Source organism: Suricata suricatta, chromosome 5 (genome assembly GCF_006229205.1).
Source record: "Suricata suricatta isolate VVHF042 chromosome 5, meerkat_22Aug2017_6uvM2_HiC, whole genome shotgun sequence".
NCBI classification, from domain to species: Eukaryota; Metazoa; Chordata; class Mammalia; order Carnivora; family Herpestidae; genus Suricata; species Suricata suricatta.
The window spans coordinates 60,598,859-60,887,216 of NC_043704.1; the positions used below are offsets into that span (position 1 = coordinate 60,598,859).

At 41.1% G+C, this 288,358-nt stretch overlaps 2 protein-coding genes and 1 long non-coding RNA gene across 14 annotated transcripts in view; 1 reads left to right on the forward strand and 2 right to left on the reverse strand.

The window, feature by feature from the left end:
• The first annotated feature begins 44,105 nt into the window (after nucleotides 1-44,105).
• TIGIT (T cell immunoreceptor with Ig and ITIM domains) lies at nucleotides 44,106-91,225 on the forward strand. Of its 9 annotated transcripts, none has more exons than XM_029939344.1 (6): nucleotides 44,106-44,168; nucleotides 54,155-54,308; nucleotides 55,278-55,607; nucleotides 58,787-58,893; nucleotides 67,443-67,674; nucleotides 68,859-70,238. In XM_029939344.1, the coding sequence occupies exons 2-6, from the start codon at nucleotides 54,245-54,247 to the stop codon at nucleotides 68,957-68,959; spliced, it is 834 nt and encodes a 277-aa protein (XP_029795204.1). In that variant the 5' UTR covers nucleotides 44,106-44,168; nucleotides 54,155-54,244; the 3' UTR covers nucleotides 68,960-70,238. The 9 variants fall into 9 exon arrangements, with proteins under 9 accessions (XP_029795204.1, XP_029795207.1, XP_029795206.1 ...); XM_029939347.1 differs by lacking the exon at nucleotides 44,106-44,168 and adding an exon at nucleotides 54,921-55,052 and having other exon boundaries at nucleotides 53,435-54,308; XM_029939346.1 differs by lacking the exons at nucleotides 44,106-44,168; nucleotides 68,859-70,238 and adding an exon at nucleotides 90,713-91,225 and having other exon boundaries at nucleotides 53,435-54,308.
• Nucleotides 91,226-97,255: 6,030 nt separating this feature from the next.
• On the reverse strand, nucleotides 97,256-214,287 carry ZBTB20 (zinc finger and BTB domain containing 20). Of its 4 annotated transcripts, none has more exons than XM_029939339.1 (6): nucleotides 214,186-214,287; nucleotides 148,488-148,588; nucleotides 140,143-140,306; nucleotides 139,586-139,773; nucleotides 109,100-110,704; nucleotides 97,256-98,013 (listed from the first exon to the last, which is right to left on the reverse strand). In XM_029939339.1, exons 3-6 carry the CDS (start codon nucleotides 140,151-140,153, stop codon nucleotides 97,592-97,594), a joined length of 2,226 nt encoding a protein of 741 aa, XP_029795199.1. In that variant the 5' UTR covers nucleotides 140,154-140,306; nucleotides 148,488-148,588; nucleotides 214,186-214,287; the 3' UTR covers nucleotides 97,256-97,591. The 4 variants fall into 4 exon arrangements, with proteins under 4 accessions (XP_029795199.1, XP_029795197.1, XP_029795200.1 ...); XM_029939337.1 differs by lacking the exon at nucleotides 214,186-214,287 and adding an exon at nucleotides 167,694-167,997; XM_029939340.1 differs by lacking the exons at nucleotides 139,586-139,773; nucleotides 140,143-140,306; nucleotides 148,488-148,588; nucleotides 214,186-214,287 and adding an exon at nucleotides 112,100-112,178.
• A 41,190-nt stretch (nucleotides 214,288-255,477) lies between these two features.
• Nucleotides 255,478-288,358, reverse strand: part of LOC115291765 — a 597,304-nt gene continuing 564,423 nt past the window's right edge. The window contains exon 8 of the long non-coding RNA XR_003908662.1: nucleotides 255,478-255,517. This is a non-coding gene — a long non-coding RNA (uncharacterized LOC115291765). The remainder of the gene's footprint in view (nucleotides 255,518-288,358) is intronic.

Below are 288,358 nucleotides of genomic sequence, written 5' to 3' on the forward strand. Positions count from 1 at the left end.
CCCAAAAAGAAACTCCGTACCCCTTGTGCAATAACTACCCTCATTCCTCCCTTTCCCTAGTCTCCAGTAACCTCTAATATACTTTCTGTCTTTATGAATTTGCCTATTCTGTACAAAGGTGCCAGTTTCTTCAAATCCTTACCAACACTCTCCCCCTTTTAAAAAAGTGATAGCCATCTTAGTAGATTTGAAATGGTATCTCATTTTGGTTTTGATTTGCATTTCCCTAGTGACTAATGATGTTGAGCATCTTTTTATGTGCTCATTGGGCATTCGTGTGTCTTCTTTGGAGAAATATTTATTCAAGTGCTTTTGCCCATTTTTAAATGGGCTTGTCATCTTTTTGTTGCCGAGCCGTAGGAGTTACATTCAGCATCTTTACTCTTCAGCACAGCCCTGCAAATTAGGAATTAATTCCCTCACTTCACAGAGGAGAAAACCAAGGGTTAGAGAGGTCGGCTTGTCTTCCTGAGAGGTAAGAGTAAGTGGCAGGACCAGATTTGAACCTAGGTGTGGATGAGTGGTAAGCAGTCACTAGGATGGCTCCCCATAATGCCCTCCTCCTGGTCTTCATGCCTTTATGTAATCCCTTCCCCGTGATTGTGGGCTGATGTTAATGACTCATTTATAATGGGTAGAATATAGCAAAAGAGATGGGATGTCACTTCTGAGATTAGGTTGCAGAAACATGGGACTTCCATCTTGCCTGCTCTCTTTCATTCTCTTGCTTTTTGCTCTGAGGGAAGCTAGTTGCCATGTTGTGAACTATATGATAGAGAGTCTTATGTGGCAAGGAACTGAGGGAGATGTCTGGCCAAGAGCCAGTGAGGAAGTGAGGCCTTCGGTCCAGAATACGGTAATGAACTGAATTCTGCAACAACTGTGTGAAGTGCTTAGAAGTGGATCTTCCCTCAGGCTTTTCAGATGCGACTGCACCTGTAGCCAGCATCTTGATTGTTTCCTTGTGAGAGACCTCGAAGTACAGGCTTCTGGCTAATATGCACCCATTCCTGATCCACAAAAACTGTGAGATAATAAATGTTTGCTGTTTTAAACTGCTAAGTTTTAGAGTAATTAGTTATACAGCAACCCATAACTAATATACCATGTTTACTATTCTTTGAGTAAGGACCTTAAATTGGCTTAAATACTAGGCAAAGATACCTTAAAGAAGATAATGAGGCAAGTCATCTTTGTGGACCTGTTTGGGCACAGCAGCCAGGGCCAGCCTAAAGAAGAGCTAAATTGTGAAGTGGGAATAGTTGAGCTCTCTGTGGTTGTGAATAGTATACAGAAAATATATTTGTGTATTGACTTCTAGATGGTTCAGGTTCAACTGACACTCTAGTTTCCCTAGGAGCACAGACGAACAATCTTCTGAAAGATCTTTACTTGCTTTTCTGCCTTCTCTTTGTTCTCTCATTGGGTGGAAAAGTATTAGGGAGAAGGATAAATGAGTTATGATTTCTTCCTACTTTAGAACTTGTTGGATTGCAACCACAATGTTTATTTCCTAGAGTTGTTATGGCGTTGGGAAGACTTAATTATACGAGAAAGTGAATCCATCATCATCATCATCATCATCATCATCATCAACCAACAATATCAGTAACAACTACTGATGGTACCTAGTATTATGAGCCTGTAGTTCTTGAATGAACTAAAGGGGGTTTAAAGAAGCCCCTGAAATTAAAAGCATGATGGTGTGTGTTTGTGCAAATGTACATTTTTCTGCAGAGAGGGCCTATAATTTTCGTAGATTCTCAAAGGGGCATGGGATCCTGAAACAGTTAAGAACCACTGCTTGAGTTTCTTATTCCCTGCTGTAAGTCTCCTCACTGTTGTTGATTCTCTCTCTCAAAGCAATTTACTCTTAAACATATCTGATAATTCCAAGAAGAGACTCCAGCAAATTTGAATCTTTTGTAGTGTCAGAATGATAAACAGCCTTGCATGTAGATCTTATCTATTATCTTTGCCTTATCTATTACCTTATGGCAGTCTCAAGACTCAAGCTACCTTAAGAATACATGTCATGTTTTTAAGCCTCCTCATCTCATCCAATCTGAGAGCACCTGATTGTCTATAGTTAAGGAGAGTGTTTTTCTTCTCACTTCATGTTTCTTGAAATGAGTTGCATCCACTAAGTTTACTTTTCTACCTGTTTTTACTGTGATTTATAGATGAGGGGCTCTAGATGCTGGAGAAGATGTTACTGATGTTATTTACACATATGTGTATATGTTTATGTTATGTTTATGCACACACAAGTGTGTGTGTGTGTGTGTGTGTGTGTGTGTGTGTGTGTGTGTGTGTGTATACCATTAGCAACAAGTGTTAACATCTAATTTCCCCACTCGGTAAAGAGAAATCAATACTGTAGTAAAGTCTTATTCTACCATCTCCACTGTGGGAGTGGTGGCAGAGAGAGTAAAGAACTTGTATTTTCAGTCCCATAGTACATGACTGATCTGAGGATATCAGATGGCAATATCTATGCTGGGAGTTGATCAGGGCACTACCAAACTGACTGAAAGCAAACTTATTGCCTCTCAGACCAGTGAAAGCTTGGAATAGTTTGTATGATTAAATAAATAAGAAGATACAACATTATTTAACAACTTGGTTCTTTGGAGTACTTCATACCACCATTTGTGGTTATTTAGTTGTATCTTGTTTATGGAGGTTTTCATACCAGATTGTCCAACTGGAGTTTTAACACTACAACAAGAGCTTGTCCATTTCAGGCATGTATCTAAACAGTGGTGATCTTTTTGAGACAGCATACAATCTGTATTCCTGCAGCTCTTCCCAGTTTACAAAACATTAATTTTTGTTTCCTCCAATAATCTTATAGCATAGGCAGAGATCATTACCCTCTATTTTACAGATGAAGAAGTAGAGCCTCAGAGAGATCAAGGGACTTTCCAAAAATCATAGCTTTGGTGTATGGTGGTGGAGGTGGGTGGTGAGGGGGCTTCAGATGCAGGTTTTAGATTCCAAGTCCTGGGTGCCATCTGCCACTGCACACTGTGGGGCATAGTGATCCAGGAATGGAACTTCTGGGCTGCCCTTTCCCAGTTGGTACCAGAAAGGTAGGTTGGAGATAAGGAGTATCAGAATTGCCCTTCTTTTGGCTTCCTGTAAGAGAAACAATAGATTTTTAATAATGAAAGCATAATTTACATACAGTGAAATGCACAGACACTAAGTGTACAATTTGATCAATTTTGACAAATGCAGATACTCATGTAACACACATACAATCAAGATGTAGAACATTTCTGTCACTTTATGTCCTTCTCACTCAATCTCCCCCACCTTCCCCACCAATCCCTTTAATCATATCCTCTTACTAAATAACCTCAGTTCTGATTTCTGTCCCATAGATTTGGGGAACTGGCTTATGTTGCTTCTGTTTTGGTCACCTATGGGAAGAGTTGGATGGGCAGCAGTGACTCTGTCCTCTATTTTGGTTGCTGTGGTCAACCTGGAACCAGAATACGTGTGAGCCATTTGGATAGATCAGCCAGCTTTATCACTGAACAGAGGCACTGTCTCTGTGACAACAACTCCCTTTTGACTCACGAGGCAGTGAGCAACATTTCCATGGCTTTGAGACCTCACCTGAGGCTCTTGTTGGCATGCACATAACATACCACTGGAATCCAGTAATACTGAGACACAATATCGTCCCCATCCTATTCTACCTCTGGGGAGAGTGGGTTATAAGCACATAGATATTTACTCTGGGGTTTCTCCTCAAGCATAGACTCTCCCCTGCATCCAGGGCTGAGAAGATGACTAACTCCCCAATGCCCATTAGCCAACAACCATCATCATCATCTTCTTCAATTGTAACCACCACTACTCCTGTTTATTAGTGGTGACTCTGGTGATTCTGTCTAGGTGATGTGCATGTGGGGGGCACTCACTTCCGTTTTAGTAGAAAAATAGGTTTGAGAAATTGCACAACAGCCAGGAGGTGGCAGTTAAGTGATGGAACCAGGCTCAGGAGGTGCTTCTAAGGAGAGATGCCTGGCTTCCTAGCACAGTGTCCCATACCTCAGGCACATTTCTAGCCAGGGAAGCTCTTTCAAGGGGTAGGGTCAGCCAAGATGTTTTCCCTCCCACCCCAAAACTGTCTTTCCTGCCAGTTCCTTAGAAGGACATTCTTTGCTTCCTTCACACACACAGCTAGAGTGAGGCCATTTTGGGCTTGGAGCAAGATGCAGCTCAGGGTTTTCCCCTCCTAGGCTGAGCTTACTCTCTGCCCTGATTAGGAGAGGTGCTAGGAGTGTGGAGCACACTGTCCAGCCACGCTGGGGGCAGCATCAGGAGAGAGCCTTTTTTTTTTTTTTTTTGGAAAGGGCTCAGTGCAGCCTCTCCTTGGTCATGCCAGCGAAGTGCAGGGGTGGGGACCAGTTCACCTACACATTCCAGGGTATGAAACAGAGAATGGATCCAGACAGTAACTTGTTTTCATTTGTCATTGCCAATGTTTGTCTCCAACTGGCAAGCTAGAATGGAGTTGGCCTCCAGCAGCAGTAGCAGGAGTCATAGCCTTTTCCTAAACGCAGGGAGAAACAAGGCGTCAGCAGGTACAGGGTACAAGTGGCTCAGGTGGAGCACAGGGAATTTATGGTTAAAACAAGCCCCTAGATTCTTCTTTTCCCCTCACCAACTGATAAACAGTTTTCCCAGTTGCTTCCCTCATTGCCCCCATCTTATTCAAAACTACACAAATTCAAATAATCCCACTTCATCTAGACAAAAAACATAAAAGGAAAAGACAGTCAGTCAAGAATCTTCTTGATTAACGTGTCGGGAGAAAGCTAACACCAGTCTTCAGGGATGAAAATAAATGGCTCCGAGCCTGGGCTGTGGTCATAGGCCGACCTTATCACTGCCTGAGCGAGAAGGCAAAAGAGGGAATTAGAGCTCTCATCCCAGTGTGATTACAGGACATGGCGGTGTTTTTTGACATTCAATTATGTTTGCTATGCGTGCGTGCATGCACTCACACACACACACAGAGCTGGAATTGAAATCATCTCAAGTGAGAATTCTTGTGATGCATTTAAGGGCCTGCATTTGACAGGTTGCTACCTAGTTATGGACTAAAATCTCACCAGGCACCCCCATAGCTTATCGCCTGTCATTTCAAAACAAAGACATCCTGCTTCCCCTTTCTGTGTCACATCTCATTGACTCATTCTCAGCAGAATCTTACTTTCATTACAAGCTTGGTGCCACCTCCCTGACTTTCATCAGATGAGAACTTGAAAAAAAAAAAGAATAAAGACAAAAAATCCCATTCCATGTTTTGACTTGGACTCTAGGTGTTATTCTCTCAGTCCAGCTTGAAAGAAAAAAAGCCCACCCCACGAGGGGGCAGGCCTGCTTCCCTGTCTTCTGCCACCAAACAGTCTCTGAAGTGTGTGAAGAAGAGAGGAAGAGACAATTAACACTCAGCACCAATCTGCATTTCCTTTTTAGCTGCCATTTACACGCTGCTCAGGTTTTGAAAACCAGCATTTCATGCTGCTCCCCAGAGAGCCAGCACCAGCTTCAGCAGGACCCATCTGCACAGCAGTCACAGTGCTGAAAGCTTCAGCCAACCCAGAATTCATTTATTTTTTGAAAAATGAAAGAGAGGAGGAGAGCACGCGAGCCAGTGAGCCTGGTGAAAAGAATAGATTGGAATCTGGTAATATTTAATGCACATGCTTGACCAATCCCTGCGCTGGTCTAGACAGGGGTGAGTCAGTGGAGTTTTTCTTTGATCATCTTCTAGATTAGTGTGAACAGTGAGTGAATGAGCAAGAGCCGCGTGACAACAGGGGCTGACAGGCTGTGAGGTTGGAGGCAGGAAGGACACACTCGATAAGTTTCGGCGCCACTCATCAGCCTGTGTGTCAGCATGCTCTTGCTGACGGGGAGCAGCAGGGAGGAAAGCCATACTGGGAAGTCACTGCTGGTGTGGGACGCGTCACAGGATGCTTCTGGAGGAGGGAAATGTATGTCATCAACTCCTCAGGTCTGGCCCACTTGCTGTATTTCCTCCTGCACCCCCCCCCAAAGGGTTGGGAATGGAAGCATAATGGCTTCGATAACCTTTGTTATTTTATCATTATTGTTTTTTAAACTGAATTCAGCACCACGGGAGGTCACAGAGTCAATGGTCACAGCTGGCTTTTAAAAAGGGGTTGAGTCATTTTGTGATTGGTAAACAGAGACTCTGCCTGAGATGAGGGCAATCAAATTTCCTGCTTCAAGGCTTCGGTTGATCACCACAGGGGTCAGAAAGAAGTGTTTTTCTCATGCAAGTCCTGGCATGAATATCTAGGTGAATGCATAAAAAAATAAAAAAAAAAGCTAACTTCTCCCTTTGAAGAAGAAGCGGGCCTGAAAAGCCAATCCTTATTTCAATAGACCAATGAGTGTTCTGATTCCATCTAGCTCTGCTCAAATGGCAGTTGTGATTATAGCGTTACAGATGCATTTCCCGTCTAAGCAGGGCAAGATGTCACTGTCTGCACGGGCGCAGACCTACCCAGAGACGTGCACAGGTGTGCTCAGACGGGGGAAAATACCTCAGGGCAGGTTTGGAGGTGGGGGTGAACATATGGCAGTTGGGATAGAAGCTGGTGAGTTAAAGGGAAAAAAAAGACTCCTAAGAAACCCATGGTGATCTATGGATGCAGTTACATATCAGGTCAAACAAGATATTCTCGGGATACAAGGGTGTTTTGAATCTCTCATAATAACACAGATAGGTAACTTGGGTTTCTCAGCCTACCAGACAAGGGGCAAAAATAAGGTTATCATTAACATCTTTTGTTCTTTTGGCTCTGCCTTTACTAGGTGTAGTCTCCAATCCAAAGTCCTTGGAGGTACTGGTGGCAAGGATGTCCCTCTTCTACTGTTGGGACTCAGTGCCACTGGAGTTAGACTACTTGGGTTCAAATCCCACATTCATGCATTCAAAATACATTTAAAAGGAGTTCCCACTATGAACCAAGCACTATTCTAGATGCTAAGGAAAAGAGGTCCAAGCTCCCTTTGTCATTTAGGTTCTAGTGAGGGGAGACAAATATAAATAAATAAGCAACTAAATATATAATATTCCAGAGAGGGATAAATGCTATGTATAAAAATATGTTGGCATGGGGGGTAGGGAAAACAGGTGGTGAAGATAATGGTGGTTCGATGTTCGATCAATTAGGCAGTAAGGGGCTCACTTCTTTTTTTTTAATTGAAGTATAATTGACATACAATATCCTATTAGTTTCAGGTGTACATCCAGTGATTCAATATTTTTATACATTATGAAATGATCCCCACAATAAGTCTAGTTACCATCTGTCAGCGTACAAAAAGTTATTACAATATTATGGACTATATTCCCTCTGCTGTACATTCTGTCCCTGTGACTTATTTGTAACTGGAAGTGTGTACCCTGTAATCCCCTTCAGTTATTTCGCGGCCCCCAATTCCCTCTCACTCTGGTAACCAACAATTTGTTTCCTGCATCTGTGAATCTGTTTTCTGTTTGGTTAGTTCATTGTTTTTGCTTTTTAGATTCCACATACAAGTGAGGTCATCCGGTATTTGTCTTTTTCCATCTGACTCATTTCACTTAGCATAATACACTCTAGGGTTGTCCATCCACATTGTTGCAAATAAAAAGCTCATTTCTGAGGTGATTCTTTAGTAGACACTGAAAGGGACAAGCTCTTTGTGGGAAGGAATCAAAGAAAAAAGAGCAGTAGGCAGAAAGCCACGGGGACAGGAGTGTGTTTCGTGTGTCCCAGTAACAGCAAGGAGGCCTGTTGACTACTTCAGTCTGGATGTCGAAGGACAGGTCTAGGAGGGACCTGTCACCTGAGGGATGATTACAGCTGAAGGAGGAAAGAGATCAGAAACCCTAGAGATTGCAACCCCTAAATGTTGAGGGAGACCAGGAGGAATAAGCTCAGGGTACCGAAGTGGTCAGCTGGTGAGGGAGGCGTGTCCCAGAGTGGAAGGGGAAAAAAGCATCTTAAGAAGGAAGCTGTGGACACCTGAGTCAAATACTACTTGTGGTTCATGCTAGGATGAGAATTACCACTGCACCCAGCAATGAGAGGTCATTGCTGCCCTTGACAAGCACTGTGTCAGCAGAATGGAGGGAACAGGAGCCTACAGGTTGTGTTCAAGAAAAGGCAGAAGAGAAGGATGGGAGTGAGGGTATAAAGACAACCATTTTAAGGAGTTTGATTATAAAGGGGAACAGAAATGGAGTAGCACTTTGATTTAGATGTAGAGCCAGAGGAAGCTGTTTGTGTATACAGATTCTGCAAGAAGGAAACTGGTACTAAAGCAGTGTCCTTTGGTAGGCATGAGGGGTGGGATCTAGTGCCAAGTGGAGAGATTGGCTTTAGATAGCATATAGTGCACGCAGAGCGATAAGGGGCCAGGGAAAGCGCATGGGCAGAAATGCAGAAAGATGGGCAGGTGTGATTATATAAACTCATTCAAATCCTTTTGATTGCTCCAGTTTTCTTGGTGAAGTAGGAGGTGAAGTTGGGAGGTTTGAGCTCCTGAGGGGGGAAGAGGTGTTGGAGGTTTCGAGAGAGAGGAGGTGAAAGAGTCCAGGAAGGTGAGTGGACCCAGAAGGTAGGCTGCCCGGTACCGTGGGCCCACTTGAGGTTTGTGGTAATAACTAAAGGGAGCCCAGTTGGCATGGTTGTTTTCTTCAGTCTCACTTACCTGCCCTTGTGCAGGCATGGTGTAAGGGGAGAGTTGGCTTGAACAGCTTAGGGTTTTTCCGCCTGAGCACAACGAAGGGAAACCGGTTGAGGCAGTTGAAGGTACACACAGGAAGTAACACCATCATGGCCCATGGAAGTTGGGTAAGGAGAGCAGAGAATAGTGAAGGGGTGAGAAACAAATAAGGGTGCGCATGGCTCATAGGTCCTGTTGTGGTCCAAGAACTGGTGCGGCTGGGACACTGGAAAAAGCTGGAAAGTCCAAGAGAGGTGCTGAAACAGACTACAGCTGCCATTGTGGTTGGTGGTGATGTTGAGGCAGGGGCTTGAATGTGGGGTGCTCGCTGAGGTAGGGTAGAACAAAATCAGCTTTCTATTGTAGTTTACCTGGCGGTGCTCCCTGAAGCCCAAGTCTGTGCTGGAAGCACCAAGAACTGTGATAGAAGTGGTTTCGGAAAGAGTCCAACTAAACTAGAATCTTCAAAGTGGGAGGGACACAAAGGTCAGGAACAAGGAGGGAGAGGGACAGTGAAGAGGAAGTCTAGCTCACCCTCTGGCTTGAGAGAAGCTTGAGAGAAATGGAAGTGAAAACAACTCCATCTCTGTGGTAGACGGTCCTCCATTTGTTACTCATGTGACTCTGGGAGCATTATTTTTGCAGATGTAGAGTGGTGATAATAATTGTACCTCCCTCACAGGATTGTTTTGAGGATCCAATGGGAATGTATCTGATGTGCCTAGCACAGAGCCTGGCCCGGCCTGGATTTGTTTCTTTGTTTTCAATGGAAGCCGTTCTCTCAGCTTCAATCCGGGTCACTAGAGCTACTGTTTTACTGAAGGGGTAGAATGAGTCCTTGGCAGGTGCTGGGGCGCTTCTTGGGGAGGGCGAGGTACAGGGCCGAGACCAGGAGGAGATGCTGGCTGAGCCATGGGAGGGCGGTTCAGAGAGGAGGGTGAGGCAAGAAGTCTTGCAGGCAAGACCGAGCAATTAAATATGTAGAAGGCAGAGAGGCTTGACAGAAGAAATGGAAGTAAAACATGTTTCTAATCAGAGCCACGATGAGGGCTGCCTGGAGGCTCTATTGGTAATTGATGTGCCTCTGACAATAATTAGAAACAATTTCTGGGGACTTACAGGCTAGAGTCACCTAGTGATATTATTTACCATGGAGAGTAGTGTCTGGAGTGAAAATGGATGTTATTGTTTCCTCAGAACACATTAGAAGGTGACTTCGTGGTGAATAGATTTTTCAAGATATTTGACATTCACTGACTTTCTATTTAACTCCTCTTAGTCACAGAGGCCATTACTGTAATGACAATACCTGGATTTATCTCTTTTAATGGCAGAAGACATGTGGGAGATAAATCCTCCCTGTGTTGGGTCCCCGACTCCCTGAACTGCTGAGACACCTGAGGGATTCTGGGAATGCAGCAGCCCAGTACCCAGCTTCAGTCCAAGGGTGACTTGCCCACAGAGGCTGAGGGGCAGGATTAGCACAAACCACATTGCCTCTTTCTAATGGGAGCTTTATTTTATGCTACTTGGGATTAAGTGTGATAATGTATGTAAAGTGCCAGACCTTGGCACATAGCAAGCACTCAGAAAGTGTTGGCTCATTAATTATTATTTTCTTGGGTTCTTCTGATAAGACTTAGAGACCGTGCATATTTGGCATACTCCAAGCCCTGGGGATGGCGGTAGGGCTGAGAGAGAATCAGTGGCATTTTAGGACCGTGGAACTAGTGGGTTATATTCCTCTTGGGACAGCCATGGTTCAGTGGCTGGAGTTTTTCCTCAAGTTGACTTTTTTAAACCTGTAGGCAAGATGCCAAATGGCAGTTCAGCAGAAAGGGTACTACATACGGGTAGGAACTAAAAACTTTATAGATCAGACATTATGCAGTTACCTTCTGCCCCCTCTGTGCTGGCAGATCTGTGAGCACTGACCGGGTGTCCATGAAGCAGGACATTTAAGACTGTAGCCTAGCCTCCAGACAAAAGGGGCGAATGGAAACCTAACAGCTCAGCCCACGCTCCTGCCAGTTCACCAGGATGGGAAACAACAGAAAAGGCTTGTTGAGGTCTAAGCCCTACAGATGGTTCTTAAAAGGAGTATTTTGGCATTTGGGGTTGGAGGGGGGACAATTCTTCACTGGGTGGGACTGTCTCAAGCAATGCACGATGTATGGTACCTGAGGCTCCCGTCTCAGTAATGGCAGTAGAGCCTCTTACCTCACAGGTGCTGCAAGAGCCAAGAGGATTCTTAACCTTCAGGTTGGGAACCACAGTATGAGGGATGACAGGCCTGGGCCATCCTCCCTGCAAATATGCCTGCACACCTGCTAACTGGTGGCCACCTGACCTCAGTGCCATCACTCCCTCATCCTGGTTCTTTTTTTTTAATGTTTATTTTTGAGAGAGAGAGAGAGAGAGAGAGTGAGAATATGAAAGAGGGAGGAGCAGAGAGAGAGGGAGACACAGAATCAGAAGCAGGCTCTAGGTTCTGAGCTGTCAGCACAGAGCCCGATGCAGGGCTTAAACTCACAAACTGTGAGATCATTACCTGAGCCAAAGTAAGATGTTTAACCGACTAAGCCACCCAGATGCTCCCCACCCCCATCCTGGTTCTTAAGTGTGGAAGACTGGCAGAGTGAGTTCTCAGAGTTGAAAAGTATTAAAGATTGTAGATCCTGACTGCCCCTCCTTGGAGATGTGACCACTCCTGAGGGGGCTGTATGAGTCACACTGCCCCAGTCATGCAGAAGTACCATTGGCAGAAGGGGATTGAATCTGAGGCCAAGAGAGCTTCAGATTCACAACCTCTTCCAAGGCTTGTGTATGGAAGAAACTTGGTAAGATTCCCAAATTTGAAACAATCCTAAAATTTTAGATGGCATTACCAGTAACACCTCACTTGAGAAGCTTGGCGGTGGAATGCTATTAAGAGTAGCTGCAGATTGTTATGTCTGTGTGTGCCAGGCACTCTGCACCAGGTGCTTTCAACGGTTCTGTGCATTCCTTTTTTCATTATCCCTATTTTATAATTGATGAGATTCAGGCACAGAGAGGTGCTTAAGATTACACAGCCAACAGGGTTAAGAGTTAGGATTCAAACCCCCAACTTTCTGAATCCAAAGTCCCATTTGTTCTGCATTTGGCTACACTGCCTTTCAGGCAGGGGAATAGCTAATAGCTAATAGCAGGGGGAACAGTACAGTAGCTAATGCCAGGAGGTGTGTGTCTAGTACAGGGGTTGTGCTTATCTGAAGAGTGGGTGTCAGCAGGAGTCCCTGCAGCGGTGGGCTCTGGGCGGGCAGGGTGGTGAGTGGGAGCAGGTTAAGAGGAAAAGGGGTGGGGCTGGAACACTCAGGTGGGAACTTGAAGGGTCTGACCAGGCCCAACTCAAGCTGGAAGTTACTTTTCATGAAACAACAGTGGCATTGCCCTTCTCTCACTGATCAGAGGCCACAGAGCCCCTTGGATTGGCCAGCTCTGGAGCAGACATGTAAGGCTGGGCAGACTGGCAGGAGAGTCAGGAGCGAGCACTTCTCTGTTGGCAGAGATTTGGTGTTTGAAGAACATGTTGGATAAGTATAGGCAGTATAGTACAAGAATGTACAAAGAGTCACACGCACAAGACACATCCCAATATGGACTCACATGGGGCAAGAGCAAGAGCGGGGCAAGAGCAATGCCCAGCAAAGAGGAGAATTCCAGAGGGACTGAAAGAGACACATGGTCTTACCCATAGCAAGTGAGGGAGTCTCTCCAATGGTTTCTTAGTGAGGAAGAGTTTGAAATGTACATGAGAAACCCCTCTTATTTCACACGTTCAGTGTTGTATACAATTATGCTGAACTAAACTATGTGTGATTCTCATATAATACAGCTTCATTATCAACAAGCCCCTCTTTGCTATCATAGAATAAAGAATTAAAGATCCACTGGGTAATCTGACAATTAGCAAAATGGAAAATGAACATACTCTGTGAGCCACTTGTTGGAATGTATCTTATGGAACTACTAGCACAGGCGCATTAAGATACATGGACGAAGATATTTATTACAGGACCAGTTGAATAAATTATGGGTCAGTAGACAGTGGATTACTCTGTAATCATTAGAAAAGGCTTGAATAGATTTATACTAAGTGAAAAAAAAAGCAGTGTGTAAAATAATCTTGTTGTGTAATGTGCCAAGAGTCTTATTATTAGTTAAAAATTGCTGCATGCGTTTATATATATCTATACATATTTGTGTCAGCAATAAAGAAAAAAGACTAGAAGGACCGTGGATACCTTTGAGGGCTGAAGTTAAATTTAAGAAAGAATTTTCAGTATTTAATTACACCATTCCCCAAAAGGTAGAAGTAGTGGATTGTGGGTGGTTTTTATTTCCTTTTTTGCACCTTTGCCATACTTTTCCAAATTTCCCATAATGAACTCTTGCTGCCTTGATGATCGAGTTTCATTTCTGCTTGGGAAGCAGCATGGCATGTGCAGTAGCTCCACTGTATGCAGAAGCTGAAGCAAAACCTACGGTTGTGCAGTCAGCACACCTGAGTTTACATCCCCACTCGAGTGCTGTGCAGTGGGTGATGGCCGTGAAGAGGTGACTTCACCTCTCCGTGTCACAGCTTGTGTCCCATTAGATTGTTGGGAGGGTTCAGTAAGACCCTTTGTGCGGAGGGTGTGTCAGGATTTAGGAATGGTTGAGTGGAAAGACCAAGCTCAAGGGCACAGGTAGACAGGTTGATGTTGAGCCAAGGGCTATGTTTTGCTGTCTCCATCTATGATCAGAAGGACAGGACCCAAATGGAGGCAGAAGCAGGCCAGTGAAGAGATGAGAGTAGTGTCAGGACCCTGCTCGGGGCACTTTTCCTCTCTTAGTAGAGCTGTGGGGAAAAGGTCCAGAATAATTGTTCAATCTGAGTCCTTGTCCACCTTTCTTATGGTCCAGCAAGGTTTTTCCTTCTTCCTACAGACCTCACGTCTACCTGATTTTCTGGGACTGAAGTATGAATGTTTTAGTAGGGGACCTACCCTCACCCTTCTCCACTGGGAGGCAGGGAAAAAGTGAGCCTACCCTTTCTGCCAAGATCTACAACACCCTCAGCCTGGTCAAGCTGCACCTGTTATGAGTCTTTCCTCAACTTTCTTCATTCTGAAGCTTGAACAAGCCATCAGTTACCCATGGAGCTGGGTTCTGCCCATGGTAGAAATTGGTCCAAGAATTTACTGTTGGGCTCTAAAATCATGAACACTGAAAATAAAATGGCCCCATTTGTGGTTGCTTTTCAGATAAATTATAAGACAAATCTAGTGTGAAAGTCACAGTGGCCAATGCAGATCTCAGCATATTTAGGCTATCTGATTTGACTGTTAATGAAACAGGCCTCCAAGTAACTGAAAATGGTCACCTGAAGGCTGTATAAGAACAACCACACACTGAAAAACACTGGAGCATGTGGAAACTCCATGTCTGAAAGCACCCCTCCCTCTTGGTAGGTGAGAGTGCAGCTATGCCAGTTTGCCTCTTGAGATCTCTTGCAGCTCTGAGAATCCAGGGGAGGCACAGATGGCCAAGATGCCTCACCATCTGGCCCCAGTCATTATTGCCAGCCTCACCTCCTACCAATTTCCCTTCCCTGCACTTTGCCCCCTGCCCCCTAAGCCATCTTGAGAGACTTGCTCCTCTCTGACTCCTAGGACATGTTTCTCTCTCCAGGCCAGCTCACACTCTCCCATCCACAGTGGTTTGTGTTGCTTCTCTGATTGGCTAATTCCAATGCATTGTAAGTGACCCCATTCAATTACAATCTGCTCTAAATGTCTTTCTAGAGTCTTCTACATAGAATTGATTGTCTTCACGTTGGTGTTTCCTAAGACTTTGTTCATACTTAGCTGGTCTTACTGTTACTTAGTTTTACTAATATTTTGTTTACTTAGTTACTATTTGCTTTTATTATCTACACTTATTTTTCTTATCATGGTGTGTTATGTACTTAATCAGTAGCTCACAAAGCTCAATGGGCAAAGGAATTTACAAATGGCAGCAGCAACAACAATTTATTGAACACCTATAATGTGCAAACCTGGGATTTGTAAAATAGTGGACTATGTAATAGACTGGGTCCTAGAATATATTTTATGTTATTGTGTTCCCTCTTCCAGATGGGACCTCTGATTCTGGAGCTCTACTGTGGAGCCTGGGAATCTGCAGGTACTAATTACAACCCCGGGTGATTCCAGTATCTGTTGGAGACATACTTTTGGGCAACAGTTTAGTAAACTTACAGTTTATATATATCATTTATAATATTGCTGTAGAATAAATTTGAATCCAAGTACCTTGAGCCTGGTGTGTGAGAACTAGCCACTTAGTTAGTGAGCAAATCTAATTAACCATCTAGGACCTTCATCTCAATGATAGTGTGTGTTTATCTTCCAGTCTTTGAGTAAATGGTGTAACATTTCCTAAACAAGTATACTGGTGAGCCTAATTCTGCAATACATGGGGAAATGTGTTAGGTGCTATCATTGCAGAATAAAGAAAGTGCTATTGGGCAACAGAAGAGGGAGAAATTAATTTTGACTGGGATAATTAATTTATAGCTAGCAGTTGAATGAAATGCCAAAAGCAAACAAACACACACAGGTGTTCAGGATTGTTTTTCTGACACCATTTGCTATTCATTTGTGTGTTACTTGCTATGAGCAGGAACATGGTTATAACTGGAGATCTGTGAATGCCAATCTTCAAGACAAGGAGCTGCCAAGGAGGGCTTTGATATGGCCAAAGAATTTTATTTTGCATTTCAGAAATCTCATTACAATTATGCCTTAATAGACAATAGTGAAATATATTCAATTCCAAGCCCAAGAAAATCATAACATGGAGGAAAGACTCTGTAGAAGTTATATAATAACTTACCTTTATGGAATTTTGACATCTTCCAGAGGAAGCATGAAATTATGCAATTTTTATATGATTGATCAATTTCAGAATAGTCTGTTGTCCAAGTAATGGACTTTTGGCAATTCTCTCTCACCCTGTACTTATGCTTTGTTGATCATCTGAGGATTTCATCGGAGAACTGGGGAGAGACCCTGGAATTTAGCAAGAAACACAACATTAACGTCAGACATTTATGTATTCATTAACAACTTCTAGGGCTGCCTGGATGGCTCAGTCAGTTAAGCATCCAGCTTTGGCTCAGGTCATGATCTCACAGTTCGTGGGTTCGAGCCCTGCGTCGGGCTCTGTGCTTACAGCTCAGAGCCAAGAGCCTGCTTCAGATTCTGTAACTCCCTCTCTCTCTGACCCTCCTCTGCTCTTGCTGTCTCTCTCTGTCTCTCAAAAATAAATAAAAAACATAAAAAACAAAAAAACAACTTCTAGAACTATTTTCGAGCACTTACTACATGCCAAGCATAGTATTAAGCACTAAGAGTCAGCACCCCACAAAACAGGTCCTGACCTCACTTTCATGTAGATATAATCTAGTTGGAGTTACAGAAAGTGAACAGGTAATTACAATACAACTGACACACTTTACCTTAGAGTCATTACAGAATGCTATGGGCACATAAGATGGATATGGATTTACATTTGAAGTGATCGGTTAAAGTAGTTTACGACTTTTTTTTTCATGGCCTATGAAGCAGGGGTAACAAGGAGTTCCTTGGGAGAGTCCATATCTGACTCATGGGACAAATAGGGAGTGCAGAGTCCATAAGCAGGGACAGCGGGGAAAAAAAAAAAGGCAATTAGAGGCAGCAATTTAAGGACTGGCCTCTGGGTGATCATTCCTGGGAATGGTCCTTTAGTCTGATGCCCTTAAAGGCTGGACATAGGTTTGCTGTTTGGAATATTGTCATAAGGGTACTGCTCTGGGACTAATGCTCACAGATGAGAAACCCTCTGGGCCTGGAACAAGATCAAATAGACTGAACAAGCCTATGCCTGGTGCTCCAGAGGCTTACAGTATACTTGTTGACCTTTGTTTTTGTGGACTCTGTTTCATACAACAGACACCACTCTAGTAAACTTAAGCAGAAATATTACCTGGGTCAAATATTACCAGATATTGGCTGGAAGAGCTGGCTCTCGGAGGATCCTCAAAGAATACTTCCAGGCTTCAAAGTCATACAAACCTCAGTTATAATCAAGCAGTTGCATTTCTGCTGCAGGAGGCCACTGAGTTAGGAGGCTGCTGACTGCATATTGCCTCTGCCTCAGTCCATACCAGCAAATGGATAGCTATCCTCTTTTCAAGTTTATTCCATGAAACTGGAGTCTTTCTGGAATCCTAGCTGCAAAGGATCTTGGAAAATGTAGTTTTTGGCTTTCTGGACTCATCAGCATAGGAAGGCACACTAGAAAGAGGTTAGAATAAATTCGGAGCAAACTAATTTCATATCTGCTACAGGTGTGCATCTCTCCCGGGTTTAATCAGGTACAAGTGGGGAGTTCAAAGCCAAAGAACATATCCAACTCCCACCATTTTAATTAATAGGATAAAGGTTTTAGGGATAGAATGGCCCTGCAGGGTCAGGGATTTGGGTAGTTTTTCAAAGATTGTGGGAGCTGGAGAAGGCAACCATGAAACTGATAAGGATTCGATGGGAAGGGCCAATCACAACCAACAGAGAATACTCTCCAGGGCAATAGGAGATGAGAGAGAAGTAATTGAGGCCAGAGAAAGCAGTTGAAAATGGTTCACCTTGTTATTCTGATTAATTATTGGAGAAGTCATGATGTTGACTTGTTACTGAGTTAATTAGGAGGACATACGCATACCACCCAGTGTCTTCCTAACTTTCTGGTCACCCAGTGGTTGATCTAAGCCTCAAAATTTCCTGAGAGATACAGATCACTCAATCTGAATACCTCACTGAGCAGCTTTCCTTCTGAGCTAGGCTTTGTCTTCCTCACTGGGATTGGGTCATGAAATTCACCTGCAGGCTCAGTCTGACTCAGATCCTGAGCTAATTGTGGCAGAGGCAGGAGGTGAGAGAATTTCAGCCTCATCATTCAGGAGGGTTCAAAGTGAAAACTAGATGCCAACAGACACGGTATGTGGACCACCATGGGTTCATCCCTTTATTCATTCACTTCACATTGAGCCCCTGTTATGCAGCAGACACATGCATACTCTGCAAGGTGATCTAATGGCAAGCAAGATAAGTCAGACTCCATTAGGTGGAGAAGTGATGAAAGAGCATGTCACGCAAGAGAGAATAAGATGTGCACAAGCCTTGTGGCTCAAGTGGAAGTAATGAAAGTCAGCGTGCCTGGAGGGATGGGCCGGGTCTGGACAGGAATGGCTTTACTGGCTCCATTAGGAACTTTGCTTTCTCCTAAGAGTATAGGGAAGCCATTGAAAAGGGGGTTAGGTGGGAAGATGGACATTAGATCACACTTTATCATCAGTCCCGTGCTTAGGTACAGGCAGATCAGGTAGGAAGTAGTGAAGGTAGGAAGTGATAATCAGACAGAGGGTGGTGGTGGTAAGGTGGAGATATGTAGAAATTTAGAGGAGAAAGAAGACAATATAAGAAAGGAACAGTTTTGTTCTTTTCTCTCTAGTCACTTCAAACACTATTTTCATTTTTATTTTTTATAAACATTTTTAAATGTTTTATTCATTTTTTTGAGAAAGAGAGTGAGCAAGCACTGGGGAAGGGACAAAGAGGGAGGGAGACACAGCACTTGAAACAGGCTCCAGGGTCTGAGCTGTCAGCACAGAGCCCACCGTGGGGCTCGAACTCACAAACTGTGAGATCATGAACTGAGCCGATGTCAGATGCTTAGCCAACTGAGCCAGACAGGAGCCCCTATTTTCATTTTTAGACTTATTTTTTATTCTCATATTTATCTTTCCAACTTTTATACTAGCATAAGAAAATCAAAAGGAATAGATTTATTTAGGAAAAGTCATATCACAATATGGATATGCTTACATATCCCCATATAACCCATGCCAAAGACTCTGAAGTGGTATGTAGTCTGTATTACCCATAGTACCATGGTTAAAAGCATGGATTTTGCAGAGTATTAGTGATGTGACCCCAGATGAGCTATTTCACCTTTCCAAGCTTCATATTCAGTGTCTACAAAATGAGGATTAATAGCACCAAACTCAGTGACTGCTCTGAGAATTAAATGAGATAATCCATATAAAGCCACTAGTATAGAGCCTGGCATAATGAAAATGCTTGATGAACGTTAACTTGTATTGTTCTTCATAGATATTATCTGATCATCCTCTACACAGTTGGTTGATGGTTCTGTGGGTCTTCAGAGCCACCACAGAGCAATGCACAAACAATTATTGCAAGGACTCAGAAAAAGGTGGTTTAGGATATTCCTTAATTCGGACCTTTTCTCCTAAAGCCCTATTCTGTCTTTGGGACTGTAGAACTTGTTGGAGAAACATTGCATAGCAAGGAGGGTGGAAAGGAGGGAGGAAAAGGATTGGTGAGGGGGAAGACTATGGAGTGGGACACAGGATTTCTGCTCCTGTTAGTTAATTGGTAATAGTTTTATTATGGCTCATTTGTTGTGAAGTTGTGATTTGTTTCCTTGTTTCTCATTCATTGAACATTCACAATGTGCCAAGTACTGATACAGATATTGGGGATACTTTCATGAACAAAGTCTCAGCTTCAGTGGAGCTTAAATTTTGGTGAGGTTATCTTTCTTGTCAGCAAATTTTATCTTCCTGGAAGTCTTAGTTGCCCCTCACTTCTTCCTCCATGATAGGAATGAAAGGATCCAACGGAACACACTGCCTGTTCTAGATCCATATTGTAAAGAGTTTTATTGTGTGGAGTTTGGCATTTACTCTTTCTGGGGAAGTTGTTTGTCTTCTGTAAAAGCAGGGAATAATAGAGAAGTTAATCACTCCATAGAACATTCCTCCTATAAGTCTTCAAAATATCCACGTGAGTATGTATTGTTGTCACAGATGAAGAAAATGAGGCTGAGAGCTTAAGTGATTTTCCCAAGTGGAAGTGGGACTCAAGATTTGGACTTTACACCCATGCTTTCTTTCTGTTTTCCACAAACTAGGAGTTATTTGTTCAACTGTAAACAAATAAATTGAATGATATTAGCCCAGTTGGCAGTTGGCTTGATGTTGGTGGTTGGAGTTTCCATTTAACAGATTTTACAGTGACTAGATTTCCAGATAGAGTAGTCTTCATAGGATGTGACATAGCTTAGTGGTTCCCAAGTACTAAGTCCACAGACCCATGATGATCTATGACAGAGTTGTCACCAATCTCAGCAAAATGCAAAATAAATTTAAGTTAAAGGCTAGCCCTCTCTTAATGTCTTCTCAACTTTTTGTTATGAGATGATGATGAAAGTAAGATGTAGTTAAGCATTTGTTTATTTTCACATTGTTGTTTAAAAAAAGTTAAAAGTTGGCAAGCCTATGTCTGTCAATTCTTTCTTTGTTACAATTTGTTAAATTCAAAAGGTTGGGGAAAACTGATACAGCTAATGAAATGAAACATAGAAGTTCTGTTTCTAAGAATATGGAATCCTAGGTGTTAAAAAAAAAGTTCATTCTAGTGCAAAATACCTAAAAAGAAAGTAAAATTGGAAAAATTATATATTTTTAAAAATGCATAGTTGTATTGGCAAGAAAGGAAAATTCTTAGAGGCCAGAAATGACAAGAAGGCTAAAATCAGAGAAAACTACATCTGGGACAGAGAAGACAAATCTCAATGTGTGAACAATGTGGGAAATAGGATCTCAGACTTTTGCCTAAAGCTGGTGCTCCCAAATGGTCATATTTTTGGTGAAAAGAGGAAGTAAGAAAAAAAGTGCCCCTCAAAGGAAGCCCAGTAAGTATGGCTGCCTGTCTTACCCTTGCAATTCTAGGAAGGATGAATTTCTCCTAAAAAATTCATAGCCATGAGTCATTCTCATAGGATTTAAGGCTAGAATTACCATTACTAATATGAACTGAAAAATCCCAAGCTGAGAATACAAAATAGTCTGAGTTGGGTAGGGTCTCCAGATACCTGATAGGAGCAAATAAATTTTCTCTGAAGGAATACACCTTGATTTCAGGCCTTAAAGAATTCCTACAGATATAATTCCAAGTAACATTAGCTCAAAAATTTAAAACCACAAAACATATGAAGAAATAAGATGTCATAGCTAGCAATCAAGAGAAAAATCAAGAAATGAAATTAGAACTTTAAAACCTTCAGATATTAGAAATGTTGGATACAAAATATAAAAGAGATATTAAAGTATAAGAAATTACCAAGTGTGTGTATATATTTTAATTTTAATGTTTATTCATTTTTGAGAACCAGAGAGACAGAGCACAAGTAGGGGAAGAACAGAGAAAGAGGGAGACACAGAATCCGAAGCAGGTTCCAGACTCTGAGCTGTCAGCACAGAGCCTGATGGGGGGCTCCAACTCATGAACCATGAGATCATGACCTGAACTGAAGTTGGTCGCTTAACCAACTGACCCACCCAGGCGCCCCATCCCCCCAGATATATATTTTTTTAAAAAGAACCAATTAGAACTTGTATAAATGAAAAAATAAAACCACTGGCATTTAGAAGCTTCACTTACAAGGTGGAAAGAGAGTTAATGAACTAGGAGATAGATATGAAATAATTACTTTGAAAGCATGGAAGAATGAGGTTGTAAATATGGGAGATAGGTTAAGAGAATTGAAAGATAAAGTCAGAAAGTACAATATATATCTAAGTAGAATTACAGAAAGAAATAATAGAGATAATGAGGGAGATGCATACCCAAAGTTATAATGAAGGAAAAACTTCCAGAATAGATGAAATAGAAGAAATCTTAAATTCAAAAATCCTTATAAATACCAAGGACAATAAATCAGAAAGCCACAAGTTATAGAATATAAAGAAAAACAGATCTTAGGAAAGGTACAGAGAAAAGAAAAATAAGCTATGAAGGAATGAGAATAAATTGATAGCTGACTTCTCAAGAGCATCTATGGAAATTAAAAGAGAGATAAACACTTACAATCCTTCACTGGAAAATAGGTAACAAGCCACATGTAATATCTAAAGAATTATATCTTCAAAAGGCTTACATTATAGTAGCCTTATGAAAACACCTTTTTACCTATAACTGGAATGGATTGGCCCACAAACTTGAAATACAGAATTTTTTCCCTATATTTTTGTTCAGCCACTTGATCACTTACAAGTCCCACCTGCTTTATTTCTTAAAAGCTCAGTGTCTTCTTTCAAGAGTTCTCATGCCCCTTAAATTAAATAGTCTAAGAATGCTAGATACTTACTCCAAAGTGGAGTAGTCCTCTTCTAAGGCCAGATGTAGAAGGAAATGCATTTGGTCAGTTTATCGTACCCAGTGCTGTTACTTTTTCACTGCTGTATGTCTTGCATTTGAATTTGGCCTAGAAAAATACCATAGATATTTATCCATTGTAAGGACATTTTGATGAGTTCCGATTATTGTTTAATCACATTAATTTATAACTTTCTTAAGTGGTAATCATAACTTCCCAGAGAGCAGTGGGTCACAATGTCTACCACCAGTGCCAGCACCATCCTCAGAGGCAAAATTACTGTCCTTATTTCTCAGGGTGGTCATCTGCCTTCTCAGAGCGGAAGCAGAGTTTTAAAACCATAGGAAATACCAAAGGTCTTGTATTCATCTCTCCCAGAGCAATGACACCTGCTTAGTCTACACTTACATGACCAGGGGGACTACTCAGTGATGCTCACAGGATCTTCTCCAGGTGATCATTTCTCTTCTGCTATAGACTGAACATTTGTGCCCCCTGAGAATTCATGTTGAACTCTAAGCCCCAGTGTGATGGGATTTGGAAGTGAGTACTTTTGGAGGTAGTTACGTCATGAGAGTAGATGCCTCATGAATGGGATTGGTGCCCTTTTCTTAGAGACGCAGGAGAGCTCCCTTGCTCCTTCCACCATGTGGGGACACAGTGAGAAGACAGTTGTCTATGAACCAGGGAGTGGTTCTCCCCAGACACCCAGTCTGCTGGGGCTTTGATCTTGGACTTGCCAGCTTCTAGAACTGTGAGAAATAAAGTTTTGTTCATAAGCCACCCAGTTTAGAGTATTTTGTTATAGCAACCTGGACTAAGACATTCTTCTAAACTACAAGGTCTTTTCACTTCTCATTCACAGCCCACTTTCAGCAACTGATCCCAAATGGGCAGAATCTACTTATCTCATGACACAGCTGCCAACTTCTCTTGCTAAAGGAGAACAAAACTCACAGAATCCATTTCTCGTGGGGGCAACTCTATCAGGCAGACTACTACAGCTGAAATGCCCGAACCGACGTTTACCTGTGGGTAACGGGTATGCTTGTGTGAAAATCTCACCCCTTGCTTATTTCTAGATAGGGAAAGTCTTTCTGATGGTATATGATTGCCAGTGAATGATGTGAACAAATATTCACATATATTGTGAGGGAGGGATGAAGGTATGATATCAAACTTGTTTTCCTTTCCGGAAAATAGGTCTGATTGCTTGGCATGAATATTACGTTGGAAAGAAGCAGCGGCACTTAATCTCTTCATTCAGAACGCTAACATGTATCATGAGGCCTGAAAGTAAATCCGGCATACCTAACCACATTCATTCTGTGGCAAACATCTAGAAATCGGCAGTGGCCAGCACACGTGTATTTACATTTGTGTGTCTATGCGTGTGTGTGATCAACTACAAGGAGATAAAAAATTGACATTGGGGCGCCTGGGTGGCTCAGTTGGTTGAGTGTCCGGCTTCAGCTCAGGTCATGATCTCACGGTTTGTGGGTTCAAGCCCCACATCAGGCTCTGTGCTGACAGCTCAGAGCCTGGAGCCTGCTTCCCATTCTGTGTGTCCCTCTCTCTCTCTGCCCCTCCCCTGCTCATGATCTGTCTCTGTCTCTCAAAATAAATAAATGTTAAAAAATTTTTTAAAAAAATAAATAAAAACTTGACATCTAACACCTAACTGGTTGCAAAAGGGTATGTGTAAAAGTTACTAAGATTTCAAAGGAAATGAATGTTCATTGAAGAGTAGCCTATGCTGAGCTCTCATGTTTACACGTGTCATTCTACATATATGTTGACTCAATGTTTTTAAGCTATGTTATCTTTTATTAAATGGGGTCAAGTAGCTTTGGATCCTTGATGGCAAGGTTTTTTTAAGGCATCATAAAAATCATATAAAATTCAGGCCTTATAAGAAATAATATGAGTTATCTTTATTCCAAGGTGCCATTTTTAATAAAATATTTGAAGCAACTTTTACAAAAAATAATATGTGATGCTCATTTAGGAACGTGCAAACAGTATTTAAGTAAATAAGTAGAAACTGAAAGTCCTCTACACCCCTGATGCATTCCACTTCCCACTGAGAGCATTACATTTCTCCCTCCTGATCTAATTTCATTTCTTGCAACGTGCTCTTTTACTTAACACTATATCTGGGAGATATGTTAACCTCAGTACTAACAGAGATAGCTTATCCTTCCATAGTATTTTACAGAACAAATGTGCCAAAATTGCTTTCTTCACTGCTATACATTTAGGCTGTTTTCAATCCTTCATATATAAAAACAAATTTATACCAATTATTTTTGTACACATATCTCTGTACATTTGTTAGAATATTTCTCTTGAGTAGATTTCTAGAAATTGAACTAAATATTAAAGGATCTATATGTTTTATATTTTAATACATTGTATTCATTAAAATTTAAAAAAGTTTTTTTCTTTAATTTAAGCTAGTTACATTTTCTTTAGTTAGTTTTAGCTACAATTGAATCTCTAGAAAACTGCTGACATGGTTTTGGAGAAGACCCTCCCAGAGGACTAAATATGCTGAGAAAATGTGGGGGAAAGACTTGAGGCTCACCTGCTAAAGTCATGCAGCTCCAGGATCATCCCTGTGTTCTTGACAAAATGAATCAAAGCAGGTAGACCGAAGTTAAGAAGAACTGAGAGTGCTGGGTGCTCAAAACCAAACAAAGAAAGATTTACAGAAGTTAATACCTGAGAGGAGTCTGGGTGGCTAGGGCAGTTAAGAGTCTGACTCTTGATTTAGGCTCAGGTCATGATCTCACGGTTTGTGGGATTGAGCCCCATGTTGGGCTCTGTCCTGGGCATGGAGCCTGCTTGGGTTTCTCTCTCTCTCTCTCTCTCTCTCTCTCTCTCTCTCCCTCTCCCTCTCCCTCTCCCTCTCCCTCTCTCTGCCTCTCCTTTCTCTCTTTCTCTCTCTCTCTCTAAAAAATAAATAAACATTTAAAAATGAAAAATGTTAAGTAGTCTCTCTCTTTTTAAAAAATGTTTTACTGGGGCACCTGGTGGCTCAATCAGTTGGGCGTCTGGCTTCAGCTCAGGTAATGATCTTGCGATTCGTGGGTTCGAGCCCCGCATCAGGCTCTGGGCTGACAGCTAGCTCAGAGCCTGGAGCCTGTCTTCAGGTCTTGTGTTGCCCTCTCTTACTCTGACCCTCCCCTGCTCATGCTGTCTCTCTCAAAAATAAATAAAACATTAAAAAATTTTTTTTAAATGTTTTATTTATTTTTGAAAGAGAGAGAGACAGAGTGTGAGCAGAGGAGGGGCAGAGAGTGGGGGAGACACAGAATCCAAAGCAGGCTCCAGGCTCAGAGCTGTCAGCACAGAAGCACATAGCCCTACACGGGGCTCAAACCCATGACCTATACGATCATGACCTGAGCCAAAGTCAGATGCTTAACCGACTGAGCCACCCAGGTGTCTCTCTTTTTTTTCTTAAGTAAGCTTTATGCCCAGTGTGGGGAGGCCAATGTGGAGCTTGAACTCACTACCCAAAGATCAAGACATGAGCTGAGAGAGTCTGGCAGTTAACCAACTGAGCCACACAGGCACCCCAAAATCATGTAAATAGTCTTAAATGATGCAGGAAGTTTCATATGTAGTTGAATATGTAAATCTTTATCTCCTTAAATATAAAATAATCTTATGTGGCACTGTTTTTAATATTCTAACTTTTTTACAAATTTCAAGTATTTCATGACTTAAGTCTTCATATTTCTGACAAAGACTTAGGCTTATCAAGACTAGACGGTGTTTTAGAATCAAGAGTGCTTTCAACAAATCCGAATAGAGTTCCTCTCAGCTGTCTGCCTCTCCTCTCACTGGATATAAGTGAATATGTATATAAGGACACAGAAATGGCCAGGACCTGTTAGCTTTGAGATAACCCCAAGAAGGAGACGTATGCACGTTTCCATGGGCGTGGCTTTCAGAGAAGTCTGAGAGAAGCCCTGCACTCATTTGTTTTTCTTTTCTCTCCTGCTTCTTCCTCCCTTTCCTTGTTTTTGTTTTTGTTTCAGTTTATTTATTTTGAGAGAGAGAGCATAAGCAGGGGAGGGGGAGAGAGGGAGAGAGAGAGAAAGAGAATGCAGGAGGGGTAGAGGGAGAGGGAGAGAGAGAGAATCCCAAGCAGGCTCCACACTGTCAGCACGGAACCCTACACAGGGCTTGAACTCAGTAACGTGAGATGATGACCTGACCCAAAACTAAGAGTCAGACCCTGAATCAACTGAGCCACCCACACACCTGCTCTCTCCTTGTTCTTTGAGGTAATCTTGAGACGGCCCACGAATACCTATGGAGAGAGGTGTGGCTGACCTTTCTTCTACGTGTGCAATAACCAAGGGGTCTTTCTCCTGCATGAATTCTCAGATGCAAAGTAAGATGTTTCCTGTAACGGAGTGATTTTCTGTAGTAGTTAGATTCAACAGGTCTTTTCCCTGGATAAGTTCTTGGATGTTGACTGAAGTAGGCACGTGCAAAGGCCTTCCCACATATCTCACGCTCAGGGAGTTTCTCTCCAGCATAAATCCCTCTATGCTGAGCAAGTGGTGAGCAGCAGCTTCAGACTTTCCTATATTTACTGCATTCAGAGAGCCTCCCAGCACCGCTCCTTGTGTGTCAAGGGAAGGAGAAGCTGTTACAGAAGGCTTTCCCACATGATTTGCACTCAGGGTTTTCTTTCTCTAGAGTGGAACCTCATGTGCTTCCCTTCATATGTGGACTAAAGGAGGTTGGAAGGCAAAGGCTTTTCCACATTCACTGCACTCATAGGACTTCTCTCCAGTGTGACCCTGGTGTGTCGAGTGAGGGAGACGCTGTAGTAAAAATCTTTCCCACATTCTTTTCACTCATGAGGCTTTTGGGCAGTGTGGGTCATGCTGTGTCCGATAAAAACAGAATGGTAGATGAAGGTCTTTCCACATTTGCTGCATGTGTAGGGCTCTGTCCAGGTGACTCCTCTTGTGTCGATTGAAGGCAGAGTTGTGGTGAAAGGCTTGCCCACATTCTTTGCACCCAGAGGGTGGGTCATGTAATACAGGACAAAAGCAGAGTGATAGTTGAAGGTCTTTCTACATTCACTGTGTTTATAGGGCTTCTTGCCAGTGTGGATCTGCCGGTGCTATGTGAAGTGTGACTTACGGTTAAAGACTTTTCCTGCATTTGATGCACTTTTTGGGCTTCTTCCCATTGTGAATCCTCATTTGTCAAACAAAGTCTACCTTTTCATGAAAGGCATTCCCACACTAGTGGCATTCATAAGGCTTCACTCCAGTGTGAATGGGCTGATGTCGGACAAGGAGGCAATTCTTGTTAAACAGTTTCCTGCATTCTTTGGATTTGTACAGGGTCTTCCCTGTATGAACTGAAGCGCCTTTACTTGGTCCCTGTGAGTCACAGTCATGGAGAGCATCTCCTTCAGTGTCTTGCTTCTGTAAAACCCTTCAGTGCAGACTCTTCATCTGTCCCCAGCCTGCTGTGTTCAGGGCTCATCTTTTCAAGGAGGGTCTCTTTGGGGGAGACTGTAACCGGTCTCAAGGGCCCTTCTGCACTTCCAACAACCAGTCCTGATCTCTGGCTTGCGTCAACCTGCAGGACCTTCTGGTGTCCATGAGTGAATCTTCCCTGAAGCAAGTCCTTCTAAGACAAAGCTGACTAGTCTTGGCTTTAACCGGTCACCTGGACAGGTGCTTCAGCTCTGTCTCTTACCAGTGCTTCAGCTGTTAAGTCACCTCTGGTTTGGGAACCGCATGCTCCAGTGAGACCAGGGCTCCATAGGTCTCCACACGCACTCCCCAGAATGAGGTCTTCTGGGCCTGTCCAGCTGCTCTCACCCCTTCCAAGTGAAGGTCATGGACAAGTCCAGTCACTGCCTCCTGGAATGCCTTGCACAAAAGGTGCATGCACCACTCTTCCACCTGCACAGAACATGCCCGGGACTGTGGATACAAGAGAGCACAACGCCCAGCCCCTACAGTGGGACCACAAGTCCCAGAAGCCTTTAGTTTCAGTTTTTCATATTTGGGAATTGAAGCTTCAGTTACCCTTGAAGGAAGTTCATACATGTGTGTGGTAGGAAGTGTACTCTGGTTATGTCAGGGAACACCTCCAAACATGCACTTAAATATGCATGGGAAAATGCTGCAAGGAATTTGGTCATGCAGAGTGTGAGGTGTGTCATGTCCTACTTGCCACTTTATTCTACCTACTGACCCACATAAAACTGTACACAGGGGCGGGGTATGAAAGTCAGTCCAGTCCAAATACCGAATGTTGGGGAAGGCAAGGAAATTCAAGATGTCTTTTACGTTGTGTATGGTTCTGTCTTTAGTAAAACTAATTGAAAAAGTTTGACTTTGCTTCCTACAAGACCTTCCAAAGAGAAGCTTTTCCATGTGTGCCTCAGGAGACATGTACAAGAATGTTCAGGACAGTAAACATCTGGAGGGAGTCCAGGAAAGAGGGTGGATAAATGGCTTCTCCACAGAATGGAACATTGACTCTGCAGTTTGAGAGTGCTCTAGCCTAGCCTGCAGCAGGGAAGCATCATAATTGACATTGCAGAATCCTGGGAAATTTAGGGCCCAGCAGTGCCAAGTGCCTCAGGGACCGGTGAGGAGTAAAGGCCATCGTGGGGAGAGGGGGAGAGAGTTTGAGCAGGACCCTGAGCCACTGCCCTCCCCTGCCCAAGCTGGAACTGGTTATAACCATGAAGAGAAGCTCTTGGAACTAGAGAAGGAGAGACCAATTTGAAGGTTCTGGTAGGCACTGGAAAGAAAGCTGGTGGTCACTGGCACTCTGGATGTTGGGACCTCCACCCATCATTGCTTTTCATGCTCTTCTATTTGGAATGGCCATCTCTAAGAGTATGACCAGGTCAAGAAGAGAGAGCTAAAGATGCTGCCAGTTCAGGACTCCCAGGGAAATGGCTTGACAAGGCGACTTTCAGTCAATACTTAAACTTTGTTTTATTTTTTTGTCTTCTGTGTTGGCCCAAACCTCCATCTACAATGTTGAGGAGAAGGAGTGATAGCAGGTGCTCTTTCTATTTTCCTGGTGTTAAAAAATCCAATATTTCATAACTGAGATTATGTTTAGTATAAGTTTTTGTTGACATCGTCTGTTTGATCACTTTCATAACATATGTAAATATTAAGGTCAGAGAAATGAAAGACTAGACAAAAATATCACTTGGGAAAATCCAACAGAGTTTTCTCATCCATGGGATTTGCTGAAAGTCAATACAGCGAGGATATAAAGCAGAGAGGTAGCTGTGTTTTCTCAACATCAGGACTCTCTCCAGAATAGGAGGCAATAGTGGATGGCCATGATTATGGCTAACAGCTATACATGAGATGATCTGAGTAGGTGCTGGACTGCCTTGCCCAGGACTGGTGCCTCCATCAGCCTCAGGATGCTATACATATGAGACAAAGTTTTCTCCACTAGTGGTTCTCCAAATGTGCTCCTTGATCTCAGATGTATTCACTTTTAAGAGTTCAAAAAGGCTGGCCCCAAAATACCGACATCATGACCAAGATAGTGTGGGCAATTTCAAAATGAGTTAGCTTTGCTTCTTGAAAAAGTCTATTTTTTTTCTTTAGTGAATTTTAAATGGTTTCAATGATATTGAGCAGTTTCTCTGAAATGGTTACTACTTTCAGTCATATGAGCCATCAGTGACAATGCTTTTAAGTAGCCTGAAAATCTTAGCTGGGAGTTGGTACAAATTAGGTCACATCAGAAGCAATGCTATTCTCAGAGTTTGTTACTAGCCATTCTCAAGGGCTTCTCGCGAGGCTTCTGTGTCAGCCAGGGCTGCTGCAGTTGACAGTTGTTGTGAGTGTAGATTGTCACCTGCAAGCTCTGGTCCTTGGCCACACGTATGGTCCACCACTATTCCTCTGCCTCTTTTTAGCACTTTCATCTGAGCATGAGTATAGACTTTTTCTCTGGTATTAGACCAGATTATGAGTTTAATAAGACTTGCTGCAGGCTGGGGATTTCACGGGCTTCCACACAAAGAATAACTGACAATTGGCCACTAGCTATAGTTGTTCTTACAGCCCTCAGTTCCTAGTCTGTCCTCCTGGGGCCTCCATAGGACTGCATTTCTGTTCAGAGAACATTCTTTCCCCTTAAGGAAGAATCCAGGTTTTCTCTAACACCAAGAAGCACCTTAAACTTGCCTTAATTCCCCAGAGTCTAGACCGAAGTCAAGGTGCAAGGAGAGGAAGAAGTTTCCTTCCTAACTCCATCTTAGGCCTATCTTTTACTATACCCACCAATCAGGAGGACTGATTGGTGTAGTATCTACTTCCTTCAGTGGAGACTCTGCCCCCATTCACACAGTATTACTCTGTGTCTCCATTAGTACATCCCTTTAGGACATAACAGAGCAACATTTATATTTATATAAAATATACATACTTACTGTTATGGATTGATTGCATGTTCTGCAAAAGATGTTGCAATTCTAACTCCAGTAAGTACACATGCATGTGATTGTATTTGGAAAGAAGATCTTTATGAATGAGCAAGTTAAGAATGAGGTCATTAGGATGGGTCCTTGACTAATACAACTTATCCTTCTTTAAATCTTTTAGAAAACAGAGCTGCATTCATTAAAAAAAATGATAATGATGGGAAAGAATAATGTTTCCAACAGATGGTTCTGGGACAACTGGATCCTCATGCAAAGGGAAGAACTTGAATTATTGCCGCACATTATACTCAAAAGATTTCTCAAATATGAGAGCTAAAACAATAAAACTCTTAGAAGAAAACAGGCGTAAATGTCTGTAATCTTGGTTTAGGCAATGGTTTCTTAGACATGACTCCAAAAGCATGAACAACAGAAAAAAAAAATAGACAAGCTTGGTTTCATACAAATTAAAAGCTTCTGTGCTTCAAAGGACACCACTGATCAGGTGCCTGGATGGCTTAGTTGGTTACGCGTCCAACACTTGATTTCACCTCAGGTCATCATCTCACAGTTGTTTAGACTGAGCCCCACATCAGGCTCCATTCTGGGTGTGGAGCCTTCTTGGGTTTCTCTCTCTCCCTCTCCCTCCCAAAACAAACAAAACAAAATAAAACAAAAACAAAAACAAAGGACACCACAGAATAGGCACAAATATTTACAAGTTATGTATTTGACCAGGGATTTGTATTCCTTGTACAAATAACTCTTATAGTTTAACAATCAAAGAACAAAAAGCCAATTAAAATGGGCAGAGAAGTTGAAAAGTTATTTCTTCATAAAGGATATGTAGGTAGGGGCGCCTGGGTGGCTCAGTCGGTTAAGCATCCAACTTCAGCTTAGGTCATGATCTCGCAGTTTGTGGGTTGGGGCCCCACGTCAGGCTCTGTGCTGAGAGCTAGCTCAGAGCCTGGAGCCTGCTTCAGATTCTGTGTCTCCCTCTCTCTCTGACCCTCCTCTGCTCATGCTGTCTCTCTCTGCCTCTCAAAAATAAATAAAACACATTAAAAAATTTAAAAAAAGGAAAGGATATGTAAGTAGTCAATAGCACATGAAAAAATATTCAGTGCCATTAGCCATTAAGAAAATGAAAATCAAAACCACAGTGAACTACCATTTAACACTTAGGGGAATGACTAAAACTGAAAAGATTGTAACAAGTATAGGTGAGGATGTGGAGGAATTGGAACCCTTATATGCTGCTGGTGCGAATGTCAAATGATGCAGCTGTTTTGGAAAACAGTCTGGTAGTTCTCAAAAATTTAAGTGTAGAGTTAGTTACCATTTTAATTTTCACCATTTTACCTTTGCTAAAGGCTAGGTTGTTTCATTTTAAATAACGCCTTTTATAGGACATCCATGGTGTAATCCAGGCTGTGTTTCCACAAGCTCTGTGGGGATCTCTTTCCAGAAGCCCTGAGTGAGGTGAAGATCATCTACTTTGCACCTCTTTGGAAGAATCTAAATCTATTGTTAGAAAGGACACATTCCTGCAGACACCATCTACTGAGTTTGTCTGCCATGCAGATAAAGTTCCACAGAACCGCACGGAAAATATAGCTTCTTAGAACCACAGCAGCTCCATGATCTCTACTTTTCTGTGATCTCCACCTCTTCTAGGAGGTGTTTCTATTTGGTTAAGTTTCCACTGGTGAACGCTGTGTTTCACCTATGCTAAAAAATGTGTGTTTTGTTTTCCAGATCTGTTCTGTTGCCAGTTAGCAGAAATACAATACAGTAAAACCTCAGCTTGCGAGCATAATTCATTCTGGAAACATGCTTGTAATCCAAAGCGCTTGTATATCAAAGCAAATTTCCCCATAAGAAATAATGCAAACTCAGATGATTCATTCTACAACACAAAAATATTCATATAAAATGATTACAATACTGTAATATAATATAAAATAGTAACAAAAATACAAAATATAAAGAAAAGTAAACAAATTAACTTACCTTTGAAAACCTTTGTGGCTGGTATGAGGGAGACAAGAGAGGAGGGTTATTGTGTAGGACGACTTTCACTATCACTAACGGAAGCACTCCTATCTGTTGGCCCAATGGAATCTTTTTCTTTTCAGGCAACTTTAACAGGAAACTTCTCCAATGACACTTACTTTTGACGCCTTTTGAGGATTTGGGAGAAGTGTGACATTGCATTGTTGTTAAACAGATTTATCACTCACATTGCTGATAGCTGTATTCGGGTGGTGATTCTCTAAAAATTTGCACTATTTCCCACATTTTACACATCTCCCTAATCTCATTTGAATTGAGGTATTCCTCTACCCTTTTCTTTTCTTCTTCTCCTCTGTAGATGAAATGCAGACATAAACTTCTTATAAAATCTTGCAATTTTGGCCACTTTGCATACCTCATTTGTATTTCTCTATGATTTCCTTCTTAACTTCCACCGTAATCATCTCCTTTTTGCCTTTCTTTTCAACGTTTTTCTGCATGGGGGCCATTGTATACACTCACATGGATGCTGACTACAGTACAGTATTAATAGACTCCTGTCATATACTGTATTTAATGGAACTGGCAATAAGGCAGCAGAGGAAAGGGTCTATATCTGCAGGCAGCCTGGCCTAGAATAAAGCAAAGCATTGCTAAGCCTACTCTTGTATGGAGAAGCAAAGGACTGTCCATAGGTGCTTTGAAGTGACAAAAAATATACTAGGGCCAATTGTGGGCACCTTCCAACATTCTGAAAAATCACTGATTTTTACTAAACTCCACAGCCTGAGACTGAGCATCTGAGCATGGGAGACCATCACCCACAAACCCAGAGAATGAGTAAGAGAGAGAGAGAGAGAGAGAGAGAGAGAGAGAGAGAGAGAGAGAAAGAGAGAGAGAGAGAACCGTTGGCTCAGTTGTGATCACATGAAATTCGGTGTCACGTACAACTCACATTGCAAGGCATCACTTGTTTATCAAGTTAAAGTTTATTAGAAATTTTTGCTCATCTTGAGGAACACTCACAGAAAAAGTTATTTACAACCCAAGGTTTTACTGTATTTTCATCATTTCATCTTAGAATCTGCTTCCTGAGTCCAGCTGTAGCAGCAAAGGATCTCAGTTCTGTCTCTGAGAAGACCTGGAGTGGGTTATGTCCACCTGGGAAGTCCTTGACCATGGTAGGACACCCTCTGACTTTCTTCCTACTCAGCACAAGGTTCATGGGTTCATCTGTGCTGCTAAGCTTAAGAGTCTTCAGATTTATCCTATTCAATATTCAGGCCAGAACGATTGTCCCTCACCTGATCAGATCCATCTATCATGGCTCTCTGCATAAAACAGAGGAGGAGGAGGAAGAAGAGGAAATTTTAGTGTGAAAACATCTAGGACCTTATTGTGGAGCCAAAGTTCCTGTCCCCTTTTTACTCTGTGCTGGTAAAAAGGAGAGGAGCAAACTGGCCAGGAGTGGGCCTGGGAGATGGAAGAAAACCAGAAGGCTCCCAGCCCTGCTCAGAACCTCCCTCTGGCTGCTGCTAGCCCACTGGCTGGCGGGGCACCCACTCCAGGCATACCCACAGATTTCTAGAATGCAGTGCTGACCTATCCCTCCCATCACAGCAAGCCTGTCCAGCCACCCTTTAAATTCTTCAGTAAGGAGATGGGAAAGAGAAACTCCAAAAGCTGATGGGCCCTGGGCTCTTAACAATAAGATTTCCTGACCTGCAGGCAGGAAAATGAAAATCAAAACAACAACTTTTAAAGAAACTGATGAGATTGATAGATTTCAGTGCTGGCACATGCTCTGCCTCCAGAAGCAAAGTCCAATGGAAAGGAAAGGTCTTGAAATGTTTTTAGAGGTGAGTTAAAACAGCTTTAAGGTCTGGTGATCTTTTGATTGCTCCCCTCCCCCTGCCTAGTCTCCTAGAGGAGGGAAACTCCTACGGGAGCTTAAGACTCTATTTAAAGCAAAAGGAAACAAAGAAACAACTAAATCTCCCTGGGGAACTTCTGGTGGCCAGCCAGATTCTAGAAATTGGTTAACTCAATTTCCTTCTTCCTCCTGTAGAAAGGCCTCTTGAAGAACTCATCCTGTCCACACTCACCTGTGATTTCTTCCTTCACCTCTTTGCCTGTTTCTTGCCCCTGCCTGGCAAGTTTTTATTCCTTCTCTGTGTAAGGCCCACCTAAAATGCCCTTCCTCTAAAAACATGAATTCTCCTTGATATTCTGTATTAGGAATAAACTCTCCTTTGTATCTCTCTAGTTTTTTATCCTTTATGGCAAACCACTTTCACCTTCTGCCTGGTGATAAGGCTAATGTAATGCTCAGCCTGACTCTCCCCACAGACCACAAGCTCACCAGAGCAGAATTCCTGTTATATTCATCTTTATATCTCACACTGTGCCTTGCATGTGGTCCTTGAGTGAATACATGTTTTGTCTAATTTGATTCCTTTTATAACTCAGAAAAAAAAAGTGTTTTATATCCCTTTTTTATTGTGAAGTATAATCGTCATATAGTATCCTATTAGTTTCACGCGTACATCACCGTGATTTGATACTTTTGTACATTACAAAATGATCCCTGCAAAAGTCTAGTTGCCATCTGTCCCCATACAAAGCTATTACAGTATTACCTGACTAGATTCCCGTGGCCCAAATAAGAGGATGAGGTCTTACCCGTGCTTACTGCTTTAAACAAGATGAAGTCTAACAAACAACAAAGAAACACACCACAGTAAGACTCAGGGAAGGGTAGCCATTGCTTATCTGTTTGGGGAGCCAGCTTCCCCTTGTGTGGGAGCAGTCCACTTAATGCAAAAGCAGATTGTTATTCCCACCGCCACTGTGAGGACCAGCTCCTCCTCCTTTCCTGCTGTGGGGAGATGCCTCTGGGCCCTGGGGCTGCTGCCATGAGCTGAACACCTGCCTCTCAGATGCCCAGTGGACTCTGAAGTCCCTTCCCATGGTGGTTGCTGTAGGAAAGGATGAGTTTCTGGGTTTTTTTTTGTTTGTTTGTTTGTTTTTTTCAGAAAATATCCTTTCTGACTAGAGGTTTCCCATGTGTTTCTTGTCTGTTCTACTTGTCTACCATTCGCTGACAGGTTGCCCAACTCCTCAATTATTCATACGCATATATATAAATAAATAAATACTTATTTATTTATTTCTTCGTTGGCATGTTTCCCATTACTAGGCCAATGGCAAATCCTGCACAGGTTGTTATGAGATATCAAAGTCTCCCTCTGTAATATCCCACTAGAAAGATTTAGGACTAGGAAACCAAGAGAAAGCCTTGCTGTTTTTTGGTCTAGGAGAGTTTGACAACTCAAAATGGGGAGGCCAGGGTTTGAGATAGGGTTGACCTGTTGGATAACCTTAGGAAATTCACTTCACCATTCAGTTTCTTTGTTTGGAAAATGAAGGGCTAGCTCTGATTATCAGGATCTGTGGATTTTCCTCTCAGCACTTTTAAACTATCTCAGTCTTTGGGGAGACTATGGGATATGGGGCATATGGATCCAAGGGTGAAAAAAAATTCATAGGGAGGGGCTATTAAAGAGAAAATGTGATCGAGGGCACCTGGGTGGCTTAGTCAATTAAGGGTACAACTTCGACTTAGGTCATGATCTTGTGGTTTGTAAGGTTGAGCCCGGCATTGGGCACTGTGCTGATAGCTCAGAACCTGAAGCCTGCTTCAGATTTTGTGTCTCCATCCCTCTCTGTGCCTTCCCAGCTTGTACTCTGTCTCTTTTTCTCTCTCAAAAATAAACATTAAAAAAAAAACAATGCCATCAGAAGCAGAATTCATGAATTCATAAAATCATAATCACATGTATAACTTCAATTTGGAATTTAAAGGGCAAATATCCCATGGACCACTGTGTTCTATTTTAATTCAATATAAGTCAGGCGTCCCCACCTCAAAACTCTCAAAGTCTGATCCAGTCTTGGCCATCTGTAAGTGTCTGGATGGATGATCATTCTACCTCTTAAGAACTCATTAACTAATTCCTCCCATGCATGTCCTTCCCAGCCTGGCAACCCCAGTTGCAGGATTGGGCTATAATGAGGAAATACTGAATATACTCTTCATTAAAACCTAACTAGGGGATCTCCCAAACCATGTTTTCCTGGTCTTGGATGTTCTAGCCATTGCCCATGGCTGCTTCTTGTTTTCTTATCCTTTCAAAGACTGATTCACACAGTTGCCCAAGTCTGCCAACTTGAATTCAGTGTCTTCTATCAGTAGCTGGATAGTTGTGGCTGTTACTATTTGAGACCTTGAACTGTCCTGAAGATTTCTTGGCCTCCCTTCCACAATGGGAGTGAATGGAGCTTATCTTGGAATGTTCTAGAAACATTTTGACCTTTGGTAGAAGTAGGACTGGTTGCTGTGGTGCTGCTTTCTGGAATTAGCCTGACATAAGACAGCCTGATTTATTCCAGCCCACTGTCTCTCCAGACTCTTCATTAAAACAATGCTCAGTTTTGTGGTTTTTATTGTGCCCACAGTTTGAAATTTTTCCCTCAGTGATGATAGAGGTTAGCTCCTCATGACTTCAACATTCAGAGTACTTTCTATAACTCCCCTTACAACATTCTCCATAATAGAAGAGTATACATCCTTCAAAATACCCAACTGGTTTGGTCCTAAATTTTTCTCAAAGAGCCTCTTGGATTTAAAGCCTAATGGGTGGATTGTGGTTCTAGCCAAGAGAGGATAGCTTCATTTCTCATCAGACCTCCTTCTTACAACTAAAATGTTCCTGATATAATAAACAAAGAGAGTCTCTGAAAGGCAAAAGGAACAGATGTATTGCCTTGAAACTCAAGACTTGAGAAACGATACAATGGCGAGCTCCCTGGGTTTGTTTGTTCCATTTTTGTCTCTATATCCCAGACTTCAGGATGCTGAAGTTTTCAACCTGAAACCCACAACAGGCAACAAAACAAAACAACAAACAAAACAAAACCCGAGAAAATTCTTCTCTCTCTAGTCAAAAGAGCAGCCTAGTAGAACAGAAAATCTTTTTGGTACCACCTGGCTTACACTAGCTAATAATTAGCCAGTATGCTGGAAAAAGAATAATCAAATTGTGGTGGCAGATGTATAATGCAAGAGTGAACAAAGACACATAGACTGAAGATGCAAGCAGGGCCTACACATGTCAGAGAGCTTGAGTACTAGATGAAGTACTCTTTGGACTCTATTTTTTAGATAAATTTAGAGGCACTACAGCTATGATTTAAGGAGATAACAACAGTTTCCTATTTATTTGAGTTTTAGGTGGATTGCATCAAGGGCAACTGAAGTGTTCCACGAGAGAGATGATGAAGGCTTCCATTTTGGCAGGGACATTGGAGATGTGGAGGTGGGGGAAGATTCCAAAAATTTAAGGACTTGGTAATTGGATGTTGCGGTGGTGGTAAAGAAAAATTAGGTGTTGAGAATAACTTTTAGGTTTCTAACTTGCACGGCTGTGTAGATGGATGCCACCAATTGAGATAGAGAGTATAGGAATGAATGTGTTGGGGGTAGAACTGTTGAGTTCAGCATGGGACATGCTGAGTTTTCAGTGCCTATGGGTCACCCAGGTAGAGAATTCCCCCCATATCATCAGTTGTTCAGGTCTGAAGGGGGTCTTAAAGTAGGGAGGAGAATAGATCCTTGTTTTTATTTAAAGTCTCTCTCACCAGGATCTAGGATCCAGGATCCAGTTTATGACAAAGGGTTAGGATCTAGGATGGATCCAATGGACATATTCCACTCAGGAACTGACAGGAGAAGAGATTCTGAGAACTGAAGCTTTGTTCCTAAATCAGACCACCAGTGCGTCTCATCCTGTCTTCTCATACAGAGTCTTGTCTCCTGGGCTCTCTGGTTTTTCAGCAAATTTTCCAGTCTTTCCTGGAACACCTGCCCATCTGAGTCAGACATACCCAAATTCCAATTTTTACAATAAAAAGAAGGTGCTGAAATGGGAGCAGAGCAAGTGACATTCAAGATAGAAAATTTATAGCTCTGAGATACAGGGGTGATAGTTCTGAGCCCAGTAAAATAGCTCAAAAAGGGAAACAGAGGGCATCATAAAGTATCTTCCTGGCATGATGAAGAGGTGGGGTGGGCATGGAGCTATAGAAGTCAGGACTTCTATGATCTGGCATAGCAGCCAAGTTAGTGAACAAGGATTCACTATGCCAAAGTTGGAGTGTTTGGATCATTAGGAAAGATTCTGAAGAATTAATGAGGTCAGATGGCAGGTGGGGCCTGAAAGGGACCATTTGATTCTTATAAACCAAGAGCCACCTTCATCACCCCGTAAGAAATAGAGGGGACTCACAGGACTGAGAATAACTGTAGTGTTAATTGAACTCTTCATTTGAGTCAAGATGATGGAGTGGTAGGAAACTTTGTAGATGATATGGCTGATCTGTAAACAGCTTACAGTAATTTAAAAAATGGCCCAACATTCTTTGAGACTATTTTCCATTGAGAGGTGGGGTCCATGTCCCCTCCTCTCAAATCTGGACAGGTTTGTGACTACTTTGGCCAATAGAGAATGGCAGAGGTGGAGCTCTGTGACTTTTAAGTCTAGGTCACAAGCTCCGTGGAAGTACACTTAGCATCCATGTAAAATATCTGACCACCCCAAGACGGCCAGGATGAAGGTGCCATATGAAGGCTCTCTGGCCAACATGCACAGCTGAACTAAGCCTTCCAGCTGTCCTCACCAAGACACCAGACATGCAACTGAAGCCATTTGGATCCTCCAGACCATCCCATCTGCCAACTGAGTTCCGATGACCAACACCAGTGAATGCACCAGAAGCAAAAAACTTACTGTTATGGCTCAAATTGTATCTCCCACCAAATTCATATATTGAAATTCTGACCACCAATACCTCAGAATGTACCTAAGAATGTGACTGTATTTGGAAATAGGGTCTTTTTTTTTAATTCTGTGAGAGAATTTTATTTTATTTATTTTTTTTCTTTTATAGTTTATTGTCAAGTTGGTTTCCATATATCACCCAGTGCTCATCACCACAAGTGCCCTCCTCCATGCCCATCACCCCCCTACCTCTCTTTCCCATCCCCAGCAGCCCTCAGTTTGTTCTCTGTATTCAAGAGTCTCTCATGCCTCCCTCCCTCTCCTTAACTGTTTTTTCCCCCTGCCTTCCCCCTGTTCTTTTGTTAAGTTTCTCAAGATTTACATATGAATGAAAACATATGGTATCTGTCTTTCTCTGCCTGAATTATTTCACTTAGCATGACACCCTCGAGCTCCATCCACTTTGCTACAAATGGCCATATTTCATTCTTTCTCATTGCCATGTAGTACTCCATGGTATAGATAAACCACATCTTCTTGATCCATTTATCAGTTGATGAACATTTAGGTTCTTTCCATGATTTGGCTATTGTTGAAAGTGCTGCTATGAACATTGGGGTACATCCCTAGCAGTGCTATTGCTGGGTCATAGGGGAGTTCTACAGATAATTTTTTGAGGAACCTCCACACTATTTTCCATAGCAGCTTCACCAATTTACATTCCCACCAACAGTGTAGGAGGGTGCCCACTTCTCCACATCCTCACCAGCATCTATAGTCTCCTGATTTGTTCATTTTAGCCACTCTGACTGGTGTGAGGTGGTTTCTCAGTGTGGTTTTGATTTGTATTTCAGACATAGGGACTTTAAAGTGGAGACTAAGGTAAGATGATGTATCATGAGTGGGCCAGACTCCAATATAACTGGGATCCTTCTAAGAAGAGATTAGGATGTAGACACATAAAGAGGGAAGACTGTGAAGGCATCTGGAGAAAATGGCCGTCTATAAGGCAAGGAGACTATATTTCATGGCGAATGTACTGATTTAGTAGGTGTTTATTCAGTGATTCATGAATCAGGCAGTATTTAATCTGGAAGTTAGAAAGGAGCTCCAAAGCGAGAGGATTTTTGAAGACCAGAGTGTGCAAGAACAAAGATATTATACTGGACATTTGCTGACTGGTTGAAGCGCGGTAATTTCCTTATGGAAAGCAAAAAAAAGTTTTGGAGGCGAGTCAGATGCCCTGTGGTGATTGGTTGATTTAGGCCTTTTTCTGGTAAAGCCTAACATAGAAACTTTGTTAAGTTTTGCTTTGCTGAAATGTGGCTTAGCATGAGTGACTATATCTTGGACCTAATCTGGTTACTTTAATAGGCCTCAGAAAATCAACTCTGACTGACAACACCTTGGTCTTAGAGTTCAGAATTGTGAGAGAATTAATTTCTGTTGTTTAAGCCACCCACTCTGTGGCACTTCGTAATGGCAGCCTGAGCAAACTAAAATACTCATCCAGCTACTAATGTCTCACCTTATAGAAATTGTGACAGATACTTAAATGGCTACTGTTTTGAGTCAGAGTTTTAAGTAGCATGTTTCACAGCAGTGGGAATAGGAACAAGTTTGGACTTCTCAAGTTCCTCTTCCTCTTAGGGATATCTAGTTTCTAACCACATTGTCAGTTTAAGATGGATCACAGCAGGAAACCTTGAAGAATTGAAACTACCATAGAGAGAGGATGCTGTGAAAGGCCAGAGCTCAGACTTAATGGCTTTTGTGACACTGGAGAACCAGAAACTTAGAGGTTTGAAAATATTTCCTCATTAGTCTGAGAAAAATGGAAAGAAACTATGTAGAATGCAGCTTCATATAGTCATTCTATGGCTATGTCATTCGGTCAGGTGGGATTCCTTGGGAGAGAGAATTACAGGACCAGATTGTAGGCCGAGGGCCCTGTCTGACCTAGATTCTGATTTTTTAAAAGAGTGATTATAGCTCTGGAGGCAGGGGTTAGGTCTCATGGCCCCCACCAGGAAGTACTTTTCTTAGCCGTGGGGGATATTACATTACAGCTAATTACAGGCTGTCTGCTAAGATTTTCTAATTACTTCACTTACATTAGTCTTCCTTTCCTAAGGATCCTGTCAGCTTTTGGAAAGCACCTTGAGGACAGGGGCACGCATCTCTGGGTTTTCTACCCCATGTGGCGCCCCCTTAAGTATCAGCCACCCCAAAGACATCGGGCTAACAGAGGTAGACAGTAGAAGGTGATTCATTGTAAACATGGGCTCTGGGTCAGCCTGGGTGGGTTCAAATCCCAGCTGTATTTCTTATTCGCTCTGTGACCTGGGGGAAATTGTCTAACTTCTCCAAACCTGTTTCCTCATCTGCAGAATGGGAATACTTAGAATACCTACCTTCCTTATCACACAGTTGGAAGTGTCCCTGTACAGTTGAAACTGAATGAAGTAAAAGCTTCATTCACATTAGTAAGTTCTTGCATTTATATATATATATGTATATATATATATATTTACTTCCATTGGTTCTAAAAGTTCAAGAACTCCTACCTACTCACTGCTGTCAGGTTTGGGGCTCACATGCAGGGTGGGGAGCAGAGAGGCAGAAGTGGTTGCAGTTAAAGAGCACGGGTTTGGGAGAGATTTAAACCGCAGACTCCCTCTGTATAGGCTGGGTAAATTTGCTTACATCCAGGTCTTTGACATCGGGCCACAGGGCAAGAATTTCCAAGGCATGGCTGTCACTGCTTCTCTCACCTGCTACTGTTACTTCCTAGTGGACAAATCCAAGGTGGCCGTCTGCTCCTGTATCAGACCAGAGACCCCACCAAAGTCAGAAGGACTGAATATCTACCCCTGCCATAGCTGGGGTTTGAGAAATTAAAAGGGAGCATGTTATTTAGAAAATGCTTAATTAGGAAACCAGTTCCCTAGAAGAAAGGGAATTAATTGAAAAATAGACCTTAATCAAAAAGTTTTGGGCACAAAAATCCAGCGTGGGAGCTGGCTTGTACTGGCTTGTGGACACGATTGTGTACTTTTCAGACTTCATGTTGGGAGTTTGAACTCACCATTGTGGGAGGATTTACACCACTGACATTGACAAAGCCTACAAACTTGGGACTTTTTTTTCCTAGGAGAACTGTTGTTCATCATGTACTACCACACAACACCAAAAGTCTAACTTGTATTCTTAATCAGAGGGCTTACTTGTGTCTGAGTCTAGAAACTTGTAGAAATGTAGCCTTCACTATGTCTCAATTCCTTCAAAGCTGATTAACGTAAGTTGCAAAGGTGAGTCTAAGTTGCAAAGGTGAGTCCTTGGGGGTACTTAAAGAAGATCTCACATTTGTTATTTAAATAATTTTACATAGTATCTAATTCTTTTCTCAGGTTCTGTTTCATAATGTATAAAATAGGCTACTACAGCCTTATGTTTACATACTTCATATACATATACATTAGGGATGTCATTACCTAATATTTTTTTTAACTGATGGTATATGAAATTAAAAGGAAAAATGTGGAGACCATCGTTTTAAGGCAAAAGAAAAGAGAATTGGTTCTAAGAAATTCAGACAGGATGATGTTGGAATAGTGTGTGTGTGTTAGGGTGGTAGTAGTGACATTAGATGTTCGAGGTGGGGAGAAAATGTAGAAAAGGCGGCCTCATTGCTATTTTAGGGTAGGGTACATAAACTGACATGCAAAAAGGAAAGTGGACCACAGTAGTGATCAAGGCAGTGAGGCAGGCTGCTTGTGGATCTGGGAGGAGGATTTCACAACCTGGAGGGTTTGTTACAGTGACTGCTCGCCCCACCCCCAGAGTTTAGGATTCATCTGGGGGGGATGGGGCCTGCAAATTTGCATTTCTTCCAAGTTGTAAGCACTGAGCTGCTGCTGGTCGTGGGTCACACTTTGAAAACAAGTGATTAAAGAAGAGTTTTATCTTTTAAAGATAAAAGGGATAATGCTGATGGCAATCCATAGGACCTAGAGAGCAGAATAGGAGAGTTTGGAGTGGGTAGGCAGGCAGGGTGGGAAATGGGGTCAGATTAAAACCTTAAAGAAGGAAGAGTCCAAGTGGCAAGCATTGACCTAGGAGCCTTGGACTTCTGGTGCTGGCTAAGATAAGCAGGAATATAAGCCATGCTGGGCTTAGCCCTGTGTGCAATCTCCAGTGATTGTTTCGGTGAGGCAGGAGGTGGCTGGGCTTAATGGAAGGGTTGGGGAAGGTGTTACTGAGAGCCAGATTCAACTCTGGAGGCCACACCTCAATGTTGACCATTTCTTCCTATCTGGCAGAATGCTACATGCTCTTGGTTATTCATTCCTCAGATCATGTCTCACCTTTCTTTTGACGTCTTCTCAGACACTCTGGAAAGGTAGTTTCAATTCCGTAAGGCCAAGAGAACGTGTGTCTGTTTTGAGCCAGGACTCTGAGTGCCACAGTCTGATACTTACACTCACCCTCCAGCCCCGCAGGAGGCACAGCGTGCCCAAGTACTTTCAGAGGGGCATCAGGCATCTTCCAAGGGGGCAGGCTATGCCCATCAACCCCTGTGAGATCAGGTGGGCACTTAGGAATCAATGGTCCCCACTTTTACTGAGACTTTGGTCATACCTTCTCTCGAGCTATGACACCATCCACATCTATAATGTTTTTTTCTTTCACAGTGTATGTTTGTAAACACTCAGTCGAAGCACGCCCGGGTATCCCATCATATTTCTGAAGTGTTGCCTAGGAGCACACGACTCTTGGTATGTGAATTAACACTGCCATCGCAACTCTGTCCAGGCATTGGCTGCATGCCAACACTTGTTACTGATTCTGCATGTGCCTTCAGATTATTAAGCTATATCTCCTTGCTCTAAGATTAAATATCCTTGCTTCAGCGGCACAAACACGTCTTTCTTTTTTTTACCTAATACAAATGACTATCCTAGAAATCTACCTTTACTTGTCCCTGCTGGTCATTCGCACGTATAGCCTACCTTATATTTTTTGTTATTTTTATTTGGGTCTAAAACTTTCTACTTGGATTGTGAACTACTTGAATAACCTGTTACTTTTTTGTACTAACCATAATGCCTAGCACAGTAGTTTTGCAAAGTAAGTGCTCAGTGTTTGTTGATTGATTGACATGAAGAAATGTGTTAGGGCTGCTAGATTTGTTATGACTGAGAAGCAGCCTTAGCTCAGACTAGGAACTACCTACCCAATATGAGGAATTTGGCTAAATACTGAAAAGCTCTAGTTATTATGACATTTTAAATTAATTGTATATTTCCTATTGTATTTTGCAGTTTTATACTTAATTATTGTTATGCTAAATGGTATTTATACTTAAATGTTTAGTAGTTAATGTAAGTGACTGAAATTAGTAATGTCTCACAGTCAAACCAAATTCATTTTTAATCATTCTCTTTTCAAAGCCTTACTATTGGCAATTCCACGGACACAACGCACCGTTGAATTCTAATCACCCTGTATCATGTTCAGATAGGTTAAAAACAGATTCCCACATTCAGTCCTGAAATAGGCAGGCGCCTCCTGATCAGGGGTCTTCTCTCCCTCCCCAGCACCGGCTCTTTGTCCTTGGGCCTCCCCATCCTGCCTCGTGCCTTCCTCTCCCTGCTGCACCCAGAGGTTTCCTTTCCTTTAATTTTGACTTTCTACGAGGAATTTTGAGTTTATAGACAGAATAATAATACTTAATACCCATATTCCTATCACGTAAATTTAACAATCAACATTGTGCACCTTTTCTTTATTAGTTTTTTGGGGACTTAAAAATCACAGACATCATGACATTTCACATTTAAAAGCTTCAGTAGAAATCTCCCAAAACTTCTCCTATGTAGCCACAGTGTCCTTATCACAAAATATTAGTTTGTGAGGGCTGGCATAAAACTCACAGATACCACAGACTGTGTGGCTTAAACAACAGAACTTTTTTCCTCACAGTTCTAGAGGCTGGAAGGACAAGATCAATGTGTGGGTAGGTTTGGTTTCTTCTGAGGCTTCTCTCCTTGGTTTGTAGGAGAATGTTATGCCCAGATCACAATATCGTCCCCCCAAAACCAGAGACCACCAGGGAGACCGAGTCACGCATGCAAAAGCAAAGGGCATCTTATTATGGCCTAAGCTCACCGGGCTTAAGCTGGGGCTCACAGACTTCACCAGCACAGTGGATCCATGCTGAGAGCCTGAGCTGAAGCCCGGCAAACTTAAGCCCGTAATAATAAATGCCCTTAGCTTTTGCATGCATGACTGGGTCTCCCTGGTGGTCTCTGGTTTTTGGGGACGATACTATGATCTGGGCATAACAAGATGATTTAGAAGAATATATTAGATAAATTGATTCAAGAATTCATTGGGGCGCCTGGATGGCTCAGTTGGTTGAGTGTCCAACTTCAGCTCAGGTAATGATCTCACAGTTCACAAGTTTGAGCCCCGCTACAGGCTCTGTGCTGACAGCTCAGAGCCTGGAGCCTGCTTCGGATTCTGTGTCTCCCTCTCTCTGTGCCTCTCCCCCACTTGTACTCTGTCTCTCTCTCTCTCTCTCTCAAAAATAAATTAAAATTAAAAAAATTTTTAAAAAGCATTCATTCAAAAATATATGCATATATTCTTATATATATATACATAAATCATGATTTAAAATCAATAGTATTTATAGTTTAAATTCAAATTTAACATTACAGGGGGTAATTTAATTATTTGAATGTGTACTTCTATTTCCTCTTATGCTGAAAAGCTTGTTTTCTAACAATGTTAATATAATAACTTATTTGTTATATTGTTTTTTCAAAATAATAAGAAAACTGAATGGGATACATTTCTTTCTTTTTTTTTAATGTTTTTAATTTATTTTTGAGAGAGAGAGAGAGAGAGAGAGAGAGCATGAGCAAGGGAGGGTTAGAGAGAGAGAGAGGGAGACACAGAATCTGAAGACAAGCTCCAGGCTCTGAGCTAGCTGTCAGCACAAAGCCCGATGCGGGGCTTGAACCCACTAACCGCGAGATCATGACCTGAGCCAAAGCCAGACGTACGTTCAACCGGCTGAGCCACCCAGGCGCCCCTGGAATATATTTCTTTATCCTAGAATATGTCCCACTAAGGAAATACGAAGTGCTAAGTTTGAAACTCAGTTAACTATTTTCTCACTGTAGTTATGCTATTCATTTTAGATGCAATTAGACGGATTTGTTTCTTTTTTCCTTTAATTTTAGGGATGGTCTTTCTTTTGCTTTTGTTTTATTTAAGATGTATTTTTAGACATGTAAAACATTGACATCCTAGAAATTAAATGCTATGCCCAAAGCAGTTTCTCTTCCATCCTAATCCCCTCTCTCTCCAGTCCCTCTTCTGCCATCTAACATTGACTAATTTAAAACATGGAGTTATGATTAATTCTTAACAGTGTTCCTTATTACAAACATGAGCAAAATTGTGCTCATATTCTTATTCCCTGTTACTCATGAGGTGTGCATATTATACACACTTCTGGGCACCACTCCTTTTTATGTAAGTCTTCTGGAGATCATTCTGTGTTAATATATCAAGATGACTCCATTCTTTTCATGGTTGCCTAGTTGTGCCTCACAGGAAGGTGTTTGTTCAATAAGGGACTTGGTGTCATAGTTTATTCAACAAGATTGATGGACATTTGAGTCATTTAATTTTTTTTTTTTTTGCTAGTACATGTAACATCTAATGAGTAACATTTTGCGTATTTTATATTACATTTGTTTTTTTTAAAACTATTTTAATGTTATTTATTTTTGAGAGAGAGAGACAGAGATGAGTGGGGAAGGGGCCGAGGGAGAGGGAGACACAGAACCTGAAGCAGGCTCCAGGCTCTGAGCTGTCAGCACAGGGCCTGTAGCAGGGCTCGAACTCATGAACTGTGAGATTATGAGCTGTGTCAAAGTTGGACACTTAACCAACTGAACCACCCAGGAGCCCCTGTCATTTCATATTTGTGAAGTTACATCCTTAGAATAGATTTCCAGAAGTAGGATTCTTGGGTCCTTGATCGATACTAACAAATTCTCCTCCAAAGGAAGGATATCATTTCATATTCCCACAACATTCGATGGCAAGACTTGCTTCCTCACAGCCTCACTAGTAGAGTGTATTGTTACAGTCCTGACGTTAGCCAATCTGGTGGGGGAGACATGATATCACAGTGTTGTTTTAATGCATATCTCTGTCTTTACAACGGGGGTTGAGGAATTTTCCATATGTTTAAGGAACATTTGTATTTCTTTTGCTATAAACTATCAGTTCGTGTATTTTGGCATGTTCAGGGTGGTTGGTCTTTTTCTTTTCTGATTTCCAGGAACTCTTTATGTTAAGGAGATGAATCATTTGGCTGTGAAATAAGTTCCAAATATTTGTTCCTAGTTTGTCATTTGTCTTTTCACCTTTAAGACTCTTTTAGTGCAAAAAAGCTTTTTTTAAAAAATGTATTTTAAATATGTGCTGAGGGGTGCCTAGTTGGCTCAATGGGCTAAGCATTGGAATCTTGATTTTGGGTCAGGTCATGATCTGAGTTCATAACTTCAAGCCCTGCATTGGGCTCTGCACTGACAGTGAGGAGCCTCCTTGGGAGTCTCTCTTTTTCTCTCTCTCTGCCCCTCCCCGCTTGCTCTCTCTCTTTTTCTCTAAAAAAAAAAATAATAATATTGTCAAATTCCTCACCAAATTGTATTTATTGATTCTAGACTTTGACTCACAGTTAAAAAGGTTGTCTCCACTTCCAGGTTTCAAAGGAATTCACAGATTTAAAAAATATATATATATGGTTTTATTTAAAATTTTATTTGAATAGCTGATTCATTCTGGGAAGTTTTCTTTGTATGGCCATTACACATTTCTTAAATTTACTCCTAAATATTTTTTCTTTTCTTTTCTTTGCTGCTATTGTTAATGGGGGTTCTCTTCCAAATATAACTGGTTGATGATTGTATATAGGAAGACTATATGTTTATTTTTATTAATTTTATATCCTGCCAATTTAACAGAGTTCTACTGTTTATGGTCTTTTTCCCATTGATTCTCTGGGTTTTCTACTTATACAAGCATTGATAACTAGAGAATTTTTATATCTTTATTTCTAATTCTTATGCCTCAAACTGCTTCTCTTACTTAATCAAATTGGTTAATACTTCTAATCAGTGGTTAACTAGTTGCAGCAAAAGTGAATACCTGGTCTTATTCCTGACTTTAGTGGGAATAACTCCAGTGTCTTCCCATCAAAAAAGATGTTGGCTTTGGGCTCCCGTGTGGTCCACTTGGTTGAGCCGACTATTTTGGCTCAGGTCATGATTCTGGGGTCATAGGATTGAGTCCCGCATTGGGCTCCACGCTGAGGATGAAGCCTGGTTAGGATTCTCTCTCTGTCTGTCTCTGTCTCTGTGTCATTAAAGAAAAAAAGAAGCTTTCTGTGTGGGTTTTACTGTTGATCAATTCATTCATTAAAAAAGAAGATTTTGATTTTGGGGCTGGTGTGTGTGTGTGAGAGAGAGAGAAAGAAAGAGTAATTATGTTAAGAAAGAATTTATCGATTTTCATTTTGCTGAGTGTTTTTTTAAAAATCAGTCATGGGATTGAATTTTCTTTTCAGCATCAAAGGAAATGACCATTTGCTTTTTCTATGTACATACAGTGTTTAATATTAATGATTTTTTTTTTTTTGGTATTGAATCATCCTGCAGTCATGGTATAGACTCTACCTGGTCATTGTTTATTTTGCTTAATATGCTATTGGCATCTATGTGGCAATTTTTATTTAGAATTTTTCCTTCAGTGTTCCTAAGAGATTAGGATCTGTTTTTCTTCTATGTGTGCAACCTTAATCATTTTTTATATCAGTTTGAAATTCATTTCATAGAACTAATTTGGAAGTTTTCTTTTGTGTTGTATGTCGGTATATTTTCCGTAACATTGAAATGGTCTGCTCTCTAAAGGCTTGTTACAGTCCCCCTGTGAAATCGTAGGCCAGGCATTCTTTTCAGTGGGGGAGAGAGAGCTCTTGATGGCTAGGAGGTTCCTTGAAAGATGTTTCCCTGTACTTCTATTCCTCATCCTAGTTGTGGGAGATGCTAAGCGCTCCAGGTGGCAGGAAGTAGGAAACAAGGCTGCAGGGGTAGAGGATACCTTTCTCAGGCAGATGCGGTGTGTGTGGGAGACTGATAGTATAATCACTTAAGGGTGGAGAAGGGATCAGAGGGGAGTAATGGGGGGGGGTCTGGGTGGGCCAGGAAGAGATGCCAGAGAGGCCCAGCCTGAGGAGACATCAGCTGCTTCTTCCCAAAGATTTTTCTTCTGACTCCGCATTCCAACCTCTCCTGGGGAGTCTCAGTCCTATTTTCACAGCTGGGAAGGCACAGGAAACTTCTCATAGTCCGCAGCCCCAATCGGGGAGGTCCTCAGAGTCACCTTACCTGAGGGAGCTTAGACTAACAACAGTCAGCAATCCTCTCCGCAGATTCTCCCCATTTGCATTTGTCCTGAGCCAGTTTTAGCCTACAAGCCCTGTAGCTCACAGGCTTATTAAAAATCTTGAGGTCATAGACATTCCTTTCTTGTTAAATCTTTGATTTTCTGAGGCCGCTCTCTCAACAAGAGCTTTGAAACAATTGCTCCACTGCTCAGATAGCTCTGCTGTGAGGCGGCTTTCCTTTGGCAAATGGTGGACCTGGGGTAGGCTCTTCTGGGTGCCTGGAGTGCCATGCCAGTTTCGTCCATCCCCCCTCCCGCTTCCTGCTTCCCTCTCGTCTCCCTGCTCCCTCAGCCCTGTGCGCACCTGCAGGAGGCCCGCCTTGGCCACAATACAGCCTGTTGCCAACAGGTGCTGGTCTCTGAGGTAAAGAGTCTGGGAACTTGTCTAAAAAGGCCCCCTCCCTGCAGCTTCAGGATGTTGAGTTTGATTAAAGGTAGGGAAGGGGAGGGAGAGGAAAGTTGTGATATCCCTGAAGCTCCCCACCACTTCTGAGCCCTAGGAAAGACTTTGGAGAGGCTGAAGCTCAAACGCATTGCTGAGAGATTGTCCTGTGCTCCAAATGGTGTTTCCTGTGTACAAGTTGCAGGCCTTGTGGAAAGTGTGACCACTCTTAGCACCCCTCACCCTGTGTTATGACCCCTGCTGGGCCACAGACTTCTAGCCGGAGCTGATGGAATGGGCAGTGGGTTTGCAGGGTGAGGGGAAGGCTGGGGAGTGCTTTACATTCTAGGCCAGCGCTCCTTCCTCTGTTAGATGCAAATGGAGTCCCTTCTCCAGCACCTACACAGCTGTATCAAGGGCCACCAAGCCTGTCTAGCCCACGACTGCAGAAGTCAGAGGAGAAAAAAAACTGGTGGTTTGTTTTAGAACTCTCTTTTTTAAAAAATTTATTTATTTATTTATTTATTTATTTATTTTATAATCGTTCATTGTCAAATTGGTTTCCATATAACACCCAGTGCTCTTCCCCACAAGTGCCCCCCTCCATGACCATCACCCCCTTCCCCCCGGCCCCCTTCCCCTTCAGCCCTCGGTTTGTTTTCAGTATTCAAGAGTTTCTCATGATTTGCGTCCCTCTCTCTCCCCAGCTCTATTCAAATAGTGATGTGAACTAGCATCTGACTGACCACAGAGGTCCACGCTGTGCTACAGGGGCTGTGCTGCAGAGACTGGCAACTGGCGCTGAAGGCTCAGGGTGGCCCTAGGAGCTCTTGGTCCAGACCTGTGTCTCACCTCTGCCCTGCTCAGCTCTGGCTGGGGCCACTGCTGCGTGAGGGGCCATAGCAGCCATGTTTCCAGATGGAGCTCCAGATGGCTCCTGGAGGGACTTCTGGAAGGTTTCTTGGAGCGACTCTTCTGTCATTCACATTCCCAAGACCTTCTCTGCTTCCAGTTGGTACAGTGGCCACATCTCTGCAGGAATATTTTTATCCTCATATTTTAATATCATTTGCATATGAAAGAATGAAGAGGTTAGCTTAGAACTCTAATCCAGAGACCAGGGCTTTATTCCTGCTGAAATGTATGACATAGAAGAGGGATAGTTTCCTTTGATGTTTCTTTCACTTGCTTTTAATTTTTTAATGTTTATTTTTGAGAGAGAGAGTGAGAGAGAGAGAGAGAGTGAGAGAGAGAGTGAGAGAGAGAGCGAGCGAGCATGAGCACAGGAGAGGCAGAGGAAGAGGGAGACACAGAATTAAAGCAGGCTCCAGGCTTTGAGCTGTCAGCACAGAGCCCCATGTGGGGCTTGAACTCACAAACTGTGAGATTATGACCTGAGCCAAAATCAGGCACTTGAACTGCTAATCCACCTAGGTGCCCCTTCACTTGTTTCATTAATACTATTATCAGTAGTATTACTGATGTATTGAACCCTTCCTGTGTTCCAGACACTATGCTAAACAGCTTGCTGAACATAGTTCACTGAATCCTCACAAGGCTATGTGGGAGGGGTACTACTGTTCTTATTTACAGATAAGGAGGGGCAGACTAGGTGACTCAGTCGGTTAGGTGGCCGACTTCGGCTCAGGTCATGATCTTGCAGATGGTGAGTTTGAGCCCTGTGTCAGGCTCTATGCTGACAGCTCAGATCCTGGAGCCTGCTTCAGATTCTGTGTCTCCCTCTCTCTCTACCCCTCCCCTGCTCATGCTCTGTCTCTCAAAAATAAATAAATATTAAAAAAAAAATAAAAAAGAAACAGGCTTCAGGAGGTTGAGCAATTTGGATTGGACCTACCTATTTTTTTCACCATAGTCTGTTAATCATCACCCTCAAATAAATATCATTGGAGAGCACCATTGGTGAAAATAGACTTGACTACATTCCTCTGTAGACTGATTGCTTAGAAACAAACAGAGAAGGGTGCCTGGGTGGTTCAGTCAGTTGAGCGTCTGACTCTTGATTTCTGTTCAGGTGGTGGTTTTGTGCTTGTGAGATCAACTCTGTATTGGAGTTCTGTGCTGAGTGCTGAGCAGTGGAGTCTGCTTGGGATTCTCTCTCTCTCCCTCTCTCCGCCCCTCCCTCAGTGGAGCTCTCTCTCTCACCCTCAAACTAAATAAACTTAAAAAAAAAGTCAGACACTTAAAAATAAGAAACAAATAGAAAAATTCTTTAACCTTTTTAAAAAAACTCAGTCTAAGTTTCTTGGTGTTTCTTTTTATATAAGACAGATCCTACCTCTATGGCTTTCCCCCACCCTACTATGGAAACACAAACTGTAAATGTTTTCTAACCCAAACTCCAGCGTCCCCCTCTCTGTGCCCTATTTCCACTACTTGCTCTCAGCTCTCCCACCCGGGCTCCTCTGCCTGGATAATCAGTTTTGGAAACACTCTGCCCCTTCAACCTCTGTACCTCCCTGGACACACGTTAGGTATTACCAAATTCCCCAGCTTCAGGCACTATGATGGTTGGAAGGAGATGGAGGAGATGTCTCTCAATGTGAGCCTTGAAGGACAGGCTGAATTAGGGCAGAGAGAAGTTGATGAGGCATAGATTGTCTCAGAGATTGGAGGTGGGCTGTGGGGGATGCGTGAGTCATGGTATCCCATTGGGAATGGGTAGAATCCAGGGAAGACAGGAAAGTGATTTGAGATGGAGCATCCTGTAGGGGAGAAGGGGGAAAGGAAGACGGGAGCCTGGACAGTGTGGACAGTGTGGAAGGCTCAGGGCCTTGTCCAGAATGGAGGGGCACAGCACGAGGTCCCTTAGATGTTCCCCCTGGTGGAGCAGCAGATTTTCAGGATATACACCATGAAACATCCCCAAGGTAGCAGAGGTGACGCCTAGAGGCAGGTGAATAGACTCTCCACCTCCCTCCCCCAGAGTGTAGCTTCGCCAGAGAGCAAGCTTTGAGTATCTGAAGGCAGGGACTATTATTATCCTCCCTGTCCGCCCAGAGCCTGGTGCTGAGTCTGGTGCTTTGTAGGCTCTTAGGACTCCCAAGTGAATGCAAGAATAGACGGAGGGAGGGAAGGAAGAAGGATGGGTCAATGGTAAAACTTGATAATGAGCTGGAAACTCTAGACTAGTATTAATCAGCCCCTTCCCAGGGTCAGGTGACGGGCTCACCCCTCTCTGCACTGGTGGTTTTCGTGGGCAGTGGGGAAGGGGCATCAGTCACAGGCAAACTCCTTCTTCTGGCCCCTCTGACTGTACTGAGTTAGAGAAGCTAAGCCAGAGTTCAACAAAGTCTCAGTCCAGATAAATGAGCCAGAAGAACTCAGATTCGGGAAGAGGACCTTATTTGAAGGAAAGTTGCTCTGTTGTCTGAGACTTTTTGTCCTGCCTACATCTTGCCTCTGAGGTGAATGCCCCTGCTCACGGGCTCATTAGATTTCAGTGCAAGTCCTGGTCTGTAAGTGTGCAAACTTAGATTTCTCTTATCGGTGCCTATTCCTCAGAAGGATGAAACCAGCGGAGCCCAATGAACTCCACAGGCTTTTCAAAATCTTGGGCGTTACACAGATACACAGGGCCCTTGAGCTTGTTAGACAAAGGCTGGCACCAAACAAGTGCCTTAAGACAGAATTTGAAAACAGTAGATTGACTAATAGTAACCTAGAGACCAATGTGTCTGTAACCACATTTTTGTTTATTTTTTAGTGTGTTTCCTTCATGGTCTTTCTTGTGGCTCACCCTATGCAGTTTGTGTACTTGTTGAGAGCTTTCTCATCTGTCTCTGACATTGTTTTTGCTGAACTCAGTTTTTCCGAGACCCTCTCTTATCGTAGGCTCAGTTTTGGCCTGCCAGCCACAGTCCGCCGGTTTTGGTGGTAGAAGAGGCCGATGCTGCTTCCTGTAGGCCCCCGCCAGGCAGAAGCATGCAGTGGTATCTCCTCCTGATTTGGGCACAGGGGCTGAGGCAGGCCCCCCTCCCCGTCTCAGGTAAGGCCTGTACATCCAGCCTGCTACTGGAGAAACAGAAGGAGGAAATTAAGCTGGGAGTGGCAGTGAGGAAAGGAAAGTCATGGTTTTCGGAATCTTGTGTCCCCTCGTGTGAGAAAAGGCAGCCTCTGGGAAACAGGTTCTGTTTTGTGTGGCAGATGGAGGCCTTGGGGTTCAGGTGTCTGACTGGTCAACCCAAGGAAGGAAACAGAGGGAGAGAAGGGAAACAAGGAGGAGAAGGATCAGCTTGCCTGTAAAATTTCACTCCTGTTCATCATTCTTTCCTCTGTTCTTGAGGAAACGTCTAGAAAGACATTATACATTTTCTGTGGATCAAAAATGTCTTCCTTACAGGTTCCAGAGTCTGCCTTTATAGGTTGAATTTACATTAGATATGTTCATTTCTATAATAAAAATCATAGACATTAAGTTTCTGAGGGGGTACAGATATTGAGACACTATATTATAATTTAATTTGCATGTTGGTTTTTTTGAACCGTTTGAGGGTGGAGCTGTACCCAAGATGATTGGGGGTGGTCAGTGCTGAGGAGGTGGTTTTGTCTGGGAGAAACAAGTTTCTCTCCAGTCTTCATTTCCTTTGGATTTTTCCAGGCACCCCAAAACAAACAACAAAGTTTTATTTCAAGGAATAATGTGCCCAGCGCAGAACTGGCTGTTGGAAGATGAAGTAAAACAGAAATGGTGACTGACAGGGCTTATGTTCTAGGTCTGGAGACAAAAGAAGTACGTGGAAATAATCAACGAGCTGGTCATGAAGCTAAATCATAGCAGAATATCGTGAGTGGGTGAAGTGTAGCAGTTTTAGTCCTTGTGGGGAGTGACCAGATGGATGGGAGAGATTGTCATTCCAGAAACCAATTCTAACCTCAAAGCGCTTTAGGATTTCTACAGGAAGATTCCAGGACAGCTGTTGACACAGGACTCATGCACACTTTCTCCCTTCTCTAGGAGCCGTGTCCGGCAGGATAGTAACAATGGGGAATGTTTCTGCAGAGGAAGGTGGCTCTGTCATCTTGCAGTGTCACCTCTCCTCTACCACTGCCCAAGTGACACAGGTCAACTGGGAACAGCAGGACCAACTTGTGGCCGTTCATCATGCCCGCCTGGGGTGGCACATCTCTCCAGCCTTCAGGGAGCGAGTGGCTCCCGGCCCTAACCTGGACCTCACCCTGCAGTCGCTGACCAGGAATGATACAGGGGAGTACTTTTGTACCTTTCACACCTACCCCGACGGGATTTACAGAGGGACACTCTTTCTGGAGGTCCTACAAAGCTCAGGTATGCCCTCTGGAGCAGGGTGGCTGATGAACTTTCATCCTGCAGAACAGAAGATGTGTTCCTGCTAAACACTGTCGGAGTAGGGGCTTTCAATCCAGTTCACATTCAAATCACCAGGGAGCTTAAACTTTTTTTTTAATGTTTATTTATTTTTGAGAGAGAGAGAGAGAGAGAGAGAGAGACATTCCATGAACAGGGGAGGGGCAGAGAGAAGTGGGGGCACAGAATCTGAAGCAGGCTCCAGGCTGTCAGCACAGAGCCCGTTGCAGGGCTAGAACCCACGAACCATGAGATTATGGTCAGAGCCGAAGTCAGAAGCTTAACCAACTGACCACCCAGGTGCCCCACCAGGGAGCTTTTAAATGATAACTGATGCTGGAGCCCCCTCCCAGATGAATTTAATCAGAGTCTCTAGGGGCAAAGGTAGGATGTCATTGATTCTAAAAGCATGCCGGGTGATTCAGATGTGCAGCAGAATTGAGAGCCCTTGTTTTAGGTAAGAAGGGCATCTTATACGTGTTGGTTAGGAAGAACACTTGTTAAGATCATTTGGGAAGGGTTCTCGATGATTAGTTTAGCATCAGTCAGGCAAATTAGAATTAACTTCTGGGGCACCTGGGTGGCTCAGTCAGTTAAGTGTCTGACTTCAGCTCAGGTCATGAGCTCACAGCTTGTGGGTCTGAGCCCCACATGGGGCTCTGTGCTGACAGCTTAGAGCCTGGAACCTGCTTCAGATTCTGCGTTCTCCCCCTCTCCCTGCCCCTCCCCAGCTTGTGCTCTGTCTCTCTTTCAAAAATAAACTTTAAATAAAAGAAAAAGAATCAGCTTCTAAGTTTTTATTTTTTTTAGTGTTTATTTTTGAGAGGGGGGAGGGGCAGAGAGAGAGGGAGACAGAGGATCTGCAGCAGGTTCTGCACTGACAGCAGAGAGCCCGATGTAGGGCTCAAACTCTCAAACCTCAAAATCATGACCTGAACTGAAGTCAAATGCTCAATTGACTGAACCACTCAGGTGCCCCTGGCTTCTAAGTTTTATAGAGGATTAAAACAGTGTGTGCTAAGTGTAAATGTATAATAATTTACCTGTGTATTGTACTTCATAGTTTCCAGAATTTCTCACATTCATTATCCACCTGAACACTTAAACCAGTTCTCTGGAAAGTCAGGAAAGATTCTTGTATCTGAGAAACAGTATAGCAGAGTGGTTATGAGCTCAGACTGTCACCAGCCAGCCTGGGTCCAAATCTTGGTGCTGCTGTTGACCTCAGAAAGATTACTCAGCTTCTCTGTGCATTGGTTTTCTCATCTGTGAAATGAAAATAGATGTAACCTTATGAGGTTCTAACATAAGATTGAATTCCTTACTACAAGAAAATGCCGTAAAACAAGGACTGGATGACTCAGTTGGTTAAGCGTTCGACTTGATTTTAGCTCAGGTCATGGTCTCACGGTTTTGTGGGTTTGGGCTCTGCATCAGGCTATGTGCTGATAGTGCTGTGGAGCCTGCTTGAGATTCTCTCTCTCCTTCTCTCTCTCTGCCCCTCCCCCACTCATGCTGTTTCTTTCTCAAAATAAATAAGCTTAAAAAAAAAAAGAAAAGAACAAACAAGGCTTGGAACATGGTAAGTACTAAGTAAGTGTTAGCTATGACTGCCAGCTCCTCCCATGTGGCTATTTGCTGGAGGTGGAGGCTGAGCCTTACCATGGCTCCAAGCAGTACAGCTGGTTTTAACACAGATGATCTGGTTCCACTAAACTACACCCTCAGAGCTTCTTGCTTTTTTTTTTTTTTAATTTGAGAGAGAGAAGGAGAAGGAGAGAGAGAGAGAGAGAGAGACTGAGAGAGCGAGAATCTTAAGCAGGCTCCACACTTAGTGTGCAGCCTGACCTGGGGCTCGATCCCACAACCTCGGAATCATGACCTGAACTGAAATCAAGAGTCAGAGACGCTCAACCAACTGAGTCACCCAGGCGCCCCTACACCCTCAGAGCTTCTATCTGCTGCCATCAATTGTGTTGGAGATTAAGCTTTATGAGCTAGCAGAATATGTGTAGACTGAGAAGATAAAAAGCGACTTTAAAGTTCCTTTTCAAATGCTGCTTCTTGGCTGGCTCTGATACAGGTCAATGCAGCATGTGGGGAAGAGCCTAAATCCTTTCTGGTTCTCTGCACAGCCGCCACAGCGCTTCTGCCCCCTGGAAGCTGTGTTCTCCATGACTACTTTGCTCCCCGTCTGCCCTCTTCCCCTACCTGCAGCCAAAGCGAGAGGCTGAGTCTGCAGTGCAGGAGGAACTTGTTCTGGGGGACGTGGACTCCTTCGCCCTTGCTACCGTGTGGGTCCTGTGGGCTCTGCCTTGACTGCATTCCTTGGCCACCTTTCCCACAGTGTAAGCCCGTGGAGGGAAGAGGATCTGGCCTCTGCTCTATTCTTCTCTCAAAACCTCCTGGACCCCTGCGGTCTGCCCAAGCTCCTAGGAAGGAGGTGGGAATGGGACAAGCCAGCCTGGAAATCCGTCTCTGTACAATGCAGCACACACCTGGGCAATTGTTCTGTTTCTCGCTGTCCTTGGATCAGCTATCATTCTTCAGAACTCCCTTTCTGCTTCTTCTCCTTACAGTTTATATCTTAATAGAAATTCATTTGTTCATGCTTTAATTCCATATCACAAATATTTATTAAGCACCTGCTATGTGCCATGTGCTGAGAAAAAGCAAAGGATAAACCTCTAGAACTTTACTCTCTTTGGGGTCTCACAGCTGAGAAAATGTTGTAGGCTTAATGTGAGAGGTTATATGCTTCCCCTCTCTGTTTTGTGCTATAATTAATTTTATTTTAATTTTTAATTAAGCATTTTATTAGTATTATTATAAATATGAAACTTAATAAAAATATTCACTTTCAGGTTTTTTTTTCTGGATGTTATTTTTTGTTTCATTTCATGATTATCACGGAAAGTGATTTTGTCAAATCGAGGAAGGGAGTGTTAATGGTCTTCTCTGGTTCCAGAGATCAGCCACGGATTTTACAGTGAGCCACACAGGTGCTCTGCTGTCCCGGCAGCTGGGCTTGGAGAAGGACCTGGCCGCACCTCTGTGCCCTGACACAGAGGCTTCCCCGTGTAATGGCTGTCCTTCGCTTCTAGCCCTCACCCCCCATCTGTACTTTGTCGCCCCTCCAGTGGCTGAGCCCAGTGCTGGGTTCCAGATCCCACTGCTTGGAGCCATGGCCACAGTGCTGGCAGTCATCTGCATGGCAGTCATCGTGGTGGTCACACTGACCAGAAAGGTAAAGACTCTGGCTGTCCATCTCAGTCATGGCCACTCTACCCCTGCCACCCTGTTCTTTCATGTCCCCTTCCTGTCCAGAGATAGACCTTGATGTGATCTCCCCCACTGCCCTTCATATCTGTTTTAAGGTCCTTGCTCTGCCTTTCAGTGAAGTTATTTACACTCTTCTTCTGTCCCTTTCCTTTCCTGGGAATTCCTGAAAGCCTGGATCTGTATGCCTCCCGCCCCCCATCTTGCTGTCACCTACAGTTCCTAGTTCTTGCCTGTCCCTGAAGCCACTCCCTAGAGTGTTGGATTTATCTATTGTAAGTTTGCTGCATTTTGGGCATCTACTAGGTACTAGGGATTTTTGTGTGTTATCTAATTTTAACAACCTTCTGTGCTGCTGGGCTACCCAGCACTTCTGCAGGGTGAGGCATAAACATTCCCCAGATTTAGGGGTAAAAGGTACGTGGAAGGATCAGTAGGCTATGCGTCCTCTGTTACTCTAGCTTCTGAGGAAGTCATGTGGCTGACAGCGCTGGGTGGGGAAGTGTATGATGTCGTTTCTGAGCTCAGCAGTGAGTGTGATTACAGGGAAGCTGTGGAATCTCCTGGGTGTCCATTTCCTCCTACAGAACGTGGGGGTGACGGTGATTCTGCTTGCTCTCTGCCAGAGTTGTGAAGAACAGGTAGCACAGTGCCCGTGAAAGCCTCGTAAACAATGAAGAATTAGAACTAGATTAATGTGCTTGTGTTGTAAACTGGTTGCTACTGATTAGGATGAATGAGAGAATTTCTGCTCCCTGTTTGTCTGTCCTTTTGGACTTTTTAAGCCACCCCAGCTCGCCTTCATCCCAGTCACCAAACGTTTGGGGGAAAGCAAGTCTGTAATTGCCAACATTGTTTTCCACCTCATCCTAGACCCTCTACCCTTGTTCCTGATTCACTCTCCCCTCAAATCGGGTTTGGCTCAGTTAACAACCCAGCTCTTTGTCCCTGACATTTCTTTCTCTGGACCATGTACTCAGTGCTGTTATTACTGATATATGGGTTTATAGCTACCACCTTATTTTCTTCATATATGTTTTGCCTGCTTTTCCCCCTACTCTTTCTTGTTGTCTTTTGAATTAAGTACTTACTATTATAAAAAGATCTATTTGGTAATTATGCTATTTTTGCTATTGTTTTAGTGGTTACACTAGACATTACAAATCATACCCCTGACTTATTCAAGTATAGTATAAATTAGTGCATTAATCATTTCTTAGAGTATGCAAGAATCTTAAGACAAACTAACTCTTTTTTACCTACTTTCTCAACTTAATGCTATGATTACCATGTGTTTTAGTTTAATATATATTTTAGACCCTGCAAGAAATTAGTATTGTTTTGAGAGTCACTGTTCACTTAGATTTACCCTTTTAGTTACTCTTTACTTCTTCCTGCATTTTCTGTCTTGTACCTAGTATCATTTTCCTTCTGTCTGAATAATATTGTTTATGAATTATCTTGGTTTTTGTTTGTCTGAAAATGTCTTTAATTTTTCCTTAATGTAAAAATGATATATTTGTTTTGCTGGGTATACAATTCTATGTTGGCAGTTACTTTCTTTCAGCACATGGAAAACATTTTTCCGTGGTCTCTGGCTTCCCATATTTCTGTTGAGAAACTATGTGAATCTTATTTTTGCTCTTTTGAAGATATGGCTTTTTTCTTCGGGTTCTTTTAAAACCTTCTTTCTCTTTGATTTTCAGCAATTATACAGTGATATAATTAGATGTAGCTGGGAACACGTAGTACTCTCAAGGCGGGTGGCTTGAAGACACTTAAAAACAGACAGTTACAAAGGATGAGGCAGCATTAAAGAAACTATTAGGAGAAGTGTAGTAGTGTGTTGTCACCCCTAGTGTTTAAGGGAAAGGGGAGAAGGGGTTTACTAGAACCTGGAAAGGGAGAGATGTGCGGAGGGGACCACCTTGAGAAGCACTATAGTCTTTGATTGAAGGTTACAGCCAGTCCAAGGCAACTCTGCAGAGACAGTGCCAGGGGAATATTTATACCTTCACCTTACTCTCCTTCCCTCCATCCCCTACTGTTGCTGTGCATTGGTTGAGCCCAAACTCAAGCCTGAGGGAAAGGAAGCCTGCTGATGCAGTACACATAGGTCAGTCTTCTTAATAAACAGAATCAGGTGCAGAAGGCTGGAGAGCTGAGTGGAGGGGTGAACGGATGGCATCCACCCAGTGCTGCTCACAGACCTGGACACTGGGGCGGGGAGTGCTGGTTTCAGCCTTCTCTCATGAATTCTTAATCTCTTGAGTACATATATAAGTAACACCCCTCCCTGTTGGCTGCCCATCTATTTTTTTCCTAGGAACACTGTGCTTTATTAGCCTGGTGGGCCAGGCTTCCTTGGGTGCCATTGCAGTAACTACATCCACAAATTTACATTTGTGTCTTAAGTGCTGGCATCTGCCCCTGTATCATTTTGGGGTCTCCTCATTCTTATTGCTACTAGGGATCCAGGTCTATAAAAGCATTCAGCCCTGGCCGACAGAGGAGAGATACCACTGAGGTTCCCAATGATGCTGGTGCTTTTTTCACTAGCACATTCTTTTTCACCTTTGTAAAAGAGTGTCCTCTGGATCTTCCCTAGAAATGTAATCAGCTATTGGATTTTCAAAATTATGTCGTGCAGGGATCAACCAAGTTTCTCTGTAAAGGGCCAGGTAGTAAATCTTTTAGACTTTGTGGGCTATACGGTCTCTGTTGCAACAATTCAACTCTGCCATTGCTGCATGAAAGCACCACAGACAATATGTAAATGGATGAGTATGGCTGTGTTCCAACAAACCTTTATTTATAAACACTGAAATTTGAATTTCATATAATTTTCATGTGTCATGAAATATTATTTTTCTTTTGAATTTGTTTTCAACCACTTAAAAATATAAAAATCATTTTTAGCTCACGGGCAGTACAAAAATCTGTGGTAGGCCAGATTTGAGCCATGGGCCTTAGTTTGCCAATCCCTGATTTAGTAGGTTATATTGGGGAAAAGTGTTTTTTTTCCTCTTCTCTACTCTTAACATTGCACAGAACACTTCTAAACAGCAGATGGGTGGGTTTATTCCCACACTGACCAATTCTTCTACACCATCTGGATGTCCTACAATCAATTCAGTTCTGACACTATCTACTTGGAGTTAACATCAGAACCCACAAATTAAGGGCTCAGTCCTATAGGACTGCCCTCACTTTCAGACACCGACTGCAAGTCCCAGACTGTCACCTGTACTTCTGACTGACTGGCTATAAATTGAAATTCCTACCCCCTCCTTGGATTTGATAATTTGCTGACAGCTCACAGAACCCAGAGGAATGCTGACTTATACTTACTGGTTTATTATATAATAAACAATGTGATAATGATAAAGGATACAGATGAATAGCCGGATGAAAGAGATACACAGGATGAGGTCATGAAGAGTCTCAAGCACAAGAGCATCTGTCCCTGGAGAGCTGGGGTATGTTACCTTCCTGGCATGTGGATATTTTTAGAAAACTGGAAGCTCTTTAAACTTCATACTTGTGGGATTTTTATAGAGACTTCCTCATGTAAGCAAAATTTATTATTAACTCATGTTCCAGCCTCTTGCCTTTTTTAAGAGAATGGAGGTGGGTGGGTGGGGCTGAAAGTTCCAAGCTTCTAATCATGGCTTGGTCTCTCTAGTGACCAGCCTCCAGCCAGGAGCCCACTCAATGTGGTTCACCTCATTGGAACCAAAGACACTCTTATCACCAGGAAATTCCAAGTCATTTAGGAGACCTGTGTAAAGCATTCCTATCACTCAGGAAATTATGAGTTTAAGGAGCATTGTGTCAGGAACTGGGGCTAAAAACCAAACATTAGTAGAAACTGAGGGTAGAAACTTATGATTTTACATATGTCTGCCATTGCATCCCTACTTGTCTGAATGGTTTTTTTCGTCCATAGTTTGCCAAAGTGGTGTTGGCATCTCTCTTGACAGCAGTGTACTAGCCTTGTCTTCCAGGGCTCTTGTGAGGGTGTTACATCCTAAGTCATGAGATGTGTCCCAATATTGGCCAATCTCATAGTTTGCCCAGTGCACCCTTTCGCTCTCAGAATTCACTCCCAGACACGTTCTCCCATTGCTGCCGGTACATGTCGGCCATGTCCTTTAGGTACAACTTCTCTCCTCCTTCAGCATTCCTGGTATTCCTTAGGTAGAGTAAGCTGCAGTCTTGCCCTAAATATGGGGCTGATGCCCTGTAAGGGACACAGGTCCTAACAGGGCCATAACTTCCATCAAGGAGAAGTGGGCCATTTTTGTAGTTCCATGTGATACAAGAGAAGCAGGTGGTTCTCAGGGAATCTACCCAGAAATCCTCTTCCCAAGTCATAGAGATCCCTCATTTGCTAGGCATAGGAGACTTGTACAAGCTTACAATCCAGCCTATTTTGAAGTTCTATCACTTACAGTTAGGTTGTGTGCCTGGTCTTCTGTGCCGGAGGTGTGTGTTTCTTGAAATGCTGCCAAGGAGGAGCTTTGACTCTCACACTTTGCTTCCAAGTGCTGAGCGATCTGGGCCTGTCATGCTCCCGTTCCCTGCACTGGGGGGAATTTGGTAAAAGCTACTCGATCCCAGAGTTTGAATAATCACTCTTTTTCCATACTTCTCAATTGTCAGCGATGTGGCACCAACTCAGAATCCTCTTCCATCCATATCCCAGCCCATACTACCACCAGTGGTGGGGTTCGTATTTGATCCAGTTGGGGAGGGATCCCCCCACAATCTTATCCTGTGTCTGCTTCTAAGGCCGTTTCCAGGAGCAACTGTTTTAGATCAGATCCCCAGAAATAGAGGCTAACATGTGAATTCTAGTGAGAGTGATTTATTGGGATGCACTCTCAGGTGAAGGGTAGTGAAGGAGTAGATGGATAGGACTGAGGAAGGAAAGCTCAGCAGGACTTGGTCTCAGCTGAAGACTTGGTTGCAGCAATAATTGTATGCAGAGTTGGTTGTACCTTGAGGCAAGGAGCCAGATTTTTGAAAACTCACCTCAGTCACCACCAATTCCACATGCTAACCAGAGAGGGCCCGACAGCGATGTCCCAGAGAAGGGGCAGCTGTGACCTACCCACAGCCGTACTCCCAGCATCTGGGGAATGGGAGCCCTGGGCAGGCAGGTAGGACCTGAGCCGGGTAACAACAACATTCCCTACAGACTTGTGGAGCCCGTTGGTTGTATTACTTAGGAGCGTGGACTTTGGAATCAGACAGACCTAGCTTTGGATCCTGGCTCTACCACTTGAGTAGCTATGGTAATATCTTTAAAGTGGGAATAATTATGATGCAGCTCTCATAGGGTTGTGGGAAAACATCAGTCAAGTAATTCATGCAAGGCACTTAGCATTTTCCCCGGCATGTATTAATAAGTATTAGTTATTAAGTTCTTGTAATTATCATAGATTATATTTACCATACCACTTTATAATACTTGGTACTCAAAAATATTGATGCTGCATGGATTTATTGTGACTAAATGAATGGATATCATTTGCTAAGCAGGTATTGAAAAGAGTTCCCGTAGGGGACTGTCTGTGAGGGCAAGGAGGGCTGGCTGTGACCACCCACTGTCCGCCCTCCTCACGTCTCACAGGGGCCAGTGTTTGTCTTCAGGGACCCGGCTGCAATCCCTCCAGCTGCTCCTGTCGGACCATAGCTCTCCCAGGCTTATTTTTTGTACTGACAATGACAGAGTCCCTACACGGGGATTAAATGAAAACTGAGCAGCTGAGAGACCCATCTCAGGAATGTTTACATTTCCCAGAAGACTTTGGAAGTCAAAATAGTCAAGATTCCAGGGCAAGGGTGGCCAGTCTAAGAATGGAAATGAGAACACATCAGCACCAAAGGTCACAATCAGTTCTTTGAGAAAGAATTGGGTATTTATATTTTTTTAATGGAGTGGGTTGCATCAAGGGATGTAGGACTCTTTTAAGCACAGCATCAGCATGACTAGTGATGACCATCCCTCTTCTTCATACTTATGGTCATGGTACAGCCATTGCATTGAAAAGGAATGAATGAAACAATGAGTGAGCAGAGATTGCCTGACTCCTGTGTGTCCTTCTAAGACTATGGCTTCTATCTAGGCCAAGTTCCTCAGGGCCCGCTGTGTGGTGCCACCCCGAATTTTTGATATTTGTTCATGGTGTACATCTATGCAGCCCACCCTTCCTGTTATCCTATGCACCGCTGAGCTTGACACTAGCCAGTGAGGATGCTGTTTCCTATCCTAGGAAGTAGTGGGGTGGGGGGGTGGGAAGAATGAGATTTGGTTTGTGTTTATTGTTATTTTCTAACCCTGTGTGTGGCTTGTTGTAATTCTGTCATCTAGACCCATGGTGGGGGTGAATGACCTGCTTTAGAGTAGTCTCCAATAAGACTGAGAGGGTGTCACCTTGGCAGTCAGTGTCATTAAATGTCTCTTCTGCCATCCTGCTAATGCCTACTGGTCTTTAATTTCCTTGGCTTAGCGCAATCTTCACCTGTGATGCTCTCATATGGGGGGTAATGGCAGACTTCATACCCTTTATTTTCCCAAACAGGTTTCGGTGTCTGTCCTATTTTCCCCTAAGAGCAATTGTAGTTGTCTGACTATGAATCTGTACTTTGATTTGGAAAATCCTGTTCTTTTAGACATGGGGCTGAGGAAGAAGAGGTGTGTGTGTGTGTGTGTGTGTGTGTGTGTGTGTGTGTTTGTGTGTTTGTACATGTGTGAATACACACACTTCTCAGTCCTAAGATGTCTATTGAATGTCTGTTAGGGGCTCTGAGGTTACAAAGAGGAAAACAGCATAGATCCTTCCCTCAGGGAGCTCACAGTTTGGAGCCTCGAGAAGTAAGAAGGGTTAACAGGTAAGTTCTAGATAGCACTGCATGTTACAACAGAGAACATCCAGACAACCGGAAGAGTGTCACTCTCACAGAAGGTCAGGAAAGGCTTCTTGGACAATGTGCTATGGAGCTGAGTCTGAGGAAAGAGTAGAGAACTTTTTGGAGAACATATAAAAAATGGGGGGGGGCGGTAAACAGTGTGCAGCATTCGAGAAACTGTAAGATGAGAGGCAGTCTGGCTGAGGAGAAGGAGCATGGCGTGGACCCAAGTTAGAACTAGGATTGTCCTTGGGTGAGTGACTTCACCTGTCTATGTGTATAAGCCCATTCAAAAGCAGAAACTTGAGTAGGGCTGTTGCTGAGACCACATGAAGAAGCTAGCCAGTGTGTGCTCATAGCAGCTTCTCAATAAATGCTCCCTGTCGGGCACCCAGGCCCTCTATCAGGAGCTGGAGTGTTGGGTGGGGACGCACTACTGGCGATGAAGCTGCAAAGGTGAGTGTGACAAAATCATCAAAGGTGTTTTAGGGGGCATCACATACACTCTCCTACAGGGAATGTAGTGAAATTATGGACCAACCTATGGCGTTTTACAAACCCTTTGCCATTTACCTGCAGCCCCGCTAGGAGATTAAGTACCCTTTGGTAGACAAGGGGAACCATCCGAGCACTTTAGGCAGAAGCATGTGTGATCCAACTTCCAGTTCTAAACTACCACTGTGCTGGTGGCCATGTGAAAGTTGGACCAGAAGAAAGAGGGTGTCCAGAAGTAGGCGGGTGCTGGCACACCAGGGTGAGATAAGATGTGAGGGTAGGAATAGAGAGGAAGGAAGTGATTTCAGAATGACTTAGGAGTAAAATGGGTTGGGAATTTATGGGAAATTGGAATTTAACATTAGGCTTCTAGTCAGGTGATGCTCTGAGCCAGGATAGGGAACACAGGGACAGGAGCAGGCTGCAGGGGAGGGAACACGATGATCTTTACTTGAGACACGGTGAGTCTAAGCTTGCTGTGACTAGCCATCATGCGGCGTGGAGCTTGGGGCAGGAGTCCGGGTTGGTTTGGGTAGAGATCTGGGAGTGTTCAAAGGGCAGATGGTTTTTGTAGAGGTGCGTATACACCAGGTGATTCAGAGAGAGTGTTTGGAGTGAGAAAACAGGGGACAGAGCCCTGGGGAGCCCCTTTATTTGGGGAGCAAATGTGTGAGCAGGAAAAAAGCAGCCTGGCTGAAGGGGAAGGTGGAAGTTCACAGGAGGAGGAGAACCAGGAGAGAGTGATACTGTGGGAGCCAGGGAAAGAGACCAGTTCCAAAAGGAAGAGGTCAGCAGTGTCAGAGGCAGTAAAGAGAACAAGAGAATTGAGACCGAGAGCGGCTTCATGGGGTGCGGCCGCACTGCATGTGGAGCAAGTGTAGTTTCACTGGAGTGGGTGGCGCTGAAATCTAGCTGTGATGAGGCTACGAAATGAAGGTTTAAGGAATTGGTATTGGTAAGAACACAACTTTGCTTGTGTGTGTGTATGTGTGTGTGTGTGTTTGTAAGAAAGGAAGAGAGAGATGATTGTAACTATGTATCATGTTGGGAGTCACTTCTGAATAACATTCCCTCCTCCTCACTTAGTAGTTTGTTTGTTTTTAGAAGAAGTCGCTCAGAGCCCATTCTTCAGAAAGTGGCCTCAGGAGAGCGCCGTCTGAACAGGAGGAGTGGAGCGCCTGCGTTTTCCCATCTGCTGGAAGCTGCATCCCCGCAGAGGCCGTGCCAGTGGTCTTCTGCACAGAGCAGAGGGGAGACGACTATGCGGAGCCACACGAGTACTTCAATGTCCTGAGTTACAGGAGCTTCGGAGGCTTCAGCTTCCCGGCAGAGACCGGTTAGTTTTCAGAGGCATCTCCTGGGAGACACACTCCTGTCTCTGCGATTACAGGTGGATGATGTACAAGGGTCTGCAGTCTCCATCATTGCTGTGCGTGCGGGCGCGTGTATGTTCAGTGGAGTGAATGAATGTCATTCTCTTCTCCACATCTCCTCTGCCCCTCCCTTCCCTTCCCTGGTGGCAGACCCAGAGTGAACAGTTTGTGTCTTGATGATGAATGCAAAGTTAAAAAAAATAACTTGGCCTGGTTTGAGCAGATCTTGTGGCTCTGAGGAATGCATTCCCACTAGGAGCTCTGGGCAGGGCTTTGGGCTCTAGTTTTGTGGCGAATGTTGATGATGATGATGATATGATGATATGACTCATCTCATTTGTCATGGTCATTTTCATCAACATTCACACATTCAAGGCATTTTATGGACAAGGCATGGCATGGGCTTCCCTGGGGCGATTTGGGCATGACTACACCACCCTCTCAGGCCTCAGCCCTTATAGACCCTAGAGTTAAATGGGGTGATGACATTTCCATTAAAGGTAGTAAGAAGACAGGGATACAAGACATGGGCCTTTGGGAGGAGATGTGGTGCAGGCCGAGGTGGTCAGGATAGGCTTTGTTTGGGGTGAAGTATAGAAGGAACAGTGAGGCTTATGTGGTAAGAGCAGGAATTTTGTCTAGGGAGGTCAGAAAAACGAACAGAACTGCTGAAATTCACACATGGAAAATCCTGGCACCAAGGGAGCAAACAGGGCTTCGGATTTTATTACCCAAGCAGCTAAGTCAAGTCTCCTTTTGCTGGGTGTGCTTGGAGCCCAGGGATGGGTGCAGCAGGGGACCCCAGGTCTTCCAGCTGCCCGCCGGGGGAGCACACAAGAGCGGCAGCCCAGCTCCTGGCCAGGATCTGCCTTTTCTCTACCAATCCACGATGGAGCCTGTGAGGAAAGAATCTTTGTCCCACCAAAAGGAAAACCTGGATTTTTAAAATAAGGACTCTTTCCGAGGGTGGGAGGGAAGAGAGAGAGAGAGAGATTGAGGGTTTAGAAGTGAACACCCTCCTAGTAGATGCCCTGAACCCTTAAATTCACCCTCTGACCTCTTCATGCTGGGCTTTGGGTGGCATCTAAGTGCGAGTTTCTGTCTAACTGACAATCAGGCCTTTATCCTGCCATCACCTCTCTTACAGGAGTGAAGAGGGAGGCTGGGCATGGAGGTGACAGATCTTCTGTCATGGGCACAGGAACTGAGAGAGGATGTGAAGCAAGGCTGTCATTTGCCGACGGCTGACGTGAAAGATTGCTCTGCTCTCTAAGAAGGGGGCAGGCTGAGCAAGAAGAAAGTTCAACTCTTCCTCTGCAGATTTTTATTTTTCTCACTTCTTTACAAATAGGTATGTAGTTAGGAGCAAGGAGCCCAAATCTGTCCGGACTGCTGAGTCCCTGGGAAGACAGATGCATGTCACATGCTGTTCTGGGCCAGGGCAGCTTACCACATCCTTCTCGCAGAACCTGTGCAAGCGGCTTGGGAGCTGAACACCATTCAGGAATTGGAAATGAACTAAAATGTACTGACAAAAAGGGAGTGGCGGTTTGATTTGGAGGAGATGTCTATCGGGGTCAAGGCGGGACTGAGAGTTGGGTGTTATTTAACATGATTATAGTAACAGGGAAACATCTACAAATACCATTCGACGGAGATAAAAATACAAAAGGGCTCATAGGTGTTATAAATGTGCCAGGTTGCTAAAATGAGATTGAATTAGACAGAAAAGTGGAATTCACTGAAATAGATTTTCCCTAGAGAACCAGAGAAGACAGTCTCCTGAAAGCCAGATTGTCAGACAGCTGTGCTGCCCAGCGCGGTGGCCAGTCTCCACCGGTAGCTGTCGAGCGGGGGAGACGTGGCTAGTCTGAATTGAGATGTGCTGCACTGTGAGTGTCAAATACACACTAGATTTTGAAGGCTTGTTGTGAATAATAAAAACAGACACTGTCACATTAATAGTTTTAACATGTCGAGTACATGTCAAAATGATAGTATTTTGGATATTTTGGGTTAAAATATGTTATTAAAATTAATTTCACCTGTTTCTTTTTAATTTCTTAATATGACTACTGGAAAATCTAAACTTTCATATGTGGCTCCTGTTATATCCAAGAGAGGACCAAGCAGCACTAGACTCTGGACCCGAGCCGAGCTCATTCCAGGGACGCATGTCCATCACTGACTGGCGATCTCTCTCCTTTGCTCTGATTCAAAAATAGGGTTTGAGGAGACTTTCTTCTCTTATTACATCTTTAGAAAAACACATGGGAGAGGATTACAGGGGAGATGGAGGTAGGAGGTTACCAAGTGCAGACAGGAAGTGGTCCTAAGCTCTCTTGGATCCCCTCTTGGATTTCATGATAGGAGAAGGGGAAATAAATGAATTCATCATTGAGAGTTTGGGGAAGAATAAATGTACCTTTATTATTCCACATTCTAAGCCTGGGCATATAAAATCTGATGTATAATCCAACGAATTATCCTGAACACATATGAGACATTTAGAGTCATAGAGCTTTGAGGTAGGTGATCTTCATGAGTAAACAGAGTTTTCTCGTGCAGTTTTATTTCATGACTCATTCTTCTCACCTGTCAGCCCCTGGAGATGAATCATCACACACTCAGGTTCACACAGATGTCATCAGTGCTGAGCTAGACAGGCAGGGTGGCGGTGTGCTGTGCACAATGGCAGCATTCCGGTGGGCACACCATCCCCACAAAGAGTAGGGAATCAGCAGCATGGATGTGGTTGCCAGCTGGGGTGTGAATTTTGTTCCATCTTCTGGTTCTTCCCAGTCATGCTTCATGGCTGTAACTGGTAAACTTCCACATTCACACCAAAGTACACCTGCCAAGAGGCTCAGAGGAGCCTTATGTGTGCAAGAGCCTGAGCTTTCAGGAAATCAGAATTATGTACTTTAATGTTTGATAGAATTTTTTTTGGCAGCAGGTAGAGTCTTGGACAATACTGTCATGGCTATTGAGCACTTGAAAAGAGGCTAATGTGACTAAGGAAGTGAATTTTAAATTTTATTTCATCTTAATTAACTTAAATTTATTTATTTATTTATGAGAGACAGATGAGAGAGGGTGCGTGTGAGTTGGGAAACGGCAGAGGGAGAGAGAGAATTCCAAGCAGGCTCTATACCCAGTGCAGAGCCTGACGTGGGGCTCAACCTCATAACCCTGGGACTGTGACCTGAACTGAAATCATCGAGTTGGATGCTTAACTGACTGAGCCCTTCAAAGTGCCCTTCAATTAATTTAAATTTAGACATCACAATTCTAGCAATTCTCTTGCATGTGGAGAAAACACAGAAGAGGTATGTGTATAAGCCACTGGATGGGTCTCCAGATGCTCTGCATGTGAAGGGCTCCCACCAGGGATAAGCTCGGAGGGCCTCTTCTAGTCTCGTGTCCTTCCTTTGATCAAAACAAAGCACGATGCGAAAAGCAGGTTGTGCATTTGTTTATTTCAGACTCCTTCCCAAAAGGTATCTGAGGTAGCTAGGGGTGGCGATCAGGTAAGCAGGACTATGGTGATCTAAAGGTTTGCAAGTCATAGGTGTTCTGCAGGAACAGACTTGCATCACAGGATTTGCACTGCAGTCATCCTGACTTCTTGTCAGAATGTTGTAAAGAATGCGTCCTCTGGTGCTAGGAACCCTATAGAATTTACAGAGATCAGAAGAAAAGGACCTAGGGTGTGTTGTGGACAGAGGGGGTACCCTCGAATATGTTGTGGACTTGGTTGGAGGGGGAGTTGGGAAATACCTGGTTAAGTGCTAAGTGCTGCTACTGAGCTGTATGGCATTGGATAAGCCATTTAACCTCCTGATCTCCATTATGAATGTTTCCTCATTTGTAAAATGACAATAATAATGTCTACTTATTAAGGTTCTTGGGAAGATGAGGTAAGAATGTGGTTGAGTCTTTGCAAGCTATAAAATGCAGAATTAATGTTATCATTATTGCGCCTGGCACTGCTTATGATGCCACAGAGGCCCCCGAGGGGCATCTGACCTTGTTGGGAGCAACCAGGGTATCTCAAATTATCAAACTCTTAAAAACTGGGATTGAAGGATTACTATGAATTGCAGCTCTATCTGTGGGATCTGCGAGGCCATAAGTATTTTAAAATTTTGTGTTTTAAGTGAGACAAAGTTGGAAAAAGTCAAACACATCTTGTATAATGATGACTTTTTAAAACGGGCTATTGTTGTTGCCTTCAGTCTCCATGTTTGTGTTTATAAGTAAGTTGATTTCAAGACATGGAAGCTTAACTCATAGATGGTACATTTACTTTAGGAGGGTGGACTAGTGTGAGATTTCACAGTAATTGAAACTGTAGGAAAATGGTGGGAGACCTGATTTACTTTGTACACAATATGGATGCCACCCTCAGAGGGACATGGGCCAAAGCAAGTAGTCCACCTCACTCTGTGAGCAGCAAAGTATCACCCAATATATTAAATTAATATTGTTAATTAAATTAATTAAATTATTAAAACAAATAATTCGTCAAGATGCCACTATGGTTCACAACACTCAAACTAGGCATCATGAAATGTTTTCCTTTTCTTTATTTTCGATTGCCTAGAGTATCTTAGGGATTCAGTGATTGAGTTGTAAGAAATCAATATTTAAATTCACAGAGGTTACATTTCAGCCCAGAGTTCTCCCTAAGACTCTTACCCCATCCCATCCCCCTGCCTAGGTGTCTGTGTCTCTCAGACTGGTGGAGACGTCCATCCGCACTCACCTCCTCCAACTCAAAGTCTGCACGTCCCTGGGAGTCCCCAGACTTGACTGCTTATTTCTTGGACCCTCTGGCATGCCCAGCCTATGTATCTTTCTCGTAGTTTATCAGCTTCTGTGGTACTAACAGTCTGAATGTACAGACTAGCTCTTGGTTTTGTACGAATTTTTACTTCTAGTTGTTCGATTTTAAGGCTTACCAGGACTAAAGTAACTTTCTTCATTTCCTTCATAAACAGCATGATGTTGAGTGGAATGTAGATGGTTCCTGAAGACTTGGTGAGTCTGCTTCTGTTGGATTGATTTCCCTAGGGACAAACGAGACGTACGTTTTCTCCATCACACCAGTAATTTCTGTGAGAACTGTGAGATTAGAGTCCTTATGGGTGAACCTGTACATGAGAAAGGACTATGGAGCAAATAGGAGCCTCTCCGGGGGTTCCAAAGTCATCAGATGAGGGCATATTTTGAGCCACGAGCCTTCCTTGGATACAGGGATAGAAGGGCCAGTGTCATATGGTTATTTCCACAGGAGGCGGACAGATACTGATTTGTACATGGGAAGTGGGGGAAAAGGTGAATCAATTTAGACAGGGGTAAATGAGCCACATGTGTGAGTTTTGGACAGGAGAAGGAAAATGCCCAAATTTGTCTTTTGTACCCTCAAAGTGATTTCAGTACACCAATCTTGGAATTCTTATATCTTGTATCAAGAGGACTGATGTGTTTTGAGAACTTCTCTGGACTTTCAGGAATGATTTTTAATTTGGATAATCTCTAACTAGACCTAGACTCTGGGGTATGAGAGAATTAAAAACACTTGAAATGGAAACCCTGCCACAATACAAAGAAGACGCAATAGGAAACCCAGAGAAGAGTTTTTTTTTTTAATTATTCCTTCATATTCAAACTTCACAAACAGTGTGAACTTGTACAATACCTCGGAAAGTGAAACTTACAAAAAAAGTGCTGGTAACATTTAAAAAAAAACAACAAAAACCCCAAAAAACAAACATCATTCTTAGCAACATCAATTACTCTTCCACACAAAACAGAAACCTTGTAAAATTTATTTTCGTATTTTTAAGGCGTAATACTTCCGTATAAAGTATATGCAAGAGATAAAACTTCACAGTATTCCAAAATGTCACAATAATAATAATAATATAATAGTATAATGAAGCGCTACAGTTAATTTTTCTTTTTTTGAATGTTTTTTTTCCTGTTTAAATAACAAATACAAGTCACAGGTAAATATACGTGAGAAAAATACGAGGCTAATATTAAATGGCAGGTAAGGATACTGTCACTGTAAGAAAAAACTGGCAGGATGTGTGTATTTAGTCTATATTTTAAAGCACTTGATAGAAAAGGCGTATGCAAGGTTTTTCAAAACAAGTTTTTGTTTGTTTGATAACTGACAACAATTTAAGAGTATAATGAGGAAAAAAAAAAGGAACAAACTCCCTCTCAAAACTATTGACCTGCTCATCCCGAACCATGTATATACTGATGGATGGGTGTGTGTGTTGTGTACACATGGGTGTAGAGGGCACACAGACTGATACAAGCAGGGTTCCGTGCCCAGCTGCAAAGATCGGAGGGTACAGTCTCTGCAGTCATTGAGCCCGAGTTCCTGTTGGGAAATTATTCTTTCAATTTAAAGCTCACTCTTTCCTTGTCTTTCCCTCTTTCCAAACTCTTCCCCAGTTCCCAGGTCTTCCGTCTGAAAAGACAATCTGGTTAGAAAAGTTGCCCTCCATTCAAAGTTCACTGGGAAGTAGATACTGCATAAACAGTGACACCCACACAGACATTGAAAATACCACTTGGACAAATGAATGTGTGCATGTGATTGTGTGTATGTGTGTGTGTGTGTGTGTGTACAGTAGCAATTGCAAAAAAGGGACCATATTCCTTTCCATACAAGATACAATGTGATAAGAAACATTTCTGTGCAGGGAATAGGGTTTCTTCGAATCTTATCACAACACTGTGGCGGGAAAATCAGGAAACGGGTTCACCTTTCAGCAGTCACCACAGTAAACTTCATTGAGAACACACATGTCCAGACGTCTGGTCTGTGCACATGTGCATGTTAACAGCTAGCCATTCAGCCAACAGGTAACAGAAAGACAGCAGATAGCAAAACACGTCCATAAGGTGCTCAAAGAAAAAAGTGGCACCCACTCCTTGAATGGATGGCCACATTAAGGTGCTTCAAAAAAGTTTTTTTTCAGTTTTTATTTCAAACATTAAGAGAGTACTGATTTGCACATGGTAGTTCTGAGCCAGGCCAAGGGTTTTGAGATTTCTGACATCTTCCATTGAAAAGGGCTTTCACTGCACTTTTTTATTCAGTTTGTTGTGGGTTATTTGAGTCTAAAAAATTTTTTTAATGGCCAAAAACTGAAAACAAATCAATGTGACTAAAAGAAATAACAGGTGAAATGGTATAGAACATAACTGCATTCCTATTGGATCAAGATGGTCTCGCCCATTTTTCCTCTCTCACTAACACTGTTCCTTTTTTTTTCTTTGTTACAATCCATTCCTTGTGAACATACAGAAATAACCAAAGTCACTGCAAGTGGCTGTTTTTATTTTTTGTGATCTGTTGCAAGAGTCCAACCTTGTTTCCTCTGCTGCTGTTTGGGTAGCGTCTGTAATGAGCATCTGTGTTTATGATGAACATCTGATTTTGTTATGTGCATGTGTGCATATATGCACATATACACACATATACATGTATAACATATACACTATATATATGTAGATATATATAGGAAGTGTGTATACATTTATACATAATATAGTGTATATTGTTTCAACTGGAGATAAACTGAACTGGGTTCAGACACTAGCACATATTTATCTTTCCCCTGCTCCCTCTGTACATTTTCAACAGTCTGGAGCTTTTATTTATTTTTTAAAGTGCATTTCCAATGCAGAATAACTGTGATCCACTGATTCCTTGGAAAACATTTTTGATGAGAAAAATCTGACGGCTCTCAGCCCCAGGCAAGAGAAACCTGGGTTTGATCGTGCCCAGGGCTGACGTGGCAGCGCCAGGCTTGTGCCTGAGTGATTACTGGGCATTCTGGACTCCGGGCACCTTTAGCAGCACAGCAGCAGCAGCACCTTGACGAGAAGGCGGAGATAAAGGAGGAAGAAGGAAGGAAAGCTCAGATGAGGAAGGGTGGGTTTGCGGTGTGTTTGCAGGTCAGAATTGTTCGCTTTGTCTGGGTTTGCGCAGTTCCTGCTCGGCTCCGGCTAAGAGATGCCATCTAGTCCCTTCCCTGCCCACCGACACCAACCTCCCAACGCCTTAACCCGCCACCCTCCCCACGCTCAAGCATTGCCCGTGCGTCCCCACTCCCGAGGCTGACTTCCGTGTCCATTCCCTGTGGGTATGTGAGTGCCAGCATCAAGTAGGAATAAGGCACCAGAGAAATAAAAATGTTACAAAAAGATGCAAAACCCCGTTTCAAAGAGCCTCTCCCATTGCTCCATTAAAATATTGCATGTGATACCATTCATTTGTGTGTACTTAAAGTGTGTCAAATGCAGTCTCTGGAAGGAACTCAAGTCCCTTCAGCACCAGAGAGCTATAGGAATGCACCCTTTATCGAAACACACCCACTCCCCCGCCCCCACGCCCACCCCATGCCACACTCAAAAGCACCAAATCCGGAGAACAAGGCCGTTTGCCATTGCTCCCTCATTTTGGATAAACATGAAAGAAGTCTATGAAATAGAATTTTCAGTAATTGCTCTACAGTCAAATGGGTTCAGGCTGTCCTGTATCTGGTTATGTGATACTCCGAGTGTCCGAAGAGCATCATGAAGGGGTTGAAATGTTTGTGTCAATATGTAGGGGAATGTGTTAAACAAAAATTGCTTCTTAACTGATACCCAAGTCCTCCACTAACACTTCAACCTCCCCTATTTTTTAAGCACTGTGAAAAGGAAGAGGTTCATCTAACTATAAAAGGAAAAAATGAAGGCACATGATTTTATTCGGTCCCACAATCCTTAAGAAAACTGGTATTTTGCAAGTGTGTGTGTATGTATGCATCCGGGTGTGGGTGTGTGTGATTGTGCACACATGAACATGAAATGGGAGTCAGAGGGCCATTGGGGCAGTAGTCCAAGGGAAGGTGGAAAAGAACAAGAGAGGATTTTGAGACAAAGAGAAGAAAGGAGAAAGGAAGAAATGGAGGCCTCTCTTCGGCTTTCTGTCATTGACAGTCTCAAGATTTGGCTGCTTTAGGGTCCAGAACGGAATTTGTTTGTCTTGGTCTAGAAAGTGCCCCCAGTTAAATATCTCCAGTTAATCATGTTACAGCTTTTGGTGTTTCCCTTTTCCCTTCCCTCCAGCCAAATGATTTTCTTTTAAAAAATCACAGTTTTTAAAACTTATTTTTTCAATGTTGAAAAAATATGGAAAGCTATTGAACAGCCTTAGGGTGCTCTGCCTCTCCATCTTCACAGTGAGCAGAAGGATGGACACTCCACAGAATCAAACATGAGGCAGACAAGATCCCTTGTGCTAGATGGTCCCTTGCCCTACCTTCCCCAGGGCTGGGGGTGCCTTTAAAGCACCCAGCCGCGACTTTCCACTGGATCCTTCCTCCCCACGGCCAGTCAGTAAAATGCGGGCTGCTGAGAAAGGCAGAGCCACCGTGGAGAGCAGTGGTAACAGAGGGTCTAAGAAGCTGCGGGTGGAGGCTTGGGAGGCTCTCTCCTTCAGAGGCAGCCAGCAAGCAGCCTCTGGGTGGCCTCGCCTTGGGCTGGGAAAGCACGCCGGCCTGCGGAGAGGCTCAAGTCCCAGCACAGCTGCTTCCGGGGACCTCCAGCCCTCAGGCTCACCACCTGTATGCTTCCCTTTGCATGGGCCCCCAGCCCTCAAGAAGGCCATGATCCAAGACGGAGAGGCAGAGCCCACTGGCTGTGTCATACAAAAAAGGGCTACGGACAGTGGGATTTCAGAAACAAATTGAACTTTGGTTTTCTGACTTTTTCGAACCATAAAAATTAAAGCAGGGCTTCAGTGGCTTCCATCATCTGACAGCTGTTATATTTTTCTCATTTGGCAAGGCTAAGGCGGGGGGGAAGAGAAGAGGGGTTTCCCATTAATTGGTCGAAGACACAGGGTGGTAAAATGCTTCCACACTTAAACTCACAGTCCAGTGTTTTTGACATTTCATAAATAGCTTTTTTTTCTCTAAAAAAAGAATAAAACAAGAACAATCCCTTTACTTACTCATCTGAAACAAAATAAACAGCAGTGGGTACAAACTTCTTCTTGTAACAATTACAAAAAACAACAATATAATCCCAACTGTTAACACGCATCTTGAATCAGTTATTTTTTTTTTTTTAACCTCAAAACTGCAGCATATCCTTAAGGGCAAACTTTTCGATTAGTTTTTTTCTTTTTTTTTTTTTAAATAATGTCTTCACCAAAAAAACAGTCTTGTACCAATAAAATGCATTCAAAAATAGAAAATATTACACAACAAAAATATGTATCCTTCCTTTCCAAAAAAGATTCTTCACAAAAAAATGTAGAAAAAATTCCAACAATTTTTTTTCCTCTCCTAAACATTAACTTTCAGTCTAGGGCACAATTAGTTATTGATTTAAGTGTCTGTTTTTGCATAAAACATGGAAGATGCAAAACAATGACTGTATTAGGATTGTGAAGTTACATCCACTCCCACCCCTACTCCAAAACAAAACCAAACCAGAAAAAACCAGCACATGTTAAACAAATGATACAGCCACATGTCTAGGCAAAATATCTCTCTTTCCTTTCACTGTGGGTTTGTATGGGTTACTGGCTCTGCTGAAGGAGGGGGTCAGTGGGGAGACAAAAGGTTCCTTAGCATCAGCTGATGTTCCGGTGAGTCATTTAGTCTCTCCTGCTGTGGGCCTACCTGCTGCAAATCCTCACGGAGGAAAGAAACACGGGAGGTAATTCACGGGCAGAGGACTGAGTGGCATCCACCCGTGTCCTGTGCGCATCCCCTCTAGGCAAGCCAGTTTTTCAACCAGAACACATCTTTCTTCTTCTTCTTCCTCCTCTCAAAATGGAGCCCAAGCATAAGATAAAAGGTAACAGAGTTCCTGGAGCTCTGGGCTTATCTCCTCCCTGGCTTCCTCTCCCACATTTAACCCCTTTGGGGATTAATTGGAACCGTGGCAAGATCTCAGATATCAAAGGAATGCCCCATTTTCACCATCACCACTGAGCCCAAGTTTCTTTTGTATTTTCAGCATTGTAACTTCTGTGGCTTATCTTTCTTAATTGAGGATATTTCTCTCTCATGTGAGATATATTTTGTATACGTATTTAGTATGAAAAGTTTTTTTTTTTCAAGCCTTTTTTCTTGTTGCTTATTTGGTAGCTGGTTTTTTCTTTATGGTTTTTGTTCTGTTTTGTTTTTGAATTTTTAAACAGTGAAATGTGTCCAATTTTATTTCCAGTGCATTAAACAAATTTTAAATTAAAGAAAGAAATAAAACTTTTCCCCCATCCTTCTAAAGAAAATGACTGAAAAGTACAATATAATAAAATCAGGTATCGCCAAAAATAGCATGATGTGCAACTTCAATTACATCAAAGAAAAACAAACAGACAAACAAAAATTATAGAACAGAAGCATGAAGGAGCCAAGACTATATAATCCCAACTATGGTATGATTGGCAAGCACTGGTTAAAAAATAGGTAAGGCTACTCTTAGATTTCTAACTCACCATAGTTAGCCACTGCTCTTCCATCCTTTCCTTCAACTCTTAATCTTTTACTCACTAGTTCTTTACATCTTTAAAATGAACAAATTTTTTTAATATTTTTGGTCTACAGTAGAATTACATATTAATAATATAATAAAAAGGTATTTCATTAACAGGTTGGTACTGCATCCATGTGGGGAAAATTAAAAAAAGGTACTCAAATAGACATAACAAATGGACTCTATTCTTATAAAAAATAACCACAAATATAATAGAAATTATAGTTGGGGCAACAGATTCAACAGAAAAACAGAAGTAGAAAGATATATTTTGGATAATACAGACTCTTGACAAGCTATGCCCTAGAATCGCAGCCTCCAAAACCTTTCTGTCATTTCCACCTTTCCATAGATCACTCAAAATTCAAATGAAAATGAAAACAAAATGAAAATAAAGTGACAGGTGGTTGAGCCAGCCACAGCTTCCAAGTTATCTTAGTTGACTGGGGTCAAGACCAGGTGGACAGCATTTGAGAAACTGGTAGGCCACAGGGGAGCCGCTGATGGTATCTGTTTTTAATTTTGGAAGAGTTCCCAGTCCACTGATCAAGAGAAAAACCAAGGAACCAAATAATTCTTCTGCTTACATAAAGAAATGAGATGAAATATAATTCTGATAGCACAGGGGGGTGAAGTGGGAAAGAGAAACGAGAGGGGAAATAGATAAACTGGGGGCACCACCTCCCCTGTTCTTCTTAAACACATTGGTTTCCTTCTCTCTCTTAGCATTCATTAGGATTAACTACAGGCCCAATGTCCTCTGGGCAGATATGGATCAGCTCGGCTCTCCATATCAGATCTCAGCTTTTCAGCCTTCCTAAGGGCTTGGTGGCTCTGGAGGAGCCTGCCCCCACTGTCTCAAGTCCTCCATGAAGCAGAAGAGGGGCACAAAGTTGTAATGACAGATGCTCTTTACATTAACCATTCCTATCTGATGGTTAATTCATCTTGAAGGTTCAGTGTGGGAAAACAATTTGAAGGAAAAGAACAAGTATGAAGTTTTCTTTCAGGGAAAAGAAGAAAGAAACGGAGAGGGAGATGGAGGAGGAGGAGGAGGAGAGCAGAGGGAGGAGGAGGAGAGGGAGAAGAAGAGGCATCAGTTGAAAACACTGCTTTTGGTTTCATTTAACATTGAACCATCCTTGGTTTTTCTCTCATTCAGTTGCTCCAGTTTAAAGTAGAGTTTAGAATCTAGTGCAAATATCATCAAATCACATCATTCCAGGAGCAATATCCTGTCCCTTCATCTTAAGTGAATACTATCCCTTCAGACCTTCCTCAGAAGACTGGGGGTAATGGTCCAGAAAAGCCTAACTGAACAAATTACTAATTGAGTACTTGCTACGAGAAAGGCACTGTCACAACAGGTCAGCCTCAGTGTTGTCCTTGCCACGGCATGGACATTTTTACCATCACAGCAACCACAGTGAAACCCAGATTGTGGCTTTTTCAAAACCTGAATTCACCTGCCAGTGATCTGACTCTCCCCTGGGCCTTGCTGTTGGCTCTGGCCATAAAGAACACTGATCTGCTCTGCTGTCTATACCACCCCATGTTTCACCAATGATCTTTTTTGGTTCTGTATGATTTAGCTCACTCTCTTCCATGGAAGTTTCTTTCTCTCCATCAGTCTTCAGGTCATGACTCTATTGAAGACTAGTTTACAGTGTCAAAGTACTTTCATTTTTTCCCCTATTTTTCAAACCTCTGGCCAAACCCTAAGTCATAAAGACAGTTCAGCAGCTCCTCTACTGAGGAGTCTCCTGTATCACTGTGAACAGAATGAAAACCAAAGTGTCCTCCCTTGACACAAAAGCACACCCCTCGAGCCTGTCTTACTACTTTTGTCTGGAAGAGAGGAGATTGGGCTCTGGTGATTAACATCTTTGGTGACAAAACTGGAGCAGGTATGCAAGTCTCACAAAAGAAGGTGTTTCGCCAAAGCCTCAAGAGAGGTATCCTAGGACAGTTACTGTGAATGTATTTTAAAAGGTCAATTACTTCTCTCTATACCTTTGGTTTGCTGCAGTCAAAATCCTCTTAGTGCTAACCTACCCAATACACATCTCTAAGTACCTGGTAAGAGCTCTGAATTGAGAGTATCTTCTTTCAAACTGAGATAATGCCCTGGGTGCTTAAGGGATTGCCTGTGTTAGTTTGAAAGCCCTAAATGGTTTTGACAAGCAAGGCTGACAGTTTCCTTAAAAAAATTTCTTTTTTTACCTTGTAATAGTAGACTTGGATGGATGCTAAGGAGGAGAGAGAGACATCAACATTGTAATCTTAGGAAAGAGACCTCAACTGACTGTTTTCCAAACTGATGTCCCCACATGTGATAGTGTTCAGAGAAATCCAACATTAGCCATATATGTGTGTTGTGGCCCTTTCTTACGGAACTAGTCTTCAAAGCTGTTACCTTGGGTCTGGAAGAGCTCTTTGGCACCTTCATTCTGATGTTATTCTGTCCCACACAATTGACTGCTTTTCCTGTGGGGCAAGATTCCTTTATCAATAGTCACTGAAGAGCTGTCACACTTCCATTACTTCTCAGGTTTAAAAAGGCAATAAAAATAAATCCAGCAAAAAAAAAAAAAGTTGAAAAAAATCAGCAACTTCAAAACTAAACTTTTAGGCACTGTTAAGATCTTCTGCTTGATAAGGGATAGTCTACGACGGAGCAGCTAGTAAGTAGGTTCTGATCAAGTCTCCAACCTCCTTTAATTTCAAAGTTGGCCCAACTAGTTTCAAAATAAACCTTCCCCCTCACTGGTTTTCAGTGTTTATTGCACTGTTCCCTTACTGCCATCTTAAAGGATTTTACCACGTGCATGGCCTTCCTCTTTGGTTAGCCTGCTCTAGGTCTCACCCAGGGATGGAAAAGCATGCTCAGGCTGAAAGGATATCTCCAACCCAGACAAGGCAACGTTTGTTTGAAAGCAGCACACGCCATTGCCCTCTGCCACACGGAATGTGCACCAGCAAGCGGCTTGGGGGCCGAGGCCAAGGTGAAGGCTTCCACGTCACCTCAGTTAGCTTCCTTACGTTTTCAGCTCTTACCGAAAGCTTAGTTGGAGACAACACTGGACAAACTTTTCCTTAAACATCTTCAATTTATAGTACTAGCCTAGCTTCTTTATAATAAGAAAACAGATCCTATCAGCGTGGCAGTTTCTGGGCCCGATCAAGAGTTAGCAGAGTCCACAGATTCTCACCAACCCTGCTAAGACCAAGCACGATGGAAAAAAAGTCTCCATTTTTGTGATGCCTCCTGTTTATAACTGCCTCCTTCTTCCCCATATGTCACACACTTTCTCCCAGCACAAGTAAATACATTTCAGTAGTGCAATGCAGTGCAGTCATATTTAGTGCAAAAAAAAAAAAAAAAAACCGAAAAACAAACAAAACAACCACACCCCCAAAACAAAAAAGCTCTATTATATAGACCCAAGCTCAACCCTAAACAGCTCTTACTAAAGGTTACCAGTGCCACAAAAGTGGAAAATTCAGTCTTTACCTCACACTTCTGTGAGTCATCTCTTGTTGCCCGTATTTGTTTCAGCTCAGAGGAGAGAAACAACTAGCAGGCACGTATGCATCATTCTGTAAAATGTTAAATCAATAGGCAGAGAATAAAGGGAAGCAGATGAGCTGAAACCAGGGGTAGTGTTTAGAAGAGGGAAAATAGCTACTTATTGCCAAGGTCAGTAGTGGTTTTTATTGAACCATTTTTATCATGTCAGATGGCTCTGATACTAAAGAGAATGGGTACAGAAAAAGAGAAAACTTTCCTGTTTCCCCAGACATGTTCTAAATTAACAGTGCTGGGCTTTTCTTTTAGAATAGTGCAATCAACTCTTCCTGGAGGGTTTCTGGCAGTAGCCACCTCACCTAACATAAACAGGGACACAGGGGCACTCGCTTCTTCACACTGACCACCGTCTCCCGCCCTCCTTCCTTGCCTATCCACTTTTTTTTTTTCTGACTACACATAAATACAGATCTACAGACATATACACAGAAATTCTCAAGGCTCCTCTCAGGATGATAGATTGAAAATTGGTACTAATAGCTCAGTGACACACTCACACAAAAAGTACAATTATTAAATACAAAAGTGAATTATAATTACACCCAAATTAAGAATCTGCATTGTACCTCTTCTTGTATTATTCTGTAAGAAAAAACATTCATAGTAGGATATGTCTTATGGAGCTTACTTCTTGCCTAAGATTAATCTGGAACTGGTTTGGGATATGGCAGTACTGAGTGATTCTGGAGAAACGCTTTGAATCTGATAATCCTAAGAGGTGATCATTTTGGTTTGTCTGGGTCTCCGTTCTCCAAATGTAAATTTGCTGGTCTGCTCACACCCACATATGCATGTTGGAAGTCTTGGGAGAATCAATATATAGTTCAGAATAGATTGTAGAACAAAGGCGTTTGGCTTTGTGGGGCCAGCACACCCCAATTACTTTAAATGATAAAGTCACCACAGATTTTTCTCTATTCTATTAGCTTCTTACCTTTGTTTGCCATGATGAGGATTACTAAGAGATTCTGCTTTCATTTTTTTCCCCCCTGAAAGCCACAATTCTTTCTATAATAGAGCCAAAAACAAAACCCCCCGAAAAAACCCTCGATTTTAATTCGGTACATGGAAGTTACTGTTAATTTCTATCTCAATAGGCCCCTCAGGAAAACTGAGGTTCAAATCAATGGGCTAAGGAAGGAGTCTAACAGCTGACAAGGCTTTTGAGAATTTTCTCCTACAAATCTACATACAGATGGTTCCAAATCAAAGTTTGTCCCAAGGAGAGCAGGAGCAGAGAAACTAGCCTTATTTTTCAAAGAATCCTCTGCAGTGAATATACACAAAGCACTTTAGACTCTGTCCAAATCTTGTATCAAATCTGAACCATTAACTTTATTTTCAGACATCTCTCTCCCTGCATATTCCCTTGAGAGACTAGGTATAGGAGCAGTCAAAGGTCTGCAGGATTTCTCTATACGGGTTTAATAGTAATAAGTCTTAAACCATAACGAAGTGAGGTTTTCTTACTAATTTCTTAAGACTATAATAGAAAGGATGAGGGAGAATGGCAAAGGGTGAGTGGGGTTAGCTTTCTCTGGTGACCCTGAGAACTGGCTTTGAGTCCAGAACTGTATCGGGTTTAGTCCCTCACACTGCCCTATCTCTCCTCTTTGTTTCCCTCTGTTCACCTAATTAAAATTGCAATTATTCTAAAGATTGAGCTAAAAATGCAAATTATAGCCCAAAAGACAGGTTATAACAAGGTTGTTAGGCCATCTGAAAATTGAGTTGAATTAAAAACAGTTGCTTTCAAATGAAGCACTACAATTTGCCTTTTTTTCCCCCAAAAAAGTTTATAACTTGGTTTTTCCTTCTTTTGTGGGAGTGGGGGTATGACCGGGTAAAGGGCTGGCAATGTAGTTCCAGTCACCCTCTGTGACTGTCACCTCCAGTGCCAGGTGACGGGAGATGGAAAGCAATGGAGAAGTGGATGTTGCTCTAGTTGAGATCCTGTGGACACATGGTTTTGAAATGAATAGAAAATAAATCTGAATAATTATGGAAATCTATAGATTGACTTTGCATCTTAGTAGCATCTTTTCTTTGTCTTTTCTGGGTGTTCTGCACTAGATACTAATAAGGACCATCCAATGCAGATTTTCATTGAATTTATTCCCAGCCTTGTTCCACAAATTGAAGGAGGCAATAAAGATTTGTAAAGTATAAAATACATGACCTTCATCTACAAGTAATTCCCATTCTTGGGCCCCAGACCTGCTAGTTTAGGTAAATGGGGCTTCTCTCAAGAAGTAGTTTTAACAATTTTACCCTCACAGTGCAGAGAGAATCTCTCTCCTCAAAGCTCTCACATGCTTATTGAAAAAGAAAAGTTTTTATGGAGAAAAGACTCCTTAATGGTGGGAAGGAAGGCTTTTGCTCTAACTTCCATACTCTAGTGTAGGAAGGGTAGGCATGACTTGACTGAGACCTATGGCTGGGGACAGTATCAAATTAAAGAATCAACATCTTTTAATATTTTGAGAAAAAAGAGATAAATGGAAACAAACTTTACTAAAATACACATTCCTCCAGTTTCAGTTTTCTAAAAAGTAATAATTATGCTTAAATCAAGGTTTACAGGTAGCAAAAACTGTTTTAATGTGTAAAAGTATTATCCCTTTGCTTTTCTATGTTAGTTTCACTTTCTTTGAAGGAATTGTATCTGTGCACACTTGTCCTAAAGTCCAGTGCAGAAAATAAACTGGTTTGGTACCAGCTTCAATCTCAGAACATTTCCTAAGCTATATCTGCGAGTCCTAAAACTACAAATCTGTAAAATGAGATGCAGACTTTCCGAAATGCATTGTGGTGGTGGTAGGGTGGGATGCGGAAGCAAGCTTTTTATGGGGAGAAAAGAAGAGAGGAATCTCTTCTTATTCTCCCTACTATGTATTATAATATTTCTGACCATCATTTTGCTGCATTAGTTACCGATAGGGCCCTTGGTGTTCCTGACAGGTGTCAGTTTAGAAAAGCAATAAGAAATTCACACCCTGTAGTCTCTAGAATGTTAGTGGGATTTACACATTAATCTAGACTAATGCAGAGTTGGGGTGGGAATTCCTGGTCTCAGGGTTAGAGCTCTTCTTGGGGAGCCAGAAGGAATGTCAGGAAGGCATCCTGGAGAAATCTTTGTGATTATGACCAAAGGGGGCCTGTCAGAACTGGATCCCCTCTTACTCCACATTATACTTTAAACAGTAGTTGTTAGGATTTAAAAGAGAGTCTTTTACTGTTTCAGAAGCCAAAGCCAGGGAGAAAAGTACTTTAGACGAATACTTTTTAAAAAAGATGGAGGGAGCTAGAAAAGGCAAAGGAAGAAGGACATGAAATTGGGAAAACATGGCCAAGTGAGGATCACCATCTTTAGGCCACATAAATACTGGCTTTCAGAAATGTTGGTTTCCTACTAGATGTATGACTCAGGAAGGTTTTGAACTCTCTCTTATTTTGCTGCTACCTATGGTGTGAGTTGATGTTATAGACTGGTTTAATTGAGGAAGAAGATGGGTCAAGCCTCTAGTCACATTCAGAATACACTTCCAATATTACATTTGACTCTGGTTGTCAATGGGTAAAACAAGAAATGAAAGAGTGTACCTCTGTGCACTTCAAACCAGGTAGTACCTTAAATGCCACAGAATTTGTCAGCATGAGAGCCAAGAGGCAATGTAGGCGCATGGCAAGAGTGGCGGCCTGGAAGTCAGGGAAGAAGCTATTACAGAGCTGTTGTGAAGGTCACATTACAAACATCCTGTAAAGGGATAGATCCATGATGGTATCACTCCTTGGGGCAACGCTCTGGCAACCAGATAGTTATAACTGATTAAAATGAGATCTAGCACGATGACTAACTTATATGTTGAATGCTTAGGCACTGGGGAGTGTATCAGTCATAGCCAAGTATCTAGTATCCAGGCAGCCCTACTATAGATATGGTTTACATTTAAAAAATAGCTGCTAGCAAAATAGATACTTTAGATACATTATGTATCTTTTCATCCCTCAGTAAATTACTGCTTAAATTTCTGTATCAATCAACAATTATTCATCTTTCGGAAAGGTAACAAATGAAAAAAATTCTTCCTGTTTCCTTCTACTTGAGTGGAAGTGGCTTCACTTGTTTTAAAAGAGCTCACTAAGGCTTGAGCAGTTAGCAAACATTATTTTAAAATGTTACCTCTTTTGTTAGGTTTCTGTAAATCTCATATCTGGTAAATTTGTCATTTGACTAAATATTAGCAGGACCTGAAGGGGTGAGCATTGATGAATTTTTTTTCCTCCCTCAGAAATGGTCTACTCATATCAGGATTTGAATGCTGTGATATTTAAAGAAAAAAAATTTTTTTTTTTCTTTACCTTTGGCCACATGTGAAGGTGAAAGGAATTAATGACCTCACTGGTACAGATGACATTTAAAACTGTGACTCAGGTCCTCCTACTCTCAAAAGAATATTGATAACTTTTCAAATTTGAAGGTACCGTGAAGACATGCTTCTTCACTCTGCCTACGAGTCACAAGGAGCTGACTCCTGTCAATGCTCTTGAACTGCACAAAGCTTAGAGAAGGGCATTCAGAATGGGCTGGGGGAGGGAGGGAAGTGAGAACTCAGGAGTCATAATTTTTCAAGTTCCTCAGGGGTTGAGGAGAAGAAAAGATAATTTGAAGTAGTCCTAAAGAGAAACAAGAAATAAAGGGACATGGTTAGGAAAAGGAAAGAGGAAAATAAGGAGATTGATACAATTTGGGTGTTTTGTGAACATTGGAGAAAGCAATTCACAATTCTGTCTGTCCTGGAGAAATATATTTAGTTGAAAGCTTTGGAAAAACAGATTTAGCCTTTTGCTACTAGACTCAGTATGAGCCCCTTCGAAGTAGGCAGGAGTAGGTCTACCAGGCTTCACAAGGGAAGGGCACTGCTAGGGGCCTGAATAAGGGGAGGTGGGATGAGACTTGTTATGGCTGGGAAGGGGGGACACAGCAGAATGAAATGGGATTTGAAACTAAAAATCTATTAGGAAGGATGAGAGGATGGAACTGGTGTTATTTATGCTGAGAGGTCTTAATATTGGTCCAGTGTGGGAAGGGCTTTCACACTGAGTATTATAAACAACTGTTTTCATTTTGTCCTGAATGGAGAACTGAGAGAAGGAATCTGGTTTTAGGTCCCCAGGATGGAAGCAAAGTTTATCCAACTATGGAGTTTTCCAGGCATTGGGCTGAGTAGCTAAGGGAAGCTGAAGAAGCTCTTTATCTGAACTAGTACTTGAAAATGTTTCTGGCTGGGAAGACAGGATGCCTGATTTCTGAAGCTCCCATGATGGCTGGCTAAAGGAGAAAGGCACCAAGTCCCCACGTTAACAGACAAATGGAGACACTGAGGGCCAGAGACCCAGGAGCCAACATTTTATACATTCTACAGGCTAAAAAATGAGATCCCTATTTCTCAGTTCTATTTCTATCAGCTTCTGTCATGAAAAAGTTCCTAAAATTCTGGTTTTATTTAAGAAAAAAAAATCTCCTAGGAAAATGAATGTTATATTGCCAAGCTGCCCCCAGGGAAGCATTGAAGACTGGTTAAAATAATTGTAAAGCACACTGAAAACAGAAATTAGTCAGGAAAGGAGCAGTATTAAAATCAATGTTTGAAAACCCAGTTGGGACAGCCAGGCATTTCACTCCCTTATGCCTCTCAGACCAGCAGCAGCCCTTTCAAACGCAGCCTGTAATTGTTGGTCAGATCATATGAAGGTTAAGGAGCCCCTTGGTCATATTTTCAAAAGCAAATATAGAACAGTGACAGTCCTAAAAGGGAAAATCACAGATACATTCATATGCACTTCTTTTGTTCTTCGGATATTGAGTCAGTTAAACAAGATCACTTTGAATATGAACCTCTTTGTATCGGCCACACCGGAAAAAAAGGTTTTCTTAAAAATAATTTTCACTTTCCTACATTTGCTAAGTCTGAACTTTAAAAAAATTCTAAAATCATGTCAAGACAATACTGAAGCTGATAATATAAAAAGCAAACTAGAGCAGTAATGATTATTATTAAATGCACCAGATTAACTGCAGCAGGTTGGTGATGGGTGATAAATGCAAAGAAATAATATTTCAATCAACTCATGATCATAGGCAGATTCAAAAGTTAAAATGAATATAATGTAATATATATTTCAATATAGAGTTGTTATATATAATGTGTATGTTCTAGCTTTCAGAAATACTGCAATGTAGTGTACTGTACTTAAGCATACCTAAATGTAACTCATATTCTTCCACAAAGTCACTAGTACTGTTAATTAAAAAAAAAGAACTCATTTTTTTTTCCAGTAAAAAGAAATACCTATGGTTATAGTCACAGACTTCTTTTGGATATAGAAAGACAATATACATTTTCAAAGAGAACAACAACAAAAAGCTAAGTGTAAGTAGTTGACTTAATGGGGGAGGGGAAGTCACCAAAATAGAAGAGGAAAGAAAATGTCCTCTGAATTCTGTAAATTAGCAGAAATAATCTACATGTCATAAAAAATAATAAACCATCTAGAAAAAGAAGGGCATGGGAGTGAGAAAACTGAATCCGATGGTTTCCAGGCCACCTTTTAAGGTCAGCTACGAGAGCCAGGCCCATTTGTTCAGAGCAGTGCATGAGAGCAGCGTTCTGCTTTAATGTTTGAGATGGGCCAGAGCCATCAGTTCCTAGAGACTACCAAAAATGATTCCTCCGAGAGTCTATTGGTTTGCTAGACACAGTAAACAACCCACTCCTGGAAAGACTTCGGCAAAGGCCACGTTGGTTTCAGGAGACACAGTTTGGAATTATGTTGATGACCCACAGAGATGCAAGCAGGATGAGGAAACTTTAGTTTCGGAGTAAAACTTACTGGTGGGTGGGTGTTTGAGTGCACACACTGGGTTGCATAGAGGAAGGGCATGGAGACCTTCAAGCCATGGACTGGCTTGGACCAAACTTTGTCCCTGGCCTTGGTGCCCCTCCTCCCCAGGAGACCCGTGGAGGTGCCCCAGACGGATGGTCTCTTGCTCTGCACGCCACTTGAGTACTTGTGTTCTACCTTCTCCTGGAGGAAAACAGCCTGTCCCTGTAGGCTTGCTGTGGGTCCAACAAGCTGCCTTTGTCTCTCCCAACTCTGAAACGTTACAAAAAACAACAGAGTGGGCAGGTGACTGCTTCCCGGGAAGCAAGCCACAAGTCTTGAGCACAATGGTAGGAAGAGGCAGCCGTATCTACGCACCAGGACCTATGCCTGCGTGCGCCTCCTTTGAGAGGCACACACACTCCCAGACTACAAGTATACACGCAAACACACACATATGCACACACGTCAGGAAATCCAGCACAAGTACAGAGTTTGTTACGTGCACTCTACTCCGCACAGCATATTCAAGTTTCTCATGAAACAGGTACATAGAAATGACTGATGGTTGAACTCCGTCAGAATGCCCTAAAACCTCATCACAGATAACAGACGGCGCCGATGCACCCAACTAAGGCAACAGAGCAGAAGCAGATAGAAGATATGTGAGACCTTTGACTAACTAGAAATTTTAGAATCTATCTTGTCACTGGGGAATACGAACGCAGAACAGTTTTGTACTGAGAGCACCTCACATTGCCTGTGTACATGCATAATGTGTACTCATTTATAGACATTTTGGACAGCAGCCGTGACCTACTAGATGGGTTAAGTCCTTTTCATTGCTGGAATCTACATCTAAATGACAATGATTTTTGCCAGGCAATAACAAACTTCTGTTGTAACAGTAGTGGAAACAGATGTCTCCTATGGGATTAATTTTTTTTTCTTTTCTATTTCAGGTATATCAGAATCTCACTGAGGGATTTGGAACCAAGGAAAGAAACCCCTGAAATTGCAAGAGGACTTATAGGGACTTTCTATATCCTAATTAGGTATCTCAAAAACCAGAATTCCCATAACCGTGGCGAGATTTCCTTTATGATTTGCAGATTATGCCCCATCATTGAAGATTTGCAAGTTGTGAGTTTGCATTTAAACAAAGAGCCACCAGATGAACCAGATGCTCACCTACAACGAGGAGAACTGAGTCTAGGAATACGTACTGTACAGAAAAAGAAAGCTGTTTGTAGAGACTATTCTCTCCATTCAGGAAATGATTAAAACTGGCATGCCAGGCACCCGCGATCATGTCTTATGGGATTTACTGTTTGACTAATAAGATGCCCATTTTACACCCAGCCCAGACCTGTCACTGAAGTAGGATAGGAAAAAATAGCAGCCACTTCCCGAGAACTGTCAGTTCCAGAGAAGTTTGATGCCTCCCTGCAAAACCACTCTTTTCATAGTCTTCACTCATGAATAGGGCTCATTTTGATGATAATGCAACTATTAAAAAGCAAGAAATGTCTGTGTCTTCACACCCTTCCAATCTCTCCAACCTCTGTTCTCTTCCCCGGGCTTTCTGATTTAAGGCAATACTTCTTTAGTGTAAGTGGCGTCTGGTGAAAATACCTCAACTGAGGTCACATCAGATTAGATTTCAGTCTGAAGGTATTCAGTTTAGGGAGCAATAGGCTGGGTCTTAGGAACCACTGGAAGGAACGCAGGGTGTTTCTGTCAGTTCTTTCAACCAGGGCATTTTTAACACTTTTCAGTGAAATACATAGTTCTGACAAAGAACCCCGTGCTCATGCAGCCCTCATCCTCTACTTCTCCATCCTAAAAAGAATGAAAAACAAACCCTAGTGTTCCAAACCATTTTCTGGGATCTGTTAAGGTGCACCTCTGAGCACTGTGGATTCAGTGTTCAAGGACAAAATTATTGAGAGACTTAGAAAAATCTCTGGGCAATTTTGGTCAGGCTCATCATCTTAATACCTGGTACTAGGAATGATGCTTTGGGCTAGTAATTTCCATGTCTTGTGTTTACACAAACCCGTTGTCACTGCAGCTTTTTCGTCTTGGGAGGTTTAAGTGGTATGAGAAATGGCAACTCCACACAGAGCCCTTGGGAATATGAAAATATTCTCCCTCGAGAGCAAGAGCTCTTCTGTGCCCCCTTTTCTGTCTCCACATGCTGCCTGAGCACCAGGGTAGAGATAGCTTTTGAAAGTCTGCCCCATGCAACCTATTTCCTGGGCACCTCAGAGAAGGGTCTTTTTCTTCATGACAACACGAAGAGAAAGGGGCTGTCCCCATCCCAATGGGGAGGTGATGTGGAGCCTCAGAAGGCCCCAGGGGTGGGGGGGGGTGGGGGCTGGGCCGGCACAAGCACTTTCTTCAAGCACTGCAGATGGAGAGGCCTTAGGTTGCCTTGCTTTTTCTATGGAACTAGGAAATCTATTGAAATTCTAGTGTGCCCTTCGTTTTGTTTGTTACCAAGTCACATGGCTCTGTCTTTAGTGTCCTATTTTATTTTATTTTTTTAAATTTCTTTTTCTGGGGGATAAAATTGGCTATTTAAAGAAAGTTATTTTCTAGTGAGTAAAGAGGTTTCTCAGAGCCAGAAATCACTCAAAAGAAAGTCTGTCAACCCTACTACCCATGGAAAAGCCCAGAGATTTCTCTACATACTTCTTGCCAAACTTCCTAGGGTTGGGATTGGATGTTTTTTGGTTTCGCATTATTGGGTGCTGAATACGGTGTGCAGTCCTTTTGTTCTCCTCCCCAGGGCTTCCATTACCCTGGACTTCAACTCATGACTAAATTAAAGAATTCTTTCAGGAGATTTCTTTTAAGAGTCAGGTCACAACAGAAAGGGCACCCTCTCTTCCCCGAAATCCCAAGGGCATCTCAGGTTGTGTCTGCTCTTACAGTGCACCTTCGTTCTGTTTCTCTTTTTGCACAGCCGAGGCAGACCTGGTTCGGGTACCTGATACCTTCGCTACAGGATCTCATACCCTCTGCTCCCAGCCTCAGCTGATTAAACGACATCTTCTGTAACAACAGAGGAAGGCTCCTGAACGGGCCTGTCCAGTGTGAATCCGGGCCAGATCTAGCTCACTGCTACCTTTCCCAAAGGCAACAGGTGTTGGGAGCATTGTGGAGGAAGCACATCTAGGAAGGTACATGAACCCTTATGATGTTCTGTCATGGACCTGAGGGATTTTATAAGGGGCACACCTCATTTTCAATTGCTGAGGGAAAACAGATTTGGGATGCAGACTGGGCGCATCCTGTCGGTGTGCTTGTATGGTTTGTATGGTGGATGTACAAGTAGGTCAAGGCATTAGGACTTACTTGAAGCTCACATATTCAGAGGTAACCTTTTTTCTTCTCCTGTCAGAATGTACAAATTCTAACTGTTCATGGGTTCCAAAGGGTTTTCTTGGTCCTTATAGAATATTGGGATGGTAAATAAACCCTACAACTTATCAACAAAGCAAATCCAAGTCTTTCCTCTAAGGCTGGGAGCTGTTGTGGGCTCCAAGATGCCTCGGAAGAAGGAATGGACTAAAGCTGGAACAGAAGAAGGAAATTATCCACCACACTTACTCATGGCACAAACAGTTTTAGAGCATTAGGAATCTGGGCAGGAAAAAGCCTATGAAACTATTATTAGGAGCTAAAGCTTACAACTCAATTAAAATATATAGTAAAAGCCATTTTGATACAGACACTTTCATTTCAAATTATTTTTGCCTTGCTTGTTTCTTAATCTTTTCCCATGTGTAGATCTGTATCAGATCCATCTGTTCCAATTCTTTCCTTTTTGGGGGATATATTTTACACATTTGGGGTTTTTTTGGGAACAAATATTGGCATTTATTATAGCAATAGGGGAAAAGTTGCCCACTATGCTGAGATGCTACCAATGTTTTCAGTGCTGGGAAATTTTATTTTTCACAACTGTATCTAAATGTCATGAGATAAATATTCCCCTTTGACTTTTTTCCTTTCCCTTGTTCAGCTAACCCAGTTTTAAATCATAAATTACTAAAAAAAATGTTCTTTTCCAAACCAGTTCTTGTTCCCTGTATTCATCCTAAGAGGTCTTAAATCTGGAACATTTGCTTCCATTTTATCTATTTTTTCCCCCTGACTACTGAAAAAAAATTTTTTTAGCACTCATAGCATCCTAGCATGAAGTTCTAAGTGTAAGAAGATTGTTGGATTTGAAACTAAAAAATAAAGGATTCATGCTTATCATCTATTCTTGAAGCAAAATATGTTTCCCCGTTTCTTAAAATGTTGGGAATTATTTCATTTAAAAGTAAGGATGCCGATCTAAAAGCATCTCTATTCTTTTGAAATAGGTACAGTCTAGTTTACATCAGCTTGGAAGGTAGCCCTTTCAAGAGATCAGATCATACAGTAATGACCCCACAGAAAGTTCACAGCCCCCCAGTTTAGATCTTCCACTGCAGTCTAGCTTCTTCCTCTCTCCAGGGAACAAATCTGTCAACTATTTTAGACTATGAGTGTTTGGGAGGCATAGACATAAAGTAAGAAAAAGTCAACCGCTCTGCAAACCTGGAGAGCCGGTGGTTATGATGACTGCATCACCTCAACAAGAATTCTCGGGGAGTTCTCTAACATTAAAAAAAAAAAGAGATACTTCATCTGAAGGGAAAGGATGAATATTAGTGTTTCAAACCCAACTGGAAGTTTTTCTCTCTACATGTTCTAGAGCAAAACGTGGATTTTTATTTTAACCCAATTGGTTAGCTTTTCATGTGGCAAATCAGCATTCAGGCAAATGGCTCTCCCTCTGATTTAAGAAGCAGATTGTTAAATGCGGCCCACTATGGCACCCAAGATCAACTTTTCTAGAAGTATCGTAAATTCTGCCTACATTGCGAAGGTTGGAATAAGTACACTATCTTACTTAAATCAGCTACTGTCAAATAACCTAAAAAATTCTAGAGTGGCGTTTGGCTTCTTCATTTGTAGCACGTGCTGAGTAATTTCATGTCATTTTTCCTCCAGATTGAACAACTTTTTTCTTAATGTCAATTTTTTTCTTTTTCATATCATGGGTTGAGTGAGTTGTTTTCAAGATATGAAAACAATTCCATGACATGGTTAATTAACTAATGCTCCCTCTGTTGGTAGTAAGTGGAAGTATTAGAGTCTTAACAACACTGTTCTTTTAAAAAAGCAAAAATGGACTTTATCTTACTTCTGAAGCTGTTTCCCACTAACTTTTAAACCAGGTCAATTTCGGACACATAGTTCTTGCTAGGACTCCTCTTAGAAATCACGATGAGCGACAGACACTCCATAGTCAGTTAACCATCCAAGTCTACATTAAACTTCTAGCAAAATATTTACCAAATTAAGGACCATAGGACCAAATCAAACACACATATACCCCAGTTGCACTAATCTTACTAAACATCACCAAGAACTTATGGAAAAGATCCGAGTTCACCAGTATCTAAAATGTATGAGTAAAACCAATTTTGTCATTACCGAGTTGCTTCCCTTGGAAGATTTCTCCTCATTTGTTGCACAGTTTTTGCAGATAAGTCGCTGACAGGAAAATTAAAATGCAAAGTAATTTTGAAACCAAAATACTGCCTTTGTTTCTTTTTTAAAATTACAGTTTGGTGTTTCTGCTTTGTTTAAAGATGTACTTTCCCTCCTGAAGAGTGTTAAAATATGCCCAGCAACAAAATCACCTTTGGAAAATTTGTTACGTTTAAGAATTCTTCTGTTTGAGATGGAATCCCTTCAGGACACTGTCTATGATGGAAAAATCCCTATTGCAATACTTTTATCAGGACCGAGGAGAGAAATCCCTACTAGGAAGAGAGAGTGGCATCTAGGATGATGCAATGGACTGGTGGCCTTTTGAATGATGGATGTTGACATCTGAGAAATTCTTGTTAATTTCTTTAAAACTTTCCCAAAAGCAAGGATTAATAAATCATCTAAAGGATGATCATCTTATTTAGCCATCTCAACTATGGTGGATATAGTCAGAAGGTGATATTTGAAAGGAAGAAAGTAATTTTGGCGTCAAGGCATCCTGATCTGGCACCAGGCTTCTGACAACGCTGCTCTCTGTAGGAGCCAAGGGTGGGGAGGCCTGAGCCCCTCCTCCGGGCTGACCACAAAAGGAAAACCCATTTGTCACGGCCTCTAGACTACTAGCGTTTCCTTAAAGAAAAGAAGTAAAGTCAATAGAAATTCTAGAATCATAAGATCTCAATGAACTTATAGAGAAGCAAGGAATCTGTGTCTGAAAGATAAAGTCCTCCCATGAAAAAGAAGAGAATTCTAGATGGATCAGTTGAAAAAAAATATTCAGTGGAGCAACTTACGCTTTGCTAAAAGTCAAAGAACTACGTATCAAAATACAAAGCAGCAGGTTCAAATTACAGCAGGGATGGGCTGGCCACAGAGGCCCTCAGCGGCCCAGGCAATACTTAAAATAATAAAAATTAAGAAAAATTAAAAAAAATATGAAGAAAATATCCTTCCTCTCTTTCAAATATAACTTTAATTGCCTTTTATTCTTTCTATCTGGAAGCAGTAGCGCTAACCTTAACAGTCTTGACTTACCAAAAAATATATATACGTGTGTGAAATAAAATAAAAGAGAAGGGATCGGTGGCAGTGTATGCAAAACCAAAACAAAAAAAAATTACTTTTAACAATCTCACTTTTTTTTGTTTTTTTTTTTACACAAATACTGTCGTAAATATATTAAAAAAATCAGCATTCTATCTGGTAAACGTCACTTTTGCCCCTCTATAAAATTTTGAATTAAAAAAGCCTCAAGAACTTTTTATTATTCCCCCCACCCTCCATTTCTCTTTCTTTTTCTCTTCCACAAGAATATATCCTGACCCTTTTTTTGTTTTTTTTTTTTGCAAAGATTGTTGGAAATAATCCTTCTCTTGTACCTAGAAACGTAGGTGCAAACCTCTGATATCTTTGTTTTATCTGCATTCCTGCCTTTCATGAAAGTCCCTCTTGATTGTGCTGAGGCTGTAGCTCAGCGAAGACACTGAATAAATACGATAGCCACTGCTGCTTGATGCTTGTCCCAGTCTTCCTGGCTTCTGCTGAGAGGGGGGCCACGGAGGAGGTGGGCCAGGGTGTGCGGACTCAGCAGAATCTGGGGGAGAAACCTGCCACCCGCCTTGCCCACACCACCCGACCCACTGCCCGTCCCACCCCACCCCCCAGCCCTTTTATGAAATCAGACAACGTGGTAGGTGGAAAACAGCAGGGCCTTTCCTCTGGGTTTTCAACCAGAAGCGATATTCCACAGTTTTAACTGGTTACTGTGAAGTCCGAGCGGCCAGAATTGTGAAAATGTCCACTGAAACACTGCAAGCGGTGTACTTAAAGACAGTAGGCCTTTTAGATTTTGTTATAGATTTTTTGTAGTGCTCTTCACAAGTGAAAAAAAAATTTTTTTTTTTTACTTTTTTTTTTTTTTTAAGATTTTTTTGTAAAGAAGGGTTGTATTTAGAGGCCAGTAGCTAGAGATCCAACCAGTGGACCTCTTGAAGCACTACCAGGCCTTAAGGCCACCATCCGAGGGAGGCCGGGAAAACTATCATTCACCCGAGCCTCCGGAAATGTAATGTACCAGCAGGCAAAAAACAGTTCTTCATGTAGTACAAAATGAAACGAAACAAAAAACAAAAACAGAAAGTAAAAACGAAACCAAAACATTTCTTAAATTCTAGTGCCATAGCTTTTTTTTGTTTGTTTCTTTTTTGTTGTTTTGTTCATAAGAAAGAGAGAAAGATAACTACTTATCCGTCAGACACGTGCATCCTCATGTGGTCGTTGAACTGCTCAATTTGGTCAAACTTTGCTGGACAGACGGAGCAGACGTAAGTGGTCCCCTCGGTGCAGGCCACCACCCCCGGGGGGCCGGCGCGGGCCCCTGGGGGTGTTCCCGCAGGAGGGGTCCCGTTGCTGGCACTGTGCAGGGCCACGTGTCGCTCCAGGAGGGTCTTGTGGGAGAACTTCTTTTTGCAGATGTAGCACTCGTAGGACTTCTCCCCCCGGTGGAGACGCATGTGCACGTTGAGGGAGCTCTTCTGGGTGAAGCGCTTGTTGCAGATACTGCACTGGTATGCCCTCACTCCTGTGTGTGTCACCATGTGCTTGATCAGGTAATCCTTTAAGGAGAAGGAGCGCCAACAGATGCTGCATTGGTGGGGCTTCTCACCTGTCGATGTGGGGAGAGACAGCGAGCAGGACGCAGTGAGAAACAGCAAGGGAGGGAGAATGAGAGATGGAAGAACAGGACAACAGAAAACAAAAACAAAACAATTAAAAAACGAATCTGACTGGTTCACCCTCCACTGGACAGGTCCAGGGCTTCGTGGCCTCCCGTGTTCTGAGAAACCTTGCTTTCAGGCGATGCCAGCACCGTCTAGTTTTCCACGTCCCCATGCCAGAAAATGGCTCTCTCGGAAAGCTACAAGATATTCCTCAGTAAAGGCTTTCAAGGGTCATTCTGTGGTGAAAAGGGAGGGCTACGTTTAGGGGGTTGTTTTCAGTGTCATCAGGAGAGGATTTAACTGCATGTTTCTCATTAATTTTATCAAACACATGCAAGAAATAAGAGAGAGGAAAGATCTTTGAAGACATAGGGTTCTCTAAAAGCCTTAAAAACCAAGGACATTGATTACATAGCTTGGCTCTTTGAGAACGGTCTCTGTTTCCAGTATTCTGTCTAGTGAATGCACCTGTGCCTTGACAGGTCTGGAAAACAACTGGCCAACGTAGGAGCAAGTCACTCTGAAAAGCTACACTTTAAATTTGATTTATTTTACCCAGAAGTCTTCCTGAACTGTAACGTGAGAGTTAACTGGCTATTCCGTCTTGACTGTGCTGCGCTGCAGACTGGCTTTGTCTGGTGTGGAGGTTGAGTAGCTGGTGGACAACGCAATGATCTCAGAGTCAAATGGGCACCACCACTCGGCACAGCCCTTAGACGAATCTCCAAATGCCTCTGAGGTATACAGTCCTACGTACCTCACTGTGCTGGTGTTGACATAAATACATATGAAATCACTTTGCAGACCACCAAGGGTGGTATGGGAATACTTGCACAATATTCTTATTGCAAGACTATCCTCTTCCCCCACCCCCAATTAAATGGTTCCATACGCATTTTTGAACTCTTGGGTCAATTTAAAAAATAGTTTTCTCTCTCTTTGTTCTGAGCCTGTTGGCTGAAACCCTTCTTTCTCCTATTACTACTTTGGTTTGCTCTCAGCTTAGAAAGCCAATGTTCAATTTTGTTAAAAAGATTAAGGTAAGTAAAAATACTGTTACTAAATGTAATACTACTACTACTAAATGTAATAAGTAATGTCCATGGGCCTGTGACATCTCTTTGGATAAACAGACCTCTGTTTTTGTTGGTGCTGTTTGTTCTCAGCTCTGCTCTTGACAGGTGAGATGAAATGCATTAGGGTGTTTCCGCCACCTCGTTACTGGTTGCCTGATGGAGGCACCCACCTCAGAGAAAGAAGTCCTTCTATGTACTCTTCCATAACCCAGCCCCAGGCCCCAAGCCTTTAAAATTCTCTAGGGTGGGGCGCCTGGGTGGCTCAGTCGGTTAAGCCTCCGACTTCGGCTCAGGTCAGATCTCACATTCGTGGGTTCGAGCCCTGCATCAGGCTCTGTGCTGTCAGCCAGCTCAGAGCCTGGAGCCTGCTTCCAGTTCTGTGTCTCCTTGCCTGCTTCCAGTTCTCTGTCTCCTTCTCTCTCTGCCCCTCCCCCTCTCATGCTCTGTCTCTCTCTGTATTGAAAATAAATAAAAAATTAAAAAAAATTCTCTAGGGTAATTGTTCAACACCTGGATTATACATCAGGATAAAAAATCTATTTCTTAAAATTGAGTTAACTTCCAATTAAAATACATGCCTTGACTATGTTTCTGTTTTTTGCATCAGGAAACAGAAGAGGTTTGGGGTGTCATAGTAATAATGGCAATGAAAACAATCAACACGTATTCAGTGCTTAGTATGTGAAGCTCAGTTTAGTGCTTTAAGTTCATGATCTGTTTTACAAAATTTGACTCATCAGAAACCTTTTCTCATTGTGTTTGTAAACGTAAAAGGATATGTTTTGAAGCACATGATAAGTGAGAAATGGCTGTTTCGTTCAGGAATCACTCCACAAATTTCTTAACAATGTCACTGGTCTTTGAAGACTTTTTTCCTTAGTCATCCACAAACGTTTTGGCCTAGCTCCCTCTCCTCTTGACTCTTCTTTCCTTCCCTACATTCTCACTGATGGGACAGTATAGGTCCATAGGATCACAGGGCTAGAAGAGAAGAAGTTCACTTCTGGACAAATGGGGGACATTAGGGAAGCTCATTCCGAAAAGAAGAGTTCAGTCTGTGTGTGGTGTTTATGTAGGTACATTCTTTTGAAATGAGAGATTCCCGAAGAGAGACAGCCGTGCATGTTATTTTTAGTTGGAACATTTCTGTCAGCTGTAAACATGCTTGAACTCAAGCTGGTCTTTGCCATCCTTGTGTTTTGAGTACACTTTCTAGAGGCTACGACAGGCTGGCCAACTAACTATCTTTTAAAACATATCCACCTGTCACCTTTAATAGGAAGCTTTGCCTTCTTAAGTTCCAGATGGTATTGTGGCTGCTAGGAAGTTGAAACTTTATGTTAAAATGCTCTTGCTGTTTGAAACTTTCACCTTCTTACAGTGTGTTTTTCCTCTAGGCAAGGTCACCCATGAAGGCTTTTTGCTTCCCAACCTTCTAATCGGACTATAAATTGATTCTTCACAGTTGTTATCTTTCCCTCCACAGCACACATCTGTATGTTGTTTGTATGCAGGGAGGATTGGTTCAGCTGTTAATGATCTGTGTGACCCTGGGCTTTCTAAGTCTCCGTGGGTTGGTTTCCCCTTCTGAAAGCGAGGAGCTGGACCAAGCACTTGCCGAGGCCCTCTGCAGATTTAGTGGCCTTCTGCCCACTTTGACCCACGACCCCTAAGGACTCGAGTCTGGGCCTTGTCAGCATATGACCTGAGGGCACCTGCTTAGTCACTCACCGCATTAGCAGTCCCACATTTTAACTAGGACGGAGTATCCTGTTCCCTTCCCTGCCACAGAAAATGGTATGATAGTTAATGAGGAAAAATGTTTGTAAAGCACTTGGGAGCTCCTTAAAGGAAAGCGCTCTCTATAATTATTAAGGTGCTGTGCTGGAAGAGCATAGTATTTCAAGAACTGTCATACTAAACTGGGCATATTTTCAGATTAATCAGGTGTCCAGAACTTTCATTTATCTATGTGTGGATGTGGAACACTATCACTCAGTAGAAATGTTAATATTTTTCTTTCTTGTTATTTTCCTGTCTGCTGCATATAGGCATGCCGAAAGGGCTTTCAACATTATGCACGAAATGGATGTGGTCTGCTAATTGTTGTTTTTAGTGTGGAGAAATGAAGAGTTAAGATGAATGGAAGTGGATGGCTTTTCAGGACTGAGACTATAGCCAGGAATGGCAAGTCCAATCATTGTGTTAGACACAACGTCCAAAGCAGACACTAGAATTATAACATAAGGGAGAAGCTCACATAAGCCCCTTCACTTTAAAATGCTCCATTCTGGGCTATACAGATGTGGGAGACAGATATGAATTCCATTTCCTTGGCTGAGTGACTTGGGTATGTTACCTAACCTCTATAAGCCTCAGTTTCCTTATCTGCAACTTGAGAGTAATACAATAAGCACCTGTCTTGTGAAGGTATTTTGAAAACTAAAGAGATAAAGCACTTAGCACAGAGTATGTGATCATTTTAGGAAAGAAAAATCAACCGTTCTTTTCAGTAGAAAGAAACCGATGATAAATGAAACCAATTGAAAAATAATTCGCATTGCATGGGGAAGCCAACTCAGGATAATTTTTTTTCATACAATTGATAAAGCAAGTGATTATATTGCAGCTATGTAATTCAGAGTTAAAGGTATAGTCTGCTCTCAGTTAAATAAGCTAATGAAAGAAGTGGTATCATGAATGAAATGTCAGCAGATAGAGCTGATGGAGGGCTTCTAAGCAAGTGACAACTGAATTCTGGAGGCCAAGAAACTATACCCAAGTGTAGAAACCAAAGGGGCCCTAGTGTCCTTTATAATTCCAATAGTGTGGGGGGAGTGGGACATGTATACTTGTCTCCAGTTTTTGATGTCTGTTCTTTAAAAAGCCTCTTTTAAACTTTCTCATGGACCTGCACTGATGCTCTACCATGAATGACAAGTGAGGAAAAAAGAAAGGAAGAGAGATACTGCTAGGTTAGTAGATACAGAGGGTATGCCCCAAGTTTAAGTAAAAGATGTCCTACTGGGCCGAGGCACCCCAATTCCGAACAGTGACTTCTGTCTTGGGGGCCCAGCAAGAACCTATTTATTCTGCTCTTTCTCATTCTAACCAGGCTTCTTCTGGCTTGCAGAAAGTACAGTGACTGCTACTACCATGATGGTTTCAGAGGTACTGTTCCCACCTGTCTCTACGATTCTCTTGGCCTTTCCATAATATACTCTAACACAACACCCTCCTCTTTAGGGGAGTACGATGAGGGGCCAGAAAACCAAAACTGGGAGCTTGGCCAGAGGGCAGGCAGCAGGGAAGGAAAAGGAGAGTGTGGGTCTGGGAAGGTGGTCACCGACAAGGAGTCCTGGAATGAAGAACATCAAGGTCGAAACATAAAGGGAGAAAGGTTCAGTGGCAAGAACGGGAGGCTGCTCAGACAGAGCCACACAGAGCTCTCACCGGCTGCAGTGTCTGCTCTCCACCAGAGAAGTCTGGGTGACGGAAGGCCTGAGGTATGGTTTGTGTCACCACCTGCCAGCCTTTCCCTCTGAGGGTGCAATCTTGGTACCGGCTTAGACTGTGAGGCTGACTGGGAGGGGCGCCTGTCTACTGGGGACATGCTGTATTCAGAGAACATCTGTGGCTTCAGTGACAAGCAACACGTTTTGGTGTTAGGTAGAATTTTGAAGACCTCAGGGAACTTCATCCACGTTATTTAACTTTTCTTACAACTTTATGAGTGGGTAGACACTAACATCCTCAGAAGATGGTATTTTCATTACAGGGGTAATGTCCTGAGGGTTATCCAACAAGTCAGTAACGGATGAAAGGATGAATTTCAGTCTAGCCAGATTATCACTTCCTCCTCCTGTTAATGATTTCCTGTCCTCTGGATTATGCTGCGGAGTATATGCTATTAATTGAACATATATGTTCTTTTTTTTAAAGTTTATTTATTTTGAGAGAGAGTGAGAGGGACAGACAGACAGACAATGAGTGGGGGAGAGGCAGAGAAAGAGAGAGAGAAAGAGTTCCAAGCATGCTCCGTACTGTGAGCACGTAGCCTGATTTGGGGTTGAACTCAATAACCATGAGATCATGACCTGAGCCGAAATCAAGAGTTGGATACTAGCCAACTGAGCCACCCAGGTGCCCCTAACTTATGTTCTTAAATGGCTTTGGTAATTTCACAGTATTTATGGTTAAGCGCTTTCACAGAAATTACGTTATTTGATTCTTAGAGCAACCATGTAAAGCACATATTAATAAGATCCATATATTTTGTGGCAAAAAACCCTAAGGCTCAGATTGATTGTAGAACTTCTATAAGGTCACTCAGAGAGTGGTAAAATCAAGGCTTTCTTCCTTCAAATCTTATACTTATTCACTACTCTACTGTCTTGGTTTAATTAATAGCCCAAATTCTGTGTAAGGATTATCACATTACTACCTTGATCTCAGTATTTTTACACTATTTCTGACATGTTACGTTACTGAATTCCTGTATCTATTTACATCAAATTCATGGCAGAAATAGCTGAGCTTCTCAAAGTAACAAACAAAATTATATATGCAGAGGACACTAACGGACTAAAAACGGTCACCAATAAATGGGCCGTTTTACGATTCAGAAAAAAGCCCAAACATCTACCATTTGTTAGTGAAGAAAACACAAGTAGAAATGCAGATACGATAAATTCTCCAGAAAATAAAAAAAGAAAAAGGAGGAAAGAAAAAGAAATTTAAGTCTTGCTAGAAAATAATGCATTTATGTATAAGTCCCTTGAATTAAATTCTCCAGGAAAGCATGCCCACATTTCTGAACATTCATTCACTTATTCACTCAAAAAGTATTTGTTAAGCTGCTACATATGCTAGCCCGTATTCATATATAGAATTTAACGCAAAGAGTTCTAAGATTGGGTCTTAAAAGAAAGTTCCACCTGGATAGTATTGTGAGATAAAATACATGACACACAGTTAAATCTGACTTTCAGAAAAGAAATGAATAATATTTTAGTCTCAGTATGTCACAAATACTGCATGGGACATACTTATGCTAAAAATACATGTGTTGTTTATCCAAAATTCAAATTTAACTGGACATTCTGTATTTGTGTTTGCTAAATTTGGCAAGCCTATACCTGCTGGTAAATAAATCCCTCCAGTGCCATCCTGGTCATTTGATTCATTCACTGATCAAACATTTATTGAATGCTTATTATGTGTAAGGTATTACGCTGGATAGCATATTGAAGTATAAGATACATAAATATCTTTATCTATCTATCTGTTGATCAATCGACCTACCTACTTACCTACCTACCTGTCAACCATTTCTGGCTCACAGAGTTCACGTTATAATAGAAGGTGGAGAGACAACCCCATAATGATAATATAAGTCAGTATTTTAAATGCCAGAGGTATACATCAGCCACAGTCCTTATGCAGTTTGAGAGACTTAGCTCACCTCTCATACGTGATATATTTGCCTCCATAATATAATTTATACACTATAAAAGTCAAGCTGTTATTTTCAACTGGTTTACTTTTTGCAAATGCATAGATTCTTATGAGTGGAATTTTAGAGGAGAATGTAATGTAACAAAAACAACCTGATGCCATCCTCGTCACCACCCAGCCTTCTAGGGAAATGATTCCTGGCCTAATGTGAATCAGGGTTTAATGAAACACAGATTGCTGGGCTCCCTCAGAGCGTCTCAGACTCAGATCTGGATGGGCCTGAGAATATGTATGCCGCTGCTAATGGGCATCACACTGTGAGAACCACTGCTATTGGGTTATCTTTGAATTTTCCCTATTGCTTGCCTTCCGTATCCATACTGACACCAAGGCTTGTCCTTCTATGACCTCTGTCCTTCATTCCTATTCTTTTGACTTTTGTTTTTTCTCTTGAGGGGACAGGACATAGAGGAGCCCTGCTTTGCTCCATGACAGGATGGTCAGTGTTATCAGTTTGTTTCTCTGACTCTCTTATTTTCAAATATGTCCTTAACTCTCAGTTTCCTTTCTTACAACTTTTACGAAGCTGTAGTAAAGTGAACTTGAGAAACCCCAAGGAGAAACGAAGAACCACTGTGGTTTGTTTGGGAGTGGATAGAGCGGTTAGGTGAAGGGTTTTCTTTTTCTCTTATAAAGAATCATTAAGGAATGAAAAAAATGCTGATGTTATGAAGGAAGTTCAGGGGAAACCCAAGGAACCCCACATTGCTTCAGCATTTGAATTCCATAGAGGACAGAAAACTGTCAAGAGCTTGTAACTCAGATATGTGAGACAAAGCAAAGAAACTCAGTGTCTCTTGGGTGGAGGGGGCTATGGTAATAATGATGACTTTTTTGTTAAACACTAACTAGTACTTTGCCTTTTATGACAAGCGCTTAAATGTACCGTACCTTTACAGCTACTCAAAAGACAAGAAAATTATTATTTCCATTATAAACTCAAAGAATCTGAGGGTTATAAAATTAAGCGACTTGCTTACGGCCACACAGACAATTAAAGGAACCAAAACCGAACCCACATAATATAATTCTAATGTAACTGTCTTTCACTTATGCTCCCATTCTAAGTTGTAGTACTATAATCATTATGGAATATGCATTACAGCCAGGGCTTCCTGGTTCCCTAAGGCAGAGCTTAACTCCAAAGTCACTACAACGGACTACTTATTTGTTTCAAACACTTCCTTTCAATGAGTATGTGGCTCATTAACACAGCCCCACAGAATTTTATTTGGAATCACGGTCTCAGAATAGATTCTCTGCAGTTGTCCAAAGTAAGTACTATTTATGTCAAACCTTTGAGTAACTGAAATGCAAAGCCAGGTACCCTGCATAATAGCTGTGATGCAGAGAACTCAAATACCTTTCCTTTTAATTTGATCAAGCTACTCTTTCTTAGTAAGGTTCTTTTAGATTAGATTACAGGTAAGAAAACTGAAACCATTCATACTTTCCCAAGTATCCCTAGTACTTTCTGGATTCTTTTTAAACCAACATTTAGGCTTTTTGCTCTGGATTTTTATCATTTCCACTGGGTTCCTGTGAAGCTGGGAGGCCCCATATTTTGATGTTTTCCCAAGAAACTGGAGAGAATTTTGTTTTGAAATGGAGGGCGCAGTGAATCCAGGTCCTGAATTACTTCCATATGTTCAGGCTCTCTTGCCTTTTGAAAAAATCTAGACCAATTGTTCTTTAACTTTGTTAGGTTATGGAATCCTTCAGTTAGACAGATGGCCCTTCCAATGGGAATGGGAAGAGTTTTGCTTCTTTTGAATAAGGTGCTCAAGTGATATCTGTGTATTATTAATTGTGCTCAGATGTAGCCATGTTATACACACCAACACAAAACCTTCATAACTTACTGAGGACCTTCAAAGTTTACGAGATTATCTGAAGTCTACAGTTTGAGCATGATTTAGATTTATGAAATGACTTTACGTGTAGCTTTTGGATCTATGATGGCTAAATATACAAACCCATTGCTGGTTTTCTTGTGGGCAAATCTAGTTATTTGGGTTAACCACAGAATCCTTTAGTGAATCCACTGGATAAATATGTTTATATAGCAAAAAGACGATTTTTGATAGTGCACTGAAAATTTTATGTTGCAAATTCAAAGTCTTATTTCAATATGTGATCTAATAGAATTTGTAAATTTAATTCCACTGGATCTACTGGAAGAGACACACAAAGGGGTGTTGGCAATAGAAATGTTTATGGATCCAAGTAAACTTTGGCTAAGGAGACAATTCCACAAATGGTCTCTTTTTTCTCCTTAATTTTTAATTTGATGGTTTATATGACAACCATTCAGGAAAAGAAAGGGAAACATTTTTTGAGAGCACTTTGTAAACCAAAAAGTACCACATAAATAAAACTATTACTGCTTGATCAAGTTACCAAATAGTGATGATACCCATACCACGTGGAAAATTACCCCTGGTCCATCTCAGGTTATGAGTGCATTCACATTTACCCCAAATAAACATAGTGACTTACCTACCTGACTTCTTGCTAACTTCAGTAGTGAGTTATCATGTTTATTTGGAGGAGTGAATACTGTCATCTTTAAGAAAAACTGATTCACATAAAGGCATATGCCTAGGTTTTCATAATGTTTTGCCTTAAGTTGACTCGGAAGAAGGCAAAGTTCATTGTAAGAAACATTCGGTTTTAGTTGTTCAATTCCATGTTGGGTACCTTATCCCAGTGTTTGTTTTCCTTCACTTCTATTTTCTAACATTACATTTGTCTGCCTTATGTCCTATCCCCTAGATGCCTGCTAGCTTATCTGAGAAACAAGGTTGCTTTGAGGAACTAATGTATTTTCATGCATTATAATTCTAGTAGATAATGATTTCTGGCAACTTTTTTGTCTTTTAACAGGGGTGTTCTAGAACCAAAGGTATACCAGAAGAGTGACTCTCGTGACAGGAATTTCAAATATGGCGATCATCATTGGAGTGGGTATTCTCAGGTACCAGAGAATCTATGCAACATCATATCACGTATGTGGTCACTTATATGGAGGAGCCTCTCTGGAATTCTGTGTCCGTCCTGTTACCGAACTGGAAAAGGGCACTGGCTGGGAGGGCAGGAGGTCTCAGCTCTCGAATCACGGAATCCAGGGATGAAACACCATCTCACCCAGCTACTCACCTAATGATGGAATCCCCTCTACAATACCCCTATGAAATGATACCCATTCTTTCCTGAACACCTCTAATTACAGGAACTCAGTCCCTTTGGAGGCTGTCTATCCCATCTTAGAACAGCTCAGACCACTAACAACCCTTTTTAAAAAAAATTTAGTTGAAAGAATATTCTTTATAGCTTCTAATCATTGGTCCAGTTCTACCTTTTGGAGTCAAACAGAATAAGCTTAATGTCTCTTTCCTCCCAATCATTTAAATAAAGCTAGCAATGCTAATGTTAGCTTCCATTTATAGAGTTCTGATTATGTGCCAGGAATTGTTTTAAGAGCTTCATGTATTAATTCATTTAATCCTGAAAACGACACTAACAAAGATGTATTACTATTATCCTCTTTATATAGACAACGCATCAAGGATAGAAAGAAAAGTAATTTTCCCGGAGTAACAAAGTTCAGTGGTGCCTAAGCCTAATATCAAACCCAGGCAATGTGGGTCCAGAGTTCCTGCTTAACTACTACATTTTGTTGCCCCTGAAGCTCAAATACTTGGATGTGGCTTTTAGGATGCCCTGAGTCTTCTTTTCTGCAGTTTGAACAGCCCTTAGCCCTTCAACTATGGTGAACCATGGCTTTGGCTTCCTTCATCACCCTAATTATACTCCTCTGAATGTGCGCCAATCAGTTTATTGTCCTTTTAAAAGGTAGTGCCCAGACTAAACTGTGGTCTCTAGGTGTTGAAACTAGAGAATACGCAGTAGAAAATAGAGTGAGTCTATCACGTCTCTTCATTTCAGGGGCCAAGGATGCAGCATAAGCTTGCATCAGCCTTGTTGGGGCCTCTTCAAGCTGATGGTTCATACAGAATTACTACAGACTAAATCTCTCATTCCTGTTCTGCCTATATTACTTTGGTCTGTAAAATGAAGTGACTGGAGTATATAATTTCCAGACTTTTCCAGTTCTAAATGCCTAGGATCAAAGAATGTATTACAAAGTTCAATGTATTTAAAGGATATTGTGCTGCAAATTCTTTGTCAGACTTTTTCCCATTTGCCCTTCTCCATAAAGGGTTTCTGTGATTTTTGTATTTTGGTGGCATGATGCTTCATTCATATGACAGGGACACCCTTGGGGCTTCTAGAAGATGGCTGAAAGTGAGGTCTCCTTCAAATCTGAATGATGACTCCAAGCCTTCCCTTCGGCTTGCTGTCCTGACCCTGCCTTCCTACAGCCCCCCTCACACCCACAGCCTGGTTCCAGGCCCCCGGGGGGGCCTACACTCACCTGTGTGTACGAACATGTGCTTGACGTAGTTCTGTTTGGCGGTGAAAGTCTTGTTGCAGAGAGTGCACTCATAAGGCTTTTTTTCGCCCTGCCCACTGGCTGTGCTGTGGCCTGCGGATGGGGCCAGGGGCTGTGGCGCTGGCAGCTGTGCAGTAAAGGTCGACAGGCCGGGCTGGGACACTGTCACAAACTGGGTCTGCTGGCCTGCCAGAGGCTGTGGCAGGCTGAAGAGGAAAGGCTTGGGGCCACTGCCCGCGGGCTGGGTAGTGAAGAGGGCCGGCAGGTAGGTGTTGCCGGCTGTGCCAATGACCTGTGTGTTGCTGGTCAAGGTCAGAGGCATCCTCAAGTTGCTGGTGAGGGTTTCTGTCTGACGTAAGTAGAGCTGGGTACTTGGCAATGGCTGCCCAATGGACGTACTGACCGAAGGCTGCTGCAGGACGCTCTTGTCGGAGCTGTTGCTGACAGTGATGACTGTGTTGTCCATCTCCACCTCGTTGGTTCTCTCTGGGGAGGAGGCACCTGTTTCTAGCTGGTGCGGCTGCGGGGCGCCCTCGGCAGGAGCTTCCGTGGCCTGCTCGGCTTGGGTAGGTTCAGCCTGGCCATCCCGCGTTGCCCCGGGCCCGAACTGCTGCTCCACTGAGTCAGGCTCGGTGCCTATGGAGGAACTGACGCCCGAGTCGAAGCTCTCGCCCTTGGGCTCACTCTCGGTTCCCTCAGCCTGGTCGGTGTCTTCCGTGCACTCCTCGGATTCGTTGCGCTCCAGGATCTGCACCCTTTGCTGCCCATAGTAGTCGTAATCGTCCTCCATCTCCTGTTTAATGTGGATGTTGCCCACCAGGGTCTGGATGCGCACCGGCCGGGGCTGCTTGCGGCAGTGCGTGGTCTCGGGGGTGGTGGACAGATAGCGCTCCATCTGTTGCGAGCGCTCATGGATGCGTGTGATCCAGCTGGGGTCTTCCATGTGGTGGTCACGGGGCAGGCCGAGCGCAGTCTCGTGGTGGCTGACCACCGCACCGCTGTAGAAGGAGCGCTCACCGCTGCCGTTCTGCATGGAGCATGCGTAGAGCGCCGAGTAGATCCTGTCCACGCTGTGCTGCGGGTGGCTCTGCAGGTAGCCCGACTCAGTGTCGCTGCTCTGGCCCGATGTGCCTGATTCGGGAGTGCCCCGTGGGGTGTCCTGGCCCGAGTCCTGGATCCCCGGGAACACATCACCCACGTTCTGCGACACAATGCGTGTGCACTCATCGATGACTGTTTTGATCTGCAGGATGCTGGCGGCCGTGAGGATCTGCAGGGCTTCCGACTGCGAGACGCGGAGCACGCCGCTGTACATGAAGTCAATGAGCTTTTGCACCGACTGCACCGACACCACGGACGGGATCTCGATGTCGCTGTAGCCCAGCAGCAGCTTGTCCTGGAAGAAGGGGCTGCCGGCTGCCAGCACGCAGCGGTGTGCTCGCAGCATGCTCCCGTGGATGCGCACCGTCACGTCACAGAAGTGGCCACGGTTGCGCTGCTCGTTGAGGGTCTCGAGCACGGAATTGCTGAAGTTGTGAAGGTTGATGCTGTGAATGCGCTCGGTCATCCCCTTGCAACTGATGTCACCTGCACGGTGGGTGGCAAGACAGACACAAGACAGGGCGTGTGGGTCAGGGCTAGCTGACTGCATTCCTAACAACCCAGGTCTCAGGTGGGTAATGCCCATGACTCCTGGAAACAACCCTACCCCCACCTCCAGATGCAAGCGGGCTCTGTGGCGAGTTGGACATGCTTTGCACAGGGGTCAGGCTGAGGCATGATGGCCTATGAGAATAATGCCTTTCTTTAATTTGGTCCCAACAATACCCAGCTATTTTGGGTACTGAATCCCTGTTAATGCCCTAGAACTTCAGCCAGGGCTGTCAGTTGAAGTAGAGCAGCCAAATAAACAGATGGGTCATTTGCCTGCTCCTTCTACAACTTCAACAAATAAAACCTGAGACAAAATGGAAGATTGGTTCTCATGGAACTCTCTACCTCCACTTTAGACAGGTCTAAGATGAGGTCCTTTGGGAAAGCTTACATTTCCCCCAGTTTATCAAAGTTCTTGATTTTATTCATAGACAGAAACAATATTCATTGTTAAAAAACTCCTTTCCTATTCATTTATATGTATATTTCCGAATCCACACCATGTGTGCAAAAACTCTTGGAAAATTCAATCCAGACTAAGTTATCCACCAAGCAGCTCCTGCCATGTTTTCCAGCTGAGGGACAGGCTATGGCATGCAATCTGCTGGCTAAAGGGGTGCCCACCCACTGTTTTCTTCACGTACACATTCTTGTCGTCTCTGACAACCTGTTTGAGAACTTTCTAAGTTGGTCGTATGTGATATGGATGGTTTTCTGAATTTCCTGAAGCTTAATGAAGAAGGAATGTTAAAAAAGTCAGAGATGGCAGCACTGACCTGGGAGACTGTAGTATACTAGGTGCTCTTATTTAGTGTATAAACTGGGACTTCTGAGGGTGCAAGGGAGCACTGTTAATTATTAGGTGAGGACAGCAGGAGTAGAGCAGGAATGGGATGTACGATCATCCAAGGCAACAGAGGGCTCTATGCACTTGCTACAGCTCCCCATGGGAAGGAAACAGTGAACTATGGGGAGGCTGTGGATAGCCTGACCCATTGGTTATTCCCCAGGCTCTGCAGAGAAGGGATAATGTTGGTAACATCTGGATCACAGACTGAGAAATAAAATGGGTGGCTGTTACACTAAGTCTTAGGGCTTTCCTGTTTTTCTACTTCACTTCTCAAATGGCTCTAAAGAATCCCTCTCTGAACTATCTTTCATTTCTTTTCCCCGTTCTCACCTTTACAACTGAACACTCAGCTTGAGAGGCCAGGTGAGTAGGCTTTCGCCGCCACTCAAGCACAGATTGTTGGCCTGTGACCCGGATCCCTGTGTCTTATGCGAAGTCACTCCCAGAGGTAATGACCTGCAGATGGGAGGAGTGCCTACCTCCTTTGGTTCTTTCTCCTTTGCCTTAGGAAAGAGGACTCATTCAGGAAAGTCTGAGCTCAACCAGCTCTACCTTGCTTCACTCAATCTCCTCGTGCTGTTTGAGCTCAGTTGGTGTAACTGCATCCCTTTATGTGCTCATTTATTTCCTTTGTTCCCATTTTCACATTTCGTCAGCCTCACATATAACCAGTTAACTTAATAAATGCCCAGAGGCTCTATGTTCACTTCCCAGTGATATGATTTGCAGTGGTTTTTACGTAAGAGAATTCCTTCTTGCTATGGCTTCCATTTGGTCTATTATGTGCCTAAAATATTGCATTGGGCTACAGTTACTATTTTTTCATTGTTGTAAAACAAATTTTCTTTGCCAGATTCAAAAATCATGGTGAATCCTCTATAACTGTGCTAATACAAAATATAGTCCCAGGGGAAGACCCCAATAACCCAGGAAGAAATGTTTAGGAAATCAGTCAGCAGACCAAATTGTAAGACCTTGCTGAGGCCTCCACACACACAGAGCATGATAACAACAAGAGCAAACATTCCTTTTTTAAAAGCTTACCATGTATTACCATATCATTTCACTGAATCATCACAGCAACCCCTATCACGTAGATAGTATTATTATCTTCATTTCTCAAATGGGAAAACTGAGGCCAGAGAAATCAAGAAACTCGCTGAAGGTCACTTAGGCAATTGGTGACAGAGCTAGCATTTGAACCCAGGTGGTCTGGCTCTAGAATTCACACTCTTACCTGCTTTACCATGCTTTGCCCCAAATGAAGTCTGGCCCTTAGGTGTCCATGGGTCCACTGTAAAGCCGTATAAAAAGGTTTGTCCAGTATGTCCTCCAATTACTTCTATACCTACCCATAAATTAGCATGATGTTCATGTTTCTAGGCCTTGGGACTTCAACATAGTTTCTAACAGAGTAATCTAACTTAAGGACATTTTTTTTAAGTTTATAAATGGAACAATGCAAGAGATAAAACACCTGTCCTCACACTAAAATGTAGTAAAGTTTTTCTTTGTTTTAATATACTTTTAAAATGTTTATTTTTGGGGCACCTGGGTGGTTCAGTCAGCTAAATGTCTGACTTCAGCTCAGGTCATGATCTCGCAGTCCATGAGTTCAAGCCCCGTGTCAGGTTCTGTGCTGGCAGCTCAGAGCCTGGAGCCCGTTTCAGATTCTGTGTCTCCTTCTCTCTCTCTGTCCCTCCCCCACTCATGTTCTGTCACTCTCTGTCTCAAAAATAAACAAAAGAAAATTTAAAAAATGTTTATTTTTGAGAGAGAGTCAGGGGAGAGGGGCAGACAGAGGGGGATAGAGCATCTGAAGCAGGCTCTGTGCTGACAGCAGTGAGATCCATGAGATTATGGCCTGAGCCGAAGTCAGATGCTCAACCAACTCAGGTGCCCCAAAATGTAGAGTTTTCTACATACAATTTTACTATCACTAAGGTCTTTTTATTTAACTAAAACAGTGAGCACTAAGACTGGCTCAGTCTCTGATAAAATCACCATCTCTAGTAGGATGGATTTATTAAAAAGCTATTTTCCACACAGGTGAAAATATTCTTTAAACACACATTTGCTCATAGCACCAGGCACAGAGATATCACTAGATTTGCCATTTACGATGAGGAAGTATCTTCTTTCTTTCTTTCTTTTTAAACATTTTTTTAAATATTTATTATTGAGACAGAGAGAAACGGAGCATGAGTAGGGAAGGGACAGAGAGAGAGGGAGACACAGAATCCGAAGCAGGTTCCAGGCTCGAGCTGTCAGCACAGAGCCTGACGTGGGGCTTGAACACACGAACCATGAGATCATGACCTGAGCTGAAGTTGGACACTTAACTGACTGAGCCATCTAGGTGCCCCTCGGAAGCATCTTCTTTCTGATTAATTCTGGGAAGAAACTCTACCGCAAGTATCATAATAATTAATATCCGTGTAGAATTTCATAGTGTACAAAACTTTTTCACATACAATATTTTAGTCTTTTCTTAAAACCATCCTATATGTTTTCAGGCCAAATCCTATTACTACAATTCGATGCACAAAAAAGTTGAGGCTATCAAAGTGTTTAAATGACTTAGCCTAGGTTCTACACAGCTAGTAAGGGGCAGGGTTAGGATTAGAACTCACACCCCTTGATGTTTTTCTCACCGTATACCACTGGATCACTGAAGAATGAAAATTGGATTGTGTAAAGATCTAACGCCACCCTAATTCTCAGGACATAGAAGAAAAGATAAAAACACTGAAAATGATGATGAAGGTTGCTTTACAAAGGGAAATGGCCAACGCCAAAAGCTGTCATCATATTGCACACGTGCACACACACACACACACACACACACACACACTCACAAGCTCATGAGAAAAATTCAAACTGCTTGACTGAACTGGTCGAGTCTATCTAAACAACCAGGTAACCCTATGGAGATAATCACACATACACACAAAAAACATTAAATAATCTGAATTATAGTTACTGCAGTAATGTCACCAACTTCGTTAAAGACCATAGAGACAAACTCCAACCTGCACGCATGTACAACCTGACCCGTCAAGCCTACTTGGGTTTTTGTAGACACAATTTTTAAACATCTCCCTGAGTGCACTGGTCCCTCACTGCAGTAAGCAGCCATGAAAGGCTGAATGGGCTTTGCTGATACGGGTACAGATGCTATGGGGGACCCTGCCTCTCCATTCAAGCGCGCCTGGTTCCTCCCGCACACAATGCTAAAGCAATTCTTTCCCAGGCTTTCTTTTATATTTAACACTAATACAGTGGGAAAAAGTTTCTGCCACAGCAAGGCAATGTCCAGGCTTTTGTGAAGCAGGTCCTTTCATCCAATGGGCATTAATGTATAGATTCCAATGGAATAAATCTGAAATAGTCTACTGTAGAAGATTTGTTCCTCATTGAAAACAAATCTTGATTAGATGGTTATTCAGGGACTGTATAGGAAGGAATGGTGTGAAAATGCTAACTCCATTCTTTCCTAGATTGGCAGTGAATAGGCATTTGGGCTATTCAAAAAAAAAAAAAAAAAAACAACCCCACCAACCACCCTCTCAACTCTCCAAAACCATACAACTTTACAAAGATTATGTATATTTGGGGACACTACCTCACCCAAAAAAATACCCCACGATGGTGTGAACATAGAACTGAGGGGGTAAAATGAAGAGTTGATAAAAATGGTTCTCTCTGTGTTTAAAAATAATAACTGACCTCCTTTCCACTAGAGTAAAAATATAGAGTCAGCCCGAGATGGCATTCACTAGAAGCACATAAGGCATGCTACCACGGAAAGTGGTCACGTATTCTGAATGACTGTTCTGTGAGCCAGCACAATGCGGATGAGGCCGAAGCGGGGTGAGCACTGAAGGGAAAATCGGCTGTGGTGAAAGAGGTGATGGAGGCCTGGCTCTGCCTTGTAGGAACCCGGCTCCTGCCTGTCTCTTAAACTGCGGGTGTCCGGGGACGGGACTTAGCATGAGAATAAAAAGCTGCTTGTGCACAAGGGAAAATGAACAAGAAAGGAAACAGCAGGCAATACAATCTCCTTTAATTAGGTGTGAAATCCAGTCCTTTCTCAGCCCCGAATATATAAAATCAGACCAGCGCAAGGGTGAGGTGCTATAGAGGGAGATGGGAATTTTAAGTCTCTGTGATTTGGGAGGAAACACCAGCTCTCAAATTAAAACCAACATGAATTTCGGTCAAGTCAACACGTCTAAGTCAAATGGCAGGGCCGAAAAGCCCTTGAGCTTTCAATCTGGGCCAGCAGGCTCACATGAGGTAAGTGGGTCAGCTCACAAGATAGGGCTAGGGTGGCCAGAGCTCCACAGCCCAGGCGTTTATATCGCACTCTTTGCCACTTTGCGCCTTGATACTTTTACTGTGTTGAGGTTTCTCTTTCATATATCAGGCGATTAGTGGTGACCCTAAGCTATTGTGTGTTGGTGCTACTTACTAAGTTGGTCATACTAGGAAACACCCATTCTTCTCCTGATAAAACAGGGATGCATGTGGTCACTCAGGTCCCTTGCTCCACAAATTTACATCTGTTGCCCCTGCCAGGGCCAAAACCTCGGATATGTGGACTTCACGTATGTGCCGGGGTGGGGAGGAGCTGCGGAGCCTGAGGAGGACAGAGGTTGCTTGCTCCCGGCCTTCACCATCCAAAGCAGATGCCCTGACACCTTTCTATCTCAGGGGTATCTTTACAATCTTTGTGAGACAGGGAAACTGAAGGAATCCATAAAAACCTGCCTTTTGTTCCTTTCCTGCTTCTATTCTGCTAGGACCTGCATCCCTGCCCTACAGGTGTCTTAATGTATGTCTTCCTTTCTAAGGGACAAGGAGTTCATGATCTCTTTGGAGTCTTCCAGCACAGCAGATAACATCTAAGGACTGACCAGGCGAGGCTATCATGTGCATATTCCAGACCTCTGGCGCTAGACATCTTGACACCAAGACCCTCTGGTTCAGGAAATAAGTGACTTATGATGGACACCTCCACTCTGTCTTTGTTCTGACCAGTTCCTGGATGACTGAGAGGACATGTGCACCAAACCACAATCGTCAATAAAAAATCCCCAGACCCCAAGCAAAGATGAGACTCTCTCCTTTCCTTTGTGAGTCTCCCAGACACTCTGTACCTGTTCTCTCTACCTTCAATAAACTCTGCTTTCACCTCCTACTGGCTCATGTCTGCTTTCTATCCTGCCCTCTTGGCTGGTCCTGTGGGAAGGACTCTGGGTCATGGGACCCAGTCTGTCAACATCATTTGGAGGGTGGCTGGGAGTACTGGGGAGCGGAAGGTGGCAGGCAGAACAAGACTTCTTTCTCTTAATGCTGGCTCCATACACCTAGCATATCCCAGCTGTCACTGCCTCTGGAGGTGGACCGTGGGAGGGTCACCCATGTTTGGGAAGGAGAGCTGCACTGCTTTATGCACCCACTCCTGGGTTCAAGGTGGTGCTTTGGTCTGTCTCCCCATGAAAATTGTTTTCTACCTTCCCAATTGTCTACGCCCAAGGTATAGGAACCATTAGAGGATATTCTCTTTTTCTTCTTCTTTTCTTTTTTACCATTGGTAACAGAATTGTTCTCATAAAGCATAAACAATTGTTCAACTTTCAGAAATTAGACTTTCAAACTATTTTTAGGAATACACCACCTATGAATGTTGGGAACATTCATAGAGATGGTCAAATTACTAACTTGCTTAAAGTGTTTACAACACCATTCTATTTATGATCTCAGTACCATAGCTGGATCTGTTTTTCATATTCCTTGAACTTTCATACATACGTATAATGAATTTTCATTCATTCTGGAGCACAGTTTAAGTATTGCAAAGTCTTTAGGAAGTGAATGCATGGGCTTTAGGTGTATCCACATATTATCATGTTTGGGGATGTTTCTACTTTCATAGGGATAAGGTCAATGTCTTTCATTAGAACCTCAAAGAGGTCTGTGTCCCCCACCCCCAAAATTAAGACCCATGAAATGAGAATCAAGTATCTCTCCTTAGGCTGCCCTTAACTACTTTCAGTAATCAGAGCCTCTGCAGTGGATGCCACCTTCATAACTGCATCTGATGTAGCCGGCCTGCAGGCTGATATTTCCCATTTATTTAGGTTGAGTGGATGCTCTTTTATGTGGTCAACTCCACAGTCTTTGCCGAAGTGACAGCACTTACCTTTCTGAAGAGAATGATTTAAAACTAAAAATAGGATTGAAATGGAAGAGGGGGGAAAAGAGAACAGAAATATAGATGATAAAGTACTAACACTAGCTGAGATCTGGAGGAATATAACAGAGCTATAAAGTTTGACAATTGGTGAAGCCAACTAGAGGTTTTTATCGGAGTGGATCCCCTTTGACAGTTAACACAAATGCAGAGAAGAACTAGGAAATATCTTTTAATGTTTTTTGGCTATTAAAATTGAGATACTGTGGTATAAATAGAATAAAAAACATGTACAAATTGATTATGTGCTTTAAAAAAATATTAATGTGTACTTCCAATCTAGCCAACAAGGTAGGGTTCCCCCGAAAGTCCTGTGGTACTTCGAACAGGCAGGCAGCTTTTCTTTTTCTCTTTCTTCCTGGCCCTATCTTCCTTTCCCCCCTTCCTCCCTTCTTCCCTTCCACCGTCTCTCCTTCCCTCTCCCTCCCTCCCTCCCTCTCTCCCTGCCTCTCCCTTCCTTCTCTTCCTCCCTCCTCCTTTTTTGCTTCTGCTACACCCTTAAGTTTTCCTAAGCTTCCAGTATGGGGAACAAGGGGGCAAAACTGTGAACTAGGAACTCATGTGGTCCATTCCCAAACCTGAGCTGAGCCTTCATTCCTGCTGTCCTTCCCTTCTCTTCACTCTACCAAAAAGCAAGAGCTTCATGCTTTGTCTGAAGGCTAGAGAGAGACTGATATCGGCCAAAGGAAAAGTTCCAGGGAAGCCTTTCTACTTGGCTCTGGGGACTCTCACAGTCTCTCTCAGACAGCCCAGGTCTTTGGCTTGCCTGATGCCACATTCAGTCTGTTGTTACTTCCAAGAGGAGACTGAGAAATACCTGATTATGCATCTAACATTGGAAATACAACTAACTGACTAATGGATTGAGTTGTTTTGGGGGTCACCTGAGTATTCACCAATTCATGAGTGAAACATTTACTGAGAAAACCCTCCTAGAATTGGATCCATAAGGCCACAGATAATCTAAAATCTAAAACAGTGAAAGAAATTCATCCATAAGGACCTTTGATATTTGAAACACACATTCATCAATCAACTTCTCCCAGACCTCAGTGCCCAGGAAAAGCTGGTTCTATGTTTATCTTTGTGGACCCTGTGAAAATCATACCTGGAGCTCAGAATCAAAATTTAGTCAAATTTAGAACTATATGGGACCTCATGGTATGCTTTTTCTAAGTCAAATATACCCCTTGGCCTCATTTTAGTGTCAATTCCTTCTTTTACTTCAACTGACTTTTTTTTTATAGTTATATGTAAGTATATTTTCTTACATATTTACTAATGTGTTGAGTATTCTTTTAAGCCAACTCAAATCCCTTTAGTTATGAGGTGAGGATATAATCAAACAATCAAGAAGTAACTGAACATCAATTTTATGCAACCAATTCTAAATATAAGTTAAAACTTCAGCTTGGGGTATTATCAAGCTACGTGCTTTGTGAATGTCTATACTTTGAGCATCTGATTCCAGTGGAACAAAACACTGAATGTTCAAACACCTTCTTTATTCTCTTATAGTACAGCTTGTGAAAGCTAAGTTTTAACTCTGGGAACAAAGGCATCGGACAGCTATAATTCTAGACAACATTCTGAAAGACACCTATGCCCTCATTCTGATGCTGAAATGAAATGACTTCTTCCTGAGAAGGCAGGACCTGCTGGGACTAAGGAAGAAAGTCATTGAAATCTGAGGTTGATGCCTTTAAATCCTCTTATATCATAAACCTTCTGAGACACCTTTTAGGAGTTTGATTTTTTTTATAAAGCTCTTTCCTTACAAATTTAGCTGCTGCCCTATTGTAACCTTTTCTTTTGTTCACTAAATCTGGGGAACAAAAACACAGAGATGCTGCATCCGTGGGTGGGATACAAAAATGAACAAAGGGATCTACTTACATTCACAGTTAAAGTATGCAGCTTGAACTTGGCTTTGGATAGGCCTTAAAGAAGGATCTTTATATTCAAATGTACAGTTAATAAGTTCGGTCCTTTTCTTCTGCTTGAAAAGAAATTATAAATTTTAAAAATGTTTATGTAGAAACCAGCATCCTCTTACTTACTAATCTGTTCTTCTTTTGATCTCTATATCATCCTGTACTTATTTTAAAGGAAAAATACATTTTTAATTGGGCAAATTCAAAGATCCAAGATAACTCCTAGGAATGGCATTCCTTTGGAAAATATCAACTGGTGTTAAAGTGTAGTTTGGTAAGAAATTAATTTTTTGACTTTGGGATAACTGTTATCTGAATTTTGGTGAGAAAACAGAACCCCATAGTGCCATTTAAAAGAAAAGCTGTTTTTTACTCAAATAATCACAGAACTTCTCAGTCCACAGAACTTCCTTTGGTCCTCTGTTGCTGCACTGTTTTGAAACTGCTTTTGAAGCAGATCTTCAGATTTATGCTCACATGTTCTCTTTGCTTATGTCTTCCTGGAAAAAATAAGTTACTTCCAATGTGACAACTGGGTTTCAAGCACAGTTCTGTGTATTGGTAGAAGGAGGCTATGTTTTTTTCTCTGTAAGGGGCAGGGGCTTGAGCCATGATTGATTGTTTTACTGAAAAAATAAAAGCCTTCTATCTCAAAGCAACAAGGAAAAGCCAAAGAAAAAGGTAATTCTTTTCCTGGATTACTAGTAAAGTTAGAAGCACAGAGGTGATTTGATGTGGGCTAGTTTAAGACAAGTAGCTGAAACTACATCTTAACAGCCAACCTAAGGTGATCTGTTATGAAACCAGGCACAGGATTTCCTTAGGTGAGAATAAGATGTAAGTCTTCCAGGATGAAGAAGATCCTAAATAAGTGTCGTTGGAACTCAAAACCTTGGGAGACATTGGTAAATAATTGAAGTAGAAGGCATACTTCATAATTATTCTAATGGGGAGTAAGATATTTCATTTTTATTTTATTTTTATTATAAATTTTACATGTTTTTTAATGTAATATTTTAGTACTATTTACATATCACAGGAGAAAAGATATTAAGCTGTAACATTCTAATAATCTCATCTCACTTCACTGGTTTGATCCTATTTTCCCATTTTCCCTGAATAAAATCTCTGAACTAATCCAAGAAATTGGACATTTTGCCATCTCTTGCATGTATTACATTTATTCTTAATTCTCTTCTGCTGAATTGGTCCTAAGTTCTGAAATATTGTGCTTTCTCTACTTACCAGACCTTATGACCACTTGAGATCCCTATTCAAAGTTTTTCTTCTCTGTGGAGCCCTTCTTTGATTGCCAGAGACCATCCTAAGTTCTCTTTTCTTAGTTCCAACTGGTTGGTGAGGTAATAGATTGAAACATTAGTTTCTGGGGTTTTCCTCCCTACTGAATTAGAAAACTTTCATAACACTAAGGCAATTAAGAAAGGCTAAGCTTGTACACAGTTCTACGTTCCCTTGTCTTAGGAAGTCGTGGCTTCACAGCCCAAATCAGAAGTTAAGCCCTAAAGACAAAGCCCCAGGATGGAGGCTTTGTATTTGGGATGTAAGACCTCTAAGGAGAATTAAGCTAGGCCCTTTCTGGGGTGAGGTGGGTGAGGTGGGTGCTTTGGAATTAGACTGAGGTGGCCTGTCAGGGGAGAAAAATAATCAACTACCGGTCAAATGGGGAAGGTGTTATGAAGTTTGAGCTCTCTACTTAACTAAAACTCTAGGTGGGGTAATTTTTTGGTACACTTATGGAGGATGGACATAAAAAGGCACTGCCTTGACAGGAGCAGTAATACATCTGGGGCAAGGATGACAGTGAGGGGCATCTCTACACCCAATTACGGCAGTAGTGCCCAGCAGTCAGATGGACCAGAGTCTTTGTCGGGTAGACAAGCAATGTTGATGACTGAGACGGCTGTGGATTAAGGATTTGACCTCTCCCTTGATTTCCTAAGTCTCTGTACAAGTCTGGGGAACGGAGCGGAGCCTTGAAACTTCACGGAGTTTCTTACTGTCTTAGCGACAAAAGCCTCAGGTTTACTTTGCTTTAGAAATAAGGAAATGTTTCTTCCAGATTAATGTTGAGGAATAAATCTGGACTTCTTACACATGTACTACATAATTTAAACTTGTCTCTTTTGACTTCTGCCCGCCTGTGTCTACAAGAAAACTCCATGCATCCTGAAGGCTAGTACCCTGCTTTGTTGTAACTACAGCTGCGGCCACAAATTGCTGGACTCTCACACTGCCCAACACATTTCTTTATATTGAGTAGGTCCTAACTGAGTGTTTGTTAGGTCAAGTTTCTACTGAACTCAAACATGCTGATAATATCAGTGAGAACTTCAGGCTACACCTTTTCTCTGAGGTCCTGCATGTTGTGGTCCCAGGGGGTCTTTCTGTCTCTGAAGTTCAAGTAACGCTCTTCTCCCTCCTTCTTTATTACTCTACTGCCTCTCATCAAGGAATAGCCACAGTTCTATTTTCAGTACACATTTAAGGTCTAAGGCAATTGGTTTTTTTATGTGTTCACTGAGTTTCTCACAAACTGTGCTCAGTCATTTATGATTTCTAACAAAAGCCTTACTGTGCCATCCCCTGGATTCCATTTCTCCCCAAAGACAGCTCGTTAGGTCCTCCTGTTGGCTCCGGAGTCAGTGGAGCTCAAAGCAGAGCCATGCCTTAAAACTCCAGGTGTGAAGAGACCAGCAGTCTCTGATGTGATATAAAAATGATCAGGCTAAACTCCCACCACCCTTGCCTCACTTAGGGAAGCTAAACTGCTTGCTCACAGATATCACAGAGATCTCTATCAATCAGTTGTCATAAGCGGTTACACATATTTGCACAGTGTTAGAGATTGTTTAGAATATTTTCACTTGGTGGCCGCTGGGTGTCCTCATTTACAAAGTAAATAAGTAAATATGCACTATTTAGTCTAGGTCACCAGAGGGAATAAAAGACCCTAGATTTCTCTTTGGCCTTTCACATATTGGGCATAAAATTTTTATTGACCTTACAACCAGGTCAGATATCAGTACTGTTTATAAACGTTCAGGTAAAATTGGTAAGGTTTATAACCAAAGTAACTTTTGCACATTCCAGATATGAATTCATAAGGCCATTTCCTCAACAGAGGGGACTGTGATCCAGCTATTAGAATGAGCTCTTATTTGTTTGAAAATTGGCATGGGATTTTGACTATCTGCGCAGAGAGCCAGGAGAGAGAGAAGCAGAGAAAGTCTTAATTTATTCTTAAAAGAAAAGAGAACACCAAATATCTCCATGGGATATTTGTTAAGATTCTGTTTTTATCTCAGTTTTTCAGGAAACCAATTAAAAATAATAATGAGAAAAATAAAATGTCCTTTCTTTGGGAAACCTAAAATAATGTGAAACAACACTACATTGAGCTGTATGAAGCCTTTCATATTTAAAGGCAAAGAATTAATTTTTATTTATTTGTTTATTATTTAGTGGACCAGTTATCCCATCTGTAAAATGAAGATTCTTATGTCTCACAGGGATGTGGTAGGAGAACTAAAATAGAATAAGGAGGAATGTAGGGTTCCTAGGAACAGAAACCGTATATCAGCTAGATTTCAGGGCAGCACTAATATTCTAACAGCAGCGGAGTCACAGCTGAGGGTCTTGTTCCTGACAGCAGACGGGAGTGGAGGCCAGAGCTCATGCAGCCAACAGGTATTTAGTGATTCAACTACTCTAAGGCACCAAGGGTGACACACCACTAGCCCGTCACTTTGTGCTCTGTAAAGTGATTTGTGCATGTCCAGGACGCTCAGTGCTTCTAAACTTATACTACATATATCTCTGATGAGATTCTTTTCTGGCCAGGCCAAAAGGATTTCCATCTTCCTACCCTATAAATTTCTCAAACTTGAGATACAGAGCCACTGCTAAACATATAAAAATACTTGCCTTCCAATGTTGTATTTCACCAGCCAGTAACCTTTTTCAAAAGCAAAGTTAACTTTACTGTAATAATTTTTTCCTCTAGTGCATCTCCTCAGGTCAATTGTTGCTCTCTGGCATGCCGTTTCAGTATATAAATGATCAATACGGCTCTGTACCATAACCAGCCGTTCATGACAGATAATACTGGGGAAACCAGAAAGCCCTGTGAGCTATTCACTGCCTTTCGGAGATGTTATCTGGTCTTACTGGCTTTGCTTAACAGCTTTTTTTTTCTTTTTTCTGTTTTTAAAAGACCACCGGCCCCTGCCTCAGTGGAGCGGTCTGTAACTCTCAATCAACTGTTTAAATGTGCAACGATGCACAATAGCCAGGTCACTTGCACCCTGAGATTCCACTAAAGGATCACACTGTACTCAGAGTGTATGGAGAAGTATCTCATTTCTTCTAAAGATCCTTAAATCCCTGGGATTTAGAGCATCTTCCAACTCCTTAATTAGTAGATTCATTTTTGAACTACCATGACCCCAAAGACACAAATCTGCAGAGCCCTCCTGACTGTGTTTTTCCCTACGCCTTTATTCCCTTCAGTTTCCCCAGTTTGCTCCTTTAATTTCACTTTCAGAACTTCGTGAGGCTCAGTGGCTGAACACCACACAGCGCAGGTCTTATCTGATGTACCGGCGCCTGGTGTGGTCTAAGACACACTGGTGTTTTGTTCTTAAAGTACAGGACTGAAGTTCTGAAACCTAGACTCCAACACAAAGGAGATCATTAGCTCATTTTAAGTGTCTCTTTTCTTCCCTCTTGGCCCCCTCCTACCCACCCCAGTGCTTCCTTAGTCCTATGCACTGGCCACAGATGGCAACCATATTCCAATTCCAAAGTTGAGGATATACAAAGTCGTGCCATGGAGAACAGAGTGGCTTCAAAGTTAGCTTTCTATTCAAGTGGGATGGTGGAGGCTGTGGAGGAGTGAACTCATCTCTCATTCATTTAACCCTCTATTCATTCAGCCAGGAGTCTGTTTTCCTACACATTCTTCTAGTGTCCAGCCAGTTGAGGGAGGCCGGGTGTAAAGAACTCCATTGAGGGCCCTTCCAGTAGGAGGGCACTGGGATTCTAAGCCAAGCTCTTGTTTCCCTGGGCCAGCTCTGTCTGCTGCTGATCAAATCAGGCCAGTCCCGTGAGAGGCGCTTGGGAGCACTGTGTGGGGGCAGATTTCTCAAGAGCTGTCACCTTGCTAGACTGACAGCACAGGCTGTGTTCCCTAGACAAGGATTAGACCAGGGAGAAGGGTGAAACAAGGAGGAGGGTGTGGGGTTTCAGAAAACTCTGCAGGATGGTACAGGGATGGGAGGTGGGAGTAGGAAAACCTTTCCTTTTTCTTGTTTCAAGGTTTGCTGGAGCTTTCCCCTAATCATCTGTTTGAGCATCTTGAAAATAAGTATCTATTTTCATGATATCTATCAAAAACAGGCACCAGATTATACTACAAAGTTGACCTTAACCTTGCCATATTGTTACTAGAATCAAAACATGTAGCAGCCTACATCCAACAGAAAAGGATTCTGTTTTCCCAGCATAAAAACCAGAGGGTATCTGTGATGCACTTTGTTTCATAGGTCTGCTGAAGGAAAAAATATCCGGTAAAAAAATCAATACCTATACTTTCACAAATAGGAAAAATGCTCACAAACACCATATACTCTTGCTGTTGCTCCTTTCTCCTACACCACATTCATTCATTCATTTATTCATTCAACAAATATTTGCTGACCACTTACTACGGCCAAGCACTCTGCTGGGTGCTCAAGATCCCGCAGAGAGAACAAGACAGGATTTCTGCCCTCACGAGTTCTTCCACCTAGCCCAAAGAAGCCCTTAATAATTTTAACTGCTAGCATGTTATTAAGGAACAGGGATGATTCACCTTACCTAATATTTCTTCTGAATCTTTCTCAAACATATTTCTTGAAGGTCTAGACTCCTTTAACTAAGATGTTCTGTCTCGAATCTCTCCCCTTCTATTGTTATATCCATTCCTTTCTTGGCTACAATGTTGAGAGTTCAGATTGCAACTGCTACTATCTTTTTCTTTTTCTTTTGGTAGGACTACAACCCTGAGGCATGGTTACTTTTCAAGCTATACATATGTTTCCTCCATAGACAGTGTACCATCTAAATGGTGTCTTTGGAGTCTGCTGATGAGATGTCAACATGATTTAAGAAAGACTTCATATGAGAATCAGAAATCATAAAATTTTATTATTTTAAAGCCCTGATTTGGGATTTATATGGACTTCATACAATCTGGGTTAGCATTTGATCTGCACCTCTTACTAAGAGAACTTTATGCTCAAGTTCCATACCCATGTGTCTCTGGAATTCTATACTCAGCGGCAAAAGTGCCCCGGAGGGAGGAGAAGTAAATGTCCAAAATTATCTCCACGCATTACCCAAAACTCACGGGACAGGAAAGGCGGACTCGGTACAATGAGCCAATGGTCTTCCTGAATTACTTAAGATTATATATATTTTTTTCATCTCCTGCGAGCGGCTTCAGAATGGAAGAGGTAAGTGAGATGGGTGATTCAGGGGAATCCTACTCTGCAGCAAAACACATTTACTCTTCTAACTCGGCCTCTATTTTCAATTCTTTCAAAATACTCTGAAGCCATCAGGCAGACTGTCTTTCAAAAAGATGAAAGATGCATTTCTTTCGTTGTAAGGCTGCCTCTTAGGAGAGGGCCTGTGAAGTGGCAGCACTGCTGATGGCCACTTGTGAGGACCTGATGTGTCAGCCTTTTCTGGTAGAAGTGCTGGTAGGTGGCTCCCGTGAACGGAAGGTGCGGGGCAGGGGTGTTTGCTGGTGGCACGGTGTATTCTGACCCAAGGCAGCACGCAGAGCCATTCTCTATAATTTGAAAATCTATCATTGACTGGAGTGCATTTGAGGACAAGATGGACCTTCACAGATCAATACTATCAGACTGTCATATCATATAAAGAATACTCAACACCTTCCCCATGCTGAGAAGGAAATATTCAGAAAGGTTTTTGAACCTGACTGGGCTGCAGATTCCTTACCTGTAAAAGGGAGTGTTTTGTAAGAATGACAGAATGTACCTGATCCACAGTAGAGGCAAATATCAGTCCTCTTCCAATGTCAGGGGAAAAAACCCCACACGGAGCAACAAGGGAATAAAAGAGGGCCAGAAGATAATGGAGAGGCTTCCCAGTCCACCTGGGCCTGCATCCAAGAAGGGACAAGGAAAGGGAAAGTGGCCTTTTCCTGAAGCGAGGAGGGGACCCGTCCCTCATGCTGCCCTACAGATCCAGGGCCTCTGACTCAGTCACTCTCCGGGGAAGGATGCAGCCCCTGCCGCTGTGACTTACATCCGTTATAAATGCTGCGTCAGTTTTAGTACATATCTACTTAATAATTTAAAACATTCAAACTATAGCTAATGCTCAAATTTTCTAAGGGTTGGCTGTCCTGGAGTGGTTTTAGGAGCTTTATGTATAGCATTCCATCTACTCCTTCTAAGAACCCCACGAGACAGATACTATTCACATCCTCATCATGCATATGAGGAAATGGAAACATAAGGAGGTTAAGTAAAAGATGTAAAATGCATTCGTCGGCTTAAGTTCACATTAAAAAGAGCAAATAAGTAGACTGTGGGGGTGAGAAAACATTTTCTGAGCAACCCTACTCCATTATCAGGTGTTGAAGAAACAGCTGTAGAGGTCTGTTAGGCCTACTCCTGCCCTGTGGGCATCTTGAAGAGACCCAAAAGGGCTTTGGGGATCAGTCCACATAAAGATGTTCCCATCAGACTTGCTCTTTTGTTTACTTTTGGGGGCCAGGCTCGAGCATACAGATTCTGTTTGGGCTATTTCTTGAGGAAGTGGCTCTTCCCTTCTTTTTGTTCTCTGATCCCAGCCCAATGAAAGCTATATACTGTGTCTCAGTATTTATGCCACATAGGCAAGCATACATGTGTGCATATCTTCTTAGGAACTTCAACAGTCATGGTATTATGGTACCTCAATGATTCCTCTTCTAGAGGGATCCCTCTTCTGGAGCTAGAGGGTGGCCTCTGCATGAAGTCTCTGCCTATATCACTGCCCAAGGACAGCAGGTCACCTTGGAGTGCCTCTCCACATGAAGACCCAGGATTACTGTCTACTTCAGAAGCCCAGGATGTAACAACTCCTCTGGGACCCTTAGGTCAGGAATATAATGGGATAGATAAGGTTTCTGGGGTTTTTCTCAACATTGGAAAAAAAGAAAACCCCAAACCACCCTGTCCTGTATGCAGAGACCTACAGTATTTCCCCAAGGAAAGGCTATGCATCCTCTCCCCTGGAGTTAACATCTAACAGTTGAAGTTCAGAATTTGCATTTGTATTTTCCATGAGACATGGGATTATGCTCTGTAGCTCAAATTTATGTACACCTTTCTTCTACTGTCTCCTTTATATCTAAGTACCCAGTTGAGATACAAGGCAAAGAGACAATAAGTGATTATACAGAAAAGAAAATGATTACAAAAAAAACTAATGACAAAGGTAATTTAGTTACCACTTCTTGAAATTCTTCATGTGGTGTTCTTCATGCCATGCCAAGCACTCTTAAAAATAAAATAAGATAAAAACCAAGAGGGAGGCAAATCATAAGAGACTCTTAACTATAGAGGACACACTGAAGGTTGCTGGACGGGGGTTTGGCAGGGGATGGGCTAGATGGGTGATGGGTATTAAGGAGGGCACTTGTTGGGATGAGTACTGGGTGTTATATGTAGGTGGTGATTACTAAATTCTACTTCTGAAGCAAACAAACAAACAGACAAACAAACAAATTATGTATGTCTCATTGAATACTGCATGGGATCTTGGTATAAAACCAATAATATGAACTTAGTTAAAACCTCTGAGAATAAATGAGTAGAAAGAAATTCTGTTTTGGAGTTTGACAGTAAAGGCAAAACCCAAGGTCCATTTTGGTACCAACTATTAATTCATTCTTGTGAAATGATAAAGACTCATATTCAAAATTCTCCCATGTGGCTGTTGTTTATATAACTTCTGGTAGTGACAAAATAATTTTCTTATTAGTTTCAGAGGTAATTTAATAGCAAAGAGTTACATTTGATGTAGTTGGTTCAGAGCGCCAACCGGAAGTGTAAGGAAGTGCAGACAGTGTGTGTCTAGGTGACAGGGGCCTTAGGCATGTAGTCGGCCATCAGAGAACAATATAGACCAAATAAAAAGTTTACAAAAACCTCCCCAAATAATGAACTTGAGGCTGTCTTGTGACAAACCAAGGAGTACATGAGAATAACATGTAAAGTTGTTATTCCTAAAGCAGAGCTATTTGAATTGAACCTATCATTAAAGAATTTCACAGAATGCGGCATTTAAGGGGCACCTGGGTGGCTCAGTCGGTTAAGCATCTGACTTTGGCTCAGGTCATGATCTCACAGTGCGTGAATTTGAGCCCTGCATGGGGCTCTGTGCTGACAGCTAAGAGCCTGGAGCCTGCTTTGTGGATTCTGTGTGTGTGTGTGTGTGTGTGTGTGTGTGTGTGTGTGTGTGTGTTTGTGTGTGTGTCTCTGCCCCTCTCCCACTTGTACTCTGCCTCTCCCTCTCTCTCAAAAATAAATAAAATATTAAAAAAAAGAATTCAGCATTTAAAAGAAGATTATGCTTTAAAAAGACTTGTTTTAAAGCATTTTTAGAAAATTTTAATGCTCAATGAATATGGTACCTGTCCTCTGACTAATGCTTAGAGATTACTTGAGGGTGAGTGAATGTTGGTGAAGGCATCCAAGGAAGCTATGTACAATTCTTGCTGAGTATTAGCTCTTAATAGCTGAAAGGAAGAGAAAGCAATGTTGGAATGGAGCAAAGAAAGAACTAATATAATAGAATTACTGATTTGTTGGGCTTGGGAAGTGGCTTCAAATTTCTTTTACATATATTTATCATTCTAATTGCCATGTATGTGGAAGATCTAATTTTCTCTCACCTTGACTATTTAATTGCAGAGTCTCCCATAATGCTGTTTTTATTCTATCATCTGTAAATGGACTTGAGACTCTTGTATCACAAAAATATTCCCTACCCTGCCTTTGTATTACCTGTTCATTATTTCTTTGTAAAGTATTAACTTCTTTAAAAAGTGGTGCATAATTGTTCTTTCTCATTCATCTTCTCGCTGCTCTTGAACCTCATTTTATGGCATTTTTGTGCTGCATCTGAGTCTGCGCTCCTAACAGCCGCCAGAACGCTACCAATTCTTGTCTACAGCACCCAGTACTGCTGACCTTTCCCTCCCCGAGGGTCTTTCTGTACTATCCTGGTGTTTCTCCTACATCTCAGGCCTTCCTTTCTTTTCCTCCTTTTGCTGGCTCCTCATTCTCTTCCTTTTTTTTTTTTTAATATTTTATTTATTTTTGAGAGAGGAGGGAGAGGCAGAGAGAGAGGGAGGCACAGAATCCAAAGCAGGCTCCAGGCTCTGAGCTGTCAGCACAGAGCCCAATGCGGGACTCAAACCCCTAAACCGTGAGATGATGACCTTGGCCAAAGTTGGAAGTTTTGACTGACTGAGCCACTCACGCGTCCCTCCTCATTCTTTTTCTTATTGCTCACTGTAAGTATTCCATTTTCCTTTTTTCCTCTCCACAAAGTCTTCTTTGAATTTGCTCCCATATTTGTGGTGTAAAGTATGGCTTCTTGGTGAAAGTATTTGCTAGTCCTAATTTCAAATCTTCCTGCTGTACTCCACCTCCCTATTTGTGACTCTGTTAATTGCCTCCATTGGGTTTACCCCTAATATCTCATTCTCAGCATTGTTTAAAACTGAACTGTATTCTACTCCTCTAAATACTTCCTTCGTATCTCCTCTTTTTGATATCTTGGAGTTATTTTTGATGATTTCTTCTCTCGTAACTAACTGTCAGCTCCTGGAGCTGTCCACCCTTAGCCACAATGTCTGTTGAACTTGGCTTATCATTAGCTCTTTTCAGGTTACCAGAAGTCTGAACTACTGACAAAGCTTCCCAGGCTTTCTTCTCCCCCGACCCAGCCACCCCTTCCCATATTCAGGCATTCTCCACACTCTTGCTGCTAAATCAGATCTTCTTACGGCAAGGCCTTGAATATGCAAACCCTTTCTTAAAATTCATCCACAGCTTTGCACCAAAATGCAAACTCCTTACACCTTATCCTAACGCCATGCCTCCAAAGAAATTCTATTTGTTTTTCAAGAGAGTTCAAATGGACCTTTTCTGATAAACTGAACTGGATATTATTATTAACCAGATTATAATGTATTTTATGAACTTTCTAACTTCTACCTCATACAACTGCAACTTAAAGGATATGCACTAAGTTTTAAGATTCTTGGTGGCAGGATCTGGTTGCCCGTACCTTTGTATCCCCATAGAATTCAGGGTAGTGTGAAGCACATAGGATGTATCCTACACATGCCTGCCAAGTGAGAGAATCAATGGTGTGGTGTGTCCAGGTAAATGGCAACATACCTTTACACAGTTGTTTGTAAATGTATATGATCTTGTCTATGAGATCCCAAGTCTCTGTGCATAGTGGTGCAGTTTATAAAACTTCATCCCGTACACAGAGGCCCAGTCCTCCACGTTGAAAGCATTCAGTAATTTGACAGATGAATAGTCCTGACTCTCTGTTCAGAAAACGTAAGTTGTTCTCAAAGCCGACTGGGTACCAGGCAGCACAGTATGGTGGGAGAAGGAGGTGGGTTCCGTGTATGGCTCCTCCACTCCCTAAGTGGAAACCTTTTGGTATGACACTTGCTCTCTTTGGGCCTCAGTTTCCTCATCTGAATAATAATGGATTTAAGATCAGGTAAGCCTCAATCTCTTTCAGTGCTGATAAACAGTACTAACTAGTACACATTCCATAGAGAAAGCAAAGGCGACAGAGACAGAAGAAAAGCACAAGGCGCTTATTTGGATGATGAGTTAACAAGGAGGTTGGGTTGACTGTGATAGTCGGATGTGAGGTGTCTGGTGGAAGGGTTTGACTTGAAATTTCTTAAAGCAAGGAATTTCTAGAATCTTCATACATGGTCTGAGTTGATTCTAAATGATCTATCCCCGAGGAAAATTTTTGTTTTTTCAGTCAGGATGTGAGAATCCCTGACAGATATGGCAGAACACTAATTTTATGTAACGAAATTTGCCACTAGTGGTGGGAGCACATATGAAGCTGTCACTAACAGCTGCAGATGAGAATTAAAGATGTGTTCTAGCAAGAGAGGAGATGGCAAGATGAAAAAATAGTCTTGAAGATCAGCAGTCAGTCTTAACAATTCTACGTGGCCAATCATAGGTACCTTTATGCAATATTTGGGAGAGCGGTAAGGCATGGGGTAACCTGAGGCAGGGGGATCCGGAGGACTTCATAAAGGATGGATTGCTAGAATCTGGGGAGATGGTGAGTCACAGAGTTCCAGCGTGACACTTAGAGGTGACTCTGTGGCTCCAAGAATGAGTCTTTCTCAATAAGGAAAGTTATTTTAAAATCTACTCATCAGAAAATGATTAATAGTTCTCTTGTAGTACTTTCCTACATCTACTGGTCATATGCTTGTTAGAAAATAAGTGGGCATCTTGCTTTACTTTTTATTTGGGAAGGAAATGTCTCTAGAAGGAATATACAGTTCAGCCCAGCCAAATTTTAATGACAGGCAACGTTACCCAAATATAAACTGTCCTATGGGTTTATATTAAAATGAAGTAAAGCCTAAGAAGGTTTTGGTATCATTACTAAACCGCTCTGTTTACTGAACGCACAGCACTCTGTCTCTGTGGCTTCACTTCTGTTCCTTCTGTCTGGAATGCCATTCCCTCCCTCTTTTCCCTTACACACATCTACTCTTTCATGATCCAGGCCTAAGGTCACCTTCCCACTGCTTCAGGTCCCCTCCTCAGAAACACGTTTTTATTTTTATCTTTAAAATTTTATTATTTATTTCTTTATTTTTTGAGAGTGAGAAAGCATGAGCAGTAAAGGGGCAGAGAGAGAGAGAGAGAGGGGTGGAGGAGAGCGAGAGAAAATCTTAAGCTGGCTTCACACTCATCATGGAGTCACACCAGATGCAGGGCTTGGTCCCACGACTGTGAGATCATGACCTGAGCTGAAATCAAGAGTTGGATGCCTAACCGATTGAGACACCCAGGCAGCTGTGGAATGCTTTCATAATCATTTGTGCCTTCCCACCCCTTACAGGTTTGTAGTTTTAGCAGGGTCCTTGAGAAGAGAGCTCCTATAGGGAGGGGAGAGCGTCCTGTTGCTCTCTTGACCCTAGGTCCTCACTGAGGACTTGGCATAGAAGCAGGTTCGGTAGCATTTGGTGGATGACAACTGAAGGAATGCATGAATGAATGAGGTAGAGGACTAACAGCAATTACTACATTAAGTGACGGAAGACACCCAGTTAGATTAGTGTTGTAGAGAAAAAACAAGTTATATGAGAAAGATGAACCATTTTATACAAAGAGGTAACTGTGACATGAAACTTCAAGAAAAAGACTTTTAAAAATAAATGTGTCCCCAGATATACTAAGTAGAGACTTTAGGAATTAGAGCAAAAAACAAAACAAAAACAAAACTAACTGGGCTTCTGTGCAAGTGCTGGACTAAGCACCGACCTCTCTAAATAAGAGGCTATCAAAGGTAATAAAAATAATTCCGAAGAGATTATGTATCAATTAGCTCAGAGGCAGAAAGGTGACCGTTTAAAAAGGGAGAGACCATCTGTAAAGAAATGAATCCACACTTAATAGGTAAGAGGTTTACTTGGCTAATGATACAGCAGAAAGAGTTTAAACTGTTAGCTCTGAAAAGGTAAATATGTAATTCTGTATAGGAAGTAGAATAAAGAGGAACGCAGGGCACTCTGGGGACAAAGAGAACACTCTATTTACTGTTTAACTGATATGGACTCTAGTAGAAAATTAATAGCAAAGCCATAGGATAATAGCTATCTGTGTATGCTCATTCCCTCCCATTTTGATTATATTTCTTCTGCAAATTAGTGTGACCCCAAAATGTTTTCAGGATTGTCCAACTTGTCCTAAATTCCATAAATAAACTCTTTCAGAGGATGCTGTTTTTTGCCATGTCTCTATTACGGTTCTTCACAGATGGACCATTTTTGTCCTTCCAAAGCCTAAGAATAACTCTCTCAGTTATCAAGACATACCAAAATCCAGTTCAGCTGCTCCTGTGGGATTCCAGTTAGTTTAGACACATCTGCTGAGATACATACATTTGAATCCAAATGAAGCTTTTGTTTGGTTATACATTTTGAATAGTTAGGGAGGTTTTTTGGGGGCCAAAATGTTTTTCATTTCTTGGCACTCCAAACAGAGATCTTCAGTTATAAACACTGTCTTCGGAGCACCTCCAGCAGAAATCCAATCTTTTCATGTGAACAGGTGCCTCAGGAAGTTTTTGGAAGGTTTTACACTGCATCAGCCTTCTGATTGGAAACTTTCTGAACACACAGACAAATTTGCCAAGGAGACCTTCAAACTTGCTTGAGCAGTTTTCACTCATACAGACATACATTCACACATACAGACAGCCCAAGTAAAAGCAAATCAGAGCCCTGTAAAACTAAAGTATCTTTCTTAAAGGTTAAATACGATACACGATCAAACAGAACAAAAAGGAACGCACGGCAGGAGAGAGAGTGAGTTGAGAGCAAGGACAGAGGTTAAATTCTTCATGAGCGTGCTCCCCTTAAGGCATTGCCGGAGAGTTTAAGCGGCACATCCTCTTAGTAAAGTGCTATCTCACCCAGTCTTGAATAAATGTCCAAGAGTTTGTGATTTTAAACACTGTAACTTAGAGGATTGCTACTGATCCCTTTTACTCACAAACTTGTTCAAACATTTATTTTGAAATACTTCCTTCTCCAACGCAAATGGGCCAAAAGGATTCAAATCTAGGAAGAGAAAAATACTACTCTTTCAACTGGGTTGGTCAGGAAAGCCCATATTTTACCTGGTTCTCTACAACTTTTCTTTTCTAGTTTGAGTAGAAGCTGAAAAGTTGATCCAGAGTAAAATGACTTTTTAATCCTTAGGCCTAGAAAGTTATTACAGAGTAAAATCACTCCCCCATTGGGCATGCCTGGGATTCAGGGGGGCAATCTGCTTCCAAGTGGTTCTTATGGCCCTGGACCAGATGCTCTAAGGTGGCCAGAAACCTTTGTCTACACCCACTTAGCAGATTTCCGGCTCTTTATCAGGGACTAAGAGGTTTATTTGCAGAAATGAATCATTTCCTTCAAAATATCCTTTACCCTATTTACATGCTTGCATATTCCTTCCATTTTGTTTTCCCTCTACAGCTTTACTAAGGGAATTAATTATCTAGAAGAACAAGAACATACAGTAAGTACATCTGAGATACAGGATGAGACGCAGTATGTCATCTATTAGGCCTGGCTAAGACCAGCAGCTGATGCTAAATGGGAAGGAACATGCACCAAATGTTTTTTAATCACAAAGTTAGTAATTAATTGCTCTTTAAAATACATTTTATGCTTCTTTCTGTCTGTGTACATGAAATGCACATTTATTACATGCCAAAAATTACAACATTATGGTTTAAATGTGACTGGCACGGAAGTCCGGAAATCAGAGTTAATGTTCCCACAGCAACTTTAATTCTGTCCGTGTGCACATGTAGGGCCATAACAGCCTTCCGTTCCAGGATAATACATATAGATGGTTTGGGGAGGGAAGCTAAAGACCCATATCCTCAACTGTAGTTAAAGGAAAAACACAAAAGGATAAAAACCACGCTCGTTTCCACATACGTGGATAAGAAACACTGTCCCCACGCCTGGGGTTGTGTAATCAGGGAATGAAAAGAATCTGCTGTGCTGCCTGCACTCAAGGGGACAGTTGCTGTTGCTGTGGGAACCTGAACTTTGCATTTCCTGACTTTGGGGTAATTAAAATGTCAGCCTTAATGTGGCATTAATGGAGTTTGCCATAAAAAATCCTCTTTGTTTTGTTCTCTAAAAAATTGCTTAAAAGTTCAAACCGAACCAAGTGTACTAAAAATTTTAATCTTGGGGACTTGGACGGGGAGTGATGGCGGTGGGGGGTGAGCAGAGGGTTGGGAGGGGGCAGACCAAGGAAGGTAGAAGGCCAGGGAGGGAAGGGAGGGGCCCGGCAGGCAGGCTCAGCCCCGGCAGAGTCATGTTACCTACAGAGCTAAAGTTAAACCCACCCACACAACAGTTTGGTAATGTGTAAAGGTTAAATTAAAAATAAATAAAAACTGTTAATGCATAAGTGCATCTTGGCAAGGACACAAGAAATGAGACAGCCTGATGAGGCCGGTGCGAAACCCTGGAAGGTAAGTAACCAGGGACGTCAGCTTCCAACAAAACAAAGACATCAGAAGAGGCAGGTCTACAGCCAAAAGTAGGGAGGACTCTGCTACAAGAACCAAGGGGAGAATCACTTCTCTCTTCATGGGGACTCTTGTTTGGGGGACAGCAAAATGGAGGAAGCACGCAAGTAAACGTTCTGGTCGAGTCTGTCACATGTATAATGCTGTGATGTGCTACAGCTTGATAGCTGTCAAGAGAGGGAGGGCTTCGTCTGCTCCGCTGACTTGGTTTAGGCCTGTTGACGCCTTTGAAGAGAGAGCTTGGCTCAGCCCAGCTCAGCCTGTTCAGCAGGGAACTGTTCTGTCAAACACCTAGGGCTTTGGTACCCTTTGCATTCCAAAACTCCTCTTAACGCCTTCCATCGTCGTCATCCGGTACGTTACCATTGGATTTTTAGAAATAGTGAGCGGGTGACAGGTCAGGAGGGCATGGGGGAATACTGCTCAGAGGCCGTCGCCAGTGGGTGCACTGCAAAGCGGCACACATTTCGGTAGCAGTCATAACCTCATCATCTCACCAAGGAGAGCCTCTCTCAACCATGTTCCTTCTTGTTTTGGATATTCCTGGGATCTTTTGCAAAATCTGAAGTATCTCGGCAGGTTAAATACAACTGAGAATTTTAGGGGGTTCAGACTTGTCCAGTACACTGGCCCGTGTCCTTCGGATGCAACAACATGACGTCGGGCCCACCCTTACGTTCACACATGGAGTGGACTCGTCCGTGGGGATGCTGACCCACTGAGTGTTAGCACTCAGTCACCAATGTGAGTGGTTGCACATTTTCAAGGATGCCATTTACGGGCTTGGAACAGAGATTTCAGGCTGCTCACAGGGAGAGCAAACCCATAAGCATCCCTCAGTATCTGAATGAGTTAATGACTGAGCAAGTCATTCCTCTATAGAAGTGTCAATTTTCTCAGTTTTCTCATCCGTAAATTGGGAAGAAATATAATGACTGACGGGAAATGGGCATTAAGGCTTGACTAAGAATACTTTTGCTAAACACATAACAAATAAAAAGGTGCTATAAAAATTCAGGCGCTTGTGAAAGCTTGGAACACCACACACTGGCGGAATGTTTCTGAAGTTAAAGAGACTAACAAGTCAAGGGCACTATTTTTAAATGCCCCAAATCTGTTAGTTCTAAATAGGAGCTGAATATTTTACCTTAAAGAAATTAGGCTTTTAAATTAATCTATGGCAAGAATGACATTTGAAAGTAAAAAATAAAATAAAATAAAATAAAATCTTCTTGAATGCAAGAAGAGCATCCAAAAAATTTAACAGCTTAAAATAAACCTCTTTCCTGTCTTCTCTCAAGCAATCTCCAAATGGACAGATTTCTGTGAATCTTTCCTAAAAACAATTTTCTTCTAAGTGTAGGCTCAAATCAGGACACACTACAATCCAAATATATTTGGGGAAAAGTATAATCGATTGAAACAACAGGTTAGAGCACAGAAAGAAGACTTACACATCTTAATGGCAAAATCAGAATGACTTTGGAAGCAGCTGGAGATTAGGTTTCCCTCCCTATCTGTTCTCCTTCCAACTGCATTCAGACACCTCGCTGTGAGCTCAGATCTGCCGGCTCCCTCAGGGTCACCGCGGAGCCGAGCGGCAGCAGGCTTGTACGGTGTCATGTACACACTCCATGCTGATGCCGAGGCCTGGCCAGAGCAGGCTTACGGTAAGGTACAAGAAATGAAGCCCGGTGCCTTCTCTGCTCAGCAAAACGTTCATTTTGCTGTAACAGGGGATGTCTGGGCTAAGGCCATTCTATGTAATCTTCCCCATAAGGTGTGGCAGAAAGCCAGGCGATGAAGGTCTGCGTGCAGGAGCTCCAGGCCCTTCTCCACAGGAACAGGCTACCTTCCTGGTAGGTAGGGACAGTGTGCACATGTCTATGGGCACTGTGCCACACTATTTTCCAATTCTTCCTGTAATTACTATTAGGCTGGAGACTACCAGGCAAGAAGGGCCAAGGATGTCACTATTATGATGGTCTGCAGAACACAATCCTAGCTTCTGACCCCCAGGTTTCTCTACAGAGCAGCAGCTTTGCACAAGTCCCACGGGCTGTAGAGATTTGGATCTCGTTCTTTCTTGTTTCATTTTCTAGTGACAGTACTGTCTCAGCCCAGCCACAAAAGGAACAAGCTCCTTTTGCCCCAAACTCAATCCCTGTGTTTTGTGCCTATACCTAGACACCATGATGATGAAGCAAGTAAGGAGGGGGATCTCCCAGACTCGTTGCTTTGCACCCACTTTGTGGGTCAGGAACATAACAACAGGAGAGTTAGACTCTCATTTCCTAATTAAACATCTTTATGTTCATAAACGGAATAACTGGAGTCCTTTTTTGAAAACAAAACTTCCTTGGTCTTATCTTCTTCCTTCTAAAGAAGAACCCACCAGCTCTCTGCCTGTTACTCGACATCCCTTATGAAATCAGTTCAGAATACTTGTTGGGTATCTTAAGACTGAAAGGAATATTCCTTGAGACTGGACCCCAAAGTTATTCCATTCCTTTCCATTGTCAACACACATGTTCTTTTCTCTTTGATATACTTCAAAAAGAGAAAAGCTCCTAAACGTGATTTATCAACTTTCTTAAAATAGAATTTGAAGAAGTGACTCTCAGATTAGTGGGAAGACAGCAAAAATAAACAGCGATGGAGTGATTTCAATGGCGATCTCATTAAGCTGCCCATTTCCAAATTTAGCCCGTAGGCAGTTTTTTTAATTAAAAAATATTTTTAACCTGAATTCTTATTGGCTACGTGAGTCTGGGTGGATTCTGAACTCTTGGAAGCTGTTCTCTTTTCTTCTGTAAATTTATGCTATCCTTTAACCACTTCAAAATAAATTAAAAACTGGAAAGACGGAAATTCAGCCAAGCCAAATGAGACTCCAATAACTAATGCAAAGCTGACTTGTATTATGTAATTTCAAAAATGGATGTTTCCTGTGTGTCTAACTGGCTTTTTGAGGCCCATATTTGGTGGTTCAATTTAGTCATGGTAGAAGTATTCAGATGGCGGGGACAAAAGAATAATTAGAAAACAGTAACAATGTCTTTTTTTTTCTTTTTTTTTTTTTTTTGAGTGAATGCTCTGAAAGAAAATGTGGTTCATGTAATTAATCAGCCTTTTGAGGCCAAATGGCTGGACACCTCGTTTTAAAATACACTCTAGCTTTGAAAATATAGATGTTGGCTGAATCAAAATGGAGGCAGGTTACTTTTGACTACTCTAGAAGACCAAACGGAAACAGCTTGTTCTGAACACACAAAAAAAGCCAGAACCCAGGGGAGAAGCATGCTCCAAGTGCCGCGAAGACACCGTCACCTTACTGGTGTACTCACAATCAGATGACCCGGTGTGAGCGTGAGAGTTTGTCAGTGAATGTGTTGAGTGGATGAGGGCTGGGTCTGGAGACAAAACAGCTTCAAAGTTCAGGCAGGGAAGGCCCGGCTTGGCGTTGGATCCACCCGGCTGAGTAATCTCATTCTCCTCAGATGCCTTCTGGTTTTCAGCTGTCTTGGGTTTCTTCCTGAAAATAAACAAAGGGCCCTTTGAAGGAACTGACTGCATATTTGGGAAAAGGCATTTTTAGAATCTGTTAAAGATAACTTGATTTTTTTTTCTGAGGGGGGATGGGAGGGAGTCCAGTATGTCCCTTGTTTTAAAACAAGCTGATTCTTGTTTTTTTCCCTCCAGTAATGGCCTAACTGGGAACACATGAAAGCATATGGGCCAAGCAAACAGCACCACATTTGGACTCTGTTGGCTGCATAAAAAGACCCTGTCCCAGAACTTTAGACAGATTGAGCTACGTATGGCTGACATTATCCAAGAAAGCATCCTTTTTTCCCCCTTAAGAGTTTTAACATGGTCTGGAAAAATACTAGTGGAGGTTTACCGTTCTAGCATTTGTCAGGAAGCTTAGAGACAGGACCCGTGGAGTAATGGGAGGAGCACTGGACTGGGAGTCAGGAGACTTGAGCTATGGTACTAGCTGTGCCTCTAACTTGCTGTGTGGCCTTGGGCACCTCACTTCACCTCTCTGGGCTTCAGTTTCCTCATCTGTAAAATAAAGGGCTTGGATTAGAAGGCCTTAAATGTTCCTTCTGGCTTCAAGTTTCTATTCATGGAATACATTAAGGAACATTCAACTTTCTTGCTGTTATTAGATTTACTTTAGCTGAACACATAATTTCAAATCACAATCCAAATTTGCAGGCTGTAGAGATGAAAGGGTAGTGATGGAGGTTTCTGTTAAAGTAGCAAATGAAGAGTGAAAAGAAGAGCTTAGCAGCCAGCCGGTAAAGCAGTAACGTGTCACACGGAGATCCTCTCTTCCAACTCTTTACTCATCCAAAGCTTAAGATTCCCTCTGTTTGTTGATTTGGTACATCATGACTCTGGAGTGTAGGAGTGCGACTGTGAGTTTGGGGCCTGAGGAAGAGATGGGTGAAGGGAATTAGAAAGTAGTTATTGCCAACTGCCACGTGGGGTCAGGAATAGGAAGTAAAAGAGCTCAGGTAGGGGTAGCTCTGGTGTCCTCTCCCCTGGATGATGACACTGATTTAAACACAGAAATTCTTAGCTTACACTGCATGTGCTCTAGGTCCCAGGCAGTCTGGATTATTAGTCACACCCTGAACATGCCCTCCAATTTCTATGGCTCTGTGCCTTTTTTTCTATCATTATGTGGATGATGACCAGAGAATTATTTGATTTGATTTTTCGGAAGAAGATTATGTGTGCAACAGAATTTGTTTTAAGTAGCTTGGTTTCCATGTCTTTCTTGTTTCTATAAGCCTGGCAATGGACTAGTCATACAGAATATTTTGTATTGAAATTTGTTGTACTGGGTAGTTAAAATCTGCCCTCGCAGAATATGTGTTATGATTAGCATGCTGTGTTTCTGGTCCAACAGGTTGTGAAATCAAATCTGCTTTTTCAGAGGGCAGGAGGCAGAGATGGCATGGTAAAGATGAAAAGAGAGGGGAAGCTTTCAGACATGTTTTTCAGTATGGTGGAAGCCAATATAAGAGAAGCAACAAACTGCAATGCTTTACCAACTGTTTGTTGGATGGGTGACTACGGGACCGATCCCCAGGACTTCAGTGCCTACATGCACATCCAAGGACTAGTTTCTGGGGTTCAGTTTAAGAAAATATTCAAGATCGAAGTCTCCACATCTCAACTCTCTTTTAATCATTGAAATCTAGTGCCTTCTCTGAGGTCCCTGTTTCCATCAGTGTTGTCTGTCACCAGGTTTGTCCTCAGGTTAGAAACCTTAGGTTAAAAGCACCTTCCTCTGCCTTAAAGTCAATTCATCAAGTCCTGAGAATACTGCTTCCTTCATCTTTTTTTCCAACCATGTTTCCCTTCCATTTCCACCGCTATCACAGTAACACTTTTGTTCACACTGCTGTTTGTTTTCATTGGCTCTCTACCCTCCTTGACCCCGCTGAGGTCACCGGGTTAGTCCGACCCAGGTGAGCTCTCTACATGCTCCAGCTTATCTCACATGCCCTGCATGTTGGCCATACAGGACTTTCAGATTTCTCATCTTTTTAAAAAATAGTTTATTTATTTATTTTGAGAGAGGGAGAGTGTCTGTGCATGAGCAGGGTGAGAGGGAGAGGGAGAGGAGAGAGAATCCCAAGCAGGCTCCACACTGTCAGTGCAGAGCCCGATGCAGAGCTCAATCTCACGAACCATGAGATCAAGACCTGAGCTGAATCAAGAGTCAGACACTAGGGGTGCCTGGGTGGTTCAGTCGGTTAAGCATCTGGCTTTGGCTCAGGTCATGATCTCACGATTGTGGGTTCGAGCCCCGCGTCGAGTTCTGTGCTACAGCTAGCTCAGAGCTTAGAGTCTGTTTTGGATTCTGTGCCTCCCTCTCTCTCTGACCCTCCCCTGCTTGTGCTGTCTCTCTCTGTCTCTCAAAAATAAATAAAAAACATTAAAAAAAAAGAGTCAGACACTTAGCTGACTGAACCACCCAGATGCCCAGGACTTTCAAGTTTCTTGAATAGTTGTAGGACAACGTGGAGACTTTATATCCTTGGCACCACATCTTTGTTCAAGTGATTTCCCTTCAACCCTGTTGAAATTGTATTTATCTCATAACTGTCTTGATTCCCCCCCTATCAGATAGAACCTCTCTCTCTCTCTCTCTCTCTCTCTCTGAGATTCAACTCCCTCCCACCTTTCTCTGAAATTCTAAAAATTTTTTTTTACTTTTCCCTATTTTACTCACTAAATTTTGTTTCAATGATAGTTATTTATGTGGTCATCACTTCTATGAGACTGTAAAGTCTCTGAGGGAAATGTCTTAGTGATTTTTAAATCCTGTGTTCATCCTTTCCTTCCTCTTTCTTCTCTCTCACCATTCCTCCATCACGTAATCATCTCGCAAATACGCACCTCTGGGGTTAGGTCGGGGGACGCAAGGAGCGTGGCTGCTCTCCTCCCAGAGTTTGCTCTTAAGTGCACCCTGTTCATCAGAGGAGCTTAGACAAAGCTGTCATTCAATGTTTGTTGATGGAATGAAGCAGAATTGAGATGTAGGTATATTTTGAGAACACTCCTCGTCTAAATCCCAATTAAGTTTCCTACACTTTATGCAGCAGTGAAATCTACATTGACTGGCTGCTTTTCCTTTGAATCTATGAAGGGCATTTGCTAAGAAGAGGACAGATTTGTTCACCGAAGCTAGGTTGGTCTTCATGAGTCATTTAAATATCAGGATGGAATGCTAATGACAGATATAGCTGCACAGAAAAAAAAAATATTTGTTTCCGATGCTTATAGACAAAGCGTAGGCTAGTTTTGTGTGTTTCAGGCAACTGAGAAAGCCCTCTTTCAAACATGCGGATATGACTGAACAACCAACATCACTCTTTCATTTTTAACGCTGCAAAAGCGGTATTGTACTTCCTACAAATGCCCTTGCTTCCGTCCCTAGATTGGATCCTGCTTCCTACCTGACATTTGGCCCCACATCCTCCTCTTTGTTGTCTCAAGGATCACCTTCGGAGAATATTCATAGTCAATGGGCATTGAAGGCCACCTCTACAAACAAAACTATTGGAAATTCAACCTTTTGGCTCACTCCCTCACTTGCTTATCCTTATGCTGGGCTTTTTTCTAACTTCACAGGTAGCAGAGGGCCACTTACTCTTCTTAGAAGCAACTCATTTCCCTTCTCACCCGCTCTAGTAGTTCTGTTGCACTCCTTTTCCCGGAGCTGAGAAACGCTGAAATGTAGCAGCAGGCTGTGTCTAGACACACACAGGTGCTGTTATTTTGACCCCATTTTTTTTCAGTTCATTGTTTATTAAGGAGGAAAGAGCAAGTCCTGTAGTAATTAATCGAAAATACCTTCTTTGGTTGTGTGAGAAGAATTATATAAACATGGTACTTCTGAGGGTAACTCTGTCCAAGCCTCTGTGGCTCTGCATTATTCCCTGGAGCCTTTAGAGGGCAGCAGCACACAGGCGACTTGGGGCAGCATGTCACAGAGGCAAACTCCCTACCAGACCAGAACCTTCTTCCCGGTCACCATGCCAAAGGTTGGTTTGCCAAGCTCTGGCCGCTCAGCCCCTTTCTTTCTTTTCAGTTCTCATTCTCTCTCTCTCTCCCTCTCCCTCTCTCTCTCTTCCCTCTCTCCCTCCCCTCCTCCTTCCCTCAATGTTAAAATTATACACTCTGATGAAGTCGTCCCTCAACCGGAAAATGAAAGCACCAATGAAAAAGTTAGACAAGCCAACAACAACAAAGAAAGAAACCAGGGAAAAAGGGGAAAGGGGGATGGTGAGGGGGAAGGATTTAAGAACAAGAAAAGGGCAGATGTTTCGTAAATATATGCAAAGCAAAACTGGGTGTACCCTGAACACTTCCACAGAGAAACAGACCAATCATTGTGCACTTCCTCCCGCCACACTGGTGGAGCTCTGCATTCAAAAAAAAAAAAAAGTGTGGCTGCAGGCACCTGCCTTTCAACGGTCAGTCCTGACATTCTCACTGAATATCTCCCAATTATCCAAAGAGAAGAAAAACATTTTCATCTCCCCACTGCAAACATTTCTCTTTCGAGAAAAAGGGTTGCTTCAAGAACTGGAAAGGCATTTTAAGGTGACTGGTGGCTGGTTTTTAACTCTCATTATGCCGGCCCTGGCAACAGGCTTTGGGCTGAAACGTAGCAATGGGTAAGGTTGTGGATGAGGCTGGCTCTACCCTTACTAGACATATTGCGTGTGGAAAGAAATATGCATTGAAACATATTGATGAGATGGTAGGTATTAGGCATGTTAAATGCGTGGAAATTAACCACATCGGTGGTGGCATTTGATGTATATATTTCACACTTCTTTGCACACATTGCACATATACAGCGATGGCAATGCTTTCTGCAACATATGGAAAATAAATATTTTATCCGTGTGAGCTCTTATCAGGCTCCCGGGGCTGTTGAGAGGCGAGTGCTCTCTTCTATCTCCTTCTCCCAATTTTCTCTCTTCACTGGGCTCCCACCCTCCCCTGCACATTAACATGCCTTCCACTTACCAGCCTGGTTGGATAGGAAAGAATTAGTCAGAACCTCCTTTTGATAAATAATTACCCAGTCATTGAATCATGACAATCTAGACCAATGATGCTCTCCCCCAATTTTTTTGGGAATGGTAACCATTTCCTTATTCTCTCCCCCCCCCCCAAAAAAAAAGCATTGGAAAGGATCAGGAGAGTGTTTGGGGAGGGGGCAGAGGGGAGGTGTAACAAATCACCCAATGGAACATAGTTCTACCACCAAGTAGCTGTGTGCTCTAGGCAAATTACTATGCCTCTCTGGGCCTCAGTGGAAATAATGGAGTAATAATACCTACCTCCTTGGGCTGATGTGAGGATTAAGTGAGATAATTCATGTCAAGTGATTTGAGAGTGATGGCACATGGTCAGTGCCCAGTGACCGGAGCTCTGAGAGCATCGGTTCTATGGTTTTCGTTATCTTGGCTATCAGAAGACACTTCTTTATCTTAGCAATCTTCCTTAATGTCTAGACTTGGCCAGGGACACATGGCTGTCATTGTAGCAAAGGCGGAAAGAATGCTAGGGTAAGCAATCTCCCCTTCAACACTCTGATCTTAGTGTATTACCCTCCGGACACTCTCTTTCTGTTCACCTGTCTGTCTTCGCTGCTCCTATACCAAGAGCTCCTCTTGAAATTCAGGGTTCAGCAAGCGACACCCGGGCTATAGAAGCCCATCAAACCTGAGCACTATGGTCTATGCATTGAGGCCGGCCCCTGGGACTCTCACTTATCATGTCTTCTTACAATTTATCCCTTTACTATCTAATGTTCTCAGATCAATGTAAGAAGTTTTCATAATTAAAACATTTTATTCTCTCGATTTTTCAAACCTGCATGACTTATAATGTTTTTCGGTGTATTTCTCCCTCACTGTGTCTGTCAGAGATCTGGCAAGAAACAGCTGGCACACTCAAACGTTTTAGCTGGACAGAGTTTACTGTAAGGACTGGGTACTGAGGTACAGAGGAGCTAAAGGGGCATTTGAGGGATGGTGAGGCGCCATCGGGAGAGCAGCAGGGGAACGCTCTTAATCTCAGCTTCAAACTTAAATGGCAGGGGCAAGGAAGGCGTGGCATTGAGTCTAGTCTGAACCGCAGTTAGGGGGCTGGATGAATCAACACCCTGCCCTCACTCTGATTCTACTCACACACCCCTTGCTGATGTCTCCTTTTGGGCAAATTCAAGCCCAAGTAGAAGTCAGAGTGGAAGAGAGCCTGGGGAGTGCAGTCCGGCGAGGCTGGCTCCTGGGCCACATATATTGGGGCAGCAAACGGTTGGGGGTTTGCTATGCGTGTAGTGGGGAGGTCTCAGCATACCTGTTCTTTCCCTTCTCCACTTCCTTCACCCTTCCCTCTCACTTTTACTCTCTGGAGAGAGACACATGGCAAAGTAAAGCGAAATCTGTTCTTTCAGCATCTGTGTACCTATTCTGTCTATTTCCTTGCAGGGGAAGAAGGCTAAATGTGGGCTCCGTGAGAGCAGGGATTTTTGTTTGCTTTGTTTGTTGCCACATCCCTAGTCTCTAGAACTGTGTTTGGCACATAGTAAATATCCAGTGAATTTCAGCTGGTCGAGTAAACATAGTCACCTCTGCTGCGCCAGACTCTATACACATAATATCTCACTTAATTATCACAACAATCCAGATAAGTAGGCAGGGCTGCTGGGCACAGCAGTGCTGATGGTGTAGAAGTGGGCATGTCAAATCTAACAGTCTTCTCGCTACCCACTCCCAAGCAGGGAGACTGACCCAGGGTACTGTCAACCCACTGGAATGACACGTTTTTGTCCACATTCTCATACTTTATTCACCTTACTCGTTTGGTGCCTAGCAAGTATGTAATTTTTTTTCTGTTTCTTCTTTTATATATGAGAGGGCTGAGTTTCTGAAGAGCAGAGCCTGTAAAGGTTAGAGCCCCATACGTCCGTGGTAGGACCTGTGACGCGAGGAACAGGTGTTGTGCACAGGTAAAGTGCTTCCTAGAGCAGAAACAGATGCTCACTTGCAGGCCTCCCTGTGATTTTCAGGAGACCATAGGTCCTGATGTCTGGTCTGGAGGAAAGTTCTCTGCAGGAAGGTAGGAGTGGTAAAGACTTTTCTTTTCCCAAAGAATATGAAACCTGAGAATCCCAGCTACACCCTAGCATAGCTGTGCTCCTGGCACAGCATAGTTAGCTGGGACGCAGAAAAACCCAGAAAACCACCCACATGTGGGAATTTCTAAGGCACTCCTTTCACTAAGTCTTAAGGATGTATGAAGTAAGTTCCCTTGCATGGATATACAGAAACTCCTTTTTTTTTTTTTTTTTTTTTTTAGTAGGCTTCATGTCCAGCGCAGAGCCCAACCTGGGGCTTGAACTCACAACCCTAAGATCAAAACCTGCGCTGAGGTCAAGAGTTGGATTCTTAACCGACTGAGCCACCAGGCACCCCTGAAGAAACTAGTTTTGCTTTTCCATCATGCCTTAAATCCTCAGCCCCCTCGAAGCCAGTAGTACTGCAGACCGCTCTGATGATCCCCATCTCCACACTGGCCAAGTAAGCCTGCCTGTCACCTACGCATCTACTACCACCAATTACCATCCAGGTGACTGAAAGCAATGCAGAAAACAAAACAAAAGAAAACAAAACCCCCAGCTTTATCCCTTTGGGCATGATTTATGCCAAAAGAGCTAAAGACATAGAAAATAGGAATGTGAGAATCCTACCTGAAAGCCTAAGAGGGATGTTAAGTCTCCAAGGGTTAGCGTTTTCCAGTAACAGAGATGTCTGTAAGACACCACCCCGTTACCTGCCTCATACCACACAGGAAAGCTCGAAAGTACAATTAGAACAAGGTTTTGTCTTAAAATGTATAATTAAGCTATTTTGCAGGCATAGCCTCTAAATAATTTAAATTTCTGGGTTTTCCAGGGAAAAAAAAAGCATATATTCATCTGTTACTTTTAGCAATGGTTAATGAATACTTGATATCAATCTTTCATAAGTATGTTCCTATAGGCATCATATCTCCCATCCCAACTTACTTCTGCACCTGGCCTTGTAAGGGCTGTGCTTCTCCTACGTGAATGGCTGACACAGAGGGAACTAAATCACACGCACACAGCCATGCATCCAGAGGGCAAGGATGAGCCAGAAGCAATGGCTGAGAGATGTGGCCGCGGAGCCCAAAGTCCACAGGGATGAACGTGGCCTCCTAAAGTAGCAAGGAGGCGACAGCACTGGCTCCGGCATGCAACCAGGACAACAGGTGGATGCTGATGAGAGAGCTGGCTCGTGGATCTGAGCAGGGTGGCAGGAAATGACAAGCTGCGGGGAGATTCAACAGAGTGGCACCGAAGGTGACAAGACGCAAAGAGATGGCGTGGGAGCTGCCACCGCTTCAGGTGGGGGTGCAGGCAACCGGACAGAAGAGCCCAGTCCCTGCAAGGTCTGCCCGGGTCTGGTTCGGCACAGCCCTCTGGTGAGGAGGGCGTGATGCGGCTCAGGGCGGGCACTGCAAGCACCTTAGGACTGGTCTGGTGACCTCCCTGTGTTCCAGACACGAAACCATCGGAACTTTCATCTGCATTTACAATTGTGTGAGTTTTGGGTTTTGTTTGTTTTTGTTTTTTAAACTAAGCGAACTAAGAAGCCTTCGTTGGAGGCACGGTGTACTCACAGTAGTTTCCAAATCAATGATGTCACTCTTCAGGTAAATCACTCCAAGGCTTGGGCCTAGTGCAGATGTTCATTGGGGCAGGGAGCAGAGAGCGGCTGCATCTAGAGCAGACAAGAAAGAAAGGCTGTTAAATGATGGGTGATGGTGATCATTCACTTCGATGGAGACAGAACCATGAAACTCAGGTGAGAGTTTGGTCCTGCACTTTTGCACCAGAGAGCGACATGGCTGAGGAAGAAGAGAGGACGTCACCTACGCTCTGTTCTCAGCGTGCCCGCCTGATGGCCAGGGTGGTCTGAGATCTTCCACTGCACCCTGTCTGTGCAGGTGGAGTTGATTTAGTGGTGGGGAGATGCAAGTGGGGGTAGAGGCTGGGGGAGGGGAGGGTGTCCTTCAACCTTGACAAGCTGGCTCTTCTTCTGGTGTCCTTGATTCCACTGTAGCCCTTCCCAGTTTGGTGCCTAGTTCTTGCCTGTTCTAAAACCACCACTGACCCGGTTGAGGTCTGAGCTCTTGCCATGACTCTGCCCTTCACCATGGGTTCTCTGCTATCTCCCATGTCCTCTAAACTGTGGCACTCAGTCTTAGGCTACAGAGTCGACCTCTGACTGCTCCAGCCTTGCATCCAGAGGTCCTTCCTCAGGTCTTGCCCCTTTGGCCACACGGAGCCTTGATGACCACATTATTCCCGAAACTGTCCTCCCTCTCACCGCGACGGCGCATCATTCTGACTCTCCTTCCACTTCTCAGTTCTCTCCTCTGCCTCCTTTGCTGGCTTGTCTTCTTCCTCCTTTCCCAAATGTAGATATTCCTCAAGATCTCTTCTCAGGCTTTGCCTACACCCACCCTCTATAAATTCAACAACTACTTCTCTATAGCGAACACCCACATGGCTATCTTTAGTTTCTGCTTGTTTGCAGAGTTCCAGATCCACATTCTTAATAGCCTCCAGTGATTGGTTCATTCACTCCGTTCGTTCGTTCGTTCGTTCGTTCGTTCATTCATTCATTCATTCATTCATTCATGCGTGTTTGCTTAGCATCTATCAGGCACCTGGAAAAGATGAATAAGGTAGGGCCACCAAGCTCACACCTCCATCAAATACTGCACAGGCCCGTCTAATTCAGAAAGTTTAAAACAGAATTCATTCGCTTTCCCTCAAACTATGTTCCCATTTCCTGCCATCAATCAGTACCCTCTTCACCCAGTTACTTGGTCCTATAATTGAGGAGTCATCTTCAATTCCTCCTTTTCTTTTGCTTCTCCTGTCCAATCAGCTGCCAAGAGAGGTGGTTTTTACCGACGCTGTGCCTCCTAAATCAACACCTACTTACTATCCCAACACCCATCTGTCCCTTTATCACCTGTGCCAGGACTCTTGCCAGTGCTTCCCCACAGCTTCACTTCCTACAGGTCCTTTTTGCCTCCATCTTGTCCTTCACACCAAGACTACATTAATTTTTCTCCAGTACTGTTCTAAGTCTATTATTCCTTTGCGCTTTGCCTACTGGATTAAATGCAAACTTCTCAGTTTGGCATTCAAGGCCTCTGCAAGACAGTCTCAGTCTAATTTCTACTCCTATGCTCCTACATGGCAGGGAAGTTCCGCTCATTTGCATCCAAATGTCACCTCATTTGTGAAGCCTTTCCCAAAAGAAAGTGCCCAAGTCCTCTAGCACTTTCTGCACTACTCCCTGCACATTCTATGGACTCTAATAATTATTTATGTAATTTAGCTCTCTCTCTCTATAAGCTCCTAGAAAGCAGAGATGGTTTTTACTTGGTCTATCCTGTAGTGTGCAATGCCTTGCACACAATCTTGCGCTTGGCTGGTGTCTGCTGAACCAAAGTTAAAAGGAATCCAGGTTCTTACTTAGAGTCATGGAAATGGAGACGAAACTGGAAAGACATGAAAGTTCATCACCTCTCATTTTTCAGATGAGATTGAGGGAACTGTCTTGCTCAAGGCCACATCCTTGTTTCTGGCTGAGCAGTAATAACTGATAGAAAAGGCTACAAATCTTTAAATATCTATCAGAGCTTGCTTAGCACCAATGGGCCCAGTGGTGCATTGATAGTGACCAGACCACAGAGAGTGAAGGGCCAACGGGGTGCACAGCCAGCAAGCATATACTGGGTTCCAAAATACAAAGAATTTTATTTCACCTGTTCACTTCAATAAACTGAAATAAGAACTAACCCTTTTGTAGATAAATGTTTAAAAACGAGGTAATTTTAAAGAACAAGAAAGTAAACCTTTCTAACACGATCAGCAGAGACAATTATGACAATATTGCAAATACCACTGGGATGATAAACTGAGGGTGAAAACCAGGATGGAGAAATTTCTCATGCTTTAGAAAAGCAGGGGGTTCAGCTGAAGCTCTTGGTGAGAACATGCCGCGGCGGTTCTATGGTTAAATTCTCACCTTGTGCAACCAGAGCCTATTGACACTCCTGCTATAATGCAACCCACACCAGTTCTTCTTTTTCTACCTAGTTTTGTGCGGGATTTATCCTACCAGTTTGTTTCCACTGTCACTTATTTTTCTCTCCTGTGTCACTACACTTGCGGAAATGCATAGATGAGTGCTTCCAGGTCTGTTCTGACTTTCTTTCCTCTCTCATGATAGAAGAAACAGTCATTGTTTAATCTCCTTTCTATCCTCATCCTCAACCAGACTCCTTTTCTCTCATCCAAAGATGAAAGTCTCCAACCAGTAAACACGTGGGGATGATACTGTTCACCTGGGTGAAAAAAACAGATTTTCCCAGGGAACCTGAGTTGTGTTCACTTGGCCAGAAAAACTCGGCTGTTAAATGGTGGCCTACAGCACTACAAGACCTCATCTGCCTCTCTCCCATGAGTACTTACTCATTGTTACTCACTGGAGGAAAAACTTGGTACTCTTAATCATATTCTTTTTGGCCAGTATGGTAGAGCCATGCTATGCATCGAGACATCCATTCAATAGAAACACCCCAGTAGCCACATAAACAGCAAATTGGGCTCAAGAGCTCCCTATAGTTCTTACTAAACCATATTAGGGCTGGCCAGGTTATCAACACTTCATCAGATACAGCTTCCTTCTCTTTCCTCCCCCTGGCAAACTGCATTAAAATGATAAAGGATATCACTGACTATATGTCTAGTACATTGCAATGAAAAATCACCTGAAAGCATACAAATCCATTGTGTAATTAGATAAGTGTACGTTTTGAATATGCCTAACATTTGATTTAAGTTGTGTATTTTATAATTAAATGGAGATACCATCTTTCTGTTCTTTACTCAAACTCCCTTTTCTCAGCCCCACATCCTGCTGTTGTAAACTTCCTTTCATTTTTTGGCAACCTGTCACCCAGTCCTCCTCCTCTGACTACCCCCTGCGCCTCAGCACATACCTAAGGGGCTATCAGTCAGAACTGCTGCACGGTGTGGCATGTTTTATTGCTTAGAGGGTGGTAGGCTCTAAAAGAGACTCCATGAAAATGACTTCATGGGACTTCATATTTATTCTATTGCAATGACTTTCCATATCCAATGTACTCAGTTTTTAAGTCACAAGATCATCTTGAGAGGCTACTGGGGCTACACATGCTTCCCAGAATCTGGAAATCCAGCTGTTCCCTCTGCCTCTTACATCATCGCTGTAATAAAGAATCGGCTCTTGGAACCCAGCTGGCAACGTTCCTGATGGTGTCAGAGGCAGGGGAGATAGTGGGTCATTTCCACTCTGGTCTGTTTCAGTGCTGACGTCTCTGTAGCTCTGTCCTGCAAGCCCTTGGAGCGCAGAGCTGTTACGTAACACGCCGCCGCAGTTCACTGCTCGAGGTTTTCTGTGGAGGTCTCATTCCAGTGTGGCTCGTCCCAGTCTTTGGAAATCAAACCAAAGCGTTCTAAGGTGACAGATGGGGCCTTTGTGACCAGAGCTTACAGAAACGTTAATGGTAACAGTAATAGCTACCATTTGTCAGATGTCTACATTTTTGTTTGGGACTGCATGGGTAATTTTTACATGTAAATACATCCTCACTTAATCCTCACAGCAATGTCATGCTGAAGGTCTCAGTGTGCCCATTTTACAGATGAGGAAAAGTGAAACTAAGAGAGGTCAAGTAACCACTCCAAGATTAGAAATCCATGGATAGTGAGGTCAGAATTCAAGGTCAGATCTGAGCCAGATTCCTCTGACTTTAAATCTGGGTTATCATTATTTTTAAAAAAATTATACAACTGTTCCACACAGCATGGACACATTTCTAGTTCCCACTGTGACCTCAGCACAGGAAAGAGGCTTATGCTATTTCCACGATGTTTCAGAGCCACTGCAGAAACAAAAACGGGCAGTACAGCCCTCAGGTGAAGGGAGTCCTTCAGAAACTATCAGTAAATGGAGCTTCCTCCTAGCTGCTTTCTATTTGAAGATGAGAACATCTTACATCGGCCTTCTCAAACCCTAATGAACAAACGAATCATTCAGGGTTTCTGATTCAGCATGTCTGGGACTGAGTCTAAGATTTGGCATTTCTAGAAAGCTCTCAGGTGATGCTGATGACACTGGTCTGGGTACCACAGGTCTTATGTCTGACTCTCACCTTCCTACTGTTTTTGAAGGAGCAGTTCAAGCTGAAGAACTTGGCTGACAGCACACGCGGCATGACTGGCTTCTGATTCTGGGCCAGCTTGTCAGGTCGTCAGGCATTAGATTTCAAGGGGTTTCTGGCGTAGAACATATTACGAAAAAATTTGTTCCTAGATCCCTCAGGGCTCTACTACCCCCCATTGGAAATTAAAATGATAATGCCTCTAACATGTAAAGTTCCTATTTTTTTACATTATTGTTATTTTTAACAATAATTATCTGGTAATAATTCAAATAACACCTTTCCTCTGAGAAATTCAACGCGCTTTACTAACCTTAATTGTCTAACAGCAATTCCCAGGTGTAGATAAAGCTGTCTCAGAGATCACAGTACATTTAAAATTGTTCCACTTCCCTCCTTTCGTTGCCCCAAATGTAGTGAGGAATTAGTGGTGAGGGTTTCCTAATTGACAAAGACCCACTGTCTCATAATTTGAGGCTAGGACAGTTTACGACAGTGGGATAAATCCAAGAAATAATTGGCAGAGAGGTGGTTGTAGGGCACAAAATATTGGTGAGAGAAAAAAGGAGGGAGAGTTAAGGACAACAAGTGGGCGAGAAGGGAAAGTAAAATGATAGAGCTGGCCGGATGACCTTGGACGAGTCACTTAACTGTCGGAGGCTCAGCATTTTCCATTTTCCAGAAAATGTGGATTGTATGATTTTTAAGGGCCCTTAAAACTCTAATAGTTCCCTGAGAAGAAAGATGTGGGAATTAAGTAGATCATCAACCTGTTAAACCATTAAACCTGCTAAAGAAATCTATTTGACTTTTAACTTTTTAACTAATTACCTGAAATGAATTCCCAAGTTACATCACTAACCCCACCTCTCTGGAAAGCAGTGAGAAAAACCATTTAATGAATAAGGCACCAAAGGTATCTGGCCAGACAAACGAATCAGGAACCTCATCATCTTCAGCTTTCCAATGTTGTAAGAAATGTTTTACTTTAAAATATTTTAGCTCCTTTAAAAGATATCTTAGTTCTTTAATTAACCACTAGTTAATACCTGTGTCCAGAAGAAATACCTCTGATGGCTTGAAGACCCCGGGGATGGCCCTGCCAATAGCAGGTTCTGCTGTTTGTCACATTAAATCTATGTTAATTTTCCCCATAGAGACCTCCCGAATCCTCTTTGACAATTCACAAACTCTGTGAATAACACTTGCATGTCCCAGGAGATATGGAGCTATCAGGTGCAGTTGATTCTTGTTTTTAAAATAAGAGATCTTTGTGATCAGGTGAGAGATATGTATCTCAATACATATGTATCATATGTGGATATATACACATATACATACATACATATACAGATGGTAACAGTTTTTCTGCTTTTCATGAATGACTGGTGATAAGAGCTCCTTCTGTAAGTCACTGACTCTGGAATTTTTCTGAGTAGAAAAGCCGGCCACAGGTCCTGGCAGGAAGGTCGTTTGAAACTATGTAATGAGGACTCCAACATGGACACAATCTATGGGGTAGCATGTTATTTGTGTTATATCAGAGTTATCTGTTCCTTGCTTCTCGTACTGAGTATGTCTTCTGGATTAGTCATTACAGTTTGTGGCTAATGGAGAAACAGGCACCAAGAAACATCAAAATGGCATTACCGTGGAGAATACACAGTCACTGTCTCCAGAGTGAATGTCACTCCACTTTTCCTGCTTCCACCACCTCCGTAGTAACCTGGATGCTGTTAGCTAAATGCTGACTGTGTGGCAGGTATGGTATGTGGTGCTTTTCATACGTTGTTTAGCTTCATTTCTTTTTTTTTTTTTAAATGTTTTATTTATTTTTGATACAGACAGAGACCGAGCCTGAGAGGGGGAGGGACAGAGAGAGAAGGAGGCACGGAACAGGAAGCAGGCTCCAGGCTCTGAGCTAGCTGTCAGCACAGAGCCTGACGCGGGGCTCGAACCCACGAACGTGAGATCTGACCTGAGCCGAAGTCGGAGGCTTAACCGACTGAGCCACCCAGGCGCCCCTAGCTTCATTTCTTATAATCACTTTGGGGGTAGGAATTATATTTTGATTTTGTAGATGAAAAAACTGACATTTAGGAAAGGTAAAAAATATTTACCATAGGCCATGAAGTCAGAGAGGGTAGCACTGCAGGGCTTTCAGGCCAGGTTTAATCACAGTGCTCTACATCTTAAGCTACACCTAGCTTGTCATCTCCTGCCTTCATCCCACCCCGGTTCCCTGGGGGGCCCGCCATAGCTTTATACGAGATTCTACATCATGGTTCTCTGCTGCTTTCTTGAACCTGTTCTTAACCTTCCCCAAAACTTTCTGCATTTGATATATATTTTCCCTCTCTACTTTGACTGATACTTCAGTACAAAACTCCATTACCATTTTCCCCCCATAGATTTTTACCACCATCTCCTCTAGTGACTTTGTAGCCCTCATCTTCATTCCAATGTACTCTTTTAAGGCTTCACATTTGACATCAAATGCTCCAACCCCAGCTTGGGAACCCCCTTCCTTAATGCCTAAGGAATCGAGTCTTTTCACATGGACATTAGTAGGCCCCTGCTGGCTTCACTGGATGTCTTTGTCCAGCCTGGCCTTACTGCATGATCAACCATTTCAACATTGTTTTCAATAACCTTCCAGATTTCCTTGCTCCATGACCCTCTGTTTATGGGGTCTTTCTCGTGTTCTTCTACCATGAATCCTTATCACCACTTATCATTCTCTCTCATTCTCAGTACAAAACCTGACACATGAATGCCATCTGGACCCTCACTCCTGCTCAGGGTTGCTTCTAAATACAAATATCCAGTAGTTTTTCTTATTATGTTCTACTTCAGTCCATTCTCCATTCTCTTCTTTAGTTTGAAACCTGACTCTCGCATTGGTAAGATAACCTAGACCATCCAGTATGGTAAGCTCATTGGCCCTCATCTTCTTCTCCAGTAGCTCTGACCTCATCACTTTGTTTTCTCAAGATCTATCTATACTTCTTTCCACACTCTCTCCATATTCTTGATATTATCCTCTTTCCTTCTGATCTTTCTCCTTTCCTTTGATCCCATCAATGATATCCTCTTCTCTGTAGTTGATGACATATCCATTCATAATAGTGCCAGGATTAGTCATCACAATATAGTGTTTTACCCTGCCTCCAACTCCTGCCCTTCAAAATATTTCCAGGTGGAATATCTCAAAATGAGTTTTATAGAATACTAGAACTTCAAAATGCACCCCAAATAAAGTTCCTTGCTTAAAGAAATATAGGAAACACTGCAGGCAATATGCTTCTCTTGCAAACTTATAATGCACATAAGGATAGTAAAGGTGCTGAAGACCCTACCATTGCCCAGAGCTAATGGATTACAGACCATTCCCCTGCCCTTTTTAATGAAATACTTATCAACTTCAGAATATACTTAGAGAGAAGATGCTTTAATGGATTTCCCTGGTCTAAATTTTTAGCCTGGGTATACAGATTTACTGAATCTATAACAAATAGGCCCTCTCATATTTCCTTTCTGTCAACACTCCATTTGGTTTAGCCCAGTGACCTTACAGGGTGTCTGAAAGATTGAGAACACTTGTATTTCTGAGCCCCTGAACATAGTATTTTGGCAGTTTAGTGCCTTTATCACTTTTTCTCATCTAGGCCTTTCCCCATGCAAAATGATGTATCCCTTATGAAACTTTTCCTTGTGAACACTATCTCAGCCAATATTGAGCTCTGCCACTTACTGAACACTAAAATAAATGGGTATAGACTAATGCCTGTTTTTTATATTATTGGGGAGAATGTCTATTCTCTAGGGCATGGATCTTGGTTTATACGTTACAGAAACTCTAGCACACAGTGCAGCCCGTTGTTCATAGTATGGTGTTATGATCATATTAAAAGTTGCCCTGGAAAGATATGGATGACATCAGGGCATAATAGATCAAAACTTGATGACTATAGTGGTTGGGATAGTCTCGTATGCTAGAGAACCAGGTGGAATGTACCACTACATTGTTGGGAAGAAATACCACCCACCATTACCATTATCATCTCTTCAAATGGTAACACACATGCTTTGAGGTGAAGACTAGACCTAGGGGAGCAAAGGCAGCTGTGTTGTTGGGTGAAAATAGGAATTTGCATTAGTTGACACCAAGTGGGGAGAAGGGTAAAATCCTCTAGGACCATCAAAGGACCTGTGAGTGGTACCATTGGAACAGAAGCCTCTCTACCAATGATGAGATTACCATTCATGATCATCAAATCATGGGAACCTCATGAAAAAGAGCAGACTGTCTTCCTCTAGAGGAAAGTCAGGGACAGTCGTGTGTGAACATTCACTGCTTGCAACGTGCCTGGTATCCAGAGTATGTAGCGACCACTTGCAGAATGTCAAAGGACGGAATGTGCTCCTGCGTCCAGTCATATCCCAGCTCTCTCTCTCTGGCTCATTGAGGAGACACATTACATTGGAAAAGTCAAGGCAGCTCTACTACCAGTGGCACAACATGCAACCCCCAAACAATGAATTCCATCCTTCCCGTAAAGTTCTTTTACTGCCACATCACATAAGAACAACAGCAATTCTAAGTCTCAGGCAATAGCCAGAAATTAAAGGGCTTTGAGTTTTTCGGATTAGCTGGTATCTGAAGTTGGGATTTTTTTTTTTAAAAAATAGTTTATTGTCAAATTGGTTTCCATACAACACCCAGGGCTCTTCCCCTCAAGTGCCCTCCTCCATCACCACCACCTCTTTCCCCCCGTCCCGCTTCCCCTTCAACCCTCAGTTCATTTTCAGTATTCAATAGTCTCTCAAGTTTTGCATTCCTCTCTCCCCCCAACTCTCTTTCCCTCTTTCCCTCCCCCTGGTTCTCCATTAGGTTTCTCCTGTTTTCCTGTTAGACCTATGAGTGCAAACAGATGGTATCTGTCCTTCTCTGCCTGACTTATTTCGCTTAGCATGACACCCTTGAGGTCCATCCACTTTCCTACAAATGGCCATATTTCATTCTTTCTCATTGCCATGTGGTACTCCATTGTATATCTATACCACATTGAAGTTGGGACTTAACAGGTTCTGTAACACTGAGTTTGCAGTGAGCCTAGGACTAGTATTTGGTCTCTTGATGTCTAATTAGAGAGTATTATCATGTGAGGGAAGAGGGTATAGTTTTCTCCGTTAAAACTGCAGAAACAAATGATTTTCACGTTTTAGCAGAAGAGAACATGTGTTTTATTTAAAGTATAGTCTGTGAAGTCTTTTTGCTACCTCCTGGATAAAAAGTGTTATACAAAGATTTAGTTAAAAACTATTTATAAATGAAAATGTTTACTTATGTTTACTTTAAAATAGGTATAGACTATATTATGTAATGTGTGAAAATAATGGGATAATGATAAAGATTCTGTAACAGAAAATTCTGTGTTTGGTCCGTTGTTAAAATTCATGAGAACATATTACAGTATTTATTAGTAGTAATCCATAAATAGTATTTTTAAAACTGGATTTTTTTTTATTGTGGGAGATTATTGGGTCAGTAAAGCTATATGGCTTCGGTATTTTCTGCCATGCTCCTTTAGAGTTGTCTTTCTGGACAATTTACACATTTGAGAGTGAAAATGAATGGTGGCCTGCCTTTTGGATGTGTGATAGGCCAGTGGGTCGAGGCTGCTGTTTTCTGAGGGGCACGGGCTCTCCTTACAGTAGAATATCTTAGCTTCTTCTTTTTGTAGTAAAAATAGGTAGTTTGCTTTTATGTTCTGGGTGAAGTCTGCGCTCTCTGCATCCCTCTCCTGGATGTCACCTGCGGCAGAGACAGGGGAACTACTGGCAATGCATTACATCCATCTACACACATTAACGGTCATGTGGTGCTTTCATGAACACTCTCTAAAAATGAGTCCTTCCCATCATGAGTTACCTATATGAGAAGACTGAGGTGGCAGAAAGAGGTTTGAATTTCCTAGATAAAAAGCAGTAAAGCTTAATCTTAAAACCAAGGTTTTCAGAAGAAAACACCCTCCTCCTCCTTTTTTCCCCTCAAAATACCATGGCTGCCAATAAGCTTTATAACGAATCTGAGAAGCAGAGAACTAGGTGGAGAATCAGAAGATCTAGCGCGTCCTCTGGATCTGGTAAGAAATTCCCCATGTGACCACGGTCAAGTCACTAACTTTTATGAACATTATAAACTCAAGTGCAAGGAATCAATGAATGGCATAATTACCTTCCAGCAATAAAACCTCTCACCTGTAAAATAGTATTGATTAAAAATGTGTGTTTTTCTTATCTTATAAAGTTGTGGGCTGAAGTAAGCTGAGTACGTGGAAGTAGTTTGCATTCTGTGAAGCACTGAATCACCGTAGTCTCAAAGAAGGAGCACTGGAAGGATTAGGAATGGGTGTCCCCTGTGTGTGTGGGAGCTGACAGCCTAGTCCATTGCCATTGAGGTTTCGGGAGAAGTGGTAATAAATCAGTCAAATCCCACACTGTCCCCTCCTCTCCCAGTCTGTCGCAGAGCATCGCTTGAGCCAAATTACTTGAGTGGGTGAGCCAAACCTCCAAGTTCCAAGCTCTCTGAGTAGAAGCTACAGAGGATTCTGAGCCACAGTGCAGGTGACATCCCTGTTCCTCCAGGTGTTTCTGAAACACTGGGGAGACCTTGGGGACAGTATGTCCACGGAGCTGGGGAGGAAGGGAAGACAGCACTGCCTCAAGGCCCAGTTTTCTTTTGCACGACTCTCCAGCCTGTATGATTTTACCTGACAGCCCCAGGAGACCGAGGAGACCCAGAATGAGCAGGGCCTCCTCTCCTGATAACCTAAGTGCTGCTCTGATTGAAAGGCAGAGGGTATCAGCAGAATGGCTGTACTGAGTCGGCATTGATTTCTCCAGCCTTTGTCTGTGTCTGGTTTCTGTCTCGTTTGGAGGTGGTTACTGTTACTACAAGCAGCATGAATCATGTCTCTGTTAAAAAACAGAGCTTCAATTGTCTTACATAACCCGTGGTAACTGAACGTCTAATAATAGCAAGCCATTTACAGGTAGGGAGTCTGTCTTCCTCCCAGACACACACACACACACACACACACACACACACACACACACACACACTACTCCTAGTGCCTCACAGTAAAGGGGGACAGACAGGGAGGAGGCAGAGGGAGAAAGGGGACAGCACGATTGATTTTTTTTTATTTTAAAATATATCGAGCAGTCATGCATCACAGGCTTGATGACTGGTATGTTTAACTGAGTTAGTTTCATAAGCTGAAGGAAACAAGCATTCTTCTTCAAAGAATCTGAAATAGCAAGAAACCCCAAACATACCAGACAGACACCTTCTCTCACACTCTACGACTGTGTATAAAAGCCCAAACCCTGAAGATGGGAGGCAGGGCTACGTCGTAGGAGGGTTAGAGGTCTCATGAGGCAGGCTGCTTGCTACCACCTGCTAGGTTTAATTTTCAAAGGACTTTTTCTCCTATCCTTTCTGCTTGACCAGAGAGAGAGATTCCAAAGGTTCTTGGCTACAGTCATTGCATACAATTTGAGAGAGAGAAAAACACGGCTGCAGCGTTGCACTGTGCCTGTGATACAGTGTCAGCACTGTAACCTGAGCCACTCTCTCTGGGAGAGAGGACCCGGGCATCTGAAGACTTGTATTTTTCCCATGAGCCTAATCTCTGCCTTGTAAGACATGATGAGGCCTTTTCATCCATGACCCCGACTCAGCCACCCGTTAAGGTAATTACTAAAAAACAAATAACAGGACATACTGAACAATGACTCAAAATTATAAAGTTAAGTTTTCTTTAAACCACCCATTTGGGGGGAAAAATTGGGCTCCGGACAGCACGTTAAAAAGTGTATGAGGGAAAGATAACATACATTTGTAACTTGCACGCCTCCATTTCCTCACTGCCTCATCATGGCCAGCCTAAGAACAATCACTGAAGGCATTATTTTTTGAGTGTGCGTTCCCCGGAGCCACATACTTTAGATATGGTATAAATTGGACTGGGGGAGGACTTTATGGAAAACTACGGATGGAAGCTACGTCCTGCCATTCATTGGGGCTAGGCCTGTAGACAGAAGACTTTCTTCTCTGTTTCGATGGTTCAGTAACATGAACAGTGGACTAGGCCAGTTCAAACCAGACAACGTCCTTGGAAACACCCACTTTGAAGACCAGCACCTGGGCTAATCTGCTGCTTATCAGTTGTTCAGTGAGAGAAAGTGGCATGTGGATATGGTTCTATGTCAAAGTGCTGTGCGCTCCCTCAAAACAGGATTTGCTCTGCCTCTTTTCCTTTTAGAATGCTTTCCAAATCCATAAGTGAAAGAGTTTCAAATAGGAGAAAGAAGAGAAAGAATAAAAGAAGAGGAGAGGAAGAAGAAGGAGAATGATGAATGGCTCATTAACCCCACTTGCAAACTTGGCTGGAGAGCATGATGAAACCTCCGCTGCTGTTCTCTGACTGTCTTTGCTACGCGCCGTATGGATGTGGCTTCTGGAGGAAATGAGTTCTAGGTTTTTCTCACGAACACACAAATGCCTAAGAGTCGGGATCTTCACCACTAAATCACCCTGCCTAACAACAGGAACACAGTGGTAGGATGTGGCTGATGGGGCTAGAATCTTCTGCTTATTTCATTTGCTTTGTGAAATAGATTGATCTTAAGAGTTGGTACAACGGTCGACTAAATGTTTAATATAAACAGCCACGAGACACCACTGTTTTCTTCATAAAAGTCTTTCCCCTCTAACTACTGTGATTATATTGCTGAATGGTTCCTGCTTCTGCAAGAGCGGGCGAGTTGCCTCTTCTCCTCGTAGCCTCACAAATTAGGCTCTCCTATGCATTTGTGAGGTGATGACCCGTACCTGAAATTTCAGGGCACTCTGTTAGCCAGTTCCTTCACAGTGGGGTGGTTGGCACCTGAGGAAGGACTTGGTAGGCCAGACACATTTCAAATGTGCAAGTGGATTATTAATATTATTTGCATTGCAATAATATGAATATTTCTGGGTTGTTGCTGACAGCTAGATCATAATAACCATATGGGGTGCAATAAACCACAAGACATTGTATCAGAAGTTTAGAGTTCATATTTTAAAATGATCTAGACATGTTTTTTTTTCTTTTTTTGGAAAAAGAGAAATGGTGGGTGCTGTCCGTGCTGTCAGCATGGAGCCTGATGCTGGGCTTGATCTCACAAACTGTAGATGACCTGAGCTGAAATCAAGAGCTGGACACCTAACCGACTGCACAAACCAGGTGTCCCTGACCCCCTTTCTTTAAGCATTTATTGAATGCCTCTCATCAGCGATGTACACTGTATTCACAGAAGGGGTCTCACCAGGTTCTTTCTCCTCTAACACTGAACAAAATGTCAGTATCAAGTCTGGCCTTTTTTGGACCTGACAGGCAATCAGTACGTAGTGACTGGCCATGCTGATGATAGGAGGAACTGGTGATATGGACGGCAGTGGGAATGGCTTCCTTATAAAGGCACAGAGGTTTAAGAACATGTCAGGGACACCTCCGAGGGGGTAAATGAGCAGAACTGATCTCACCTATTTGTGCATTCCAACAAATGTCTGGAGCTCCAGAAACGCTGAAAAATCTGATAATGTGATCATGCTATTTTTACAGAAATTTTAGGATTCTTATGAAAAAGAGGCATATATGTTTATCTAGTGAGTTTCTCCCTATTTGTAGAATACTTCTGAGAACCCACCTTAATTTTTAGCATCATTTACAAGAATCCAATAATTAATTATTATAAAGGAAACTTCATTCCAAAGCAATTTGAGAAGCTTGTTGACAATTAAGAGACATAAAGCAACACTGGAGGGATAAGGCAAAGTTAGAGTTCTCTAAGCTGATTTCAGAGAAACTGAAGAAATGGCAGAATGGTTTGGCTGGAAGGCATCTGACTGTAAATTAGAGGAGCCAGGTCCCCAGCCACGTTTGTTAGCAACTGCATGGCCTTACAGTCCTGAAGCTTCTCTTGAGCCTTACTTTCCTCATCTGTACAATGGGAGTGTTGGATGAGATGATCTTTCAGATTCTTCCCAGTCTAACATTTGCTGATTTTAAAGCAAGGAAAGAAGATGAAGCAATTCCCCCTTCCTCTCATTTTGGTGAGTATGTTTGCTTTCTCCTGATCTGTGTCTCTGTGGCTTGCTTTAGGGTTAGGTTTCTGGATTCTAGATGTTACATAGTAAATAATCACGTCGTTTTCCCCCCTTGTATATGTGGGAATATAATAGGCGAATAACTCTCCCTTTCTTTCAATATCAACGTCTCTTTTCAATCAGATTTACATGTTGAATAAAAACATGATCATCCAGACTCTGAGGAAGATTCTTCCTTATCCTCATCTCAGCCCTCACTCATTCTCATGCAGGCTTATCTGATTGAGTTATCTCTATATTTACGTCCTGGCTATTTTTTCTCTTTCAACTTGTTGAAATCCCTGGTAAGCATAAAGCTGCAAAAAACCAAAACAAACAAATAAAACAAAACAGCTCTGTTTGAATAATTTGCTTCAGTTAAAGCAATGTAAGAAAACACTGTAACACTCAGGGAAAAAGGAAAGCTTTTTAAAATGCTCCTGTATCTTAGAAAAGACCATATAAAATGTTACATCGATGATAGTTTCATATGTTGTTACTGTTTTTTCATTTTTCAAAGAGAATGTTACATATTGGGTTTATAGTCCGTGAACAGACTGGCTATTTCTCCCAATATTCCTCAGGCCACTTCATCCTCAATGCCAAGAGGGCCCAAAGTTTGCTGAACTAGCTTTACATAGACAAAGGAGCCACACAGAACACTCAGTACCTGGAGCTTAAATCATACCCTGACGAGGCACTCCAGCTCCTCGTGACTCGGTCTTTTCCATCTCTCTCTGTTCCTTTGCTGGTTTAATTCTCGTCACCTAGCATGCCCTCTGCTTGCCTCCCTTTACTGCCCAAGATTCCTCCTATCTTTCGGGAGCCACCTAGCTTAAGCCCCATTTCCAGGAAGGAGTGGATGTTGACCCCACTGGGGACCCAGTGATAATTTCCATGGCTCGTGGGTGAAAGCTAGCCCGTGTGACAACCGGGAGTTACTGGCAACACAAATGTAACAAGTGCTCAAAGAACGGCAGAGAAAAAGACTGTTAAGAGTTGCAGGGTCCTCATTAAAGAAAAATGACTTTAAGAACAAGCCCAATATAGACGCCGTGGTACATAAGAGAGAAGCTGTAGCTTTGTAAAGAAGTCAGGATTGTTTTAGAATGGGCCGACCTTTCTTTTCTTTTCTTTTTTTAATAAAGAGGAAAAAAGAACTCTCTTAAAAGAAGAGATTAAGACACCGGATATAGCAACATATAGTGTAATCAAGTTTGACTGTACTAATTATAAAGCTAAAATGTCAAGATTTTAATAGGCAGAATATGGGGCACAGCAAAAACAGGCAGGCAGAGACATGTGTATAGAATCTGAATTTCATCTACCTGCAAACCCCCTCGGTCTGATGGCCACACGAGGAATTATGATAAACTCTGACAGTGCCTCGCTGGGCTTAAGTGGTGGGCCATGATATATTCTGATAGCAAAAGATAGACTGGAGCTCCGAAATGCTGGATGCGGTTATATATGTATATGATTTTATTTATGTGTATATTTTTATATCTATATATACAAACATATATATTTGTATGATGTTTGGCAACCTCACTCGTGGTATTCCTCTGAAGTAGGCATGTGGTAAACATAATTAGCCCATTAAACAGATGGTAGGGCTCTGGCATATCTCACCATATTCTAAAATGGTGGAGCTGTGAGCAGGAACTGAAGAGAAAGTGCAGTTTGATGCACGGTTCACTGCAAATCTCTGTGAATTGCTACTTTCCTAAAGACAATCTGGGTAGGCTGCGTTTGGCTGAGAACTGGGGATGGTTTGGGAAGCTATAAAAATATACAAGGGGACAACTTTTCACATTCATTCAGATATAGTATCTTCATTTTTACTTACTAGGGACATTTTTTGAAAAACAGCTTTTTATCTTAACTCATCTGTGTTCCAAGCAAACTCACAAATTGCTGAGCAGATTAAAAAAAAAAAACAACACACACCCACATGCCAAGTGGAAACACTGGGTAAGTGTGTGTGTGTGTGTGTGTGTGTGTGTGTGTGTGTGTGTGTTTTAATTGTCTTAACAAAGTGCACTATTGGAAAGGATAAAGTTGAGAAGAAGTTTGGTACCATAAACATAAACACAGAGCTATCATTGTAGCCCAGTGATCAGGTACATGCAAAAGCACATGTGATCCGCTTTCACTCAGCTGAAGTACGTGGCTGTGGCGTTGCCGCTCCATGGTGCCGCTGGCTTTAGAGAGCCTGGGATTAAATATACCAGCCCAATTCTTTGTTGACAGAAATGGGGGCTGGCAGGAGGGAAAAGAGTTACTAAAAGTTAAGACTTAGATTTACAAACGTATTTGAACTGGCTTCAAGAAGACATGAAACATCAATACATCTGGAGAATAGAACTTGCACTTGACTGTTCTTTACCATCTGGTCTCAAGAACATTTTCTGCTTGGAAGTTGCATAAGCAATGAAAAAACATACAAAACAACTTCCTGTACCATGTTTTTGGTCATTTATAGTGACGCATTACAAAGTGAACTAGCTAAGTAGGAGTGATGGTGCCTTACTCCAGATGACACTGTACGTTATATAACTAAGATCAATGACAGTGAACATCTTTATTTTAAAAGGTCTGGACTTGAAAAAATATTCACGAATAAATAGCCTTCCTTCTAAGGGGTTTTTCTTGAGTAGTGTTAGCTGGATTCTAGGTTTTTAATGTCAGTGCCAAACTCTCTAGTTTTTTTCCAAATAAAAAAAAAAAAAGAACAAAAACAAGAAAAACCACACTGGGGAATGAAATGTCCCATATATATTTTAATGGCATAAACTTGTCTCTTTAAGCAATAAACTGTAGTTTACACTTTTTTCAGTGCAAAACTTACATGTCCCTGTTTTCATAAACAGACTAAGCGGATACCATTTACATTTTTTCATATGATACAAGGTACTCCTTGTGAGTATCCATTGCTCCTGATTTTCCTTGAGATTTGGACTCAACCCTCACTGCTCAGTCTAAGGGCCATAGGCCAAGTTGCAGCCATTATCTACTACTGTAGCTCACTGGTGTCAATGTCCCAGTTTTTCAGGGCCATCTTCTTCCAAACACCTATGCTAAGTATATTTTCTAGTCTACTTTGGGTTGGAAAACCAGGTAAATAAGTGCTATAGAGACAATACTGCTTGAAAGGAGGGTTTGGTCAGAGACTTCGGGACACTCATTGGATGCTTGAAGGTCTTTATTCACTTCTTTGTGAAGGGTTGTAATTCAGAAATCTGAACTGCCAGAAAATCACAACCTCAACGTTGTGATTGTGTAACACAGAGTGTGACATTTATATTCTTTTATTGCAAGCATTGCTGTTTTCAAAAATGTTGCTCAGTAATCCATTCTTGATTACTTCACTTGTAGGTTTCTGATCCATTCCACTTCACTCCCTGATTTCTGCAGGCAATGTAACTAACATGATAACTTTGACAAGTAAAGAAATAGTACACTCTTAAGGGTAAGGTGAGTCTTGGAAATTCATCATAGGGGCAGAAGCAAAAATATATAGCTAAGTAGGGACATTTCTCTGGACTTCCAATTTCCCTCTAGATTTTCAACAGGACTCTGGCCTTATTGAACATAATGAAAAGGCTTTAAAAATTGTGAAGGTGTTTGTGATAATTTAAGCATTCAGAAAAGTAACATCTGATCCTCTTTTCTCCCGATCCTCCAAAGAGTAAATCCAGCATCATTTACAATTTGTGATAAGACAGGGATTGTGTTGCAATGTACCTTTTTCCTTTATCTCTGAAAATAGATTTTTAAGTAATAGAGATTTTTAGTTTTCTAAGAAAAATAATTGTGTTAAAATTATTGGAGAAGGAAAAGGGAGAACCATGTTTGACCTATAGGAGGGGAAGAAAACCTTTTTGAATACTTTAAAATACACATATCTTATAAGTTAGCAATAATTCTTACTTTGAAGTCAGTTCTCAAAAAACCAGTTGTTAACAGTTTGAAATTTCAGTTCAAAGTACATAAAAAATACTCCATGATGATTCATAGTTTCAGCTTATGTAGACTAGTAGTCTATTTCCTAATTGGTCTGAACTGGTGAAGTTTTATAAAATAAACAGCAAAGCTTCTTAGAGCTACATTTTCTACTTGCTTGATTGATTTGTTAATTCTTGTAACCTGTTTATAGGATGAAAAAATACTATGTAAGTGCTAGGTCTACTTGTTAGAGATTATTTCTGGACAAAGACTGTTTTCAAGAAAGTGTCGACTTTACAGCAGCTAAGGTTACTGCAGACTGAAGCAGAAATTCAGGCATAAACTGGTCTTCTACCAGTTTTCCACAACAGCATTTGAGGACATGGTTAATGAGTTCTGAAATTCATTCACAACATTGTTAATCTTTTAGGAATCTCATAACCTTGCCTGACCTTTTCCATAATCGTGAGAGAGAAGCCTTGATGAAATTAGAACCAGTTGTCTTGTCCTGCCTTCCTTTCTTCTAGTCTTTCTTTTCTTTTCTTTCTTTCCTTCTTTCTTTCTTTTTTTCTTTCTTTCTTTCTTGTACTGGGACAATGAAAAGATTCCACGTTTTGAAATTCCATAGAAGACTAATGATTGAATAATTTTCTCACATCTCTGTTTGCACTTTCGCAGTCTGGTTGCATTGATTTGTGTCTCATAAGTAGACATTTCCTTTGTTGGTTACAAATCAATGCTATAGAACAAACCTGCCAGCACATTCCCACCTCCCCCACCCCTTGCAGTTTGAAAAACAAAGCACAGTTTTCTTCTTAAAAATTAATTTCATTGGTTAGTATATACTAAAAGAAGAGAAAGCCCCAGAGTTTAAAAAACAACAACAACAACAAAAAACCCAATCCGTGGGAACAAGAGCTCCTCCCAAGCTGGTCTCTGCCTCTTTCTCACCGCCTAAAGCAGAGAGCTGCCTAGTGGGAGGGCAGCGCTCCTCTGCCATCGCTCCCGGTGTGCTCTGGTAACCCAGTTCGGGTCCTTGCCTTCATACATCACGAGACTGCCCAGAGCAACACACTGTGATGTCACAGTCAGATATGATTTCATGGCAGGAAAAAAAACCCCAAGAAAAGCAGAAAAGGTTGAATGTATTCTGCTTTTATTCAAATCTTTTAAGAGAGGGCAAAAGGGAAGACATTTTTTTTCCTAAGAGAAAAAGAGCACCAGCTTTCTCATGTGAATGTGAAAACTCAGTTCTGAAGACACCCTGGTGCTTTTACCCCAAGCGGATAAGTATGAATAAAGAAGCACAAAGACGTACTATCATCAATCTGAATGCTACACTTAGCTACAGGTGGAAAGCAGGCAAGCACGATTTGATTTACCTAGATTAAAAGAGCAATTTTCTGTCCTCTTTTTTTTCCATTTAAAAATAGCCAATCGATTTTGGCCTCGCTGTTGCTGACTGTACCAGGTCCGTTTTAATACACCACTGATTAAATGGTAGGCTCATGGCTGAAGGCACTACAGCAGGACAAGCAGGAGCTGCTGAAGGAACAGAGATGGGGAACTGAGGCTGTGGCTCCCGAAAGCTGGGAGGCTCACACCCCGCTCGGCACCGTGCAGGCCACACGACCGCACATCCCCCGTGGACTATGAGGGCACACTGTGGGCTTGAACGCGCTGAGACAGAAATCTGGGATTTGGAAACCTGGAATTCAGTTAAGCTTTTTAATTGTGATCTTAAGAATTACAGGAGAAAAAAAAAATCAAAGTCCTTTGATTTTTTAAAAATACGGCTGTGGGAATATATATTGTGTCCTAAGTTGCAATGACACCTGAAATGAAGGTAGAAATTTGCTTCTCAGAAACCAGCCTATTTAACTGTATCACGAAAAACTTAAATTTTCAGAAGTTACAGAGTAGGGTCATGTACTCAAAGGAGATCTTTAGAGATGCTGGTTGGTGAAACTGCATAAAAAAGAATACAGGACTTTTTATAGGGTGACTATACCCTGGGATTCACTGGGCAGCCCACGGAAAAGTGAGAGCTCCACTAGTTCTGGGAAATAACCATCTGGATTATAATGAGCAAGTACACTTAACCAGAGTGCGTGGCTGGAAAAATATACTGGGGAGGGACTCTTCCAGGTCCGTGTTAAGGAGATCTAATATCCACAAAGGTTTCTTCCAAAACCGCCAAGTCCGTCTGACAGGTGAGGCTGTAGCCCCACAACTGATCCTAGGACACGAGGAATGGATCTGGGAATTTGTGAAATCTAGTTTTTAAAAGTAAATCTTTTTTTTCTCTTGTGCCTACTGCTTGCTCTTCCCCTTTCTCCCCCTTTTTCCCCCCCTCTCTATTATTGTTTACTTAATTTTAATCCTGGCTTAAATGAAGACAGAACTGTATCCAGAGGTACTGTTAAGAAATTTCAGAAAGAAAGATTTAATGAAGCACTTAGAACTTTGGGGAGGAGGAACAGAGAATTATTTAGCGAGAAACGAGGGGAAAACTAAGACATTACATATCAGAATCAGCACGATGGCTGTAGACTAGCTGTGAGAGACACAGATGGTCTGCATTCTCCAGAACAAAAACAAACAGGAAGTAGCAGGGCCAGAGCCCCCTCTCCTATCCATTCCTCCTTCCTTGGTAAACTGGAAAAAAAAAACCCGACAAAAAACACGCAACAAAAAATGTGTTCCGATCAAAAAGTTTTCCTTTAAACACTGGAAAGTGACCAAAGTAAAAGAAACACGAGAGAGCTTGTTCTAGCAGGTAAAATGCCAAAGGGACATCAGATTTGGGGGGAGGAAGAGAAACTGGGGATTAAAACCACACACTTGGGAGAGAAAGCAGGCTCTGTAGCTAACTAATGTAGCACACAGGTGGCAAATTTGAATTCTGGCGGAGAGGGAGGGCTTCACTGTGAGCAGTCCGTTTTCTGAAGGAGGGGTGGGAGGTGCTGGGGCAAATGAATACTGTTGGGGTGCAGAGGGGGCAGGTGACTTAGAGGAGGGAGGCAGAAGGAACAAATTGGGGAGCCGTCTGGGGGCACACTGAATCAATTAGGGTTTCAGTTTGGATGGTAACAAGCTCTCGGGACATGGAAAAAACTGTCACTGGAATGGAGGGCTATTTGCAGAGTGAAAAACGACAAGCTCTTCCATTCCTAAATTTGAATGCTGAAGTACTGCCTAGAGCAGCAAGCATATACATGCAAAACAAAAAAACCCCACAAAATGGGGGTTGAGGGCCAGAGAGGAGGTTCCTGACACACACCTCCTTGCCCACAGCCCTAAACAGCACAGAGCTCTGGCAGGGTAACTGCCAGTGAAACTGGAGATTTACAAGCCTTCCTACAGAGATAAACCACCCCAGGTCCCCTATGACTCCAGGCAGCAGTGAGGACAGTTTTCATGTTCCAAAACTAATTGGACAGTAAGGAGTGTCTGTAAGAGTAAAAGGGGGGTGGGAGTGGAGGATGGAAATAAAAGGGAAAAAAAGTGTCCTTGTTGAAAGTTTTAAATTACAGGCTCAGTAAAAAACTGGCATTCCACCACATCCGGTCTAGTTACCAAATGGAAAAATAGGGTCATTAACATGTTTATTTGAATTACATTAGTCCTTCTCTTTCATATTTAATTTATTCTGTTAGAAAAAAAACACAACACGCTGCATGCTGGTGAAAGGCAGGACTGTAATGGATCAGGGAGCTGAAATGCAATGATCTTTACCCATTATCTACCCTGCTAAGGCTTTCCAGAACTTACTAGGATCATTCAGGGATTCTGCTCTTTAGGAAGAAGGGAAGGGTGCAGAAAGAAGGTACAAATGCCTCTCGGTTATTAAAATAATACTGCAACATGTTCATATTAAGGAGTGGGAGTGGGATTTGACTATGAAAAGGAAGTTCAGGAAAAGAAGAAAACTGACGTCTTCTCTGGATTGAAAGTCCAGACAAGATAGATGTTAGGCTTATGGAACCTCCACACAGTGTGGCTAGTGAAGAACAGTGAGAAATCTCTGTGTGCTTGGTATTCTGGGCATTAAAAGGTCAAATCTTCAGGGTGATCTCATGAGCCTTGCCATTGTCCAAAACAGTTTAAATCAATTTAGTAGAAGCAAGTATAATGCAACACATTTAAGGGAAAATGGAAGAAAGTTTATTTTTGGTGTCCAGAGATGACCTGGTTATCATTGTGGTAGTGGCATGAAAAGGACATAAAACTTGCTCTACGATTTACTAGCTACACTTGTACACATAATTTAATTCAATCAGTTTTCCTCATCCATAAAATGGGCACGCGAACAGAGTTGGGAAGAGAGATGATCTGTGTGAAAGTGCCCTCTAAAGCACTGCACACATGTAAGATATTCCTATTTCCTGAAGACTGTGGTGCCCAGTACAGGTTGAACAGAATGCCAAATATCCTTAGAAACAGGATTGGAAACAAAGCAAAAAAGGCTCTGACAAAGCTGAGGAGGACACGGGTCTCCTGTCTCAGTGCTGACTGAGTGTATGACTTGCTACCAGCAGGGATTTCTCACCGGGATGTTGACCTTGGGTTCACGGATTGCTGCCACCGTAGGTTACCACCCACTCTCAATGAGTCATATAAAGTTCAAATCTTACTTCGTGCTAGTGATGCTAATGTGGAGGTAAGTAGCTTTAGCTCGTTAGTGGCAGGTTTCTGCTGGCATTGTGGAAATGGTAGCCCCAGCTTCTCACTGCAACCCAGGCCAGCCAGTCCATCCTCAGCTGGGTTCTGGGCCCCTGAGTGCACCAAGTCCGGCTTCCAGTTCCAACAGAACAAAATGGGCTAGGCAAGCATGGCCTTGTACCTCTTCTATAGCAACTCCAAAACGAGTAAACATTTCAGTCTACCTTTTCCTTAAGGCAAGTTTCTCACTTTGCTACAGACAGAATCGCAGTTTCTGTGACATTTCTTCCTTTTGGTCTTGGGTGGATATTTTGCCAGCTGCTTGTAAGCTGAACCTTGGCCCAAATATAATTGCATTCACATTAAGATAATTCCGGTTTGAGCCCAAAGCCTCCTTAGGATATAATTTTGACAGAGGAAGGGGACAGTTAAATCGCAACAACTCTAGAAGACAGTGTTAACTGGTATGTGCGGCAATGTTTCTGTAGGAAGGGCTTTAACATACGCAGACATGCTTACATCCATATGAACAGGAGAATGATCAGAATCAGTTAAATAATCATGATACAAGATGAGGATTTCCACCCATAATGATCAAATCCAGAAAGGGATATGGTGGTACATGTCTACAAGGAAATGAAAGCCTTGGTAAAGTGATTATAGATTTGTTTATCTGATTCTAAAATACATGAATTAGAAGTCATCTTATTCTTTAAAAGAAAGAGTTTAAGACAAAGTAAAAAACTACTTTACACAATAGGGAGTAAACTTAGAAAATTCAGTAGCTGTTGACACCAAACAGTATCACAAAGGCTTCGCTAAACTCATGGATGAAAATTCAATAGTGGTTTATTCATGGAAACTAGGATGTTTGAGGGAAAGTCCCTCTAATTCTTGAAATTAGCAACAAAGACAATTGTGTCTTACATGACAATTTCCTGGTCCTGTAATACAAAGGTGAATGCTGAGGTGAGAGGTCCATGGGACCGACTCAGTGGGGGGGTTTCCTATAACCATACGGTCATAAAAACCAGGGGCCAAATGTAGTACTGATACTAGGCATGTTGGGCCCAGAAGTGCCACACATTCTTAAACCTGCTGTCACACATATGATCCTGCCTAAGCCATGTCATACCGCTCCCTCTCTGCAACAGCTTATCCCCCTATTACACATGAGAAAGCTAAGGACCAGAGAAGTTCAGAGAGGAAAAGTAATTTAACAAAAGCCACACAGCTCCTAGGTGGCACTCAGGATTATCTGTTCCCAAAGCTGTGCTACCACACTGCTTCTGTTTTCTGCCCAGTAGCCTGACACAGTAACAGCTTAAGATGAACCACGGTAACCTATTAAAGCTATTTGGTCTTGCTTTTCATTTCCCTCAGTATCTAAACAATGTGTGCAGTAGCTTCTTGCTAAGAAACCACATAAATATCTATGGGTTTATCTGAAGATGTCTCCAGCTCTCATTAAGAGGGAACAAGAGAAGCAAGCAGATCATGAGAAGGTAAAAACATGTAGCTACCAACACATTCTGCTATGGATTACTACAGAGTACCACAGATGACAATGTAAATGAACAGCAATGTTCTCGGTCAACTGATCCAGAGATTCACTCTTAGTTTTTGTAATCTAAACCCATGTATTTCAATGAGAGTGTCATCTAGGAAGTGAATGAGTATCATGAACTCCAACAACTTCCTTGATTGACTAGTTCTTTTTTTTTCTTAAATTTTTAATGTTTATTTTTGAGAGACAGAGTGCGAGCAGGGGAGGGGCAGAGAGAGAGGGAGACACAGAATCTGAAGCAGGCTTCAGGCTCTGAGCTGCCAGCACAGAGCCCGATGTGGAGCTCGAACCCAGGAACAGCAAGATTATGATCTCAGCCAATCATGGCTGAGCCACCCAGATGCCCTTTGATTGACTAATTCTAATGCTGAATGGGTTATCAAAATGTAAGATGAAAAGGGCAAGAAATTTCTGGGTGGTAAGGAGAAGCATTGAAAGGAGAAAAGAAATTAGCGAAGTCCAGAGTTTACTTTTCTAGATGCTGAGTGATCTAATCCTCCTGAGCTTGGTTTTCTCCATATTTTGAAGAGTGTAAATTCAGTTGCAGGAGATTCTGTGACTAATGTGAGACTGTTGCTAACCTAAAGGCTGTGATGACATATTTAAGGAGCTTTCAGTCCCTCATAACAGAAATAAAAGGCTTTTCAAAATTGTTTATGCCTTTGAATATGTTTGTATATTTGTATCTTAAATTCTGTCATCGTAAAATGAGGCCAGTTTTTAAAAACAGATTCAAAATTATTGTATATATTTATAAGTGAATAGGCACTATGAAAAATTCAGGTAAAACTAAATCACCTATAATCTTTTTTCTAGGGTTTTCTTTCTTTTCCTTCTTCACATTTCTGTTATTCCTCTTACCCCCACCCAGAGGATTTTAGCACAGACATTAACAGGTTTCTGTAACACTAACTGACAATTCATTGCTTTCACCAATTTACCCCTAGAAATGGGCTCTTCCAAGTAGGGACTATCACCAATGAAAAAATCAGTGTGGGTTGATATTATTTAGAAATGACTGAAATAATTCTCTGAGAAGAAATTCTTTCATTCTTTCAGAACACTTCCTATTTAAAGACTTACTTTCCCTCAACACTAATTTGGCAATCTCTCTGCAAGTAAGGCTTGGGACTGTGGTATGACTGACCCTGGCCAGGCTATGTCATGGTGGCCTTTCTTAACTGAACTGAAGGAACTGGTCAGTGCCAAAGAAGAAAAGGAAGTATGAGGAAATATCAGGGCCAGAAAAAACTTCTCAACGAAGACCTAAAATGTACTAAAAGGCTCACAACATCATATACTGACTATACTCTCTTCTCCTTCCATGCAGCAATCTTGACTCTAGTACTTAATTTTCATAGCCTCTTCCTAATGATAAGACCCCAGTGAAGACTGGTTAGCTTAGCTCCTTGTTTTGAATCCTGACAACCCTAAGTTGCTGGGGGTGATCTCTGCTTGGCTCAGGCTTTTTGCCTTGAGGGGGGTAGGGGAAAGGCATATAGTGGACAGAGCATTAGGGTGATGACCGGCAGCTCTGAGCTCCACTTCTGGCTCTTGATGCTAATGAGACAGAATGGGCAAAATGGACAGAATGACTGAACTGTCTAGGCTAAATGCCTTCCTCTGCAAAGTGAAGGACTCCTTTCAGGTCTAAAGTTCTGATTTTGTGAGTCTTGTCTGGTTGGTTTTCTTGGTCAGAATGTGGGTTTCATGAGGTTAACATCATAAATTCAGTTCTCATACAAATAAGATGGCCTTGGATAGTGCTTCACACATAGTACTTGCTCAATAGATACTTGTTCCCTGAATACATGTCTTGGTATAAAGAAAAACTCTATCTCATAATCAAAGATTCTACTTTAGGCTAAAATGGAGAGCTGTCAAGAGAGACCATAGGGCTTGGTACCAATGCATCCAAGCCTGTGGGAAAAATAAGTTGAAACATGGGTCTCACTAATGTTGAGCCAGTGGTATTGCTGTAGCTAGTGGTGGTACAAGCACAAGGTTACCATTTGTTACTCTTCAGATCGGCTGAGAGCATACTTCCAAAAAGATATTAATTCCAAGAGGATTCCCCAAATTTAAGATGACATGAAGAGCTCATCAATTCCTCACAACGTTCAGCTGAGGTATGGAAATTACAGATAATTTCCTCTCCATTTCCCTCATGAGAAAAAAGAAGGCTGATTCTATTGCAAGTCACCTTAGTTGCTGCAGTGGTGGGAAACAAGCCAACCGGTAGTAAAGCTCTACCTCTTTGTAAAGCATTTGAGCATAGACTTTGCCTATGTTCAGGATCCCCCGTGATTTAGGCAGCAATCACGTGCCTCAGATGATGAGACTCTTGTCTCACGTGAACATGTAAATTAACCGAGACAATATCAACCACCTCATCATGTGGTCAGATATTCCGTAATTTGAATTCTTCACAAACTAGAAAGAGGAATTAGAACTGGGAAGGTGAAAAATCAGACATTAGAATGAGTAGTCTGGGGTCATAAATGTTCTTTGACATCTTCAATTTTGCTTCCAGTATTATGGTTTTGCTTGGCTTTCTTTTGTCTTTGGTTCCCTGAGTGGACTGTGTTCCCCTTCTCTCTTTCTAGAACCTGGCAGAGTGTAGACATGGAGGGTGCAACCTGGTCACAGGGTGTGGATGGAGCTCCTCTCGTGGCCTGCAGAACAGGCCCACTGAGTCTCACGTCTCCCAGCAGCAGTGACAAGTAAACACTTCATTTTAGTAGCTCTGCTCTCCTTCCGTGGGTGCCGGTCTTCACTGTACACAAGCACTCCCCCCTCTCTTCAGGGGGTGCTAACTCAACCATCAAAATACCAAAATGTGCTCTGGTTTGAAACTTGGTGCACAGAGTCCCAAGCCCCAGAATGACTGTGGTTTGCTTCCAAATTTAAGAAAATATTGAGTTTTGTAGCTTATTTGTTTACTGTTTTCAAGTATGTCGGAGGAGTCCTTTAAACTTTCCATAGGAAAATGTACTAAAAAAGACATGCCATTTTAATACCTTTAATGATTCATTCTGAATTTCAGCACGCCACTGAAAGGACCGAATGGTGAGAAAAAAAAGAGTTTATTTGTTTTATTTTCTTACCAAATACAGATGTTTTGACCACTTGGGTCCTCATCAGAGTTAAAAATATTGGTGTGTTGTAACATAATAAAATAAAGGCGTTAACTTCTTTGTATTGTTCCTTCTAGTGATGTGCAGAATGGATTAATGAGTTCTTGTTTTTTGGCCCCTGTATAACTCAAAAACTCATTTCAACTTAAATAAATTAAGTAAGTAATTAGTTCATAATATGGCCTAATCACCTCTGGTATTTTGAAACAAACAAAAACACAAAAATGGCTGTTGCACATTTGTACATAATTACTTCCGTATAAAATACCCGTGTGGGTTTTGTTACAGGTGACATAAATTTCCAGGGTAAGCTTTGTTCGTGAGAGAAACCTGGGCTATGGAATTGTGCAGACTCTGTACCCTTCCCTCCTATTTTCCTAAAGAAAGACAGTCTGTGGAACTACATTCCTGCTTTCTTAATTGGCAAAGGAGAGCACTTTTTATTTCAAAAACTCTGGAGAATAGGTTACTTCCTACGAGCTCAACGGATGTTAATAAAAGAATAGTATCATTTCTAGAATTTCTGCAATGTTCAATTTCTGCTCTTGGAGTCTGAACAGTTCTTGTTTGCATACATGTCTATCTGGGGAATGCTCTTGGTGATCAGGACAGCTTATGGAAATCCTTCCAGATGAATATACCCAATAGAGCAAAAAATTGTGCTATGTCTCTAATGTAAAGAAAAAAAAAGGACTTTTTAACAACTGTGTAATTGTGAGTTCTAGCCTTAAAAGAACTTTCTTGGCTTAGATTTCTTCCAACCTCCCTCTCAGATACTTAATAATCAAAGTATATGCCAAGAAACTAATGATGCAAACCAGCGTATTGCACATAAACTTGGGCCTCCTTTCCATTGTGTAGTGTGTACAGTGTGACTAAGATTGGGCCCAGAAAGTCAATGATAGAAAAGAGATGATACAACATGATACACAACAAGGTGCCACTATCTTGGGGGAGAGTCAAAGATCCATTTCTCAGCCTTCATAAAGTGGGATACAGAGCCCCAGTGTAGGTTTGGAAGTTGCTAGGCTAATCCGACAACCAGCTGCAAAAGGAAGAAGGACCAAGCCTTCATTAGTAAACACCCAGGTCATTTGCTTGGCATGAGGCCACTCCGTGTCAGCCGCAAACCTCACAGCTCTCCAGGTGATATGATATTACCATGTATCTGTACTCCCTTTTGAGTTCTGACGTGGAAACCTATGCACAAATACAAATTCTTCCCTAAGCTGTGGCAACATTATGGATGTCACTCATTTTAGAATTTAGACCAATGTTCTTTTGGATGTTTGACCTGGGAAAGCTTCTCCTTTAGCTTTCTGATTCATGCAAATCCACCCAGTGCAGTGCTGTGACTGTTGCTAGTTGTGGCCGTTCATTCACTCAGTGATGCCTTAAACATAGTAGAAGATCAATAAACCCTTGCTTTCCAGAATAGAACTGGCCTTATAGTAAGGGAAAAGGGAGTACAAATGGAGTTCTGGATGAACTTGAAGGAGGACTAATAGATGTGGAGTATATTAAAAAAAATTCAAGCAGTGAAAACAGTTGGGTTTTGATACAGCTTCCCAGGGGAAGTAGTGGAAGTTTCATTACTCAGGGCATTTTAAACTAGAATAGACAAAACACTAGTGGGGTATGTTGAAATAAAATATGCGTAGTCCGTCTGTGAATTAGTGTTTACTTTCAATATAATTATAAGTGAAGCAACACTGTAATGGGAATTTTTCATACACACGAAAGGGATGGCTACTATGTTTCCACATCGACCATATGTTGCACATATTGGTCGGTGTGGATGTGTATCCCTACTGCCCTCTAGTGGATGAAATGCAAGACCTACCTGATCAGACCGATCTAACAAGCTACTATGGCTTGGGGGTATATCAATCCTTAATCATTTAGGGCAGAAAGAAAATAGCTGTGTTGATGCATTTTCCATCAAATTATAAAATTGAAGGGCATTAAAAACAACAGAGTCAAACTCTGTAATTAAGACTGCCATTTAATGTTTGTTCGCACACGGTATTCATTTCTGGGTATCCCTGCCAAAGATCCATTGTGTAATGTTGTCCTCACATGACATTAAAAACACCAGTTCCCTGGAAAATGTAAAAAAGAAACCGTGCTGCCTTGAAATACATGGAGTTCACTTTTGGAAACAGAAAATTAATACAGATGCAGTAAGATAATTTGGAACACAAATAATGGCTAGAAGAAACTTGAAAATCAGGACTGCTCCTTAAATCTAAGCAAGCATATTAGCCATCTATGGGTGTGCTGGCTCACACTCAGAAGAGGCCAGGCAAAACAGGCTGTAGAACATGGAAGCTGATTTGCAAAGGACTGACTGAACCCACTCTTCTCTATAGTAATGGGGCAGGAAAGTAAGTCTAAACACACATTTTCTGGGATACATATTTAATGCTCTCATATTTAGGCAGCTTTTTAGGTATAGAAGATTCCAGATGTCCTACTCCACCAAAGAAAGATACGGATCTGCAGTGTGGTATCATTTTGTCATTAAGTCATGGGGTAAATCTGAAGGCAGTTCTCTCTGTATAATATTAATTATTTTAAAGGATATGACTTGGTCACTAAATTAAAGTCTACACTTAGCATGTAAAATAATCCTCCTAAAATACTGAGAGAAAACAGTGGTACAATTTGAGTTGTGAAAACAACTGATATACTGGGTTGAGTGAATGCAGTCTGAACGAAGAGACACAGATCCTGCATGCTGAGTGCAGCCAGCCAATGGCCACTACTATGAACATGGAGGAAAGAAATGGGCTAATTATTTAAATATCATAAATTATTAGAAGCTGGTGATGTGGGGCTACATGTACAATTGAGGGGAGGGGATCTAGTCAGGCATGGAGACAGATTGCTCCCTTTCTGTTAGTGACGGTTTTCACAGTACATGAATTGGTAAGGAATGATGGTTTAGCTAGGAAAGGTAGATTCCAAAGAACTTCTTTTCAACTTAGGAAAAAAACAAAACAGCATCAGACCTACCTAGATACAGGTGAAAAACAACACAAAAATCTCTTATTACCTGAGTGACCTAGAAGAAAATCTGACCCAATAAATATCCTGGAAGCTTGGGTTTTCAGCTCCATCAGATTTCCATACAGCAATTAGCATCTCTATAGACAGATGACTGGAAGCCCCAGGAGAGTTGGGGTAAGCAGTATGGGCCACAGGGAAAAAGTACAGCCAATTTCCTACTTAGCACCACGGACAGAGCTGTCAGCAGCGAGAAACATCCCTGGAGTTAAAGAAACACAAAGAAATCAGGGCTGCGTTTTAAAGATGCATCTTATCCGCAGTCTGACTGGTTTGTGGAATTGTGTTGGAATTGTGTCCCACTGCTTCCCCATGGTGCAGCCGTTGGAGCAGAACAGGGCTAGCTCTAAATAAAAACATGTCTTGCCCACCTGTACATGTGGATGAAGGCAAGGTTGATCTAGGAGAATGATGTCTCCTTGACCTTTCTCTGTCACTTTCTGGTTTTGAAAAATCACAGTACTCTGAGGAATAATATCCAAGCTTTTCCATGACAAGATGAGCCCACATGTATTTCAGCCTTAGGATCTCTAGGGCACAGAGATTGCTATGGGGCAGAACTAGGGGAGAGAATAAGTAAATACAACTTTAAAGGGAAGTCAAGACCCTCTATTCCATCTCCTGTCATGGCAGTTCACAAATCAGACCCTCTTTTTCCTCTCAGTTCTGGTCTTGACAAGGTGAAACGACTGCTTGATTTTGTATCTGAAGAACAGAATCTGGGAAATTAATCCCTCTCGCACCTGAGCAGCGAGTGAGTCTGCTTTTCTGCCCTGCTGGACCTTGATGTGGAGCCCTCGTTTTATGAAGGACAGAATCCTGGCATGAGCTATCTGGCATCAAATCTCACTGTCACTTGCTGAGGATTTGGACTCAAAGCTTTTCCTATTTGACTGTTAATAAGAAACTTACTATTTCTAAAAAGAATCTGATGGTAGGAAACTTCAGCGTTGCAGTTTTAATATATGTATTTTTAGGGTTTTCTTTTGGATCTTTTGTTTCTTGGTCCTTTACGTCCACAAGGAAGTTTATGGAAGGTATCGAGGGGAGGGGAGACGGAACCTGGAATTTCTGTCAGTTTACTACACATGGTCACCGAATGGTAAAGTCCTCACTTTAAACCCCAGCAAGACAAGATAAACTCTGTCTGCCCAGCAGCCTTTCAGAGGCATTAAGGGTAAGAGAGAAGGTAAGTAATTCACTATGCGTCCCCATTTCTATAATGGGGAAGGACGTCTTGATACATTTACAATACTCCTCTGGGGATATTTCATCAGTTATACCTAAACTCTAATGGACAATAATTGATTTGAACTTTCCACTTAGCACAGAGCTGTAAACAGCTTCACTGCAGCCGGCAGCAATGAGCCGACGTTTTGTAAAGTGGAGAGAGATTCAGAAAACTTTTGTACTGGGTCAGGCCGTAGTCTAACAGCTTTTGTATCCAGGGAAGAAACAGTTTGTCCTCCTGGTTTTAATAGCTGGGCTAATCGAGTTTCAAGCCTTCAGTAGGTATAGGTTATCTTTTGAAGGCATTCCATTTTCACCCCTCACTATTATGATGGGTTTATAATCTAGCCGTAAAAATGCACTTGTGATTTAGACATACATCAAGACCCACTCAGAAACAGAACTTTCAGAATGCTAATTTCCTGACCAAGGGAAAAATAAGACATTATGGTCATTTTAAGACTGTGGTAGTTGTTGTTTTTCAAACTCTCTGTGGTTGGTGAACCTCTCAAGGAAAATATTCCCTCTCCCTCAGTGTCCCTCATCTGGTTGACATCTGTCTCTTATCCTCCAGCCCACCTCCACTTTGTCTCTGGCCATATCGTCATGCAGCCAGCCTCTCACAGAATGACCTGAAGACCAATCTGCTGCAAGGAATGGGCTGAGCATGAGTGTGTCTCTGTCCTACAGCTTCTGTGGGTCCCTCTCCAGCCTTGCGGGACAGTTTGGAGAATTCTTATTCTTTTTAAATCAGTTTTCCCTCTCCCTCTGGCATGGCAGCAGGGTAAAGAGTGAAGAGAAATAAAAGACTGCATTTTACTTAAACTACTGTGTTGTCTGCATAAACTGGCTTTCCCCCACCTTGTCCTGGGGATTTCTCACGATGGGATTCAAAGCACAGCAGGCAGCTGGTCTAAGACAACAAAGGACAGAGGCCCCCTTGGAGTTGCTGCTGCCCCTTCTCTGGTGTCAGAGATCTACAAACTCCTTGGGGGTGAAGCAGGGCCTTATGTAAGCACCAGTTAGAGCTCTGTCAAAACCCTTTTGGTCCGATGTGTGAGGAACACACTGTAAGAAGGTACATTTTGTGAACATATCGCTCCCTGTCATTACTCACTCACCTCATGTGAGTTTCACACAGAATATGAAATGTTTGGTAATTCAGCTGATGAGATTGTAAGAGCAAAAACACTTCATTGTCAGAGAATAGATTTACCCTCCACCCAGATTGTGGCTCCCCTTCTAGAAATCTACAGGAAAAACAGGAGACAATCAGACAATTTGTATGGTGTTGTCTAGATTCTGAAGTGGATTAAAATAAAACGAAACATAACTTGCTCCACGTGTCCCTGAAAACAACACTCTGTGGATAGAGAGAGCCTGGTTCTGGCCTTGATTTTACCACGGACTGGACAGGTAACATTAAGCACGGCACTTAAACTTAGGGAGGCTTTCCCTTTTCTGTCCATTCGTATTCATATGTGTATTCATTCGTATTCATGTGCTGACGAGATAAAGGAAATGAGATGATAAGCTACTGGACGCCAAGTTGTTATATGTACTTAAGGTCAGTCACATTAGAGTGGCATAACCAATGACTGACCATCATCAACGTTCACTGCATCTCATCTCCTCTTGGGCAGATGCAGCATGGAAATGGCGTCTCCTGTCTCTGGCTGCAAGCGCCTCGCCCCACCCATGCTCTTCTCCAGGCAAACCCTTTTCTCCCAACATTTTACTTACTATTTGATCTTTAAATCTAAATTGGCATTTTCGAGTTTGGTTTTACCAATGTTTAAAACTCACTTAGTTTTCAGTTAAGTGACCAAGACCCTTTTTTAACAGCAAGCTCCCATGGAACACTCTTTAACCACAAAATTTCATAGAGTGGTACCCAGTGTACCACTTTCTCAGTGATCAACAGCTTACCAAGGATTAGTCCGTGAGGTGTTTATATTGCAAACCGTCACTGTATCAGGTTCAGCTCTCATAAATTGCACTAAGCATAAAATGTGCTTTACAAATAAAATGATGACAAAAGTTAACAAGAAATGGATAACTTAAATTCACCCTGTGTTTTATATCAACCTTGGGATTCAAAGTTCTGTAATTAATGGAATGGGAAAGAGCTTAGAGAGGGTTCAGGGCAAAGGTCAAAGAACTTTCCCTCCTTCCTTGCCCCAAATATTTGAAGAGGTGATTTGATAATGGTTATCAGTAAGATGATGTGTTAATAGATGTTCTATATCTATAATTCTGATTAAACATTTAAAAAGGGGGCTTAAGAAGCATCGGGATTTGATTTAGCTAAAAAATTCTGACATATTTTAGGCAATGTTAAATCCTCATATGAAGTACAGTGATGTCCTATTATAAGTTTTATGAAATACATTTCGTCGGCTTTTGTCTGTAACAATTTAGGCAAAATGTTGCTAGAAGGCAGGGCAGCTCAACCAAATGAGTTCTAGACTTTGGCTTTTTATGAAAGTCAAAAATGAGTCGTAGAGCTTATCTTGAAATATTCTTTCACAGAAAGCATATATGGAACACAATGACTGAAACTGCCCATATGCTAAGCCTGACTACTGTCACAGGGAATCAATCTCATATGGACTGTTTAATTCCATCATCGATTGGTCTTTATAAATGCTTGGCAGAGGTCAAGGAAACAAATTTAATCCCCATAAAACAAATAAGAGATTTCCTTGTTTGCTTTAAAAAAATGACATTTACTGATATTTTTCTTTGTAGTATTCAGCTGTATGCAGCCATATTGTAATTGTCATATAATAACCTTAATTCAGGGACACATCTTTTAAAACAATGTATTATTCAGCAATCTCAGGTAAACGTGTAATTGAGGAGTAGAAAAGATGCACACAGAGACAAGTAATCATAGATACAAAGCATGGTGAATTTCTCTGCCATGCACTTCACACCCCAACTCATTTCACAGGGAAACTAGAGAAGGGGCAGAACCATTTCTATTATGATAATTCACAAAGGGAGGCCATATAGATATGCATGCAAAGTCTCTCCCCACCTCTCCATTTACATGCCAGGATTTCAACTCTGCGACACTGAGTCCCTTCATTTAGCCAATTAGTCTTTCCAGCTTCATGTAATGCACGCCAAGAAGAAGGAGAAATAGAAGTGCTGACGTTCACTGCTTTGAAAGTTGCTATTCTAATGCCAAAGCTGCCTCTTGAGCAATTTCCAGAATGTATTAACATGGAAGCAAAGCTCTATTCCTAAAGACATAGATCACATTATGCAGGGGAGCCCCCTTCAATGTGTCACAATTGCACTGATTCTCCTCCATCCCTTGCAAGACCTTAACAGTTGTAGTTAGCATGGGCTCAAGTTTATGGTCCTTACTCAGGCAAAACCTAGGAGGTCTTCCTGAAGAAAAGGGGCCAATTTAAAAATATTTAGCAAGCAAAGCATGTTTTTTGAATTATGCATTGGCCAAGTCTTTGGATGGCTGTACTGAAGACAGCCAGTCAAGGTCCAGGGCAAACCAGTTTCTCAGATTAGGTTTGAGTGAAGGATTTTATATTTTGTTTTGTTTTGTTTTAACCAACTATGTCTAGGTTCAGTTTTAATTATTGTAACTCAAGCAGTCCCTAGAATTTCCCCTCACTATTAAGGACCAAGTTGAAGAGTTGATATTTGGGTAAAATATAAATATGCCTGTATGCTTGCAAAAATGTACAGATGTGCATCTTAAAGTGCCCTCTTCCACGTGTGGTTCAGATACTTAGCAGGGAATGAGAAGTTGCTCTAAACTACTCAAAAGGATTCGTTCTCCTTCTTCTGGTTGACCGTTCTGGCCATAGCTGAAATAGTGACAGTGATTTTAGTATCACTTTTTCCTTTTCTCTCTCATCAATAGATTTACACAAGTCACTTTGTGTTAGCCTGGCCCAGTACAGTTTCAGCCTTTCTTTGCTAAACTCCTGACGTTTGCAAGAGGTGACTGGACAAATCCTTCACTGAGGCAGCAGAGCACAGTGGCAGGAGCACTTGACTATGATCAAAGGCTCCTAGACCTGCATCCTGGCTCTTCTACATGTTATGAATTCTTCTGCTTTTCTCTCCTAGGCCTCCTTTGCCCCCAGACCCAGAATTTGGGCTTTGGCTGAGATTATCTTGCTTGAAGACTCCTTCAAGCTTGTTTTTTCCCTAAAAAGCTTCTTAAAATGGCTTCCTTTTTTGTCTTTGATCTATAGTTTAAAATCTTGACTCAACCTTCAATTATTCCCTCACTCTTCCTTTACTATTTCTTAAAGAAGCTGACATGCCTACAGTATTTTCTTTTTACAGTCATGTATTTGAGGGGTCCATGCACTCCACTGTCATTTCCCATAACCTACATCTATTAGTTAGGGTTAAGTTAACCAACACTTCCTCTTCAGAATATCTCTGATCAGATCTTCTGCTTCCAACTTCAATTCCATCAAGAGCACTCTGTCTTTCCTTTGAAATCATTCTACAATCCGAATTCTACCTAACAGCCCATGACACGATCCAATGATAAGCTTCCACATTTTAAAATATGTTGCTTCTCATATATAGACAATTATCAAATCTAAAAAATTTCTTATAATGATCTTAACTCAAATACACATTTTAATTTTTTTTCATTTTATTTATGTTACAGAGTAGGGGGCAGAGGGAGGAAGAGAGAGACTCCCAAGCATGCTCAATGCCATAAACGCAGATCCTGACTCAGGGCCCAAACCTACGAACTGTGAGATCATGACCTGAGCTGAAATCAAGAGTCAGATGCTCAATGAACTGAACCACACAGGTGACTCTCAAATATGGATTTTAAACTATCATCCTTGGATAGCTTCTGATCACACTGTATGTAAGATGTAAAAATTGCCTCCTCACAGCAAACATGTTCTCAGTGGTTTGACTCTTATCACTCTCTCTTCAGGCCTCCAATGGATTTCCATCTTACTTCTGATCAATTGTGAATTCCAAACTCCCAGCTCAGAAAGCCTTTGCTGGATTTGCTCATCTAATTTGTCAGAAAATGGTGCCGCAAACCTACTTATATCCATCTGGCTTCTTCCCATTAACAGTCTTCCCTTCATGTGGGAAAAGTTCATCTCTGAACCTTTCCCCATAAACCTGCATCTGTAGTATTCCATAGATATGCACAGAATCCCTCATGCACCGAAGAACATCTTTCCTTCCCTCAAATTATAATTTAAACCTTGCTTCTGCGAGAGAGATTTCCAAGATTACTATTAGCCAATTAAAACAAAGTAAAACTGATTTCATCCACCACACCATACTTAAAAAAAACTTATTGTGCTTTAAATGTATATCATAGTTGCTTATAAATTCCCCCAGTGATGGGAAAATATAGTGGGCACTCAACAGATAGTTATGATTAATTTATTGCCTTGCAACCTTAGGTCTTGCTTCCAAATCACTATACATAAAAAAAAAAAAACCAACTGTCTTGTTTCATTACTTTAAGACATATAAATAAAGTCACTTAAATCTCCTGATTTTGGGGAACTGTCAACTGCTATGCATGTGGTAGGTATCAATAAACACTTGTTGAATTGGATTTAGGAGAAATCATCTTAAACAGTTTACTCTTGAAGGCAGGAGTAATCAGAAGAAGACTATTAGCATAAGTATTCCATAACAACATTTAAGTGTAATAAAAAATAATACCCAGATGAGAGTTTCTAAAATTCTCTTATCCTCTTGATTATTTATATTATATTGATAAAATATACTTTTAAAAATAGCTTTAATTTCAACACACTAAATTTACACACCAAGAATTAGACACCAGCAAAATCTCATAGTCTGATTTATTTCTCTGTAGTATATCTGTCTTGAGAACATCAGCAGGAATACACCAAAGAAATATGTCCCTCATGGGATCAACTATATAAAAAGACAGAACACATCATCAGCACAAAAATCATTATCCATCTAATTTCTCCCATTCTAGATGGCTCCGGTGAGCCCCTCCATCATTACTGACTAGGGTTAAGATAGACCTTAATGGATTAATTAAACCAAAGTAGGACTGGATTGCAGACCAAAGAGATCCTGACACAGATCAGGCAGCAATCCTGTTCTTTCATTCAAATGTGCAAGACTTAGGTACCCCCTAGAGCTGTGCATTTATTTTGTAAAGTAGTCTCCAAACATAAGATTTGGAGTCTGTTGTCTGGGTCTTTTCCTTGACAGTCATCAAAATCTAATACTTGGGTGCTTATCAAAACTTCTCATGGAAGAAATGGAATGTTAAGACTCTCGTTTTCTTCAGGAATGGGGGAGACATTTGGAAAAGAGGAAAATCAATAGAGATGGCACAGTCATTTTGAAGCACCACCGAGCGGGGGAAGTTATGTGAACGCCAGGGTGACTGTGAGAGGGCCAGGACATAGAACATTGACGAGAGCTTTTGAACTGCCCACAGCCTCCAAGTTGCCAGGGACAAGCCCAACGGCAGTGGCAACTACCGTAAGGGAGACCTTGAGGATTGTTCGTTTAAAGAGGATTTTGAAATGCAAATACACAAGGAGAAGCCAATAATCCAAAGGGCACAATTTAGGGTCTTTTTCAAGTAAAATGAAGAGAAAAAAAGAGAGGGAGAAAAAAAACAAAACAAAACAACTACAAACAAACCCAGAAGGGTTGTACTGTACTGTCAGTTTGCTCTCTTTTTAATGAACCAATCAGTGTAGTAATGACATGAAAACCTACTTGCCTGATGAGGACAATCAGGCCGTATCACACACAACATTGAATATACAGGTATTAAAAAGGAAAAACAATATTGGGAACACCCCACTCTTGAAATAATGGCGCTGACCGAGGCAGACTGTGCCATTATTATCAAGCATCAAGCACACTCTGTGAGTCTAGAAAAGAATCTGTGTATCTAGACTGGGAACTGGCAGGCCTCACTTCCACCAGGAAGTGAACTTAATGTTTCCAGAAGGGGGACCTGGAAGCTTTCTGTCTCCTTTGGAGAAATACAGAAACAGGGCAAGCTCCTCTGGGGGTCAGGATGACCCCACCAATGTTGAGTCTGTGTCTAATTGAAATGAAAATACCCCTGTTTCAATGGCTGCTCCGAGTTTTAAAAGCAAGTACAAGTTTCCCGTCCTCTATATATCATTTGTGATTTCTGCATTAGGGGGAATAATTTGTACTAAGTTCAAACAATAGCACATCTCTCAAAGACACATGTCATTTCTCACTAGAGAGAAAGAATAGAATTATGGAGTTGGGAGGCTTTCCTACCTTTGTCATTATTTAATCTAGTCATTTTGTAAATAAGGAAACTGAGGACTTGCTAGTAGTCACAGAGTCAATTGTGTAGCTGGCAATTTTATCAGTAATGAGTCCACAGGTGGATTCAGGGCTATCAGTGATCCAATGGAATTGGGTCCCTTGAAGCTTTTTATTTAAACAGTTATATATATAAGTATATATAAATACACACATACAGAGAGAGAGGGAGACATCTATAGATATAGAAAGGTGTGTATAAAGTATATTGCTGGGTAGTAAAAATTGGATCCCATACTGTAACACTGTCACTACTGGGGTCAAGAAGTCACTGGCTAGATTCATTTATGCATTAGACAAACATTTATTGAGCTCCAATTATGTGCAAGTCTTAACGAAAGTGGAAAGTGTATGATTAGGCGTGGTCTGTGCTGTTGGAGGAGTTTTACATCTGCAGCACAACCACCTAAAATAATCGCATAGCCACGCTCATTCCCATTGGATGAATATAAAACATAATCGTTGATTTTTAAATCAGGAAAAAAAGGCATAAACTCTGCATTATACTTCAGACAGAGACTGGAAATGATTTGGAATATTCCTAGCACCTCGAATCTAGAGATTGAGCCATTGAATTCAGCTGTTCCCAGAATTTGGACATGTTTTTCCCTTCAGAATCTACTCCAAATGCACCGCCCTAAGTAGCTGGGAAACAGGGCTCTTGAGGCCTTGCTGCCCGGCTTCTGCCTGGTCTCTGAGAGGGTATTTAGGTCAAGGAGGAGGGTGGAGCTGGGGATAAAGCAAAGAACCTGGCCGCGCCTGCGTCTGTCAGCTCCAGCACACTCCCTAACCTTCAAGTCATTTCACTTGTAGTTATATTTCAGTACATGGTAAAGCACAGGGATGTCCTTTGAGATAAACAAAAACTGAGTGGCTAAAACCTAAGGAATATGCTTGGTTGAAGTAATCTGGTTATGGAGAAAAATCACTAACCACAAGCTTAAGATCCAAGAAGCGATTGGGTCACCCAGGCACTTCTCTTCAAAATGTAGGGAGGAGAGTAATAACATCTGAATGCCTACTACGTTCAGATCCTCTGCTAGAGGCTTTACACATATCACCTCAAACCTTATAAAACCTTCCGGAGTAGAGATTATCGTGCCCATTTCTTCAGGTAAAAAAACTAAGGCTCAGCAAGACTGTGGATGGATCGGACTCACAAAGCAGAACATAATTTATGACACTCGTGTGTGGATCCAAGAGTGTCCAACTACAAAGTTCACCAAGAGAGAGAACTCAAAGGAAAAACGATGATGAACGCCCCTGGCCGTATTTTCAGTGAGTGTCTGCTGTGCAGTGCGAAACTGTGTGCAGGAGTTTATACAAACACAAACGCGCATTTCCTGCCGCCTTGACACTTAAGTATGCTAACATGAACTCTGACTTTGGACCCACCACCAAGGATATTCATGTGGCTCCTGTACAAAAGGGTATTTTTTTTTCAGTTATAAAGACAGTCTAACTGACAGTACAAAGCTTTTGTGCAACTAATGCTTAAAAAACATAAACAAACAACCTTAGGACCCCCGAAACACCTTCTACACCAGAAAACATAGTCAATCCCCATAAAAATCTAGCACAATTTTTCATTAATTGCCAATAGATAAGAGATTTGTCCTCAAAAATATTTAAAGGTGAGCATACAGGCTTCATTTTTCAGTCAGGGTTGACATCATCACTGCCTCTGCTTACCTTGTCTTTCGTAAAGCATGGGAAGGGAAAGGTTTGAGTTTTTCTTCCACATAATGAAGGCTGAGCTGTGGGGAAAGGCTGTCTCAGTGAAAACACTGAGTGGCAGGCGAGGGCATTCGGAGATGCCTTCCTGCCTGCCCCCACCATCCACACACACCAGCTTCGCCACCTAATTTCTCGCAGGGTAGAAAAAGAAAGGAAAGGGAAGAAAAGCACGAAAGGGTGTGGAAGAGGAAGAAAGAGGAAGGGATGGGACGAGAGTCATGGGAAGTGGTGGTGTTCCCCAGAGGGTTGTATGAAGCGAAAGTACGCTAGTGGGAGCTGAGGCAGCCGGGCCCCTGGCCCCGGGGGACAGCCGCCTCCCTGGGCTTCAGAGCAGAAGCCCGCTGTGGCCAGGACGCTGCTGAGAGTAGGCAGGCACTGGACAGAGGCTGGAGAGCGACGCTCCGCAGCCCCTCCTACACCGCACGTAAAAACACTTCTTCTGGAGACACCTCACTTTCTAGAATATATTCAAATGCGATGGAAAGGTGCGCTCTAAGATGAAATGTAATGTGAGAATTATTGACTATTTATCCTATGACAATTATTTATTTATAATTATTATCTAACGACGACATTGCAGGCTTTCAGGGCCCCTTGCTAATCGAGTGTTGACAACATGCCACTTTCATTACTTTGTTAAAGAAATAAAAGAGAGCAACTGAGGTCAAGGTGAATTAATTGCATTGCAATCATAAGAACACATGACCAATATCCCAAAATCAACAACAACAAAATGTCAATAGCAAGGGCCTAAAATCTTGGATCTTTGCTTAATTTTTCCACAGACAGAGCCAAAGGTGAAATCCAGGTTTGTAACAGGCCCTCAACAGATAGTACTGAGAGCTAGTGCAGGCTGGCGTTTTCTGAATAAAATCTGCGGTTGGGATAACAGAGTCACCTATGCAGGAAGCAGCATTCACATTAGCTTAGCAAGTGAGCCATGGACGGGAAGGAAAGGGTAGGAAAGGAAGCAGTAGCACCAAAAATCTCCAGTCATCTTCGACCATCTCGACACGGGTTAGCTGAAGGCCATGGAGAATAACGGATGTGCAGTCGCCTCTTATACAGACATCAGAGGTGGGGGCGGGGGGAACCACACACTTGTATTTTGCTAATGTAAAAGTCCCAGTGGAAACATTAGCACTCAAAGACATTAATGTGGATTTAGGACACTCCCTGAAGGATTTTGATTCCATTAGAAAAAAAAAAAAAAGAAGACGGTGACAGATATAATCCTGCTTTGATATGTTTAATGCCATTTAAAGAGAAACTGCACCCATTTACCTCAGGCCGGGACACCAAGAGTTCAAAAAGTGAAATATCATTTCTCAGTGCAAAGGAAAAGCTTGGAAAATATTATGTGAAAATTAATTTGGCATGCTGCTTTGAAATTTTAGATTTCTGGGATGAGCAAATGGGTACAGTTTTCTTTTAACTGTTTTTGAACACCATGTGTTGAGAAGAAAACAACAGAATGGCAATTGCTCATCCAAAATGCTAACTTGTGGCATGGCACAGTCAAGATGGCCTGCCACAGCCAAAAAGCAGGTGTGCGCTAGGCCTCTCACGTCGGTAGTGTGCGCACCACATGTCCCTGCATTCGGCAACCTCTCGCATTTGCTTTGGAACCTTTCTGAGGGGGACAGTAAACATGACTCAACAGAATGTCTAGCCTGGGAGGCACTGGCTCCCCCGGCTTTCTGTGAGACAGAAACCAAAGAAAAACGGGAATCACGTATCTATTTTGGAATGCTTTGTCAGATCACATCCTGTGACCCAGCCCAGAAGTGACCGGTTTCAGATCATTTTGTGTGGATGAAATTTAGGACTTAATCAAGTTAGAGAGCAATGGTGAAGCTTTTGTGTGGCTGGAAAGAATCTATTAAGTTGGCGGTCTCATTTGGGCTGAGGACACAGTTAATGTAGCTGCTACAGATCATAAGCATCTAACCTAATGGCTTAGGGCAATAAACCCCTCACTCCTACAGTCCACAAAAAAGTGCAAATCAGAGGATGTACAAAATTATTTGATATGCCGGATGTCAAAACTTCCTCAGGCTGACATTATGAATCTATCATGTTAAAAAAAATTTTTTTTTGGTATTTATTTATTTAGAGAGAGAGAGAAAGAGGACAAACAGGGGAGGAGCAGAGAGGAGGAGAGACAATTCCAAATAGGCTCTGCACCATCAGTGCAGATCCGGATGTGGAGCTTGAACTCACAAACTGTGAGACCATGACCTGAGCTCAGATCAAGAGTCAGACGCTTAACCGGCCACACCATGCAGGTGCCCCTGAATTTATTATGTTTGTTCCAGGAATTAAAAGATTTTTATACATAGGTCTCACTAAACTATATAACAGTTCCAAGAGGAATAAGAGACAGAAAAAAAAAAAAAAAGATTTTCCTCTGCCCTGTAAGAGGTTTGATAAAGAGACCAAATTAAAACTCATGACCATTCTTAAGCCTATGCAACATACCTCTTGGAATGAAATCTCAGGATATCTGTACTGTGGGGGTTGACAGGGTCTGAAGAACAGATGTAGATGGGGATCAAAATGACTATTTTAACATAAATAAATGGGAAATCATGGCTTTATTCTATGATTTAAATGAATAAGTCAATAATCATTATTTAAAAACCTACTATGTGTAAATACTGTCAGCCAAGAGTGGCAAAGAATGAAACCTATAAATACTAAACTGGAAAAAAGTCCTTAAGCTTTACAGATACAGATGAGTGCTGTTCTCTGTAGGCTAGTTTCTGAGTAAGCATTTACAGAGTTCAGAAAAGAGTTTGCTGCCAAATACTTATATGCTATTGTTAATTTGACTCATTAAAATTACTATATTTACTATGTACCTTTTAGTTCTGCTGGTACTTTCTAGGTGTTGAAGGGGATACAAACTGTGTATAAACACAATCTCAGTATTTATGAGGCTTTCTGTGCAGTGGTAGGAGGAATGAGACACATATAAACATACTCTAGTATAGAACAGTATGTAATCAGTGCCACATGAGGCATATAAATAAGCGCTCCAACAGTTGGGGAGAAGTAAGACCTTCTGGCTATGGAACAGCCCTTCCACAGACTTACTAAAATGGTTCAGTGAATAAAAAAGGAAGGGACCTGAACCAAGCTTCAGGTCAACTAGCCCTCAGTGTGCATAGTGGGTTAGCTAGGCTGTGTGTGTGTGGTGGGGGAGGCATATGTACTCTGTATCCACAGCACCTCTCACACAGAATTGTCCTGTAACTAATGTTTACCAGAAGCATGCATGGATGAAAGAGGAGTCAATATAGATGACCAGCTAGGTCAGTGGGCCTGCATCCGTCCTAGATATTAAGATGATGATTAATACTCTGTTAGAAGTTGGCATTTTAATGACGTGATTTCCCCCCATACTATGTGGAAACTGCAGTCCTTTATCCAGTCCGGAGTGGTGGAAGGTGTGACTCAAGGTTTCATCCTCCCAAGTAAGCAAACACTTTGCCCATGGTACAGGTATCCCAATCAGAACAGCAACAAATGAATTCCCTGCTAGCCCCCTCAGAAGGATAAGTCAGAATCCATGCACTCTAGAAATAATGACGACAGGGATCTGGGGCACCGCAGACATGTGGTGGTCCATCTAAGCAGGCAGGCAGGCCCCGTGCAGAAGGAAACAGAATTTGGATGTTGTGGTTTCTAGGTCTAGGTTTTATCTATAGAATCACCTTTTCAACTTTTATTCTTTTTGGAAACTCTAGCCCTTTGCATCCTGAATAGTAGCCTTCCATAGTTGGTGTGTGTGTGTGTGTGTGTGTGCGCGCGCGCGCGTGTGTGTGTGTGTGTGTGTGTGTCTTTTTAAGGGGGAGGATGGCATTACTGATGTGCTTTTGTAAAGGATTCAAGGTTGTCTGGATCCTCAAAGTATGCAATTGAAAAAAAATTCTGTTTCTTTGATTCAATGGGGCTTACATTTGGGCAGAGTTTTCTTTTTCCATCCTCAGATACAGTGTTTGAGACAATCTGCCCACAATGGGAAGCTTTTAGAGCTTCAAAAGTGTAGGCGAACCAAATCAGAATTAATCTCTGTGAAAATGGAGACTCAGGTACATGGAAAGAGTTGAGACAAGAGGCAATCCCGCAGAAAGATGTATGACATCTTCTCTAATTCCAGGTGAGCTGCAGTAGGACAGGTGAGGAAGGGCCCTGGAGAGTTCCAGCCACTCATATAATCCACTGTCTCACCTGTGCCCAGAGAACTGGGGTCTCTGTTACCAGGTGGCCCAGCTGATTTAGTTCCTATATGTCCTGTGGCCTGACTGCATTGCATGGACCCCGAGGAGGCTAACTAAGGGAAGTCTAGGCTAATTGAGGCCAAGACTGAACAGATCAGTCTGCAGGGTAAATTGGTAGCAGTGTTTGCTTTTATTATCATATTAAAAACTGTGTATTTTGTTGCAAGAAAAAAAAAACTCTTAAGGAAAAAAAAAAAAAAAGCCAGGGCGCCTGGGTGGCTCAGTGGGTTAAATATTCGACTTCGGTCTCATGGTTTGTGAGTTTGAGGCCTGCATTGGGCTCCGTGCTGACAGCTCAGAGCCTGAAGCCTGCTTCAGAATCTGACCCCCTTCTGTCTGCCCCTCTCCCGCTCACACTCTGTCTCTCTCTGTCTCTCAAAAAATAAATAAATGTTTAAAAAAAAAAAAAAGCCTTGCAAACCATAGAAGCAAAAAGGGTAGAAGGTAATGATAATCCTTTTTGAATACTTGGTACATACCTCCCAGGTTTTTTTATATGAGGATTTCTCGACATATGCTATCTATTTGATACTCAAGCCAACTAGGAAAGAGTTATATTTTGCTCATTTTTCTCCGTGAGGAGACTAGGGTTCTGAGAGGTTAGGTGACTCTCCTGTGGTCACACAGTTTGCCGGGGCTAAGCTGGGATTCCAATTGGAGGGACAGGACACAAAGCCTGTGCTCCTTGCCATGCCTTGTGCTTTTCATGGCACGGAATCAGTGTTGGGGGAACTCTGCCCAGCATCTCTGATTAGCAGAGTGAATCACTTCTATCATTTGACAACATGTCATAGAAATAAACCCTCAAAAAAACAAAAAAATTAAAACTGGCTCTAGGAGATTTCCTGTTGACCACCTAAAATTTGGCATAGTTACATAGTATTTGAGTATCTGATGATCTTATAGAAAGTCTAACAGGAATAAAGAATTTTTCATTTATGTTAGCTCCTGTGTTAGTTAAAAATCTCCTTTTCCTATATAACACTGTGCCTGGGGAGCTCTCTTGCTGCCAGCAACTCATCTGGAAATGCTGAAAAGTCAGAACTTGGGGCCTTTATATGGACTAATGTTACCAGCTGTGAGTCGGCTTGAACATCAGTAATATGATATTTCCCGCTACAATTTGATTTGGTTAAAACGTGTTTGAAGTTCACCCTTTTATTAACTAGAATTACCACCTCCTGTAACTGGAGGGCCCCTGAGAGCAGGCTGCTAGTGCAATCCAACCTCCTACCCACCATCAGCACATTTCCTGGCAACAAATACTATTAAATTGATAACTACAGAAATAGGTCAAAATGTCTTTTCAATAGTTGCTAATGTTCTCCTAATGCTCCATCGCCTCCCTTTGATTCTCCTGCTAACATTTTCTCTCACAACACAGCAGCAACAACTAGTGAAGAGAAATGACTAGAACATGGAGAAGCTGGTGGCGGATGGAGGAGCTCTTAGAGGAGTTTGCCAGATTGCTGGATAGAAGAGCTACGTTTTCCTCAGGGCTAGGGCCCCCCACTCAGCTCTGTGAGCTGAGTGACCAGGGAGGAAAAGCCGGGTCTCATCTAAGTCAGAATACCCATCTCTGCAAAAGAGGAAACTCAAGGTGACTGATTATTCAAATTTGCAAAACGCTCTGAGTTCACAGGAGGTAGGAGCCTTGATTTATCACAAAGCAGTCAGTTTTAAACTTATTTACTCTACTTTCATAACCATACCCATTAGGGCCTTGACTATCCAAGATAGAAACTTATTTTCATATCAAAAAAAATGTTACTGTGGCATATTTTTGTAACAGAAGACCTTCTGCAATCATCTGGGGTTTGATTATTCGCTGTGTAAACCTACGTTTTTTTCCCCTTTCTCTCTCTCCCAGGAAGAAAGTTTGCTTTTCTGAGTTCACATCACATATGTGACCAAAGATAAAGATGAGGGTGAATGGTATAGTTGCATCATGATGTCGCTGATTACAAGCACACTAGTTTGGCTCCGAGGAGATAGCCGCCTATACAGGAAGCCCCCCTGTTCATGAGGAACATTTCAATTTCCAACACCTCTTCTGAAATGCAAACATCCTGTAGAGGGCTAGAAGCTGTTTGTGCCTCATGCTCTAAGCACTTTAACCCCAAGAGGGCTACCCCAGTTTAAAGTAGTTTTGGAAAAAAATAATAAAATCGTTTTGAATTAGAGCTAGGGGAAGGCATGGGGAGGGAGAAGAAGGAAGTCAGATTAACACAAGGACCTTGAGCCCTAGAGGCAGAGGAAAGGAGGAAGGGAGTGGCCATGACTGAAAAGGACTCAATTTCCTTTGCCATTTTTGCCCTGGGCCTTGTCTGGAGAAGCCATGGTTTATGAATAGGCTTTGGCTCTTCTGCTGTGCCTCGGCTGTGCTGCTGCTAGACGGGAGATTGGCATGGATTTAAAAACTTGGCAACTTCGGCCTACCTGGTTCAGGCAAGACTGGGTTTTCTAATCTGCAATTTAAACTCGCAAAGCCAACACACGATCTAGGACATCTCCACCAGATTTCTCCCGCTTTCTTTCCTTTCCTAGAGAGGAAGAGTAGATGTGTAGAAAAGAGGCTAGGGGAGAAAGAGCAGGAAGAGGTGCAGGAAGCTAACCCTTCCTGAGTGAGCCTCTTTCCGGATCCTCCCAACAATCCTGGAGGCATTATAAGTAATAGGAAGTATTGTTCTAGGTTCAGAGAAGCTCACTAGCTTAAGGTGACCAGACTGGTTCTTTTTCGCACATAACTCACCCTGCTCCTAGTTTCTCCTGCGTATTTCCTCCTCCTCCTAATGGGTGCTTAGAAAATGGTTTACGGGCCAGTCATCTAGAATAGATCTTTTAGGAATGTTGAGGATGTCCTGAGTCGTCAAAAGGATGTCTGGCTAGGAGTCCAGAGGCTTAGATTCTTCTGGTTGAATCTTGGTTCTAACAAACTGTCACTGTGCACAGGTCCATGCATCTCCATGGGGTCTAATCCAGACTTTACGATTCTGTCATTCGTACTCTTCAAGGTGGTCACAGGGGTCAGTGTGGATGTGCAAAATTTAGCAAGAATCATTCTTATTAGATGCCATATGGAGACTAAAGAGAGGAACTTCCTCCTCCTGATGCCAGTTTTGAGTAGGAAGGATGAAAGGATGGGCTGAAGGCAGGAGGGGATGTGGAGAGGGCAGAGGACACAGTTATTGTGGCCGCAATAGTGGAAGTCTAAGAGAGTCAGAAGCCCTTGTTTTTAGAATACCCTGGTGTGTCTGATTCCATAATGCTTGGAAAGCCCTAAACTAAGGTTACTTGAATGTTAGATATTCTTTTTTTCAATCTCAATTTAATGGTTGAAGTCTATGTTAATCATCCAGTAAAGAGCAAAGACTTTAGTACCACTACTATTTCTCCCAAGTATCAATCTCTAGCAAAATAAATAAATAAATAAATAAATTTTAAAAAATGCTTGGCGGAGACAACCACTACTGAGTTCTGATTACAAGACAAGATCATCTTGATTATAATCATCTTGAGTTGTCTGGAGGATGCAAGGAATGATGGGTTCTTCAGAACCACATTATATGGACAAAAATCTTCTAAGTTTAATATAAGAATTAGCTTCTGAGGAATCGAAAGAGGATCATTTCCAGTAAGAAAAGACATGTGACTGACACCATCAGTTGGCATGCCAGGAGAACATAAATTCCAGGTAGGACCAACTATATAATTTGTAGGGCTCAAGGTAAAATGAAAATGTGGAGCCCCTTATTTAAAAATCATTGAGAATTTCAACACAGCAACAGCAGAGCATGAATCTAAGCACACGGCCCTACTAATAAGCATGTGGCCCAAGAAGGTGGTCCTGATTCTAGTTATTGTTTTCACTAAGCAATTCCAGTCCCATAGTTACCAAGACCAAAATTAAGAAAGAGGTACCACTGTTCTCAAAATTCTCAGTGAACCCTGTCTTCCTAGGGTAAGGATGCAACTGAATTCCATAGCAAGAATCAGAAAAATCTGGGGTCTGCCAACATGTTCGATAGATCGCAACTGCACTGGCTTCTGCCATGTTTGTCACAGACACTAATCCCTACTTCTGTCACAACCCAGAGATGCCCAGGATATCAATGTCTGGGAATGGAAAGATATTTTCTAAAAACACAAATTACCCTGAAAACACACACACACACACACACACACACACACACACACACACACACTCAAAAACAAGCAGAAGTTACTAAAAAGAAGCTGAGTTTCCTGGATGTTAAGTCCTGTCCCTGATTTTTTTCTGACCTTACCTTGAGCAGTTCCTGGACACGTGCACACAGGCTCAAAGCACAGGTGAATTACCACAATGACTCTTTTCAGTTTGGGAAAAAATAGAGGAAACAGGAGAACCTGGTCATAGCCCAGTAGAAACTCCTTGTTTCACTAACAGTATGCTTGCTCCCTCTCTCTCTCCTTATTATGCTAAGTTGGAACTATGACTTCACTTTTCATGCAAGCCAGTTTCTCTTTCCTGGATGCTTGGAATGGACCAAAGAAAAGTTAGTAGAGGGTACCAGTCATGTCAAAAACAGCACATTTATTTTTCTTCACCTGCCTTCCTCATGTCATTGCCATTCCACTGAGGTCTATATATGCAAAGTAGAGATTAAATAGTCAAAATGAACATCAAAAGAATTGTAGCAGTAGATAAAAATGACCTCTTTCCCAATGATCTTAGGGGTAATGAGTCTGATTCTCATTGGCACAGACTGGTGGTAGCCTGGGCAGCTGCCTAGGATGTTTGTATAGGAAGAAGCTATTCTCTCTTTATCCTTGTCCTATTTTATAAAAAAATAAGTGTCTAATACAGAGAACCAGTTCATTCCTACAGCCAGAATTATATTATGACACTACACCTTGATTTAGAATTTTTTTACAGTGTCTATTGGCAAAGCCAATCATTTACTTGGCTTAGTAGGCATGTACTGCCTTCAGTTAAGGCCATACGGGTCCATAAGTAGATAGAAATGTGTTTGAATCTCTATAATCATGCTTAGATTCCGAAAAGCCTTCCATCTCATAGAGGTGATATAGGCTCACTTATCCTTTCCAAATGTTTTAACAATTGGCAATTAACAAAGAAGGTCTTAAAAAAAAGTGACTGCCCTTCACAACAGTTGCATATATGAAATCTTGATTTGTTTATTTTTAAATCATTCTCCCCTGCTGTAAATAGATAGCTATAATATATACATTTATATACCTGTGTACAATCAGCCTTAGCAATACTGCTGTGAAGGAGATGAGGATAGATGGTTTTCTATTCCTTTGACAAACACACTATTATATAGATGGGTTAAGAGATTTGTCCTGTAAGGAAGGGTGGAGCCGGGCAGAAAAACCTGCCACATCTGTTCTCACGTTACACTGCGCTGGAATCTGGGCAGCCTCTTGTTTTTGGGCTACCTGACCTAAAGACTGGCAAGGCAATTTTCTGACAAAAGAGTTTAACTCTTTCTTCTGTCTCTCATATTTTCTTTCTCTCTCACTCTCTCTCTTCCCCTGGAGATTATTATAAACTATTGATAAATGTGGCTCCTGTATGCTTAGATTTGTTCTTTGTGGGCTCTGATGGGTTTTAGCTCTTAAGAGAGCGTCAGAAAAAAAAAATCACCTCCAAAATGTTAGAAGGATAAAGAAAGCTGGAACACTTAGTTTGAGTTAATGTCCCTAGTAGAAGTTGATATTGGTATAAGTGAGGTCTTGGACTCCCCTTTCATCAGAGCTAGGCGGTCGGCTCTAGAGTGATAGATCACAAAGCAGAGGCTTCTTAGAGGTAGGACTTGCTCACTGATACCCTGCTGTTCTCCTGGGATCTCAGCTGAGGGCCACAGCTTTCTGTTGCCTCTTTCTTCTTCAACTTGCTCCTATTGTACCTTAGGGCTGCACCCTCTAAATTCCTGACCTTAGATAGTCGTTCTCTATTTTTGGTAGATATTTGCATGCCATGTACAGTGCTCTATTTGATTTAAAAAAAAAAAGCGGAGGAGACGGACTGTTATTTGGCCAAAGACTATTCTGGTATTATTTTAATTCCTTATTGTCTGTGTTGTTGAGTATCTGTGGGAATAAAAAAACCTCTTATGTTTCTTGCCTCTTCTCATGTTTCCCAATGTTACCTGGTAAATGCTTAGGAAATACAATTTTAACACATCCTAAACAAAACCTAATTGTGCAAGAAAACCAAGAGAGAAGAGCATATAATGAATTTGGAAGCTAAATGTGGTAAGTTACTTAATTCTGAAATATCTGCCATTCTTACTCATTTATATCAGAATGTAACGCTGCTGACAAATTGGTTATCCATGTGAACGTTCTATTTTTTTTTTTTAATGAAGGGACAACATGCTAAGTTTGTTTCCTTTCCGGTAATAAGAACTATAGCCCCTGCAGCACAATGGCACCTGAGTAACATCTGCTACATGAAGCCGGCTTCTGTGATTGCTCGTGGAGGAGGCTGTCCTCTCAACATGCTCAAGAAAGCTGCTTGTATTTAGGACCCAGACTCCACGCAGGGTGCCTGCGTCTCCCTCAGAACCTCTGCTGGCTGTCGTCCCACGAGGTGCCCAGTCTGCAGCTGCCACTCAGACCCGTGTGCGGGGATGACACACAGTGGGCCAGGAAGGGACACAGAGCTCGGCCGTCCCAGTACGTTAATTGTAAGGAACCAGCTTTGCTGCAGTGGCTTTGCTCTTTTATATTCCAGGCAACACGCCGGTGAATATAATTCATAATGAACATATTCAACATTTTTCCATCAGTTCAATACATTATTCATAAATATTAGAGATGGAAAAGACCTAGTAGATTACTGAGTCTAAACTGTCTTCCTGCACCTCCGTTTCCCCCAACTGTTGATGCTAGCTCAAAACAACAACAACAACAACAACAACAACAAATCATCCACGAAAAGCAACAGATTCACAATTTTTACAATAAAAAGGAAAGCTTCCCAAAAGCCTGTGTGGAGGGTGGGGAAGTGCGAGGCCTTCCCTTCCGGCTGATGTGGCTCTCTGAGGATGAGGATTACTGGCATCTCTTTGCTGTGAAGACAGGCCAAGGGAGGGAAGTGCCCATTTCTCCTCTGGAGACTCAGATTTCAAGGTAAAGCCCCAAGGGCGATACCATGTCCTGGAGCAAGTGCTTACTATCTGTTTCCACAACCCAGTGTGGACTCAGGCACTCTTCTCTCCAGTTAGAAGTTGAGATACTGACTATAATGATAAAAAGAAAATGTATAAATAAATAGAAAGTTAAAGCCACTAGAGAATGCTCCCTGGGATTATCTGTACTATCAAGATAGGAAAACTTTGCAGATGCTACTGTCTCTCTAGAGGAATAAATGCTTGCATTTTAATATTCTCAGCAGCTGGTTCCTGTTGAATACCATCAGGATGATTCAGCCACCCACCAGGAACACCAGTAACAGCAAGTGCACACGCAGAAATCTGCAAAACTTTCTTCTCTTGATGCCAACACCATTACTCTGGCAAAGTCAGAACCATTTACGGAATTACCAGTTCTACTAAATGTGACCCTTTCCCCTCTCAAATACCAGCACACTCTAGAATAAATGGAACTTTTGGCTGAGTAAGAAGCAACATTCTTCCTGACTTGAGCATACCCTGCTGTCAGTCTCTCTCTGGCCATGGTCATGTGACCTGCTCCTTTTAACTTTTCTCATTATTTGCTGTAACCTTGAAGGACCAACAAGATCCGTACACACTGAGTCCACTTTGCATATTGTTGCACTATAGCAGAATCTGTGCACTTAATCTCTACCCCGACCTGCTTCAGGTTATATCCTCACTTCCATTTTCCAGAAATTTCTCCTTTTCATAGAATGTGGTTGCATGCCAGGACAAATAGAAATGTGTAGATGAATGGCATTGACCACTGACATCATTAATACAGAATTACTATGCCATCCTCGAGAAAAAGTATACTTGCCCCCTTCTTCAAACAGACAAGATAGGACATAAAGGGAAAAAATGCCAAAGATGATAGCTAGCTATCAAAATTGTCTCACTGTCTCATTTTCAGGTCCCCAAAGTAAAACCTAAGGACATTCAACACAGATTCAGGTGCTCTCAACAGCCATGAAAATATATGGCTGGAGAGGGAATCTATAAATATAATGAATACACAATTGGCTTATAACAGATGCAACTAAAATTAAATTCAATATCTTGACCTGCTCTCCAAAGTGAAAGTTTCTAGTTCAGGCTACAGACAGAGGTATAACAAGCTCATTAATCACACGAACCAGAACTATAAGCTGACACTTCTCGGGATGCCGCAAAGAGCAATCCTAAGTGGTCGGGGGTGGGGGTGGTCTGTGAGGAACCTGGAAGGGAATGTGGCACCGATGGCGCACAGAGAGCAACAGATACCCTTTATGGAGCACATAGGTCAGCACTGGCCACAACCAGCCACCATTCTAAGCTTCCAGGAAACAATGTAAGGCTCTCTATAAGGGAGTAATAGACTCTATGAACTTGCATAAGAAGATTCAATATATTTTTATTCAGTTCCTATTATGTAAAACTCATTGTGTTTATATTTGTGCTTGAAGAGATAATGAACTCAAGAAGGTCCATCTATGACCTCAAGGAGAATGTTGCTGGGAAAGAACTACAGACAAGGGAATATTAAAAATAGCCGTAGTAACAACCATGATATCAAGGGATGGCCACCTGCTAGTCATCGTGCCAAGCACTTTGTATATTCCATTTCATAAAATTCTTACAATATCTCAGCAAGATAGTTATTTTCCTATTTACAGATGTGGAAAGTGAGGCTCAGTGAAATTAAGTGCATTGCTGAAAATTACATAGACTTGTTCTTTATATTACAAATAAATACACAAATGCCTAATCTGTAAGATAGAACATGACAAGAGCTATTAAAATATAGAGTATTGTCAGGCATCTGGGTGGCTCAGTCAGTTAAGTGTCTGACTCTTGATTTCCACTCAGGTTACTATCTCACAGTTCATGAGTTTGAGCCCCACATTGGCCTTCCCATGAAGCCTGCTTGGGATTTTCTCTCTCCCTCTCTCTGCCCCTCCCCTACTCATGTTCTGTCTCTCAAAACAAACAAACAAACAAACAAACAAATAGATAGAACTTAAAAAAGAAAAGAGTACTGTTGAAATAAAGAACACCAGGGGAAAAGGAACAGGGATGTGAAAATGTGGTGTGTGCTTAGGAAGCAAGGAGTAGCCCAGTCTGTAATGTGTTTAAATTTGTTGACTCAGCATCCTCTGATTAGAACTCATACTTTGATAAGATAATAAGATACATCCATCTGTACAAAAAGATTTCTAGGAAGAAGGACTTCTTTCCAAAAGATCTTCGGACTACAGTTTCTCAAAAAATTTTTTTTTCCTTCCTTCCCTTGCTCCTTCCTCCTTTCTTCTTTCCCTCCCTCACATCTCTCTCTCTCTCTGTCTTTCTCTTTCTTTTGGTGGCGGCAAATGGAAGAGAAGAAATATGAATTACAAAGACACTTTGGAGGAGATAGAGTGTCAGGGGAGCAGTGTTAACTGCAGAGCATGTCCAGGGAGTGCAAGATCTGGGTGTGTTTTCTTTTATTCCCCAGAATGCTTTATCCTTAGCACATGGTCGCCCCTGCCCCCTTATGGTAAGGTAATGATTACAGCAAGAAGAACCTGAAGGGCTTGGTTCCTTTGCTCTCTTACTCAATTACTTCTGGAATATCAGTTACTTTTTATCTTTATAAAAAATGTTTTAGGGGTCAGGATGCGGGGTAGTAGTAGCTAGAAAACCTGAGTTCTAACAAAATTTACCCTTCTCATCTGGAAAAAATTCTGTCACTTCTCTGTTTAAATTTTCTTATCAGTAGAGTAAAGGGTTTAAGCCCAGATAGCATTCCTTAATCTGTTAACCCCCCTGTCCCTTTTGATGAAAATAAAATCTTATCATTCTCTGAATTTTTTTCACTCTTCCCTATTTAGATCCCTGGTTCACAGAATCCATTGTACAGCACCATCAGTCAGGTTGAAATTTGTGGAGCTTTATTTTCTCTATTTTTTAAGCTATCCTATTAAATTTTTTCCCAAATATAAGTCATTTTAATACATGAAAATGCGTATTTTCTCACAGTCTACACGGTCTTGCAACAATATATACAGTATTTTTTTTTCTGGAGAGTTTGCTAACCCACTCACCCATATTGAGATATCTAAGGCTCCTTCAAGCTCTAAGATGTAATGATTATGATTCCATGATGCTGACATTTGCTTTGCTGACACTTAAAGCAGAGCTTTTCAACTTCAAACAATAGCATAACAAGTTGCTGTAACAATTACACTTATAGGAATCTTGAAGCAGATGTGTGCAACAGCTCTTTACTAGTATCACACTGGACGCCAAAGCTTAGGAGGTTGGTAAAATTCTCAGCAAAAGTGAATTCTTCACTTGATTATATCTCATAGGAAAAAGGATTGCCTTCCTATCTTACTTTTAAAATTGATTGACTCCTTTTCCCCCCTGCATGTTAATTCTCCAGCCTGCCATAGCTTTAAACATCTCCAATAACTTTAACCACTAGCCCCCACTCTGTCACAGCCCCTGTACCTCACCCTTCTAACCTTGCCCACTGGGTTCACTCTTACTGATGTAATCATACATGCTTCTTTGTAGTGACATTCGTTACAGTGCTTATTTAGAATTATCATCATTCCCACTGCACCCTAGGTCAACGGAACTACACGTGCTTATGCAATTTGTTGCCATTTAAATTTTGTCAGCTAGGACTTCTTCTACCAGAAGGACAATTTATTTTATCTGATCAATATATAACTAGCCAGTCAAACGGCTCTAAATAATTGGCAGAGAATCATTCATTGGGCAAAATTTTGTATCAAGAGAAGGTTTTGTAAACCTGGACACTGGCATTTCACTGACCTTGAATCCACAGGTCCAAAATTTATTAGTGTGAACTTAGTCTTTCAGTATATTAAAGCAATAAGCCTAAAATATCCATGATTTATATTTATGTGTGTGTTGAATTTAATAAACTAGTTGAGAGTCAGGCATTTTTAAAGAAATCTTCAGCCTGCTTCACATTGACTAATTCACCAATTTTGAGACACAGCTGAAAATATTCTTTGTGCTGTAGCTTAAAGTTTTTGTTTTGTTTTGTTTTAATAAATAGAGTTCAGAGACTGTGAAGCGGCAGTGCGGGTCACTACGACATTCTATATATTTCTCAACTTTGCTCTTTCTGTGGTCAGGGTACGCATAAATAAATAAATCCACAGTAGTTTAAAGCTAGAAATTTGGCTAAACTATGAAAACATAGCTTAATAGACCTGAAAGCTTGGCATCTTATCATGGCCTTATATTATATGGTTGACAATGCCACCTTATAAAAGATATATTTGGTTATTTTCATGTTCGATCAAAAGTGAGGGTTTCAGGAATGGGAATGGATTACAGATCGCTCTCTCCTGGTTATTTTTGGCTTTAAGTATATTGATCATTTTATCATTTTCTTGTTTTAAACTGCTTTAAACACAGCACAAATGTTATTCTCATCATGCCAGAAATGGGTTTGGAATTGATTTTGAGTTTCCATCAATTTTACTCTTTGCTCTCTGTGAGAAGTTTTTCACTTGCTTAAATCCAAAAGGATAGTTTTGTTCAAAAGATGTCAGAGTACAACATTTAGAGATCCTTAGCTCGACAAGAAAACTCACATTTTCTGCTTTAAAAAAGAATAAAAATCATGAATTTATTACCATGGACTTTATTTAAATTAGTGAGGAATCATTCATATGAATGCAATTTCAAAGGCGTCCTCCTTGTTTCTCTTCACGTAAGTGTTCGACAAAAGCATGTATCTTCTGAGAAGCCGGCCTGATTGGTCCAGGTTGGCACTGTTTCAGTGTTTGGCCTACGGCGGCTGCTTAGGAATAATTTTGTCTCATCCTCTCGATTTTCCTGGACCGTATTGGACTCAGACACGTGGTATGCAAAGGAAATCCAAGTCTCTTAAAAATGCTATTTCTTTGGGTACTAAAGCCAAGCCGAGTTCTACTTTGGCCAAATGATATTATCAAGATTTAACAAGAGATATGCAGTAATATCTCCAATCTGTGAGCAGACATTCACTAAAGAGGATAATTTACTATACACAGAATACATATATTTTCCCTCCTGGTACCAGGGAGGGACATGATCGAACTTATTCTATTGGCGCTGAGAATAACATAACACCAAGATAAATTTTATGACAATTATTCATTTCAGTTAATTTAGAAAGAAATAAACAAGTAGTTCTTTCCATATTAGAGCAGATACTGGAGATCTATTTTCAGTTATTGCTGAAAATATTTTGGCTTCTATAAAGGCACCTTACTAACACAGCTGCTTTGCCCTCCTCTGTGCTGTCACAATTCAGAATTTGTAACATTTCAGCCAGGTTCTCTAGACTAATTGGATGAAACAATTGCATTACAGTGTTAAGATTCCTTTGCAGAATCAAAGAAGAGGGGATCTGCACAGTCCAGATAGCTTGGAAGATTTGTAACAAATACAGCCCAAATCCTACATGGTCCATACATTTTTCTGCATCTAAAGTAACGATCACTTGTATAGTAAGTGCTAGGATTTAACTTCACACTTAGGACTATCAAAACAGGGAGATATTTAGATATGTAAGCTTCATTTCCCACCCCATTCTTACTTTTCCTCTGCACTATGTTTTGGGTTTTAGAGCAATTGCTTTATCTCTTTTGAAAAGTGCCAGGAAATCTCTTCTCCAGCTCTCTAGGCCCTTGATTTTACATGTGTAGTAATGACACACCTTGAAACAGACAGCCCCACAAAGCAGAGTAGGACATTAATTTAAATACAGACTTAGGGGGAAGAGCTCCATCTACTGAATCAGTTAGATCATAGTTTGCACCCTACAGTTATCCCATTCACTACTTTCAACCTCTCAAAGGCTCTGGAGAGAATAAAAAAGTTACAGCCCCCAGATAGCTCTGGGTCTGAGGCCATTTGACTATTTCCCGGATACTCGGAGCCCCTTTCCTTCACTCTTCCCAATCTCCAAAGCTTTCCATGTTTCAGTATAAAAGAAAAATGGGATGCTTTGCTATACAAACCATCCTTGGAAAGAGGCAGGAAGCCATTGGTTACTAAAGGAAAAGCCCTAGACAGTTAAGGGGAAAGCTACAGAAGGAAAACCACTCCACCTGGCCAGCTCAGCAGCCCAGGTAAAAAGCAAAGAGAAGTCTACTTACTCCTCCTGCCTTGCATCATTGCTGGGGAAGTCTGCAACCACCCAGGATCAGTTCTTCTGGGCTCTCCCCAGCTGCACAGTGTTGTTGTGGCATTGGGAATTTGCTGTGGCTTCATAAGATTATGGGGATATGCTTCAGCAAGCCAAAAAAGTCGCAAACAAAATTCAGGAGAGAAAAAAAAAAAAGTACAAAAACAGCTGATCTTACTGGAGAAGCTCTTGGCATTTTCCTACATATGCCACAATTTTCTTTGGTATTTCCTGGTTCTGTGATCAGAAAAATTATTATATCATGTTGATTATTGTTGTTTTCCTAGGGTTGCTGGGGGTGAGGGGTAGCACAGTGAGGGCAAACAGACGGACTGGGAAGTAACAAGGTAAAGATTACTTCTCCCACTTGTTTGAAAGGTTTCTACGCAATCACAACGTTAGAAAGTTTTTTCTTCAGAATACTGAAGACATACAGAAATCATATATTAGGAAATACGGCCATAGTCTTTCTAGATTGGGAAAGTAAAAGAAACTTCTTAACATAGTCACAGATATGGAACAAAGCAAACCGTATCTGAATAAACTTGAATGTTATTAATATAGCTGCATAAAATTCAAGTGCATGTAAGACTCACAAAAATGCTCTATAAATTAAGATACCTTATTAGAATACAAATAGGCATTAATAAGTAAATACGTATATTAAATAATCAGATTGAGATAATAGTTAACTGGAATTCTAAATTATAAAAAATAGAATATAACAAATCAATAAAAGTTTGCATTAATGCTAATCCTCTTTTAGGTAAAAATAAAATTAATATAAAAGTAAAGTGGAGTTGCGTATCTGTATGTGTATGTGTATCTGCACAAAGTATCTCTGACTGACATTGAAAGGTGATATGCTGCACAGAAATCGAAACTTTGAATTATTTTAAATTGGGCATTTAAAATATCATTAACCTGGAAGTTTTTTCTTTCTTTTTTTTTTACACACTTATTTTTCAGGTTCTGTTTTAAAGCATGAAAGGAAAGACAAATTAGAAAAACATTGCATATCAGCATATATTTTGTAAAAGATTCCACCTGGATTTACGAAAATATTTAGTTCTCCAAAAAACAAAAACAAAAACAAAAGCAAACCCAACAACGGCTCATTGGATTTTTTTCAAGTCTTTCCAAGACAAGTTCAGTTCTAAGTCAAGAACAGCTATGAGAAATTTCACCTCAAAACGAAATTTGTCTGGATAGTTATCAAGGCCCGAAAAACAACGTTATCTCCACTATAACTGTAACAAACAGCTAATGAATAAATATATTTCTGACAAGAATCGATCAGAATTGCAAAGCCTGGGAGGGTCATCACAGACTTGCGAAAGGTAACCCAGTGAGGAGACATCAAACGGAGTTAATGGAGATAAAACCTTCTGAAAAATGGAAAGTGTTAACAATCACTGACAAGGAAAAATATACTTCAACAGCAGTGACAACAGCAAAACAAAACAACCCAAACCAACTGGAAACACGTATCTCCAGGAGCAAAATATGACTATTCATTAAACAAGAGGAGAACCTATTTCTTTCTCATTTCCTTTGGAAGCCTGGCTTACACAAAAAGAAAAAAGAAAGAAAGAAAAGAAAAGACGAGAAAAGAAAAGAAAAAAGAGGTTGCACAAAAGATACATGTGTTCCTTTTCTGGTATTATTACAGGCCCACCTAGATTTAGCTTTCGATTCCAGATGAGATCAGGCATGTTCAGACTAGCACATCTTTGCTCTGTAAGCACAGAGCTGCTATCATTTCACTGGCAAATTCTCGTAGCCCCAAATTTATGCACAATAGATGCCCTTAAAAATCTGCAAATTTCCTACTTCAGTCAAATATTTCACTGAGTTAAATTTTTTCTTAATTTACTCTGCAAGTATGAAGCTGAAAAGTTAAGGCAAGCAACTCCTGTAAGAAAGGAAAGTTGAACAGTACTTACCCTAAGTATAGTGTGCAAGCCTGAATGGGGGAATCTACTTTTGCTCTATGATTTTTAGAAGGGAGTCCAGGTCTAAACTCAGCTCTTGCCCTTTTCCCTTCTGGAAAACTGAGTAGACTCCCTAAAGGTAGCTCTGAGAAAGATCATACAATTCAACAGCCTTACCTGTGGCCATTCAGAAGACTGCACTTTGGTGTGTGTTTAAAACTATGAATAAAGTCAGACACAGCGCATGCTCAGCAGGCAATTTAAAAATATTTATAACATTGTTGTTTCAAAAACAAATTTCCTCAAACAAAGCAAAACTCACATTTCTTATCCATGCCAAGTTTAACGTTCTGAGACAAAGCTGTTTTGGAGTTTTCCGCTGGGGGAAAGAAAGGCTTCTAAAATTTTTTGTTGAACGAAAAATAGTTCTCCCTTCCCTTTTGGGTACTCTTAAAGGGGTGGAATAAATTTCCCTCCAAGTTTCAACAGACTCACCTCTGGCTGAGATAAGCATTACAAATGTAAGGTCTGTGAAAAACCATTTTAGAGAAAGTAACAAGGAACTAAGAACAGTGGGTTTAAAGAAGGTAATGGTCATCTGTACATTCAGGGGAGTCTGGCTTGTTACTGTACTTTAAAAAATCCTGATACAAACAGGAGATCTCATGTTATGTGTAGATAAAGTACATCATGATGAGAATAACGTACAGGCGACCAGCCATTTGCACACCTAGAGAAGTAATGTTTTTCTTCCGCTAACTAAAATCTGAACTCTCCAAAACTGAAGAATGAAATACATCAGAAATTTAGGAGAAACCCCATCATAATGTTAGTTTAATTTCTCTGTTTGATACACTAAGCATGGAGGGAAGGCTATCACAGTATCAACTGGCTAAACTGCAAGTTACACAAAATAAAAATGTGAAGAAATATGATTCTCAAAATACAAAATGCAGCAGGAATGCCTGTGTTACCCCTGCCTAGGAATTTCTCTCTCTCTCCTCCCTGACGATCCCCAAGGATGCCATTTTACCATCTATTACCAAACCCTGCACGGCCCGCCAGATCTCACAGATCTTCTTGAAATCTCCCACTTAATTCTGAAGTCTCTGCATGACTTTCAGCCCTTGCTCTACTTTGCAGGGGTGTTCAGCTGACCTCACAAAAGCTCACAGACACATCGTTCAGGATCTCGGATGCTTTCAAACTCAGAAGAGGGTGCCAAAAAAAAAAAGCCAACGATTAAAAAAAAAGTTTATTAAAGTGAAACTAGGAGTATAGATTTGAAGAAGTTGCTTCTACTTTTATTTCCCTCTCAGCTCAGCACAGGTGTTTCCTAACTCACACTACCCTGCGTGCTGAGGAAGGGGGGGTTAAGTCCAGGTGAGGGAGTGGGCCAAGGGCCGACCCAGCAGTCAGTTAGGATCTCTAGCCTCATGTGTTAATGGACGTGTTCAAAAATGGACCCCCCAAAAAGCCTAGAATGAGGTTTCTTTTTGGCAAACGATTAAACCAGTATACTGAAATAATTAAAGCTTTGTCCTTAAATAAAGCATCAGATCAACAGAACAAAAACAAAGATGAAAATTGCACACACGTATGCATGTGCGCGGGCGCACGCACACACACACACACACACACAGACACACACACACACACAGAGACACAAAACTAGCGGGTGAGGGGAGAAGGAAATTAAATAAAAGAAAACAAACAGAGTCCTAACAGGCCATTCTCCGAAAAGGAATCTAAATAAAAAGTCATATGATATCTGATAGTGCAGGACACGTCGCCAAGAACTGGAGCGGATTGCCTACAGGAAGAAAGGGCCAGTGTATTCCAGCTCAAAGAGCTTTTCTTTCCTCCTCCTCTGTTTTTTTTCCCCTTTTCTCCTCGACTGTGAATGTGTTACTCTCAGGTCAGATCCACGAAGAATCCCAGAATGACAGCTATCACCTTTCGCTGTACTCTTGGCGGTACAACGAGCTGACAGGAGCTGCCCGAGGTGGGATCCAGAGGGGCCGGTGCGGCTCTCCGAACCAGCCTCTAACCCAGAGCCCTTCTGCCCCTTCACAAACCCCTTTGGTCACATAAAAATAGACCCCAAGAAAAAGCAAGCGCAAAAAAAATAAACAACAACCAAAAAACCAAATCAAAACAAAAAACAAAAATGTAAACACAACAGCCCACAGCAACAAAAGAGTTCAGGGGAAAAAAATCAGAAACAAGCCAAAAGTGTGTGTGTTTGGAGGGGGGAAGCTCTCTCTTTCAATATAAAACTTTTTAAAGACCGAGTTTCTTGTCTCTTATTCTGATGACTTTCTTTTTAAAGATCCTTTTCTCCTAAAGCACTATTAGAAGCATTACAAATCTTTACAAAAAGAAAAGTCTGGAGGCAATACAAGAATCTTCCCGAAAAAAAATACATAACTATGAGAAGGGAGCTACCCTAGAAAATTTTGGATTTGTCAAAAGTTCCCCTAAATCTAGTATCTTTCAGGGAGTTCAAGTGGCCACCTAGCTCTTGTTTTTTGTCTGTGGGTCATTACTGAGGCAACACATACACAAGTAAGGTTTCCCTACGAGTCCTTGTTATCAAGTTACTTCAAACATAAGGCGCTCACACCTCCCAGCCAGAAGGGTTTACTGACTAGTAGACATCACACTCTTGCACTCTTAAGAAGCAGTTATATAAATGCAGTCAAAAAATATGGAAAATTGTATATGTTGTATTTTCCCTACAGTTTTTCTCCCCAGGGACAGAAATAGATTGTATTTTCAGTAAATGGAAAAAGAAAAGAAAAGAAAAGAAAAAAGAAAAGAAAAGAAAAGAGTTTCTGAATCTTGAATCAACTGTTGTAGCTCATTTTCACTTGGTAAAACAGTTATCTCTAGTTAGGTAGTGTACAAAATACATATTTAGGGATGTTTCTTGTGTTTGTGCATTTCTCCCCTTGTTCCGTTTTATGTCTGTCAGGTACCTTAAAAAGATTTCCAAGTGACAATCGAGATATAAATGCATTAGGAGGAGAACTTTTAGAAGGAAAGCATTTTCTTGAGTTTGTAATTCAAGAGTATTAGTATAAAGACATAAATGCATTTAGAAATGATGGAATTGGTTAGTACATTTTGCACATACAGTTCACATGCTGATTTCTTTTTTTCTTTTGTCGGAGCATTAATTTGAAAATGATAAGCATTCTGGAATGTTTGCTACAAACACAAATTCATGGTAAAAATATACAAGCATAGGCAAAAAATCAAGTGGAGAACACAAAGCTACATGGCAATCAGCATCGTTGAAAAATCTCTGTCTAGACTCTATTTCACTTGAACTAGTGTATCATGGATGGGGCAAGTCATCTCTCTGGGGCTTTTTGGCATTTACGTAATTAGATGGAGACAAAAATAAAATACAAATATCTGCTCCCTTTAATACCTTTTCTTAATACCTGACAAGTGACTCGGGCAGTACCAGCACTTGTGAACCGAGTGAAGTAGTGCACCCCACTGGTATTTGGGGAGTCCAAATTCCTTAATTAACTTTTTACCCAAGTAGCAAAAGTAGATGTTCCCACCACTAAACTGATTATTTGGTGTACTCTCATTCTCTCCTCTACCACAGGATTTTGGGGACCCAGAAAGGGTGAAGCGATGATAAGAGAAGATGCATCCTGCACAACTTTTATTGTGAGTAGAAAAAATAGCAGAGTGAGCATAAGAACAGTTGGATTTAGAAAGATTAAAAGAGGAGAAAAGAGCAACATATCCAACTTCATTAGTCTTTTTCCTTTTTGTTTTTTATGTATATATCTTGGGGTGATGGGGAGAAAAGATAGCCGGATTTCTTTTGAATGTCTTTGTGTCATTATAGAGTGAATGTTCTGTTCCTGTCTCTTTCTTTTTAGGCGAAAAACTAATAAAAATAGAAAAACATATATCAGACATTAAGCTCACTTCCCCCCCCCCTTCCCTTTGTAAAGAACTCTTTGTTCTCTAGTGAAAATGCTGAAAAATCCCCGGGCAGCTACTCCCTGAAACAAGTGCAAAACACTTAGAGGCTTTTGGGCTGGCTGAGAGCCAGGAGCCCTCCCGCTGTCTGCTTAGAAGAGGGAAAAAAGAGGAGAGAGGGAGAGAGGGGAAGAGGGATGGGGGGGCAGAGGGAGAGAGAGAGATGGAGAGAGAGAGAGGTAGAGAGAGAGAGAGGGAGACGGGAGAGAGAGAGAGAGAGAGAGAGAGAGAGAGAGAGAGAGAGGAGAGAGAGAAATTGGAGCTTCCTTTAATAGACATAGGAAGCAACGTTTTTTTTTCTTTTTCTTTTTTTTCAAAACTGGCGGTCAAGCGTTAAGTAACTCCCGTCCAAATCCACCTGCTAGAAATGAACTTGGGTAACCCCCCAGGGGTGCACAAAGACAGGGAAGACAGTAACATACTCCATACTCTTTCCCACCCCCCGTTGTACTGCTTCCATTCTTTCTGCTCCCATACACAAATGCCCACAGATCTCACGCCACCCCCCCTTACCCCCCAACAACAAACACAGCGAAATACATGCTCCCTCAGTCTCCTAAAAAAAAAAAAAAAAAGGCTTTTCCATCTCGGTTGCGACACAGTGATAAGGGGTAGCGAACATCTCATACCTGGTGTGAATGCTAATCAGTCAGGAGTTCTCCTTTTCCCAAGACAGGGAACTGTTTCCTTCCAAATTTATTAGAACCTCCTCCACTGCCTCTTTGAAAAACCTTCTTTGTCACCCTCTCCCAAGTCCCGATACTTCTTTAAAAAAAAAATGGCTTCGGAGCTCCTTCTATTCTTGATATTGATTCTCTCTCTCTCCCCCCACCCCTCCTCCTCTCTCCTGTCTGTGTCTCTTCTGAGTGGTCTATTGATAAGTCCCTGGAGGCACTGGGTCAGCCTGCCCGTAGGAAACCAGACACAATGCACAAATCTCCGAGTGCCATTCTGCCATCAGCAAGCAGACCACGTTTAGGAGAGAGAGAGAGGAAAAAAAAAACAGTAGAGCAAGAGACAGAGAGAGAGAGAGAGAGAGAGAGAGAGAGACCAACCGAAGGAGGGAGAGAGAGACCGAGAGAGGAAGAGAGAGGGGGGAGAGAGGGAAAGGGAGGGGGGGGAGAGAGAGAGAGGGAGAGGGAGAGAGAGAGGGAGAGAGAGACACGGAAGGAGAGAGAGAGTGTGAGAAAAAGACTGATTGGAGCAGGAGGGAGGGAGAGAGAGAAAGGGAGAGGGAGAGAGAGCGCGAGGGAGAGCGACACTGCCAGTCAGGTTAATCATCCCTACTTTAATTAGCTGTTCGGCTTAGACATAAAACAATTGAATTTGAATGATCTGTCAGCAGGCTCGGCTGAACCAAAGGGGAAAAGCGAATATTACAAAAAGACTGTTGGTGTGTTCTGATAAGCAATACTGCTCGTACTGACAAATCCTCAAAGGGGGAACTATTAAAACTTACAACTAAACAAAAAGTGCAAATACAAATGGCACTAGATAGAGGTCTTTTAAAAAAGAGAGTTTGCTCCCCCAGTTTTATGAACGGGAGATATTTATGTGCAGGTGCCAACATATTAGGGTCTGTGTGTGATGTGTGAAAGTTTATTAACGATGGTCTAGGAGTGTAGCAGACAGATGCTGCCGAGAACAAGACAGGTACAGTCAGATGCCGAGTCTAGATCCTGGAGGGAGATGGATGCTGGAAGAGGCACTGTGGCAAGAGATCAGCACAGACAAAGTCAGTGGGCAGACAGGCAGACAGATTTTAGGCACGGCACGATCTCGTCTAAAAAGGCCAAAGTTCTGATGCAATAATAGGTGCAAAACAACCCACCCATCCTCTCTCCCGGGAGCACTCTAAGGTACAGTTAAAATGGATTAATCTTTGCAACAAACAGAGCTGGCAAGGCAGACTATGGCAGACACGGAAGGCGATTTGCAGACCCAGAGAATATCAGAGCCAAAAAAAGCCACGGAGATCAATCTCCCCAACGCCCTAATTCAGCAGATGAGGAAACTGAGGCCCAGAGACTCAGCCTAATAAATCACAAAGGCAATAGCAAGTCGACACTGGAACCCAGGGCCCCAGCGGCCCTCCAGGCTGGTGCTCTTTCTGTCATACCAGCTAACCTCCAGTTTTCTTTACAGACTCTGGCCCAACAGGTATGGATACCACCCCTGTCTCTAGAATAACAAGATTCCTCCGTCTCTACAGTTAGTGCACAGAGCTCCAGTTTCTAAAATGTCTAAATAGCTAAGTGGAAATATTTTCTGGTCCATTTTGAATTCTAGGGGTAAGGATTTAGGTCTTAATTCAGTCTCAGGAAAAAAGCAGGAAAATATAGCATTGTCGAAGCCCTGTCTCGTCAAGGTATAGTTGGTGCTACATTCCGAGCTAATGAAGGCCAACGGATCGATCCACAGAGACCCCTCCCAGAGTTTGCAATTCTCTCTATGTATAGCGTCTGCTGTATTTCACCATGTAAGAAGATGCTGTTTTCTCCTACAACTCATTTTTAAAATATAGGCACACTGTGGGTGAAAGAGATTGAGGCTATCAGCCTACAATGCCATTCTAAATCACTGGTGAGATTTGCTACCTGGAAGATTAGCTGTGGGCAACTTTTCCTATATATTTCAGCTGAAATGAGCTTCTAAAGGAGAAAGGGAAAACAGTATTATCTGCCCATATATTGGATGGTATCTTTTTTTTTTTTGGACACATATGATCATATTCAGTAAGGGTCTATCTCCCTTTGGACAACAGATAACTGAAGGTACTTTTTTTTTCTCTTTAACGGGGAAGAGGTGCTTATGAAGAGAGCTGTACCATCAGGTGTTACTGGAGAGATGAAGTCTCTTGTCCTAAAACAAGAAGCATGGTGTATATAAAAGGGAAAACTCCTTCTCAGTCATGCTTCAATGACAATATTGCTACCTAGGGTGGAAGACGAAAATTGAGAGAAATGTCAGGCACCTGGGAGCCCACCGGAGGGCAGGTAAGCTGCGACAAGTCATAGTCAGAGTCATTTAATTTATTTGTACATCAAATGCTTTAACAATGGCTGCTGGGACGTGTCTAAAACACCCAGTCCACAGTCAGTCAATTTAGGGAGAGGTGGGCCACGGATTTTGACACTGGTCCTCCTGCGGGTCTCAAAGCACCTGATAGGCAAGAGCCTGTCATAGAGAAGCAATGTAGTGAGTACATGCATGTTGGATGAGTTGGGTGAAAAAGGGAATGAGCTTTGGACTCAAAGAGACCTTTATAACACTGCATAAGTCATGGCCACAATTAGAGCCTCAGTTTTCCTACCTGTAAAATGTGATAATATTAATCCCATATGGTTGCTCTGAGCATGACATGAGCTCACATATATAAAGTCCATGGATGGGTATTACGTGGTAATTATTATTGAGGTAGGCATAAAGTGAGGGTATAGATTAATAAAACTGCCTACTATGGATGTGCTGAGTGTGTTATAGCCAAAGCATGTAGGTTCAAGACAGGGATACTCATAGCAAAGCAAGGACCTAATGTACAGATTTCTATTAGAAAGAGTTGTCAGTAAAGATTACAAAGCTTAGAATCCCAAAGTTCTAGAATTTAAACTTCAAAGATCATCTGAGGATTGTTTGATCTCTTTCTACCCAGACTTTCATATATTTCCCAGCTCATAATAATAATAATAATAATAATAATAATAATAATAACAACAACAAACATATTACTGAGTACTTGATTTGTGTTTAGCACACTGCTAAGTATTTTATATTTGTTTCCTACGTTAGTGTCACAGAAACCCTATGAATTAGGCACTACGAATCCTCATTTCACAGAAAAGGAAACTGAGGAGCAGAGGGGGAGGTAATGTGCTCAAGAGCACACAGCTAGTAAGTGTGCAGCTGGAGATGAAAATCCAGGCAGGGTGACTTTGAAGCCTGTATCCTCAGCCATGATGCTGGGCTGGCACACGGTAGGTATTATTCAGTAAATATGTGTTGAATAAATAAGCAAGTGCATAAAACACCAGTGTTTTGATTTCATTAAAAATAAGCGAAAGTCTGTGCACAATCACTTGTGCTTGGATTATGCAATCCGTACCTCTACTCTTCAGTAGCTCACTTCAGGTGGCGGCCCTTCCTCAGGAGCCAGGGCGAGCCATGTCCCAGGGTGGTATTGAAAATGGATGAGGCGAAGATTGCTGGCCATGACCACCCAGGGCATTTAAATATCTGACGGCATTTTCAGCACTTTGAGGGTAGTGTTAGCACACGGGTTATTAATTGGCTTAATTCCAGTTCGGATAATTACATCGTGTCTCTTTAATTTTTCCCCGACTATGCCATTCTTCATTTCCTGTCACAAATGTGCTCTTTAAAAAAGCATATGAACACACAAAAACATATAGCTATATTAAGATTTGCATAATAATAAGGAGTGTTCTTTTTTTCTAACTGATTACTGTATAGGAGCCATGTAATAAATGAATGAATGGGCAAAAGAATTAAAGTCATTGCAAAAAGATAACTAGCTGAAGCTAATATTTGAAATAAACAGATTTTTAAACCATTTTCTTGGTGACAGGATTCCAATCATATAGTTTTTTTCTCATGGGTAGATATTTCAAGAGCCGATGACCTCATCATGATGCTCATGATAAACTGATTTCCTTATACTATATAGTTTCCAGCATAAAAATTAGCAATTAAAACTGATCTTTTAAAGTGGAAATAACACTAGGTTCTGAATGGTATAGTATACTGACTTTGTGGGGTTTAGAATAGTCATTAATACAATTATTAGACCCTGACTTATTTGGCAGGTTTTTTCTTCACCAAACATATTACTAGAATAATCTTCAAATTATGGAAGAAAAGGACAAAGGACCCCAACTTAATAAGCTTAGGAAAGTTTGACAGTCATAAACACACACAACCTTCTTCTTTTCTCAAAGAATTCTTGGCCTTTGAAATATAGACCGTGTCTACATGATACCAAAGAAAATCTGAGAGGCATGTATTTGAATCATGTGCACAAATAGTTGAGTGTACTCATGGTAGAGCACGGTTTATTAGTCCTTTTCAGTGTACATTTGTATGAACAAGTCACCAAATATAGGGAGCATAGAAAGTAAGAGAATAAAGGGTTAATTTATTTACTATGCATGAGAGTTTCTAGACCTTTGCTTCCTCAGCTTTTAGTTCAAAATTCCATGCATACTCTGCACATAATAATAAATGCCATAATTCAATGTATGCCATAATTTGATTTACTTTCAAGCACCTTTTCTGGTTCAGCTCTCAAAGCTTTCTTTCCTATAAACTTCCACCAAATTATTCTTTGTGGCCCTCTGTAAATCATCATTTAAAATCAGTGTTTGTGAGATGATTCCAATGCTGTGGAGAGATTTGACTGAAAATAAGACAAACTGAAAAAAAAACTTAGCTCTTTTCTATTTCTTTGACCCCTATAATAATGACAGTAGTCACTCCAGTGACTGTCCTCTAGTTTGTCACTCATGCTTTGAGACTGAGATCTTTGGGACAAGGTCTTTACACTCTCCTTGGCATACTTAATGTATTGCCTAGTATCGCACCTGCTCTTGGTGGTAGATGGTATCTCAGATGAGCTGATGGTAACAACTATTCTCTCTTAGTTCTTCATATGCAATTACAGTATATTCTTTCTGTGTTTCAAGTGTCCAATATATACCAGACTAGTGAGTCTATGCTTAGACTAAAGTAGTATTATTGGATGGGATATTTAAGAATTTGGTAGCAAACAGTACTCATACTGGTGAGTTTCCTAGCCTCATCACGATTTTTACAGCAGGAAGTCCTCTGATAGCACAACTAAATTCAAAATTTAAGTGAATTTTGAATTCAAAAGAGAGGTGAACAAAATTTACTCTGAATATTAGAGGTGGTAAGCAAGCTCTTGCTTTTAGATTTAAATATCCTCTAGAAACAGACTGATAGATTTAAGGGAGCATAGAATCTTAGACATAGGAAGTGTTTAGGAGATTCTTTGGTTCTGTCAGTTTACAGAGAAGAGCTGAAACATTTTACAGAGACATTTTGTCAGATGAGCTTAAGATTACACAACTTGGTAGAAGCAAAACTAGTGCTGGGACCCAGTTCTTCTGTTTCCTGATCCCATACCCTCTTCCTTATTATAGAACCTCTTAACCTACTGCTGCTGAGAAAGAAGTACCATGTTCTTAAAGTAGTCCAAGAAACATTATCACAAAGGGGCAATGGCAGGCTGAATAAAGACCACACAAAATATATCCACAACCTAACCCCTAGAAACTATGAATGTTATCTTCTATGGCAAAGAGGTCTTGCAGATGTGGTTAAATTATGGATACTTAGATGGGGAGATTATCCTGTTTTAAGTAGGTAGGCTCTAAATGTAATCACAAGGGTTCATATAAGAAAGGGGCAGGAGGATGAGAGGCAATAGAAGGATTAGAGTTAGTAGTAGCTCCTAGTAGGAGGAAATGACGATGGAGACAAAAGCTTGGAGTTATTTGTGGTCCCGGGCTGAGTACAGATGGCCTCTAGAAGCTAGAAAAGGCAACCTTCTTTTATTTTTTATTTTTATTTATTTGTTTTAGCAGATGTATTGCCTTTTTGACTCAAACTGAGCCTGCAATAAAATAAACTTCTCACCAGTCTTCAGAAAAACATTGACTAGGATAGATCAAGAATGGGTCTCTCTCTCTCACCATTAAGAACATCCTTCTAGGTTGACATGGAGAAATTTATCTAAAGATTGTGGTTAGTGGATCCATTGTCTATAGATCCATATAATCACATTTGCCCATGTCCAGTCTTGTAGCATTTCTTCATTGCTTGGTTGGCAATCATACCTCCAGGTTAATCTACAGTAGTAGGGTTTTGCTTTTATAGTAAAAGGGGTTTGCTATCCAATTGTTGAGTCCCAGAAGATTTAAACTTATTCCAAAGAGCAAGGTTCCCTCTTACCAGCTCCCCTCCCTCCCCTGCTCTGCTCTTTCCCAGTGGAGGTCAAAAATGGAGAAAAGAATGTGGCATGAGATGGCATCATGTGAGACAAACTTCCTTCTTCTAAAACTATCTTGCCTTAATGTATCATTGCCATTCAATTACTGCATACGATCTGTAGAAAAGTACTCCTAAAATAGTGCTCCTTCACAGCATTAGAATTGCCTAGAAAATTGTTAGAAAAATAAATTCTTGGGCTCTACTCCAGACCCAGTGAATCAGATACTCAGAGGTGGATATGTCAGTGCCTATGTTTTAAAGATCCCTTTAGGTATTTCTAAAGCCTGGCTGAGAAGCACTGTCACAGGACAAATCTGTGAGCCTTGGCAAGTCTGTGGGCTATGAGTGAGGTCACCTGCTCATCTGAGTATAACTTTCATCAGCTATGTGACCACAGATTATGTTCTTAGTTTGTTTATCTCCCCATCTATGAAATGGGAATGATGATGTTGATAACAATAACAACAGTCCCCCTGTCCATGCATACAGCTAACGTAGGACTCAATAAGATCATGAATATGAAAACATATTATAACTGCAGGATTATCATTATGGAAGAAACATTAATTTGGATTGTGAGTGTCCTGAGACCAAGGTGTTGGGGATATCGCCTTGCTTTTTTGCATTAGCTAGGGCTCTGAAGTAATAATAGTAAAAATTCAAGAAGATTCAGGTGCCAGGTCTAATTCTGCAAGCCAAAATGAAGACTGGAAGTCTGTAGACTTGTAAAGATGCAGTATTGAATGGAGGACCCGCTGATGTTATTAGTTTCTGGAACTAAGTGCTGAATTTCTTGATTTGAAACTCTACCTTTCTATTCATCAGGTAGCAAAATTTAGTGACAGCTCTGAATTCTTTATCACCAATGAAAGCTTGCAGCTTCTGGGATTCAGAACCACACTCCTTTATCAATTCCCAGTGACATGCAGTTTTAGTAAAGTGGTCCATGATCTCCATCATTTCCATGCCATATTTTTAAATAAGTAAGATGCTCCAGGAAGTCAGCTCAAAGACAACTGATTTTATTCACATTTTTTTCCAACAGAAAAGACATAAATCTTGACAGGTGGGAAGGACTATCCAGATCAGGACTGAAACTTTTTTAGATATTGAATCCCAAGCTCTAAGGGGGCTGGAAAAAACTCTGATCCAACCAGATCAGACACAACTGTGATTTCATGGAGAATCATCAGGATTTTATCCAATCAGTAAGTATGAGAAATCTCAGAATTTACCAAGGACTCTGTATAAGTGGAGAAAACAAACATTGTATAAAAGACAGCAAAGGATCCCTTTTCCTTCTTGCATAAAATCATAGCAGGTATGCCTCTTGGCCTGAGGGCTTTTCCATCCTCCAAAGATTTAAGTCTATATACAGGTCACACTTTGGCAACTCCTCTGTACCTTGCAGGATAGTTGTGGTGTGGCAAAGATTCTGTCTGGGTTGCTGTCTCTTCTGAGCCAACAACACTGTGAGCATTAGAAGCAGGTGTGCCTTTTAAGAGTTCTGTGTCCTTAAGGAAGTTATCTGTCCTTATAGACTTCATAGATTTTCCGTTTGTAAAATGTGGATAATGTGTGCTTTGCCAATCTCACAAGTTGTTGAGATCACACATTAAGGATCAAAAGGGATGATGTATCTAGAATGCTTCGTAAACTAAGGATCCCTTTTGTTTGGCATAATTGGTGTTATTATAATTTACACTTCAGCAGAAAACTAAAGGTATGTACAGAAGTGTTGGGCATGGTAGTTTGCATACTGTGAGATACTTTAGTTGTACATATCTTCATGGTTTTCCCCTGAACTTACATGAACCTTTTTGTTAGGTTATGACTAAAGTGGTAACTAGAGATGTTATTTCCTTTTAGTCCATGTATGATCTCTGGGTTGATTACGGTCACTTATACATTAAATGGGGAGAATTTGTGTTCTGGCCAACTCTACTTTGAACATATTCACTCAGTAAGAGCAAATTCGGTATTATAAAATTGTAGAAAGCATGGCATCCGAAGCTGGTATTGAGTAGTGAAAATATCTTCAAAAGCCATTCCTTGGCTGCTTGATATCAAACATCTACTTAGAAATATCTGTTTGTTCAACAAGTATTCCTGAAGGAAAATTTATAGTAAAGCTAACAGGCATTCAACATTTAAAAGGACAGGAACATGTATTCTGCCATAGTGCAAGTTATTACTGCCTGAATTGTCCAAACTTTGTTGAAACATCTGTGAATTGAGTTCAGATGAAGATCTCATGGACTGTTGCTACTTAGGTGGCTATATGTATAGATGGTACCCAATCAGTGAGTCCTTCCAACGGAACAGAAATTAGCTGTGTGGTATATTTTAATATAAATTATTAATGTAATTATGCAAAAACACATTAGAATATCTTGAGCTGTTATTTAAATCCTTATTTGTTGTGTGCAATTCCACTTTTCTGTCATGTATCCTTAACTAGACTGTAGGCTCCCAGAGGATAAAACCTGACTTTTACTTCTCTGAATTTTCCATGGTCTCCAGTACGGGGGTTGCTTCCGATATATCTGCTGTTTAATTGGGTTCACTTCTTATTGGCTTTTCTTATGGGGCAATTAAAACACATAAAATGCCCATAGATAAAGCACATCATAATCACTGAGGCAAAAGTTGTGATTCTTAATCTTTTTTTTAAATTATGCATTGGGGCACTTATTTTTCTCATGTGACACCTGACCTGACTAATTATATAAGTGAATAGAAAAACATCATTCTCTTTTAAAGAGCTCACTTTACGTGTAACAGTTTTAGGAATTCAGTTAATATACTGAGGAGAGTCATTCAGTACAATGACGGAGATGGTGAGGCTCTAAGTGTTGCAGCCTTGATGGAAAGTATTTTAAATTAAAGCGAGCTATCCATAAAATTACACCAACATAAATATGCACTCTCTCACAAACACGCATTTGCACATTCTCAAATTAATGCAAAGAAAAGATATATTCTTTTGTTCTAGTGGAATACAAATGACGAAGACTAATAAATGAATAAATAAACCACTGGGTAACCAAATCAATGTCTGCTCAATTCTGGTCAAGGAGGTGAAGTGAGGTTTCCCTTTGAGTCAGAGAATGTAGTGGATAAAAAGGACGAGAATAGCTGGGGGGATTTCCTGAGGCCATTGCAGACTGCTCACACACTGTTAAGAGGCTCATTTTCATGAGACTTTTGGTTGCATTTGTAACACTTGCTCTAGGTCCCCTAGAGCATTAAGTGCCACATCACAGCACTACAAGAACAGGACTAAATGTGAGAAGGTACATTACAAGGTTCTTTTTCTTTCAGATCCAAATATCCAGGAGTTTGTAGATATTTTCATGACAGCTTTTTTCTCCTTTGTTTCTCTCCACACACCCCCCTCCCCAACCCCCACATACTCCTTTCAAGCAGGACTGTGTGGAAAGGACTTTTTGTTTTCAGTGAAAATCTAAATTCTTGTGCTTAAAAAAAATAACCAAATGTAAAAGCTGTACATTAGTACAGTTAATTATTTCCATAGGTACAACATATTTCATTAAAAAAAAAAACCTGGTTGGACTGCTAACTTTGTTCTAGATTAAGGATTTAGCCACAATTTAGTAAGTATTTGTTCTCTATTAGGCTTGGTGCATATTAATTGGTACATATTTTAACATTTCACTACTGTATTAAATTATTAATAATATGAAATTATTAGCTGCCACCGTTTTCTTGAAGCAATGTGCTACCCATTTCTCCTAAGCTCAGTCCCAAACAAAAAGTCTGGAATTTGATTTGTCAAGAAAACAAATGTGAAGTTCAGAAAAAGAATCAACAAAAGAATGAGATTCAATCTCAAAATGATTAGGGAGAACAAAAGCTTGTTTAATTATCAAAGTAAATGTAAAAGATAGGCATTCAGATTTTGCAGATGAAAAACCTGAGGCTCAGAGAGGTTGAGTAACCCGCTCAATGTGCACAGTTAAGGGGTGGCAGAGCTGTGTGTCAAATCCTCATATGTCTGACAAAGCCAGTTTTCTTTTAAATGTTCTATCCTTAGACACTTAAGGTCTCTGGCTATCCAGGCGTTTCTTTGGGATCTGCCATTGGGTACATGGGGTAAAATAGCAATGGCAATTATAATAGTTGTTAAATATATATGCATATGTATTATCCATCATATATGTATGTATATATTTAATATGCATATGATTATATATACTATGCATATACCATATATATGAACACTTAATAGACAACACTAGTTAGCACTTACAGTGTGCCGGGTATTATTCTAAGTACTTTGTTATTGAGTATGTGGTATGTAGTACTGTTAGGTCTTATCATATCTCTGTAAGATAGAAATCATTATTATTTTCCATTTTTACAGATGAGGAAAGTACAGTACACAACTAATAAGTGGCACAGCCCAAGGTACTTTCCATTATGCTACCTCTTTCATGAACCTGTTCCTAGTTTGTTTCCTCCTTGAGAACATAACTGACTTTTCAAATCTATTCTTTTAAGACTTTGTTTCCTCTTAGATGATAATGAGTGAATCTCAGAAGATGGGGGAATTCAGTTATCAACTAGTCAATGGTTTATTGCTAGGGAACAAAAAAACACAATTTTGTGGAAAATCCCCATTTGTATTAGAGAAAGTCCCCAAGGAAGATATTATGGCCTGGAAAATAGGGGAGACACTTTGAGTGGGTGGACTTTCTGGATCTTTCAAAACAAAACACATGTACAGCCATTAATACATAAGCCCAATTTATTATATAAAACCACTTTAATATTTAATGAAAACCTGCTATGAACAAAGCACTTTGCTAGGATCTAAGCTCTAGAAAATAGCTACAAAGATAAGAAGCCATAAACCTGATATTTAGAATCTGGAAGAAAATAAACACCGAATAACTAAAATGCAACTCAAAATAAAGCAGATACCATAAAAGATTGCTAACAGAATTCTGTAGGTTTAGTGGCTTCAGGAATATCATTTAATAATGGACACTGAAAAAAGTTACCTGAAGAAAGCAGTGTTTGTGATGGACTTTGGAATATGGATAAAGTTCTAACAGAACTTGGAAAGAGAAGTTTTAGGCAAAGGATGCAGAATAAAAGCATGGGGAAAGGTGCATTTGGGGTTGATATGAGTACTTCTAGAATACGCAAAGGATAGCAGCAGGAGTTTGACATGCTGTGGGTAGCATGTCCAGTGGAAATGCCCAGTGGCAGCTGGAAACCCACCTTCATAGTACTAGAATTGAAAGATCAGAACTAGGTATTCCAATCTTCAGGGAGGTGATGTGAATGTGTGGTTGCAGCTGTATGGATTCTATGAACCTGCCCACAGACTTCAAGGATGCAATGAGGGAAAAAAAGAAAGGCAAACGTACATTTTGTGGACACATGAAGGGAGAATTATTGAAGGAGGAAGAAGGATCATTCATGTGAACAAAGAATCATGAAAACAAACGCAATGGAGCCCAAAGGTAAAATTCGCTCTATAGAAGTGGAAATAGATGGCCAAAACAGACAACTCCGAAACAGTAAAGTTAGCACTGCCAGGAGGAGGAGGGAAATACAAGAGTTGGAGTCTTCATCTGGTACCTTCCTTGAAAGGACCACCTCTAGTTCATTCAGGCTTTTCCCCCAAACTCATACATGTCCTCAACCACACACATAAAGAAACATATCCTTCTTCTGGGAAAAAATTATGGTATTATTAACTCAAACTATATCTGGAAGTTTTATGAGTAAAGTCCAAATTTTATTGCTTAAGTTTTACTTAAAAGATGACTGAGTTTCTGATGTGTGGGTCACTTGTTCCTTGGTGGGAGTGTAAATTTACTCATATTTTATTCAACAAATACTGTTGGAGTTTTTCCTATTTGCCAGGCTCTGTGCTAAGTGCCAGCATCAGAAGAATTTCCATAAAAGCTTAGATGGCTTTTTCACCATGAGCTTTGCTTTGTACGGATGGCCGGATGGGACAAAATTGATGCTTCTGTGATGATTACTTTCAGTTCTAGCCCCCTAAGAGTTTTTATGTTCATGTTTTTAAGTGCATATATATGTGTAATTTTTCTGTTCCAAGATGTTTTTTTTAAAGTTTTGAATAACTTTTGGAATTAGCAAAAGATGCTCTAGATGAACAAAGCCACTCCAGGCCAGCACGGGATTGACTTTCCTGCTTTTCCATGATGATAAGTCTAGTATGTGGTCAAGCAGGAATATTTTTCAGTTATTTAAAACAACTACAGAAATCTTATTCTTGATTGTATCCTCTAAATACGAAGGTAAAAAAACAAATCAGCTTTACAAAGAGAATTGAAAAATAGCTCAGTATATATTCCAACTATTGGGTCAAAATGGAATAAGGAAGCCTTGGGGAAGGGAATCTATAAAAGCTACCCCTAAGGCCTATTTACTAGTTTATTAGTATATATTTTTTACATATGTATATATTTTTCTAATGCTGCCTTGAGACATCACTTTAAATTTTTCTTATATGCAAATTTTTTCCCTATGAAACAGGAATCTTGCTGTATACATTATTTTGTAAACTACATTCTTTTAAGACATATATATATATATTTTAAATTTATTTAATTTCTTTAAAAAAATTTTAAGTGTTTTATTTATTTTTGAGAGAGACAGCGTGAGCAGGGAAGGGTCAGAGAGAGAGGGAGACACAGAATCTGAAGACGGCTCCAGGCTCTGAGCTGTCAGCACAGAGCCTGACACAGGGCTCGAACCCTCGAACTGTGAGATCATGACCTGAGCTGAAGCCGGATGCTCAACTGACTGAGCCACCCAGGTGCCCCTATATTTTTAAACCCTGTATAGTATTCCATTCCACAGATATATCAACATATATTTAAGCAATTTGCCAGTTTTGAACATTTTGGTTACTTTCCAGTTTTTGCCATTTTCAGTAATGCTTTATTGAGTACTATTGTGCACAGCATTTGCAGTGCTATTATTTCCTGGAATGAAATTTTTGGAAGCTTTAAAACAATACTACATGCAATAAAAGAAAGGAACTGTGTCTATCATAAGCAAAGGAAGAAAAGTCAAATGCTTCTAGGAGCCAGGATGATAGAGTAAATGAAGGAGGTGGGTGTGGCATAAAATAAGGGGTGATAGGAACTCGGTCAATCTGGAAAGGACATGGCTTATCTGCAGGGAGTGGCCACTGCTCGGACCCAGATATCAGTGCCACATAAAAATGCAAGTCTAGGGGTGCCTGGGTGGCTCAGTCTGTTGGGCATCCAGCTTCACCTTAAGTCATGATCTCACCTCTCATGAGTTCGAGTCCCACATCAGGCTCTGTCCTGACAACTCAGAGCCTGGAGCCTGCTTTGGATTCTGTGTCCCTCTCTCACTCTGCCCCTCACCCACTCATGTTCTCTCTCTCTCTCTCTCTCTCTCTCTCTCTCAAGAATAAACAAAAATTAAAAAAGATTTTAAAAAAAGGAAAAAAAAATGCAGGTCTAATACTGCTGATCTCCAAATTAGTAGGAGAAGCTGGAAGAAGCTGGATTTTTTTGTGAGATTCTCAATCTTCACAGGTTGGCTGAAATTCTCAAATTATTTTAAGTTACTCTATAGACAACTCATCCTGCCCCCCCACCGCAAAAAAAAAAATAATATATATATATGGGTTAACTCATAGGCCACTGGTTTTTAATCTTCAAATTAAAGAAAGGGAAACATGGTACTTGGAAATATATTTCTATGTAGGGAGTTAAAGCAAATAAAGTTTTGCTTCAAGTTTTTCCAGTACCAAGGGATGTGATGTGGAGAAAATGAACCTCAATATGCAAACCTTGGAAGATGGGTAAATATTGCTCCCCATTAACTAGAAGCTTCTAAAAACTTTCAAACTTCTCAAGGAAACATGCTTTAATTACATAAAACTTTAACCCAGTGCTCTGTATTTTGACATCTAATGCTAATTTCTCTTCATTTTCCATCTGAACAAACATTTCCCATTAACATCCACCTGCACTACTTCCTTTCGTAAAGAGGAGGTGGTATTTGGCTATGCTCTGGTTCTGATTCATGAGAAATCAGCCCAAGCCCAACATTTCTGTTCTTAACAGATTTTGGTTTTTAAATCTGTAGAACACAATGTTTCCCTGGGCTGAGTTCTAGCATGCCAAGTTTTGGCTGGCCACAGACTTTGACATCTGAGTGAAAAATCTTTCAACAATGGCATTTAAACTGAAGAATCAACAGACCTTTAATTATAACACTGCTTGTAATCCCCCTCCCTTTACCATGATGTTCAAATTGCCTCAAATCACTGACTGCACGGACAGCATGTTATTCATTTGCCATTGGAAATATCATAATTTGGAAACTCTGTGACTTGAGATTTTTGTATTAATTTTTGAAAAATCCATATGACTTAATCACTATAAATCAAAGAGGCCCATAGAATGCAGGTCAAAATTACTGATTCATTAGAAATAGGAAACAAAAACCACTCAGCATACAATTTCTCAACTTATCTAAAACCTTCAAGATTTATTTGGATAAGAGTAATATTTCTACTTAGAAATTAGGCATTAAATCTATCAAAATACGAAGTTTCTTTTTTGTGAGGTTTCACTAAGTGCCTCTGTGTTTCTCCATAAAATGTTAAGTGACCATTTTTTATGGCTTTTTTATGACACAGACTCAGATCACCCTATGTTTCTCTTATGTACAAAAGACACTTCTATACTGCCAAAGTACATCGGGAATCCTTCGAAAACTTCCTTTTTAGAAATCAATGCTGAAAAGGTACTTAGTTGATATTCAGCCTATCTGAATATATTTATTTGGCGTCTACGGCCATACCACCCTGAACGTGCCCGATCTCGTCTGAATATATTTATTTGGCAAATTGAGATTAAAAATGTAAATGTGTAAAATGTTTTTCTATTGTTAAACCCTACATAGGTTTTTGTTTGTTCTTTAAATAGAGAGCCTGGTTATATAGTGTGTGGGCATAATTTCAGTCCCTTTTCATCTTGAAGAGAAACATGGCTCTAAATTTCCAGGAAATTTATTTATTTAGATCAAACAACATGCCAAGCTTTTATACATAATTTCTAATCATCATAATATATTTGCAAGATGGATATCATTAATCTTGGTCAAATTATTTGATTTATGAGAGCCTCAGTTTATCAGCAACAGATTAACGATAGGGATTTTGGAGTCTTTTTGCCCATGGATTTTATGCGGTGAAGTTTGGAGGCAATTCCAGATCTGACTTCAAAGCCTCCTTCTCTTTTCAGGGTTGAGGAGGAGAACAATACTGCTCTGAAACATAGATACTTTCCTTGTGTAATCGGCCTTGCTTTCTTGATACAATGGGTTATCAGAGGGGTCACATTCTTAATTATGTATAGAACCACCTTGTGATTCTGAAATTTATCTTCATCTAGAGCATAAAGTTCACATTCTAAGAAAGATCCGGTAAGTCTCATAAGTCTCTGATTTCCTGGAACAGACATGGTCTCAAATCTTGCCTTTTATTATACCCACAAATATGCTTGTATTTATAAAATTATGTCCTGTCTTTGTTCAGAAAATAAGGTCTCATTGTCTACTTTGAGTGTACACTGTAACCAGAAAAGTCCAGGAACTTACTTCTGACCAGCACAGACCACTGAAGAACTGGACCCTCTAAGGTAGAACCAGTAGAAGGAATCCAAATCAAAGTTGTGGAGGGGAGTGAAGATGATAAATAATATTCATTGTAGTAACTATACATATTGTATACTTAACAAAACCTTGATGATTCTATGTATCATATTTAACCTTCACATTTACATATGAGAAAACAGAGGCTTAGAGATGATAAATGACTTGCTTATGTTCATGTGTCTAGTGATTAGCATCTGCCTCCAGTGCTTAAGCTTCACTTATTTTACTAAAGGATCTCCAAGAGCCGGAGAACAAAATGTAAAAAGGTGAATTTAAAGAGCAGTAATAAGATTATAAATAGGAGATGGGACAGGACTCAGGACAGAGTAAGAATGAAGGTGGTAGGTCCAGCATGGTGGAGGTCAGCAGGAGTCTGATATAAAGGAGTCATGTGACATTAAAAGTATAGGGACATGCAGAACTGAAGGAGAAAGGATAGGTGTGGGGGGGGCGGTGCTAGAGAAGATGTGTTGGGGTGCTGGCCTGACTGCCTGGGTTCTCCTTTACCAACGTGAATAAAGCTTTGTGTGCTGGGGACACAAGAAGAGGGTGTGTCCGGGAGACCTACTTAGAAACATCTCTTTCTCATGTCACTTCTGGAGTGGAGAAGAAACCCAGTAGTCTAACAAGCTTCTTTTTTAAAATACACATTTTTCCAAGAGGGCTAAACCTCATTCACACCCTTGAGTAAATTACTTTAATGAGGTTCCCAGACCACCTGAGTGTAATTAATGTCACGGAGCCACAGTTTGGGGAAAGGTAACAGATAACTGGAGCTGAAGCGTGGAAGAAGGGTTGTGGGTGGTGATACAAATGAGGAGCAGGGTTTCCCTAGGAGAGTAGGAGGGCACCACATCTAATTCTGTGCAAATACTGTGAAGATCTATGGAAATGTAAAGTACTAGCATCATCGTTATCATTAATTCTACTCTGCACTTACTTATGTTTAGAATTTTGGTAGCAGCCAGTGAGAAATCAAAATCACAACCGGTTGCTAATTTCTGATGTAAAGACCGAGCAGAACGTCCTCCCTGTGGCATTTCCTCAATAAAGAATTGTCCAGCAAATGGGATGTTACTATTAGTTGTAAAGTTGGAAGCCCTCACATTTCCCAAATTCCAACCTGTTTCTGCAGTCTAGGCTAATCCAGCCCAACGTGTCAGGATCAGCAAACTATTTCCTCAGTGACAGGAAGGGAGAAAGCATATAGAAAGTGGAGAAAGAAATGATACCTCAGCCCTCTCCTGCTCTCCACCCACGTGGCCCAGTACAGAACGCTCTAGACTTTTGTGGGGACTTCAGAATGTATCTCCCATGAGTGCTGAGGCAATGCTGTTATAAAGGAGCTACATATAAGTTACATTGTGAGGTGTGTGATGAAAGACGAACAGATATGTTAAGAATGAGCCCATCACTGAGAAAGCTCATGTGCCCCACTAAAATCTCATGAAGCTCTTCTACGTCATTCCAGACCTGTGCTGGGTCTGTGCTGTGGTGTGAATGTCTGAATCTCCCCAGATTCGCATGATGCAATCGTAATACCCAACGTAATGGTGTTGGGAAGTGAGGCCTTTCGGTGGTGCTCGGGTCAGGAGGGCAGAGCTCTCCTGGACAGTGTATTTATAAAAGAGGCTCCAGGGAGCTTCCTCGACCCTTCTGCCACATGAGGATACAAACAGAAGGGAGCCATCACTGACCTTGCTGGCACCCTGATCTCAGACTCTCAGGCTTCATAACTGAGAGATACATTTCTGTTTTTTATAAGGTATTTTGTTATAGCAGCCTAGACGACTAAGACAGTGTACACAGAGCCTTCAGAAATGCTCAGCTACACAATCTGAGAGGGGCAGTCAGAGCCAGCACACACCGCACACCTCAACAAGCACAGCCGGAATCATACAATCATCTCTAGAGCATGGGCAGACTTGAATTCCGGGTAGGCGGGTGCTCTCCGGGTGTGGCTGGAGGGGAGCATGCCATATGTGTGCACGGTCTTACCCTCCTCAGTTGTCTTCCCCTTCCGCCTTCCCCATACACATATCTTCCACATTTTATAACACCACAGGAGTCCTCTAAATTCAGTGTTTTTCAAACACACTTTATATTTTACTCCTAACTTTAAGGAGGGGGGAGTGTTTTGTTACAGATGAACTGAATTTGACAGCGAATTTGTTATTTTGGATTCTTATTTGTGACTTGTGGCTCAAAGAGCACATTTTGTCTAAATATTGATAACACTTTAGAATATAAGAGCTGGGAAGGCTAGCCCAGTGGTTACCAACCCAGGCTGCCTATTAGAATCACCTAGGGAGGTTTAAAAAAATGCTGATTCCTGAGCCTTGGCCCCCACCCTTCGCTTCCCCAAGTGGATCTGATATAATGTCAGTTTTGGCTGCTTGTAGCCAGTTATGGGAACTGAGAATCTTGATCAACCTTTTTATTTAACTGAAAAGACATCTGAGACCCAGAGAGGAACAGTGACTTCTCCATGGTCACACAGGAATGTATATTATGTATGAAGATAAAGATTGTCAATAATGTAAAATTGATCCCAATTAGCTATATACCAAAGAACTTCATTACTTTAGACTATATTTTGTATGTTTCTATATATAATGCAGTAATTCCTTCATCTTCAAGCCACTAATGCGGCATTCCAAGTCCAGTTAAGAAGAGGAAGGAAGTGAAAATGACCTGTAAGCAGCCCAGTCTGGCATTAGGTAAATCACACGTAAGTTTTTCGCCTCTTGCCTCTTCGTCCTCATCATCTTTGAGACAGAGATGACTCCATACTCCATCTCCAGGCCTGACCTTTTGGCTGTGCTGCAGTTTCATGTCTCCAAAAGCCCAGTGGACCTCTCCTGGAAACCCAGTCAGTACCTTCGCTCAGTGCATTCAAAATTAAACTTCCGTCTCCTCCTCCCAAACGCGCACCTGCTCTGTAGCCTTCTGCTTCCATTTATGGCCCCACTCTGGCTCAAAAACATAGCGATGTCTTTGGTGCATTCTTCCCCCTTGCTCCCCAAAGATGATGGATTAATTCTCTTTCTGCCATGTCTCATAAATCAGCTCAGCAGCTCCGTTGGCTCCCTCTGCCCCTGCCCTAGTTAGGACCATCACTGCCTTCTCCTGCACTGCTGTGATTGTCTCCTACCTGACCTATGCCCTCTGGTCACTCCCTACTCGGGTCCGCTTTATTCACTATTGCCAGGTTAATCTTTTCAAGGAACAGCTCTGATTAGTTAGTCTCCTATTAAAAACTTTCAATGGCTCCCCACTGTCTACAGAATAGAGCCCAAATTCCTTGGCCTGCTAATGAAGCCCTCTCAATTTCTGGTCTCCATCTGCTTCCACCACTTTATTTCCCACTACTCACCTCTACACAGGGCATGCTCTAGTTAAACTCAACTACTTCTCAGCATAATCTTTCTCCTCCAGTTCTTCAAGGCATTGCTCTTGGTTTCAGAAGTGTTCTTTTCTTTATCTTTGTGTGCTCACGTCCTTCTTGCCTTTCAAGGCCCAAATCCAGTATCAGCTCTTCTGGTAAATCTCCCAGTTAGCCCTTCTCTGAACTCCAGTACTAGTTTATCTGTATTACAGCAAGGTAGGCACATGGCTCAGCTCTGCAGCTAGGTTAAGCCTTTCTGACGGCAGGACTGGTGTCTTGTTTGTCTGTGTATCCTTTCCACTGCTGCACACACAGTGCACTGCTCACATATTTTTGTCACGTGAACGAGTTAATGAATGGACTTTATATGCAACCTAAACAATGTTGGTTGGTTGTTTTCCTAGCCCAAACCAGATTAGAAGTGCATTTGAGAAGGAATGAGGCTTTTAGAGCTTTGCACAACAAGAAGTAACTTGATAGCTAAAGAAGATAAATAAAAACTATAAAAAGAAGACATGAGGACTAAAAATATTATGCAGTCTGGGGGTAAATAAGCACAGAAGCAAATAATCTTATAGACTAAGGACCAAATGGTTAATGCCACATGGAACTGCTTGGAAACCACAAAACAATATTCAAATATACAGAATTATTTTTATACTTCCATGTCCCCATTAGACACACAACACTATTATTGTTTAAAATGATGACTCTGAGTCATTTAGAAATGTTTGACTTACGGTAAACATATTGTCAGAAAGCTGGATACACACATAAATTTAAGGCACTAAACATTAAAATTTAATGTTAATAAAATAAAAAATACTTTGATAATTAAGAGGAGATAAACTTCTGTTTATCTATTATATGGTATATTCTGTTACATAAACCATTTTCCATAGTGAAGTCAGATAAGTAAGCTCTCTCTTCACAGAGGAGTAAATTTATATATTTTCCTAAATATTGGGAAAGTAATTTTTGTATCATTAAAAATGAAATATGCTCATGATACACAAGTTAGGAAATATTGGAAAGTAGTAAGGCAAAACAATTTAAAAAATCTTAGATTTGTAAGATCCATAATCTATATTTTAAAAAAATAGTTGAGATTATATAATATGTAAATTAGGTAGGCTACCTTTTGATTAATATGTAGCATAAAAAGTATAGGCTATTATCAGCTCTTTATAAACATTTTAACAGTTCAAAAATTCTATCTAGTGGATAGGTCATAATATACGTAACTAGTCCCCTGGAGTTGAATATATAGTTTATTTCCAGTTTTACAATGTAGATATATCTAATGAGATTTGCTGTGAGCTGATAAATTGTTGAAGCTGAATGAGGAACTCATGGGGCTTCACTATGACGTTCTTCCTACTTTTGTAAATGTTTGAAATGTCCAAAATATAAAGGTAAAAAATACATTTATCTATGATAAGTACCTTGTTTACAATGATTTCTGTTTATTTGCAATGATTTTCTTGGCGTTTAGCACTAGCTGGCTGGTTCAAAGTCTGAGTCTACTATTACGTTGTTATGAAACTGTGGCAAGCTGCTAATGCCTTCTCTGCTTCAGTTCCCTCATCTGCAAAATGGGTATAATAATGGTAACTTCAAAGACTGTTTCAAGCATTACATGAGACGATGTGCATCTAATGCCTTTCCCAGTGCCTAGCACACTGTAAGTAGGTGATTAACATCATCTCGCAAAGACAAAATGTTGGCTGCATAACTGTATGTGTTGTGGCTCTAAAAAATCATGTATAAACTGAGAAACATGGCAGAAACACAACACACTGTAATGTGCATCACCTCCATCTCTAGGTTAGGCACTTAATTCCAAAGATACTGCCAAGGTTAACATAATTTTGCTTAATAATTACCATTATGGAGCATTTTTCTATGTGGCTGATATTGGGCTAAATGCTTCACAAGTATTATCTCATTTAATCTTTGCACGAGGTCTGTGAAGTAATTACTATTACTATTCTTATTTTATAGCTAAGGGAATTGAGGTTTAAAGGTTAATTAACTTGTCCCAAAGGACATAGGAACAGGCAGGGCCTGTTGTCAAATACAAGTCTGAGCCCCTGGAATTTGTCCCTGAGCTATTGGAAAAGGCCTCTGGACTTTGGGCTCTTTTGCACAGACCTCAGCATTTCTAATCTTTATCCTTTAGAGACCAGACTTGAATTTGGGACAAAAGTTTGGCCCAATTTTGGAAGTTTAACTGGATCTGTGGTTGGAGCCCATTTTTCCTTCCCTTCACTTTAATCAGTCTTATTTATTTAAAGATTTTTATTCTAGAAGATAATTTTTAGAGAAGTAAAAGAATGTGAATCTCATGGTCTGGAAAGATTATATCCATCTCAGTTTTGAACTATGATTTCCCATTGGTTTATCTCACGTTCACTGTAAAATAATCCATTACCAAATCACACCTATACATGTGCTTTAGAAAACCTATAAAGCAGTCCATATTTATATATTTCCCTTTAAATGTGTGATCTGTAAATGTGCACACATCTGCAGGTATGTGTAAGACAAAGACGGTGAGAGTCTGAATTTTGAAAATGCTATGAAAGTCTGAAAAAGGTGGTTTCCTGCAAAGATTATGAAAATTAAGTCACAGGTCATAATTAAAAAAAAAGTTCCATGGCAAATTAAGTCTTTTTTCTTCTGGGTCGGGGAGGCTACTCCTGCGCTCTAATACTCTCTAGATTAGAGCCACCAAAAGGGGGGCTGCCACCCCTCTGCCGCAGACAGCACATTCATGCATCTGTATTATAAAAAATGTGCCAGCTCGAGCAAGCTCACAGTACTGAGCAAAGTGCCACAGTTACAGCTGGAGATTTGTCTTCAGGGCTGGCTCGGTTTCCTGCTTGTTTTTAACTGGTCTGCTCCTCCCTGGGGGAGGGGCCCAGTGGGGTGTTTTTTGTGGGGTGGGGGTTTGAAAGAGGGAGTTTTTGTGAGTTCTATTTTGGATGTGGGTGAATAAGAAAGCAGGGAATTTGCCAGCCTGTTACTCAGTTATACTGAAACATGATACAAACTGCTTCAATTTGGAGCACAGAAGGTGCTGAAAAATTTTTCTGAGGAGGTCTTGAAATATCGAAGCCTGTCTTCAAGGAAGGACTTGTTTCTCTCAAAAATCGCTCTGTAAATAATAGAGGTGTGCTGTTGTCTCTTTGCCCATCCCTGGCCCCCTCACCACTCAAACTATCACAGTCTAAAGGTAGCCAATGATTTTTAAAAATTACATTGTGTTCTTTATTCCCAGGAGAGTATTACCAGGACTATGCTTGAGTGTGGCCTTCTTTAGAAAGTCACTTCTGCATGTGCACACTGTTTGGAACATGGGCTGCAAGTGTTGGAACAAGCTGCTATATTTGCATTGTCCGGTGTAGTCTCTTTTTGCCTATTTTCCTGAATGTGCCCGAACATATGTGTCCAGTACAAACATACAATTGCATGGACATGTCTGTGTATGTTTCCAATTCATCACTATCTTGAAAATGGTTCACCTCTCTAGAAACACAGCCATATAATTTGTTTTGATTTGAAAAGCTGCTCAGCAAATGCATGCCGGTCATGATGGCAGGTAACAGACCATTTGTTGCAGTGCTGAAACAAATAGAAAACAAAGTCCAGGACGGCATCACAGGGCAGCACTTTCTTGTGAGATCCTCTTGCTAAGGAAGGATTGAGTGAGACAATAAAAAAACAAATACCGTAGGCTTCTCAAACAGTAACAACCAACTCAGGGTTAGAGCAGCCTTTCTAGACCTTGATGGTAAATGGTATTCTCATCCTCTGCTTTCAGACACTGGATTGCTTCTTAAGTAGCCTTTATCATCCCCCCTCTCCCCACCTAATTTTTGTTGAGGATGCCCTTGAAATTAGATCATATTTGTTCCTGACAAAGCATATGCACATTTTAGCATCACTCTAGAACCAAGGATTGGTTTTAGCTTTATGAGAAAAAAAAATTCCAACAACCTTTCATGCTGAGATTTCTCATGCTAGTTCTCAGCACAGAAGTGGTTTTTTTTTTTTAAGTTGCATAAAGCCTAGCAAGGTTTAAGTTTTCCCAGCAAGGAGAAAGTGTTTTTCAGCTGTTAAATTTTTCAGATGCTTTTTTTGAATTTGGAAAAAACTCAAAAACATGTTTGTTTTAAAATGTAAACCTTTTTATGTACAGAGGTTTGCATATAGAGAAATGCCATTACTATGTTTAAAGGTACTTGCTTTTGAAACAAAGAAGTCCTAGGCATTTAAAGATAATAAACTGTATGCTGCATTACGAACATCTCATTAGGTGCTAACATAAATACGATGTTCTGGAGGACCACTGAGACACGTGTTTGCTGACAGGACCACTTACAAAACTGCTAGTGAATGTATCTCTGTGTGAAAGAGAAGGGCGGCCAGGTTTGAACTGAAGAGCATCTTTACAGTCAGTAAGCTTTTGAAAGGCCTTTTACTTCTTGCATGAAGCTTGTTGGCCCCAAACCTGCTTGATTCCTCAGCTTCTTGACTGGGCCAAAGTTGATACAACATATGGTATTTCAAGCACAAAAATGATGAAGAAACACACTGAGGTATAGCAGCAAAGCAGAGATGAGGGTAAATCATCAGAAGGCCTGCCACCTGCCATTTTTAATGGGCCTAGTCACTCTTCAATTTAGAGCAAATTGTAGACTGCTAAATAGGAAAAGATATTATCTTGATCTACTCAATTTTTTAAAACATTTTTATTTATTGTATGTTTAAACTGCAATCCAGTGGTTGTTTATATACATACATGGATATCTATCTATCTATCTATCTATCTATCTTATCCATCCATCCATCCATTCGACAATCTATCTATCTAGATCTATCTCACTGAAATAAGGATGTGTGCGTGCATGCGTGCGTGCATGTGTGTGTGTGCTTCAGAGGCAGAAAGTAACTGATCTACCCAAACTTAAATCTTAAAAGATTCTTCATAATTCTATTGATTATTTTATTGTTTGGAGAGCTAAATACCTAGGTCTAGAAATTCAGCACACATCAAACTTCTAATCAAGAATTTTCCAAAATTAAGAAACGTACCTAATCTTCTGGTTTAATCTTTGAAATGCCAACAAATTCATTTCCCCTTATTCATTCATAACTTATTAATTTATTCACTTTCTAAACATTTATTGATAGCCCGCTACATGCTTTACACTATATACCTGCAACGTATTTCCAGCCCAATTACTTTAACAGTTGCTTTAAGATTTATGGCAGGGATGGCCAGATGGTTCTTGAAAAGGAAAATCTTCCAGAGTAAAACAACCTGTTCACAGTGTTTCTTATCTAGCAACCAAGAGACCTGGTAGCATCTCTTCTAACTTCTTGTGGTGGTTCTAGTATGAAATCGTAAGTCTAGTTTTATTTGTTTTTCATATTTAAACTTAATTAAAAACACTGAGTGCAACCATGAGATTTTAGTGTCAGGATATTCAAAAGCAATCTTACCATAGGCCTTCCTCATATATGATACATAGGGACTATTTATACAAATTTTTGTACTATAGAGATTCAAAAAACTGACTACTACCTACTTTACAGTGATTTTGAAAATAAATGAGCTAAAGCGAGCTGAGTTCCAAGAAGCAGAGTAAATAAACAGATCACACTAGTACCATCGGACAGTGTGTCTGCTCCCCTCTTGATGAGCACAGTATATATATGGTAAGACTACTGGTCCTAAATATTACTAGACCTTCTTTAGGTAGCCATGTCCTTCTATTCCAGTTGAAGTAATATATAAGTATATGGCTAGAGACCAATTCAATTATTTACATGGCCTTTCCAGAAAATGGTTAATGCTATAGACCACAGACTTAGAAAATGCAGAAGACCGAACAATACACAAGCAAATGAGACATTAGTCTCAAACCTCATGATGTAGGTCATGGTTCAAGGTCATGGAATTAATAGTAGGAGTTGTTACTTTTGAAGAGTGAAATGCTTTGAGGCTTTTAGGAAATTTTTAAATAAATTAACTTTATGTTCTGGGAATTATGATTTGGGCATTATTAAAATATTATAATTGGCTGTTGTTTCATAAATATAATTATAGGCCACCTCTTCCAAAGGCCTTCTTAATACGTCTTTCAATTTTTTATGGGTACAGTTAGTTGTTTCCCTAAAGTTATTCCATTTCCCAAAGCTTCTTACTGTCTGCACAACTGACAAATTGGCTCATGCTCATTGGCACAGGGAAAGAAGTAACTGCGAAGGTCACGTAAGTAGGGATATGGCAGGTTTCAAGCATTGGAGGCCAAAGGCACTAGAAACATAGGCAGACAGCTTAAAATTGTCTTTTCTTATGTTTGTGCATTGTCTCTATATGGAAAATTACATTTCTCTGAGAGTATATGTGTAAATATGCATCTGCTAGTGTTTTGGCAACTCTAAGTTACCTAAATTAGTTTTGATCAACACTGTCGGATTTTTAAACCCACCAACGTAATAAAAGCGAGTTTAAAAAAACACAAACAAACCTTACAGTACATTGTGTGCTCTGCTGTTCTAAGCCTCAGCTTCAAGACAAAAGGAGAGTGAGACTTTGTCATTTGCTAGCTGTTAATAATCAAGAGGAGATCTGCCAGACAAGCTCTTCGAGGGCTCTGTCTGTCTGGACCAGGTATATACTGCAATACACAAAGGGCTTTGCAGGGGGAGAAAAATGAGTGTTCGTGGACAATGATGCAGCTTTCTTAATTAAGATTTTCATTACTGATACATACATTAAGTTCTGCAACCGCAAGAGCCAAAGCACTGTCATGTGCAGGTAGATGTCCCTGATTCCATCTTCAGGCAGTAAAGCTAAAACATATTAAATGTGCACCCAGCGAATGTTGTGGGAGCCAGGAGAGATCCAGAAATATTTCTGTTGGAATGCAGAGAGGCCCCATTAAAAGCAAATTTGTAATGCATCTAATAGGTACGTAAAAAGCTCATATCAACAGACCGGGTGTGCATGTGTGTATGTGTGTGCATGTGTTCCTGTACGGACTGCTTTGGGAGTCTGAGACACAGACAAAGGTAGTTGAAGCCGACCTAGAAATACTCTCTATGTAAATATATCAATAGTTCAGGCCTTAAAAGGAACTTTGATCTTTAGGTTTTCCAATGCCAATTGTTGAGAAAGAAAATAAATGGCTGATTTGGGGTAGCTTTTGGAAGATGGTGAAGACTCCTGTCCACAGCTGGCCCTGACTCTGTCCCTCTGGGTCACTCAGTCTATTTTCCCTGGATCCTCTGGCTGGTCCACAAGTCAGTGTGGTCTGCCAATGGGTGTACTGTTCCCATGAAATAATCTGACTGTGGTGTGGGGAAATCTTTCTTCTTAGATCAAGTTATTTTTACAAAAATAATTTTGCTAAGAGTTGAGAAGAAACTAAACCCTGCATAATCCTCAAAATGGATGCGTATCTAGAGTACTTGTTTTTCATTTCATCTTAACTAAAGCCTAATTCATTTTTAAAGTGTTTTTATGAATTTATTTATTTTTGAGACAGAGAGAGACAGAGCACGAGAGGGGGGAGGGCAGAGAGACAGGGAGACATAGAATCCGAAGCAGGTTCCGGGCTCTGAGCTGTCAGCACAGAGCCTGACGTGCAGCTCGAACCCATGCATGTGAGATCATGACCTGCCAAAGTCAGAGGCTTAACTGACTGAGCCACCCAGGCGCCCCAAGCCTAACTCATTTCAGGGTTGCTGGTACCGTTAATGTGTGCAGTGCTCTACTGCTTTCCAGTTTCTAGTTGCATCCTTCCCTGTTTTAAAGTTCACATCCATTTGGGGGACTACCCTCTCTGTCTCCTCACTAAAGAAGACCTTCATCTCTTGGTGATCCCACAGTAGAGAAGAGTGTTAGATGTTGTGCCTCATGAAAGATAATTTTATTATAAGTCAAAAATTACACATCCGTTTCTTATTAGGTAAAACAATTTTTCGGGAATTTAAATGTAATCCCCCATTTTCTAAGAAGGAATAAACCAGAATCCAACACCAAAACGGCTCAAAAGGTATTGTAAGTATTTTGGCTATAGTTCTTTGTTGTTTGGGTAAAAGGGAAAACTTCCAAATAATAGTGGCCAAGAAGATTACTCTTGGATTCCTGCATCAAGATTCAGATCTCTGAAGCAGTTTTCTGGATTTTTGTGTTCATTTCTGAAACTCTTTGCCTCGGTTTATTAGAGAGCTAGGGCAGAGTGGTAAGCACACTGCCCTCTGTGAGGTGGCTGGCCTCTGAATATATTCTAGAAGAGTGAGGTTAATGACTGGTGGTAGTAAGATGACAGAAGAAATTGATTCTTCATATGCAGATGAATAGATAATATGCAGACACCCTGTTAACAGGGTACTTCATGCATTTTGGGAAAAGTAAATAGTATTAAGATTCTTCCTAATGTTTACCAAAATGTACATTATAAAACTGGTTAGAGGAGTACATAGAAGCTGTTGGTGAAGGACCAATGTAATAGACATTATTCAAGCCTTGTGATGATGTGGAAGAAAAGAGGGGGGAAAAATCCCAGAAGAGAATTTTAATTACAGATTTCCCATAGCTTCTCTTATGCATCCTTGACTTGCTTGTAAGGACCATAAAAAAGGCCAAAGTTAAGAATTTAGGTGTACCTTTTCCTCAAATTCTCTCATGAGACAAATGCTTCCCTTACCCAAAATACACAGTCAATTTTAATTTAGAGGTGATAATTATTTTCTACATACCCAAAAGCCTAGATGGAGGTACTAAATGTGGAACCCATTTTAGCCTACTAAAGTGTGAGGGGTAAGTTGGTCCATTCTTTAGAAAAAATTTTTTTAATGTTAATTTTTGAGAGAGAGAGACAGAGAGGGAGAGAGACAGAGCGTGAGCAGGGGAGGGGCAGAGAGAGAGGGAGACACAGAATCTGAAGATGGCTCCAGGCTCTGAGCTGTCAGCACAGAGCCTGGCGCCGGGCTCGAACTCTTGAACCAGGAGATCATGACCTGAGCTGAAGTCAGATGCTTAACCAACTGAGCTACCCAGGCACCTCTAAGGTGGTCCATTCTAAATAATTACCTGGAAAATGATTCTCTGGAATAAGGAAGTTATGCCTGATTTGTCTTCAGTGTGCCCACATTAAGGAGAAACGAGGAATTACAAAGAGGCTAGAGAAAGAATACATAAAGAAGAATTTAATGGAAAAAATGTTATCACCACAAAGATCTCTTGTAGAAGATGCCTCTGCAAGTGCCCTAGTAGAAAGCTTCTTTGAAGAAGTGATTGTGTAAGTACTATATACATTTAGATATAGGTATAGATATCCCTCCCCAGCTTTAAACAGGCAACCATGATATTTGGGGAGGAAAAGAGAATGGTGAGAAAGAACAAGAGGAATACTCATAATATTAATTAATAGCACTCAACATAACCATCATCAATGTGTCCCCATGTGGCCTCTGAGTATAAGCCATGTTGTAGAGTCAGGCGTATAATTGGTGAAGTGTTGTAAGAGCGTAAGAAAGCCAGACATTCAGCACTCTGAGCCTGGGGTGCACTGAGCCAGCTGTATGGCCTCTAACAGCACCAGGCACGACTGACACCTGGCTCCTACCGTATCCTCCCTCACACCTGCTGGGGAGTCTGACTGTTCAGGTGGAGAACAAGCTGCTAACTAGGCCCGGTTCCTACCACTCATCTTATCTTGTGGTTGGCCTAAAGGGCTTCCATACAGTGTTTAACATGCTTTGCCTCTATTCTTCCTTTCTGGACCCTAAGTATTTGCCAAAGATGCAGGAAGAATGCGTTGCAGCACATACCATCCCTTATCATCTGCAAATGAACTTCTCGCGCTGAAAGAATGCTCCAGTTACCACTCAGAACAGCTTTGTACAACTCCTGCTCCTCTGAAACACTCAGGGAACTCACTCCAAGATTCCAGACGCTCGCTCCCTATCCCAAAACGCAGGGAAGACGTCCTGTCACAGTTTGTACTGTGGAGGCAGAGGCTGATGCTGTCAGTGTGGCATTTCTGCCTCTCTAGCGTCTTTCATTTTCCCTGAAGTGACTGAAAAATATTCCATGTCATTAAGTATGTAGCAATACACATGGGAGTCAGAAAGAGAGAGGGAAAGGTGGAGGACATTGATGACATGGCCTCTAGCACTTTATTTATGAGAACATCCAGAAATCTCTATCTACATCTGGTAGAAGAATAGTGTCAATTCTGCCCTGGAGACATGGATCAGGCAATGTTGCCAGTGTGTATTTTTCCCTTCCCAATAATTTACTGATTTTGGAGTCTGATGGCAGAGCTCAGATCATCAGTTTTATACTTGTGAGTGAAAAATTAGCTTGCCTCTCTGGGGGATGGTGATACCAAATAAATATAAATATAAATATAAATATAAACGTATGTAATCAAGGGAAGTAATAACCATCCCCCACCCAGAGACTTCTCAGACTGCTTTGCTCCCCACCATATTCCCCAGGGGGCAGTGAGGGTGGGTGATGGCCCTGGGGAACAGGAAACAATGTTGGTGCGCTCCCAGAACTTCCGGGAGCACTACCTTTGCAGTGAAGAATGAGACTAAGCAGCTAAACATGTGTTGGAATGCTCATTTGCCCTTCTAAACTTCTACTGTGTCATTCACCTTTTCACTGTTGATTTATAACTACTGTTAAAATATTAGGGGCCAGTCACAGTTGCTCCCAGTTAAAAAATTTTTTTTACCATAGTGATTTTTATTTTCATGAAATTGCAATTTAATATATTTTAAGTTTTTAGACTTTGGTTTCATGCTTGAAAAAAGCATCCCATACCCCCAATATGAAAATATTCACTTATACCCCCAAAACTACAAAAATTAGTGTTTGCCAAATTAGTGAAGATACAAGGAAATGGGATGTCTCTTTTTTCACTGGTGGAGGTGTAACTTGATACATGTATACTAGAGGACAGTTTAGCAAAAGATAAATTTTACTTTGACAGTTCTGCTACTAGAAATGTATCTGAAGGAGATAATCAGGGAAGGGCATTTTAAAAAACGTATGCGTGTTTAAACACAGTTATTGTAACACTGTTTAGCATTGATAGTTGGACAAAAAGTCCAAATATCCTAAATGTCCATCATTAGGTGATTGAGTCAATGAATAATCTATAGAGTACAATGTAGCTATCAAAAATATAACATAGATCTATATTTATGAAATGGAAAATGCTCATTACAATGTTGAGTAAAAAAGCATATTAGCATACAGTAAGCAGCTCTTCCTTTCATTTTGGAAAGAGAAAGACAGAAAGAAAAAGAGACAGATGAATCAATAAGTACAGAAATGTATTTCCCAAAGCGTTAATCGTGGTTGTCTCTGTGGAGTGAGATTTTGAATGGATTTAAATTCTTTTTTTTTATATATCATAGTAACAAATTCAAACAAAACTAAGTGTCTATTCTTTAGAACTAAAAATCAGAGCTTTACTGTGAGGGTAAGAGAGCTTATAAAAACCCTGTAACAACTTCTTAAAAATTCAAATATGAGTTTCATAGTTATTAGCAATTAGTATCTCTCTTTAAAGGATGACATCATTGTCTGACCACTTTCTTGATAGGTGACATCGCTGCATGCTTCAACTTTCCTCCAAGTTGGATAATTTCAGGTGATGCATTGTAGTGCTTGCCATATAGAACTTTAAAACTGAAACTCTGGAAATAACCCAAATATCTATATCAAGGGCACAGTTAGGTAAATTCTAGAGGGTTATATGATTGATAAAAAACTACTCAGATATTACAGTGGCATTTATAAAGAGTTTGTAATTATACCAGGAAGCACTTATATAATATTTAATTAAAAATAGGATACAGCTCTATACATACAATGTGTGCCCAATTATGTTAAAATCCTAAGAAGAGACTAGAAGGTGATCTGAAAAATTAATAAAGAGTTGTTTCTGTATAGTGACATTATAGATGTTTTCTCTATACTCTATACTTTCTTAATATTTTACAGTATGTGTGAATTATAGAGTCATGAAAGAAGTAAATATTAAAAAAAATACAGCTGCTTTGCTCAACAGCTGCCAGATTCTACCCCAGATGTAGCTGCAATTTAGTTTTGAGTCAAATGGCCCTAATGTCATTTCCTAGAGGAATCTAGCTAGCATAATGGAATGTGTTCAAATAAAGGAAAACTACCATTGCCACCACCTCTTTCAGTTACCATTTTATAATGCTCAGAATAAATCTGAGTAAGGAACCCTATTTCTACTGGAAATAGGAATTTCCATATTCTTCAGGTCTTGTCTTAGGTTGCCAGAAGCTGGAATTTAATTATTCTGTAGTATTCTAGTATGTCTCCAGGTTTGGAAGCTGCTTATGGGAGGCTGTGGATGTAGGCCACCGCTAGAAACAGAGGCTCAATTATTCATTTCAAATGGGAGTTCCTTTGGAAAACAAGATGGGCTGTTACATAAGATCTTCTGTAGTTAATTAGCTTCCTTTCCTTTACTACCTTCCCTCTTTATTCCTTCTCATTTTCTTCCCTTCCTTCTCGTTTTCTTTCCTTCCTCCTCTTGCCTACCCACTCTTCCTCTCTCTCTCTCTCTCTTTTAAATAAATAGACTTTTTGTATAGTTAGATGCCAGTTCTTAACATTTAGAGAAAATTCACACAGTACCAATACCACACTTCAAATAGATCATCTAATTGTTCATAAATGATCATATTTTAGCAAAATGATGATGGGAGAAGTCAGAATTGTCACTCATATGTTTATCATGCCTGTTAGAGGCTTGGCAATAAGGCAGGCAGTAGATATTTCTTGAGAAAGCAAGAAAGTAACTAGGTAATGCCAAGATGGTAGGAAAGAACAGGCAGGAAAAAAAAAAAAAGAATGATATGGGTTTCTGTGTTTTTTGACAGAAGTTCTCTAGCCTTTTAGACCAAATAGCAACCTCCAAACTTCCCTACACTATGAGATCTTTGAGGACAAGGATGGTGTCTTATTCACTTTTTTTTTTTTTTCTGTATGCAACACAGTGCCTGGTGTAATGTAGGTGCTCACTAGACATTCGGAGAATTGAACCAAGCCTTTTTACTGCCCTTTTATTTTGGCTTCAGCTAGGAAAAAAAAAAAAAGAAAGAAAAAAGAAAAGAAAAGAAGAGAAAGAAAGGAAGAAAGAAAGAAAGACAAAGAAACTAAAACCTCTAAGTCTTTACACACATACTGGATAAAACTCCATTTGAATTTGAACTCAAATACATATCACTCTGTGCCGCCACCTTGGTCACTGAACTGCTAGAGAAAATCACCGGAGGCAGATAGGTATCAACATTAACCCACCAGACTCATTCTGGCCTTCCATACTGCCAAGGAGAATCTGCCTACGTTGCTCTGGTCAACTTAGTGTCCCATTTGTCCCAAGAATTATTTCAAACTTTGACTTTCCTCAAATCTCCACTTCACTTATTCTTAGCAGGACCCTGAACCCCAGGAGCTGTCATGTGAGAAACCACTCAGCCTCTCAGTATGTGGCACGCATCTGCCCCATCCTTTCCTTTTTCTTTCTCATAACAATAGAAGAGACATCCCTCTTCCCATCCCTCATTAATGCTCAGGATTCCGTATCTCTAGGCTAACTGGGAATGTCACATTACTAATCACCCCAACCTCTTCTCTCTTCCATAAACTGAATCTCTCCTCTCTACTATATGCTCCCCCAATGCATACAAAAATACCAATATTTCCATTTTTCTCAAACCTTCTTCTGACCTCATTCTTTTATTCCCAAAGCATTTTCTAGCTCATTTTCCTTTACAGTAAATCTTCTACGAGTTATCCACATTTGCTCTCTATTTCTTCACCTCTCACTCTTTCCCCATACCATTACAAACAGGTTATGGCTTCCACCACTTTAACAAAACAGCTTTTGCCAAAGTCAACAACAACCTCCACAGTAACATATTAAGTGCAATTTTCAGTCACTGACTGATTTCTCAGCAGCACATCTCACTACTGAGCACCCTGTTCAAAATGCTCTCTTTTCTTGGCTTCTGTGTCAATGTTTTCTGGTTTTCCTATATCTCCTTAGTTCTTCCTTCTGGGGGTATTTCACGGCCTTATTTACGTTGTTACCAGCTGATTAAATATCAAGAGTTGGTTTGGGCCTTCTTCTCTGTGGTACCCTCTTCCTTAGGCAGTATTATCCCTGCCAACAGCCTCATTTGCCTTCACTGTACTTCTAATATCCAATTGTATATATTAACCTGCCTATTCCATATGCTCAGTTAGCTTTACCAGAAACACCTCACATTAGACATCTCAAAAACAGACCTTGTAATCTTCCCTAAATTTCCATTCTCCTTTGGTATTTCATATAACTGAGTGGCACCAACCTTCATATAGTTTTATGAGCATAAACCAGTAGTCACGGTTGCTATTTCTCTCTCCTCCATCTCCCACATCCAGTCCTGAGAACGTCCTGTGTATCTTGCTTCTGTGTTATCTCTTGGTTCCATTTATTTTGCTCCCATTCCAAGTCATTACCCTACTCTATTTCTTGTCTGTTATACCACAATAACCTCCTTATTTTTGCTTCTGCAAAACCATTCACCACGATGGACTAGTTTGATCTTTTTTGTTTCTAACTTTTAATGTTAAGATTATTGCAGATTAATATGCAGTTGTAGGAGATAACAGAGAGCTCTGGTATGCCCTTCACCCAGTTTCACCCAATAGCAATATCTTACATAACTATAGTAGAATATCACAATCAGGAGATTGACTTTGGTTTTACAATGGTACAATCCACCCACCTTACTCAGATTTCACCAGTTTTATACGCATTTGTGTGTGTATTTAGTTCAATGCAACTGTATCCTCTGTGTAGTTTTGCATGATCACCACCACAGTCGAGATACAGAATAGTGCCATCATAAGGCTATCTTGTGCTACCCTCTGATAGACATAGGTAGCTCCATCTCTTCCTCACTCCTTAACCTTTGCCAACCATTAATCTGTTCTCCATCTTTATAGTTTTGTCATTTCAATAAAGCCATATAAATATAATAATAAAGTATATAATCTTGAGATTGATCATGCCACATTCCTTCCTAAGTTTGCTTTCTCTGAGGGAGGTCTTTAACATGACCTACAAAGATGCTGAGATCATTGTATGTCTTTTCAACCTCAACTTGAGTTGCTCTTCCGTTCATTCTCTCTATCCAGGTCTATTCGATACTTTTACCTATGCTGTGCCCTCTGCTTGGAAACCTCTATCATTACCTAATCTCACTTCTTGTTTTTCATCTTCAGATGGTAGCTCAAATATCACTTCCCAGGGAAGGTCCTCATGAACTCCTAGACTCACTTAGACTCCCCTCTTCTATTTGCTCTTAGAGCCCCTGGAATTTTCATTTCACAGGAGCAAACACAGTTTGTAATTATAAGTTCTTTTGTGTGACCATTTGATTAGAATATCTTCCATCCTCCAGACTGTAAGTTGAGTAGGGCATATCCGTTTTGCTTTCTATTATCTTCAGCATTTAGTAAACATTCACTTTGTGTCTGATAAAATTTGGCAAAGGATTTTAAGACAGATAGTCTTGGATTCAAATTCTATCTTTATCACTCACTAGGAATTCTTGAAAAAATTACTCAAACATGCTAAATCTGTCATCTTCAAAATTAGGATGACAACAGCATCTATTTAGTAAGAGTAGCTCTAAAGGTTAAATCAGGTAGCTATTAAAAGTATTTTGTTCAGTGCCTAAAGCAAGTCAAGCACTCAACACATGCTAATTCTTACTGTGAGTATTAGTTTAACTAAAGACAAGATTTTTATATTTTTTTCCCAATGAGGTTTTAGTCCATTATCTTAATTTCTTGCCTGTTTCCTGGGGTTCTGAATCAGGTAACTTTGAGAGTCTAAGAAGAAACCTTCAAGTTAAATCTCTAATAATCCTATGACTATAGGCTCCAACCCTAGGAATGTCTCCTTAGATGAGTATCTTGTTTGGCCTCTTGGATACGGATTACATTTTCATTTCACTCAGTACTTCCTTCTCTCGCTTTCCTGAATGTGGATCAGGGGGCTGGTTGGAATGCCTCTTCCCAATCCTAGTGTTCTGAAGGAAGCTTTCTAAACATAACTTGTCTCTGCCTCATTCCTTATACTTCCCCATGAAGGTGAATCATCTTGTGGATAACATAGCTTTTGAGCCATGTCTCTTAATTAGGGGAACTAATCTATTGAGGTTTGTAAGGGCAGGAGTTTAACTTCTTTCTCCTCCTTTTCCTATAGTGGGAGTTAATGACCTGGAAGGGCATTGATCTTATGCTGATCCAATTTTCCCTTGGGAGGGCTTTTCCAAAGTATAGATACAAAGAAAGGGAGTCAACGAGCCCATTTTACCTCTCATCCATCCTACATCCTTCAACAAAGCCTTACCAAAAATTTTTGGCCCATAGGTTATCAGTTATATTGCCTTATTTTTCAATGGGTTTAGAACTTGAGTGGGAAGGAGCCATGCCATTTATTGGACCCACTCAAGGATTCCAACACTTAGGTTTATGCTTTTGCTTGGAATATCATTCTTTTGCTCCTCATCTTTTTTTGGTAAATATTCTAGCCATTTTTCAACACCCAGCTAAATCACATTTTACATAAAGCTTTCCAACCCTCAAGGCTCTCTTTCATGAATGAAATCCTGTAGCACTTATTGGACTGTATCATTCCTTTTGGAACTGTCACTTATTGTCTCATATGCATATGAAATACTCAACAGTATAACTTCTTTTCGTAATCCAATTTTGAGTTCCTTAACAGCAAACAAGGGCAATGTTCTAGATATGTTTTAACCCCATAATAAACACAATGCTTTGTATTCAGTAAGTGCTTAATAATATCTTCCAGAATGATTGTGCTTGAAGCTGGCCCCCTGACCAAGCTGTGGTTAGAAGGATCAAGTTACAACTAATATGGGTTAGTGGCTAATAGAAACTAATAGTTTCTGAAAGGGTGGTCACAGGGGCTAAAGGGGAGGGGGCAGGTCAATGTGAGTATGTCCCTTAGATGTGTATCAGCACAAGTCTGGATACATCTAGGTAGTGAGGCTTAAGCCTGTTATGTGCTGAGTTTTCATCTTGGTAATATATTCTACCATTTTCCTTTATGAAAAACATATGGAACTCATGGTCTGATAGGTAGAAAGGCTAAGAGAAATGCAAGCAGAGGGAAGTAATGCTACTAGGTGTAGTAGGCTGGTCTGTAGTGTGTTTTGATTCTCTGAATTACTTAAAAGATTAAAGAAAAAAACTCAGCCACTACTATCTCAGGAAAAAAAATTAGAAGGATCCTGAAAATGGTATCTGAGCAATGAAAGACAGTGAATATTTTAAAGATCACTGAATTTAATTTATTCAACCTAAATGCATAAAAGTACAGGTGGGGACATTATTTATGCAGGTATATGCAAATCACTTTATAAAATAGGCAAAGCCCTTCTGCTTTTTATAAGTTGCCAAGGTGGTTCCTGATATTTTAAAAGCTATGTACCTTTAATGTAATTTCCTAAGAGTTGGAATCCCTCTGTTGGAATCACAGTCATTGTTAGAGTGAGCATATATTTTTTTCCTTCCTCTGGGGCTTCTACAAGGCTCTCATAACCATCACAAAAAGGGTGGTTTCCACAGAGATATGACTGGAAAAATCACTTGGAAATCACTGAGGAGCAAGTCACAATGTTCAAAGCAGAGAACAGGGCCTTTGGAAACATGAACCCATCTGACCTCTTGAATTTAGTACAGTGAATTCCTGAGCTCTGAAACATGGGGCCCGGCTGTGCATGCCATATTGGTGCTATAAGACTGGCAGTAGGTTGGCTGTGGCATGGTCTATTTCAAACTCCTTCACAGTGCCCAGTGTTGCATGTTCCCAGATGACATTTGGTTGGCAGAAGCTGGGCTTCCAAAGCTGGCAGTCTGGAATGCAGCCCACTATGTTTTGACAAACACATAATTGACCATCTGATCACCAGCCTACAGTCTACACTCAGGTCACTGGGGGGACCTGGGCTTTCAATAGGTCCCTACTCATCATCTTGTTCATCTCCTCAAACCTTTCTCCAGAAAGCAATATAGAGAAGACTTAAACACACCCACACATGCCCTCCCATTTGCAAAAGAGAACATGGTCCATGAAACATAAGCTGTTGAAAATTTCCTTTAAATTGCCCTGGCATCCCAAAGTGAAGAAGAGAAAAGCACATTTATGGTGAACTCTAATTCAGAAAGAAGGAAGAGACATACTGAACTGTTCAACACTGGCGGTATATATGTTGCCATTCAGTTCAGCGGCTTGGAACTTCTTGGGAAAGGGCAGCATAGACAAATGATATGAAGTTGGGTATTGCTTGGCTTTAGGGGGACATTACTGAGAAACTGTTTCTTTTTCAGGTGAAAAAGGGAAAAGCGGGACACTGGAAATGGTTTCTTTCTTATCTGCCTGACACTCCCCCAAATTTACTATGGGAGAAGGAGTCACACATCTCCGAAGACCAGCAGGCATCCACTCAGAGTGAGGTCAGATTCAAATTCAGGTCTCCTTTGAAGTTCTTGCAAAGAGTGTTTTGGTCTGAAATTTGGCCCCACATAACACACCAACCTTTCTCCTAAAAGGCAGGTACTGTACACTGGGCCAAGATATGCTGGCATTATGCAGGTGTCACTGTCTTTGTCAACACCACCAAATAGCCTCTCTTCTCTGCTCCCATCCCCACTCTACAGTCCGGGCCCTCTGTTTTTACTTTTGACCTGGTCTCCTTTTTCCCAATTAGCCATCTCTACATAGCCAGAGCCCACTTTGGTTAAAATTCTTCAAAGCCTCCTCAAGCCTGCATCATGTTCAAACTCCCCTGCATGACTGACAAGGCCCTTCGAGACCTGCCTCCTACCTACTTTCCAGCCTCATCTCCCAGGTTCCCCTTTCAACCACCATGTTCCAGCCACACAAAACTACTGTCCTCTGGAGCTGGCTGCTGCTCGACACTCTTGACTTTGTAAATGTTCTTGCTTTTTTCGTGATTATGATGCCCCTTTCTCTTCCTTCCCCTACACTGACTTGGCAAACAGCAATTCATTCTGTAGACTTTTAGGTCCAGCTTGCAGGTGGGCACTCCTTTCTTGCTCCTCTGGCTGCATCTTGTATATGCCTCCATTCCAGTGCCCATCACATGCTATAGCCTTTATTTACTATTTATCACCCTACCAGACTGAGATTCTTAGCAACAGGGAGTATTTCTTATTTATCTTGGAGTTCCAGGAATGAAACACAGATACCATAAATGTTTGTTGACTGAAAACTGAATAAAGAGCTGTACATGATAATTGATCAAAATGACGTCAAGCAGTAGCATTAGCTTCTATAAGCTAAGCATGGAGCCTATGAGCAATCTAAGGAAGGCAGAAGATCTCAGCAGTAAGGCACTTTCCGGCAGCTAGCAGAGGGTGAAAGGATGAATGAGGGACAGACGATGTGATGGACGGATGTCTTGTTAGCAGAGAATGTCACTGAGGTAGTGAATTTGCAGCCTTTTCAACACTGAGTTTTCAGTACTAGAAGGTTTTGTTCTGAGAATGAGTCTGAGGCTGAATCATGGAGAGGGCTAATTTATAATAATGTGGTTTCTCCAACAGGCTAAGTCTGTGCTATCTGCTTCAAGGCAGCGTGGCAGGTTATGGCGGGCTCCTCTTTGTTTCTGCTAAAGAGTAATGGAATGGAAAACTCTTGGGGGGAACATCTGGAAGCTATTCGGTTCCCATTGAAATCTGTGTCAAATCAAGATTGGGACTTTGGACTAAATGCAGTGCCAGGGAGAGAAGGCAGAATTCTGCACCTGTCCTGAGAAGGCCATTGAAGAGGCTCTAGGAGCTAGAAGTGCTGGGGAGAAAATGTTCTGATCTGTTCCCAAGGAACTTTTCTTTTCCCTTTGATAGGTATCTGGGGCACCATCCCTGGAGCCATCAGCTGTGTCTGGGGGGCACTTGAGGACAGAAGGGCTGTCACAGGCCTTGTCACCCTTGAAAGAAAAGCAGCCACAGGATTTGGAATAACCCAAGCAAGCATGAAGCCTGGCCCAGGGGTGGGACACGGTTAGCGGGTACAGGAGCGGGCTATCAGCCCATTACAGGTCATTCTCCCAGCTTTATCTCTGGTTAAAAACTAGGATCTCTCTAGAAGCTGCCTGATTAATGGTTGAGGTAGCATAGAATCAGTTTCACATTTTCCTATGAGCCAGAAACAGCCTTTCAATTATGTTTTTATCTCAGAGGTCTCCCCCTCGATTTCTAATCTGTGACACAGGTCTCCAGTCCCCTGTACGGCTTGTGTCTGAGGCTTGCCCTACAGTGCTGACGTCATAATAGCTGAGCCGTGCGGGCAGGAGTGCACTGTGCTGACTCATCCCTGGTGATGTGAGGATTAATGCCTTGTCTAACACGGAGCTATTATGTGAACTGTTTTTACACAAAAGAACTGTAACAAAAATGATTTGCCAGTCAGAGGACTAGAAATATGCAGTGCTAGGTAACTAAAGGAGGGATATGGAAACATAAAGTGGTATCCAGAAGCATGTACATTCACACCCTCTAAAGCACTGACAGACCCGCTCTATCAACACAGAGAATAAGGAATAACAAGACCTGTCAGGGGCAGGGAGGATCCACGCCTGCTGCATGAATGCATTACACACAGCACCCATTGTCCTTGGGGAGTTTAACTAGCTGCCACTTTGGACTTTAGCCTTAGTGTCCGTCCTGGGGGCAATTCTGCTCCCTTAAGTGTATTTATAACAAGCCTCTAGGAACGTTAGTGGAAACCACACACGTGCAAGAGAGCCATGGGAACTCCCCTTCTGTGCAAACGATGACCACCAAGAAATACCTTGGAGAAGTCAGTGAGGGAAGACAGAATGCTGTGAGTCAGGGACAATGTTCAGCAGAGAGGGAGAAGCAGCTGGGAAGATCTGACGCTTATTTATCACATAAGGTGACTGCTACCACCTGTAGCATGTCTTGGGCGGTATCTCACGCAGTGAGTGACTATGATTATTTGGGTTTGCTGTTGCAGAATCTCTTCCAAGTAGCCCAAGGTAAAAACTTATCCAACACATTCAGTGATTTGGGCTTTAATAAATATTCTCTCTTTTCATCTGAAATCAGGTTTTCTCTCTCGTTTTTTTCTCCTCTTTCAAATGGCTCCCCCTCTTTTTTGGAAAAGAATGGTAACTTCTATAAACCTCCCAGCAGATGTAATCCTGGATTCACTCTTGTATTTCTTAGTAAAAGGGTATGGAATTTTGTTCATAAATAAAGCTGTGATCTAGAAATTAAAATTGAAGACTATTGGGCGTAGACATGGGTGTATAGCTGATGAACAATAATTGCCAACTGACTGACAGTGGAGCAAAAGCCCAACTCTATAAGCTATGGTTTAGAGGAGCAGTGACTTCTGCAAACAGCAGCTGCGGCGGAGTAAAAGGCAGTCTTTATGTAAATCCAATGCTGGGGACCCTGGGCTTTTCAGCTCCCTCACGGATGGCAATCACTACCACCACCAACAGCATCAGTTCCAAACCCCAAGGAAGCTAATACATAGCGAAGAAATGCCGGGAACCACAACAAAGTCAACCAGAAACCATGCCACTAAAGATCCAAATTTCCCAAACATGACACTTTTTGCAAAAGTAAAAAACCACTTTTACTTACATAAAGAAAAGTGGCAGGCCACAGACTGATGGTCAAGGAACTGAAAAACAAAAACATGGAATTACAAATAAATCCAGTGAGGTGAAGGAGAATTAATCTAGGTTTTAGCCAGAACTAGTTGCTCCTAAGGGCGAATAGTAGGAGACTATTTTATTACCTGGAATCCCCCCCCTCAAAAAAAAAAAAAAAGCCCCATACAGTATTCCAAAGGTGTGACCTCCTGTGATATGACCAACACAGCACTCCCAGTGTGACGAGTGCCAATCTCTTCTTTGCCAACTTCATTCTGATCCGAATCATTTGGGTATTTTTCTAGAACTGTGCTGTCCAGAACAGGAGCCACTACCTACACTTATCTGTTTGAATTAGTTAAAATTTAATAAGAAACTAAATGATTTGTTCCTTGGTCACACTAGCCACATTTCAAGTGCTCAACAGCTACTTGTTGCTGGTGGCTGGCTGCCTTCTAGGTAGAACATTTCTATCACTCCTTAAATATCTACTGGGGAGTACTGATGAGAATAGGTAAAGGCTGTCCTGCATAGCACAGGGCAAAATTTTAGCTAATTTTAACAAAGATGAATAAAACTGATAAATGTTGGCTCCTTTAAGGGTAAATACAGTATGTTTGATGCTCACAAGGCCCTCTGGACAAATTCAACATGTACATGAATCGTTGGCCTTCAGCTGAGGACTGGGTGTAATGTTGCCTTGTGTTGGCTTGGTGCCCACCAAGGACCATATACTGCCTCGTCTGCCTCTTCTCTTCAGCCTAGGGATGTCCCTGCTGACAAAATGATTTTAAATGAAAGCATCTGTCTCCCAAAACACGTCTCTCAGGATGAAAACCTCAGGTTTGCAGGGAGTTGATCTTAACTGTTTCTCCATCTGTATTTCAAGTTAGATTATTCTCCTTTGTAATCTTCAACTCACAAGCCAAATGAGCTATGATGGGACTGGCCTGCTCACACTACTGTTTTGACAGCTTCTCTTATGGAAAAATAAAACTGAAATAACATAAGATCCATGAGAAATTAATAAACCAAACAGGGATACTGAGAAAGCAAAGCAGGTCTCTGTACCCGCACCCCACTCAAATATATCAAGGATTTAATATATGCTGATTGAATTCTTGCCTCTTTGACACCATGATTTTAACCACTTATATATAAGGCCTCTAGAAATATGCAAAACAAATTATACTAAAAGAGATCAAGTACAGAGATCTGATTATATAGTTTAGGATAGAATAAGGCTAAAAGCAAAAAAACCCCTGTCAATTAAAGAGATTTCACTTATCAACAAGTTTTCTAGACAAGTGCACTATCTAGAGATCCCTCCAAAGAAAAAGTTTCCTCTAGATGGCTGAGGTAAAACCCTGTCCATGCACATATAAGTGTGAAGGATGGTGTTCTCCTCCTTGAATAAGAAGAGTTAAGATGAAAATCTGCAGCCTAGATCATAATGTATGCTAACATGAGAGAGGCTGGGGGTCTCTAATGCTTTCAAATTATTTCACAAAATTGATGAGTTTAATGAAAACTTTAAGCAAGATAATTAGATTATGTATGATTCATTGGAAGTACATACAAATTTGAAATATATATAAAGATTGACTAGTCTTCAAAGACTTTAAAGTTCTAAGTTTCGTTACATTCTAGTCCCTTCTATAAGCCCACATCCTAGACCAGGGAACCAGTCTGTTTTTTAAATATGCTTGCTTGCTTGCTTCCTTCCTACCCTTCTCTCTCCCCCCTTTCATCCTCCCTTTCTCCCATCCTTTCTTCTTTCCTTCAGCCTCCCTCCCTCCTTCCTTTCTTTCTTCCTTCCCTTCCAACATTTTTGAGTGTGCTTTTTCCCCTAGCCTTTGAGGAAAAGGAGAAAAATGATTAGTGGTTATCTATGAAATATGCTCACTTATCATTTCTCTGTTGCACATTTAAACCCAATAATTCTCAATAATACATTATGCTTTTTATAAACTACACTTAGCATTTATATTCTTATATCTAAGCACATAGCTTTCTTTTTCAAATTCCAAGGAGAATTTATTCATAAAAGTTAATCAGTCAAAATTAAATTTTTGATGATCAAAAGAGATCAATGTAAACTGTACCCAGATTGACTAATACATCCAAGGTCTGGAATGAAGAAGAAATATCTTTCCTGGATGTCAAGTGACACACAGGCTGTCAATGACAGGAATCCAAGATGGAGAGAAAAATCACAGTGTGTATGTCACAGTCTAAGACAAAGTAAAGCCAAGTTAAATTGAAGATTTTATTGGATATAATTGTTGTCTTTATATATTAATGAAAAACAATAATACCTATCCCAAATTTAATATTAAGGCTAAAAATTTAATCTCAGAGTTCTTATATAATTTATAAATGTTCATAAACGTCAAAAGGCCCCTACTTCTTGATTGAATTACAATCTGCAATTTTGAGAGTATGTATTAATCTACATAGGTTTATTTCTGTTCAGTTTAAATTGTTATTTTATTGATATGTGCCCTTTCTAAGTGATATTTACCTTATATGTCTGTAAGTTGTTTTCATCTGAAATGCAAAGACCTGTCTATAGTAGTTTTGCATATGATGAAAAACATTTACATTAAGCATGCTAGGCTCAAAGCATAAATATCTAGCAAAGAATATATATAATTGTAAAGCCCAAATGAATCAGGACCTTAAAACATGGTGGGGGAAGCAAGAGTAGACGGGGGAAAAGGGGTGTTTTGTGGTGAACTCTGATTGTGTTTTATGATACCCTAGTAGACATTATTCTATAGTGTCAATCTCCAAGGAACTAAATGTATTTATTAATTAAATGGATTGTTAATAAAGATTAATCAATTCTGATTTCAGTTTACATTATGTCATGTTCAAGGGCAATGGTTTCCAACATTTCAAGGTGATATGGAGCCCAGTGAGAATCCTCTCCCAAAGACACTCTTAAGAAACACCAAGTTTCAAAAATCTTCCAGACCCCATGAAGGTCATTCACGAATTCCAGGTTCCTCACCCTTGGCCTAGGTGGGAAGGGGAGAAAATGCTCATGCAATCCCACTGCTCATCACCTCTAGGAAGCTTAACAAGTCACTCTAAGCCAAAGCCAGAAGCAAACAAAATGTATAGAAAGTAGTGCTCTGCACACGTGTGTGTGGATAGAGACACACAGACTCCTCTAAAGGCCTCTTGGACTCTGACTTCCACAGTTCTTTACAATTTCCATAGAGGCTTGGGAACAGTGAGATAGAGGAGTAGTGAGCAGAGACATAAGAATTACTATTTACTCGGCACCTTCTGTGCCTACTTAGCAGGCTCCTGCTAAGTAAATACTTCTCAAATTTGAATGTAGGCATATCCAGGGATGTGGAGCAGTATAACGGGGGCCCACCCAGCCACGGCATAAGTAATAAAGACATGACTGTCTTTCTGGAGGGCCAGTTGTCCTTGTGGCTAAGCAATTTAAGCTCTTATTTGTACATATATTCATTTCTTGGATGTTACAGAAGAAATAAAGCAACTATTGTTCTGGTCCTCATGGAGCTTCTAGTTTAGTGAAACAAACAAGAACATAATGAGTAGAATGTAAAAATTTGTATGTATTTGTAGGATGAACCCTGAGCTGTCACGGAAAAGTCTCACAAATGAGTGGCAGATTGTTTCAGGCCCAGCACCCTGAGTACTGGATCACTCACTCTAACCTGAGGATCACCTCCGTGGAAGAGTTTGAAAGGCAGCATTAGCAGTATATCATTTAATTGTGACAAGAAGAGTAAATACCATTACTTTCCAATTTACTCTAGAAAAAAGGGAGATTTGAGAAATTAGGAAACTTACCCTAAATCCCACAGCCGCTGGGATCTGAATAAGTCTGCACCATTCCAAAGTCTACATATTTTTAACCACTAAATTACACTACATCTAGGTATTTACCATTTTATGTTTCCCCTTGAAATCTGGGCTCATTCAGGATTTTGTAGGCTAGTTTAAGCTTCTCCTTTGGAAGGAGACAGGTTTGGCTTGATTTGTATTCTAAATATTTCACAGTGGTAAGGGAAAGCTATTATTATACCCATTTTATGGTGCGGAAGCTGAGCCACTTGCCAGCTGAGGTATCTGGCTGGGTTAAAAACGGAATCGGGTTGTCAGTCTTTCATTCCTCTTGACTGACTGAAGCCGAGGCAGCGGTCCTGTCCGAGGGCTTTTTTGCACATAGGATTCACACCAGCTGAGAAAGAGTGACAGAAACTATGCAAAGGGAAAATAATAGTGCAACACAAAAATGGAAAATAAGTAATCATAACTCACTCACAAAAAATGGTTACTTTTAGTGCTGTGAATAGAAAAGAGAGAGCTTATTCATCACAAATGAATCAGAAAATTAGAATGTGTCACAGCATTGATGACAGAACTCAGGAATTCAGATGAACTGAAGTTCAACACTTAGCCTTCTATAAGAAGAGGGTAAATGGTGTGACAACAGGGCAGAGATGACCTCTTACATGTGCCTTTAATCTTTCTAGTTTTTTTCCTCTTAAACCTTCTCTCTATCTCTCTAGAAGTTAGGTGGGTTTATTTCTTTGTTTTCTATGGGTACAGATAACATTTTAACATCCCTTTCATGTTCTTGAAGTATTGTGTTAATTAATTCTTATGTGGGAGTCATTCCAAATAGTAGGATGAAGATTTTTACCTTATTGATTTTCCTAATACCTCTCTGGTTTCCGTGTTTTCAAAGGCTGAGGCACTATTGGATTTTTAGATTCATACGTCTCTCAGAATAAGTGCTAGCTTCATAGGTTCCTGTCAATTGATATTCCATCTTCTCTATGGATACATGATTTCCTTTATCTGACAGATTCAAGAAATTTTATGCTAGATTTAATGACATTTCATGCACCCTGAATTTGGAGGTTTTTAATTCTCTATTTTCTATCTGGCAAAGGTTTACAAGTTAAAGTCAGAGGGAAGGGTTATTCAGAGTGCACACAGAGCATGTGCAATCCCCCACTGGGTACTTGGGGGTTTCCCGAAGACAAATCTCTTCAAGTATTTTCATTCCTTTCGGTCAGTCCTAAGAAGACTATAAATGTCACAAATGGCCATTCATAGCTTAGGGTTTGCTGATTTTCAAGACCATTCATTTTTTGGACCCATCTTCATTAGAATGATAAGGAAATCACAACAATGCCTTACCTTTCCTCAATATGCTATATTAACTCTGAATGAGTTACTATAACTCTGAATGAATCATGTCTACCTTAAAAAATTTAGGTGATGAAATATTAATCAATAAAAAGAGAGGATTTAAAAACTGAGGTTCAGTTCTTAGGTCTAGGACTGTTTCTAGGGCTGAGACATTGCTAAGATATAATTCGACATTCCACCCCACCCCGTACAAATCCTCCTGAGTCTTCCTGAGTTTTACAGGCATAGGGACCTGAAAGACAAAAATGAATTAAAAGCCAGGGAGCCAGATAGGGTGCAGGGCAGGGCAAGATGGAGTCTCGAGGACTGAATTTGTTTAATACAATTAGAATGATTTCTTACAGCTCCTAAAATAGACTGAACTGTCATTATGACAGTCAAGAACTCACTACAATCTGATACCAAACAACTTTCCTTCTATATCTCAAACTCCTGAAGTTGTAGCTTCATGGGTTCCAAACGGATTGATATACCAGGACCTTTTACTATATATAGTACACTGATATTCCTTAGGGGATGGTAGAAAGGTCTGGCATTGTTATCATGTGGTGCAATCAGTTAGAAATACTTGGTTAATGTTGCTCACAGACCACCATTAACACCATTTGGCACAAAAAGGTTGTGCCTAATACAGGGGAAACTCGTCTTGAGACTCCTCAGTGTGTAAACACAGAAATACAGAAAGTAACATGTTAGTGGTACAGAGGGCTTTGGAATAAATATGGGCACAGCAGGAGAAAGAAACATCCAGATCAGTGTGAACAGAAGGCTGTCTTTACTCAAATGGTTTCCTCAAATTTTTTTTTTTAATTCAAAGGGAAAAATCATGACATAAAATTTATACCAAAAGATATAAATCAAGCAGGTACTTATACCCAATGATCTGTTAGATACTAAACCAAGAAGACAGCATGCATACAGTAAGCATTTTAAAGACTTAGAAAGAGCTTTCCACAATATAGACTAAAAAATGTTACTTTTGTCCTTGTCACCATCAACTATTTGCTTAAGGGAATCCAAGATCTTTCACAATCTGGCCCCAATCTACCTCTCCTGTTTTTTGTTTGTTGTTTCTGTTTTTATTTCCCTGATTGCTGCTTCCTTATATACTGAGACAGGCTATTGGCTCCTCCATGAACATGCCTAGGACATCTTTGTGTTTGGGTCTTTGCTAATAGTTCACACTTGAATATCTCAAGCCTAGCATAGTGTCCTAAACACAGCACGACACTCCAAGATTTGTTCAAGAAATGCTGTCTATTTTAGGAGACAAAGATGATAGAAAAAAGTTGCTAAATCAGTAAATAAATAGCACAGACAGGGGTCAAGGAAAAGTTAATTTTAGTGTGCTTTAGGAGTGGGGGCAAGATAAGCTTTAAGATTAGGAAAACTGATGCTCTTTATTCTTGGGTCTAGCCAATGCTATGAGTCAGTTACTTTTTTGGGAACAAGTTTCAACCTCAAGGTTAAATGAACACAAATGCTCTGTCCATCAGCATATAATGAAAAAGCTGTGGCTATTTCCACATCACCACAGTGAAATTAAAATATGCAGTGTCTTTTTCAGAGGCATCATATATGACAGAACTTTTTAAAATAGTCCCCTTTGCCACTCTTATACAGAAAGAGCTATAAAAACAAAAATGAATGTTTAAAAAAAACATTGGGATAATTTTGCTTCAGAAAGAAAATGCTGAGGTATATCTTCATGGCTTTCTGACTATAAGAGTTGTTATAAAGAAGATAATGATCGACACTTTTGTCCTAGGGTGATATTAAACCGTCCAGTGAAGAATTTAAGACTTAAAGATGAACATCCTAAAGGTGCAAGTGGTAAATAATCAAATAGACTGCTAAGAGCAGTTACAAAATTTCTATCTTCATGGCTATTTAAAAATAGGAAAGATCTTCATCTATTTTGGACGGAATAAATGCAGCTTTGCCTCCAGTCAGGAGATGGATTCAATAACTTCTCTCATCATGTTTAGCTCTATGTGACTACAAAATCCTATAACATGTTGGTCCTAAAAATTGTACAGAATCACAACACAGTCGAGTAAAATACATTATACAGTTGAAAAGGATTAGGTAATAAAAAAATCTGCAAATTACTAAATTCAAAATAGTACATACAATGCTTACCTCTCAATTCAATTTGCCAAGTGTATATGTCACAAATAGAATTGAGGAAAAATGTACTTGAACCTACTATAGTTTAAACATAATGATTAGCTAGATTAAAACATTCTAACAATTAATTCTTTCATGTCTAAGAAATTTAGCTGAATATTTCATAAACCTGGTATGAATATGCATATAAACTCAATCTCCAATTAAAAAAAAGTTAGAAAAGATCAGAAAATAATATAAGAACTCACTATTTTTATTCCCAGGACTATCTTCAAAAACATCAGGAGAACCAGTGAACAAGTCCTTTTAAATGACCAAAATGGGCCCATATGATTAAGAATGTAAATCTAATAACCGACTTAAGGAAAGCTCTCACAGGGGTGGCAAGTTACTGGCTTTCTTGTCTATTTACCTTGCAGTTTTGGAGCTCAGCAGAAGTGTCCATTACATACAGCACACAGGGTTAGATGAACAGTTCCAATGACCTTGTCTGAACTAAATTCATTTAAAGCAGTTTGCTACATTTCTTAAATAGAAGATGAGCCTATTCTATCTATGGCCCACATTTGGACTGCATCACTGAACTATTGCCCAACTCTTATAAGCAAAGCACTAACATGTACCAATCAACAGGCAGCCCATAGCAGAGGCATCAGGAAGGTCAAAATACACACACATAAGAAATTGGCAGTACATTATAGAAGAAAGCTATTTCTAAAGATGAACTTTGGCTACTAAAGCCTTTGAGTGTTATTCAACCTTTGTTAGGAAAAAAAAATCAGTCCCAATGTAACTTGTAATAATCCAGTTAAAAACATTGAGAGAAAGAAATATAGTTTTATTTTGCAACACATTATTTTTAAAAGAACATGAATCAAAGAGATAGGCTATGCCAATTTCTTCACAGCTGAATTGTTATAGGATACTGCTCTAGTTTTTACTAATGACTTCTTGAGTTTGGTTATGCTGTGATTAGGATTTGAAAGGATAGAGGTCTAAGACCTTTCAAAAGAAACTTTTTTTTTTTTTTTTGGTTTGGTATCACTACAGAAAAAAAGCATTAAGCTTACTTTGAAAACCTAACTAGAATGATGGTCACTGCATGTAGTCATTGCTTATGCTGTTTCAAATGAGGGGAATGAATTGGAAAGCAAAGGTGTCAAGCTAACCACCAACTTGAAATTTGAAAAGTTATAATACAATAAGCAACAACATCAGTTGTTAGATTTAATAAAACTTACACCAAAACTTGTGGATGCAGCAAAAGCGGTTCTAAGAGAAAAGTTCATAGTAATAAATGCCTACCTAAGAAATAAGGAAAAAAATCTCAAATAAATAAGAAAAAAATCTCATATAAGTGACCTAATAAAAGCAACTAAGAAAAAAGTTCATAGCAATAAATGCCTGCCTAAAGAAATAAGAAAAAAACACTCAAATAAGAAAAGTCTCAAATAAATGACCTAACTTTACACCTTAAGGAACTAGAAAAAGAACAAACAAAGCCCAAAATTAGTAGAAGAAAGGAAATAACAAAGATCAAAGCAGAAAGAAATGAAATAGAGACAAAAAGAGGAAAGATCAATAAAACCAAGGGCTGGTTCTTCAAAAAGATAAACAAAATTGACAATGTTTAGCTAGATTCAGCAAGAAAAAAAAGAGAAAGGGTTCAGATAAATAAAATCAGAAAGGAGACAGGAGGCATTAAAACTGATACCACAGAAATACAAAGGATCTAAGTGACTACAATGAACAATTATATGTCAACAAATTAGACAACCTAGAAAAAATGGATAAATCCAGGACATGAAACCTAAATCATGAAGAAATAGAAGGTCTGAGCAGACCAATTACTAATAGGGAGATTGAATCATTAATTTAAGAACTCCCTACAAACAAAAGACCAGACAGCTTCACTGGTGAATTCTACCAAGCAATCAAAGAAAATAGAAGAGGAGGGAACACTTGCCAACTCATTTTATGAGACCAGCATTATTCAGATACCAAAACCAGACAAATATCTCACAAGAAATGAAAATTACAGGCCAATATCCCTGAAGAACATAGACACAAAATTTTCCTCAACAAAATATTAGCAAACCTAATTCCATAATACCTTAAAAGGTTCACATACCATAACCAGGTAGATTTATTTCAGGGATACAAGGATGGGTCAACATATGCAAATCAGTTTGATACACCATATTAAAAAATGAAGGATAAAAATTATATGATCATCTCAATAGATGCAGCTGAAAGCTTTTCCTTTAGGATCAGGAACAAAACAAGGATGTCCATTTGTGCCACTTTTATCCAACATGGTATTGGAAATCCTAGACAGAGCAATTAGTCAAGAAAAAGAAATAGAAAGCATTTCTGTTGGAGAGGAAGAAGAAAAACCGTCACTGTTTGCCAATGACAAGATATTATATATAGAAAATCCTATTGGTGCCTGGGGGGCTCAGTCAGTTAAGCATCCAACTGTTGATTTTGGCTCAGGTCATGATCTCACAGTTTGTGAGTTTATGCTCCATGTTAGGCTCTGTGCTGACAGCATAGAGCCTACTTGGAATTTCTCTCCTTCTCTATCTGCCTCTCCTCTGCTTGTGCACTCTCTCTCTCTCAAAAATAAATAAACAAACATAAAATAAAAAAGAAAATCCTAAAGACTCTACCAAAAAACCCTACAAATCTGTTAGAACTAATAATAAATTCAGTAAAACTGCAGGATGCAAAATCTATACACAGAAATCAGTTGCATTTTTATACACTAACAACATATTATCAGAAAGAGAAAGTTAGGAAATAATTTCATTTACAGTTGGATCAAAAGAATAAAATATCTAGGAATAAGTTTAAGGAAGCGAAAGAACTGTACACTGAAAACTGTAAGATATTGATGAAAGAAACTGAAGACACAAATAAATGGTAAGATACTCTGTGCCTGTTGATTGAAACAATTAAGATTGTTTAGGGGTGCCTAGGTGGCTCAGTCAGTTATGCCTCCGACTTAGGCTCAAGTCATGATCTCACATTCGTGGGTTCGAGCCCCATGTCGGGCTTTGTACTGACAGCTCAGAGCCTGGAGCCTGCTTCTGATTCTGTTCTCCCTCTCTCTCTGTCCCTCCCTGTTCATGCTCTGCCTCGAAAATAAATAAAAAACATTAAAAAAATTGTTTAAATGTCCACACTATCCAAAGCAATCTACAGATTCAATACAATCTCATCAAATTTCCAATGGCAGTTTTCACAGAAATAGAACAAATATTTCTAAAATCTCTACGGAAATATGAAACACCTCAACTATCCAAAGAAATCTGGAGAAAGAAGAACAAAGAGAGAAGAAATCTGGAGGCATCATGCTCCCTGAATTCCAACTCTGTTGCAAAGCTATTGTAATCAAAACAGTATGGTATTAAAACACACATGTAGATTAACAGAACAGAATAGAGATCCCAGATATAAGCCCACACATATATGGTCAATTAATTTGTGACAAAGAAGCCAAGAATATGCAATGGGGAAAAGATAGTCACTTCAATAGATAGTGTTGGGAAAACTGGATAGCCATACACAAAAGAATGAAACTAGGCCACTACCTTATACTATATACAAACATTAATTCAAACTAGATTATAGACTTGAATATAAGATACAAAACCTTAAAACTCTTAGAAGAAAACTTGACACTGGTCTTGGCAACAGTTTTTTGAATTTGATACCAAGAGCAAAGGCAACAAAAGCTAAAATAAACAAGTGGGACCACATCAAACTAAAAAGCTTCTGCAAGCAAAACATCAACAAAATCAAAAGGCAATTTACTGAATGGGAGAAAAAATATATATGTAATAAGGGATTAGTAGATATATATATGTATATATATATATATATATAAAGAACTAATACAATTTAATGGCAAAAAAATCTGATTAAGAATGGGCAGAGGATTTGAATAGACATTTTTCTAAAGAAGATGGCCAACAGGTACATGAAAAGATGCTCAACATCACTAATCACTGAGGAATGCAAATCAAAACCAAATGAGGTACCACCTCACACCTAGTAGAATGGCTGCTTATCAAAATGATAAGAAATAGGGCACCTGGGTGGCTCAGTCAGTTAAGCATCTGACTCTTGATTTAGGCTCAGGTCCATGCCCAGCACGGAGACTCCCTAAAAAACTCTCGCTCTCCCTCTCTCTCTGCCCCTCCCCTACTCTCTCTCTCTCTCTCTCTCAAAATAAAATAAAAAATAAAAAAAATAAATAAATGCAACAATGAAAGTTCAAACTAGTGATGGAGTTATTTTTTCATTAGGTTGTGGATGTACTTTCTTTCAATAAAAAAAAAATCAGTCTTATCATGGCCTCCCTCCCTGCATCTCTTCTTATTCTCATATTTCCATATTCATATACTATCAGACAGTTGAAGAAAAAGAAACAAACATGACTGGAACTGACTCTGTGGGGACACTCTCAGTCAGTTCTCTGCCCTCCTCAACTCCACCTTGCACTCACTTATCTGAAAGTCTATCAATTTAATTGTTTAAATACTTCCTCTCAGGGGAATCTGCATTTCCTTAACTGTTTTTACAAGATCTAGATTCAGGTGTTTGCACAGGCAATTAAGGAAGTATGACAATTATGTTTGTATGTGGTGGTGGTGGTGGTAGTAGTGGTGGATTCTGCTTTGGACTTTTCAAATTTTTCAATTTCACCACTTTCCCAGTTCAAGAAGCCAGTGTTGCTTATAGTTTAATTGCAAATAAAGATATGTACATATAGTTGCCTACATCATATATATTTTTTCGTCTAAGAAGTTATAAGAAATACTTGGGGATTTTTCTGTCCATATACTCCATGAATTGTTGTTCCTACTGATGTCAGAGTAATTTACACGCAAGTAGGAGAAAACAGAAATGTTTTGCTCGGAAACTTCACTAGCATGGTCTTCTGTGCTGACTTCCTCACAGCTAATGTCCGCCGGTTCCCAGCTTTGTTAGCATCTGCTCGAGGAGTCTTTTTCCCATTATCTTTCTTTCCTAGAAAACCCTGCCTGTGAAATTTCCCTGTAAATACCTGAAACCTCAGATTCACCTAATACTGATCTAGGAATTGAGGATGTTTCCTGCCTGCTCTTTCACCTCCCATATCATGAAAGGATTAGACAGTAAACAACCTGGTAGGGATCCTCCAGGGCAAACCAGCGCTGAGCTGATCTCAGCAGGCAGGGAACCTGTGGCAGTCTAAAACACAGTTATGAAAATAGAAAGGATTCGTCCATACTTTCAGGAAGACATTATGTTGTTTCCAAGATGAGACCTAGAAAACACGGCACGTTAAAGAAACCAAGCAAGATAATACGATTTTAAAGAGTCCAGCAGAGGTAAATTTCAAAAAGTGCAGATCGGCCAGGGCTGTCTCAACTGCAGCTTCATTTTCAGTATCTTGACAGTGGCCTGCACCAGACATTTTAAGGGAAGTCCATTAGTCTCTGACCAATAAAGCCCAAAGTATTCGTGCTGCAAAAGGGTTCTTTTCTTGTCTCTGAAGGCAATCATCAATTTGTGCCCCAGAGTCTGAGGGTTCGTAGCTTTCTTTTAATTTTGTAAGTCTGCACATGCATGGTTCCTCCTGTGTGATTTGGTCCTGAAGAAGTTACCCACCCACAACTCCACAGAGCTAATTAACCCCATACTGAGCGGGGTTTGTTCCCTCATTTCACACATCCTCTCAGTGCTTTAAATGACCCAGCAGTCGCATGATCAGATAATATTTTTCTTCTCAAAAAAAAAAAAAGTACAGTATTGGGAGAGCTAGGGTATATCTGCTCTAATTCAAAACAGCAGTGTAACCTAAAATATTACCCAGTAACATTTTATCAGACGGTGCAGAAATGTTCAAAAATGTTTGAATTAAACCCTTTCATTATTCATTGAACTTACTGAAGTTTCTATTTTAAATAACAAATAATACATAATAAATACTAAGGTAGAGAAGTTTGATTTCTATCCAGAATTTTTTTTAACATCTCATTTTACTAGAAAAAATAAAAAAGATCTAGTCTCCTTCCGTATCTTTAACATCTTCAAAAGGCGCCTGGGTGGCTCAGTTGATTAAGCGTCTGACTTCAGCTCAGGTCATGATCTCACAGTTCGTGGGTTTGAGCCCCATGTCGGGCTCTATGTTGACAGCTCAGAGCCTGAAGCCTGCTTCAGATTCTATGTCTCTCTCTGCTCCTCCCTTACTCATGCTCTATTTCTGTCTCAATAATAAAGAAACATAAAAAAATTAAGATCTTCAAGAGAAGGGCCAATGAGAAGAATGATATAACTCATTTTCCATTTCAAGGAATAGGCTCATGTTTTTCTAGATTTATTTTTGCCAAAGTGAATGCCTCGAAAACTCAGAGATGCTCACTGTTTTCTAACTTTTCAAAAAAGAAAAAAGTGAACATGATGATGGTGGGTGATTTAATGGAAGCAGCTTGTCGACATGATGAAACTGAAAATGCTTTTACAGAATATGTCCACATGCTAAAATAAAAACAAAATCTTTAACATCATGTGTAGAGTGTAGAGTGGTTTGTGTCATGGCAGAAGAAAGGAGAATTGTTATTTTAAACAGTAAGTGTGAGGTTCTGCTAGAACCCTCACGGGTACATCATGGAAATAGTTCTTGGTCAGACAAATGGAGCCAGACAGACAGACAGTTCTTTTAGAAGCTATCGAAAGGGCCATCAGATTTTAAGACTGTCATCTCTGCTACATGATAAGAAAAATTCTTGGCTATTTCCTTCAGTTAGACTAGTGTATGGCTTCAGAATTTTAAAGATTTATACATAAATGGACAAGAAAATGACCTCCCCTGGATGTCCCATCTTAGGCAAATGGTCAGCTCTCTCTCATTCTCAAAAGCCTGCATGCCAAATTGGCTCATTCCGGTATGACTTGGTCATAGAGCATGTAAGTCTTGTGTGAACTTTCAACCTCTCTTTCCTCTGCAATGTGATTTATGTGCACACCAGTAAATGCCCAAGAATTCCATAATTCTTAGCACAGCAGAGAGTCAGTACAAGTGGAAACCTATCTAATATTTAAAATTGTTTGAAGTGTCTTAAATATTATGCCTTATGAAAGTTCTAAAACACATTCACTATTGCTCCCTAACCTTCCCATAGGTGTGGCTTCCACCTGGGAGTGTTAGGTGGGTAAAACTGACTCAACAGGCCAAAAGGGGGTCCAATGAGGCACAGTTTTGTTTTGTTTTTAACCTACAGTGGTCAGAAACTTTGTATTTGACATATAGCCTAAATCAAGCTCTTATATCGGTGCTTCCAGTCTTTAGCTGAAAATGCTTCATCTGGTAATCCTACAGTACGGTTGTTGTGATTTCCAAGACTCCTGCCCATCAGGCGCTTTTCAGACTCACTGATGCTTGGGATTCGGAAGCCTTTACCATGGTCTATGAGGCCCAATCTCTCCCTTCCTCTCTTGACCTCATCTCCCATCACTTTCATGTAAAAGTGATCCAAGTAGCAACAGAATATGATTACCTAGGTCAGTGAACAAGAACAGGAATGTGAATGGGATTAAAATGAGTAAATCAATAAAAACCAGTGAATTTATGCCCTTCTTAAAATTCAACTATCTCACTGGAGAACCTAACAAAGTTTCTGAACTTTCCTTGAGTATTGGTTAGATAAGAAAGAATATGCAAAGCACTGCCCAGATGGAGGCATGTATTAATTTACTAATTTAATAGATGTTTTTTCAGAGTCTATTATTAATTACTCTAATTGGACGCTACTCCTGTTCTCAAAGACCTTTCACTCTCATGTATGCTTTAGATAGTTACACCTCCATTATCACTGACAGGTTAGTAGCCCACCAGGTTGGGTAACATAACAACCTCCCCTTGTTCCTTATTCATTCTTTTCAACTGCCTTGTGACATCCAGTGAGGCCTCATGAACAACTTCAATGTGGTCTATATTATCAACTCTGCTAATTCTTACTAATTCCCCACCACCAAATACCTTTTCTTAGTCAAGAAAATATTATGAAAGTCTGCCCAGAACTATTTAGGTGTTAGAAATGGGTCCTTACAAACTTATTTGAAACATGATTTTTATTCTTTTTTGGAATAATTAATGGGGCCTCAGCCCCTAGGAAGCATATCTTGAACTACAGGCAAATTATGTGTCAGTGGTCTGCCAGACACTCACTGCTCTCCAGGATAGAACACTTCAGCACTCAAAGAAGGATCCTGGTCATATTCGAGTGATCTCCATCTCAGAGAGGATTTAATGGAGCACAAGTCTCTGCCCTCTATGGTCCTTATAAGGAGGTACTCCTCCATCATATTTTAGTCTTTTCTAAACTTCACTATCTTAGGTCACTATGTTAGTGAACAGGGGATAAAGACCACTAACTCCTCCTCAACTTATTAAATTTTTTCTTCCTCATATGCCTTATAAACAAAAATGGAAGAATTTAATATATGTACAGAGCAGCAAATGTTCTCTCCCTATTTCTTTTCAGATACTTCCTTTTTATTATAAACAGAGGTGATGGAATTATAAATACCATTGTTTTACATCTATGTTAATACTCTTATTATCTTGCATAAACAGAAGTGAACAAATACGTACATGACACCAATCAATCCCTTCTTTAAAAATGCAGTTTTCATCTTTCTAAATAGTAGAGGAAGAATTAATGAATTCAACTTGTGGTTTACCTGTTTATATTTTGAATGTTAATAAAGTAAAACCAACTTATTTCTAAAGTTCTTTTCAGAGATGCATCAGCTGTTAACACTCTCCATGCCAGCACAGGATAGGGAGGGAGAAACTAATGGCGGTGGGACCAAGTCCCCAGAGCCAGTGCATCAGGGCTGGAGAGGATGTTAGGCTGTGAGGGCAGGAGGTTCCGACCTGTTGGGTAGGTAGGAGATATTTGCTGGCAGTGAAAACATTATTTTTATAGAACAAATGGCTAGGAGGAGGTCATGTGGGGCACTAGATGAGAGGAATATCAAAACCAAATATAAATACACTCTTAGGGGACTGGGGCAGAGGGAAATCACTACTCGTTCCATCTCCTCATTGGTTTTCCTTCTTCCCTAGCATGCTTTCTCTTTCCATTCCTACATTCTCTCTCTCTCCTCCATTCTTCAGCTTTCTTTCATTTGCCTCATTATAACAAAGAGCACGTAGGGACAATTCTAGGGGACAGTGAGACCAAAAAAGAATTTAGAGAAGACTTATGATAAGAGACTACACATTCATATGTACAAGAAAATACAACCTATATTTGATTGACCAAGAACTAGAAACTGGGGCTTTTGAGATTTAAAAAATTCATGGTATGTCTGGTCATATTAATCTCTAGGCCAGCTGGTTTTTAGCAGTGCTGGAAAGAGCTTTAACAGAGTCACGAGCAGGAAAAAGAAAAGGAAAAAATTGGAATTTTATAAGGATTTATATTTGTAAGGGAAAAAGGAACTTCTTCAGAGTTGTCTACTGAAATTCTCACACAAATTATTTTTTGAACTTACACATAGACCATATCAAGAGAAGGAGCTTGAAAATTCTCATAGGTTTAGGAAACTACTAAACCCTATTATGTTCATCATAGTCACTCAAGCAAGTAGAGGATAAGTAGAGCATGGTATCTCACAGTGAATAACATGGTTGGTTACTTCACCAGTCTGACATATGGAGTCAGGGCCCACAGGAACAGGGGTCCCCTTATGAATACCATAAAGAGACACCCAGGTTCATCTGAATGGATAGGGCATGAGGGGTTAGTTTTACAGTGTCAACTGGGAGGTACTTAAAAGTATTCTCTAACCAAGCACCAACTTTTTAGCCCTATCTCCTTGGGAAAAACATCCAATATAAAGCCTATGAGAATATTTTATTTCCCCTGAATGGGGGAAGGCTGCTGAGACAAATGACCACATTTAATGCCTAAAGGCAGGAGGAAACAAGGAAAAAGAAACACAGAAAGGGAGAGTGAAGGGTGCCAGATCTGGAGACTCACTAACAGAACAGAGAATCCTAGAATGAGAGAAATAAACAAGCATGCTTTGAGGGAAGCATTAGTACATTTTTGGAATTGGAGACAAAAAGTAAAAATATCTGCCTTTTGTCATTTATCACCATTGCCCCATTTATTCTATTTTTATATACACAAGTAACACGTTTTCCCTCAGGATCAGCAAACTGCAACAGTGGTGATATTGATGGCAAAGTCATTAAGTTACATTAAGTCATTGGCAAAGTTGGAAATGAAATCTTAACCTGCAGGCTCTTTCTGGGTCCAGTCTATGCCCTTTGAAGTCTTCAGTCTGCTTTCTGTGGTTTCTCTCTGACCGGTGTCAAAAGATATGTATGGTAAGGGCAAGCTTCCAGAAAACATGGCTGCAGAAAACAAGTAATCTACCTTCTTACCAGAGAGTTTTCAACTTCCATGTTTTCTCTTCCCCCCACCCTCAGATTATTAATCTCCAATTTCTCCTCTACCAACCTGGACCCTCAAGGTTGTTAACTTTAAAGAACCTCATCTATGGTTCTCAAACATACCTGGCTAGTGCTTGAGCCCAGATGAACCTGCTTATGTGTGTTCTCAGCTCTCAGGCTGCTGAACAATGCTGGAGAAGACTTCCCATATCGTACAGCTTGGGGCCTCTCCAGAGTCCTGGTTTCCAGCTGGTGTTTCAGAACTGCTTTACAGTTCTTTTATTGTTCCCAGTAATTTTCCTTTTTTATTCCGCAGCTTCCATTATTCACTCTAATTAACTCCTTACAACTTTCCTCTTACTCTTCATTCTCAACTAACCTTGTCTCTTTTTTCAGAGAAACAGAGGTCATCAAATAGCATCTCATCCCTCCACCTCTCTGAGAACCCACCCACAACATCTCAGAGACCTTTCTCTCCAGTACTGATGACCTGCTCTGGGAACTTATTATATCAATTACTCCTTTCTTCTGTTTTTTTCCATTTTGTTTACTGCCTGCCAACATGCTTCAGCTGCCCTCATCTAAAACAAATAATAAAAACCATAGCAAACTAGCAAATAACAAACCATCTTCTGTGGACATGATCTTTCCCTCCTTATATCACCTTCAAGCTCCTAAAACCCACATTTATTCCTCAGTGCATTAAAAATATTATTTCTTTAGCTGTTTCTAATTAAACTGCCAAGGTCACCAAAACCCTCTGAATTGTGAGTTTCCAAAGTCCATTCTTCAACCTCATGGTTTTATTTCTTTCTTTTTGAAGTCAGGTTCATTGATGAATAATTTACATACAATTCACTCATTTTATACCCTTCTATAGTTCAAAGTTTTGAATTCTGTGCTGGTTCCTTGATGTCTATAAAATAAAGACCAAATGCCTTTGATTGCTATAAAATTTCCTTCTGAATCTTTAGCAGTCTTCACCACAAAACCCATTGTTGGTTACAAATTATTCAACAAAATGTGCTATGTACATTCAGGCCTCTTGGATTTTCTTCACATTCCCCCTCTATATTATAAACACACAAGTTTCTGTGTAATATAGTAAATGCTATTAATATCACCATATCAGTTTCCAAACAGACTCAAGAAACTAGATGTTATTTTGAGAAGGTGATGTTTTCAAAATAGAAATTAACCATCAAAATAGTACTACCTAAAGATTTGTTATTTTAGTGTTATGACACTATGTTTAAGTTCTGGTCCCTAGTACAACAGAACATGACTATATTTGGGAATAAGGTCAGTGCAGATGTGATTAATAAAGTTAAGATCAGGTAATAGTGGAGAAATCTAATATGACTTATAAAAGGGGAAATTTGGACTTAGACATGAACACAGGGAGAATACCATACAAAGATGATGGCAGAGATCAGGGTGATGCTTCTAGAAGACAAAAAACCCCCCAAAAAACCAAAGACTGCCATCAAACCACAAGAAGTTAGGAGAGAGACATGGTACACACTCTCCTTAAAGCCCTCAGATGGTACTAACTATGTGGACTAGCTAGGTGTCCACCTTCTACAACTGTGAGACATAAATTTCGTTTAAGCCACCCAATTTATGGCACTTCGTTATGGCAGCTATAGTAAATGAATACACTTAGTAAATAAATCATTTTTGAGTATATGTGAATACTCATCTCATTCACTTAGCAAATACTGAGTGCCTACTATGTCCCAGACATGCTCTAAGATGTTAGGATGGCATCAAGATATATTTGTTGGATGAATAAATGAGAACTTTATCATGTTCCTGCATTTTCTTTTTTTAAAGAAGTTTATTTATTTATTTTGAGAGAGAGAGAGAGAGTCAGAGAGTCAGAGAGAGAGAGAGAGAGAGAGAAAATCCCAAGCAGGCTCTACACTGTCACTACTGAGCCCGATGTGGGGCTTAGTCTCACCAATTATGAGACTATGATCTGAGCCAAAACCAAGAGTTGGACACATAACCGACTGAGCCACCCAGGCATCCCAGTTCCTGCTCTAATAAACAATTAATCTATCAATCAACATAGGATTAATTGAATAAATGCTTTCTCCTTAGTCATTTGACAAATATTAACTGAATACTTACTGTGGGTCAAATATTCTGGACAGAGAGGATAAAGTTATTGATAGGACAAGTTCTCCACCTTCATGGAGCTTATATTCTAGTGTGAGAAACAGGCATCAACCAAAAAAACTAGTAAATAAATCACATAATTTCTCTCTGTGCCCCACACTGACAATTATACACACTTATCCTTCTAATTCTTGAACAATGCTCAGGGCATCAGTAATACTTTGAAATATTCTTAAATACCATGCCCTATTCTTTCTTTTACATTCCTGAAATCTCTAAATAATCCTGAAATATCCCCAAGATTAATGAATTTAAGCTGTTCTCTAGATTTTCTGATTTAAGTATGGTTTTAGGAATTTACATGCCACTTTAGAGTCTACATAATAATGATCAACACAATAAAGTCTGATAGTGGGGGCAGGGTAATCTATAGGCGGTGCACAGGTTAGAAGTGTTTGGGCAGGGCACCACCTCAAAAGCTGTGTTTCTCTGTGAGTCAACACCTATTTCTTAAGCATTTACTGTGTGCCAGCCCCTGTGCTGAAGAGAGTGGAACTGTGGATAGAACAGGCATCTGAGTCACACTGAGCTTCTAATCTACAGAGAAATACCTGAACAACTAATATCATAGTCCATTTCTTGATTTCAATGATAATAAGGTTACATGAAGAGTGTTAGGAGGATGTCTGGGGTGGGGGACTTTACCATGAGGGTTTTGTGAGAAGGCTTCCTTGGGGAAGTGATGCCTGAACACTGCTTTGGGGTTGGGGTAAGGGTATTTGTTTGAGCAGGGATCACAGAGTCTTATGTTTCTTCTTCCTCATCTCCTTTCATCCACGTGCACACATTTTAAACACTTAAAAGCATTCTTCAAATATATTAAGAACACCAAAACTAAACACAAGAGAAGGGCCCTCCAGAGGAAAGAGGCCAAAAATAGAAGGAAAAAAAAAAAAAACCCTAATCTCACCATTTGTTTTGAAAACACCCAAAATGATTAAAACATATTATAAACTAAAACATATGAACTAATCACTTGCCAAGTTTCATTTTTAAATCAGTGCCGTTTTTGAGGTTCATAAACTGAGAAAGAGTCTTCAAATATGAACTTGGTTTTTCTTTTCTTGGCCTTCACTTGGCTTGAAGCATTTGCTGTTCGGCTGTGTAGAGGGAAAGGGGTCCAGCTGGTTAGGAACATGTGGCACGCATCTACTAGAATGTAAGCTCCATGAGATCAGGGAGTCGTTTGTTCATGAGGGCATCCCTGATACAGAGAAGAGTGCCTGGAAGATCGTTGAGATTCAGCAAATTACGTGCTGAAGGACCAACCAAATGAATATTCTGGGCCTTTGAAGGAATTTTCTAACTCCCTTTACTTATCCAGGCTGCATCTTGCTCTAGGCTTGTGGTTCTTAGGGCAATTTTTGCCCCCACCAGGGGACATTTGGGCAATGTCTAGAGACATTTTGGGTTGTCAAGACTGAAGAAGTCGCCACTGGCCTCTAGTGGGTAGAGGTCACGGATGCTGCTAAACAACTTAAAATGTGCAGGACAATTCTGTGCAACAAATATTTATCTGGTCCTAAAAGTCAACAGAGCCAAGGTTGTAAAATGCTGCTTTAGGCCCTTGGTTTCTATTGGGTTGTACCTGGAAGTACAATCCTCCAATATATTTGAGAGGAAGTTGAGTCCTAGAGGAAGCAACCAAAAGAGATTTCTTACTTCATCCTCCTTCCTTCTTCCCAAAAGAATTGCCTTCATCCTAATGCACTTTGGGAGACAGCCATTTTGTGTTTTGCCCCCATTGGATCCTTATGCATTTGCTGGGGAAACCACCTGGAAAAGTCTGTATCTACTATAGTAGTGAATAATTTTTATAGCTTATTGGTAATTTCTCTGAGTTTACCCAAGGATATATCCTAATTTCAGTAAAATTAGCTTGTTTACATACTAGTCATGTATCCCTAAGAAAAAGAAGGTCCTCCCCTAATTCAACTGGTTTATCTGTATCTGGTCAGAAGCTTTGCACCAGTCTAGCTTTATTTATGATAAAGAAGATCAACTTCATGAATTCCAACAAAACCCAATAATGTGCCTGCAAGAAGACTGGGTTTATAGCATTTCCTCTGTTCCCTGCTTGCCCTGCATATTAAAATAGTACTATCTGATTCTAGTTTTAATGGGGAAACTTCCATGGTGCCAAAGGAGTGCATGTGCCGATTTCCCAACTCTGATGGTTGCTCCAGTAATCTTGGTATTGTGGCATGTGTCCCAGTTACCATAGAGACCGCATACACTAACAGTGTAGCATTAAGATTGGTGGGGAAGACAAATTTCACAGAAGCTTTTTTGGAGGGATAAAGATAAGACACAAGAAAGAAAGTGAGACTGCCAATAAAGAGGCACAGCAAAGAGAAGTCCCTGACAATCACAGATTTCTAGAAATTCAGGACAACAGAGATTACAACTACTACTATAAGACCAATATGCACTTTCCATCAAAGACTGCTTCTGTCAGGATAATTTTAAGTATGTGGAGAAAGACCAGATACAAAATATTCTAAAATAAAAAGGTAAATAAGTGAACCAAGGTATAGAGGTGCCAAGGAATAGAGATGACACAAGTGTATGGCCAGAAAACATATTTAAATAATCCAAGGCAAGGAAAAAATAAGTAATCTAGGAGCATAATGAATTGGAAGTTATATTTCTATAGGATGAGTGACTTAGAGAGAGGCCGGCTCTCAGGGAGTAACTGAAGTTTCAAGTGCCTCTGTTTCCTTCACTGCAAATGGAAAGAAAAAAAAGATGACCACCCTCTCGTTTTTAACAGAGATTTCCTTAAATATCCCAATGGATTGTGTTATGACAGATGAATATGATCCATGCCAGTCAAAGAAAATCAGACAAAAACTCTTAGAGAACGTGTAAATTAGGGGACATTGTTCACAATGCAAATAGACTCATTCCATGGTTTTTTAAAATAATAATGAAAGCTTAGAGTTCACTAACGGTATGAATTCATGTATGTTCTTTTTCTTTGCATACAAAATTTGAGGTATGCATTTATTACAGATGTCAGGCATGTATGCAGTGTAAAGGGTCCAGGTGTTGAATTGTAGATGTTTTTAAATAAGAAGGCGGCTGGGGACAGGGTGTGGGTTGGCATAGGGGATAAGTGGGAGTGGATTTAAGAGAAAATTAGTCTAGGAAAATGTCAGATAAGTGATTAGAAGTTCCTTGATGTCCAGGTCACATCTGGCCATGTTTATTCTACATGCTTCACACTATGTCCACTGCCCATTAGACAGCCACGTCTCCCAGTTCGAAGTATCATTAATGTTAATATCTTTCAAATCTGTATTTTGAGCCATGACTTCTCTCCTGACCTCTGGCACTCTATAGCAAATGACCTACTGGACAATTCCAGTTGGATATCTCAACATGTCCCAAGCTGGCTCATCTTCTCCCTCCAAGTTTCTCTTCTCATGTTCTCTATATGAGCAAACAGCATCACCATTCACCCATCTGCCTGAGCCCCATACCTGGGAACCATCTGTTGCTTTTTTATCACCCCTCAAATAATCAACAGATTTGTAATTTTAATGTAATTTCTTTTAATAACTGAGGGAGGCTTTTGTGTGTAGAAAGCGATATTTACAGTTAATTGGACTTAAAACTATTGTGTGTATGTATATCTATCTATGTATACACATATATAGTACTCTATAAGTCTAGTAATTTCAGTATAAAATAAGAAAAAATAAAGCTTTAAGGAAGGGTGAGGCCACTAGGTAGAAAATTTGGAAACTCAACAATGTCAACTCTAAGTCAGGGGTGGGAAGAATGAGTGTTAGAATCTGATCTGGGAATGCCTTCCAGAATGATTCTAACAAAGTCACCAATGAACACAATGAATATTTTTGTAGTACTTATAATAAGTCCATATCCTTACAAAGGGATTTTTACAATTCATGTCTTCTAAGTTCCAATTTCACTCTTACCTACTTCTTTTATAACCACTTTCCATTTTATAGCCTGATAAAGATAGGCAGTATTTTGTTTTCCCTATCAACCCGGTTTCTTCATTCTGGTGACCTTTTACTTATTGATGTTTCTCACATTTCTAGGTCTCTTGTTCCCACTGTACCACATTAGCTCAGGCCTCCGTTGTCTGTCACTTGTGATACAGTAACAGTCCTTTGTACTATGTTCTCTTATGTTTCTGAGCCTCTGCACATGTCACTACCTGTGTCTAGAATGCTCATATTCCCTGATAAACATTTACCAAATGAAAAAAAAAATAAGTACTTTCGATGTTGCTGCTTTGGGTGCTAAACAGAAATAGTGGCCTATCTAACATTCTGGATAAACCTACACAAAGTACACTTACTTTCAAAATTAATTTTGAAGAATCTGAAAATTTTGCCATGGAGAATCATGGGACCCATGCCACAATATTAACTTTTGCATTTATTAAAAACATCTGCAAACTCAGGGAAAGAAGCACTCATTCTTTTTTCATTCATCCAGCAAATATTTACTGAACAGCCTTTATAGGCCAGGCACTGTTCTAGACACTGGGGATTTCTTAAAGCACAAAATAGACAAACCCCCCCCAAACCATACAACAAAACCCTGCAATCACTGGGCTTATATTCCGTGGCAAGGGGAAAAATATGTAAATAAAAGCTATATCTGAATGGAATAAATGCTATGAAGAGAAAGGAAGCAAAGTGGGGGAGATACAATTTTAAATATGGTGGTTATGAAAGACTTACTTAGAAATGAAAATTGGTCAAAGACCTGAAGATGGTGAGCCAACAAGACTTATCTGGGAAAAGCATTACAGGCGGTGAAAGAAACCAGCGCAGAGGTCCTGAGGTGAAATCATGTGTGATAGGTATGGAAAACAAAGACGTCAGTGAAGCTTGAGAAGAATGCCTGAAGGATCAAGTGCTCAATGAGGACGCAGAAATTAATAGGGGAAACAATGTATAGGGCCTTCTAGACTACTACAAAAGCTTTGGCTTTTCCTTTGAGTAGATGGGGGCCAGTAGAGAGTTCTGAGCAGAGGAGTGATTTGGCCTGACTTACATGACCTTACATACATTATAAAGAATCATTCTGGCTACCATTCTTCGAATAGAGAAGATAATTAGGAGGCTACTGCAATAATCCATTTAAGAGATGATAGTAGTAGTGCTGGTAAGGATAGGAAGTGGTTAAGATTCTGAGTGTATGTTGAAGATAGACCTACAGAATTCATTGCTAAATTGAATTTGTGAGGGAAATAAAAAGCTAGGAGAGAAATAAACTTTTGACTTTAGCAACTCTAAGGATGAAGTGCCATTTACCTAGGTGGGGAAAAGTTTATTCTCCGAATAAAATAAGGAATTCCATTTGGGGATGTTAGGTCTCTGATGTCCATTAGACTCACACTGGAAATGTTGAGGAGGCAGCTGAACATGTGAGCTGAGAATTTAGGCTTGGACTAGAGGTACAGGCTGGAACCATAAGCTTGGGTGTGACAATGACGGAAGTGAATAGAGATAGAGAAGAGAGGAAGTTCAAGGATTAAGCTTTAGGTCCCTCCAGTGTTTACATGTTGCAGAAATGAGAATATACCAGCAAAGGAGACTGGGAAAGAATGGCCAGTGAGATAGGACAAAAATCAAGTGAGTGTGGGAGACCGGAAGTGAACCAAGTGAAGAATGTGTTTTAATGTGAAAGAATAAGGAGCCGTGGAAAACAATGCTGGCAGATGGGGGAAAGAAGACTGACTTAAAGGACCTGGCAACATGGAAGTGACTGGTGATCCTAGTGGTGGGTGCAAATGCTAATGAGAGAAGGATCATGAGAGAGTTAGAGAGCAGAACAGGAGAGTGTCTGCAGTGATTAGAGGCATGTGTTGAGAAGCTCTGCTCTAGTGGGAATCAAAGGAATAGGATGGTAGCTGGCAGGAAGTATGGGGTTAGAAAAGAGTTTTTTAGAATGAGAGAAATTATGGCATGTTTGGAGGCTACAGGGAAGATTTGGAAGATAGGAATAAACTGGTAAAGTAAGAGAAGGCAGAAAGCAAGGCTATCTTTCAGAGGCACTGTTCATGAGTGTGTGAGCAGGGTGGGACTGAATGCACAGTGAGGGGTGGACTGAGATGGGAATGCACAGGGTTTATCCACAGTTATTGGGGAGATGGCAGTGTGTGGGCATGCCTGCAGATGGGAAGGGTAGGTGTGCTGGAGAGCCGGTGTTCACGCAATTTCTGTTTTGACTGTTTCTATTTTCTCAGTGAAGTAGGAAGGAGGGTCATAAGTTGAGAGTAAGAATAGGGAAGGAGATGTTGGAGGTTTGAGAGAGGGAAAGATAGGAAATGCTCTTGTGGAGAAACAGGGAAGGGAATGCACAGGGGAGTGTAATACGGTTACAGGGCAGCTCTAAGGGCCTCTTGGAGTGATCAGGAGTTTACAGTGAGAGTCTTCAGGTTACTTGTGTATTTTTCTACAGCCACAGGCAGCTGGCATCAGGCCTGGAATAGGTATGGAATTGCAGATGATCATTATGTTGGGGATTTGCCAGGAGACGACAGTGAAGAGATGATCAAAGAAGTTAAGGGTGTATGCAAGCAAAAGATGAAAATCGTTGTCCAAGGGATCTAACTATATAAGGAAGTGAGAATATGAGGGGCTGAGAGTGGAATCGATGAATAAAACACCATAAAAGGTCCTGGAGTTGTTGTAATAAGGGAATTACAAAAATATTAGGTGGTGGTTGAAGAGTGGGATGCTTGAAATTGAGATTATGGCAAAGCTGTAATTATTCATAATTGAAATGCCAAAAGTGTAACCACAGAAGTGAAGAGCTATGGTAGGTTGGAGGACAGATCACAAGACAAGGAACTGAGATACAAGGTGTTGGGAAGGATTATATATTTAAACACAAAAATGACCAAGAATTGTCAAGAGGTAGAAAAGAGGTCAGTGATCCAGTGACAGAAATCTTTAAGAAATTGAAGGTGGCAACCAAGGCTTTAATGGATCACTGTGACAAGAAGGAATTATTCCCAACTTTTCCTTTCTCACTTTCTGTCTTCTCAGTATTTTTTTTAAATTTTTAATGCTTTATTTATTTTTTAGAGAGGGAGAGAGAGAGAGAGAGACAGCATGAGCAGGGGAGGGTCAAAGAGAGAGGGAGACAGAATCTGAAGACAGGCTCCAGGCTCTGAGCTAATGTCAGCACAGAGCCCGACATGGGGCTCGAACCCACAAACTGCAAGATCATGACCTGACTCAAAGCTGGATGCTCAACCAGTTGAGCCACCCAGGCGCCCCTGGTCTTCCCAGTTTATATGACTGGCATTAGCAAACTCTTAACCTCCAGGCCTACATAGCTTTAAATCACCTGTGACGTCCCTTTGTTGTCTTCGAATTATATCCAAGTCCTAAGAATTTCTACTTTCAAATATTTACTCTTTCCTTCCATTTTGGGCCAACACTACTCCTGCCAGTCATTCCCTTTTCTACCACTCAGTTTAATGTTCTTCATACCATTGATTGCTCTCTGAAATTATCTTGTTCTTTTATTTGCCTGCTTTTTGCTGGAGAAAGGTTCTACTTTCCCTCATCAGAATGGAAGTTTTGGAAGGAGAAAAGCCTTGTCTACTTTGTGCCTGAAGCATAATATAGCATCAAAATTTTTTTTCTAGAATAAATTCATCAGTGCCCCTATCACATGCTGAGGTATCCTAATTGTCTCCATTTCACACGCTGGCCTCACTTACCCTTCTAACTTGTTTCTCCTTACTCTTCTGCTCAAACCATCCATTTCACTCAGCAACGGCATTTTACAGCTTCCCCAAAACACCCTGTTGATTTCTAGCCTCACGATGTCATCATATTTCTCCCTGTTTTTAATGTCAGTTTCCCATGCACCATTCTTCGAGTCTTACCTTGGGTCTCATCCCCTGGATGGCTTTTCCATGATTATTCTAAGGGCAGCTGAATTCTCCCTTCCAGAAAATTCTGCCATCACTAATAACATCAACTGCCTTATATTTTCTAATTGCTAAAGGTGTGTCAGTCTTATATTTGCACTTGGAAAATAGCTGCATTTTTGGCTTAGGGATTCTGACTTACATCTATAGTTCACTGTCTAATAACTAACATAATGTAGGACCAGATAATGGATGTTCAAAACAAATACCATGGCTTCATTGGATAGTTTTACTGAATTCTGTCTTCCTCAACAATCCGGCAAACCTGATTCCTGTCCCACCTTTTATTCTGCTTTTAGCCATATCTGACTATTCTTTCTGCTATAAATAAAGATATTGTGTTCAAAACCAGACCCTCTGTCCATCACATGGAATTTTACACCCTTGTATTGCAATTTCCATAACTAAATCATTATCTCTGCCATTATTGTTCCTGGAGTTTCTTGGCAATTTTAGTATATTCAGGACATAGCTGCCAAGATCATCTTTCTTCTTGGTTGATTTGAGTCTTTCTTTAAAAAAATCCTTTCAATTCTTTTTCATCAAACTTTATGTATCCTCTTGGGGTTTATTTTTCCTTGGCTCCATCCTTGGTCTCGTTCTCCTCCACTTTTTCTAACTATGTTCAGTCCCTGCTTTTCACTTGATTTGCCCTTTGTTTCATTTGAGGGAATCAGCTTTCACACCTTCTTTCAAACCACCCTGTATATTTAGAATAGTTTCTCAAATAATATAAAATTTATAATATTTATGAATAAATGACACAATGCCAAGATATTCTGTCTCTTCTTTCAAATAACATCTGAAGATGCACCTGTACCACTGAGTTCTATATTTAAGATATTGAATAAGTATCATTCATCCATCTGTTTTCATTCTGTCTTACATTTTTTGGGACCTGCTTAAGAGTTATATTGTGAGGTCTTTGGGGCTAGAGACTGTCTGGCATAGTTCACAAGCTGGCCTTTGCTCTGTCTATTCATGTTTCTTTTACAAATAATAAATAATAATAATAGCCCACTGTGCATTTTTACATTCCACTCATAAGTCTCTGGAAAAAGGAAAACTAATAAACAGGGATTATAAAAGAAACACTGAAACAAAACTAGCCTCTTACCAGGTTTTGCTACAGTAACATAGACTTCTATAGACTGATATTCTAATAAATAATTACCTACTTAAGTCATTTGTAAATTGTTCCTTTGCCAACATTATGTATCATATCAAATGCCTATGTGGTTTATAGGACATGGAAAAACAAGTAGAACATTACAGCTATGTGGGGGATCAGAGCAAAAGCAGCAAAATAAGAGGTTTACTCTGCTGGGTGCACAGTTTGTAAGAATTAGTCTCACAAGTAGAACTACTTGACAGAATATGGGCCTGCTCTCCAGCTTCCCCCTCCCCGTTTCCCTGCAGCGCTCTACATCTCTTTTCAATAATGGAAGCCTTTCTTTCTTCCTCCTTTCTCCTCTCCTCTCCCTCTCTCAATCTCTTTCTTTCTTAAATTTCAGGTGAGAAGTATACATTTTGTGTGAAAAATCTGTTTTCCTGTGAATATAACAAATGTTCTGCTTGAAGCTGCTCTATTAAAATGGCAGTATGTCTAAGGAAAAAAGAGGGGACTCTGCTTAATGGCTGGAGCACCTCCCCATTTATCTGCAGATGAGCTACAAACTCCAGTCTTCAAAGGAAGACCAAAATGTTATGATTACCTTGTTACTGCAGTGGCCACTAGATGGCAGGTCCAAAAACCTGACCGGGAGTTTCACAGGAGGGCAATTCTTAAATGGGAAATACAATGTTTCTGGTACTCAAGCCAGTATGGGTTTATCAATAAGCTTCCTCTCTTTGTCAGTACCGTGGGTGGATGAGACAATACCACATTACTTTACAGGGCTGCAGTGAGAAGGAAGCCTTTTCATAGCAAGGTCTGTGGAGTACCGTCATCACATACTCACATACCCAGATGCAGCTGGATCTTGAAACTTCTAGCAACAAACATTCTCAGATCTGGTGTTTATAAATGTTCGGCTGTATTTCATTATCTAACAGTCTTTGTCATACCTTGACATAATCTCAAAGATAAAGTAGCTGTCTAATCTGCCTCTGTAGAAACCCATGGAGAAGACTGTCAAACAGGCTGGGTGGATAATACACATAGATAGATGTATTTGGTACCACTTAGTAGATATTTACCAGCAATTCCAATTGAGTATTTTACATCTCTATATACCTCTCTCTGTCTCTATCTCTAAATTTTTTATATAGAGGGTGACTATAATTCATGCTAATTGTTTTGGAAAAAAGAATGTTTATATAGAAGAGACCTATTATTCCATAGAAAAACATAATTAAGCCTCATGACTGAAACCGACATGAGTAAATTTAGGACAAATTCTTTGCTGTACCCAGTATCATTTCCATTTTCGTGCTCTGAAATGGAGACTCCTAGAAGTGGGTCTTATGAGACCATAAAAGAAGCCATTCTGAGGCAAATTATTCTGAAAATAGATTGAATTCCATCATAATTTTTTCTTTATCTTTTTTTTTTTTTTTTTGGTTACCAGATTATCCTGAGTGATTAGACTACATGGACACTGAGCACTTTTCTTTATCTTTTAATTAAAGAACTGACCCTATGATTTTAATAGTAAAGAATCACAAGTTCTCAGATAATTTATCATTCTCATATAATTTATGTTCTAAGGTCAATTGTATTTTTGCACAAAAGCTGTGACATGCATTTTGATATACATTTAAGCATTGCTACCAATTAAAATTTTATAATAATGAAAGCAACACAAACTCAATTACAGCTATCCAACTCACTTACCACTAACCTTTGGTTCCCTCTTTCTTTTACAATTTAGGTAAAAGACTAACACTGAACTTGCTGATTTTGTCCACACTTGCTCTGTATATCTGGACTGTTAAAAATCTACATAGGATATAAGAAGAAGAGGACATATACATTGGCCTTCAGAATAAAAAAAAAGGTTTTTTTTCCAAAAGGAGTAAATATGGACTATCCTGATTACCACAGAAGAGATTTTACATCAGCGCTAGCTAACTTCCTTTAGTTTGGCAGTAGAATTTAAAATACGATGACAGAAACAATTTATGATGAAGCTCCATGGTTATTTCTACATAATTGTGGTGATTGGAATTTAACCCTTGCTACTCCTCTGCAAAAATGCTACAACTTGTACCTCCCTCACTGGAAGAGCTCTGGAAGGGCAGCTGACGCCTGGGTTTTATTCTGGTTCTGACAACGCCTCACAGGGTCAGACCCAGAGGGCACGGGCTCCCTGGCCGCCTGTTCCTTACCTCTGAAATGAGTTTTAAGGAGATAGCTAGCCTACAAGTCCTCTCTGCTTTAAGGTTTAATATCCAGTGAAGTAAATTAGTATGCATTACAGATTTTTTTCTCTTTAATAGATGAATTCACTCAGATGAGAGAACAATGGGTTGTTAAGGAGCTTACATTGTAAGTTGACATGTCCCTACCTTCACTGTGGACCCTACCCATGGACGTGAAGTTCAAACAGATCCTTCCTCCAACCCTCATTCCCCTTTCTGCAGCACTCTTCCAAGGACTCTCTCATCATTTCAAAGTCTAAATCCCACCCTTGAGACCCCCCGACCCTGGGAAGTCACTGGCTAAAACTAAAAGAGCACTTGCCCTTCCTCTCGGACACAGAGCTCAGCGCCATTGCCCAGCACTCCTCGCGGACAGCTACAGCCTTGCGAAGAAATACTGCCCAGTGGGTGTCGGCAGAAGTGACACGAGTTGCTCCAGCCCTGGCCCAAAAACATTCCTGTGTAATTATTGCTCTTTCTCTTTACCAATCTTCTAACTGGAAGTCACACCCAAGGTGACCTTAGAAGCTATGTGCTGAAGATGACAGAGTCTCTTCCATCCTGGGCCCCTGAGCAAAAAGAAAACTTCTATTATATTAAGCCACTGAAATTTGGAGATTTAGGTATTATAGAAACCAATATAATCTTAACTAAGACTCCTATAAACCAGAGATTGGCTCTCCCTCCAAGACACTTTATTTACATTTCTTTGGCCATGTTTTCACCATGGAATGAATTCTTTACTGGTATGTAAGATTTTCGAGGACAGCACATGTTTTATTCACTTTCTTATCCTCCACTGAAGTCTAGTTGAGAGAATGTTGAATAGAACACAACTAGTTCGGAAATTATAGGAAGCGGTAAAAAACATCCTGGCCGTTTTGTCTTGTCCTGTTTAGGTGGAAGATAGGAATGATGAGTTTCTCTGGTGTAGAGATATAATTGTGACATCCATGGCCTTTTAATATCGTTTGTATACTGCCTTCCTAATAACTGTGCTCCCCCAATACAGTGCAAATTAAATATTTTGCAAAGTTAAAACAATACTAAAGGGAGGGATAAGTGAAGAGATAAACTGAGAAATATGAGAACAAGGGATTTAAAAAATGCGATTTCTACAGGGGCTTCTACCACCACTACCACTTATGAAATTATCACTATAAATTATTATCTCAATTGGTTACTGCACTTTCAGTACTTTACTCTCAGTGTCAGTATTGACCTCTTTTGAGCCAAATTCCTCAGACATTTTCTGTTTTATCCTCGGTCAGCCTTACCAGAGCCCCTCCCCGAAACACCTCACCCTCGGTTTCCTCAGGACTGGTCTTGTTTTCCCACTCTCTGGCACGAACAGTCCTCTCTTGTCTTTTCTTTGGCTCCACTTCCTCGTCCACTCCTTAAGTACTGGGTTTCCTTGTATTCTGCTTGGGGTTTTCTCCTGGAAAACGCCAGGAGTCGTGTCATCCAGTCTTATGGCCACACCTACCACCTCCTGACAAGTAAGTCCCAAATCTCTATTACCAGCCGGCACTTTCTCTGCAGTTCCAGACCTGGATTATCTATGGCCTCCTGGATATTTTGAAAAGATCT

Coding starts and splice junctions, on each gene's coding strand:
- ZBTB20 (XM_029939339.1), bottom strand. Junction 110,705..139,585: donor TCACACCGGGTCATCTGATT/GTGAGTACACCA, acceptor CCCACCGTGCAG/GTGACATCAGTTGCAAGGGG. Junction 98,014..109,099: donor GCACATGTTCGTACACACAG/GTGAGTGTAGGC, acceptor CCACATCGACAG/GTGAGAAGCCCCACCAATGC.
- TIGIT (XM_029939344.1), top strand. CDS start 54,245: ATGCAGTGGTATCTCCTCCTGATTTGGGCACAGGGGCTGAGGCAGGCC. Junction 54,309..55,277: donor GGCCCCCCTCCCCGTCTCAG/GTAAGGCCTGTA, acceptor TCCCTTCTCTAG/GAGCCGTGTCCGGCAGGATA. Junction 67,675..68,858: donor CAGCTTCCCGGCAGAGACCG/GTTAGTTTTCAG, acceptor CCTCTCTTACAG/GAGTGAAGAGGGAGGCTGGG.